The 288,358-nt window shown below is 44.7% G+C and overlaps 2 protein-coding genes across 14 annotated transcripts; both read left to right on the forward strand.

Moving 5' to 3' along the window:
* Nucleotides 1-7,703: 7,703 nt before the first annotated feature.
* Nucleotides 7,704-193,079, forward strand: RTEL1 (regulator of telomere elongation helicase 1). Of its 6 annotated transcripts, none has more exons than XM_033962814.1 (34): nucleotides 7,704-7,896; nucleotides 8,146-8,281; nucleotides 19,614-19,812; nucleotides 20,843-20,933; nucleotides 21,357-21,438; nucleotides 21,825-21,885; nucleotides 22,036-22,111; nucleotides 32,864-32,948; nucleotides 35,707-35,772; nucleotides 35,954-36,104; nucleotides 39,727-39,765; nucleotides 53,187-53,265; nucleotides 66,579-66,676; nucleotides 67,023-67,081; nucleotides 80,680-80,754; nucleotides 90,675-90,756; nucleotides 100,882-101,014; nucleotides 103,158-103,271; nucleotides 105,734-105,774; nucleotides 105,984-106,069; nucleotides 106,344-106,421; nucleotides 107,408-107,485; nucleotides 115,812-115,958; nucleotides 120,566-120,681; nucleotides 131,518-131,641; nucleotides 131,986-132,133; nucleotides 141,474-141,643; nucleotides 142,160-142,255; nucleotides 143,663-143,882; nucleotides 154,872-155,009; nucleotides 158,043-158,258; nucleotides 171,028-171,279; nucleotides 189,447-189,613; nucleotides 191,843-192,722. In XM_033962814.1, the coding sequence occupies exons 2-34, from the start codon at nucleotides 8,180-8,182 to the stop codon at nucleotides 191,966-191,968; spliced, it is 3,795 nt and encodes a 1,264-aa protein (XP_033818705.1). In that variant the 5' UTR covers nucleotides 7,704-7,896; nucleotides 8,146-8,179; the 3' UTR covers nucleotides 191,969-192,722. The 6 variants fall into 6 exon arrangements, 4 of the variants coding, with proteins under 4 accessions (XP_033818705.1, XP_033818707.1, XP_033818706.1 ...); XM_033962815.1 differs by lacking the exon at nucleotides 191,843-192,722 and adding an exon at nucleotides 192,827-193,079 and having other exon boundaries at nucleotides 7,705-7,896; XM_033962816.1 differs by lacking the exon at nucleotides 103,158-103,271.
* A 6,877-nt stretch (nucleotides 193,080-199,956) lies between these two features.
* Nucleotides 199,957-284,821, forward strand: UCKL1 (uridine-cytidine kinase 1 like 1). 8 transcript variants are annotated; one of them, XM_033962826.1, is made up of 15 exons: nucleotides 199,957-200,221; nucleotides 201,069-201,262; nucleotides 216,623-216,729; nucleotides 217,355-217,525; nucleotides 217,877-217,948; nucleotides 230,157-230,346; nucleotides 230,877-230,938; nucleotides 232,358-232,374; nucleotides 257,076-257,174; nucleotides 257,963-258,056; nucleotides 258,225-258,287; nucleotides 272,117-272,239; nucleotides 274,303-274,410; nucleotides 276,899-277,055; nucleotides 284,502-284,821. In XM_033962826.1, exons 2-15 carry the CDS (start codon nucleotides 201,088-201,090, stop codon nucleotides 284,573-284,575), a joined length of 1,512 nt encoding a protein of 503 aa, XP_033818717.1. In that variant the 5' UTR covers nucleotides 199,957-200,221; nucleotides 201,069-201,087; the 3' UTR covers nucleotides 284,576-284,821. The 8 variants fall into 8 exon arrangements, with proteins under 8 accessions (XP_033818717.1, XP_033818710.1, XP_033818716.1 ...); XM_033962819.1 differs by lacking the exon at nucleotides 232,358-232,374 and adding an exon at nucleotides 254,790-254,833; XM_033962825.1 differs by lacking the exon at nucleotides 232,358-232,374 and adding an exon at nucleotides 255,813-255,832.
* Nucleotides 284,822-288,358: the final 3,537 nt, after the last annotated feature.

Consider the following 288,358-nt stretch of genomic DNA (forward strand, 5'->3'; position numbering starts at 1 on the left):
TCTTGACTGTTTTTCCTCCATTTTCTTTCTAGATGTCTGCATTGTCTTTTTAGTAGGAGAAATTAATTGTTGAACCATTTGTCAGATTTTCTATGGATTTTGGTTTTGGTTTGTTCTGGAGCTAGCTCATCTAGGGTTGCTGCACTTAGTTGGCTCCATTGTGAGATTAAGTTTTTGGGGTTATAGTCTTGGATTATGGCATCTGTTTTCGTCCAGAAGTTGGTGGGGTCGATGTGCTTACGTGAGATGTAGGTTATTTTTTGTGTGTTTGGTTTGTTTTTGTTGTTGGTTCAGTTGATGTTGAAGGAGTACGTATAGTGATCTGACCAGAGAGAGCGATACCAGGTTCCATTTGATGTGTGAATTTCTGGTTGTGTGGGTTGCTGGGTCATATAGGCAGCAATGTCGAGTTGGTGGCTTTTTTCATGAGTTGTATGTGGGTCTAATATCTTGTATGTTAAGGCCTCAAGATAAGATAGTAAGGTTTCTACTTGTTTGGAGGATTGGTTTTCGAGGTGGAGGTTTAGGTCTCCTAGGATTAAGTTATAGGTTGTCGTTAATGAGTTTCGGTAAATAAAGTCTTCAAATTTTGGTTTTGCTGTGTTCCAGTTTCCCGGTGTTATGTAGCAAAGCATGCAGTTTAGGGTGCCTTTGAGTGAGGTGCCTGAGAGTTGACAGGCTAGTAAGTCAATGTATGGGGTAGTAATTTTGTCTTGTATTTTTAGGTTTATGATGTTTTTGGCTATGATGGCTATTATACTCACCTGGAGTTTTGATCACCCTGCCCCATTGCTTCTGGTTTAAAGCCCTCTTCAGTAGATTAGCCAGCCTGCTGCTGAACACACTTCTTCCCTTCTTTGATAGATGCATACCATCCCTGCTCAGTAGCTCTTGGAAAATCATTCCATTGTCCAGGAAGCCAAAACACTCTCTGACACCATCCACATAGCCACAATTTCATCTCCGGGATGTGAGCTTCTCTGCCCTGGACTTTGCCCTTGTCAGGGAGGATGGACGAGAATACCACCTGCATACCTGACTGCTTCATCTTCTCTCCCAGAGACACAAAGTCACTTTTGATAGTATCATTAGTGCCAACATGGATGAGCAGTCTTGAAGAGGCTTGATGAGTCTCAGCAAGCTCTCCGTAACATCTTGGATTTCGGCACCAGGCAGACAGCATACCTCCCGGGACATCATGTCTGGTTTGCAGATGGATGTTTTGAACCTGTCAGAAGGGAATTGCCAACTGCCACTACCTTATGTCTCCTAGTGGTCACAGATCCAGCAATTTTGGGGATTTCAAGCTTTGGTCCTTACTCTCCCTGGAATACTCTCATCTCCTCCTCATCCAGGGCAGCATACCGGTTCTTCAGTTCCAGGGCAGGTGGAGTCACAGTACCAATCTTGCAGGGTTCCATAATCTGAGTCCAGCTGTCTTCCCTCAGCATAGCCAGGGCCGGTGTTAGGGGAGGGCAAACAGGGAAGCTGCACTGGGCCCCACAGCTCCAGGGAGCCCCACAGTCTGGACATCTCTTCCCCTCATCAGGCCATCTCCCTCCCTTACCATCACCTTCGCAGGTGCTTTTCTGAATCAAAGTTTTATCTCTGAGGGGCCCAGACACATCTCTCTCTTGTTCATGATCTCCATTATGTCTCTCCTTTATTTCCCTCTTCAATTTCCTGCATCTTTCTTCCAGGATCCCTTGATGTCCAGCATGTATTTTCTTCCTATGCTACTTGTTGATCTCATAAATATCTGCCCTGTCTTTCCCCCATTATCCACTGCATCTCTCTTCTCCCTCTGCCTCCCCATGTTACAGTATGCCTGCCTTTCTCCCTTACTAGTTTATAAATTCACAATCCAACTTATTCCCTCTCTTTTAACCATTCTCTCCCTCTATGTAAAAAATCCCCCTCTTCCCACACCCCCAGCCAGGGAAGGATTAATTTGTCAAGGGCCCCTAGGCACACAAGTCCACTGGCCCCCCTGCCCCACCCCACCATGCCCCACCCCGCCCCCATTTATTTACCCATTTTATTATTTATTTATTTATTTAGATTTATATCCCGTCCTCCCAGTAGCTCAGAACGGTCTACAAGTAAACATACACAATGGAAGTAATTAGACAAATAAGATGTACAATAGGTTTAGATGCTTGGACATACAAGACTGTGCAGTATTTATCAGAGTACAAACAATTTTCAGAGTACAGACAATTTATCAGAGTACAGACTAAGAGAGGACTATACTGAAATTTAGGGAGAAGTTAAACAGGGGAGAGAAGAGAGAGGTGGGGTTTAAGGGGGGGGTGTAGACTGAGGGAGACCTTTAGTTGAAGAGGAGGGTCTTTACCATTTTACGGAATGTCAATAAAGAGTTCTGTTGCCTGAGTTGGGGGGGGGGAGTTGATTCCAGAGATGTGGGATGAAGGCTGTAGGATCGTTTGCGGGCAGTTTCTGAGAGGAGGGACCTTCCAGGGGGAATGCATAGGCGTATTTCCGATTTTGAGCGGAGGGTGCGAGTGGGGGTGTAGATGGGAAGCTTGGATTTTATGTAGGAGGGGGTGGTGGCATAAATTCTCTTGTGGGCTACTGCTAGGGCCTTGAAAGCACAGCGCTGGCTAATTGGGAGCCAGTGTTCAGCGCGGAGTGCTGGGGAGACGGGATCATAGTAGTTGAGGTTGTGTAGGAGGCGGATAGCTGCATTTTGGACACGTTGGAGGCGTTTGAGATTATTTTTGGTTAGTCCATTAAATAGGGAGTTACAGTAATCCATTCTGGAGAGGACATATACGTAGAGGAGTTGGGCGAGGTCAGGTGTGGAGATGTAGGGTTTGATCCTTTTCAGTTGGCGGAGGTAGTAGAAGGAGGTGGAGATTACTTGGGATATGTGGGCAGATAGGGATAGGTGTCCATCTAAGGTTACTCCTAGGCTGCGTACCTGATCAGTTGCCGTTAGTAGAGTGGAGTCCCATGCTAGGGTAGGACGTGTTTACTTCTTTATTTCCACTTTATTTATTTTTTACTTTTATTTTAAAATTCAAAACAAATAACAAAGATTACCATACCAGTGCGAGTGTAAGGTTTTTTTTTTCTTTGCAACCTCCAAACATCTCTGAATAAATAATAATAATAACAACTTATATACCGCAATACCGTGAAGTTCTATGTGGTTTACAAAGATTAAGCAAAGGTACAAATTGATTGACTTTAAGAGGGGAGGAAGAAAGAGGGTTAATAGGACAGGAAGGGCATGGCAGGAAGAAAATTTAGTGCCCGCCATTTCATTGGACTAATTCATTTCTCACCTCTTCAGGTCAGTAAACTACTGCTGTTACAGTATCCCTATCCTGACCTGAGGAAAGGAGTTATGGTCTCTGAATTAGTAAAAAAATGTAATAAAATTAGTCCAATAAACAGGGTCAGCTCATTCTCTTCCTTCCATCCACTGTTTGCTCTCTCTTTGCCTCTTCCATATGGCATCTGCTCTCTTTCTATGCCCTCCCCCAGGTAGGTTTTAGCATTTCTCTCCTGTCCTCCCCCCCTACTCTGGTATTTCTCTCTCCTCTCCCGTTCCTTTTCTTTTCTGCTCTTCCTTCTCAATTTGTTTTCTACCTTTTGTCCAGTCCTCAATTTCCCTTTTATTGTCTACCTACAGCTTGCCACCTCTTTTCCTCACTCCTTCATCTCACTAACTCTATCCTCTTCCCCTAATCCAGTATGTGCCCTTTTATCTTTAGTCCTTCCTTCCATACAGTATGTGCTCTCTCTCTCTCTTCTCTCCAATTCCTTCCAGAATCTGCTCCCCTCTCTCCTCTCCACTTCCATCTAGCCTGTTCCCCTCTTTCTCCCCTCCCAGCCAGTATCTGCTCCCATTTCTCTCCTCCCCACTTCCCTTCAGTACCTGTTCCCCTCTCTCACCTCCCCATTTCATCCAGTGACTGCTCCTCCCTCTCTCCACTTCCCTTTAGTGTTTGCTCCTCTTTCTCCTCCCCACTTCCTTCCAGTGACTGCTCCCCTCGCTCCCCCACTTCCCTTCAGCATATGTTACCCTCTCTCCCCTCCCCACTTCCATCCAGCGACTGTTCCACCCTCTATCTCCAATTCTCTTCAGTATCTGCTCGCCTCCCTCTCCCCTCCCCACTTTCCTTCGGCTCCACTCAAACTCTAACCCCTCGTCGGGCCATCTTTCTCCCTTCCTGTCACCTTGGCAAGCGCTTTTCAGAATCAAAGTTTTTTCAGAGGGGCTAGACACAGCAGCCATTCTCACAAGTCGCACATGGCTGCCCTGAAGCTTTTTCTCTTATGCTATTTCCTGTTTCCGCCTGGGTGGCTTATGTCAGAGGAGAAGCTCCAGGGTAGCCATGCGCAGCTTGTGAGAATGGCTGCAGCATCCGGGCCCCTCAGAGAGAGAAAACTGTTTCTAAAAAGCTCCCACAAAGGTAACAGAAAGGGAGGGAGATGGCCTGATGAAGGGATGCCCATACTGTGGGCCCCCTGGAGCTTCCATGAATGCCCTCCCCTAATGCCGGCTCTGGCTGTACTGAGGGAAGACAGCTGGACTCAGATTACAGAACCCTGGCATATCCAGCAGGATTCTGGCAGGTCCTATGCGTTTGATGGTGAAGGAGTGCAGGGAATAGATGTTTCCTTGCTTATAGGTTGTGAAAGATACAGAATCCAGATGTATATAGCCATTTTTGGGGTCAGAATTGCAGGATCCTGGCAGGTCCTATGCTTTTGATGGGGAAGGAGTGCGGGGAATGGATGATTCCTGCCTTATAGGTGGTGAAGGGTACTTAATCCAGAGGAATACAGCCCTTCCTGGGGTTAGAATTGCAGGATCCTGACAGATCCTGCACATCCTTCAGGATCCTGTGCTTTTGATAGGGAAGGAGTGCTGGGAATGGATGTTTCCTCATTTATAGGTTGTGAAAGATGCAGAATCCAGGTGTATACAGCCCTTTTTGGGGTCAGAATTGCAGGATCCTGGGAGATCCAGTTGGATACTTGCAGATCCAGTGCTTTTGATGGGGAAGGAGTACAGAATATGGATGTTTCCTGCCACTGTCACCCCTCACCCCTTCACTTCACTTCATTTTGCTCCTTTCTGGAACATAATAATTGTATTTTATGCCTCTTTCAGTCCCCCATAATCACTCTCTGCAGAAGCTTCCATTATCTTGCCTATCATTCAACTCTACTACTTGCAACAACTGTTTTGACTAATTTTCTGTCATTCTGCAGGAAGTCCCCTCCCCTTTTGCTGACATCATTGGTCCTTCTCTGCCAATTCCACCCACAGAAGAAAAGTACTGCATCATAGGGGGCAGCACTTTACAGAGAAGGGTGAAAGAGCATGGGGATTCCCCACTGAAAGACAGCTTTCTGCTGTCATAATAGAAGAGTTTTCCAAGTTTTATTAAAATTTGTTGAAGTATCTATCATAAATTATAAGCGTTTTACAATATTAAAAGCAAGGGGGAGAGACTTACAAAGGCATATCGACAAGACAAATTAGGGACTGGACATGAAAACAATGGGTAATGATGAAATACAATAATTACAGGAAAAGGATACATAGAAGGGAAGAATACGAGGAGAGAGGAGTGGAAGGTCCTCTTTGTTAAAGCGAAGATCCTTTTTTGATTTTTTAAAAAAAGGCTGAAAATAGAGAGCATATAAGGGAAAAGAAAGAAAAAAAAATGTATGAGTGGAGAGGAAGAGGTTATTACTCAAAAGCGTCTTTGAAAAGGAAACACTTTAGTCCACCTTTGAATTTATCTAAGTTCTTTTCAGCCCTCAGGGTATTTGGTAGGGAATTCCATATTGTGGGGGCTGTAACTGAAAAGGAGGTGGTTCCACTGACGATGTTCTCACTGACGATTTTCTCACTGACGATGTTCTCACTGACGATCACCCCTAAGTCTCGTTCTGCTTCAGTTCTTCTTAGGATCTCGCCATTAAGGGTGTAAGTCTTGCATGGATTTTGGCTGCCCAGGTGCATGACTTTGCATTTTTTGGCAATGAAGCTGAGTTGCCAGGACCTAGACCAGCGCTCCAGTAGGAGTAGGTCATGTATCATGTTGTCGGACATTGAATTTATGTCTGTTGTGCTTTTGCCCACTACATTGCTTAGTTTGGCGTTATCGGTGAATAATGTTATTTTACCTCGCAGCCCTTCTGCCAAGTCTCTTATAAAGATGTTGAATAGGATCGGGCCCAGGACTGAGCCCTGCGGCACTCCACTGATTACCTCCATCATTTCGGACGGGGTGCCGTTCACCTCTGAAGCCTACCTCCAAGCCAGTTCCCAACCCATTTCGTCAATGTGTCGCCCAATCCTATAGAACTCATCTTGGGGACATCAGTTGCCATTCTAAGTATAATTTTTAAGGAGAGGATATGGAGAAGATGTTGGGAAGTTGATCTCAAGGCTCTAGGGCAGGGGTGTCAAAGTCCCTCCTCCAGGGCCGCAATCCAGTCAGGTTTTCAGGATTTCCCCAATGAATATGCATGAGATCTATTAGCATACCATGAAAGCAGTGCATGCAAACAGATGTCATAGAAACATAGAAGATGACGGCAGAAAAGGGCTACAGCCCATCAAGTCTGCCCACTGCTTACCCACCCCCTGTCTATGCCCTAATGACCCAATTTTCTTATCTTGACCCTCTTAGGGATCCCACATGTATATTCATTGGTGAAATCCTGAAAACCCGACTGGATTGCGGCCCTCGAGGAGGGACGTTGACACCCCGGCTCTAGGGGGATCATAGGGGATGAGGGCTCTATTAATGAAAGCAGGTTCGTTGGATTGTAGGGTTTTGAATAGTAACATAGTAACATAGTAGATGACGGCAGATAAAGACCCGAATGGTCCATCCAGTCTGCCCAACCTGATTCAATTTAAATTTTTTTTTTTTCTTCTTAGCTATTTCTGGGCGAGAATCCAAAGCTTTACCCGGTACTGTGCTTGAGTTCCAACTGCCAAAATCTCTGTTAAGACTTACTCCAGCCCATCCTCCTCCAAACGGCCATGTACAGACACAGACCGTACAAGTCTGCCCAGTAACTGGCCTAGTTCAATTTTTAATATTATTTTCTGATTCTAAATCTTCTGTGTTCATCCCACGCTTCTTTGAACTCAGTCACAGTTTTACTCTCCACCACCTCTCGCGGGAGCGCATTCCAGGCATCCACCACCCTCTCCGTAAAGTAGAATTTCCTAACATTGCCCCTGAATCTACCACCCCTCAACCTCAAATTATGTCCTCTGGTTTTACCATTTTCCTTTCTCTGGAAAAGATTTTGTTCTACGTTAATACCCTTCAAGTATTTGAACGTCTGAATCATATCTCCCCTGTCTCTCCTTTCCTCTAGGGTATACATATTCAGGGCTTCCAGTCTCTCCTCATACGTCTTCTGGCGCAAGCCTCCTATCATTTTCGTGTGAGGATAGCTAATTTGTAGGTTATTCTGTGGGGAACTGGAAGAGCATTCCATTCTTAAGGTAGTCTGCCCTAGAGCCTGAGAATCCTGGTTTTTACCCAGACCTGCCCCCAACATCTGTTTCCCACCCATTGCGAAGAATGTCTTCCCTCTCCCCTCCCGTGGTCAAGACGGTATCCCTTCAGGGCTGCCGTAAGCAATTCAAAGGTTACGCCTCTGCATTTTCCTCTGACGGGTACCCCCACCAACGCAAGTTCCTGTTTCCGGTCATGAAGGGTGAATAAAGGGGGAGTTCCGGGATGCCTTGTTTGAGTTGCCGCTTCGTTTGATTCGCTGTCGCTCTTTGCAAAAAGGAAGGTGAAGTAGACCAGTGGGCGATCCAGACGTCGCGGGAGATTAGATTATGAATGCGCCTGACAATATCAAAGAGCAGATGAGGAGGTAAGCGAGGGGAGAGGGACGGAGGTAGGGGTGAGTGGTAAATTCCTCAGACTGAGGGTGTGTGTGGCTGGGAAGGGAGCAGGCAAATTCACAGGGCTGTGATGGGCAGGATTTAGAGCATCTAACAACAAGAAAGCAATACGTTTCTAGACCAGGTTCTATTGGGGTACGCATTGTTTGGGTAGGACAGGACTTGGCCACGTGTCAGGATCTGAGGTTTACTAACCCTTTCATTTTTCGTTCATACAGTCTGACAGGACAGTGGTGAAATCGGCTAATAATAATGCCTAGAATCTCTCTCCATGATCTTGTAGTGGAATTCCCTTTTCAGCCATACAAATGTCAAGAAGATTATATGAACAAAGTCATCGAGTGTCTGCAGAAGGTACAGTGGTGTGATGTGACTGATTTGAGAAGGTTCTTTCATCTCTCTGGAAAACACTATGAAACTGCTATAGAGAGTGAGGCAGCTCTAGTAATATTTTATTTCTTATGTAATCCCGACGGATCTCTCTATCTATCTAGGGTTACATGAAAAGACTTTTCCTTCATCTACAGAATACATGCTTCTTCAGAGATAGGACTATATACAGAATGTCTGCTGCTTAGGGTTGATGCTTTAAGCAAAGTAAGGAAGTTCTTTTAAACACGGGGCCACATACTGTGTTTTCCACCAAAATAAGACAGGGATTTATATAAATTTTAGCACCCAAAAATGCATTAGGGCTTATTTTTGGGGGATGTCATATTTTATTATTATTATTATTATTTTTTTTTTTTCATGTACAACAATCATCTCTCCCGTCCTCTTCTCTACCCCAATTCTTCCTCTTTCCTTTCTTCCCTCCCCCCATGTGCAGCATCATTCCTCCCCTCTCACCCATCCCCTTGTGCAGTATCTTTCTATCCCTCCCTCCCTCCCATCCCCTTGTGCAGCAGAACCACACTAACTCTCCCACCGTGCGGTGGCAGCAGCACTCTGAACAGGCCTTTTATGCAAAGTGCCCATTCAGAGTGCTGCCGTTGCCACTGTTTTTGGATGCCTTGGAGGTATGTCATTTTCATGGTGGGAGGGTTGGTGTGGTTCTGTTTCACAGGTGATGGGAACCCAGACATAGAGGAAGCCTGGAATTTTTTTTTCCTTAAAACTAGGGATAGAGTTGGGGAGTTTTGGGGACATTCGGGAGGGGGGGGGGGCTACAGAGCTGATCTTAACTAGGACTTATTTTTGAGGTAGGGGTTTATATTAGGAGCATCTTTAAAATCATGCTAGGGCTTATTTTCGGGGTAGGTCTTGTTTTTGGGGAAATACAGTAATTTACTCAGTTCAGACTTGGAAATTGATCTGGGCAATGTGTGTTACTTGTTGGTGGCCAAGAAAACAAATGGCAAACCAAGTGTTTATTAGGAAAGAAATGGAAAATAAAATAATATAGTTTATAATGCTTATGTTGTATAGTTCTGGTCTCTGTTTCAAAAAATATACAATTCATTCTCGTTGGTTTGTTCCTGATTTGCGATTTCACTTATCTATAGTTGCATGTGTTGTGACTGCTGTTCGTGCTGTGTTTACATATTCATGGACCTGCTAGCTGACGGGAGGTTGAGCCTTCTGGCTGCTCTCCAGGACTGTATGGGCTATTGTTGGGGGGGACACTTTTGCCTATTGTCAGGCTAAGCATTATATCCTTTCGCTCCCCCTGGAGGCCCTCCGTCTTCTGTTGGGTGTTCATCTTTGGGACTTTTTCGCTCACGTTGAGCTTTTTCAGACCTCTGTCTGCCTTGTATAAAGCCTTGCTTCCTTTAGAGACTGCTCAGGACTATCAGAGGATTTGGGAGGGTTAGGCGACGAACTTCACATAGATTTAGCCTTCTGGAATATCCCCCGGAACCTTGAGGGTCTACCCCGTTTAATCCGTGGAGCAGTGCTACGGGAATGCTTTGCTCATGTCTTTTATATAGAGGCTACTTCACCCAGGTTCAGCTTCACAAAATTGGAGGTATTGCCTAGACTTTGTGTCTCAAGTGTGGTAATACCCCCAATTCTTTTTCGCATACCCTGTGGGAGTGCTGGTGCATTCGGGCCTTTTGGGTTGAGGTGGTACGGTATTTGAGTTCCATCTTGGGTCGTGCTCGTGCTGTGGCTGGTTCTGTTGATCAGGTGGTGCTGGACATTCCGGGTGCTTTTGGGTCCTTAGCTCTGTCGTAAGGTGTGTCTCCTGGCTCACCAGTGTATTCTGCAAAATTAGACTTCTCCGAACCCCCCGACATTTTGGCAGTGGAGAACCCACCTTCATACGTTAGTTCTTTGGGAGACGTGGGAGGTGGGGATCTCTCTTAAATGTCGGCATTGTTTTCAGCTTCTTTGGGACCCATATTTGCACTCTTATGTCCCCTAGGGGGATACAGCCTCATTCTTAATTCCCTACCTTAATTGGTGGGTGTACCCACGTTGGTTCTGGTTCTTCGCGTCCCTCTGCTCTGTTGGTGGGGAGCGGGTGTGGGGAGGGGGATCTGGGTTGTGGGTTTTTTTTTTGGGGGGGGGGGATAGTGTTTAGCCCTGCTGACAGCCCTGGGGTCATTAGAGTCCAGACCCTGGGGGAATCATGTGTGATCTTTTGTTCCCCTTTTTGGGACTGCATCACTCTCCCTGTTTGTAGGGTAAATGGGGGTGGGAAGGTGCTTTGGAAGAGATTTCTAGGGTTTATGGGTGGGTATAAATGACGCATGATTTTGTAATGTTCTGAGTTGTTTAAGTGGATATCCCGTCTGTTTTCCTTTGGTTCCGCCTGTTTTCTGTCAATAAAAAATTGTTTACAATCTACATATTCATGGACCTATGACTTTAAAAAAAAAAAAAAGCTTTATCCTGCATGCGGCTCTCGGGCCGAAGGTTGGACACCCCTGCCCTAAAGGATCAACACATAAACCATCCAATTACAGACCCAGAGCCTCAATACCACTGTATGTCAAACTAATGGAAGGCCTAGTAGCCAAACTCCTCACCAACTACCTAGAAGACCACAACATACTCAACCCTACACAGTCTGGTTTCAGAACCAAATGCAGCACAGAGACACTACTAGGTAGTCTACGTTCCCTCCTGGACACAGCTAGGCAACACCTTGGCACAGGTAGAAAAATGCTGATTATACAACTGGATCTCACCGCAGCATTTGACCTGGTGGACCACAACATCCTACTACAAATACTAGGTACAATAGGAATCACAGGTAAGGTACACACATGGTTTCAAGGATTCCTACAATCCAGAACTTACAGAGTAAAGTTGAACAAAGAAAAATCAGAACCATGGTCCAACCCCTGTGGTGTACCCTAAGGTTCTCTACTATCCCCAACTCTCTTCAATCTCTACATTGCATCCCTTGGCAGCTGCCTGGACAAATTAGGCTTAATCTCCTATAGCTATGCAGATGACATCACCATTCTCCTTCCTTTTGACCAACCAACGTCTTCCATGACAGACACACTACACAGATCACTTGAAACAGTAGCAACATGGATGAAAAATCACAAACTGAAACTGAACCCAGACAAGACAAAATTGATTCTCCTCAAAAATAATAAAATCCCAACCATAACAAATCTAGTAATAAACTCAATCACATACCCCATACAACCCACTCTAAAACTTCTAGGAATGACGATAAACAGATGCTGTACCATGCAACCACAAATCAACAAAACAATACAAAAATCATTTGCAGTCATAAGAAACTTAAGGCAATTTTGAAAATTCTTTGACAGAACACAATTCCAGCTCTTGGTCCAGTCCCTAGTCCTAGGTCTTCTAGACTACTGCAACATACTCTTATCATGGTTACGGGGCAGGGGAGATAAAACTACAAACAGTTCAAAACACAGTGCTAAGACTTATCTATTCACTGAGGAAACACGACCACATCACAGCAGCATACCTCAACTTACAATGGCTCCTAATACAAGCAAGAGTACTGTTCAAATTCTACTGCCTACTATTTAAAACCATAAACGGAGACAACTCAACCTACCTAAACAACCGCCTAATCCAACCAGACAGAGGAGAACCCACAAATCGTTCACGCATCCCCCAATCAGAGACAAATGAAAAAAACTATACGATGGCCTTCTAGCCATACAAGCAGCAAAACTAGACTACCAACCCTCCAATTTACTGATAACGACCCCAGACTACAAATTGTTCAGAAAAGAAATAAAAACCATGCTATTCAAGAAATCCTTGAAGATAAACTAACACCGCATGACTCGTCCCAATTCTCTGAAGCAACCCGCTCTACTCAATTCCTCTGGAAATGGCCAGATAACTCCTTTTTGTAATCTGCCTTGAGCCGCAAGGTAATGGCAGAATAGAAATCACTAATGTAATATAAAACACTGTTTAACAAAAACCAGCTCTATACAATCACATCTCTATCTTCTTCCCTTCCAGTGTCTTCTCCCCACTCTCTTCCCCATTTCCCTTCAGCGTCCTTCTCCCCACTCTGTCTTCCTCATGTCCCTTCAGCGTCTGTTCCACTCCACCCCCCTTCTCTCTCGCCACCTCACCGCCCTTCAGCACCCCTCGCGCTGCCCCCTCCCTCCTTCCTACCTACCCAAATCTATCTAGCCAGTTGGAAGGCTCAGCAGGACAGTTTGAACTTTTCCTGCCCTTCTCCGATAGCAGTCGGGAGGACTTCATAGGGCGTGGAAGCACACTCTGCCCCTCCCCGACACTGCAACCTCACTGATCCAGTTGGAAGGCTCAGCAGAATCAGCTTATATCTCTACCTGCTTTTCCCCGGTAGCAATCGGGAGGATTTCATTGGGCGTGGGAGCACACTCTGCCCCTCCCCGACGCTACAACACACTGAGCCAGTTGGAAGGCTCAGCAGGACAGTTTGAACTTTTCCTGCCCTTCTCAGATAGCAGTCGGGAGGACTTCATAGGGCGTGGAAGCACACTCTGCCCCTCCCCAACGCTACAACCCACCAAACCACTAAAGACACAACTATAACGGCACACAGCCATTCGATACACATCAAAGACGCATTAATGAGCGCCATTTAGCGAAGCGACCGAGAGGCGACCAAATTACCAACCTAAAACCTACAGCTTGGTTTCATACAATCACACTTCCAGACACACTTACTCTCAAAATGTTAACTACACCACAAAAACACATACAAGCTATCTTACTGATTGCCCTGATCCTAGCCAACCAGAAGACAACAGCAAACATCTTCCCAATACCAACTATATCAAACACCAATGGAATTCTCCACCCAACCAGATGAATTGCAACAGACAGATACACACACTACCAAACCTACACCTACCACCCCAACATATAAATAACAAGAGGAAGACCAACTAACCCCAACAAGACCAAAACGTACCCTCACCAAAGATCGCTCATCTACCCGAAAACAACTCACAGCGAACCAACAAACTACACCAATCTTACATGCGCTTACCTTAACATAAGAGCCATAGGCCCAAAAATAGATCACATAAAAAACTGGATAGAAAGGGAAAAACTAGACTGCCTCTTTCTCACTGAAACCTCTGAAACAGACCCCAGAATAACAGAAGTTTGCCCTAAAGGATAAGTTTCAAGTTTCAAGTTTATTTGGTTATTTGATTAAACGCCTATCAAAATACTAAGCGTTGTACAATAATAGTTAAAACATTGACAAAAGTACACAAAGACTAACATCTTAACATACTTCCTAGGATTTTTTTTTTTTGTTAATCTATAAGGATACAATAGGAAAAAGGGGGGGAGAACTACAATATTTATTAAGAAAAGATACAGCAAAGGAAAGAACAATGGGAAGGGAAATCAAGAGTTGCTGGACTTAAAACGAATAGTCAATTGTAGGCATCTTTAAAAAAGAAACATTTTAAGCTATTTTTAAATTTCTGTAGATTGTTTTCAGATCGTATATATATAGGTAGGGAATTCCAAATCGTGGGGGCGGTTACTGAAAAGATTGTATTGCGTCGAGTACCTATTATTCTCAAGGATGGGATATTAAGAGTATGCTGTGAGGTGGATCTTAGAGCTCTCGGAGGGTCATATGGAATAAGAACTCTGTCAATAAATGCTGGGGCATGTGTTTGTATTGTTTTGAATGTTAGAAGTGCTATTTTAAATGTTGTTCTATATATGATGGGTAACCAGTGGGCTTTTTGTAAGAGAGGAGTGACATGATCATATTTCTTTGAACCTGATATAAGTTTGATAGCTGTATTTTGAATCAATTGTAAACGTTTTATATCCTTTAGGTTTATCCCTTTCAGTAGAGAATTACAGTAGTCCAGTTTAGATATCACAAGGGAATGAATTAGTGTAGTAAGGGATTTGGCATCAAGAAGGGGGGCCAAAGATCTAATCATCCTTAATTTATAAAAACAGTTTCTGACTAGAGCACTAATTTGTGAGCGAAATGTGAGTTTATGGTCAATTAACACGCCTAAAATTTTTATAGTAGTGGTTGGTTTAAGTGGAGTGTTATCGATTGAGATAGGAGCAGTTAATTGTAACCCTTCTTTCCATGAGAATAACATGATGTTAGTTTTAGAAATGCTTAGGGAGAGCATATTTGTATTTAACCAGTCATGAATAATGGATAATTTTTGATTAATAGAAGAAATGTCATTTGGATTTGCAGGGTCTATGTTGTGTAATAGTTGTAAGTCATCGGCATAGGCATAAGCTGTAAATCCAATTGATTGACAGAGAGTTAGAAGAGGTGCCAGATAGATATTAAACAGTAACGGAGATAAAATAGAGCCTTGAGGAACACCGAAGTTAGAAGAAAATGGTTTTGAAATGGAATTATTAAAATGAACGGAGGAAGATCTGTCAGTGAAATAAGATCTAAACCATTCCAGAGCTTGGTCAGTTAATCCGATGGAAGCAAGTCTTTGTAATAGCAAGAGGTGGTCGATGGTATCGAAAGCAGCCGCAAGATCCAAAGAAATTAATAATACACACTTATGTTGGTCAAGGTTGTACTGTATAGTTGTTGTGAGACCTAATAAAGAGTGTTCTGTAGAATTATTTTTACGGAATCCTACTTGATTAGGATGCAGTACCTGTGTTTTATCAATGAAATCTGATAATTGCTGAAATACGAGTTTTTCTGTTAGTTTGGCTAAGAACGGGAGATTAGCTATTGGACGATAATTTGAAGTTTCTGTGAGAGAGTTTTTTGAATCTTTTATCTGTGGGTGAAGGATCGAGTGCTTCCAATCTGACGATGATAGTGGTCTGCAGAGAAAACAAAAGAGGAGGAGGAATCGCCATCAAAGCCAAAAACACCATAGACCTAAAAATACAAGACAAAATTACTACTCCATACATGGACTTACTAGCCTGTCAACTCTCAGGCACCTCACTCAAAGGCACCCTAAACTGCATGATTTGATACATAACACCGGGAAACTGGAACACAGCAAAACCAAAATTTGAAGACTTTATCTACCGAAACTCATTAACGACAACCTACAACTTAATCCTAGGAGATCTAAACCTCCACTTTGAAAACCAATCCTCCAAACAAGTAGAAACCTTACTATCTTACCTTGATGCCCTAAAATACAAGATTAGACCCACAAACAACTCATGAAAAAGGCCACCAACTCAACATTGCTGCCTACATGACCCAGCAACTCACACAACCAGAAATTCACACATCAAATGGAACCTGGCATCGCTCCCTCTAGTCAGATCATTATACGTACTCCTTCAACATCAACTGGACCAACAACAAAAACAAACCAAAAACACAAAAAATAAACTTACATCTCATGTAAGCACATCGACCCCACCAACTTCTGGATGAAAACAGACGCCATAATCCAAGACTATAACCCCAAAAACTTCATCTCACAATGGAGCCAACTAAGCGCAGCAACCCTAGATGAGCTAGCTCCAGAACAAACCAAAACCAAAATCCATAGAAAATCTGACAAATGGTTCGACAATGAACTTCTTCTACTAAAAAGACAATGCAGACAACTAGAAAGAAAATGGAGGAAAAACGGACTCCACAAAAGCAACATGGAGAAAACTGAACCAAGAATACAAACAAAAATCAAAAGAAAAACGAAAAGCATACTACACAAAGCAAATAGGAGAAGAAACCTAAGACACAAAAAAACTATTCCAACTACTAAAAGAACTCGGACACCAAACCCTACCTGACGAGCAACAAAGTCCCCACACCCACAGCAACCATCTTAGCAACGTTCTTCAAAGACAAAATCGCAACCATAAGATCCACCTTCAATGATACACCTATGCACCTAGAAGAGATCACAACACCCTCCACAGAAGAAGAAGCAGTTGCAGCAGACAAAACATAGTCCCACTTCTCACAATACTATGGTCAGACTTCAACAAACTCTACAACAAATATAGCCATGCAACTTGCGACCTCAACCACTGCCCCCCATACCTATTGAAAGCCTCCAGTACACTATTTCACACCCTACTCTTGCAATGGATACAAACCCTACTAACTGACGGGCTTTTTCCACAAGATCTCAGCAAAATTATCATTACTCTAATCCTGAAAGACCCCAAAGAAGAAACTGACCAACCATCCAACTACAGACCAATAGCTTCAATACCACTCTATGTCAAACTAATGGAAGGCCTCGTAGCCAAAGTCCTAAACTCATACCTAGAGAATCACAACGTACTCCACCAAACACAATCAGGCTTCAGAATCAACCACAGCACTGAGACCCTACTTGACTCATTCATGGACACTGCCAGACAGCACCTCAGCACAGGCAAAAATGCTAATTATCCAACTAGATCTCTCTGCAGCCTTTGATCTGGTAGATCATAACATCCTTCTACAGATACTGGACTCAATAGGAATCAATGGTAAGGTACAATCATGGTTTAAAGCAGGGGTGTCCAACCTTTTGGCTTCCTTGGACTGCATTGGCTGAAAAAAATGTTTCTGGGGCTGCGCAAATGCTGTAGCAAGACAGAGGATGGAGCCGGCAAGACGGTAAACACCCGGGGGCAGCAGAGGAAAACACTGCATCGCCCTCGACCGGAGCCGCATGTGGCCCTCGGGCCTCAGGTTGGACACCCCTGGTTTAAAGGATTCCTACAATCCAGAACATACAGATTAAAACAAACAAAGAAAAATCTGAGCCATGGTCTAACCCCTGCGGAGTACCCCAAAGATCACCTCTTTCTCCTGCACTCTTCAACCTATACATTGCCTCCCTCGGCTCCTATCTAGACAAACAAGGTCTAACCTCCTACAGCTATGCAGACGACATCACCATTCTCCTTCCATTCGACCAACCAGCACCATCAATGATAGACAAAATACACAGAACACTTGAAAAAATAGCAACTTGGATGAAAGCCCACAAACTAAAACTAAATCCGGACAAAACAAATTTCATCCTACTCAAAACTAACAAAACCCCAACCGTAACTAGCCTTGTCATAAACTCTACAACATACCACATCCAACCCACTTTAAAACTCCTGGAAGTGCTAATAGACAGAGGCTGTACAATGCAGCCACAAATTAACAATACAATTAAAAAATCATTCGCAGTCATGAGAAAACTGAGGCAAATCAGAAATTCTTCGACAGAAAACAATTCCAACTCTTGGTACAATCCCTAATCCTTGGTCTAATAGACTACTGCAACATATCTCCCATGCACAGCAACCATGATAAAACAATTACAAACAATACAAAACACAGCTTTAAGACTGGTCTACTCACTGAAGAAATATGACCACATCACAGAGGCATACCACGACTCACACTGGCTCCCAATACAAACGAGAATACACTTCAAATTTTACTGCCTACTATTTAAAGCAATAAACAGAGATTGGAATAATCGACTAGTTCAATCCACCTCAACCAGACATAGGAGAACCCATGTACCATTCACACATCCTCCAACCAAAAACATCAAAAGAAAAAAACTGTAAGACAACCTCCTAACCACTCAAGATGCAAAACTCGACTCGCAACTCTACAACCCATTGACCACGATCACAGACTACAAACCTTCAAAAAAGAAATAAAAACCCTTCTATTCATAAAACACATAAAACAGAACTAACACCTGCATCTGCAACTACTACATATGAACTTCTCATATCATGTCAACTCAGATGTAATCCTTAACAACTCTAAGAAATGTACAGACTACTCCCTAAATACTTCTAGTCTCTGCACAAGCCATTTGTAATCCGCCTTGAACCACAAGGTAATGGTGGAATAGAAATCCCTAATGTAATGTAATTTGTTCAGGTATGTTGCTTGGATTTGGGACTCAACTGGATATTGCTCTAGCTCTCAGTCTAAAGGGGAGGAACATGTGCTCAGAAAAGTGTTGGATTTCTGCAACACCCAGATTGTGGGTTGGGATTAAACACCTAGAGGGCATAATCAAAAGATACATCTATGTCCGGTTTGGGCCTAAGTTGCTAGTCGCCCAAAGTTGGACATGGGAAAAGGTCCGTTTTCGAAAAATACATCCAACATATTTTTATTTTCAAAAATTATCTAATTGTACATCCAGCCATCTGATCGTATAGACCGCTAATTCGTCTCTTTATACCCCATTTTCGTCCAAGTCAAAAACACCTAGAAAAAGACCTTTTGGATGTGGCGGAGTCGGCAAACTGGACACCCAAACATTGCACCAGAGTAGTGGGGTAACTTACAGGGCACTGCTGTGAACTTTAGAAAAAGGGTGCCACATACACATCTCACCACAACAACCTTATAGGTCATGGTGAGCCCTCCCAAACACCCCCCAGAACAGACTAGACCCACCTGCCTACCACCCCAATAGCCCTTATGGCTGCAGGTGCCACTTATGGCAGTACATAAGGGTTTGGGTTTTTTTTTTTTTTTTGGGGGTGCACATGTTTCACCATGCATGCAGTGGTTAGAGTGGCTTATGGACCTGGGTCCTCCTCTCCATGGTTCACTAGCCCACACCCAGACCACTTAAGACACCTCTGTGCAGCTCTCCTAGGCTTTCCTATGCCAGGCTGCCAGGAGCTGATGTTCTGGAGGCAGATATGTAAAGTTGTTATTATGATTTTTATGGTGGTTGCGTGTGTGGTGGGGGAGAGGGGGGTCAGTGATCACTGGGGGAGTGTGTAGGGGTCTGTACTTTGTCCCTGCAGTGGTTATCTGGTCACTTTGGATACCTTCTTGTGACTTAGACCTGGTTTTAGATGGCCTAAGTCACAACGTCCAAGTTCCGTCTAGGCAGTGTTGTTAAACTTTCGGTTATATATGTAGAATGACTAAGTCTAGGACAGCCCAAATCCCGCCCTCGCCACTCCTCCTAAAATGCCCCTTCTGGGCATACTGCAGCACTGTGAAGGCCTAAGTCATTTTTCGATACAACTAAAACCCGGTTCGATTATCGGCACTTGGGATGACTTCTCACTGATCGTCTAAGTGCCGATTTAGGCCAGTTTTTAGATATATTTCCATTTCAATTATGAGCCCTCTAGCGTATGGAATCCTGCAGGAATTAACAGAAAATTATCGAAGATAAAAATCTAATCTTCCATACTGTGATGTGTTATTTGGGATGTAGACCAGCAAATTACTAGACAGTGACCAGGCTGGTCCTAGGAAACAAATATCACCTGCTGATGTTCTGCACTAATCACACTCTGTTTTCAATTTTAGAAGGTGAATGGCATTCTGGAAAGCCCGACAGGCACAGGAAAAACGCTCTGCCTCTTATGTTCTACTTTGGCTTGGCAGGAGCATTTTAAAGACAGCATTTCAGCCCGGAAGATTGCTGAGAGACTGAAGGGAGTGGAGCTCTTTCCCAACCGTACCATGTCTTCCTGGGGGAACAGTACCACAGATGGAGAGGCTTCAGGTGATACCTCCTTGCAGTGTTGCCCTTCTGTGGCTTTGTCTCCCTAGTACTTTGTAGAAGCTGTATTGTCAATAAAACAACCTCAGGTCCTGGTACCAGACACAAGTTCTGAGAACAACATGGACTGGCTGCTAGTTGCTCATTACTAAAGAGTTCCCCTGTTGATAAATCACTGCAGGTTGAGTTCTTACTCTGGGACAAACACCTCATTTGCCTTGTTTTCTGCTGAAATTGATTCCTTTACACATCCTGTTGCTGTACACTAAGGAAGTTGTGGGGTTTTTTTCATTTGGTGGTGGGTTGTTTGTTTTTTTTTTGTTTTTTTTTTTTTTTTAACAATTGCGCTATAGAAATGATAAATAGTACTAGTAGTAGTAGTTTTTACTTGCTTAAGTCAGCTCTTATAAAATTGCCTGGCAATATTTGTGTGTAAAATTTAGGTAGGTGAAAAGAAACCACATAGGACATACTTTTAGTGATATACATATACAGTAGATGTTTAGAGGTGGAGAATTGTTGATGTGCGATTGACACTTAGTATGTGGAAGCAAAAAAGAAAAGACAGTCTGATATTAATAAAGGATGTTTAAAGAGACTGGTGCTTGTCGACTGTCTTGACACATCATCTGCCTTTATATTTGGACTATTTTACAAGGCAGACTTTCCTTCTTTGCTTGTACTACCGATTGACACTTAGAACATGGCATTAGAGGATCCCAGCCAATTGCAGACCTAAGAGTTCATTAGAATGGCTGCTGGCCAAAATTTTATGGTCATAAATGTTCTGGGTTTGAAAGGGAGTCTCAGCTGTGACCTCACCTGTTCCCTTTTGATCACTGACTGTGTGAGTCTCACAAGTAACTCTGCCTCTTCTCTATATTTAATAAATGACTTCTTTCTGGATCTTGCCATGATACTTCAAGAAAGTAAGAAGTCAGGGATGGTAGTGTTTTGTGTTTTCCACTCTGGAGAGTTAAAATGGTGTTCGTATATTTATTTATTTATTTATTTTTGCATCTTCCCCCCCCAGCTTATACAGATGTGCCAAAGATTATTTATGCTTCCAGGACCCATTCCCAGCTAAGCCAGGTCATCAGTGAGTTGAAGAACACCTCATACAGGTACCGGTCACACAACTTGCCTGTCCTGTCATGTTGCATTTGGCTTTCTTCCAAGCAAAGCCCCTGAGTATATGTACTGCTTTCTGCTTCATCCCCCACTTGTGATATTAGTGGGTTGATGTGCTTCAGTTCTGCTTTGTAACTGGGCTTTAGGGCTGCTGTTGTCATGGTATGCAGTTTTTCTTGGCTGTAAACACCACTTTAGCAATACCTGAGGCAGAATTCTGAGCTGGCATTAGAGGATTCCAGCCAATTGTTGTTGCAGCCCTATGAAATCATTAGAATGGCTGCTGGCCAAAATTTTATGGTCATAAATGTGCTGGGTTTGAAAGTGAGTCTCAGCTGTGACCTCACCTGTTCTCTTTTGATCACTGACTGACTGTGTGAGTCTCGCAAGTAACTCTGCCTCTTCTCTATATTCAGGCCTAGGATGTGTGTATTGGGGTCCAGAGAACAGCTTTGTATCCACCCTGAAGTCATGAAGCAGGAGAGCAGTCATGGAAAGGTGACAAAAAGGCTGAGACAAAAGAATGCTTATTTGTTTGGAGTTGGGGGGAGGGGAAAGGGAGGGTTGAGAGGAGTTTGGGGATTCTGGACTGTGGTTTTTTTGTTTTTTTTTTCTTGTAGCACAATCTGTGTTTTTCACAACTTTTCCTTTAGTGTGTGTGTGTCTGTCCTGGTTCTTTAGTCAACTTGTATGTGCTTTTGTGTTTGTACTGGTATATGGTCATCTGTGTATATTACAAAAGATGGATAATAGCCATAATGAGGGAGCTAACTGATTCACAAGTATTAAGTCTACCCTTGAGTATACTGTCATGCAGGCGTCTGTGTTATCAAGGAATTCACCACAACTGTAATTGCTTATAATAATGCCCTGCTTCTCTGTAGATATACATGTGCAAAGCAAAAGTGGCGGCTCATTCCTGTCATTTCTACAACAATGTGGAAGGTAGGTAAAGATGTACAGTGCCTGGAGCTACCTGATGGGGAAACTCTGCCTGGTTCCCCAATGTGTCTGTGTATTTCAACAAGGATCCTCTGAAATTGGGAACCTTACTTGAGTGAGTGATTGCAGCTGGTCTCTTTTCTTTCTGCCTAGAAAAAAGCACAGACAAAGACTTGGCTAGCAATATTCTGGATATTGAAGATCTGGTTCAAACTGGAAATAAGCATAGGTGAGAGATGTTTGCCCTCAATGGTCCTTTGTTGTTTTTTGGGGTATTGTCTGAAGGAAAACAAAGTTGATGATCATCGGATGTGTGTACACCCCACCTTCCCAAATAACATTTTGGGAAGTTCTCAATATATGCCAAGGGGTCCAGAGCATCCTAATAGGTACAACCTTTCCTTGTACAAGCACACTCTATTTTTGGACAAGTGGGTTATGTAGAAAGCCTCATTTACATAATTGTTTCAGACCCTCCCCTCTTACCTCAGGACTGCTTTCAGGAGTCCAGTTGCTTTCCTACAAGTGAGACAGTAGGAGCTAGTCTTTCCTGTTTGTGCTTAATTTTTCTTCTAGCGGCAACTCTTATGTTCTTATCGTCTACTCAATATTTTTACATGTTTCACCTCTTCTTGCTGCAGCGGTTCCCAGTAAGGACAGCTCTGGCTGCAGGAGATCACAGATTAATGTGGATAAAGTCTGTTTCCAGGGGGTTTGCTGCCTTGCACCTCATGTACAGCCTGCACCATCAGATCAGGGCTCAGGGACCATTCCTTTGGGAGCTGGCTCACCCCAGGTCTGTCCGCCAGTGGGTTTGAGCACAGACTGCGTGGCTCTGTGGAGATATGCCCAGGATTGGAGCTGACTGTGCTCCTCCTCCTGAACTCTGAGGACTTTCTTAGAGATCAAACTCTCTCGAGGTGACCCTCGAGGTTAATTCCCACCCACCCACCCCAAAGCGGAGTTTTTTTTGGCTCTTCATCCAACCAGGAACAGGGCATCACTTTGGTAGAATTTTTTTCTGTTCTTTCTCTTTTTCCAAGTGTAAGTACTTCTACAACCACAGTATGGTGGAAAACATCGTGTCACTAAAGCTGCTGCTCAGGTTATAGCTTTTGTCTCTGTGCAGACAGAAAATGTTATCCAGGTAGAGGGAGTGCTCCATGTGTCAGCTGTCTTCAATTTGAATCCCTCATTAAGGAAATAAAGGAACTGAGAGAGGAGGTTGCAAGACTGAGAAGCATCCGTGAGAACGAGAGGTATATCGATGAAATGGTTCATGAAGTGTCAAAGATTTTCATCAATGAGGAAGAAGAGGCTGTGCTGAGGGAAGATAGCTGGACTCAGATTATGGAACCCTGTAAGATTGGTACTGTGACTTCACCGCCCTTGAAATGAAGAACCAGTATGCTGCCCTGGAAGTGGAGGAGATCAAAGCATGCCAGGGAGAAGAAGGATCAAAGCTTGAAATCTCTAAAATTGCTAGATCTATGAGCCCTATTTATTTATTTATTTATTTATTTAATTTTCTATACCGTTCTCCCAGGGGAGCTCAAAACAGTTCACATGAGTTTATTCAGGTACTCAAGCATTTTTCCCTGTCTGTCCCGGTGGGCTCACAATCTATCTAACATACCTGAGGCAATGGGGGGATTAAGTGACTTGCCCAGGGTCACAAGGAGTAGCGTAGGTTTGAACCCACAACCTCAGGGTGCTGAAGCTGTAGGTTTAACCACTGCGCCACACTCTTCCCTAGGAGGCATAAGGTAGTAGTGGTTGGCGATTTCCCTTCTGAGGGTACAGAAGCGCCAATCTGCAGACCAGACATGATGTCCCTGGAGGTATGCTGTCTTAACTGGTGCTAAAATCCAAGATGTTACAGAGATTGCCCAGACTCATCAATCCTCATGACTATTATCCAATGCTGCTCATCCACATTGGCACCAATGATATTACCAGGTATCCCTGCAAATGTATCAAAGTGACTTTTTGGCTCTGGGAGAGAAGGTGAAGCAGTCAGGTGCGCAGGTGGTATTCTCGTTATCCTCCCTGTTGAGGGTAAAGGCTAGGTCAGAGAAGCACTCATCCTGAAGATGAATGTGTGGCTACATGGATAATGTCGTCGAGAGCATTTTGGCTTCCTGGATCATGGGATGATTATCCAAAGGCTGCTGAGCAGGGATGGTATCCATTTATCAAAGAAGGGGAAAAGTGTCTTCAGCAGCAGGCTGGCTAATCTACTGAAGAGGGCTTTAAACTAGAAGTGATGGGGAAGGGTAATCAAAGCCACCGGGTGAGTATAAGCCCTCAGGTAAGTAAATCACTGAATACCTCTATATGGATGGGAAAAGGGGACAAAGTCCGGAAAACAGTATATAATAATGCTTGAAATATGGGAAACAAAATTCTTGATCTAGAAGCAGTGATGGAAGAAGATGGAGTTGGATATAGTGGTGATCATAGAGACATGGTACACCGAGAACTGGGATGTAGTTATACCGGGTTATAATCTGATCAGGAAAGACATGGTAGAAAGAAAAGGAGGGGCAGTAGCATTATATGTTAAAGATCATATTAAAGCCACAGAATTGTAGGATCTGCAGGGCAAGGAAGAGGCACTGTGGATCAATTTAGAAAGAGGTAATGGTAAATATATTTACATTGGTGTGATATACAGGGCTTCTTCACAGAAGAAAGAAGTGGACAGAGATTTAATTTTAGACATAAGAACATAAGAATAGCCTTACTGGGTCAGACCAATGGTCTTTCAAGCCCAGTAGCCCGTTCTCATGGTGGCCAATCCAAGTCACTAGTACCTGGCCAAAACCCAAAGAGTAGCAATATTCCATACTACCGATCCTGGGCAAGCAGTGGCTTCCCCCATGTCTTTCTCAATAACAGATTATGGACTTTTCCTCCAAGAACTTGTCCAAACCTTTCTTAAAACCAGCTACCCTATCCACTCTTAACCCAACCTCTGGCAATGCGTTCCGGAGCTTAACTATTCTCTGAGTGAAATATATAATCTAAAAAGGGCGAGGTTTTACTAATAGGTGATTTTAACATGCCAGATGTTGATTGGAGTATCCCTATTACAGGGTCTTCTAGAAGTAGGGAGATCCTGGATTCTGTACAAGGAGAACTATTTCAGCAGTTGGTAATGGAACCCACGCGGGATGGGGTCATACTGGACTTAGTGCTTACAAATGGGGAAAGTGTTTCTGATGTTACAGTGGGTGATCATCTGGCATCCAGTGGTCACTGCATGGTATGGTTTAATATTAAGACGGGTATAGAGAGGGTTCTTTCAAAAGTAAAGATTCTAGACTTTAAAAAAACTAACTTTGTTCAGATGGGGGATTATGTCAAGGAATTGTCTGGATGAGAACATCTGGAAGGAGTAGACATGCAGTGGGCAAAACTGAAAGGAGTTATTATAAGGGTGACAAATCTTTTTGTGGAGCAAGCAAGTAAAAGAAGGCCGCTTTGGTTCTCAAAAGTAGTAGCTGAGACGGTAAGAAATAAAAGGTTTCAGAAAGAGGAAGACAGGCAAAAATATCTGGAAAAGTTAAGAGAGGCTGGTTGAGAAGTTAGGAAAGCAAATATACAAATGGAAAAAAAAAATAGCTGACACGGTGAAATGGAGAGACAAAACATTTTTTAGATATATCAGTGATAGGAAGAAGTACAAAAGTGGCATTGTGAGACTCAAAAGTGAAGGGGAAGAATATGTAGAAGCTGATAAAAGGTTAAATTGCTTAACATATATTTCTGTTCTGTGTTCACAGCTGAAGATCCGGGAGTGGGACCGCAGAAGACAAATGCGAATAGGAATGGTGGAGTGGTAGATCCTGATCATTTTTCGGAGGGTTGTTTTCTTAATGAGTGGATTTGCAGATGATACAAAGTTATTCAGAGTAGTGAGGACACAGAAGGATTGCGAAGACCTACAAAGAGACATAAATACGCTTGAGGAATGGGCTGTGAAATGGCAAATGAGGTTCAACGTGGATAAGTGCAAGGTGATGCATGTCGGTAACAAAAATCATATGCACGAATACAGGATGTCCGGTGCTATACTCGGAGAGAGCCTCCAGGAAAAAGAGTTGGGAGTACTTGTAGACAAGTCAATGAAACTGCCTGTGCAATGTGCGGCGGTGGCGAAAAGGGCAAACAGAATGCTAGGAATGATTAAGAAGGGGATCGCAATAGATCTGAAAAGGTTATCATGCAGTTATACTGGGTCATGGTACGCCCCCCACCTAGAGTACTGCGTCCAACACTGGTCGCCGTACATAAAAAAGGACATAGTACTACTCGAAAGGGTCCAGAGAAGAGTGACAAAAATGGTTAAGGGACTGGGGGAGTTGCCGTACAATGAGAGGCTAGAGAAATTGGGCCTCTTCTCCCTTGAAAAGAGAAGACTGAGAAGGGACATGATCGAAACATTCAAGATATTGAAGGGAAATGACTTAATAGAGAAAGAGAGATTGTTCACCCTCTCCAAGGTGAAGAGAAAGAGAGGGCACTCGCTAAAGTTAGAAGGGAAAAGATTCCGTACAAACGTCAGGAAGTTCTTCTTCACCCAGAGAGTGGTAGAAATCTGGAACGCTCTTCCGGAGGCTGTTATAGGGGAAAGCACCCTTCAGGGATTCAAGACAAGGTTGGATAATTTCCTACTGGAACAGAACATACGTAAGTAAGGCTAGACTCAAATAGGGCACAGGTCTTTGACCTAAGGGCCATCGCGTGAGTGGACTGCTGGGCACGATGGACCACTTGTCTGACTCAGCAGCAGCAAATCTTATGTTCTTAAGGTAGACAAAGCGATGGGGCCGGATGGTGTACATCCGAGGATGCTGAAAGAACTTAGTTCTGGTGAAAGAAAAGTTCTGGTGACTCCGCTGACTGACCTTTTCAGTGCTTCTCTAGAGTCGGGAGTGGTACTGAAGGACTGGAGAAGGGTGGATGTGGTCCCTCTACACAAAAGTGGAAGTAAGGAAGAAGGGAATTACAGGCCAGCAAGTCTGACTTCTGAGGTAAGCAAATTAATGGAAATGCTTTTAAAACAGAGAATGGTGACTTTTCTGGAATCCGGTGGCTTATAGGACCAGAGGCAACATGAATTCACTAGAGGTAGATCTTATCAGACAAATCTGATCAATTTCTTTGACTGGGTGATCAGAGAATTGGATAGAGGGAGTGCACTAGATGTGGTGTATTTTTAGATTTTAGCAAAGCCTTTGACAGTGTACCACACAGATGGCTAATAAATAAACTGAATGCTCATGGGATGGGCCCCAAAGTGACAGGCTGTATCAAGAACAGGTTGAGTGGAAGGCGACAGAGGGTAGTGATCAATGGAGATCGCTCTGAGGAAAGAGATGTTACCAGTTTTGTGCCTCAAGGTTCTGTTCTTGGGCCTGTTCTTTTTAACATTTTTATAAATGATATTGCTGAAGGGCTGTCAGGTAAGATTTGCCTCTTTGCTAGACCATTTAATACTTTGAAGCAGAGACATCCTAGCTTGAACTTCGTGCGTGCCTCCATCGGCAGCCAGTGTAGGAGTCGGTAGGAAGGGGTTATGTGATCGGACTTCTTCAGCCCGAAAATCATCCTGACTGCTGCATTTTGTATCAGTTGTAGTCTTTGCATTTGCTTCTGGGTGATTGTCAGATGGGTGATGTTGCAGTAATCCAGGTGGCTTAGTATTAGGGATTGTACTAGAATTCTGAAAGCTGAAGTGTGGAAGTACGCCTTAATGGACCTAAGTTTCCAGAGAGTGAAAAACCCTCTTTTGATTAGGGAGTCTATGTGGTCTTTCATGGTTAGTCCTTGGTCTAGTATTACTCCTAGAATCTTCATCGTTGGTTGAATGGGGTAGTTTAGATTGTTAATGTGTAATGATATTGTCGTGTTATGTGCGTGTGGCGAGGCTATGAAGAATTTAGTTTTATCTGAATTGAGCTTCAGTTTGAAATCTGTGGTCCATTGTTCCATCATGATTAGCGCTTCAGTTGCTGTGGGGGTGATTTCGGAGGGAGACGCAGTAAACGGGATTATGATTGTGAAGTCGTCTGCGTAACTGAATACTTTTATGCCTCGCTGGGTTAGCTGCGTACCTAGTGAAGCTATATAGACGTTGAAGAGTAGTGGGGATAGTGGGGACCCCTGTGGCACGCCTGATGGGTTTCTCCATGTTTTAGAGAGATTGCAGTTGAAGCGAACTTGATAGGTGCGGGTCGTAAGGAATCCTCGGAACCAGTCCAGCACTTCGCCTCCGATGCCGATTGAATCTAAACATTGTAGTAATTTTTTGTGATCCACCAAGTCGAAGGCCGAGCTCATGTCAAATTGCATGACTAAGGCTTTGTGGCCCTTGTTGAATAAGTTACGTAGGTATTCTAAGATCGCTGCAATCACCGTCTCAGTACTAAACAGAGGTCTGAAGCCAGACTGGGTTTCATGTAGCAGTGAGAACCGATCTAGGTAGTCCATCAGTTGGGTTTGTACCAAACCTTCCATTATTTTTACGAAAAATGGGATGGATGCTACTGGTCTATAGTTGGTTGCTGATGTTAGGGGTAGTTTACGATTTTTTGGGATTGGGGTGATTATAATGTGACCATTTTTTGATAGGAATTTTCCGTTTTTGAAATTATTGGACATATGAGTCCATAGTGTTATTTTAAAGTCTAAAGGGGCTGCTTTCATTATGTTGGGGGGACAGGGATCTAGGATGCAGTTTGATTTAGTATATTTGTTGTAGAGTTTTATGAAGTTGTACCATTCTAGGTCCTGAAAGGAGTTCCAATACATGTCCACTGGTATTTCATTTTCATGTATTATCTGTGTTGTTTGTTGGGCAGTTGTTCCTTAGGTTAACAATTTTTGAGTCAAAGTGTTGTGCTAGATCGTCTGCTGATGGAAGTTTTATGTCGTGCGTTGATTGACTGTGGCGTGTGGTGTCGAATAAATTTTTAACTAGATTGAACAATTCATGAGTGTTGATTCCTTTTGAACTTGTGTTGGATATATGTATTTTGGATGAGTAGAATGTTTTCCTTTTTTCTTATCAGTTGTTTATATTCCTTTATGTTTCATCTCCAATTGTTCCTGTCAGATATTTCACCTGATTTGTTCCAGATCCTTTCTAGTCGTCGTATTGATTGTTTCATTTTTAGTAGTTTGGAGTCGAACCAGTTGTTATATTTATTTGAGCGGTTTGTTCTGTTTCGTTTAGGGGCTATTTTGTCTAAGATAGTTGTGCTTGTTTTTGACCACTGTTCCCAGAATTCACCCTCTTCATTTGTCTCCTCGCGCGTTTCATAGTGGGCCCAGTATTCCTCTGGGTTAATGTGGCCCCTTGTGAGATGTTCTTTTTTTATCTTTGGGTGAGTTTTTTCTTTTGGTTGGTTCCAGTTTAAATTAAAGTAATAGGTGTAATGGTCAGACCAGATGTCGTGGTTCCAGATGCCGATTGATATGGAAATAGTGGGATTTGGGATTTCTTTTGCAGACATAGCTACCAAATCTAGCTGGTGGCCTTTTTCATGGGTTTGTGTGGATAAAGGGAGAATGAAGTTGAGTGAGGATAGGAAGTTTTTAAAATCTTTTGTGTCGGGATTGTCCTCGTTTTCTAAATGTAGGTTTGCGTCTCCTGCTATAATATTGTAAGACGGAGTGATTGAGTTGTGTAGGATGAATTCGTAGAAGTCTTCTCTGGCCTTTGACCAGCATTTTGGCGGTACATAAAATAGAATACAGGAGAGGTACTCTTCTAGTTCCTTATTGCTAATTTTGCATGCTAGTGTTTCTAGTTGGTTGGTTATCTTGGAGTCAACTAATTCAAGTTCGAGTTCTTCCTTGAGGATGACTGCTAGTCCTCCCCCTCTACGGTCTTCACGGTTTAACATGTGAATTTTGTAGTTATCTGGTATTAGGTCATTTAGTATTGGATCCTCTTCTGACAGTAACCATGTTTCCGTTAGAAAGAGGCAGGCTAGCTTCTTGCAGACGATCCAGTCTTTGATTAAGAAAGCTTTGTTCCTCACTGATCTAGTGTTAAGGTAGGCGCAGGGGATGGAGGTAGTTGTGGTGGGTGTATTGATTTTGATGAGTTTTATCTCCCTTGGTCTTTTTTTGAGGGTACGGTGAGGTCTATTATTACTTGTGATTATTTTAATATGATTTACTTTTTCTTCCTGTTGGTTAATTAGGAGCCTAATGGGTGTGTCAGGTTCGTGAACGGAGTGTAGCTTTGGATAGAGTGATATAACGTTTTTCACATTGTTGCATAGCAAATATATCAGTAGGATTGATAAGAGCTTCATGATTGCTGGTTTTTGGAATCCTTCTAGTATTGACTTATATTGGTTTTCTGTCCATGCAGGTTTTTTGTCTTTATCAATAATACACTTGCAAAGGATTGCGAATAAATTATTGTAGGACTGTGGAGGATTTGAATGGGGTAGTAATCAATGATGGGAGGGGGGAGGAGCGGGGGTCCCGCGCTCCTTACCTTATGTTGGAGGTCGGCGGATGATCCGGTGGAGCGGTCTTTGGGGCGTAAGTGTTACACGTAAGTGCTCCCCTCAGGTGCTCCACGAAGGCGCTCACTAAGGTGCAGGCGCCTTTGTCGTGTGCCTTTGTCGGCGCGCCGAACGGCGGCGCGCCGTTGGCGCTGGATCGTTTTTAAAATGGTGTCCTCCGGCAGGATCGGGGGGGCGGGGCAGGGCTCCCACGCCGGCCCGATCTGGCTGGCTTGTGAAGGTGCTGTGCGCTGGATCGTTTTTTAAATGGTGTCCTCCGGCAGGATCGGGGGGGCGGAGCAGGGCTCCCACACCGGCCCGATCTGGCTGGCTTGTGAAGGTGCTGTGCGCTGGATCGTTTTTAAAATGGTGTCCTCCGGCAGGATCGGGGGGGCGGAGCAGGGCTCCCACGCCGGCCCGATCTGGCTGGCTTGTGAAGGTGCTGTGCGCTGGATCGTTTTTTAAATGGTGTCCTCCGGCAGGATCGGGGGGGTGGAGCAGGGCTCCCACGCCGGCCCGATCTGGCTGGCTTGTGAAGGTGCTGTGCGCTGGATCGTTTTTAAAATGGTGTCCTCCGGCAGGATCGGGGGGGCGGAGCAGGGCTCCCACGCCGGCCCGATCTGGCTGGCTTGTGAAGGTGCTGTGCGCTGGATCGTTTTTTAAATGGTGTCCTCCGGCAGGATCGGGGGGGCGGAGCAGGGCTCCCACGCCGGCCCGATCTGGCTGGCTTGTGAAGGTGCTGTGCTCACCTTTGCTAATCTTCTTTCTTGTAAATCGACACACTATTCCTGGAATCAACCCTGTGAGTTGCTGATTCACTGATTGTCTGCTTTGATAAGTACTGGCAAGCTGGACTTCTGGTTTCTTGACCATCTTTTCTAAGAGTATCATCTGAATATGTTAAAGCATTTTACTTTGGGGGTCCCTAGCTGGGGCACTCCCCTCTGTTGGTGCAGGCTTTGTCTCCTTATAGCACAGTTTTTTCAGGTTTATACTGTTTAATAATCTGTTTAAATTGTTTGATTGTTATGACTCATGTAATGAGCAGATTAAACTTACTTATCAGGGAGTGTCCCCTTACCCCTCCCTTTAGTCTATGTCCTTTACTGGTGTAACTGTCTGCTTTTGCGTGAACTAGATACCTGAGGGCAGTCCAGAGGTAAGAATTATGTAAATGAAGCTTCCTACAAGCAGTCTCGTGACATGGGGTGCACAACCCACTTTTCCGAGAATAGAGCATAGATTTACAAGAAAGATTAGCAAAGGTAAGAACTTAATCTTTCGTCGTTTTATATATGTTCATATTCCAGAAAATGGGAGCTTTTAGTTCTGGATAGAATTTCTTGTACCAACCTGATGATTGAGTGTGGCACAGTGGTTAAAGCTACAGTCTCAGCAACCTGAGGTTGTGGGTTCAGAACCACACTGTTCCTTGTGACCATGGGCAAGTCACTTAATCCCCCATTGTTCCAGGTACATTAGACTGTGAGCCTGCTGAGACAGACAGGGAAAAATGCTTTGAGTACCTGAATAAATTCATGTAAACTATTCTGAGCAACCGTCCCCCGGGGAGAACGGTACAGAAAACCGAATGAATAAATAAATGAAGTGGTGTTACCTGCTTTTTTTTTGTGGGTACAGGAATTGAGATATTGCATCCTTCCCGAGTCACATTGTTCTGCTCGCAGCAGAAGCAGGGTACTGTTCTAGTGAAAAGATTTACTTCCAGCTCATCTGCCAGCTTTTATTTCTGTATATCTGTGTGATCAAATATGGAAACTCCTTTGAGTAAGGTCTCTGACTCTTCCACCCAAAATATTTGTTGAGCAGATTAAGGGTAAGGGGGACACACTAGAAGTGAGCAGATTAAGGATAAGGGGGGACACACCAGAAGTGACAAAACAATCTCTCCTGCTGGCTGGATCAACCTTTGAAAACTTGTGGGAAAAGGGCTGTTTTTGCCACAGATAGCCAGTATCCTTGAAAAGTATAGTCAAACCTCGGTTTGCGAGTAACGTGGTTTATGAGTGTTTTGCAAGATGAGCAAAACATTCTCACAAATCTTGTCTCGCAAGAGGCAGGGACTTCTAGCACTGGCATGGCCTGTGGGCTTCGTGCCGGTGCCAGATGGGGGGTAAGACTGTATGCTGTTTGGGCGGGGGGTTGCCGATTTGCGCGGGAGAGGGGCGTTCGAGCGGGGGGTGGGTGATGCCAGTTCTCGGGGGGGGGGGATCGTATCAAGAGTTTCCCTTACTTCCTATGGGGAAACTCGCTTTGATATATGAGTAATTTGATTTACGAGCATGCTTCTGGAACGAATTATGCTCGTAAACCAAGGTTCTACTGTAGTTCCTGTGCTATTGTGTGAAAGATCAAAATAGGGGCATTGATAGCAAAATATAAGATGGCCTGAGGGGCTCTTCTCACAATGCTTTGTTTGGGTTTGACAGGGTCTGTCCTTATTACCTTGCTCGGACTCTGAAACAGCAGGCAGATATTATCTTTATGCCTTACAACTATTTACTGGATACAAAGGTAAATTGATTGCATGTTTCTTTTATGTTGAATTCTTTTTTTTATTAAAGATAACAAAAAGCTTGCATTAAACAATGTTTAACATTGCAAGAAGCATTCTGATAGCATTAAAACAGATACTACACTCTATCCCCCAGATACTCACAAATTGTGTTAAAAAATACAAATTACTAAGAACAACTTATAAAACTTTGAACCAAAATCCCTGTTAAAATTCACATCTTTTAGGGTCGTCTAAAACTGAAGTTCATGGGACATGACCTTCACAAGTCTATTTTTGTTCTGTCTGGCCACTGTTAAATTGTGCCAAACTATAAACTCTTTGGTGAACATTTAGAAGTTGTTCAACAGTTTTTAATTTAATACATGAAATGCAAGTGCAGAATTTATATTAATTTTTCCATCTAAACCTGAATTGTGAGCAAATACACATGGAAAGAAGTTGAATACATACTGTTACAGCTGAAAATAGTCTTATTGGCCTTATGATTTATTATGTAGCATTCAATGTTCAGTGATGACTGACTGGTAACTAATGTCATTATTCCAGTCATTACAAAATGCTTGTTATGTGTGAATGCCTTGGTGGGAGCACATGTGCTTTTAGCACTGCAGATCTCTAAGAGCTAAGTAATCTTGAATTCTATATCCTTGATTTTGCTTTAAATATAGAATCTAATACCTTCCCTTTTCCTTCAATCTTCTATTCTCAGCTAGTGAAAAAAAAAAGCTTAAAAAAAAAAAAATCCCTGGTGTCCGGGCCATCGACTGGTTGTCGACTGTCGGCTCTCCCCTGATCTTTAGTTTAAAGCCTTCTCAATGAACTTCTTCATGTTCTCAGCTAGGACTCTCGCTCCCTGCTTGGTTAGGTGTAGACCGTCCTTTCTAAAGTACCTGCTTCTTCCCCAGAATGTTGTCCAGTTTCGCACGAAGTCGAAACCCTCTTCTTCACACCATCGCCTCATCCAGGCGTTAACTTCTCTCAGTTTATCCTGTCGCATTGCGTCCGCTCTCGGCACCGGGAGGATTTCCGAGAAAGCCACCCTCACATCTCTGACTTTCAATTTCCTTCCGAGTGATCGGAGCTGGTCCTTCATTACTTCCCTGTCATATTTCCGTCCGCTAACATCATTTGTTCCCACTTGGATAAGTACGGTGGTATCCTTTCCTCCTGCTCCGTCTATGATCCTGGTGATCCTGCTGGCCACATCCCTCACTCTTGCACCAGGCAGGCAGGTAACCAGTCTATCCTCTCTTCCTCCCGCAGTGTGGCTATCCACATTTCTTATGATGGAATCTCCAACTATGATCCCAATCTTCTTTAGTTGGAGGTTCCTCGGGGGTCTTAAGTCCGTATCCATGGTGTAAATCCTGTCTTCCTTCTTCTGTGGCTCATCCCCAGATGGTCTATCTTCTCTTTAGATTGGATTGGTGCCTCCTTCAGTATCAATTATTCCCTCCTCTTGGGTTGTTCGGTTTCTGATCTCAAGCCCTGGGATTTCCACAATCTGCTGGTGGGCATCTTCGATGTATTTCTCCAATTCCTCAATCACTTCACTGATACTGGACTCCACAATCAACCTCTCCTGCTTGTGCTTTTCCTCCTTATGACTGAGAAGTTCCTCGAGTTCCTTCATGGTTCCCTCCAGCAACCAGACTTGCTGTTTCAGGCTTTCCAGCTCCCTGCACCGACTGCAAATGTATGCTGTAGTCCCTGAGGGGAGGTAGTCATACATACTGCAGCCGGAGCAGAAGACTGGAAAGTTCATCTTATGGCTTCCGTGGGTGCTCATAACCTGTTTCCTCCTCCGAGCTGCCTGTGCTTTATATGTGAACCCCTTTTACCAGAATGTTGTGTGCGTCCTCCTGTCAATTAGTTGTCCTCCTTTCTGCTCCAACCAACCGTCTGTGTGTATATAACAGATTACAACTTACGATTTGGGATTACTAATTTGTTGGCCTTGCTTCCTGGCGCTTTCTTAAGGTGTCTTCGCAAAGGCGCTCGCCTTCGCCATGCGCCGAACGGCTGCGCGCCGTTGGCCCTCCCCCTTTTAAGGGGGAGCCTTGTCGCGCTGCTGGTGACGTGTAGGGGGTGGGCGGAGCTAACTCTCGCCTTCCCCCACGCAGCCTACAGTCCCCTTTAGCCTTCCCCTCCTGTAAATGGTATCGTAGAGAAACTAAACAGGCAAGCAACTCACAGCTGAATTCTGCCTGATGTGGGACATTCTCCGCAGCTCTCCCTTTTAAGGGGGAGCCGAGTCACGCTGCTGGTGACGCGCAGGGGGTGGGCGGAGCTAACTCTCGCCTTCCCCACGCAGCCTACAGTCCCCTTTAGCCTTCCCCTCCTGTAAATGGTATAACCTCTGGAAAAAGAGCACAGGGCTTTTACTTATTGAGCTAATGCAGCTTCCAGGCAGATGTCTTTGACTGTCAAGTTGCCCATTTTAACAGAATGAATATCCCCCATTCCCTCTGCAAGGAGGAATTACTGCCAGGGCCTCAGACTTTGATAGATTTCATTTAAAGCCTGAAGTGTCTCAAAACTTCTGAAAACTTTTTATTTCTTTTATTGGGAAAAAAAAAAAAAAATAAGACTTAGGTTGGGTCAGAGAAAGTAATAAAGATATAACTGCAGAGAAAAGAGGAGAGACGAGAAGCCAGAAAATATCAAAGATGAAATGGACCTGTATGTCAAGAGCAGGAAAACAGCTAAATGTAGAAACACCTTAACTTAGAAACATCTTTTCTGCCTTTGCAGAGTCGCCGAGCGCACAACATTGACCTGAAAGGTACAGTGGTGATATTTGATGAAGCTCATAATGTGGTGAGTGACTTCTTTCTGTATCCTAAGGGGCTGGGCTCTGTTGAATAGGATAGATGTTCTGAGTCTAATGTGGGACTTATGAGCTGGGCTAGAAACTGTTTTCCTCTTTCTTTCTACAGAAATCTCTCATGTTTCTCTTCCTCACTATTCATTGACTTCCTCTCTCTGGTATCCTTTCTAGGAAAGAATGTGTGAAGAGTCTGCCTCGTTTGACCTTACACCTCACGATCTGGCTTCAGGGATAGATGCCATAAACCTAGTACTGGAAGAGCAAGCCAAGATCATTCAGTCTAGTGATCCCCATGAAAACAGCATGGAGTCCACTGGTTCAGGTGTGTTGTGGGGTAGGAGCAGAACTGTATGTAGAGAGGTGGACAGATGCAAAAGGGGAGGTCTTGGCTGAGAGCTGATGGAAAATATCTGTGGTAAAGAAAGACACGGTGATTGTTACCTGCGGGTAGGCTGCAGGAATGGGGCAAAACAAAGATTGGTAACTGGGTACAGGGACAAGGCCATTCACTGCCTGTGGAGTGGTGAATAGCCTTGTCCCTGCAGTAAAGTATCTGCTGTGCACAGAGAAATGAGGGGAGTGGCCAAGATGGTGGCACCAGGCAGCTTTGAGATCGAGCTCTGTGAGCTATCAGCATACTTTTTTTCTTTTTTCATTAAGCTGCATAAACTGAAGGCTATAGTAAAGCTGCCAGCTTCCTCAACGCCTTTGCAGCCATCTTGACAGCTCCCGATTGAGCAATTCCTGCCTGTGTCTGCTCACTAACAGGCAATGGAAGCCCCGCAGCGCGAGAGGGCAGAGAAGGTCCAATCACACAGGGGCACAAGATCTCACTCTCGCCCTTATCCCCAGTCACGCCTCCCTGTCCGGCTGAAGCAGCTATCACAGAAGTGAGAAGCAAAGCTGCTGAAGGTGCAGCGTGTGAACCTGCCAAGGAGGTGGAAATGCTAGATGAGCTTCTACCGAAGGAGAATATCTTTGGGGAATTGGCCCCCACTGGAGAGATGACTTTGGAAGCAATTTGGGGAATGCTCAAGAGGCTGGATACAGTTACCCAGAAAACATCTAAAGTGGTACAGGTTTTGGGGGAAAAACTTGATGACATTACTAAAACTTTGGTACAAACTTATTTTGAAACAAAAAATGCTTTGACAAAAATGGATTCTGAAATAAAATCTCTACAAGAATTTAAGAATACTATGATTAAGGACAGTTTCACAATACACAGACAAATTGAAAATATTGTAAACTTCAATAGAAGGTTGAATGTGAGAATTCTAAATTTCCTCTAGACCCCAGGGACACCCCCTTATGACATGTTCAAGAAATATCTTTTGGAAATACTAAAATATACCTCTGAAAGTATTTCACCATTAAATAAAATTTATTATCTTCCTTCAAATGTTAAACAGCCTCGAGGGGACTTGGAAGGAGAAGAATATCAAACTACTCAACTTGATTTGCAAAACTTATCTGATTAACAGAGGAAACACCTAGAACAACTCTATTAGTATCTTTTGTCTTCCACAAGATATAGATGCATTTATGAAACAGTATTTTAGAGTTCCAAAAAAATGTTTTTTTACGGCAAGCGGCTAAGGGTCTACCAGGATATCAAAGAATACTCAAGAACGCAGAAAGCAATTTTTGGAGTTAAGACAAAGAGTCTAAATTTTTAGGGGGCATCATTTTTACTTGTTTATCCCTGCAAGTGCGTTGTAAAATATATGCAAATAAAATGTGTATTTTTTCTCCCCGAACATTTGAAAGCTTTTCTTGAGACGAAAAGAATTGCTCCAAACTGAGGGATTTGAACGAAATGGCAGAGAAAATTGTTAAGCCTCTTTTGTAATATTTTATTTTCCTCATTATTTATCTTCTCATATTATACCTGCCTTATCTCCCCCTACTTATTGTGGTCTAATTAGGGTATAAAAAGTTTTGGGTTGTTTTTGGTCTTGTTGAAGTAATGTGAGGTAACCATTATTCCTACCGTGTTTCTGTAACAAAAAGTAATGTCTTGAATATGATTGAAATATAAATAAATAATTTTTTTTTTTAAAAAAGTGTATCTGCTGCGCATTGCCTCCCTTCCCGGTCAACAGCCTTCCTCAAGATTGCACGGTCCAGCAGCCCTCTTCCTTCTCTCTCCCAATTGCCGCAGTCTGTGCATCTCTTCCCCTTGTTGGGCCATCTCCCTCCCTTCCCCTCACCTTCGCTTGCACTTTTCAGAGTTTTCTCTTTGAGCAGCTAGGATGCCATTGCCTTCTCGCAAGTCATGCACGATTGCCCCGAAGATTCAGGAAGTTGCATCAAAGGAGATTTGGGGTGGTCATGCATGACTTGTGACAAAGATGTGGCATCCAGGCCACTCAGTGAGACAGAACCTTGATTTTTAAAAGCGCCTGTGAAGGTGATAGGAAGGGAGGGAGATGGCCCAATGAGGGGAAGCGGTCAAGTGGTGCCAAAGAGGAGGAGGAGGACCAGATGCCGATGGGAAGTGGAGAGAAGAGAGGAGGGTGCAGACACTGCATGGAAGTGGGGAGGGAGAGGGGAACAGAAACTGCATGGAGTGGGGAGGAGAGAGAGAGAGAGAGAGAGGAACAGACGCTGGAAGGAAGTGGAGAGAGAGAGAGGTGAAGATATCGAAGGGAAGTGGAGCAGAGGGAGGAGCAGACGCTGGAGGGGAGAAAGGCGAACAGATAGTGAGGGGAAGGGGAGAGAGGAACAGACGCTGAAGAGAAATAGGGAGGAGAGAGGGGGGAGCAGATGCTGCATGGAAATGGGGAGAAGTTTGGATGTAATCCGCCTTGAACCGCAAGGTAATGGCGGAATAGAAATCACTAATGTAACGTAAGAGAGAGAGAGAGGGGAGCAGATGCTGCTTGGAAGTGGGGAGAAGAGAGAAAGAGGGGAGCAGATGCTGAAGGGAAGTGGAGAGAGCGGAGCACATACTGGATGAAAGGAGGGGATAAATAAAAGGCACATTCTGGATTGGGGGAAGAGGATAGAGTTAGTGAGATACTGAAAGGGGTGAGAGAAAGAGGTGGCAAACTGTAGGTAGACACAATGAAAGGGATATTGAGGACTGGAAGGTAAGAAAATAGACAAGATATAGAAGGGCAGAAAAGACAAGGAAGGGAGAGGAGAGAGAGAGAGGTACCAGAGCAGTGGGGGTGTGGGAGGTGACAGATACCAGATCTGAAGGGAGAAAAGGAAGGGAGAGATGATAAAAATCATCTGGAGGAGGGAGTGAGAGATGGAAAGAAGACAGAGATACCAGACCATGGGGGGAGCGGAGGGAAGATGATGGGTGTGTGACTAATCGGGGAGAGAGAGAGGGAGAGATGGAAGGGAGAGGCAGACAGTTTCTGGTAGAGGCATAGAAATAGAGCAGATGCCATATGGAAGAGGTAGAGAGAAGACAGACAATGGATGGAAGGAAGAGAATGATAAGATGAGGAAAGCAGAAACTAGACAACAAAGATAGAAAAAAAATTATATTTCTTTTTTTTGTTTTGGGATAAAGTAATTCAGTATATTAGTTGTGTTGATAAACATTTATAAACAAAGCCCTGCCAGCTGAAGATCTTCCTTTAGTTCGGGAGCCAGAACTCTGATTGATTTATAAAATGACAATTGTACAGAATATTGTTTCTTTTTATACTTTAATAAAATAAGTTCAGTATAAAACTATTCAAGGCTTGTACAGATGGGATCAGATGGTTTGTGAGGATGGGGACCGAGCTTGCGGAGATGGGGTCCGAGCTCGCGGGGAAGGGGCGTGGTGGGTAGGGGATCGAGATTGGGGGTTTGGGGTGGGATGGGGACCAAATTCGTGAGGACAGGGCAGAGACGAGGACAAATTTTTTCCCTGTGTCATTCTCAAGTTTGTGTTAGGAACTGGGACAAACACTCAGACCTCTTATCTTCTTTCTCCACAGGACTGAACTTGCAACTGGAAAACATAGCCAAGATAAAACGTATGTCCTGCTGTGGGGCTTGGACATGGGTGGGGGATTATTTCAGTTCATACTAAAAATCCTGCTCTGGGGCTTAGAAATGATTGAGAGGGTCATTTCAGTTTATACTGTTCTGTAAAGTCTTTTTCCTGTTGTCGCTCACATCGCACTTTTTCCAGTGCAATAGGAATGATATGCTGAACCATAAAGTTATCCATCCATGCTCACGAGCATACTACAGAAGATATCAATCGCAGCTTTTCAGCTCCTCCTCACTGGTCTCTGCTGCCCCCTTCATGTCTTCCTTGTGCAGGCAAGCATGAAGGTGTTTTGATCCGCTCCTATTGTTTGTTTGTTTTATGCGGTCTTTTTACGGTCTTTTTCAGTGGTTTACAGTTTTTACTTGGCTCCAGAACTGGCTGTGCCTTCTTTGAGAGGAGCAGACTGTCTTAAACTGGCAGGTGCACCCTTTGTGGACCTGTTCAGCCAGTTTGCTGAATATTTGTGAAGCTCAGGGTTCCAAGCCCTCAGCATTTGTTCGCTTCCTTGACTTGGTCAGGAACTTGAGCATAGGCTGTTGGGCATCAATAGCATTCTTTGGGGCACTCACGGTGCCAGCTGCGGTTTCACACCCACCCCCACCTCCTTTTGGCGTTCATCGTGACCTGGGGGGCGGAGTGGAGGTTCAGTCTGACTGAAGTCTGACTGTCAGCCTGAAGATCTCAGTGGGACAGCTGACTGCTGGATTGAGGCAGAAAATCCCTCCAGATCCAGCTACTCTTTCAAGGAGCTGTAGCAGATTGCAACATCTTTTCCCCTGCACATGGTCTGTGAGTACAGGCTGTGACAACCTATGGGGAAAATCGAAAGGAGCAGGGGGGGAGGGGAGGATCTTAAAAACTGTGTTTTGATGGTTTCTGCAGCTAGAGCTTTGTTCCCCCCACACCTACCTCTTTTAAATCCTATTTTTAGGTGGCTCTGAAGCATTTCCAGATTTTTTTTTCCCTCTAAGTTCTAAAACTCCCTTAAAACAAATTGTTAGGGATGGAGTCCTCAGACCTAATACCCCTATTTCATGGCTTATTTGTGCTGGATGAGCGGCTGAGGAGTGCCCTTGCGCCACATGCCACGCAGCACAAGAAGGATGGGTTGGAGCTTCAGACTTAGCCCCTCTATGGGCCATTAGAATAGGAGAACAGCTCCTGAGCAGACAGCTGGGGGAAACAGGAGCTTCTTTGGAAGCCCAGGTGATCCTCGAGAGGAAGGAATGCTGGCTTTGGCAAACCTGTGTAGTAGAGATTGGAGCATAGAGAGGGCTCAAACTTGACTGGCAGAGGGCCTAGTGGAGCGAAGGAGTCTGTGCGACAAAGAGGTCCTCAGGGAAAGTGAACGACTGGGAGAGTCCTCACAGAGATCATCTGAGGGACTGGAAGCGTCCTCGGGGTATGAAAACTGAGTGACTGGGAGAGTCCTCAGAAAGAGTCCTCAGTGTGTGTCCAGGAGAAGATGATTGAGTGACTGGGAGAGTCTTTGGGGCATGTGTCTGGGAGAAGACGACTGAGTAACTAGGAGCAGTGGAAGTCTGACAAGTTACCAGAGCAGGGACCGGAGAAAGTGGCCAGAAGACCCAGAGGAAGTAGCCAGACAAGGTCTTGGTCCTAGGCTGATGGGGGACCGGTGGGGTCGGTGGTGACCAGTGGAGAGACTGATAATGGTACAGGAAGCGGCTTGAGGAGCCAGAGATAATTGGCCGAAGGTGACTGGTGAATGACTGGTGGAGAGTCCGGCAGGGCCGGGGGTGACTAGTGGAGAGACTGGAAGCTGCCTGAAAACCTAGAAATTCAGGGAGAGACCCGGTGATGTGAGTGCGAGTGAAGTGTTTTAACAAAGCCTGCTGGTGGTTTAGCAGAGCCTGATGAAGGAGGAGAAAAGACCAGAAGTGTTGGAGTGATGGCTGATGACCGCTCGGCTCAATCATACCTTCTTTCTCCCAAAGGTGGTGTCGGATTTCCCCATCGACCAGGAGGGTTCGTCTGCCTGATTTTCAGTCCACAGGGTCTGACAAACAGGATAGAGTTTTGAAGAAGCTGGATGTCTGCAGGGCTTTGCTCCAGTACTTGGAAAAGACAAATGAATCTCATCTTTCTGACCACCTGTTCATGCTTACCAGCCACTCCCACTTGGCAAGCATGCGTCTAAGACCTCTAGTGCTAGATAGATTTGCATGGCCATCTCTTCGATATACATTGCTGTGGGAAGCAGCCACCAGTCTCTTCAAGGCACGCTCGATCAGGAGTGTCACCTCTTCCTGGGTGGAGTCTTGAGCAGTTTCACCAACAGAGATCTGTTGGGCAGCTACTTGGTCTACTCTTCATACCTTTTCCAGGTTTTGCAGAGTGGATGAGGCGGCTCAGGAGAACTGTGCTTTTGGGTCCTTGGTTTTGCAGACAGGCTCTTCTATTGCTACCTAGACGTCAGCCGCTGCTTTGGTACATCACCACACATATGAAATCTGTAGTAGAGAGCTGCACGGGGACGACGGGAATCCCATGGGACCCGCGGGTTCCCCCTTCGGGTCACGGGGATCCCTTGGGGATGCCCCCTAGGGTCGCAGGGATCCTGTGGGGACGCCTCCTAGGGTCACGGGGATCCTGCGAGATTTGATGCACTCGAGCCGCGAGGCTTGTCTTTTCCCTACCTGCCCTGCCGCAGCACACAGCCGACCAGAAGTCTTCCACGATGTCAGCACTGACGTCTGAGGGAGGGCTTAAGCAAAGCCCTCCCTCCCTCCGACGTCAGCGCTGACATCGGGAAGACTTCTGGTCGGCTGTGTGCTGCGGCAGGGCAGGTACGGAAAAGAAGACGAGCCTCGCGGCTCGAGCTCCATTTTGTAGGGAAAAGTTTTCCTGCAGTGGAGCTGTCCAATGCACCATTCACTCTTTGTGCCTTTTCCGTATGAAAGGTGGAAACGGGGGATATGGGGTAAGGGAAATAGACTTCCACCACCACACAAAGTAGGTTAACTGTCAGGTAGATTTGAATTTCTTATTTGAAACTTTAGTCTTAATGATTTGAATTTAGTTTGTATTTTTCAGTAGTTCAAGGCAACTTGTATTCAGATAGTTGGTACATTGTAGACTTATGTACTTTTTTGTGTTTTTGCTAAGATTGTAAACTATTTTGGATCCTCTCTTTGGGATGAAAGGCAGTGGAGAAGGAGTAGCCTAAATGGTTAGAATAGAAGCTGAGAACCAAAGAGCCCCAATTGAAAGCCTGCTGTACCTCATTACATTCTTGGGCACGTCACTCCAGTCTCCATTGCCTTAGATATAGATTCAGATTGAGCCTTCTTGTGAAAGGAAAATACCTACTGTAACTTGCTTTGAGCTACCACTGATAAAGGCAAGAGCTAAATCCAGAATCTCTTCCCAAAATATGTGTTGTTTTGGGGGAGGTGTTTCTGTTTGGTGAATCCTGGTTTACCTTTAAGATAGATTAGGTTTTGTGTGTTTAATTTTGTAGCATGTCTTCATGTTAGTAGTATTGTGGTAAGTGTCCATTTTGCTTGCAGATGAGGGCTGGGAGGCGGAACACAAAAGGGGGGAGGGAGTGCGTTTTTGGCACAAGGCATGAACTTGGGAGAGAGGATGGAGGAAGGGAGGGAAAGAGGTGGGGGAGGGAATGCGTTTTTGGACACAGAAGGCATGAACTTGGGAGAAAGGAAGGGAGGGAAAGAGATGGTTGTGTACATGGGAATGGAAGAAAGGAAAATTTTTGGTCATAGGGAGGGAGTGAGGTACAGATGAGAGGGAGAAATATTGTGGTGGAAAGGGAGCAGTGGGACAGATTGAAATGGATGCAAGAGGGAGGAATGTTGGACATAGTGGTGAAGGGAATGGAGGAAGAGATGTTGCATGGTACTGGAGAGGGGTGATAGAAGGAGAAATGTTGAGCATGGGGCTGGTGGGCAGGCACGAAAGATGAGAAAGGGATAAATGCTGGGGCTGGTGGGCAGGCACGAAAGATGAGAAAGGGATAAATGCTGGACCATGGTAGCAACAGAAGAATTTACAGAAGATGGGAAAGCTGAAAAAAGAAACTGGGACCAACTTTATGGAAAAATAAGTCTCCAGACAACAAAGGTAAAAAACGGAATTTATTGACTAAAATATGTTAGCTTTGGGAAATGTATATAGCAAATGTCTTTGTATTGTGTTCAAAAGAAAAGGAAATGCATTTCTGATTTTATTTCTACAGTGTTGAAGTACTTGCTGACCCTTGCTGTGACTGGTGGGGATCCCCAAGCACCGCCAGCAGAGGACCTCCTCTAGAGACGGCCAAAACTCCTCTCCATCTAGCACAGCAGTCGCTGGCAACATCCATGAGCCACTGAGGTGCCAGCATCTGTGACTCAGGGACGCTACTGCTGCCTGCCAAGCTTGGCAAAAGGGACCCCTGGCCAACTGCAAAGGAAGTCCTCAGCTGACAGCTTGGGGGTTCTCATCAGTTGAGTATTTATATTTTATATTTACATTAGAGGCTCTGGTAGAAACCCATTTACAAAGTATGTATTCTTCCCAATTAATATTTCCAAATTAATAAAGTCTCTTTGCTTATTTGTAAATGGGTTTCTACCAGAGCCTTTAATTCAGTAGCATAATTAAATTAAATTAAATAACTATTTCAGAAGTTTATAGGGACGGAGGGGATTCCTCGTGGGGACAAGTGGAATTTTGGCGGGGACGGTGGGATTTCAGTCCCCACGCAACTCTCTAATCTGTAGTAAATGTAACTGAATGAAAGATTAGGTTCTTACCTGTATAAGCTTCTTTCAGTTAATTTACTGCAGATTCCTTACGGCCCACCCTCTGTCTATCCTGTATCGCCTGCTTTCTGTTTCGGATATTTCTGTGTTCTAAGCATGGAGTTCTCTTGTCAGCCAGATGGCTAAATGTCAAGAAACCTAGTATGAGTAAGTGTATTCTTCATTCTCTGGCTCCCTTCATATTAGTGCCAGTTGCACACAGCAGGTTGTTTCTTTATGGCTATATTTCAATTGTTATGATGTTTTCTTCTGATTATTGGTTTTCTAAGTTGCAGTGCAGTCCAGAATTGCTTATTGTTACAGGGAGTTCCCCGTTCCCCTCCAGTTTTGTCTCTTGTTCCAATGGAGCTCGATTGCTTTGGGACTAAACTGAGGTGTGGATTTGGGCTCCACCTCTATAGCGGAGGTGCTCAAAGCTGTAAGTATTCTCACTCTGCAAGCCCAGTTCACAGGAAGGGATAAATCACCACCACATGTATGGCGAGGATTTGGACAAGTTGGTTCATGCTTTGACTCTAAGGTGCCCCGTCTTCCTGAGAACCATTCTCGCCCGCCTTTGCAGGGTGGCGTTGCCCAGGAGTGTTTGCGTGACTTTTGTTGATTCCGCCCTGGTCAGGGGGCAACATCTTTTCCTTCCATGGGCTGTTTCTTTTAGTACATGCAGTCCTTTCGGGGTGTCCATCGGGGGAGGTTGTGACTCTTCCAGAGGTCCCTCTGCCGCGCCCGCCTGGCCTAATGACTCCTTGTGGGCCCTTCACCTGGTGCTGGTGGGAGCCCGGTTGTGGGAGTTTTACCAGGGGTAGGCTGAGATAGGACAGATCGGTGGGTCCTGGAAGTAATTCAGGAAGGTTATGTTCTGGAGTTTTCCCTGCCCTTGGCAGATCGTTTCCTCTCTTCTCCTTAGGCAGCTTGGAAGAAGCGGGCTTTTTGTCAAAACTGCAAAGGTTGCTTGACCTTAAGGCGTGGTACCAATGCCCTCTTGTGAAGTTCGCACTGACAGTTATTCCATTTACTTCATGGTGCCCAAGAAAGAGGGGTCTTTTTGGCCCATTTTGGATCTGAAAGGTGTCAATAGGGCACTCAAAGTTCCGTCTTTTTGCATGGATACCCTGAGATCTGTCATTCTGGTGGTCCAGCCTAGAGAGTCCCTAACTTCACTCGATCTGACGGAGGCCTACCTGCATGTTGTGATTCGGGCCTCCCATCGGTGTTTCCTTTGCTTTGCGATTTTGGGAAAGCACTATCAGTTTTGTGCACTTACTTTTGGTCTGGCCATGGCTCCACAGACTTTCACCAAGATTATAGTGCTCGTGGCAGCGGCCTTATGCAAGGAGGGCATCCTGGTTCATCCCTATCTAGACGACAGATTAATTCAAAGTCCTTTCAGGAGGGCTCCCAGGTTATGGCTTGGGTTGTAGAGTTCCTGCAGTCGCTGGGATGGGTGGCCAACTTGTCCAAGTGCCGGTTGAATTTGTCTCAGTGCCTGGAATACCTCAGGGTTCTCTTCGACACCTGCCTGGGGAAAGTCTTCCTTTAGAGGTCCAAGTGTGCAAGTTGCAGTCACCGATTCACTTTCTGATGGATTGTCGGTGTCCTCGAACGCAGGATTTTCTGCAGGTCTTGGGGTTGATGGTGGTCTTCTTGGACATGGCCAAATGGGCTTGGGGTCGCAGGCGCCCACTTCAGTATGCTGTTCGGCAGTGGTTGCCTCAGATGCACGATCTGGACTCTCCCGTTCCGCTTTGGGGGGGTTAGTTCGTCACAGCTTCTGCTGGTGGTTACAGTCTTCCAATCTGGTGCAGAGAGTGAGTCTGGATCAGCCTCAGTGGATGGTGCTTATCATGGACGCCAGTCTCTTCAGTTGGGGAGCTCAGTGTGTCGGTTGCTCAGCTCAGGCTAGCTGGTGTCTGGAGGAAGTGACCTGGTTGATCAATGATCTGGATACCAGAGCCATCTAGTTGGCGTTACTAGCATTCCAGACATTGCTGACTGGCAAATCAATTTGGGTGCTCTCAAACTATTTACGTCAATCGTCAAGGGGAAACCAAGAGTTGTCTAATGGTGCATGAGGCTTCTTTGCTCATTGCTTGGGCAGAGACTTATCTTCTAGACATCTCCGCTTCCAACAAAGGGGGAGTGGAGAATGAGCAGGCGGATCTCTTCAGTCATCATATGCTCAATCTCGGTGAGTGGTGTCTAGGTCCCATGGCTTTTGAGTTGATTGTGCAGGCTTGGGGCTGGCCAGTCGTGGACCTGATGGTCATGAGTGTTAATGCCAAAGTGCCAAAGTTCAGTTGGCACAGAAGTTACCAGGCTGAGGGACTGGATACTCTGGTGCAGCCTTGGCTGACGGCCGGCCTTCTATATGTTTTTCCCCCATGGCAGATGGTGGGCAGGGTCCTTCTTCGCATTGCTAGTCATATCGGCCGTGTGATCTTGATGGCTCCGGACTGACCCAGATGCCCGTGGTATGCAGATCTGGTTCATCTTCTCGTGGCAGATCCTCTTCCACTGCCCCTCTCGTCTGACCTTCTGACACAGGGTCCCATTCCAATGTTCGATTTTCTTACTGCTTGGCTCTTGAAAGGGAATACCTAAGTAAAAAAAAAAAAAGTTATTCAGATAAGGTGATCTGCACCTTCTTGGGTTCCTGGAACCTTTACATCTCTCGGGCTTATGTATGAGTTTGATGTCTCTTTGAGGAGTGGTGTTCCGCGTGTGGCGTGGTTTCCCTTTGCGCTTCTTTACCTCAGGATGCAGGATGGTCTGGACAGGGGCCTTGCCTGATCCTCCCTCCGGGTTCAGCTTATGGCTTTTTCTATGTTTCATGGTTTGATACATGGTAAGTGTCTGGCCTCTTCGCCGGATGTGGTTTGGTTTTTGAGTGTGGCAAAATTGCTCCGTCCTCCAGTGTGGCTTTCGGTTCCAGCATGGGATCTCAATCTGGTTCTTTCCATGCTCATGTGCCTTCCTTTTGAGCCTCTTGGCTCCTACACGTTGAAGGATCTTACTCTTAAGGCGGTCTTTCTTGTGGCCCTTCTATGAGATGCCTTTTCTTGTAGGCCTCCCTTCTTGGAGTTCCTTAGGGAGCAGTGGCGTACCTAGCATATGTGACACCCGGGGCCCATCATATTTTGGCACCCCCCCATCTGTACGAAAAACATGATTTTTAGTAACAAGCCACACGTCACACATGAGTACCTAGGAAAAGGCAGCATTTTACATATGCAGTGAGCAGTACAACATCAATATACCCATTGTAAAACTAAACAAGCCAGACTAGTACAGATCAATCCTAACAGAAAACCATGTCTTTTGAACACACAGAACACAGAAAATACCTTCTCCTAGTATGGAATATGTCATCACAAACTAACTCCTCCCTCTTTTACAAAACTGTAGTGTGGATTTTAACTGTGGTGGTAACAGCTCTGACGCTCATAGAATTCTGAGCATCAGAGCTGCTACCACCACACCACGGCTGGCGCTAAAAAACGCTCCACAGTTTTGTAAAAGGGGGGATAAAATACATAGACAAAGGTTAAATTGAACCAACAAGAAGCTGGACTCTGCATACAATGCAACACCACAGAAACAGTGACACATGTCTCCTAAAGCATCAAATAAATAGAAAATTTTTGTTCTACCTTTGTCTTCTCTGGTTTCTGCTTTCCTCATCTTGTTACTCTCTTCCTTCCATCCACTGTCTGCCATCTCTCTGCCCCTATATGGCATCTTCTCTCCTTCTATGCCCCTTTCAGAAATTGTATGCCTCCCCCTTCCATCTCTCCTTTCACCCCCATTGGTCTGGCATCTCTCTCCTCTCCTTCCCTCTCCCACACCTCTCTTCAGCAATCCCTTTCTTCCCTCATTTTCCTTTTCAATTTATTTTCTGCATCCATCTAGATTACCTTCTTACTACCCTCTCATCAATTTCCTTTTTTACTGTCTACCTACAGCTCGCCACCTCTTTCCCTCTCCCCCTCCAGTATTTCCCTAACTCAATCCTTTTCCCCCATCATGTGCCCTCCTTTTATTTATCCCCTCCTTACATCCTCTGCCTTCTTCTCTCTCTTCCTTCTCTCCACTTCCATCATCTGCCCCCTTCTCTCGCTCTCTTCCCCCTCCTTCCACCACTGGCCCCCTTCTCTCGCTCTCTTCCCCCTCCTGATTTGGCCGGCCGAGATGAGGGAGTCACTTCATGTCAGAGGAGGAGGCCAGTGGAAATTGTGCTGGTGGAGAGATCAAGGCTGCCACTAACAGAGGGTAACTGGGTTGTCTTTCTGCAGGAATGGATGCAGGGTCCTAGACATGAACAGCATAGACGAGGAGTGCATGGACATGAGTGCAACCTGTGCTTGAACCACCAGGGACTGCCTTTGGTACCTTTCCTTTCATGACTTGGGTGCCTCTTAACACTGTGATAAAAGCTGTCTGCTACTATTAAGGAAATCTTACTATTTCTAGTCTGGGCTTTTCTCCTAGGCCTTGCTTGAAGATCTTTCACTTCATACCAACTAGAGAATGACACGGTGACAAAATTCATCACCGTTCCCGTCCCCGCGGATAACTGCGGGAAACCATCGTCATGTCATTCTTTAAGGAGAGAGGGAAGAATCAGAGTATGAATGGCCACAACCACTGACCCTCAAGCTTTGCGTTGAAGAATGCTGATGTAGGACTGAGGTTGAAATAGACACTAGAAAACGACATGGGATTATTTCCCGCGGTTATCCGCGAGGACAGGAACGGTGATGAATTTTGTCACCGTGTCTTTCTCTAATACAAACCTGACCTAGAGCCTAAGGTAGAGTACTCTGACTTAGAGTTTATAGAGGAGGCTATGTCAGTAGGTTCTTAGGAGGCCTTAATGCTCTAGCATTAAGATGAAGCAATGGACCTTGGGGAAAGGCCATGTGAATATAATGATGATGAAAACATGCTGGTGGATTAGAAAAGGTTTTTGAAATACTTCAGAGTCTAATTCTGTGAAATGCTGCCAGTGTGACTTTAATGCCAAAGCTGGGTGTTTGAAGATGTACAAAGTTTGAACTAATGATATTTGAAAAAATACTGCTCTGTAGAATAGCACTGTCAAGTTGACTGTGTTCGTGAGAAAAAATATAGACTGTGAATCAAGGTTTCTGAAAGGACATATTTTCTTCAGCTATGAAGCAATGTTGGTTTTGAAAGTAACACGGCAGAGTGAATTCCTCGGCGGACAAGGCCAAAGCAGCCTGTTTAGAGTGCTGCCATCCCGACGCTGCTTTGGATGAAGGTATGTAGGGCTCGCTCGTGGTCAGTGGGGTTTGGTTGAGAGAGAAGGATGGAGGGTCAGTGGGGGGTTCGGCTGCGCGGTGGGAGCAGGTTGAAGAGTTGCTGCCAGCGAATCCTGGGACTAGGGCTTACTTTTGGGGTATGGTTTATATTAAGACCTACCCCGAATATCATGCTAGGGCTTATTTTTGGGTAGGTCTTATTTTTGGGGAAACACGGTATATCCTCTGCATACATCGGATGTGGCGAGCAACCGCCTGTCTCCTTAAAGATGCATTCGACAAGGGGAGTGGCCTCCTTTTTTTTTTTAACTTTATTTTTATTGAATTTAACATACTTACAAGTATAACTGCTTGGTTTAGAAATACAGAATCATGTTCCAAAAGAAAAACATCATTGAACATTACAATATTTAAAATAAATATATATATGAAACTTAACTCTTCCTTAGACCTCAAATTAGGAGGAGGAAAAAGAAAACAAAGATATTATAGGGAGTAATATTACGATCATATAACAAAAAAGTAAAGGCTTAAACACTACAACCCAGCAATTCCTTTAAGCTACACTCCCTCCACTAGATAAACCTTTGAGATCTAAAAAGGAGCGTAGATGATCTGGTGTAAAATACACATATTTCAGACCTTTAAACTTAACACATTTGCATGGATAAGCTAGCAAAAAAGTAGCACCTAGCTTCCTTGTCTCTTCTCTCATGCCCAAAAACATTTTCCGTCTTTCCTGGGTTATTCTAGTTACATCATGATATAACCATAAACGTTGACCACAAAAAAGTGATCCAGACTTTTTAAAGAATAACCTCATAACTGCATTAAGATCTTGTTCAAAGATAAAGTTAACAATTAAAGTTCCTCTCTCTTTAACTTCCGTAGATGATTCCTCTAATATTGCCGTAAGGTTTTGCAAGTCTTTATCAGTGACCAAATTCTCACCTTTAGGTATATCTGAATTTCTTTTTGAAGTAGGTAAAAAGTATACTTTATTTAGAGGCGGAATCTGATCTTGCGGATAATTCAAACATTCTACCAGAAATTTTTTAAAAATCTCAATGAGTGATATTGCCAAAATCCTTGGGCAATTTAATATTCTCAGGTTCAATCTTTTGTTAAAGTTCTCAATCATTTCTATTTTACGGGCAGTGGAATTTTGTTCTTTAACAATAGTGGTAGTTGAATTTTTCAATGAAACTGACTCAATTTGTATTTTGTCCATGCACTCTTGCTTGACTTTTAGCAAACTTTCAGAAAAATTATCCATTTTCTTAACCATTACCTCAACATCTGAGGCAGTTTTCTCCACCTTCACATCCAGTCTCTTGATAGCCTCCAAAAGTATTTCCAGTGTCACTGCTGGGGTGCTTGTTGGTACTCCTTCTCCTTCGGCAGCCCTTCCTCCCAGCGTTCCAGCTAGGGCAGTAGCTCCTCCCATTGCCTGCTCCGGAGTCTCCAACTCCTCTCCCTCGGGGCCAAGCTCGACACTCTGCGCCTCTGCTGGACATGGGGGCGCAGAGAGATGCGGTGGAGACAAAGATGTCATCAGATCCAGAGACCCGAGTGCTCCCTCACTCAGGTCCGACGCGGAACTCTCCTGCCGCGGGGATATCTGGGTGTCGGCTGGGCTCAGCGGCTGCAAAAAACGCTGAATTGTCTGCTGGGCAGGAGACGATGTGAGTAGCGGCAAGTGCCCCGCTCTCACACTCCCCTTCCTCTTCGTATGAGGCATTCCGTTAGAGTAAGTATCTGTTTCCAGTTATTGAAATGAAGAAAAAGCGCTAAGCCTGCCGAGCACAGCTACATAGCGTCCGCCATCTTGTATTCCTCCTCCCGGAGTGGCCTCCTTTTTGATGGAAGCTCATTCAGTCCCCCCTGAGGAGATTTGTAGATCAGCAACCTGGTCTTCCCTTCATACTTTAACCAAATTGTACTGGGTAGATGTAGCAACACATGACGATGCCACTTTTGGGTCCTCAGTACTCTGAGCAGACTCCTATATCCCTCCCGAGAGTTGGGGACTGCTTAGTTACATCCCTACGGTTCAGCATACCATTCCTATTGCACTGGAAAAAGATTAGGTTCTGACCTTAATAATATCTTTTCCAGTAAATAGGAATGGTATGCTTAAACCCCGCCCAGCAATTATCTGATGCGTCTGTTTCTGACTTAAACTTTATGGTCAGCTTCACAGTTAAGATTATTCTGTCAGTCAGATTGAAGAGTCTCTGTATATACTTAAATGGGAGGAATTTTTGAGCTCCATAAATGTTCACATTGTTATGTTCTTGTTTAACTTTTTTTTCTTACATTCATTGTTCTTCTCCAAGGCTTGTTAATGTTTTACTTGCATTACTGTTCATTCAGTGATGGTTTTACATTTATCTGAGCAGATCTACAGCTGGTTATGGGGAGTTCCCCATACTCCTCCTTCTATAGGGATGTTGCTGGCTTTGGTACGGACTGAAGGGGGCTGCAGAGACTGGGGAGGAGGAGCTGAAAAGCTGTGATTGACATGTTCTTCAGTATGCTTGACATGTTCTTCAGTATGCTCACGAGCGTGCATGGATAACCTTACATTTCAGCATACTATTCCTATCTACTGGAAAAGATATTGTCAAGGTAAGAACCTAATCTCTTTTTCTAGGGTGAAGCGGGGAGGAAGATAGCTGCTAGTGTGGTATATGAAAGGTGGGTTGTGGCTGCCCTGAAGATACTAGTAGAAGAAGATCATAGCATTTTCTGGATGGAGGGAGGGGTTATCTGTTGGAATAGTGGAATGATAGTACAGTGATTGTGGTGCATCTAAGCAAGCCCAAGTAGAATTTGTATAATAAGAGTAAGGGGGCTACCAATGTATTGATTGGATGGCGGTGGTGGTGTACTGGGATGCTGTTGGTAGTGGTGTGATGATAGGTGCTAATACAGTGTTAATGGCAATTTGGAGGGTTGCAGTGTGAGGATAAGATTGATAGGGTTGGCATGGTGTGTTTGAGGAATAGGGGGTACATGGATAACAATAGAAAAGGTGTGGGGGTAGTATTGAGGTATAAGCACTGACATGATATTCATGGGGCTTGGTGTACTGTTGATAGAGGTTATCAGTTTTGGATTGATGGGGAGTACTAGTGGAGTTGAGTATGTATACAGAAAGTGTAATAGGATAGGAGTGAGAGCATGTCAAGATTTGCTTGATGGAGCTCAAAAGGCTAATGGTGAGATCAATATGGTATTTGGGATTGGGCTGCAGATGATGATACAGCTGCATTAGACTAAGGGACAGAGTGAGACAGGAACAGCCCTGACTGCTTTTCCTTACCCTACTATAGGGACTCTTCTGCAGCTAGAGAGTGCCATTGATGCTGTGGAGCTACCGGATAGTGGGAATGGAATAACTAAAGAAGGGAGGTGAGTTTTGTACATGTTCCAGGTCCCCACAAGTGAAAACCAGGCTTTATTCTGCTCTGTCAGCAATGAGAGCAACTGCAGAAATGTGTAACAAGAGAAAGTGTAGCTGACTGAGGGCTAGATACACTAAACAACCGCCTTATCCAAACTGACACAACCAGGCAAAGGAGAACCCAAACACCATTCACGCACCCCCCAATCAGAGGCATCAAACGCAAAAAAATGTACGATGGCTTACTGGCCACGCAGGCAGCGAAACTTGACCACTAATTATCCAATCTACTGATGACGACACCAGACTGCAAAACTTTCAGAAAACCTAAATCCATCAAGACAAACTAACTCCACAGGAAGTATCTTAATCCCCCAAAGTAAACCGCTCAACGATGTAATCTCTTCTGGAATTGTCCAGATAACCTCTAATGTAATCCGCCTTGAACCGCAAGGTAATGGAATAAAAGCCACTAATGTAATGTAAACACGGTCACTAAGATCATGTGAGCCATTGGCCGATATTTTGGCTGATTGTGAAACAGCGATTGTTCCAACAAGTTTCCATGCAAATGATTTGAATGGAGGTTTGCAGTAATCCCGTCCCACCAGTTGCTCTGAGAGCAATTTCCACACATGTGCAGAACCAGTTTGGAGAAGCCCAAACGGGTGAGCAGCAGGGGAAGCCCCAAAGCAGCCCCCTGCCACTCAGCTGTTGGGGCTTTTAAATTTTTTTTTTTTTAATGGCACAGATGTTGTGTGTATGTTACACTCAGACAATATCTGCCCCATTATAAAAAAAAAAAAAAAAAAAGCTCCCCTGCTGAATGACTCCTGGTATGAAAAAAATCAGCAGGAGGGATGCCCAATTCCTCCTGCCGCCGCAAACCAACACCCACTGCACTGACTCCCCCACTTGCCATTGCCCCTCCCATCTGACAGGTGTAGACCTATCAGCTTTCCAATTCTGGCATGCAAGTTTAGGGCATCGATTGGATGCCTGGCTTTAATATTAATGACCTCATTTACATGCCAGAATTGGAGAATGTAGGACCACACAGAAAACCACGTGATGAGCTATTTTGGGCAAATATGATCCGATGCTAAACCAGTCAAACAGGTTTAGCAACAATCGTTAGATGATCGGACACTTTAGTGCATCTAGTCCTGAGCAGGGAAGATAATCAAAAAGAGTTTTTTCACCCTCTGGAAACTTAAATCCATTAAAGCATACTTTGATAACTCTGCCTTCAGAATCTTGGTACAATCCCTCGTATTAAGTCAACTCGACTACTGTAACATCGTCTACTTAGCAATCCCCCCAAATAATATGCGACGATTACAACTAATGCAAAACACTGCGGTCAGACTAATCTTTGGTCTAAAGAAGTTCGATCACGTGACGCCATACTTCAAACAGCTACACTGGTTGCCGATGGAAGCTCGTGTAAAGTTTAAGTTCGCCTGCCTCTGTTTTAAAGTTTTCTACGGTCTAACCCCTAAATACATCACTGACCTATTCTCCTTCTCAGCCAACAAACACAAGAGAAGTTCCCACTCGCACTTCGTTTCTCCCCCAGTTAGAGGATGCAAACTAAAAAAACACCATGAGCATCTTCTCTCGCATCAGGCTGCTCTATGGGGTAAAGACCTAGAACAACTCCTATTGCCCACCACTTATGAGGTATTCAGGAAACGCCTCAAAACCCACCTATTCCTGAAATACCTAGACAGTTAACCCACTTCCCTCTTTCCCCTCCCTTGCCCTTTCTCCCCATTGTTCCCCACATCCCTTAAGTTAATTCAACTTGTACGTCAACTCAACTTGTACTCCACTAATCTTTTGTAAACCGCATAGAACTTAACGGTATTGCGGTATATAAACTGTTATTATTATTATTATTATTATATGATGAGCTGTCCAAGCTCTGTACCATGGCACAGGTAGATCGGATCGGATCTCAACAAGGTCATTCCAACCAGAAATTCTTTATTAAAACCAAATGCCCAACATGGTCCACGTTACCCAAATACACAACCAACTGGGGAGATATTCAATATTATTCTGTGATGATTATTTCATCAATTATCATACTAATCACAGCTATAAAAATAAATAAATGTATTTAATATGAAGTGCTCAGACCATTACCCTTTGATTCAGTGATCTCACCAAACTGGGGTATATTAGGGACCATCATCTCACTTCATTGTCCCTATGCCATCCTACATCAATCTTTTAACACTCTAATATGTAAGTAAAATTCACTTATCTTTAAGATGACTTGAAAGAAATAGGTGGCATAATCTTAGACCGCCAGCTGCGTTGAAAATAAAGTTCTGTGTGCTACTTGTGCTTAGCTTAACTGACGTGACAACTAAAATCTACTATTACTCTGCCTGGAGTGCCTAGCATTCTGTTTGCCCTTTTTGCTGCTGCCGCATATTGCACAGACAGCTTCATTGATTTGTCTACCAGTACTCCCAAGTCTCTTTCCTGGGGGGTCTCTCCAAGTACTGTGCCGGACATCCTGTATTCATGTATAAGATTTTTGTTACCAACATGCATCACCTTACACTTATCCACGTTAAACCTCATTTGCTGTGTTGGCAGCCCATTTTTCGAGCATGTTTATCATGTTGGGCTACTTTTTACACCCCTGAGGAAGGCCTCTGTGGCCGAAACACGGACAGTGTTGGGGTTCAGTATACTGTATGTTTTATTACAAAGGACTTTACATGCCTGCCATGTTTTATTTATTTATATACTTGTATAATTCTAACCAAAATTTGATACTTTAAATAAACGTATTTGTCCCACAGTGTCCCTTCCCCACTCCCTTTCTTCCTATCCACAATGAATATACATAATATAGATTTGCCTCCTTGTTATGGAAATCTATCTTATACATATTCATTGTGGATATCCTGAAAATCCAGCTGGCTATATGTGCCCAAAGAACTGAGATGAAAAGTTTGACCAGCCAATGGCAAGGCAGCATTTTTTTTAAAATAACATCTTTATTAAACACAACAATGAAAAAAATATGGCAAGAAGTACCAGAAAAGCCAGAGTGTGGCGCAGTGGTTAAAGCTATAGCCTCAGCACCCTGGGGTTGTGGGTTCAAACCCACGCTGCTCCTTGTGACCCTGAGCAAGTCACTTAATCCCCCCATTGCCCCAGGTACATTAGGTAGATTGTGAGCCCGCCAGGACAGACAGGGAAAAATGCTTGAGTACCTGAATAAATTCATGTAAACCGTTCTGAGCTCCCTTGGGAGAACGGTATAGAAAATTGAATAAATAAAAAATAAATAAATAAATTAAAAAAAAAAACACGACAAGAAACCACAGTCTTGGAGATGAGAAGAAACAGTTTTACAATTTTCCTCCCCATCCCCCCTCTCCCCAATCCCCACCCCCTTCAATCTGCAGGTGTAGCCCAGACAAATTTGGGTCTCTAGATCTGCCACTCTAGGTGCGTTATAACAGGGTAAGTGCCACAATAAAAGCTAACATTCAAGAGCACAGGGTGTGTCTCCTCAGTTTTCCATGGAGCTGAGAAGTCCGTCTTTGACGCTCTGTGCTGAACTTAGTTTGTTTTGTGCCTTCTCTCTCCGCAGCTCGTGTTTTATTTTACTTACTAGTCTTTAAGCCCGTTACATTAACGGGTGTTAGAGTAGATGTCTGTCTGGGGTTTTTTTTCTTTGTCTCTCTCTCCTTGCACGCTGCCTGTCTTGTCATTTTTTCTGTCTGTGTCTCTCCCTATGTCCTTAGTGCCCTCAGTACCTCCTTCCTATGTCCTTAGTGCCCCTTCCTATGTCCATAGTGTCCCTAGTGCCTCCTTCCCATGTCCTTAGTATCCCTTCCTACGTCCTTAGTGTCCCAATTACCTCCTTCCTGTGTCCATAATGCCCCCAGTGCCTTCTTCCCATGTCCATACTGTGTCCTTAGTGCCCCAGTGCCTCCTTCCCGTGTCCTTAGTGCCCCCAGTGCCTCCTTCCCGTGTCCTTAGTGCCCCCAGTGCCTCCTTCCCGTGTCCTTAGTGCCCCCAGTGCCTCCTTCCCGTGTCCTTAGTGCCCCCAGTGCCTCTTTCCCGTGTCCTTAGTGCCCCCAGTGCCTCCTTATGTCCCCATCATTATCTTCCATACTTTGTCCCACCCCCACCCCCGATGCCTGCCTGCCTCCCATCCCCCTGAGCAGCATGTTTCCATTGAAACCCCCCCACCTCCTCCCGATGCCTGCCTGCCTCCCATCCCTCTGAGCAGCATGTTTCCATTGAAACCCCCCACCCCCCTCTGATGCCTGCCTGCCTGCCTCCCATCCCCCTTCCATTGACCTCCCCATGCCAGCCTGCCTGCCTGCCTTTCATCCCCCTGAGCAGCATGTTTCCAAGGAAACCATCCCACCCCCGATGCCAGCCTGCCTGCCTTCCATTGAAACCCCCCACCCCCCTCCGATGCCAGCCTGCCTGCCTGTCTCCCATCCCCCTTCCATTGAAACCCCCCGATGCCAGTCTGCCTGCCTCCCATCCCCCTGAGCAGCATGTTTTTAACCCCCCCCCCCCCCGCGCCGACCCTACCCGGCACACCCTCCCAGCCGACTCTCCCACTGCTAGATGTCCGACAAAACTCGCAGCTCCAACAGTGTCCCAGGCACAGTAAACATGCTGCTTCGGGTCTTCTACTGGCCTAATTTCCTGTGCCGTGTCCCTGATGACATCATCAGGGACGCGGCACAGGAAATTAGGTCAGGAGAAGACCCGAAGCAGCGTGTTTTTCTGTGCCTGGGACACTGCTGGAGCTGCGAGGTTTGTCGGATGTGTAGCGGTGGGAGGGTCAACGGGGGTTTCTGGTGTGCCAGGTAGGGTCGGCGGGGGGGAGTCACGGCATGTTAGTGGTGTGCTGGGTAGGGTCGGCGGCGGGGGGGTGGGGGGAGTTGCGGCGTGTTACCTGGCCGGTCCTTAGACGTGCGCATGCGCACTCTTACTGCCACAGCTCGACAAATCAGGGAAGCACGCGGTAAGAGTACGCATACGCGCTTAGCACTTTATTATTATAGATTACCAGGTCGCTGTGTTCTTTTCGTTATTGTGTGAAATAAAAGAAGTTTTATTTTCGTCAACTGACTGGCAGGGCCTGCCACACTCGCTCAGCCTGCGGGCTTCGACTTTGCGGCGGTTATCTTTCCTTCTATGTCCTGGACGGTCACGGGCTTCAAGAAGTGTAGCCAATGTCTGCATACGATCTCCCTCACTGATCCATACCGCTGGTGTCTTCAGTGCCTGGGGCCTGAACCTCGAGTCTCATCGGACCTTCCTCGACCTCGAGTAAATCTGCCAAGTCTTCTCCTGAGCTTCCCTCGGGTCAGATATCTCAGCAGATTGTTCCAGCGGTGGTCCTCAAACTCCCGAAGCATCATTCCTCTAAGTTGAAGCATGCTTCCTCTGCCACCTCGGAGCCTTTAGCCTCAGCAAGTGGTCTAGTTTCAGACTTGGATCCACAATTGCAGGCTACTATCCAGACCATTTTAGAGTGGGAATTTGTTCAGTTACTGAGCAAATACAGTCCTGCCTCGACTCTGCTTTCTGCAGTCCAGCCTGGGCACTCAGCAGTCTCACAAGAGGTCTAGTCCTTGCTTGTGCCTCGAGCTGAATCTTCACACTCTATGCAAGGAGTCGAGTCTTTGCGAGTGTCTGGTCTGGAATCTTCACACTCTATGCAAGGAGTCGAGTCTTTGCGAGTGTCTGGTATGGAATCTTCACACACTATGAAAGGAGTCGAGTCTATGGGGTTTCGATCTACAACTTCCAGCCCTATACCCTCTCCAAAGGCATTGCCCGTTTCGAGGCACAGGGCGAAGTCTCCTCAACCTCACACGAGACCTGCTCCCTGGCAGCACTCTCGTCGCCGGTCGAGGCCCTCATCGAGGCGCAGGTCCTCTTCCAGAGAGAAGCCTACCTCGTCCAGGCCTTCCTGCTCTTCGAGGCCTCCAACTTCTCGATCGAGGACACTGATTGCAGAACCCGAGGACTCAGCTGATTTCAATGCCTTGTCCCAGTCTGTCTATTCGCTGGGATACCAATACTCCAGAGAGGCCTTGCATTCATTTTCCACTTGAGGTGCCTCGAGATCATCTAGTCCCTCTCGAGGTCATGCTCTGGTGGATCAATTGTCCTTTTCCTCCTTCCTCCGTCAGATGACTGAGGAATTGGACGCTGAATCGAAGTACTCTAAGGAGTATTTAGAGGAAATGAGTATGCCTCGACCTCCTGCAGAGTCTCTCAGACTTCCTCTTCACAGGCTTCTTTCTCAGACTTTCAAACGAAACCTGGAGGTCCCTGCTGTTCTAGGCAAGTTGGAATTGAGGTATAGAACTCTACATAGCAAGGGCTTTGAGAACTCCCAGATATCTCATCAATTCCTTCTTGTAGAATCTTCATTGAAGAGGAGTCGTCCTTCCAGGGTCTATGCTACCGTACCTCCTGAAAGACAGGGCAGGACCATAGACAAGTTTGGCCGTCATCTTTATCAAAATTCGATGATGGCCTCCAGGGTTTTAAATTATAATTTCAGGGGGGTGCCTGAAGAAAGTGCCTATGAAGATGCTAGACAAACAGCCCTGGACATTTGCACGGATATCCTCACCAGTAATTTGGCAGGAGAGGTTTGTGTGCCAGAAATTGATGTGGAAAGGGCTCACAAGGCGCTGGGGCAACCCAAAGCTAATCTACCTCGCGACATCATCTTGTGCCTGGGAAGCTACCGGGTGAAAGAGGAGATCTTTTATGTGGCAAGGAAATTGCGGGATTATAAATGGACTGCTCTCAAGGTGGAAATTTTTCAGGATGTAGCGGCAGACACTTTGCGGAAGCGCAAAGATATGCAACCAGTGACGACCTATCTCCAGAGGGAAGGTCTTCGCTATCAGTGGCTCTATCCCTTTGCCTTGCCCCTGACGATGGGGAGCACCACTAAGCGAGTCCGAACGGTGCCCGAGGCATGGTCTGTTCTGAAAGATCTGGGAGCCCCTAACCTTCTGGAGGGGGGGGGCTCCTTGGCGGAGCGAGCAGGAGGCCGAGAAGGACCATCTGGATGGCGGCGGCGGACCCAGGAAGCGGTTGCCCGGAGTGCAGCAAGTGGTGTGCCTGCAGAACCACCTACATGAGAGGAGCCCAGACTGTTGTTGGACTGAATTGCTGATTTAGATGCCCCTATGGGGTGGTCTTGGGGTTCTAGATGGGAAAGTTGGCGGTGCAAGCGTGGATGGTGGGGGTTCAGGGGTGGGGTGGTGAATGTGCATGGAGAGTGTGAGTTGGGTGGGGGTTGGACGGGAGTGTTGAGTCTTCTGTTAACAATACTATGCTGCGGATTGTGTAATTAAGGGGCGACCGGGGAGGTGGTGTTACTTCTTTTCTCAGGGAATCACGGGGTCCAGTTGGATGGTCTCCAGATGTAGCAGCGGGAGGGGGATTGGGAGGGGGGGAGAGTTTCGAAGGTTGGGTTGGGAGTTGTGGATGGGATGGGGAGGGGTTGTTTGGGGATTGGTACTCTGCCCCTCTTTGGATCTGGGTGGACAACTGATGCTCTGGTGGGGCCTGGTCAGGGGTTGGAATGACTGGGCTATGAAGGTATCTATGTATCTATGAAGGTGTTAATAGAGTGGGTGCTGTTTATAGACCCTGGTTAACTTGGAATGTGGGGGGGATTAAATCACCCGTTAAGCGCACCAAAATTTTACAGCAGTTGCAGCGTCACAAGGTGGATGTGGCGTTCCTTCAGGAGACTCATTTGAATGATGTGGAGCATGCAAAGCTGAAGCAGTGGTGGGTGGGGGATTGTGTGGTGGCCTCCGTGCGGGAGAAACGAAGGTGGTGGCGATCTTGTTTCAGAAGGGCATGGTTGATAATCTGCAAGTTTTGGCCAGGGATGGGAAAGGCCGCTATGTGCTCTGTTGGGGGATGCTGGAGCAGTGCGACATGGTGTTTTGCTGTGTCTATGCCCCAAATGAGTGTGATCCGGTATTCTAGGCCAAACTGACACGCTTGCTGTTGCCTTTCTCTCAGAGTTCTCTCATTGTTGGAGGGGATTTTAATGCAGTTAGAGATCCCTGCCTGGATTGTACTGGGCCAGTGGGAACCGCGCGTCAGGCCAAGGAGAAGGAATTACAAAAATTTAGTGACAACCTAGAATTAAGTGATGCCTGGAGGGTGTTGCATGGGAATGAAAATGATTTTATGCATTTATCTAGGGCACATGGTACCCAATCGCGCATTGATTTATATTTGGGTAACGGAGTCCGTGTTTCAGGGCATTGAGCGGGCAGATATTGGACCATCTACGGTTTTGGACCATGCCTGGGTTAGTGTGTGGTGGCAGGGGGGTTGGAGGGCTTGGCGCTGGGTCTTCCCGCTGGCCCTGTATAAGGATCAGAGTTATCGGGAGAGGTTGTTGGCTTCTTGGAAAGATTATAAGCATAATAATGCACATGCGGAGGAGGATCCAATTCTCTTTTGGGAAGCAATAAAGGCAGTGCTGAGGGGGGAGACTTTAAGTTCTAGTAGTCATGTTAGAAAGGCCAGGGACAGGGAGATTTTGCACTTGGAGAGGGCTGTCACCAGGGCACGGCAGCGGTATGGCCGCAAGGGTAGCCCACACACAGACAGGAGCTGATGGAATATCAAGTTTCCCTTAATTCCCTATTACATCAGTGGGCAAGTAAATCCCTCGCTTACTTATAAGTACCAGCTCTATAGATATGGGAATAAGGGGGGGGAGGAAACTATTGACCCAACTGGTATCGAACAGGATGGGCCCCCGTAGAGTTCAGGCCCTGCGGAATGAGCGGGTGGAAAGAGTTACAACCGATCTGGAGATAAGAGCAATATTTTTCCGCTATTTTAAGAATCTCTATGCCACCCCAACTGAGGAGGGAGTATCGGCCACCCCCTATTTGGATGGGATAAAGTTGCCCTGTATCACTGCAAAAGCCAAGGAGCGCTTGAATGTGCCTATCTCCCTGGAGAAAGTGTATTGGGCAATTGGGAATAGTCCCTTGATGAAAGCACCAGGTGAGGATAGCATGTGCATTGAGCTTTATAAAATCCTAGGGGAGGAGATCATACAGCTGCTCGCACAGATGTTTAATATCATGGTGGGAGCAGAGGCAATGCCAGAGGGTTTGAATACGGCTCATATTTTGGTGTTACCTAAACCGCATAAAGACCCGGAACAAGCAGCCTCGTATCGGCCTATCTCTCTTTTGAACACAGAGGTTAAACTGTTAGCGAAAATTATGGCAAATAGGATGGGGCAGTGCTGCCTTCTTTTATTCATGAAGCACAGGTGGGCTTTGTGTAGGGCAGAACAACAGCCAAAAACGTGAGAAAATTACTTCTGTCTTTGGAACAGCGGGCGGCTCGCAGTCTCCCCTCGGTGTTGGTGAGCTTTGACACCAAGAAAGCATTCGACAGGGTGAGGTGGGATTTTCTCTGATACTTTGAGAGCTTACGGTTTTGATGGGTTTTTTTGTATCGGCGGTGTGGGCATTGTATGCCCTCCCGCAAGCTAAATTAGTGCTGAAAGATTTTGAAACGGACCCATTCTCAATTTCTAGGGGGACGAGACAGGGTTATCATTTGTCACCATTATTGTTTGTGCTTATCCTAGACCCTCCTTATTCAAGACATATATGCAATGCCATCTATTCGGGGGATTGATATCGGAGCCATTACCTTTAAGCTATCGGCCTTTGCAGATGATATCTTAGTGCATCTCACGGATCCTTTGTCATCCTTAACGGCTTTATTCGACTTGATTACAGAATATGGAAACTTTCTTTATGCAATCAGCTGAGGACTCTCACACACAGTACCCTCCCAGGTCCATGTCCTCCTCACTTATACTATTACCAGGGTCACTATACATTTCCCATTCCCCCTCATGGGAACTCTGGCTTAGCATTTCCACATTCATTCCCGGCTTTACATCCCATCCCCCTCCTTGCATATCTGCCAAATCCCCTGCAGCATTTCCATGGGGGTAATCTTCCAGCCTTCCTCTCTGGGGTTTAAGCTGCCAGTCACTGTACCTCCTGGGTGTTGTACTGCCTCTCCTTATGAGCTGGCCTCCTGCAACACGTCCCTGCTGGGGCTTAGGCAACCTGGCAGAGCTGGCATCTCCGTGAGTCGTTTGGCTTCTGTAATCAGAGCCAGCTGTGTCCTCTTCTTTCCACTCTAACTGACTTTGCCTTTGAGGTTTCCCAGCCTGCAAACTCTGTGGGCTGACTCCACCCCTTTCCAAATTGGTGTCAAGTTTCTCCCTGCCTTGGGGAAAGGAGTGATAGGGGAAATTAGTGGTTTTCAGAGCCCTCCCTATCTGGCTCTTGAGCTGTGCTGGGACCTGCCTTTTCTTGCATTCTCTGGGCTGAGCCAGCTGTTCTAGCTCCAGGCGGGTTTTACAGAACCCTCTGCTGCATTTTGGGGAGTTTTAGCAGTAGTTTTCACTGTGACAGGAGCTTCCCTGTCACATAATCAATAGATGTTATCATAGGTAATCTAGGAAAATTTAACAAACGTAAATTATTTGCACGATTTTGATTCTCCAAAGTTTCTATTTTTCTCCTTAAATTACAGTTATCAGTCACTAGTGCTTCCTGAATTTTCTTTATAGGCGTAACTTCTGTTATTTTTTGAGTTTCATCTTAGTTAGAAGCAAATCTTGTTTTTAAGGAAGAAATTTCCTTTTTTTGTTCCTTTAATTTTTTCCCCAAGTCATTTATTTGTGATGGTAAAGATTTTTCTAAATTCATTACAAGGTCCCATAAAGCACTTAGGGTAACCTCAGGAGGTTTGTTTATTAGGGAAAATGCTCCAAGTGACTCCCCAGATTCCTTAGAGACTAGTGCTACCTCTATTGGGTGCTGGTCTGTCTCCGTAGCTGCTGTTCCCTCCTTGAAGTACCATATTTACTCAAATATAAACCCATCCAAATACAAACTGAGATAACATTCCCCCCCCTTTTTTTTTTTTAGGGAAAAATGTTAACTAGAATAGAAACCAAGGATTTATATTCAAGTGTCACCCACTCATTCCCTCCCCCTCCCGGACCCAGTACTGGTCTCTCCCCGAGTCCACCTTAAATCCTGGTTGTCCAGTGGCGAGACTGCAAGGGCAAGATTATATGAGGATTGCTCTTGCCTTGACTCACCTCTTGGGGCTAAAAAAATTCCCCTCAGCAGGTGAAATAATCTCCCGAGAAGAAAACACTGCCTCTTTGGGTGTGCTCCGCTGGCGTGGAGAGCTTGCTCTCTGTGGGTGTGGAGGCGGAACTCTAATGTCGGGGCTCAGAGTTGCATTGAGACGAAGGAGTTCCGCCACAGCGTCACTCCCCACTGGCATCTCCAGTGGGCGAATCCCCGACGTAGTTGACTCTAGTTGCAGGCGCTGCAGAATTTCATCTGTAGTACCGATGGAAGGTACATCTGAGCATCGGGGAGGTCCACCAACACTCCTTCCCCTCCTCTTCGGCATGGCAAGTTGTGAAAAAGTCAAGAAAGTAAGAAACCGTTGCGTCTCTCAGCTACAGACTTGTAGCAGCAGCCATCTTGGATCTGTATCTAAGCATACATATTATAATTTTAACAGCCTTTCCAAGAACAACCTTTTGATATATGTCTAAAAAGAAAGCATTATGCACACCTCTATAGTTTTTATGGGGGGGGGAACAAAGGGGATTCTTTGTAGGATGGGTGGGATACTGATGGGGATGGGTGGGATTTCTGTCCCTGCACAGCTCTCTAGTCAGGATTCCTATATTTTTTGCACCAGAAGGGAAGATTAGGTTCTTACCTTGATAATCTTCTTTCTGGTATAAGGGTATAGGAGTCCTAATGTCCTGTCAGTTGTACTCTTATAATCTTACAATTTTATAATGTGTACATTGTAATTTGCTGATTGTCCAGCTCTCTTTGGTGTGAACTGCCTAGAAGTCGTCTGACTATGGCAGTATAGAAGAATAAAGTCATTATTATTATTATTATTATTATCATCCTGATGTAGCTAGATTTCTGAAGGGGGCTCTTCATGTTAGACCACCGGTTAAGCGACCTTAACCTGGTGTTGTCTAGCTTTACCAAGACTTCTTTTGAGCCCCTTCAAGAGGCTTCCCTCTTAGACTTGACGCTCAAGACAGTTTTTCTGGTTGCCATTACTTTGGCACGACGTGTGTGAATTCCAGGCTCTTTCTTGCAGAGAACCATTTCTCTGTTTCTCGGAGACTGGGGTTTCCATACTGACGGTTCCTTCCTTTCTGTTGAAGGTGGTTTCAGCTTTCCATGTTAATGGTATTTAATTTTTATTATTATTTTGTAATTTTGTAGTTGGTAGGTTACCCTCCAAGGATTTCCTAGACTATTTCTTAAGAGCTAATTACTAGCTAATTTTTAAGCCTTCTAATTGGTTCAAGGAACTATAAATCAGAGAACAGGCCAGGGTGGGTGGGAGATGGGAAGGTTGGATGGGAGTTATACACTAAACAAGACTTTCCTCAGTTGCTATCTGTGCCCTAATCTGATTTTACTTAAGCTCTGAAATGCAGCCTAAAATACTAATCTAGACTAAAACACTTTTTATATAAAAATTCTAACAGGCTCTTAAGGCTATACTGTTGCCTAAACTGACTGTGCTGTAAAAGCAGAATACTGATCTAAAAATGTAAGAGGACAATGAAATAACCTACTGAAGCCCAAGTTTTACCTTTTCCTAAGTTTGAATGCTAGCAGGTAAGCTTTTCCAATGGAATTTTTCTTCCCCTTCGCAGATCCTCACTCAGCACCTCTTCAGGATAAGGAACAGTTGAGGTCTAGATTACCTATTTGTTAGCTATGCTTATAAAGGGAAAAATGATCAGCTACACCTACTGAATGAGTCGTCATTTAATCTATTTATTGTTTAACTGAAAGGCAGCTAAACAAAAGAACAGCTTCTACCTGCCTAACTGAAAGACTTATGCAAGAAATATGTTCTGTAGGGCTACTTCTATTTCTAGCTGTATTTTAAACTAGTGTTAAACAAGATTTTCCTCAACTGCTATCTGTGCCCTAAGCTGATTTTATCTTATGCTTTGAAACGTAACCTAAAATACTAATCTAGACTAAAACATTTGTGGGTTCAGATAGATAACCCTAGTGTTCCGGACTACTAGACACGTCTACAAGAAAGAAGATTATTGAGTTAAGAACCTAATCTTTCTACATAATATGCACACAACAAAAAACATTATATACAAACATATTGTTCTCATCTTTCCTCATGTGTTTTCTAGGTTCATCTTTGATCTCTTTGCTGAAGCCCAGATCACTTTCAAGAAGAAGGCAGAGCTGTTGGAGTCTTTGGAGCAAATTATCCAGTTTTTAGGTGGTGGTAAGTGATTCCAAGTAAGAAGAATCAGCTGCTTCTTCTGGAACTTGCAAAGATGATATATCCTACTAGGTCCTCAAGCATCACACCTGTCTCTTATTGTTGGGTCTGGGACATGTAAAGAAGCTGAAGGAAGGCCTGGGTGCCATCACTGGGGCATATTGATAATGTCTGCTGGGAGGTGGAATGAGAGAAGAGAGTCACTCTGTGAAACAAGTACAAAGTCCAACAGCATAGGAGAACTGTTTTATTTTTGGAGATGTCAGAGACCCTTTGGAGACACTGAGATAATTACGTTTTTTTATCTAGCATAATTTATTCAGACTTCTCGTTTTTCTTTTGTTTGAAGGCACAAGGAAGATGTTTAACAATACCATTGGACTACAGAAACTGCAGGACATTATCCAGGTACATAAACAGGTCCTGATTCTTCACTAGAGTCATCTCTTTTCTGCTGTACCACAGAGTGCTGTGGCTTTATCTGTCCGTCTGCTGTCTTGGCATATTTCATGACACTGGGTTATCCCCCTAAGCTGTAGACTAGGACGACAAGGTGGCAGAAAATAAAGCTCTCCCTTCTCTAAGGCTGCATTCAGCTGTTCTGCTTCTGTATGCTGTCCTGCAGCAAGGGAGGTGAGGTTCCTGAGCAGCAGAGCCTACCTAAAGAGCTAGAAGCTGTTGCCCATAGTGAGGACCTTTGTTTAATTTTAGGCATGCTCCTATCTGTATGGAAACTGAAACAATAATTTAGATTATGCTGTCACCTGAGAGATACTCTCAGATTGATGTCAACTTGCCACATTTTATAGGTTTCTCTCATTCAGTTGTCATCTGAAATGTGAGAATATCAGTCTGGCCTCATTAAAAAGAAAAAAGAAGCATTTATCACCTACAAACATCTTGGGAAAAAGGAGGCAAAAGAAGACTATCTGGCCAGATCTAAGGCTGTCAAAAAGGCAGTCAGGGAAGCCAAACTTCAAACAGAAGAAGATCTAGCACGGAATATTAAAAAAGGGGGACAAATCCTTCTTCAGGTACATTAGCGACAGGAAGAGAAACAAAGATGGGATAGTACGCCTTAGGCAATCAGACGGAAACTACGCAGAATCTGATAATACCAAGGCAGAACTGCTAAACGAATACTTCTGCTCAGTATTCACCTGTGAAGCACCGGGAGCTGGTCCACAACTACAGCTAAGAGACATCCAAAATGACCTGTTTCATGATTACGAGTTTACACCCAGTAGCGTCTACCACGAACTTTCAAGACTCAAAGTAGACAAAGCCATGGGACCTGACAATCTACACCCCAGGGTACTCAGAGAGCTGAGTGAAGTTCTGGCTGAACCACTATCCGTGCTCTTCAATCTTTCCATGCGCACGGGAAAAGTACCCCTAGACTGGAAAACAGCTAACGTAATTCCACTCCACAAAAAGGGCTGCAGAACAGAGACAGAAAATTACAGACCGGTGAGTCTTACATCCATAGTGTGCAAACTCATGGAAACACTGATCAAACAGAATCTTGACAAAATTCTAGACGAAGAAAATTTACGTGATCCACACCAACATGGATTTACCAGGGGAAGGTCCTGCCAAACTAATCTGATTGACTTCTTTGACTGGGTGACCAGTCATCTGGATACCGGGGAGTCCCTGGACGTGATATATTTGGACTTCAGCAAAGCTTTTGATAGCGTCCCACACCGCAGGCTGTTGAACAAACTAAAATCGATGGGATTAGGAGATACATTCACTACATGGGTAAAAGATTGGCTAGATGGTAGGATTCAAAGGGTGATGGTAAACGGTACCCCCTCCAAAACGTCAGCTGTGACGAGTGGAGTACCTCAGGGCTCCGTCTTAGGGCCGATACTATTCAATTTATTCATAGGAGATTTGACCCAAGGGCTTAGAGGAAAAGTATCACTGTTTGCCGACGACGCCAAACTATGCAACATAGTAGGCAAAAGCAGTGTGCCTGACTTTATGACGCAGGACCTACGGCAGTTGGAACAGTGGTCATCAACTTGGCAGCTAAGCTTCAATGCTAAAAAATGTAAAGTAATGCACCTAGGCAAAAAAAATCCACACAGAACTTACACACTAAATGGTGAAACCTTGTCCAGGACCACGATAGAACGTGATTTAGGAGTGATCATTAGCGATGATATGAAGGCTGCAAATCAGGTGGAGAAGGCTTCGTCCAGGGCAAGACAAATGATGGGCTGCATCCGTAGGGGTTTTGTCAGCAGAAAACCTGAAGTCATAATGCCACTGTACAGATCCATGGTGAGACCTCATCTCGAGTATTGTGTTCAATTCTGGAGACCACACTACTGGAAAGATGTGTTGAGAATTGAATCGGTTCAGCGAATGGCTACCAGGATGGTCTTGGGGCTCAGGGATCTCACGTATGAAGAAAGACTAAAAAAAATGTGATGAAGAGGTGAGAAATTAACATCCATTCGTGAGGTTGCAGAAGACGACTCAATTTGTCTGCCAGACAGTTTTTCTCCCCTTGGATGTAGACAGCTTTCAGGAAGGTGTTGTGGAGGATTGCCTAGTCCCAAACCTTCAGAGCTTCTTGACAAAAGGAGAGAGATCCCGTTCCTCCCTGTTTATTGACATAGTACATGGAGACTTGGTTGTCCATTCAAATGAGGACTACCTTGTCATGGAGATGTTAAAAAGCTTTGAGAGCACTGAAGATCGCTCTGAGTTCCAACAGATTGATATGACACTGACAATCCATGTAGGACCAATGACCTTGAGTCCGGAGACCGTCAAGATTAGCTCCCCAAGCGTAGGTCGAGGAATCTGTTGTGAGGATCTTCTGATGAGGGGGCATTTGACACAGTAAACCTCTGGAGAGATTGGAAAATAGCAACCATCAGTGGAGAGACTCTCAACTAAGGAGTGACTGCAATGTGTCAAGAAAGTGGTTCGCAAGCCTGCGTCCACTGAGATGCCAGGGTCCACTGAGGAATTCTGAGGTGAAGCCTGGCAAAAGGAGTAACATGAACTGTCGAGGCCATATGACCTAGTAGTACCATCATGTGTCTCACTGAGAGTGAAGAGCAGGAAGACACTTTGTGACAGAGCTGAAGAAGAGCATCCAGACGACGTTGAGGAAGGAATGCTCTGAATTGGATAGTGTCCAGAGCAGCTCCGATGAACTGTAGATTCTGAAAGGGCTGAAGTTGGGATTTGGGAAAGTTAATTTCGAATCCCAAGCTTTGTAGGAACCATGTAGTCCGTTGGGTCACTACAATAACCCCCTGAAATGTTGACTCTTTGATGAGCCAGTCGTCCAGGTAGGGAAACACCTGAAGACCATGCTTCCTTAGAGCTGCTGCTACCACCACTAGGCACTTGGTGAACACTCTGGGAGATGATGCCAGGCTGAAGGCTAGCACTCTGTATTGATAATGCAGATTCCCCACCCAAAATCTGAGGTACTGACGGTAGGCCGGATGAATGGGAATGTGAGTGTAAGCCTCCTTCAGATCTAGAGAACATAACCAACCGTTCTGATCTAGAAGGGGATAGAAGGATGACGGACAGAATGCAAAATTTTTGACAAAAAATTTGTTGAGCGCCCCGAGATCCAAAATGGGTCGCAGATCGCCCGTCTTCTTCAGAACAAGGAAGTAACGGGAATAAAAACCCCTGCTCTTCTGTTCCAGAGGAACTTCTTCGATGGCATGGAGACGAAGCAGAGCTTGAATTCCTGAAGAAGAAGGGCGGTCTGGGATGGATTGGAAGGATACTCTCTTGGAGAAGCTCTGGTGGAATCTGACTAAAATGAAGAGGGTATCCTTCTTTAATCGACAGCTCCCAGCCTGCGGATGTAATAGTCTCCCATCGATGGTAAAAATGATGGAGATGACCTCCTATAGGGGAAGGGAGGACAGAGGTAGAACGATGGAGGTTATGCTCTGTTTGAGACAGTCAAAAAGGCTACGCAGCCTTAGGTGCAGCAGAAGGCTGAGATTTCTGTTGCTTCTGTTGCTGTTGTTTCTTGGGGGCTGCTCGAATATAAGTAGCTGACCTAGGAGGATAACGCATCTGGAAAGATGGAAGAGGTCTAGAAGGTTTTGCAGGAGCTGGCTTAGTCTGATAATTGAAGCAAAAGATTTTTCATGCTCAGACAACTTCTTGGTGGCAGCCTCTATGGATTCATCAAAGAGGTCATTGCCCTCACGAGGAATATTAGCCAGATGATCCTGAAGATTAGGGCCCATATCAATGGTACGAAGCCAGGCCAGGCGGCGCATCACTACTGAGAAAGCAGTGACCCTGGAAGAAAGTTCAAAAGCATCTTAAGATGATTAGGGAAGATGTAACCGGAGTGGCACCAAGGAAGGTGAAGTCACTCTAGAGTACTGGTAACCCAAGGAATAGACAGACTTGGAGGAGGCATTGGAATCAACTGAGTCCTCGGGGTCTGGAAGTGGTCTGAAATGACTGCCGGACCTATTACCGCCGTGTCCATATTTAAGAATGCCCTACTTGTGGTAAGAATATAATTTATTCTAGATTGAGTGTTATGCGCCCTGGAGCGGTGAGTATAATCCCGTTCTGTGGTGTGTAAGAGCCTCCAGGGGTCAACTAGATCCAGTGTGGCACAGAGGTAAGGTATGCCTCTAGTTTGGGACGAGCTCCCGCTTTGTCCCGGCCCAGTGCGGTCACAGGTCGGGTCTAGAACTTGGTTAAAATCCCCGGCTAAATAGACCGGATCAGTAATGCGCTCTAAAAGCAATGCTGTGATGCCCTCAAAAAAGGCATGATCATATGTATTAGGTGCATAGATATTCAAAAGGTAGAAAGAGTATGTTCCTACCGTCATCTGTAACAATACATATCTGCCCTGTGTATCAGTAGCAACCACTTTCGCTGTGTATGGTAAGGACTTACGGATCAATATCGCTACCCCCGCTCGCTTTTGTGGAGATGAGGCTGCATACACTGCATCCACCCAGGACCTCCTCAACTTCTGATGCTCTAAGTCCGTCAACCTGGTTTCCTGTAGGCAGGCTATATCTACTTTATTTCGTTTTAGTTGTGTTAAAATTTTGGTTCTTTTAATAGGGGAGGTGATGCCAGACACATTCCATGAAGCTATTCGTAGAGTATTAGCCATGCGGTGTAAGAAGGGCTACTATCAGCAAAAAATGTAAAGTATGAATAAAGAAACCACCCCAGGTTCCCAGCCATACCCAGGGTAGCCATAAGGCACTCAGGGCCTGCCCGAGTGCCTTCAATACAGTAAGTGTGTTACCGGGCAAGAAGCTCGCAATAGCTTCAAAACCTACACTCTCTTGCATCCGTATATTATATATATAGCTATACGATAGCAAAGGACTCCCCCCCCCATTCGATCCCCTCTCCCCTCTCCCTCCCTTCCCGTCCTATCCCCCTGTCGCATGGTTTCAAAGTCACAACTAGGGGTCCGTCCTAGGGCGGTCCCAGAGGTGTGAAAGATCACAAAACAATGCCACTCCAGGCCGAGGAAGAATTGTTTGACATGGAGTGAAGGAGAGGAAAGGAGTGCAACAAAGTGGTAGAAAGGTGAGAGGGAGAAATCCTACATAATGGTTACTGCAGATGGGCAGACTGGATTGACCATTTGGCCTTTATCTGCTATCATGTTTCTATGTTTCTAAGTACACCCCTATCTGGATGATTAACTCATCAGAGCCCTGTCCCAAATGGAGTGTGAGCAGGCAATGTGGAAGGTTATGGCTGTCCTGCAAAAGCTGGGCAGGATCGTCAACTTCAAGAAGAGCCAGCTGGAACCAACTCAGAGCTTGGAATAACTGGACATTCTATTCCACACGGCACAGGGCCACATTTCTCTTCCCGATCCACGTAAAAAAAAGCTCCGGAAACAAATCTTGGACCTATTAGCGCTTCTGACCTTCACAGCCTAGCACTACCTTCAGGTTTTGGGTTTCATGGCAGCCTTGCTGGAGGTTATTCCCTGGGCCAGGGTGCCTATATGGCCCCTACATGAGTTTCTCCTATCTCGGTGATCTCCTCAGCATCATTCTCTTCAGATGCAGCTCCCATGGACAGGGACAGTGAGGAACAGTTTATGCTGGTGGCTTCAAGATGCTTTTCGAAGGGCATGCCTCTCCAGATTGCAGAGTGGATGACTTTCACAACCGATGCCAGTTTTTCAGCTGGGGAGCCCATAGCAGAGATCACTCCATCCAGGACCAGTGGACTCAACATCAAAAGGGGTGGTCCATAAACCATTAAGAGCTTCGAGCCATCAGGCTAGTGTTACAAAATCTGGAGAAAATCCTGGAAGGAAAAGCAGTAAGAGTGTTTTCTGACAATGCAACAGCAGTAGCGTTTGTGAACTGGCAAGGGGGCACCAGAAATGTTCCATTGCATCTGGAAGCACAGATGTTCTTCTGCTGGGTAGAGATGCACCTTCAGTCTCTCTCCACTGTGCATGTGGCCGGAGTAGAAAATGTTCAAGCAGACTTTCTCAGTCAAGAAGTCCTGGACCCAGGGGAATGGTCCTTCTCTCAAAAGGCATTCTGGTTCATTGTGCACTATTGGGGCAGACCAGCAATAGACTTGACGGTTTCTGCCAAGAATTTGAAAGTCACGTGCTTCCTCAGTTGAAGAGCTAAGACCGGAAGCTTAGGCCTGGATGCGCTAGTTCAGCCCTGGCCAAACCAGGATCTCTTTTACGTTTTCCCACCTTGGCCCATAGTAGGCTGGGTCATCCACAGGATAGCATCTCATCCAGGTCTCAGGATTTTAGTGGCCCTAGACTGGCCTCACTGTCCATGGTATATGGATCTCATTTGTCTTCAGTGGGACAAAGGCCTCAAACTCCCTCATCATTACGGTCGTCTTAGTCAAAAACCAGTTTCCATGGAGATTCCCCAGCACTTTGGTCTTATGTCATAGCTCTTGAATGCAAGGCCCTGATTCAAAGAGGCTACTCAGACATAGTCGTTGCCACCCTCTTGCGGGCGAAAAAGCTCTCTAACTATGGCAGCCTATGCCAATGCTTGGAAGGCTTTTCAACAGTGTGAAAGGGAACAGGTGGAACTGTTACGGGCTTCCATTTCGATGGTTCTAGCTTTTCTGCAAGCAGTTCTGGAGAAAGGTCTGGCAGTGACTTTTCTCAAGGTACAAGTGGCAGGTTTCTCATGCTTCAGGGTTCAAAGAGGTTCTGTTTCGCTTATAGCTCATCTGGACATGACTAGATTTCTCAGAGGTGTACTCCATTTGCAACCACCACTGTGTCATCCTTTTCTCACGTAGAACCTTATCATTGTTTTGAAGGGCATTGCTAAAGCCCCTGTTGAGCCACTCAAAAGCACATTCATCCCTTTTGAATCTTAATAATAATAATTTAATAATAATTTTATTTTTTAATATACTGCCTAACCAGGAATGGTTCTAGGCAGTTCACAACAAATAAAAATTGATCATACAGTGAAGAATACAATTTAAAATGGAAATACATCAGATAATAAAACATTAGAAGTGTATAAAATTTTAAAGACTACAGAATACAATTAGAATACAAATTTATCAAAGGAGCAGAGATGGAGGAGACAGCAGTGATAGTCCACGTTGGGAGTAATGATGTCACCTGGAGAGACTACAGCAGGAATGCACTTCCCAAACAATTCAAGGTCTTAGGAAGAAAGCTGAAGATGAGGACACAGAGGATAGCGTTCTCGGAGATCCTGCCGGTACTGAGGGCTGATGTGAAGAGACAGACGGAACTACAATCAATAAATGCGTGGATGAGGAGATGGTGTGAGGAAGAGGAATTTCACTTCGTGAGGAACTGGACAAAGTTCTGGGGCAAAAACAAGCTCTTCAGGAGAGATGGACTACACCTGAGCACGGCGGGAACTAGACTACTAGCAAACAACATCAGGAGAGGAATGGAGCAAGCTTTAAACTAAGAAGAAGGGGAAAGCCGACAGTCGACCAGGTGTCGATGATTCGGAAGACAGTATCCCGAGAAGATACTGAGTGGGGAAAGAGTTGGGAAGACACAAATAGCACATAACAGGAGCTGAAAAACTAAGGGATCCAGACAAAACAAGAGGAGGACAAGGGGAAGACAAAATGGAGCAAGATGAAGGGAAGATTCAAAAGGAGGATAATAAGAACGTACTACAAGAGGATAACAAGGGAGTCAATATTCAGGAGTCTGCAGGACAGGCAGGGGACAGAAAGAAAAATGAAACATAAGGGGAAAAAAAACCAAGAAGGAAAAAAATACCAAGACCTGAACTGCATGTACACTAATGCAAGAAGTCTAAAGAACAAAATGGGGGAACTAGAAGTCGTGGCCAAAGATGAGAGCCTGGACATCATAGCGATCACGGCAACATGATGGAACAAGGAAAACAAATGGGGCATAGTACTGCCAGGGTACAAGCAAGAGATAGGACACACCAGAAAGGAGGAGGAGTAGCACTTTACATAAAGGACACCATTCACTCAACTGGAGTGGACGCAACAATGACAAATAACCAACTGGAATCACTATGGATCAAAATACCGGGAAGAAAGGGAGCCGAGATAAAGATGGGGCTGTACTACCACCCACCAGGGCAAACTGAAGCAAAGGACGCAGAACTGGGAGCCGAGCTGAGGCTGGATTGCAAAAACGCAAACACCATAGTTATGGGAGACTTCAACTATGCCGGGATAGACTGGAGTCTTGGAGTTTCAAAATGTACAAAGGAAACTGAGTTCCTGGAGGCTGTACAGGACTGCTTCTTGGAACAGCTTGTCAAGGAACCAACGAGAGGGACGGCTATTCTGGATCTAATCCTCACTGGGCTGAATGGACCTGCCAAGGAAGTGAAAGTAGTGGGACCATTAGGAAACAGTGATCACAACATGATCCAGTTCAAAGTGGAAATAGGAGTGCCAAAGGGGAAGAGAACCATTGCAACAACGTTTAACTTCAAGAAAGGGAACTATGATGCCATGAGACAAATGGTGAAGAAGAAACTCAGGAACAGCTCCAGGAAAGCACAGATGGTGGAGCAAGCCTGGTCCTTATTCAAAGACACGGTAAACGAAGCGCAAAACCTATATAAACCCAGATTTAGGAAAGGGTGCAAAAAGAATCAAGCAAAAGACCCAGCATGGATTACCAATGAAGTCAAGAGTGTGATAGGGAACAAGAAAAAATCATTCTGGAAGTGGAAAAAGGATAAAACCGAGGAAAATTGGAAAGAGCACAGGAAGCATCAAAAAGAATGTCATCACATGGTCAGAAAAGCAAAAAAAGAGTATAAAGAGAGACTTACCAGGGAAGCATGGAATTTTTAAACCATTCTTCCGATATGTGAAAGGAAAACAGCCGGCGAGGGAGGAGGTGGAACCTCTGGATGAGGGAGACAGGAAGGGAGTGGTGAAGGAGGAAGAAGAGGTAGCAGATAGACTAAACACGTTCTTTTCCTCGGTCTTCACAAAGGAGGACACATCCAACGTGCTGGAACCGGAAAAAATCTTCAAGAGGGATCAGGAGGGAAAATTATCATACATGGAGGTAAGCCTCGAAGACGTACTCAAACAGATAGATTAAAAACTGACAAATCTCTGGGCCCAGATGGAATCCACCCGAGGATACTGAAAGAGCTCAGAGACGAAATGGCGAAGATGCTGCAGCAAATTTGCAACCTATCCTTGAAAACAGGGATAGGGATAATTCCGCTGGACTGGAGGATAGCGAATGTTACACCTATCTTTAAAAAAGGATCATGAGGCAACCCGGGGAACTACAGACCGGTGAGCTTAACCTCAGTTCCGGGGAAGATGGCCAAATCATTGATCAAGCACAGTATCAATGAGCATATAGAAAGAAATAATCTGATGAGAACAAGCCAGCATGGTTTCTGTAAAGGAAGATCATGCCAAACGAACCTACTGCACTTCTTTGAGAGGATAAGTGAATAATTGGACAAAGGTGACCCCATAGACATCGTATATCTGGACTTCCAAAAAGCCTTCGACAAGGTACCCTATGAACGCCTACTAAGGAAACTGTGGAACCACGGGGTGGAAGGGGAAGCGCACAGATGGATCAAAAATTGGCTGGCAAACAAGAAACAGAGGATAGGAGTAAAGGGGCACTACTCTGACTGGAAAGGGGTCACGAGTGGCGTCCCACAGGGATCAGTACTGGGACCGCTGCTGTTCAATATATTCATAAATGACCTGGAGTCAGGGACGAAGTGCGAAGTTATAAAATTCACGGACGACACAAAACTCTCCAGTAGGGTTAAAACTGTGGAGGAATGCAAAGAACTACAAAGAGACCTGAACAAACTGAGTGTTTGGGCAGACAAGTGGAAGATGAGCTTCAATGTGGAGAAATGTAAACTCTTGCACATAGGGAAAGGAAACCCGATGTATAACTACACGATGGGGGGGATGGTACTGGGAGAAGGCAAACTGGAAAAGGACTTGGGGGGTTTTAGTGGATAAAACAATGAAGCCGGCGGCACAATGCGCAGTAGCCACAAAGAAGGCAAATAGAATGTTGGGCATTATCAAAAAAGGTATCACTACCAGAACGAAGGAAGTTATCCTGCCACTGTATCGGGTGATGGTGCGCCTGCATCTGGAGTACTGCGTCCAATATTGATCACCGTATCTTAAGAAGGATATGGCGATACTCGAGAGGTCCAGAGAAGAGCAACAAGGATGATAAAAGGCATGGAAAATCTTTCATATGCTGAAAGGCTAGCGAAGCTGGGGCTCTTTTCCCTGGAAAAGCGGAGACTTAGAGGGGACATGATAGAAACTTATAAGATCATGAAGGGTATGGAGAAGGTAGAGAGGGACAGATTCTTCAGACTAGCAGGGGCAACAAGAACAAGAGGGCATTGGGAAAAATTGAAAGGAGAAAAATTCAAAACAATTGCTAGGAAATTCTTCTTCACTCAGAGGTGGTGGACACCTGGAATGCGCTACCAGAAGAGGTGGTAGGGCAGAGTACGATTTTGGGCTTCAAAATGGGATTAGATGATTTCCTGAAGGAAAAGGGGATTTAAGGGTATAGTTAGAGGGTTACCATACAGGATATTAAATGATTAGGGAATAGAATGTTTTAGGTATAAGATCACTTACAGGTCATGGACCTGGGGGGTCGCTGCGTGAGCGGACTGCTGGGCACGATGGACCCATGGTCTGACTCGGCAGAGGCCCATGCTTATGTTCTTATGTTAAGATAGGAGGAAGCTCCTAGCATAGTTTTTCCAAACCAACCATTCAATTAAGCAGCCTGAAATGAGAGAGTTCTCTCAAGAAATCTTTTATAACACAATTTAACAGAAGGAAATGTAAACAAACTACGTGTGGACTTATTTGAGTGGTTCAAAGAAAAATGGGAAAGAAGGTAGCCAGGTGACAAGCCAAAGATTGATTTATAACAAATACAAACAAACTTAAACAAAACTCTGGCCTCAATCGGCAACCAATGAAGTTCAAAGCAGTGTTTCTAGTAGTGATTGTCTCAGCAAAATGCATTTCAGAGCTGCAAGCTTTCTTGTAGAGAGCCTTTTCTCAGGATCATGGAGGCTGGTATAACTCTCTCTACTGTTTTTTCTTTCCTTCTGAAAGTTGTTTCCGATTTCCAAGTCCGCCAGGAGATTCGTCTGCCTGCTTTTCAAATCATGGGATTAAATAAGCAGGATAGGATTTACATAAACTGGATGTGCCGAAGAGTCTTACTTCACAACTTAGAACCAAGGATTTTCATCTTTCTGACCATCTGTTTGTGCTAACTAGTCAGTCCAGGCATGGTAAGCTAGATGGCTTTGCATGGCCATTTCATCGACCTACAACGCCTGTGGAAAGTAGTCGCCAGTTTCTCTCAAGTCACACTCAACCAGGAATGTCGCAGCTTCACCTGGAGTACTGCGTCCAGCACTGGTCGCCATACATGAAGAAGGGTCCAGAGAAGAGCGACTAAGATGGTTAAGGGGCTAGAGGAGTTGCCATACAGTGAAAGATTACAGAAACTGGGCCTCTTCTCCTTCGAACAGAGGAGATTGAGAGGGGACATGATTGAAACATTCAAGGTACTGAAGGGAATAGACTTAGTAGATAAGGGCAGCTTGTTCACCCTCTCCGTGGTAGGGAGAACGAGAGGGCACTTTCTAAAATTGAAAGGGGATAGATTCCGTACGAACGTAAGGAAGTTCTTCTTCACCCAGAGAGTGGTAGAAAACTGGAACGCTCTTCCAGAGTCTGTCATAGGGCGAAACACCCTCCAGGGATTCAAGACAAAGTTAGACAAGTTCTTGCTGAACCAGAACGTCCGCAGGTAGGGCGTTGGTCTTTGACCAGGTAGGGTGTTGGTCTTTGACCAGAGGGCCGCCGTGTGAGCAGACTGCTGGACACGATGGACCACTGATCTGCGGCAATTCTGATGTTCTTATGAGTCTCGGGCTGTCCCTTCAGCTGAAATCTGTAGAGCAGTAACTTGGTTTTCTCTTCATACCTTTACGAGGTTTTACAGAATAGATGTGGTGGCTTGAGAGGACGTCGTTTTTGGCACCTCAATTTTGTGGGTAGGCTCTTCTGTCCCACCCTAGACGTGGCTATTGCTGTAGTATGTCACCTTACGTATGGAATCCTGAGTAGATGTAACAGAATGAAAGATTAGGTTTTTACCTGGATATTTTTCTGTTAATCTACTATGGATTCTGTACAGCCTGCCCTCTTTCTATTCTGTTTTGCCTGCTTATCTGCCACAGATATTTCTCATTTCCAGGCTTGAAATTCTTCTGTCAGCCATACTATATAGATATAAAATTAAATTAAGCGACTCATCAAATTAAAATAAACTTGATCTTATATCCCACAATTTTTCATGAAGGATTCAGTGCGGCTAACCAAAAGACTTTGTGCATTGTCTAGTAGGATTAATTACTAATTCTTTGTTCTCTTAGGAGTTGCAGAGCAGAACAGAAGTGTTTGATGTTGGCGGGGAAGTTCTCCATTCCCTTTCTTCTTTGAGTTTTATTCCAGTGATGATTGATTGCTTTGGGACACAACTGAAGGGCACTATATTCCACTGCAATGTGGGAGGTGCTGAAAGCTGTGAGTGTCACTTCTACAAGTCCAATTTCGCGGGTTGGGATTGAACACCATACATTCAGAATCTGTAGTAGATTAACAGAAAGATTATCCAGGTCAGAACCTAATCTTTTTGTATCTGGATCAATGAAGGATTAAGTGACTTCCTCAGGGTCACAGGGAGCTGCAGTGAATCAAACTCAGTTCCCAGGTTCTCAATCCACTGCACTAACCATTAGGCTATTTCTCTACTCTATGGTGATTAAGAACATAAGAATAGCCTTACTGGGTCTGACCAATGGTCCATCAAACCCAGTAGTCTGTTCTCACGGTGGCCAATCCAGGTCACCAGTACCTGGCCAAAGCCCAAGGAGTAGCAATATTCCATGCTACGGATACAGGGCAAGCAATGGCTTCCCCCATATCTTTCTCAATAACAGACTATGGACTTTTCCTCCAGGAACTTGTCCAAACCTTTCTTAAACCAGCTACGCTATCTGCTCTTACCACATCCTCTGGCAACGCGTTTCAGAGCTTAACTATTCTCTGAGTGAAAAAAGAAATCCTCCTATTGGTTTTAAAAGTATTTCCATGTAACTTCGAGTGTCCCCTAGTCTTTGTAATTTTTGACAGAGTGCTATCCCACGATTCTGTACATTTTTTTTACTTTTTTTTTTTGCAGGCAATTTGTTTGTTGTATTAAGTATAAAAATTTCATTTTACACTTTTGTAATTTCTCTAATGCCCGACTTATTACATCAGCAGGCAAAAAATTTCCCTTTGTATGCTGGATAAATTCATGGACTAATTTTATTGGAATATCTTGTGATTACAGAAACTGAGCATCTATTGCTTACTTCCAGGCCTTCTAGTCTCTTGTTATTCTCATCTCATCTTGTCATTCTGTTTTCCAGACTGTCTTCAATATGGAGCCTGAGGATGACAAATCAAGCTTTGTGGTGGGACAGATGATGTCAAAGTATTACCGGGTATGTAATGTCACTTTCAGATGACAGGACAAGAAGGGGAAAGTGGTGCTTTTTTTTTTTTTCCAATCTTTTTTTATTTTTCTTTATTTCCACTCAACAGAAGTTTCAAATCCTTTCAATGGATTTAACTCATAGAGGCTTCACTTACTAGACTTAACTGTTTAAAAACCAAACAAAGCCAACACTTAGCATTATTTGAAGTGATTTCATTAAAGCCAGACGTGGAATGCATCCTTTTAATTGGCAGACAAATCAGCTTTTGTTCTCTAGAATATAGAGAATCTGACAAAAGCTGCACAGCTGAAATTTTGACACTTAAATTTTAAGTGAATAATCAAATTCATTTATAAACTAAACTATTAGATATAATGATCTTGGAGAAAAAATGGGGGCTCTCTGCAAAGCTTTTACTAAATGTGTTCACCAGAGCTGAGATGCAGGGAGTTTTTCAGATCAAAAGTGTACTGGAATATCCTACCACTGCAGATGGTTGTAATGGATTTTGAGCGTGCTTGGTTAGGTACAGTTGGTAGTGGTGACTGAAGAGTTCAGAGCACAGGTAAAAGATGTGGGCGCAGAAGAAGTATGTTAGCCTCCAGCATGGGCACTTGAATCTGAGCTCCTAACTTGCACTAATTAATAATGGTTATCACCCCCCATCATCCAAGTGTTTCACAGCAGAATAATTAACCTTTGTAGCAAAGACATAGGATTCTGTACAGTAGCTGTTGCTTCCCATTGGTCATGAATCTGCAGAAGAGTATCGCTTTAAAACTCTGAACTCCTCCCCTTCTGCAGTGGAGAACAGCTCCCTCTCCAGTTTTGCCTTCTACAAGTGAACTCAGAATATGTATTCTGATCTGTTCTAATTATTTTTTTATTCTTTTTGGGTATTTTTGCCATCAGTCTTCAAATTTTATTCATGGCTTTGGTACTCAAAGGTTACTCCGACAGAGAGAGGACTCAGTCATGCGGGGGTGGACTGCTGCTCCCAGGCGAATCTCTTTGAGTACCTGTGGAGCCAACCAGCTTGGTGTCCCTTCAGAAACTCAGGGTCCTTTTGCCTGGGAGCTGGCTCACCTGATTATCAGAGGCTTGAGTGCAGGCTGTGGAGCCCCTGTGTAACAACCCTCTGGGTATCGGGAGCTAGTTGTGTGTTGAATGGACTTTTGGGGGTCGGAGTCCATGATCAGAGTCTACCTGACTGGCAGCCAGAAGATCTCTATCTGGACTTGTATTGGTGATCTGTGTGGCAGAAATATTTTCCCTGCAGGCAGGCTGATCCAAGCTGACAGGCATCAGAAGTCTCAGCGAGTACTCCCATTATTCCCTATGGGGAAAATTTTTTTTTTAGGGGGATTGGAACTGAAAAACCCAGCTTTGAGTGTTAGGGTTAGGTTCCTCCCACCTCCAAAACCCCTTTTTAGCTATTTTTTGTTTTTCAATTAAGCTCCAATGGTCCGTTTTTAGTACAAATAGTCTGATGGTGGCCATCTTGGATTTTTAGCAATATATATTATTCAAAGTCCTTTTTTCTGGCTCAAAACTCCTCGATTTTCCTAGGGATCATTTGTAATAGATGTCCTAGGTTAGTCTAGCCCAGGAGTGGGCAACTCCGGTCCTCGAGGGCTGGAATCCAGTTGGGTTTTCAGAATTTCCCCAATGAATATGCATTGAAAGCAGTGCATGCAAATAGATCTCATGTATATTCATTGGGGAAACCCTGAAAACCCGATTGGATTCTGGCCCTCGAGGGCCAGAGTTGCCCACCCCTGGTCTGGTTCCAATTCCTGTGTTTATTGCTTAGATTGCTGGCTGAGGAGTGGCTGTGTTTTACATGCCGTGGGAAGAAGGGACAGGAGCTTCAGAATCATTGGAACCCCCAAAAGCCTGGAAAGCCTGGTCTGCGGGGAAGAAATCCCGCTCAGAGACAACGAGTAACAAGGGGCAAAACGCAAACACGTGGTGGTGGAGGAGGCCCTAATTCCCCAGTCTGGGGTCATGCAGGAGTTCTTGGGGCCTCCAGTGTAAGGCTTTTCTGACTTTGTCAGGCTTTTATGGAAAGCCTACTTAACGGGCCTAGGAAGCGCTGTGCTGCCTATGAGTGCACTGGCTCTGCGTCAGGGGGATCCATGTCCCAAGCAGGTGTCTTTGCTTCATACCATACCAACTCTTAGTGTCAGTGACCCTTTGGAGCAGAACTGGGATGATTGGAAATCTCCTCTGCATCCGTGGATGATTTGGGATCCTTTTAGTGGCCAGGAGGCAGGAGTACTACGGATCACATTGATGTTCCCTCAGTGCATTGCTTCTGTTACACATGACATTTCTGACAGCCTGTCTGTGTTGAAGTTTGATGCCCAGAAGCCCTCCACCTCTCAGTGCTTCATTATGGGTGGCACTAATGCAGACAACATTTTTTTCCTGCTCATCCATTCATCACCTCCTTAGTGGCCAAAGCTACATCTAGATTCTATCCTATGGATCCGGACTTCCAACAGCTGTTTTCGCAGCCGAAAGTGGATTCCGTCACCGTCAATTCCAGACTTTGTTACTTTCATTTAGTTGCCCCCCCTATACCTAGAATAAATTACCTGATTTTGTCCACCAAGCCCCTTTGTTTAAAAGCAGACTGAAATCCCACCTTTTTGATACAGCCTTCAATCCTTAACCCTACTCCTCTGCCCTCCAACCCAGCCAGCTGATTAACTGTTCCCCTTAACTGTATCCATGACATCCTGTTTGTCTGTCTTGGCTGTTTAAATTGTAAGCACTTCAAACAGGGACTGTTTCTTCTTCTTTGTGACTCTGTACAGCACTGTGTACGGCTGGTAGCACTGTAGAAATAAGTAATAGTAGTAGTAGAAAGTGCCATCTCCCTTCCTAGTGAGGGAGGTGTGATGCTGAAGGACGCACAGGACCATAAGGTGGACCTGGTCCTTAAGACAGTTTGAAGTTCTGGCTTTGGGTATAAAAGATGCAGTAGCTGCCTCCTTCGTGGCATGGGCCTGTCAAACTAGATTACTGACTAGTCTTTCAGAGCTGAGGGACGTCTGTCCATGCATGATTAAGGAAGGAGTAGATTATGTGGTCGATGCTCTTTGATATCAGACCAGGTACAAAAGCTTTGGCTTACTCAGTTTCTGCTGGCCAAATGCTCTGGATCAGACAATGGGTGAGCAACTCAATCTCCAAGGTCACTTGCAGTAAATTACCCTTCAAGGGGCAGATGCTTTATCCCAGGACAAGCAGGCAGCATATTCTCACTAATGGATGACATCACCGACGGAGCCCTGGTACGGATACTTGTAAAGTGAATCTCAACTTTAAGTGTAGAAAGTTTGTGATTATAAACAAAACACTATCACAATGATGGAAAACAAAGATGGTATGCCAATAATCTTAAAGCATAAGCACAGCCGAAGACCAATCTAGACGGAGGAAAAAGCCTCAGACAGGGGCCCGCCCACCTCCACAAAGGTGGAAAATTGGTGATAGAACGATCACTTCACTGGCTGAAAACCTCCTGTGAAAGATGGTCCAGGCAATGTGCTCTTATTACTAATTGCTTTGAAAAACTTATTATTGTGTAAGACAGATGAAAAATCAACTTATCTTTTTCTGAGATCGGTACATCAACGGTGGCCAGCGTTTCACTAGTTTTTGCAGAGCTAGAAAGACGTGTTTCTCAACATCTGCTGAATCCGCTCTCGTGGATTATGACTTTGTCAATGTTCTTTAGTTTTTTTTTATTTTATTTTCTGTATCAAGAAAAAAAAAAAAAAGCTTTATCCTTTTACTTTGCCGTCGAGGGCTTTGGCCCAGCAGGGCCTTATGGACTGTTTTCGCCATAGAGTTCGATTTGTCAACGGCTATCTTCCCATCCATGTTCCACCCGCTGATGAGTTTCAAAAAGTGTGGTCGCTGTGCTCGGGCCATTTCTTTAACCGACCCTCACTGCTGGTGCTTGCAGTGTCTGGGACCCGAGCACCGTGCCGACTACTGCTACTCTTCTCTTCAGAAGCGCACTCTCAAAAATAGGTTGCTTCAACAAAAAATGTTCAGCGCCGCAATGGACATGGAGCCCAACACCGTCTGCGCCGACCAAAACCGCACTGACCAAGACAACACCCAGGGTGGACTCACCAACTTTGACTCCAGTGTCACAACTCACTCTGGGTAAGCCGGCTAAGAAGCCTTCCACTACCCCTTCCGGGACACAGGTTGAAGCTGCAGTGAGTGAAGTCCTGCTGACCTAATGTAAGTCCCGCAAACGCACGGCTCTGATATCAGTGAGCGCCTCCTCTTTGGCCTCATCATCCTCAGACTGTGTTGACCAGCCATCCGTACCGGCCAAAAAGAAGCAAATGGTACCGGCACTTTCCCTTAAGCAGAAAATTGACAATCTGCTTTGCAAGGAGTTAGGAGAGCATTTTACTCTTTTGGTGCCGATTCAATTATTAGCAAGCATGGCACCGACTCTCCAGGAGCCAGTCCAGTCTGAGTTGCTCACAGCACCGACCACTCCTCTTAATGCTACTCCACCGGTGCCAACAATCTCAACCCAGGACTTGAGCATTCCACTTCGGCACCGATCTTCCTTGGCCACATCTCGAGAGGCTACTCTAGCACGGTCAGGCAAAGTCTCCAGTAAATCTAAACATTTGGAGACCTCGACACTGAGTCATCGACACTGATCCCATCATTTCAGAGATTCAGATTTATTGGGAGATACTGAGCCTGAAATGCCATCTACTATCGATATGGACTCTTCTGCTTCTGGGTTCAAGTTCAAGTTTAATTTTATTTGATGAATCGCCTATAACACTTTCTAAGCGATGTACAATTTAAAACATCATATAAGATAACAAACAGTATTAAAAACAAAACTTCTTAACAAATTTTTGAAGAGCAAAAATTTATGACATACAATGTTAGAACTTAAGGGGTTACATCACTAACTAGGTACATTAGGGAAAAAGGGGAACAGTTACAATTTTCTCAATCTAAGAAGGAAGAAACATTAAAGGTAAATACATAGGGAAAGGGCAAAAATAAATTTAGAAGATTAAAAAATTTGAGCTAGACGTCACCTAGACGTTCACCTAACAGAGCTTCTTCTCTTGCAGATAAACTTTCTTTTTCCAGATTTTTGCGACAGATGGCATATGATCTGGATGTTTCGTTGGAGGCTGATTCCAAATACAGCAAGCAGTACTTGGACACACTTGATTATGATCTCCCTCCTAAGGAACTGTTATAGCTTCCACTCCATGCCATTCTGAAGGAAACTTTCTATAAAAACCTGGAGACTCCTCTCTATGTGGCAGTGGCTCCTAAACATTTGGAATCTCTGTATAAGGTGGTTCCCTTACCCAGCTTTGATAAGCCTCAATTGCCCCATGAGTCTTTCGTGGTTGAATCTACTTTGAAGAAATCCTCTGGGGCAAGTGTGTATGTGTCCGTACCTCCTGGTAGAGAGGGTAGGACAATGGACAAATTTGGTAGACGTCTGTACCAAAATTCAATACTGGCAAACAGAGCATCCAATTATACCTTTTTCTTTTCCTGTTACATGAAATATTTTCTTAAACAAATTTTACTGCTTCAGTAGTATCTGCCTTCACATCAAGCCACAAAAATTCAATCTCTGGTCTCCACTTCTCTGCAACTTCGAAAGTACATGGTAAGATCTGTTTATGATACTTTTGAACTCTCATCTCGAGCAGTAGCTATGTCGGTGGCGATGAGCCGTCTGGCCTGGTTACGTGTTTCAGACCTTGACGTTAACCACCAAGACCGTCTAGCTAATGCTCCATGCCTTGGTGATGAGCTCTTTGGAGCCTCCACTGACACTCAAAAGCTGTCCGCTATGAGACTAGATGGGATGTGTTGGTTAAACCCAAAAAGAAGCCTCCACCTGCTCGGCCTTTTAAGCCTGCTTCCTCTTACCAACGCAGATATACCGCCAAGCCTACTCCTCAGGCACCTATTTAGCCTCGTCGACAAAGACAACAGCCACGTCAACAACCTAAACAACCGACTGCTGCTCAGATACCTGCACAGCCTTTTTGACGTGCTCCTTCAGAGCATAGCTAACATTCCTTTGCTACTTTCTCTGCCTCAACCCATAGGGGGATGTCTTCAGATTTACTTCAGTTGCAGAGAGCTCATTACATCGGATCTTTGGGTCCTCAATGGAAGAAAACTGGAAAAAGCACAAACAACATCAAAGCAAGTGCCATTAGGCGGTAAGAGGAGCCAAAAGAGACTACAAAGAAAAAATAACCAAGGAGGCCAAAAACTTTAAGCCGTTCTTTCGATACATTAAGGTGAAATGACCCATGAAGGAAGCAGTGGGGCCGTTAGATGACCAGGCAATAAAGGGAGTACTAAAGGTGGACAAAGCCATCGCCGACAAACTGAACACGTTTCTTGCGTCTTTATTTACTGAAGAGGATATATCCAATATACCGGAAGCTGATAGGCTTTACACAGGAAATGAAGACAGGAGGTCCTCGGTTCATACCTTCATCTCTCATTATTGTCTGGATGCTTTCTCCAGACGGGATGGACAGTTTGGCCAAACAGTATTGCAAAATTTATTCTCCTAAGTTGCCAACGTTCCCACCATCCCATTGTGGTTAGCTTGGAGGTCACCCGTTAGTGAGAATACCTACCTGCTTGTCCTGGGATAAAGCACAGTTACTTACCGTAACAGTTGTTATCCAGGGACAGCAGGCAGCTATTCTCACGTCCCACCACCTCCCCTGGGTTGGCTTCTCTGCTAGCTATCTGAACTGAGGAGACGCGCCCTGAGCTGGGCGGGAAGGCACTCGCGCATGCGTGGTGTGGGCGACTCGAAACTTCGAGTTTCATCAAGCAAGACTGCTTATGAGGCGTCCGCATCGGGGCTCCGTTGGATCACGTCACCCATTAGTGAGAATAGCTGCCTGCTGTCCCTGGATAACAACTGTTACGGTAAGTAACTGTGCTTTTTGCGCCTCGGTGACAGTGTCCTTAAAAAGGGACCATGCATGCTCCAGCATTTTCACAGTGCTTATCCTCTTCTTAATCTTCTTTTCTGGATCCTTGTTTCGCCCCCGTGTCCAGGTTGAAGAGGATCATATTGTGATCACTTGTTCCCAGCGTCCCTTCTACTTCTACACTTTGCATAGGTCCTCGTAGTCCATTTAGAATTAAGTCCAGAATTGCATTTCCTCTTGTATTTTCCTTGAAAATTTGTTCCAGGAAGCAATCACCTACAGCTTCTAGGAACTTGGTCTCCCTACCGCAGCCGGAGGTGCCTAGATTCCAGTCTATCCCCAGATAATTGAAGTCTCCCATGATAACTACGTTGCCTCCCTTGCAGTTGCGTTTAATCTCATCCGTCACCAATTGTATTGCAGTATCAAAGTTTGAAAATCAATAAAGATTTAAACATAATCTCGTCCGTCATTTCTCCATCCGTTTCTTTGGACTGCTCTAGGGGTCAGTAGTAGATGCCGATCTTTGTTTCCGTTCCATTTGTTCCTGGAATTTTGGCCCATAGAGACTCTGACTTATTTTTTGTTTCTGTCGTGTTCTCTCCGGTAGACTCAATTCCCTCTTTGATGTATGGGACAATACTCCCACCTTTTTGTCCCACTCTGTCTCTGCGGTATAGCTTGTATCTCGGTAGCACAGTGTCCTCGTTCCACTATGTTTTCATGATGCTGATGATGTCAAGGTTATCTTTTTGTGCCTTAGCTTCCAATTCCCCCATCTTATTCCTTAGGCTTCTTTTGTTCATGTACATACAGTTCATGTACAGTTTGCGGCCTGTTACTTTCTTGCTTTTCCTCCCCTCAATGTGGTCTTGAAGGGCCTGGCCCGTGCTCCTTACGAGCTTTTTTCAGAGGCTACCCTGCTAGACTTTACAGTCAAGACAGTGTTTTAGGTTGCCATAGTCTTGCCACGAAAGATCTCAGAATTGCAGGCCCTCTCCTGCAGGGAACCATTTCTCCATTTTACGGAGTCAAGTGTCTCTCTGCACATGGTTCCTTCTTTTCTTCCGAAGGTAGTCTCTGCCTTCAATGTTAAACAGGAACTTCGTATGCCTGCCTTTCAGCCTACGGGTTTGGCTGAACAGGATAAACTACTGCGCAAGCTGGATGTTCGCAGGACCCTGGTCATCTACCTGGAGAAGACTGATGATTCCAGGTTTTCAAATCATCTTTTTGTCCTGACCAGTTGCTCGAGGTGGGGCAGGCCAGCTTCCAAAGCTTCCATTGCCAGATGGATCTGCATGGCTATCTCCTCTTCCTACATTTCTGCCAGGAAACAGCTCCCTATTTCTATTGCAGCATATTTCATGAGAGGTATATCGACCTCCTGGGTAGAATCTTGGGTTGTTTCACCTGATGAAATCTGCAGATCTGCTACTTGAGCTTCTTTGCACACCTTTACAAAGTTCTACAGAGTGGATGTGGCGGCTTCAAGAGGATGCTGCCTTTGTGTCCTCAGTACTGCGGGCAGGCTCTTCTGTCCCTCACTAGACATATGGCACTGCTATGGTACTCAAACAAAAATTCAGGAAAATTATATATAAACAATTCTAGATCCTTCTACTAAAGCCACTACCAAGAAATAAATAGATCTATCCCCAAAACAAAAACAGTTCAATAAATAAATAAATGAAAGGTGCTCAGTAAAATGATCACCATCCCAAAAGGTAATGGTTAATCTTCCACATCATAGCATCACCTTCCTCCCAGATCCAAAAACTGTTTAAAGCCAGACTAGTTTAAAAAGTAGAAATATAGAAGAACACTTATAAGGTCGGCCAAATGCATTCTTCTGTCTGGATATAGCAGGAAGTGGTAACCATTACCATATTCTTCAGTTCCTCAAATATTGTCCAGTGAAAAGCAAAAAGTAGTGTGAACACTAAATAACAATCCAAATGAGCTGTGTGGAATAACTTCCTCATTTTGGATTGTTATTTGGTGTTCACACTGCTTTTTGCTTTTCACTGGACATTATTTGAGGAACTGAAGAATTTGGTAATGGTTACCTCCTCCTGCTATATCCAGACAGAAGAATGCATTTGGATGACCTTATAAGATAAGTGTTCTTCTATATTTCTACTTTTCAAACTAGTCTTGTTTTGAGCAGTTTTTGAATCTGGTATGAATATGATGTGGTAGATTGAACCATTACCTTTTGTTATGGTGAATATCATGTACTGAGCACCTTTCATTTATTTATTGAACTGTTTTTGTTTTTGGGATACTGCTATGATACGTCAGCTCAAGTATGGTCTCCTATGTATCCACAACAGGATAACAGATTAGGTTCTTACCTCGGTAATCTGGATTCTGTTAGGAAACACAGGAGTGCATACTGCCCTACCTGGGTGAACTTGTTTTAATTCACCTGATTTCTGCCTCGGACATTGTCAGTATACATCTCAGGACCTCTGCTGTTATACCTAAGATATTCACAAGATGCATTTCAGGTATTGAGGGTTTCCCTTTCTCCTTCCTTCTGGGAGGGTCCTATAGCTCCTGCTTGTTACCCTTAGCTGGTTAGATCTGAGTTACTCATACAAGTGTTTGTTCTCTGTTTTCTTGTTGAATGTTTATTGATTATTATTCTATCTTCTAAGTTTCAGAGCAGAGCAGAATGTGTTCTTGCTGGGGAAGTTCCCTGTGCCTATCCTTCTCTTTTCTTGTTTAAGTGGAGTTCAATTTCTTTGGTACCAACTGAGGATGGTGCTGTGCTCCACTGCAGAAGGGGAGGAGTTTTGAAGTTCTTAAAAGGATATCCTTCTGCAGTTTATGGTAATCAACAGCTCCAGTATGGACTCCTGTGTATCCTAACAGAATCCAAATTATCGAGGTAAAAACCTAACCTGTTCCCCTCCCTGATATTTTCAGGTCCACATTCACCAGGACACCAGCCAGCAAAGACAAAAACAGAGAGTTGACTTGTGGAGTTCTGCAGTTGCAAAGAAACAAGGTAGTATGTGAGTGAGTGATTTAGCTAGATATGGAAACTGGAAGTTCTTAGAACAGGCTCTTGCAATGTTGTAGAGCCTCTGAGGTGCAGAGAAAAAAAATTTGCCGCAACTTCCAATCAAAGCGCATGGTTTTCACATTTGCTTTTCTCTTTGTTTTGGAGAGCATTTGCCTCCATGTTCTATAGGAAGGAATGCAGTAGAAGATTTGGAATTTGTCACTTGACCTTTCCTCTTTTCCTCTTCTTTCTGTTTTACAACAGGATTAATAACTGTCTTTGACACCCCTGCCCTAGACCCTAGAGAGTTTGAGGAGGTTTTTCCCTTCATCAGGATTCAGTGAAGCACACCAGAAATGGACTTAAAACACTACGGGGAAGAACATGAAAATCCATAAAAACATAAGAACAGTCATTCTGGGTCAGACCAGTGCTGTATCTAGCCTGGTATTTTGTTTCCAGTAGTGGTCAATCCAGGCCAAAAGTACCTGGCAGAAACAGAAATAGCAAAATTCTATTCTATCAATTTCAGGGCAATCACTGGCTTGCCCCATGATTATATCAATTCCTGCTTTTTTTATTTTTTATTTTTTTTTTAAGTTCTCTGGAAATGTTTGGGTTGGATGGGCTACATGCCTTAGTGCAGCAGTGGCCTTGAACGGGACTTTTGTATGTGTTTCTACTGTGGCCACTTCTTGGTTCTTACAACAGATTGCATTGTATCCCAGACTAGTGGTGCTAGTGGTACCAGATTGGTGCAGGTGCTCATGGTATGTAGGGGAAGGTATCAATCACATTTTCAGAGGAAAGGGGCCTTTTATTACAGGGACCGGTGCTGATGGACAATTTGGCTCACTACTCTTTTACAGCTTGATCCTTGAGAGGTCACATATGAAGCATAAACTATATCCAGCTGAGTTTATTACAGTGCTGATTTAGACAAAAAAAGCGACCTACTTGTAGTGTATGTGAAGATTTGGAGATTGTGTTCTGGTGTGCAGAATAAGACCTCCTTCTATTCTAACTTTCCCTCCCACACCTCTAGGTGTGTTTTTGCAGGAAGGTTTCAAAAAGGGTCTGTGCAGATAGTGTCTTTAGCATGCTTTCAGGAGTATCTGGAGGGTACCCCACTAGATTTACATCCTGATGTGGTCCACTTTTTGAAGAGTATGCTGTATATTCTGCTGCCAATACAACTGGCTTCTCTAGCTTGGAATCTTTATCTGATTTTCTGTTTGTTTGGGGATCTGCCTTTCAAGAAGCTGCAGAGTGCGACCCTGAAAGATCTGTCTCTTAAGATGGCTTTCCTCATGGCTATTTGTTCCATAAGGAGGATTTTTAAACTTTAGGCTTTATCATATTAGGAACTTTGCTTGCATTTTACTGAAACCAGAGTTTCATGCCAGATGGTCTTTCCTCCCAAATGTGGTTCCTACCTTCTTTGTGAATCAGGTAGTTTCTCTGCCTTCTTTTATGTAAGGATAATTGTGGTGAGGACTTTTTCACTTTCAATGCCCTGCATATAAGTTGTCCTGATTCAGTGCTTGGAAGTCATTTTGTTTGCTAGAGCTAGGAAGGGAGAGACCACTTCCAAGGTCACAATAGTACTGGGGCTCAAGGAAGCTGTCTATTCTGCATACCTTATTAAAGGGCATCCCAGCCCCTGTGGGTTTAAGAACTCAGAGGGATGGCTGTCTCCTGAGTATAAGTTAACTAACTCTGTCTAGCAAAGATTTGGAAGGGGCATTTTGAGTAGTGTTGCATTGGTACTCTAAGCACTGCAGGTTAGATGTTCTGTCTAGTGAGACTGTTGCATTCAGAGCAGAGATGACCAGGTCCCTCTAGGTGCTCTGTTACATCCTATCTGTTGTGGACGATAAGGAAGAAGAACTTAGTTCTTACCTGCACATTTTCTTATCTTTAGTCCTAACAGACCAGTCCGTTTAGTTGAATCTGGTTGTTTGGAGCTCTTTTCTATCATTTGGAAGCAGTTGCCATTCTTTTATCTGGAGGACTTTTCCCAGTATTCTCTAGAATGGATATCTGGATCCCTTCTCACTCCCTTGGAATAATTTTGAGGGAGTTGCCCACATATATTACATATATTACTGAGGTGTTGGTTGCTGCAATGTGACCTATATATAACCTTGGCATAAATACATTGGAGATTACTCTTTCAATTGAAAGGAGCTCTCAAATAAGAGGGCATAAGATGACGTTAAAAGAAGACAGACTTAGAAATAATCTAAAGAAATACTTCTTTATGGAAATAGTGGTGGTTGTGTGGATTAGTCTTCTAGTGGAAGAGGTGGAGACCAGGGCTGTATCTGAATTCAAGAAAGTGTGAGACCAGCACATGGGATCTCTTTGCAGGGGGAGGGGAGAGGTGGTAGATGATATAGATTGGCAGAATGAATAAGCCATATGGTCTTTATCTGCTGTCATTTTCTACGTTTCTATGGAGCTCTAGATTTGCTGGTAAAGAAACATAACCCATCTAGTTTGGTGGAATTCAAAGAGAGAAAGCAGATTAGAACACGTGTTTCCATCACCCTCTTCAACTTGTTCATAGATAACCAAAGTCCCTCTATTGACTTTAAACTTTCCTTCTTCCCCTTTGCCATGCCACATTTCTGAATAAAATGTTGCACTTAACAACACATGCAAGAAATTTCCCACCATAATGACAGGGGTTGCCATGCAGCTTTTTTTTTTTTTTTTTATTGAAAGAACTGGGATAGGTTAAATTATACATTCTGGTGGGAATCCCTCTGTTATATTTTTTAAATGGAACGTTCCATAGCCATACAGCAGGGACGTTACAGGGATTTTATGGATGTTTGGGAGCCATTGGCTAAATTTTGTAAGGCATGATAACTGATTTTATCCCAGCACAAGCAGACAGGTCACATATGGGTGACGTCATCCGACGGAGGCCTGATGCGGACGCCTCACAAGCAGACTTGCTTGAAGAAACTAGGAGTTTCGAGTCGCCCGCACCACGCATGCGTGAGTGCCTTCCCGCCCAGCATAGGGTGCGTCTCCTCAGTTCTTAGTTTTCCGTGGAGCCGAGAAGTCCGTCTTTGACTCTCTGCATTCAACTTTGTTCTCTTTTGACTTCTCTACAACCGCGGTTGGTGTTTTTTCTTCACGAATCGCTGTTTTATTTTAAAAAATAAATAAATTTTCCGTTCGTTCTCCGGGACAGGCCACTCGGCCACAGCCCACCAGCTTCGACTTCGTGGCGGCTATTTTTCAGCCTATGTCCCGGCCTGCTACAGGCTTTAAGAAGTGTAGCAAGTGTCGGCGTGCGATCTCTCTCACGGACCCTCATAGACGCTGCCTCAAGTGTCTTGGGCCTAAACATCCCACGTCATGCCTGCCTTGCCAAACACTTCAGCCTCGTGCTTTTAAGCGTCGTTGCATTCTGGTGGACAAGCACTTCGAGATGGAGTCTTCGACTAATCCCTTGACTTCGATGGCGTCTTCGGCCTCGACTTCCCTCGAACCTCCTGCTTCCATCTCGAGCCTCATCAAACCTTCATCGTTTGCAGTGGCTCTTGCTTTGACATCATCTGCTGTATCTTCCCCTGTTTCCTCAGGTCAGATAGCTCAGCAGTCTGTTCCGCCGGTAGTGATTAAGGTGTCTAAGACTACTAAGTCGAAGCACACTCATACTGCCTCGAAGGAACCTCCAGCCAAGGCAGGTGGTCCGGTTTCAGACGCGGATCCCACCTTGCCGGCTTCTTTCCAGACCATTTTAGAGAAGCAGTTTCTTCAGTACCTTACCATTATGGATCCTAAATTGCTTCCTATTATCCTGCCTGGGCATTCAGCAGACTCCCGCGAGGTCGAGCTGCTTCCTATGTCCCAGTCGGAGTCACACTCTTTGCAGGGAGCAGAGTCTCTGCGAGTGTCTGGTCTGCCATCCAAGCACGAAAAGCAAGGAGTAGAATCTTTGTGAGTGCATCGACAGGACTCCTCACACTCTCAGCAAGGAGCAGAGTCTTTGCGAGTGCATCGAGGTTCCTCTTCCAAACCTCTGGAGCTTCGATCTACAGCCTCTATTCCTATTTATACATTCGCATCGGCTGCTTCCGTCTCCAAGGTGAAATCTCGATCCTCAAGATCTGGTTCTAGACACAGTTCTCACCATCATTCGAGACCTTCATTGAGGCATTCTTCCAGGCATCGTTCTTCGCAGGATAAACCATCTTCCTCGAAGCCTCACTCTACTCCAACCTCGACCAGACCAACTTCTCGTTCGAGGTCTCCGATGCTGGACCTCGAGGATATTCCACCCTCGATTGCCTCGCCCAAGTCACTGAGTTCCTATGACACTTTTTTCCATGTCGAAGCTTCTTCTTCGATGCATGCTGCCTCGACGTCCTCGAGTCCTTCTCGAGACAAGGCATTGCCGGATCAGCTCTCTTTCTCCTCTTTCCTCTTACAGATGGCTGTGGACTTGGATGTCAAATTGGATACTGGCTCTAAATATTCTAAGAAATATCTTGAAGTCATGCGTCTTCCTCAGCCTCCAGCAGAGTCTCTCAAGCTTCCACTTCATAAGCTTTTGGACCAGACTTTTACTCGATGCATGGAGACTCCCTTTTCCATACCAGCAGTTCCAGGAAAATTGGACTCGAGGTATAAGACTGTGCATCACAAGGGATTTGACAACTCACAGTTATCTCATCAATCCCTGCTTGTTGAATCGTCCTTGAAGAGATCCCATCCTTCCAAGATCTATGCTACAGTCCCTCTTGGATGGGAGGGAAAAACTATGGTCAAATTTGGATGTCACATCTACCAGAATGCTATGATGTCCTCTAAAGTCCTCAATTATAACTTTTATTTCATTACTTATTTTGAATTTCTTCTTTCCCTTCTGCCGAAGTTTTTGACTTATATTGATAACCACATGCATTGTGAGTTTCAAGAAGTCATTGCTTCTTTTTCTCAGTTACGTCTCCATCTCCTGCAATCATCTTACGATGCCTTTGAGTTGTCTGCCCGAGCGGCTGCTTGCTCTGTGGCTATGCATTGTCTTGCATGGCTTCGTACCATTGACATGGACCCTAACCTTCAAGACCGCTTGGCTAACATTCCTTGTCAAGGCAATGGCCTCTTTGACAAGTCAATCGAGGCAGCCACTAAAAAATTATCTGACCATGAAAAATCATTTGCTTCAATCGTCAGACCTAAACCAAAGCCAGCTCCTGCCAAACCTGCACGCCCTGCTATCATCTATCAAAGACGTTTTGCTCCAAAGCCGGCTCCTTATACTTGCCCTCCTTTGAAAAAACAGCCACCTCAGAAGCAACAGAAATCCCAACCTTCTGCTGTACCTAAGGCTTCTCAGCCTTTTTGACTGTTTACACCAGAGCATAACCTCCACCGTTCTGTCTCTGTCTCCCTTTCCCCCCATAGGAGGTCGTCTCCATCATTTTTACAACAGATGGACAATAATTACATCCGACCTCTGGGTGCTTACCATCATCGGAGAGGGATACTCTCTTCATTTTACTCAGGTTCCTCCAGACCTTCCTCCAAGAGAGTATTCTTCCAATCCATCCCAGACCGCCCTTATTCTTCAGGAAGCTCAAGCACTGCTTCGTCTCCATGCCATCAAACCAGTTCCTTTGGACCAGCAGAACAGGGGGTTTTACTCCCGTTACTTCCTTGTTCCGAAGAAGACGGGCGATCTGCGACCCATTCTGGATCTCAGGGCTCTCAACAAATTTCTAGTCAAAGAAAAATTTTGAATGTTGTACCTGGCATCCCTTTATTCCCTCCTCGAGCAGAATGACTGGTTATGCTCTCTGGATCTCAAGGAGTTCTACACTCATATTCCCATCCATCCGGCCTCCCGTCAATACCTCAGATTTCGGGTGGGGAATCTGCACTATCAATACAGAGTACTACCCTTCGGCATGGCCTCGTCTCCCAGAGTGTTCACCAAGTGCCTGGTAGTGGTAGCCGCAGCTCTATGGAATCATGGTCTTCAGGTTTTTCCCTACCTAGACGACTGGCTCATCAAATATTCCACATCTCAAGGGATTATTGTAGCGACCCAACGGACTACCTGGTTCCTACAAAGTTTGGGATTTGAAATCGCTTTCCCAAACCTCAACTTCAACCCTCTCAGAATCTGCAATTAATTGGAGCTGTTCTGGACACTGTCCAACTCAGAGCATTCCTTCCACAACAACATCTGGACGCTCTGCTTCACCTCTGTCACACAATGTCTTCTCACTCTTCCATCTCTGTGAGACACATGATGGTGCTTCTGGGTCACTTGGCCTCCACAGTACATGTGACTCCTTTTGACAGGCTTCACCTCAGAATTCCTCAGTGGACCCTGGTATGTCAATGGACGCAGGTTTGCTATCCTCTTTCTTGACACATCACAAGTCACTCCTTCTTTGAAGAAGTCTCTCCGTTCGTGGATGCTCTCTTCCAATCTTTCCAGAGGCTTGCTTTTTCAAACACCACCTCATCAGAAGGTCCTCATGACAGACTCGTCGACTTACGCTTGGGGCGCTCATCTCGATGGTCTCCGTACTCAAGGCCTCTGGACCAGTACGGATCGTCAGTGTCATATCAATCAGTTGGAACTCAGAGCGATCCTCAAAGCTCTCCATGCTTTTCAACATCTCCTTCACGACACAGTAGTCCTCGTCCGCACGGACAACCAAGTAGTCATGTATTATGTCAACAAACAGGGAGGGACAGGGTCTGCCTCCCTTTGTCAAGAAGCTCTGGAAGTTTGGGACTGGGCAATCCGTCACAACACCTTCCTCAAAGCTGTCTACATTCAAGGGGCTCAGAATTACTTGGCGGAGAACTTGAGTCGTCTCCTGCAACCTCACGAATGGACTCTTCATTCCTCGTCTCTTCATCACATTTTCTCACAGTGGGGAACGCCTCAGATAGACCTCTTTGCAGCTCCCCACAACTACAAACTGCCTCAGTTCTTCTCCAGGATATACTCTCCTCACCGCCTCGAGGCAGATGCTTTTCTTCTGAAATAGACGAATCTTTTCCTCTACGCATTTCCTCCATTCCCTTTCATTCTCAAGACTCTAGTCAAATTGAAGAACGATCAGGCCACCATGATTCTAATTGCTCCTCGGTGGCCGAGACAACCATGGTACTCCCCTCTACTTCAACTCAGCAGCAGGGAGCCATACCTTCTTCCAGTTTTTCCTTCGCTGCTTACACAGAGTCAAGGATCTCTGCTTCATCCTAACCTGCAGTCTCTACACTTGACAGCCTGGTACCTCTCAACATAACCCCTCTTCAGTTTTTTCAATCTGTAAGAAACGTTTTAGAAGCTTCTAGAAAGCTTACGAGTAGACAATGCTATCACCAAAAATGGACTAGATTTTCTACATGGTGTTTTACTCATCTTAGGGAACCTCAGCATTCCTCCTTATCTTCTGTTTTGGACTATCTTTTCACTTATCCAATTCTGACCTCAAGTATACATCAATACGAGTCCATCTCAGTGCAATTGCGGCTTTTGATCAGCCTATTGAAGGGAAACCCCTCTCTGCTCATCCGGTGGTTTCCAGATTCACGAAAGGACTTTTCAATGTCAAACCTCCTCTCAAACCGCCTCCTGTGGTTTGGGACCTCAACTCATGAAGCTTCCATTTGAACCAATTGATAAGACTCATCTGAAGTATCTCACTTGGAAAGTGGTATTTTTTTTTAAATTATATTTATTAATTGTTACAGCATATAACAAATTCAGGCAAAGTAAACAATTGTAAAGGAATCATGGAAAGTGGTATTTATCATTGCCTTCACTTCTGCTCGACAAGTCAGTGAGCTACAAACTTTAGTTACTGATCCATCATTCACTGTGTTTCATCATGATAGGGTGGTTCTTCGTACTCATCTGAAATTCCTACCTAAAGTGGTCTCAGAATTTCATCTCAACCAATCCATTGTACTTCCAGTGTTTTTTCCAAAGCCTCATTCTCACCCTGGAGAATCAGCTCTTCATACTCTGGACTGTAAATGTGCTTTGGCCTTCTACTTGGAACGCACCAAACCACACTGATCTGCTCCTCAACTTTTTGTCTCCTTTGATCCAAATAAATTGGGACATCCTATTTCTAAGCGTACCATCTCCAACTGGATGATGGCTTGTATTTCATTCTACTATGCTCAGGCTGGATTACCCCTTCACAGTAAAGTCACAGCCCATAAAGTCAGAGCAATAGCAGCTTCAGTAGCTTTCCTCAGATCTACACCTATTGAGGAAATTTTCAAGGCTGCTACTTGGGTCCTCAGTTCATACCTTCACTTCTCACTATTGTCTGGATACTTTCTCCAGATGGCCAAACAGTATTACAAAATTTATTCTCCTAAGTTACCAACACTCCCACCATCCCATTTTGGTTAGCTTGGAGGTCACCCATATGTGAGAATACCTGCCTGCTTGTCCTGGAATAAAGCACAGTTACTTACCGTAACAGGTGTTATCCAGGGACAGCAGGCAGCTATTCTCACAACCCACCCACCTCCCCTGGTTGGCTTCTCTGCTAGCTATCTGAACTGAGAAGACGCGCCCTGTGCTCGGCGGGAATGCACTCGCACATGCGCTGTGCGGTCGACTCAAAACTTCTAGTTTAGAAACATAGAAACATAGAAATAGACGGCAGATAAGGGCCCACGGCCCAACCAGTTTCTTCAAGCAAGTCTGCTTGTGAGGCGTCCGCATCGGGGCTCCGTCGGATGACATCACCCATATGTGAGAATAGCTGCCTGCTGTCCCTGGATAACACCTGTTACGGTAAGTAACTGTGCTTTATTTCATTGACATGTAAACATATACATCCAGGGTGGGGGGGTTGGGTGGGAGGGGGAAGAGAGTTGCACTGGAATTTGATTTAGGGAATTTATGGATAGTTTCTTGAAGGTTTTTTTTATTTTATTTGAATATTAGGTGGGAGGGTGGGAGAAAATATAATTGTACATTAATGCCTGAAAAGTTTATTGTGCTTTTCTTGTAATATATGTATATGAATTACTTGTTGCACAATTGTAGTTTGAAAATTCAATAAAGATATAAAAAGAAAAAAAAAAATTTCCCACCAGTAAGTCAACCTTCTGTTGCATTTTCTTTACAAGTCAAAATCCTTACCTTTCTGTAAGATACCGGTATGTGTGAGGGAGTCTGGGATTCTCATTCACAGGTGATGCGATTTCAGTGGACAGCAGAGGGCGCTGGTCAATTAGTGGGTTAACTACAGGGTCCAGGATGCATTGAGCTCTGTAGCTCAGAGCTCAACCCTCATCTAGCAGGGTGTGCTGAACGACATGAACAAGCTACCCTGCTGAGTCATGGTTGGAACCCAGGCAGGAAGAGCTTCATATGCCCAGTGTGGGATTCATTCTGAGAGGTCCCCTTGAGAGGTCCCTGGGAGAGGATACCCGTGGGAAGGTGAGAGCCTCCATGAAGAGACTTTCCTGAGCAGAGAAGGCTTGGAATCCGTGGGTTAAAGAGAACCCCGGGGGAAGCTGAGAAAACTGGAAAGGTTTGCTTGGAAGAGTTGGCATTTTGAGTGTTGTTGTGCTTGGATGGCTGATGTGAGCCAACTTATTATTCTGAGAACTGTGTAATATGTTTATGGGTCAAAGGAGTTGAACTGAGAATGATTCTCCTCCCTGGTCTGTGAAGGAACAGACTCAGGTCCTTAAGTGTGAACCTTATGAGATGTGAAGAATTATGTTATTGAACCAGACTCCTCAATAGCTGAGTGATTTTCCTCCCTGATCTGTGAAGGAACAGACTCAGGTCCTGTACACCAATAAAAGTGTTACTTATACCTTCCAAGAGCGTCTAGAAGTGTATATTTGGGTGAATATAGAGAGGGTTGTTAGAAAACCTGGCCCGGAGCATTGCAGGTCCTAACAATGTGATGGGAAAATGACTGCTTGGCTCGTCACAATATCAAATCTAGTAATACCCTTCCCTTCTCATTTTGCAGATGCTTTTCCCTTGCTGGAGGGAATGTTATCTTATACCTAAGTGGAGCTAAGCAAAATTCCCTTTTTTAAAATACCTATTTTCTAAACCTCACTCTTTTCCTTCATGTTTTGACTTTTATGTAGGGAAGACCTTGAGTTACTGGTGTTTCAGTCCTGGGTACAGCATGCAGGAGTTGGTGCGTCAGGGCTTACGCACTATCATTCTCACCAGCGGCACACTCTTTCCACTTACCTCTTTCACCATGGAGATGCAGATGTAAGTTTCCAGTCAGGGGTCATATGTGCGGATTCCATGTCCTCTATTAGTGAATGGCAGCCTGTCTCTCTGGTTCAATATCTCATTGCTTCTCTTTTATCAGCTTAGCATGCCAATGTTTGGGGATACTATACATAGGGTTGCCAGATTTTCTCTTTAAAAAAAAAAAAAAAAAAGGACACCTGGCCCGCCCTGTTCTGCCCTGCTCCATTTTACCTCCAGCTCTGCCCCCAGCCTCGTCCCCAGATCAACCTCTGGTCTCTTTCCCCAAGGTCTGGAGAGCCTCTACGCATGTGCAAACGTTGTTGTGATGACCTCGCGCACATGCACGCATATGTATGTTGTCATCACATCAACGTCTGCGCATGTGCAGAGGGCCTCCAAACATGGACCCAAGCTTGGAGACTTCCAAAACCCAGACAAACTGCCGTGTTTTGAAAATCCCTCCAGGTACCCAGACAGTCCACTAAAAAAGAGGACATGTTCAGTTTTTCTTGGATGTCTGGTAACCTTAATGCTATACCCTCTTTCAGAAACACAATGGTGTGCAAGAATCGTGCATGCTTTCTCTATTATGAGATAAAGAGCTAGATTCAGTAAACCTTCCGATCCTGTAACGACGATCGCAAAACCAGTTTTACTGGTTTTGCGATCGTTCCCCGACCCGATTCACTAAACTGCTGCCCGATCAATCTCCTCTCCGATCCAATCCACCCATTCAAATTAGTAAAACCTCATGCAACATAGCCAAGCGATTGATTCACTAACAATTGCTTGGCTATTTTAAATCAGATTTTACTATCCTAAAACCCGACTGTGTTACCAACAGGTCTGCCTGTCTTTTTTTTTTTTTATTCATTTTTCCCCATACCACAGATATTTTATGTGTGTTACACATGCAAAATATCTGCCCCATAAAAAAAATGAATAAAAAACAGGCAGACCTGTCAAAAAACTGCTGCCTCCCAACAAATGCACCCCCTGTCAAATGCACCCCCCCCACCTGCAACCCACAAATGGCAGGAGGGATGCCGACTCCCTCCTGCCATCGGCGCTCCCCCACCACGCTAAAAAAATATGGCAGGAAGGATGCTGACTTCCTCCTGCCAACTCCTTCCTTCCCTTCCCTTCCTCCCCCCCGTCCCCTCCCCCTGCCTCTCCCTGTGCCTTTAAACGTTGGGAGCAGGAGGGGTGCTCAGTCCCTCCTGCTCCTTAGGCATCCCTCAATGAACTGGGGCCTTAGGCCCCGCTCCGGTGCATCATGTAATGCATGGGGAGGAACCTTAGGCCTTGATTGGCTCAGGTGCCTCAGCCCTTCTCAAGGGAGAAGCCTGAGGCACCTCAGCCCTTCTCAAGGGAGAAGCCTGAGGCACCTGAGCCAATCAGGGACTTCCTTAAGGTTGAGCCTAAGGAAGTCCCTGATTGGCTATTGCTTTGGCCAATCGGGAACTTCCTTAGGCTCAAACCTAAGGAAGTCTCTGATTGGCTCAGGTGCCTCTGGCCTTCCCAAGGGAGGAGCCTGAGCCAATCAGGGCCTTAGGCTCCTCCCCGTGCATCACATGAGCAGGAGGAACTGAGCACCCTTCCTGCTCCCAACGTGGAGGGGGAGGGGACCAGGGCGTCTGTGTTAGTTTTTTTTTGGGGGGGAGAGGAAGAGAAGGAAGGAAGGAAAGAGTTGGCAGGAGGAAGTCGGCATCCCTCCTGGCATTTTGGGGGGTTGTTGGAGGGGGACAGGGAGAGAGCGCTTTGTCAGGGGGAGGGGAGGCCTTTTTTTTTTTTTTCATTTTTTTTAATCGGGCAGATATTTTGCATGTGTTGTACATGCAAAATATCTGCCTGATTAAAAAAAAAGAAAAAAAGCCGGCAGAAGCCTTGACTGCAGTGACAAGAGGCTGCTTCTCCTGTCACTACAGTCAGGGCTCTGCCCTGACTCAATTGCTTTGAGTCAGGAGTTTGCATGCAAATGATTTGCACTTCCTTGCAAATCATTTGCATGCAAAAAAGATAGTGAATCAATCGTGGTTTTAAAATTGGCCAGGATTCGGCCACAGCGATTGACTCCCTATCTTTAGTGAATCTGGGCCAAAGTATGTAAGGATCTCATGTCCTTTATTTGTAAGCTGTATCATATAATTTATTTCAGCCCCTTTCCTATCTCCCTGGAGAATCCTCATGTTATTGATAAGCACCAGATCTGGGTGGGCATTGTTCCCAAGGGTCCTGATGGCGTCCTGCTGAGCTCAGCCTATGAACGAAGGTAACGTCTCTTGGTATTGACCTGTAGGGGCATATTTTCAGAACATGTTCTGACCTTGTATATACTGACTAACTATATTATCATTTACTGTATGTCACGATTTTCCAAAGAACCTACATTACAAAGAGCAGAGAGAAATGGCATAGAAGGTTACAAGTCAGAATTGACATCCCTGAATGGAAAGATCTTAATACCCAATATAGTTTGCAAGTTTTATGTTTCCAGGCGGATTTCTTGGGACACCAAGCCGCAAAATGGTATAAATTAATATATGGATTTCTAAATAAAAAAAAGAAAACTGGACTTAGGGATATTTGGAGCATTGAGATTGGACAGACAATTTCTGCATCTCAATGGCCAAGATTCTGGTCCTTGAGATTAAGATTAACAAAGTCAGCATCTATGAGTCAAACATGGATATTTTTATTCATAGAGTGTTATGGACCCCGACGCGATTGCAAAAAATAGATAATACTAGATCTAATAGATGCTGGCATTGTAAAATAGAAGTAGGGACATTAGATCATTTAATTTTTTTTTGTCCTTGCATAAAAGCCTTTTGGAATTTAATTTGGCCCCAAATTAACATATTACTAGAAAATCATATTGGTCTCTCATATGATACCATATTATTTGGTACTGCAATGAGAACACAAAGTCCAATATCAGCAAACAATAACAAATTGCTTTTAATATTGACAGGAGTTGCCATGCAGCAAATCACACAAAATTGGAAGGATTATACCAAGCTAAATTATACATTCTGGTGGAACTCGGTGTGTCACATTTATAAAATGGAGAAAATATTGGCATTACAACAAGGAAATATAAAAAATTTTAAGAAAATATGGGATCCATTGACAAAATATTCTAAAGATCAGATATCTTAACACATTGATAATAATAATATAGGGTTAGGGAGGGAAATATAGAAATTACTATGAGAAAAAATGAATAAACAAATAACAGGGGAAAGGGATTCAATATATATGATATGATATTGTACATACAACTATAATTATTATAAATTAAATATTATGCTATTCATTTATTGTAAGAATGAAAATTTTATAAATAAAAATTAAAAAAAAAAAAAAAAATTGACATCAGAAATATACTTCATAAAGGGAACAGGGAAACATACGGATATAATTTGCAACTTGTAAAAGGGCATCATGGCACAGTTTGTCCAGCTGTGTACCTGATGGGAGCAGTAAAGCATGTATCTATTTTTAAAAAATGAGGATAGGACTTGTTAATTTAGTCACATACTGAAGAACTACAGTATGTCGTGTTTATTCTGGTGAAAGGGGCACTGTTTATACCATAGTTTATCACTGTACATTTTTTTGAGAAACAATAATAAAGATTAAAATGGGAGGGGGAGGGGGGAACAAAACTTAGAGTGGCTCTTCAGTTTCTTTCAAAAAATAACCTTGTAGATTGTCATTAAAAAAAATCTGTCTGTTTGTGCATATATTATTAAAGATTGTTAGAAAGCCAGCAGGACAAAAAAACCACCAACTGCAAATGCTGAGTCAAAACAAAGCCTAGACTAAGAGGCCTGTTCAAGGGAGCAGGGACAAGAAGATATTAAACTAGGATCTAGGCAGATTCAGAGCTGGGCTGAGGAATATCAGGTCAAGATACAAGCAAGTCTGTAATTTTATATATTTATTGCATGGGTTTGCTTACTGCCATTAGCATGTAAATACAGCAGAACAGTTTACAAAAAAAAAGAGGAGTGGGAAGAATTGACGACAGCAAAGGCTCATGGAAAATGAACATAGGGGGAGATGAGGAAATTTGAGAAGTGGATGATTAGAATGGCATAAGAAGGCCAGCTGAGGGGAGATGGGCAATGGAAAGGAGGAGCATGAAGAGTTGGGTGTGGGAGGAGGGAGAAGGAGAGAAGCCACTGGAAGGGTTACTCAAAAACCATCTGAAAGAGCTGAGATTTAACTGCTCATAAATTTAGGAAAAGGAGGAGAAAAGATTTTCCATACAATGGCAGTATCTTTAGAGATGTCAAGAAAGCAAAGAGGAGATTAGGTAGAGGACCAGGTTCTGCTGAGGAGGTTTATTATGAGTCCTGATACAATTTCAGGACTGATGATTTGGTCCTTCAAGAACGGAGGCATTGGTACCATGTACTTACTAGCACCATTGTGACAAAATGCAGAGTGGAAGCTCAAACTCATCTGGGTTTCACATTTGGGCCTGTCTTTCTTTTTTTTTTTTTACCTTAATTGTTTTCCCATCCCTATGGGCTCTATTTAGTATAACATTCTTCCTTCTCTGATGTCTTACACTCTGGGTTTCAGAATATGCTTGATAGCTGTATGCCTCAAACTATGAGGAACATTGGAAGCTGGGATGAAAGACATGTTGTATGTGCAGGATTTTGCTGACACCAGAGCTTATTGAACTTGTTGTCCTTGAGGTTCTGTCTTCTTTTTTAGGTTCACAGTAGAGTACATGTCCTCGCTGGGAAAGACAATAGGTAAGAAAGTTAGGGGTTACACTTATCTCAGTTCTACAGGTGGAGATTGTTTGTGCATAGGTATGGGAGAAGGCTGGAAAAGCCTGCAGTATACTGATCTGGCATACTGCAAGTCTTGACATACTTCTTTCCCAGGGTCCTTTGGTGCTTTTATTTCCTGCTGCAGTGAGCCCTTGTGATCTGGTTGTTTTTTGTTTTTTTTCCTGTAGGTAACATTGCTCGTGTAGTTCCCCATGGTCTCCTTGTATTCTTCCCTTCATATCCTGTGCTGGATAAAAGCCTGGAGCACTGGAGAGTAAGCCTAGATCCTGCCCTATCTTCTCTTTTAAGTGTTGAACCTTTCTGCCTAATTAATGGTACCCACATGGGGAAGAAGTACAGGGACCTCAGCTTTAAGCAGAGGTAGTGGTTCTATATCAGGATCTTTGTGCGTGCTTGAAGCTTGGTTCACTCAGCTAAGACTCAGTACAGTATAACCACAGTGTACTGGGCCCGGGTCAGAACAGGAAGTAAATATTAAGTACATGTTTTATGCTACAATATATATACTTTGAATATTTGTTTTACAGGATCATGGATTTTCCTCTAGAATAGAAGATGTGAAACCAATGTTTGTGGAGCCCAAAGGCAAAAGAAATTTTACTGAGGTTTGAGAAATGTCATTATTCTATGTAGCATACAGACATGTTTCCAAAATACATCCCTCTGCCCCCCCAGCCCCCTCCCCAACCCCTATCTCTGCACATCTACAAGAGTCATTTCTCATCTGCCCCCAAATGTATTGTGTACGCCAAAATCCTTCTCCCCATTCCGTCCTTGGCTCATTTACCACCGTCCTCCCTCTGCTCTTCAAACCCAGTGTATGCGCTGGAGTCTCTCTCTCCACTCACTCGCTCACTCAGTCCCTGGCATGTGTGCTGGAGCATCACATATTCCAACTTTCATCCCACCCCAGGCCTGAGGTGGGATGGCCTTAGCAACCCTCACCACTCAGCCACATCTATTGGTAGTCTTCAGTCTGAGTATTGGAGCATCGCTCTTTCCTCTTTTTCCTCTATCCTTCAGCTGGTCTCAAGTGAGACAACTGGAGCGTCTTCATCCCTCAGGAATACCTGGTGTATGTGATGGAGTATTGTCCCTTCCTCTTTTTCCCCCTATCCTCTAGCAATTCCCAGGCGAGACTACTGGAGCATCTCTGCCCCACTGGAGTCCCAGGTGTGGGTATCTTTATATGATCCCATTTGATTGTACTGGAGCATTCCTCCCCCCCCCCCCCCAAAGTATGGATGTTGGAATAGCCTCCTGTTTGCTGGGGGTGATGAGTAATGGTTCCTCTCGTGGGAGAGTAGATTGTTTTCTCCTTAACTTTCTGCTCTTTTCTTTCTTATCAATAGATTTTTATTAAAGGCAAAAGATAAACACAAATGACAACTAGATATCATACAGTTACCATGAATTTCAGAAGTCTCTACAACAAAGACCCCCCCCTATTCAAAAACTCCTCTAACCCCTCCTCATGCATCCACCCCATCAACAAATTCCCCCACCCCCCCTTTACAGTCCTCAGTTGCAAGTCAGGCAAGAGTACACCATGTTCCTTCAGTCTTCCTACCTTTTCTGCTTTTTTTTGTAGGTCATGGATGCTTACTATGAAAAGAACATCTGTAATAAATCCAATGGAGCCATGTTCCTGGCAGTGTGCCGTGGTAAGGTAAGGGATGTTATCTATGCCAGAAGGAAGACTTTCCCTGGAATAGAGAGCTTGGGAAGGAACTGGGAGACTAGTCTTTAGCTAGGTGGAAGAAAAGTCTTTTTTTATTGATTTGTCAATAATTACAAGTTAAATCACTTGTTACAGAAACTTGTTTCCCTTCTTAAACAATAAAAGTATCAAAATAGGAAATAACAATCAAAAGATACAAGTTCTTCCTCAGACCACTAAATTGGGGAGAAGAGAATATGAAAACTTAAACTCAGATATTTAACCCAAAAGAAATATAGCACGCAATTTCCTTGTTTCTTCTCTCATAACTAAAAAGTCCTTTCTTCTTTCTTGAATGGATTTTGTAACATAAGGAAACAAACAAATTTGTTGTCCACAAAAGATAGTAGCATTGTTCTTAAAATATATCCTCATAATATCACTTAAATCTTGTTCAAAAACAAAATTTACAATCAAGGTCGCACTTTCCAAAATAGCTGTGAGTCTCAAAAGGTTGATCCCCTGTGTTAACATTATTTACCTGCAAATAATACACCTTATGTATAGGAGGAATAGTGTCTAAAGTAAATTTCAAAATTCTCAGAAGAAAATAACATTTCTATAGGGGATATACTTAAGATTTTAGGACAATTTAGGACTCAAGTTTAATGGTCAGTTAAAGTTCTTTAGTTGTTGGATTTTTATTTTTTCTTTATTTATAAGTTTTCATTATAACATACCAAGAGAAAAAACACTTGTACAGAAAGTGAATTAGTCTGAATACAATTCCATAAAGTGTAAATCATATCTTAATACAATTTACGAAAAAGAAAAGGATTTAAGAAAACTTTGACTAATTCTCTCAAGCAGGGCCGCCATCAGAAATTTCTGGGCCCCTTACTGAGCAATCCTATTGGGCCCTCCACGCACCCCTTCCCCCCCGACCCCCCCTTCTTCCATGGGCCGAATACACACATACTTTTCTCTGTCGCTGCACTCTTTGACCAAAAGATTTGTAAGCATGCAACCACGTCAAGGTAGACTCTTTCAGCACGGCCCTAACCTAACCTAAACTAAACTAATCTATACCTATCTATTCTAAACTAACATATGTCTAATACTGAACTAATAACAAACTAACAAACATCTGCATAATAAATAACTAATAAATAATAGTGCTAGTAGCTATAATTCACTTTTGAATGTAAAATCTCAGTTAAGGATTTCTTTTGACCTTTGTAGGCCAGAAGTAGATCACAATTGCACTGGAGGTCTCTGTTGCAGGATTAGCTGCTCTAATCGGATACCATCGAACAGAAAAAGAATTCCGATCGATATTGATCAAACGGATTAATAAAAATGTACAAAATTATTTACAATCTATTATTTAATTGATCAGAACTGATTGATCTGACAAAATAATTAATGTGTCTGCTAGCCCTTACATATCTGACCGAGCACATATCTGAGCATACACATCTGAGCGCATATCTGAGCATACACATCTGAGCATACACATCTGAGCGCATATCTGAGCATACACATCTGAGCGCATATCTGAACATACACATCTGAGCGCATATCTGAACATACACATCTGTATGATCCCATCCTCCTCAGCTTGCCTATAGCTGCATCATGCATGTTAAAAATGTACGATATGTTGATATGTGCACCTTCCTTCCTTCCCATCCATTCTCCAAAGCCTGTCCTTACACATCCACAGCTGATGATAAATAAGTGCATATGCAGCTTTGGATGAATATATAATGATGTTATGAGTGTGCACCTCTTCCTTCCCATCCTCCTCAGCATTTCACATGCAGCATGTTATATTACACAGACTTTGTGTAATGTAACATGCTGTATGTGACATGCTAAGGAGGATTGGAAGGAAGAGGTGCACACTCATAACATCATTATATATTCATGAATCAATCTGATAATCATCACCACCAGGCTTTGTGTGTTATGGGATGGAGGAAGAAAGATGCATGTTTAAATTGTGCGGGGACAGAAATCCCACCCGTCCCCGCCAAAGTCCCACCCGTCCCCGTGAGGAATCCCCTCCGTCCCCGCGAGGAATACCCTCCGTCCCCGCCCGTCCCTATAAACTACAAAAATAGATGGACCTAAAGTCTGATCCGGTGAAGGCGTTTCTAGTTAGTATTGGGGTTCAAGAAGGGATTGGGCAACTTTCTGAAGAAAAGGGGATAGAAGAGTACGGATAGAGGACTACTACACGGGTCCTGGACCTGATGAACCTTCGCGTGTGCGGACTGCTGGGCATGATGGACCTCTGGTCTGACCCAGCGGAGGTAATGCTTATGTGCTTATTTAATTATGCTACTGAATTAAAGGCTCTGGTAGAAACCCATTTAAAAATAAGCAAAAAGACTTTATTAATTTGGAAATATTAATTGGGAAGAATACATACTTTGTAAACGGGTTTCTACCAGAGCCTCTAATGTTTATAAATTTTTATCAACACAACTAATATACTACTTTATCCTGAAGCAAAAAAAAAAAGAATTTTTTTCCTACCTTTGTTGCCTGGTTTCTGCTTTCCTCATATTCTCATTTAATTCCTTCCATCCACTGTCTCTCTTCTTTCTGCATCTTCCATTTGCTCTGTTACTGTGCCTCTCCCTTTCTCCCCCCTTCCAAATTGGTCTGGCACCCATCTTCTTCCCTCCGCTCTCCCCCCCCATAGTCTGGCATCTCTGTCTTCTTCCCTGCCAGCGTCTTCTCCCCACTCTCTCTTCCCCATTTCCTTTCAGCGTCCTTCTCCCCCCATCTTCCCCATGTCCTGTCAGCATCTTTCTCCCCCCTCTGTCTTCCACATGTGCTTTCAGTGTCCTTCTCCCCCCTCTATCTTCCCCATGTCCTTTCAGCATCCTTCTGCACCCCTTTGTCTTCCCCAGTGCTTTCAGCGGCCTTCTCCCCCCCTCCCGTCTTCCCCATGTCCTTTCAGCGTCCTTCTGCACCCCTTTGTCTTCTCCAGTGCTTTCAGCGGCCTTCTCCCCTCTCAGTTTTACCCATTTCCCTTAAGCGTCTTTTCTTCTCCACTCCACCTTTCCTCCCTTTCTCCCTCCCTGCCCCTTACCTTTGTGGCGCTTCCCCACCCGACCGACAACAGAACAGGCCCGGTCGGACAAACCTCCCTGCCCTGTAGCCGCGAATCTAAATTACCTTCTTACAGCAGCTGGAGTATTGAAGCTGCTGTAAGAAGGTAATTTAGATTCGCTGCTACAGGGCAGGGAGGTTTGTCGGCCGGGCCTGTTGTCGATCAGTCGGGGGAAGCGCCACAAGGCTAAGGGGACCTGACCGGCTGTGCACACTCCCCCCCATGGCTGCACCGGGGCGGACCCCTCCCCCCCTTCGGTACACGACTGCCTTTTCCCTACCTGCCCTGCTGCAAGCAGCCGACCGGATGTCTTCCCGATGTCAGCGCTGACGTCGGAGGAAGGGAGGGCTTTGCTTAAGCCCTCCCTCCGACGTAAGCGCTGACATCGGGAAGACTTCCGTTCGGCTGTGTGCTGCGGCAGGGCAGGTAAGGAGAAGGAGAGGAGACTATGCTTGCGACCCTGGGGGAGCCTGGGCCCCCTGTCAGCTCCGGGCCCCTGAATGCAGGACTGGTAGTACTGCCCTGATGGCGGCCCTGCTCTCAAGTCCTCAATCTAGGATTACAAGATTACATATAGATGAAAAAGAAAGAAAATTATTAAACAATTTATCAAGATCTGTAACAGATAGCGCTGGGGAAGAAGCTTCTTCTATAGTTATTGAGCTCTTGATCTTCCTTCATCCAGGCGGGACATTGCCAGAAAAGCACTTAATTTTTGAGGTTGAAAGAAAACACATTTAACTGAACAGTGGCAAATTATACATTTGCAAGGATGTCTCAAATAAAATGTTGCCCCCAGTAAAGTGACTCCTGGTCTAAGGAGAAGAAATTCTCTACGACACACTTGAGTTTCCCTTGAAAGATCAAGAAACATTTGAATTTTACATCCAAGAAATTCTTTCTTTTTGTTTTTGAAGAAAAGCCTCAATAACCACATTTTATCAATTGAAAGAGCTACTGTTATTATCATTGTAGATGGCATTGCAATGTCTCTGTCTGATGTTTCCAAAATTTCCGATACATTTAATGGAGCTTGATCGGTCATTTTAATCTGTTGCTGTTTCCCTCCATTATTAGGCAAATAGTAGACTTGGGAAAAAAGGTGGTAATGTTTCCTCTGGAATTTGTAAGATTTCCACTAGGTATCTCCTAAGCATCTCCCTAGGAATCACCATCGTTAATCTTGGAAAATTAATTAATCTTAAATTATTATTTCTTGCATTGTTTTCAAGTATCTCTAACTTCTTCCTAAGATTCACTTGATCCTTAACAAGGGATTGTTGTGTTCAGTTAATAATAAGTCTTGGTCAAGCTTTTGGATTGAGGATTTTGAAACTGTCAGATCCTCTTTTAGCACCTGGAGCTCTTTAGTATGTTGAATCTATTTTGCTTCAACATATTAGAAATTGGGGCTTATAGTCTTTGTAAAATTTGTAATTAAATCCCATAGGGACTCAAGAGTCACTTGTTCTGGTTTATTAGGAATTAAGACCTTTTGCTGAGTATAGAAATGCTCACCGTCTGTAGATACTGTTCCTTGACTTTGTTCCGGTTGGATATCTTCACCCCCGGTAGCTGGCACTCCCCCAGTTTCTCCCACAGAAGCACCCTGAACCAGGGGCTCTGTCTCCAAACTGCGGGGGTGGAGCTCTCAAGTCGGGGCTGAGCGTGGTGTCTGGCCCAGGAGAAGCGACTCTGGTTTTGTCCTGACCAGGCGCCCTCAGTGGGCTGATTCCTGGCTTTGCAGCTGAAGCTCCCTGTATCCTCCGCAGACACTGCTCGATGGTGCCAAAGGTCGGGACATCGGGGCGTCGTGAGATGCTAACGGTGCTCCTGCCTTTCCTCTTCGGCATCGCTAAAAGTAGGCTACACGAGCCGCAATAATTAATAGGAAAAGGGCTTTAAGTGATGCGGTTCAGGTGCGATCCTCTCAGCACTTCTGTACCGCGGCCATCTTGGAATCCTGGTTTTTTAGTTGTTGGATTTTTCTTTAAATAAATTTTTGATCCTTAATCGCTGTTGATGTTGTCTGTCTTAAAATATTTGTCTCGATTACTGCAGAGATTTTATCCAGACAGTCTTGTCATGCCTTGTCTACATTTTGAGAAATTAAATTGACTTACAAGTGCTGCCATGTCCTGTCCATTTTTTCTACCATCCCTTCCAACTGTTTTAACATGTTTAGAAGCACTTTTAAAGTCACCACCGAATTCAAAGCTGAGTAGTGCTGGGACCGATCCTGTTCAATATGTTTGAGTGACATTGTTGAAGGGTTAGAAGGAAAGGTTTGCCTTTTTGTGGATGATAACAAAATCTGTAAGGGAGTAGACACAGAGGAGGGAGTTGAAAACATGAAAAAGGATCTGCAAAAGAGAAATGGTCTAATATCTGGAAATTAAAATTCAATTGAAAGAAATGCATTTGGGGATTAGTAATCGGAAGGAACCGTATGTGCTGGGAGGTGAGAGGCTGATATGTATAGATGGGAAGAGGGACCTTGGGGTGATCGTGTCTGAAGATTTTAGGCGAAGAAACAGTGTGACAAGGCAGTGGCTGTTGCCAGAAGGATGCCGGGCTGCATAAAGAGAGGTGTTACCAGTAGAAGAAACAAGGTGTTGATGCCCCTGTACAGGTCATTGGTGAGGCTCCACTTGGAATATTGTGTTCAGTTTTGAAGACCGTATCTGTCGAAGGACATAAGAAGACTTGAAGCAGTCCAGAGGAGGGCGACAAAAATGGTAGAAGGTTAGCGCCAAAAGACGTATGAGGAGAGACTGGAAGCCCTGAATATGTACACCCTAGAGCAGGGGTAGGCAATTCCGGTCCTCGAGAGCCGGAGCCAGGTCAAGTTTTCAGGATATCCACAATGAATATGCATGAGATGGATTTGCATGCAGCCTCCTTCGTTACGGAGATGGTGGTGGATGCCTGGAATGCGCTCATTAGGAAGGTGGTGGAGAGGAAAACGGTGACAGAGTTTAAAAAATCATGGGATAAACACAGAGGATCTCAAATCAGAAAAAATTAAGGCCAGTATTGGGCAGAAAAACTTAAAGCCAGTATTGGGCAGACTGGCACGGTCTATGTCCATATATGGCTGCTTGGTTGAGGATGGGCTGAGGAGGGCTTTGATGGCTGGGATGGTTTGGATGGGCTGGAGTCAGCTTTGATGTAGACTTCAGTAGATGGAACCTAAGCATAGTACCGGACAGAACTTTAGGTTCTGGCCCAGCAATAGCTAAGAAGAAGGAAGATTTTAAATTAAGTCAGTAATTTAAAGAATGGGTAGGGTAGGGTAGGGTTGGGCAGACTGGATGGACCATTCGGATCTTTATCTGCCGTCATATACTATGTTACTATATTTAATATTTTCATTCCCTGTGCACCATTTCTAAAATTACAAAACATCTTTGCTAGTTTCCCTTTTTTCCCAGTATATCTCTTGAGAATTACTGCTTCTCTTTTACTATCCTTGCACTGATTTATTTTTTTCTTCATGACATACCAGTGCTCTTTCACAGCCCTTAATGGACACATTTTTATCATGTGGCTTTGACCCAGTCCTCCACTGTTTCTTTCCATTTACATTCTACAATCCATAGTAACGACTTTCTCTCCTTACTAGGGTGCTTTTTCCTATAAAATTATTCTAGTCAACGAGAACCATGCTTTCATTTTCTTGTCAAAATTCCCTTTCACTACCCATCGGTGTCTTTCTGAGACATGAGTGGTTTCAGCTGTTCTTTTTGGACTATTGTTCACATATGTACATTTGTCAGTATCCATTCTTTTCTTCTTGAATCTTTATGGTGTTTCCCTCGCCTTTGCTTGGATTCCCCTGCCGCTATGAGATTATCTTATTTTACAACCTTCATACATATAGTTTCTCCTGGGTTCTTCCCTTTTTCCTCTTATTGAGGATGGAGTTCTTCTGCTTATTCTTTATTTATTTTCCATCCCTTGCCTCTGCCTACTCATCTCAGACAGTATATTTGATTTTCTTGCAAGGCAATATACATTTGTTTCCTTAGAGGCCAACTTTCCCTCCATCCCTTTTACTAAAGCTAGGGAGTCCCACATGTGAGAATATGCTGCCTGCTTGTCTAAGGATAAAGCACAGTTACTTACCATAATGGGTGTTATTCAGTGACATCAGGCAGATATTCTCACAATCCGCCCACCTCTCCTATTTGGCTTCTTCACTTGGGCATAGAACTGACAACCTCAGAAGCTGGTGTTGGGTGTGAAGACTTGCACATGCTCAGTGCAGGCAGTCTTGAAGCTTTGCTAAAGCTTAAAGTGATAATACACTTTACCACTGCCGAATACTGGGCTCCGTGGGTGTCGTCACTCACTTGTGAGAATATCTGTCTGCTGTCCCTGGACAATACCTGTTACAGTAAGTAACTGTTTTTTTCTGCACGTTGGGTTATGAGTGTGTATCTGACAGAGTACCTCTTTTCCCTTTTCTTAAAATATTTTTGTTAGACTGTGCATCCCTTTGCCCTGTCTGTCACTTAAAGCAGTATACTAAGACCCAGATTCTAGAACTGGTCATCGTCAGCCACCAAAAACCAGCCGCTGATCGCATGTCAATCGTACAATGGCGCTGTTCATAGAATTGCAGCTTTGTGAAAGGTAGGCGCTGGAAAGGTAGGCCAGGGTTTTCAAGGCTTACATTTCCGGTGCCTATTTTTCATGTGAATAGCGGCTAAGGAGGTGCTCTGTGATGCTTAACGCCACTTTGCTGTTAGCTATACTTACAGTGGTATTGGGCGTCGTAAAGAGCTTCTGTAGCTGCGATGCAGGCACCTTTTTTTTTTTTTTTTTTTTAGGTGCCGGTAGATGCCTACATATATACATTTTTTTATGTTCATTTTCAAATGGCGTATCCCACTTAAATTACTAACAGTGCCTAACTTAAGGTGCCATCTATAGAATATGGGTCTAAGTTCCTAATAAAAAAACAAAGGCAGATAAAGACCATATTTTCTATCTAGTTTGCCTAAACATGCCATTTACTACCCTTTCCTCAATAAGGAGTAGAGGGGCTGTCCCTGTTAGGGAAAGGAGGCTCACAGTTTGTCTTCTGTTTCTACTTTGTTTCCTTCCTGTCACATCCCTCTCTTATCTTCCTCCTGACATATCCCACACTCAAGTTTCCCTCCTGTCACATCCTCCTCTCATTCTTGCTCTTCCTCTTGGTAGGCAAGTGAGGGCCTGGACTTTGCAGATGTGAATGGAAGAGGTGTGATCATCACGGGGCTCCCATTTCCCCCTCGAATGGATCCTCGAGTTGTTTTAAAGATGCAGTTTTTAGATGAGATGAGAGCAAAACATGGATCTCAAACCCAGGTTGGTCATTAACCTGTATGTGTGTTTTTTATTTTTTGCTCGTGCTTTTTCAGTAGTAGTTCAAAACAAGTTATGTTCAGGTACAGTAAGGTATTTTCCTGCCACCCAAAGAGCATTCAACTTAAATCTGAACCTGAGGCAGTGGAAATGATTTGCCTGAAGTTACAAGGAACATCAGTGGAAGAAGCGAGGTTTTGAACTGTGGCTTCCCTGGTTCTCACTTTGCTGTTCTAACCACTAGTCTCCTCCTTTTGCTTTGTTTCCAATTTGCATAGTTTGTTAAGGTAGAAAAAGGGATGTCCAAGTCTAAATGTTCACAATTTGAAGAACATGAAGCCTTTTGTAAAATATCTCTAAAGCTGTGAAAATTACATGTATAATTTGTTACACAATTTACAAAGAAACACACTGAAAGAGCAGTATCGATTAAGGCTTTGAGCATGTAAGTGCAGATTTTGCAACCACTGCGTAAATGCATAAATGCCTGACTTCACAAAAAATGGAGGGTCCAAGAGCAGCCAATTAAGGAGCAAAGGTACAAAAACTGAAATGTTATGATTTGTGAAATTTTTAAAAAATATGTTATGCAGCTGAAACTACTGCCTGGGAGAAAGTGTAAATACTACTTATCATTTCTATAGCACAGAAAGGTGTACGCAGCACTGTACATTTAACATTCAATAGAAGGTCCTCGCTCAGAAGAGCTTACAATCTAATTTGGACAGACAGGATATCTCAGGGTTGGGGAGTTTCTAGCACAAAGAATGATACGATGGGTATAGGTATCTGATGGTGGGCTTTTAGCTTGGAGTTGAATACTGCTATAGATGAAGCTCAACGTATTGACTCTGGCAGCTTGTTCCAGGCATATGGTGGGGCAAGAAAGAAGAGATGGAGTCTGGAGTTGGCAGTGGAGTAGAAGGATACAGATAAGAGGGAAGTTGCCTAATGAACGGAGTTCACAGGGAGGAGCAGGGGGAGATAAGTGAGGAGATATATTGAAGGGCTACAGAGTGAATGCACTTGTAAGTCAGTAAGAGGAGTTTGAACTGTATTCGGAAACAGATAGGGAGCCAATGAAGTGTCTTGAGGAGAGGGGTAATGTGAGCTTGGCAGTTCTCATGGAATGAGTCATGCAACAGCATTTTGAATAAACTGAAGAGGAGAGAGATGGTGGAGCAGAAGAACTGAGAGAAGTACTTTGCAGTAGTCTAAGCGAGAGGTGATGAGAGTGTGGATAAGGGTTTTGGTAGTATGCTCTGAGAGGAAAGGTAGGATTTTGTTAATATTATAGAGGAGGAAGTGACAGGTTTTAGCGGTTTGTTGGTTCTGAGCAGAGAGAGAAGAGTCAAAGATTACTCTGAGATTGTGAGCTGACAAGACAGGAAGGAGGAGGAGAGTGTTATCCATAGAAATAGAGAATGGCAGGAGGGAGGAGGGGGGTTTAAGTGGAAATTTAAGGAGTTCAGTTTTAGCCATATTCGGTTTTAGATGGTGGTGAGACATTCAAGTGGCAATGTCGAACAGGTAGGCTGATATTCAGGCCTGAAATCCTGTAGAGATATTTGGTGTGGAGAGGCAGATCTGGGAGTCATCAGCATAGAGATGATACTGAAAACCATTAGAGGAGTATATTGAAAGAGCGGGTATATATGGAGAAGAGGAGAGGACCAAAGACAGAGCCGATAGGCAGTGGAATAGCAGCAGAGGAGGATCTACCATTACATACACTGAATGTATGATGGGAAAGAGAAGGAAAAAACCCAGGAGAGAACAGAATCCTGGAATCCAGCGAGGACAGCGTATTGAGGAGTAGGTGGTGATCAACAGTATCAAAGGCAGCAGACAGATTGAAAAGGATGAGGATAGAGTAGAGGCCATTGGATATGACTAGGAACAGGTCATTAGAGACTTTAGCAGGAGCAGTTTCCGTAGAATGGAGAGGGCTAAAGCCCGATTGAAGTGGGTCAAAAATATCTTGAGAAGAAAGGAAGTCCAGGAAATGGCGGTGAATAGCACGTTCCAAGTAGCTTGGATAGGAAGGGGAGGAAGGGAGATGGGGCAATAGTTGGAGGAGTATGTGGGGGTCTAATGAAGGTTTTTTGAGGAGATGTGTAACTATGGCATATTTGAGGATTTCAGGAACTGTTTCAGTGGAGAGTGATAGGTTGAGGATGTGACTGATTGGAGGGATGACAGTGGGAGTGATAGCTCCGAGTAGGTGGGTGGGATTCAGATTAGAGGAACAGGTAGTAGGCTTGGAGGAGGAAAGAAGGTGAGCAGTTTCCTCTTCAGTGACTTCAGAAAAGGAGGAAAAGATGACAGGGATTAAAGGGAGGTTGGCAGAGTGGACAGCTGGAAGGGGTGGTAGGGGAAGTGACAGCATAACATAACAAATAACTTCTATACTGCATAACCTTGTAAGTTCTATGTGGTGTACAAAATTTTAAAAACAAAACCATCATGGTTGAGAATTCAAGGTGGATTTTGTGAATCTTGTTAAGAAGAACTCTGCCATCATCTGGGGGAAAATGAGGAGGAGATAGGAGGTGGAGAGGGTACTTTGAGTACAGAGTTGAGTGTGGCAAAGAGACGGCGAGGGTTGGCACTAAGGGAGTTAGTTAAATTGTTGTGGTAATCTTGTTTGGCAAGCAAGAGGGTAGATTGGGAAGGGTGTTAGCATGAATTTGAAGTGTATGAAGTTGGCATGTGTGTGGGATTTAAGCCAGACGTTCAGCAGCTCAGGCACAGGTAACAAATTTGGGGAGTCATTCAAGGCTGGGATTTGGCACGTCTTAAGGGACGTGAAATGGGAGTGACAAGGGTATCAATAGCAGAAGAGAGAATGGAGTTCATAGAGAACAGCTTCATTGACAGACTTGTGTGACATGATAGTTGAAAGGAGGGATGAGATAGTGGTGGAGAGTGTCAGGGTCAATAGCCTGAAAGTTCCTAAATATATAGGTAGTGATTGGCTGGATTTGGGGGGATGGTGATGAGTTGTGAGGGTTAGCAGATGATGGTCAGAAAGGGGAAGAAGAGTTGAGGTGCAAAATTCAGTGATAGAGCAGTTGGAGGAGAAGACAAGGTCAAGGCACAGCTGGACATTGTATGAGGATGTTAGAGCAAGAATTCTGGATGTTTAGGAATCAGAGTGGTCATCATCATGAATGTTCAAGTTACTGAGGATGAAGGAGGGAGATGAGGGTTCAAGAATGAAGGAGAGCCAGGAGTCAAAGTCAGTGAGGAAAGAGGAGAAGGACTTATTTAGGGGGTCAGTAAATGACTACTACTCTGAGGGACAGAGGAGCAAATGGACGGATGGAGTGGACTTCAAAGGAAGGAGAACAATGAGATTGCGAAGTAGGGGTTGATATTTACAAGATGAGAGTAAGAGTCCATCTCCATGACCATCTGAACGAAGTGTGTGTGAGAAAAGGTTCCCTCCGTGACACAGGGTGGCAACTGAATTAGTCTTTGGGGCAGATACAGGTCTCAGTTAGTGCTAACAGGCGGAGAGTTCTAGAGAAATAGGTCATGGATGAAGGTAACTTTGTTGGACATTTCACAGGGCACATGAGAATGACAGGGAGGAAGGGGGGAGGAGAAGAACAGAATGGTTATATTGCGGTGTGATCCCCATGAATAGGCCTAGGGTTGATTAGGAGGACTGGGATTAGGATTGATGTCCCCTGTATAGAGCAAGAGAAGGAGTAGGAGAATACGTTTGAGTGGGGGCTGTGCTATGGATGAGATGCATACAGGTAGAGGGAATGGCTGAATGAGAGGGAGAAAGTATAGCAGCTATAGGGCTGAGAAAGGGTGGGAGACGAGGGAGGGTGAGATGGTGAAGTTGAAAAAGTGAGTGGCATGGTGGTGGTAGAGAGTTAAGTGGTTTGAGATGAGGGAAGGTCAGTAGAACGAAGAGGAATTGGTATACAAGGGTCATCGGGGAGGGAAAGGAGTGAGTAGTATGTGCCTCCTAATTGGACAGTGAAAATTGTCCTGGATATGATGGTACAAGACAGATTAGTGAGGTTTGTGAAATAGTGGTGGCTAGTCTCATAAGATGAAAAGGAGAGTAAATTGATAAAGAAAACTCATCAGGGAGAGTCCACGCATGAAGGGCTGGGGCATGTGAGTGCCACAGGACAGTAGGGCTAATGTAGGGTAAAATAATTTCTGCTTGCACCATCCCCACAGAAACAGAATGAATAAAGCACGTATGGACCTTTTTAACTGCTTCAATGAAGTTGAATGAGGGTTTTTGGCAGAGAATGAGTTGTCACAGGTTAGTGTGGGACCTGGTTTGGGGAATATCTTGTCAGTCAATTATGCATATGTCCAGATTTTAAAAAATCTGCACTAAATTGCATGCTACAGACATTTCTGAAATCACTGGTTGGATGTGTTGACTATCTACATGGGCAGAATCATAGCAGGCCTATTGTGGTAAAACCCATCCGCCTGATACAGTCTTGGCATGCTATGAATAGAACATGGGAGATTGATGCTTTACCACTTGTGATAAGGAAGGCTGTTGGAGGGTGTGGTGTAAGTACTGAGTGAATGTTTTCAGACTTTGGATGCTCTTCTCTCCTCTGTAGTATCTGTCGGGACAGGAGTGGTACAGGCAACAGGCCTCCCGTGCTGTGAACCAAGCTGTTGGTAGAGTCATTCGACATCGCCATGATTATGGTGCCATCTTTCTGTGTGACCACAGGTAACAGCATCTTTTGGTGAGATCTACACATGAGAGGGACAATTTTATAACAAGGTGCCTAGCTTCTAGCATGGGCAGGAACCTAATTATAGTCCATTTTATAAAGACACAGGTATAAAGTAATGCCACACATCTTGCAAAATAGCATCTAGATTATATGCCTGCTTGAAATCAGATCTAAATTTAGTATGTAATACATGTGCATGTATTTTATAAATTATGCATCTAAATCTCAACTGCCTAAACGTTTCTCCTGAGCACACCTACTCAGCAGGTTCATACCAGCTTATACTGTCCATAATTTTTAATTTTATAAAACACTGTGATTGCTGTATTAGTTCACTTTAAAATGAGCCCTTAAGGTATATATGGTCAGAATATTTAGAGAGATCTTTAAAATAATCCAGGAGTGTAAAACCTTTGAAGTTAAGATAATGAAATATTTTGATACCCACCTGACAGAACTTAATAAGAGTCTAAGTTTCCTATAACTTTATAAATCATAGCATTATACCAGTGTTTTTCAACCTTTTTACACCCGTGGACCAGCAGAAATAAAAGAATTATTTTGTGGACCAGCAAACTACTAAGACTGAAATTAAAGAAAACACATTTCCGCCCCGTCTCTGCAAGCTCGGTCCCCACAAACCATCTGATCCCATCCGCACAAGCCTCAGTTATGATTTTAGATTGAACGTATTTTATTAAAGTATAAAAAGAAACAATATTCTGTACATAAGAACATAAGCAGTGCCTCTGCTGGGTCAGACCAGAGGTCCATCGTGCCCAGCAGTCCGCTCTCGCGGCGGCCCAACAGGTCCAGTACCTGTGCAGTAATCCTCTATCTATACCCCTCTATCCCCTTTTCCAGTAGGTAATTGTCTAATCCTTTCTTAAACCCCATTACTGTACTCTGCCCTATCACGTCCTCTGGAAGCGCATTCCAGGTGTCCACCACACGTTGGGTAAAGAAGAACTTCCTAGCATTCGTTTTGAATCTGTCCCCTTCTATCTTTTCCGAGTGCCCTCTTGTTCTTTTATTTTTTGAAAGTTTGAAGAATCTGTCTCTCTCTACTTTCTCTATGCCCTTTATGATCTTGTAAGTTTCTATCAAATCCCCTCTAAGTCTCCTCTTCTCCAGAGAAAAGAGACCCAATTTCTCCAATCTCTCAGCGTATGAAAGGTTTTCCATACCTTTTATCAGACGTGTCGCTCTCCTCTGGACCCTCTCGAGTAACGCCATATCCTTCTTAAGATATGGTGACCAAAATTGGACGCAGTACTCCAGATGCGGGCGCACCATCGCCCGATACAACGGCAGAATAACTTCTTTCGTTCTGGTCGCAATACCTTTCTTGATTATACCAAGCATTCTATTCGCTTTCTTGGCGGCCGCTGCACACTGTGCCATCGGCTTCATTGTTGTGTACAATTGTCATTTTATAAATATAAATATACAGAGCAAGGACCAACAAAACTCCTGTCTCCCCTCCTTCACATATATCCCCTCTATTAAAACTGAACAAGCCAAATTATTATAGAATGCTACACAGAAATATCGTGCTAACAGAATACTGCAGTCACACATGACAGGAATAGTGTTAGGGGAGTGCCCTCTGGTCAGAGAGAGCCCTAAGCCAGCTGGAAGCTAAAGAAGCACTGTCTGGGCTTTGCAGTCCCCAGTTATGTTTCTAGCAGGATATATATTTCAAATCTGATATATTCTAATGACAAAATAGAAATAAAATGATTTTTTTCTACCTTTTGTTGTCTCTGATTTCTGCTTTCATCTTCTTTTCACTCTTTTCCTTCCAGCGTCTGCCCTGTCTCTTCAATCCAACATCTGCCCGTTCCATCCACTGTCTGCCCTCTCTCCCTTCCATATGTATCCGACTTCTTTCTATGCCCCTCTCCCCTTTTCATCCAGCCTGTGCCTCCTCTCTCCTTTTTACATGATTCATTCCAGCTTCACTGCTTTCTTCATTTTTATCTCTCCTACACCAGATCTAGCATCTTTATCCCTCTCTCATTTCTCTGCTGACCCCCTTCCCATCATCAATCTCTCTCTACTTTCTCATTCCTCTGTCTCTCCCCTTTCCCTCATCTGATCTCTCCATTCCACCCTGACCCCCCTTCCTCTCCTGTAATCTCCCTGCCAGCTGTTTCCTTCCTTTTTTCCTTCTCCCTTCCCTCCTCCCCCTATCCAATATTAACTCTCTTCCCATCCCTTTCCCTCCTCCCCTCCCAGCAGCATCTCTTCTTCTACCTCCCTCCAGATCCAGTAGCAGCTCTCCCTTTATCCAGCAGCTTCCCAGCCTCCAACAGTTGCTTCCTCCCCTTCCAGCAGCTCTCAATACTTGCCTGCAGCAGTGATTTACTTAGGCAGCCTTGGGTCCGTTGCTTCCTCTGAGGAAAGAGGAAGTTGCCAGTGAATCACTGCCCTGGCAAGTATGAGAGCTGCTGGGAGGGGAGACAGCCACTGTCGAAGGCTCCCCAGGATCTTGCTCCTGTGCACGCTGACCATCTCCCTCCACCTGTACCTGCAGCTCTCTCCCTTCCACCTACACCTTCCCTGCGACCCTCTTCAGCAACTTGGCAGGGGCGATGATCAAGACAGGCTGCCGACGTCGGGACCTTCCCTCTCTGAGTCCCGCCTATTTTGTTTCAGCTTCCTGTTTCCGAACAGGCGAGACTCACAGAGGGAAGGCCCCGACGTCTGCAGCCTGTTTTGATCGCCTGAGGCTGGGAGGAACAGTGGCCTTCCAACAGTACCGCAGTCTGCAGGAAATTTAACCGCCGACTCGATCTCGCCGGCCCTCCAAGGACCAGCAGAATGGATCTACAAAGGTCAGGAAATATCTTCACAGAGTTACCCAGAAATTTTACATCTTTAAGCCTGAAATACATTCGTAAAATTCAATCCCTGTCATATTCTAATGCAAATGTAGCAATAAGGGTTGCTTTATTCAACACCGTATTAGATTCCTCCAATAATCCAAGGGGTTTATCAGAGATGGAGTGTCTGGTTCAAATAATTTGTTACTGGGGGGTTTGACTTGTTAAGCCTTTTCCTAAATAGTTTTTTGTAACTTATCTCTCAGTAATTTTGATTCCTCCTTTTCTTTTGTTTGTGGTCTAAGGAAGAGCTATTTCCATAAGATTGTTATTACTTCTTAATTTGTAAGCTTTATTTTCATGTTGGATTATGGCTCTGTATTTCCTTAAACAAGTGAAAAAGTTATAATTAAGAAAAAAAAATTTTTTTTTTACTTATGTTGGCCCAAACTGCATATTGATAGCAGAATATGCAAAACACCGATGGGTCCCGTTTCGCCGCCTACCGTAGCTTCCTCATGGTTTGTTATTAATGTCGGATAACTGTTAACAAATACAGATAGTTAACACTGCAGATCAAATACAACCTTTAAATTGTATTGCTAAAATATATCGATAAGTTGTACTCACATTCCAGCATTTGGGCTCACATCATACAGGCTAAGAGTGTTAAAGAAAAATGGCGCTTATAATGCAAGAACGCTAGCGCATGAGCACTGAGCATCGCTGACGTAATTGCTCCCGATTGGTGTATTGTGTACTCATTCATGTTCTAAATCTCATCATACAAACACTGACCAGTCAACATAGGTATTAAGACCTAAAGGCTGCATAGTTTTTAATTTAAAAATCCAGCACATCTCACGTTGTTTTAGCCTTTTTGTTCTGTCTCCTTCCCTGTAGTGTTTTGGCTCTTGATCTGTCGCAAAGCAGCGGAGATCATTGAAAGTGTGTATTTTTTAATCAACAATGCTCCACAATTATTTCTGAACTCCGTTCATATTTTAAATTAGATTTATATTTTCTCATTCATGTGCATAGGTCCCGTGTAGACAAACCTACATACATATTCTTGCATGGATAAAGAATTATGTAGATAATAAACATAGTTTTACAGTTTGTAAAGTAACATAGTAGATGTCCGCAGATAAAGACCCGAATGGTCCATCCAGTCTGCCCAACCTGATTCAATTTAAATTTTTTAATTTTTTCTTCTTAGCTATTTCTGGGCAAGAATCCAAAGCTCTACCCGGTACTGTGCTTGGGTTCCTACTGCCGAAATCTCCATTAAAACCTACTCCAGCCCATCCTCCACCAAATGGCCATATACAGACACAGACCGTGCAAGTCAGTACTGGCCTTAGTTCAATTTTTAATATTATTTTCTGATTCTAGATCCTCTGTGTTCATCCCATGCTTCTTTGAATTCAGACACAGTTTTACTCTCCACCACATCTCTCGGAGCTCATTCCAGGCATCCACCACCCTCTCCGTAAAGTAGAATTTCCTAACATTGCCTTTGAATCGATCACCCCTCAACCTCAAATTATGTCCTCTGGTTTTACCATTTTTCTTTCTCTGGAAAAGATTATGTTCTACGTTAATACCCTTCAAATATTTGAATTCTGTATCATATCTCCCCTGTCTCTCCTTTCCTCTAGGGCACAGGTGTCAAAGTCGGTCCTCAAGGGCCGCAATCCAGTCGGGTTTTCAGGATTTCCCCAATGAATATGCATGAGATTTATTTGCATGCACTGCTTTCAATACATATTCATTTTTGAAATCCTAAAAACCCGACTGGATTGCAGCTCTTGAGGAGGGACTTTGACACCCCTGCTCTAGGGTATACATATTCAGGGCTTCCAGTCTCTCTTCATATGTCTTCTGGCGCAAGCCGCCTATCATTTTCGTCACCAGATACGGTCTCCAAAACTGAACACAATACTCCAAGTGGGGCCTTACCAATGACCTGTACAGGGGCATCAACACCTTCTTTCTTCTACTGGCTATGCCTCTCTTTATACAGCCCAGCATCCTTCTGGCAGCAGCCACTGCCTTGTCACAATGTTTTTTCGCCTTTAGATCTTCGGACACTATCACCCCAAGGTCCCTTTCCCCATCCGTGCATAACAGCTTCTCTTCTCCTAGCATATACGGTTCCTTCTGATTATTAATCCCCAAATGCATTACTCTGCATTTCTTTGCATTGAATTTTAGTTGCCAGGCATTAGACCATTCCTCTAACTTTTGCAAATCCTTTTTCATATTTTCCACTCCCTCTTTGGTGTCTACTCTGTTACAAATCTTGGTATCATCTGCAAAAAGGCACTCTTTTCCTTCTAACCCTTCAGCAATGTCACTCACAAACATATTGAACAGGATTGGCTCCAGCACCGAACCCTGAGGGACTCAACTACTCACCTTTCCTTCCTCCGAGCGACTTCCATTAACCACCACCCTCTGGCTTCTGTCCGACAGCCAGTTTCTAACCCAGTTCACCACTTTGGGTCCTAACTTCAACCCTTCAAGTTTGTTCAACAGCTCCTATGAGGAACTGTATCAAAGGCTTTGCTGAAATCTAAGTAAATTACATCTAGCATATGTCCTCGATCCAGCTCTCTGGTCACCCAATCAAAAAATTCAATCGGGTTCGTTTGGCACGATTTACCTTTTGTAAAGCCATGTTGCCTCGGATCCTGTAACCCATTAGATTCAAGGAAGTACACTATCCTTTCTTTCAGCAACACTTCCATTATTTTTCCAACAGCTGAAGTGAGGCTCACCGGCCTGTAGTTTCCTGCTTCATCCCTGTGACCATTTTTATGAATAGGGACCACATCCGCTTTCCTCCAATCCCCAGGAATCACTCCCGTCTCCAGAGATTTGTTGAACAAGTCTTTAATAGGACTCGCCAGAACCTCTCTGAGCTCCCTTAGTATCCTGGGATGGATCCCGTCTGGTCCCATCGCTTTGTCCACCTTCAGTTTTTCAAGTTGCTCATAAACACCCTCCTCCATGAACGGCGCAGAATCTACTCCATTTTCTCGTGTAACTCCTTGTGGAGAGCCCTTCCTCCTGAAGTCTGGGCAGGCCACAGGGGGGGAGGAGGGTCTCCCTGGTAGTGCTGCCCGATTCAGGAAAAAAAAAAATTCGATTCGATTCAGCCTATTGAATTGATTTTTCAATTCGATTCGATTGTCCTGTCCAAGTGGATGTTTTTTTCAAATATCCTGGTTGGCTTATTTTATAGCCTCTTCACCCACTTTACCCTCTCCTATCCACACTGGCGCTGTGGTGTAATCAAAATAAACAAAAAAGACTTTTCCTCTCTCTCTCTCTTAAATTCTAGCTCACTTTCTTGGTCTTAACACCACAAAATAGAAAATAAAATTATTTTTTATACCTTTTGTTGTCTGATCATTATTCAGATCCTATCGGTCCCCGGCTCCGGTTGTCTTCTGATAAATTGTTTGCCAGGGTCTCCTTCTTTCTCCATGCTAACCATCCATCTTCTATCTCTGTCCTCCCCTTCTGTTTCCCTTCCCTCCCCCCGGAGGTCTGGTATTTTTCCTTTTTTTCGTCTCCATCCACAGATCCACGTTTTCTGAATTACCCTCTCATCCTTCATCTCTCTCTCCTTCCCCAGCACCCCAGGGTCCACCATGTCTCCCTTTCTCTTCCCAACTACCATCTTATCCAGTATCTCTATTCCCCCCCTCCACACCATCCCTTGTGTCCAACTTCCCTCCCTAAATCCCATTGTCCACCATCTCTCTCCCTCTCCTGTTTTTAGATCCTTATTTCTTCTATCCTTCCCCCCATATCCCCTCTCCATGATCTCCCCCAAGTCCATCTCCCCCCTCCACCAAATTCATTTCTCCCATCTATCTTCTTCCCATCTCTCCTCCAGTCCTCCAACTCCCCATCTCCCCTCTCCCTCCATCTACCTTTTTAAATGTTTTTTATGGCACTCCTAAGCCCCCCCCCCCACCACCACACGCCCGCACCTTTCGAAAAGAGAGTCCGGTAGGAGGGATGCATCTGGGAAGAGGTCTGCCGGTGGCGGTAGCGATCCACTCCTGCCACTACTCCTTGCGCCTTCTCTCCACTACGGCCCGCCCTCAGTGAAAACTTCCTGTTTCCGCTTGGGCGGCCGAATGGAGAGAAGATGTCCGGAGTAGCGGCAGGGTAGTAAATTGCATTTGCTACCACCACTTTTGCCTGACCAAGGAGGAGAGGAGAGAGCCTTGCTGCCTCCGATCTGCACCAGAGATCCGTTCAGGATTTCCCTCTGCCACCGGAGTCCTTGCTTCAATGTAACGTCTGGTTTTGCAAAACTGATAAGTTACATCAGAAGCAAGGACTCCAGTGGCAGAAAGAAAGCCCGAACAGGTCTCTAGTGCAGATCGGGGCAGCAAGGCTCTCTCCTCTCCTCCCTGGCCAGGCAAATATGGCGGTAGCAAGGGGGCCAGCAAATCGGTAAGTCCGATTTTCTTCAATAACAAACCGATTCACCCAAAGTGAATCAGAGAATCAATTTGAATTGTGAATCGGGCAGCACTACTACCTGATACTGAGAGATGGAAGGCGGGAATGGGAGAAGGTGGGAAGAGAGAAGCAGATGGGGGGTGTAAACTGCAAGGTAACCACATTGATCAGTACCAGCGATGCAGGGGGTCTTTCTTCTATCCTGGGAGCCTATTGGGAGCTTTGTGGATCTGATAGCTTTATTATTGTAGCTATATGGTATCTGTAATTAATGGGTACAGTGTCTGAGCTGAGGCTTTTATCGATAAATGCTAGAGAGCTTAATGTTGGGCCTAAGAGACATCTCTTGTTTCGGGAACTGTTACATTTCAAAACCCATATTGCTTTTGTTCAAGAAACCCATTTTTTACCCTGTTACGAATATGTTTTGAGACATCCCAGATTCTCGGAGATCTATTTGGCCTCCAATAAGGGGAATAAAAAATCTAAGGGAGTTGGTATTGTTATCACAAAAGGAGTACAGGTAGACTGCAAAAAGGTGATTCGGGATCCTGAGGGCAGACTTATAATTCTGGTGTCCAGAATTGGGGGTCACTTTGGTTAATGTATATGCGCCCAATGAAAATCAAGGGGTGTTCCTTCAAAAAACTTGAACTTTAGATTTAGAGGAATTTGGAAGGAACTTTATTAATGGATGGAGACTAACGCAGGAGAGAGGCAAGAGAGAGAAGGAAGGCACGAGGGAGAAGGAAGGCGTGAGGAGAGCGCGAGGAGGTGAAAGGCACATCGTGGAAGCGGCGAGAGTAGCTCCGCGCACCCCCACCGTGTCAGCAGTAGGTGCCCGGGCCCTCCATAGGCGCCCGGGCCCCTCCATAAAGGGAGGTGAGCTGATGGTAAGAGACTGCAGGAGAGAGGCGAGGGAGAGAAGGAAGGCACGAGGGAGAGCGAGGAGAGACTTGAGGGAGAGCGAGGAGTTGAAAGGCACATCGGGGAAGCGGCGAGAGTAGCTCCGCCCACCCCCACCCCCACCATGTCAGCAGTAGACACCCGGGCCCCTCAATAAAGGGAGGCGAGCCAACGGCGCGCAGCCATTCGGCGCGCAGCTAAGGCGAACGGCAAAGGCGCTCACCTTAGTGAGAGCGCCTTTGCGAAGAGCCAAGTCATCATCACAAGGACACCTAGGAGGCAGCAAGATAAGAACAAGAGTTAACACAACTTAACTAAAAAGCTAGAAGGCAGACCAATTAGCACACAGCTAGTGACAGATAGCACCCAATAGAGACACTTAGAGACAGCTAGTGTGTAATGAACAACAGAACAACAGAAAGCACCCAGCAGAAACACATAGCCAGCAACAGCTAGTACCAGTGCGCAGTTAGCAACAGCATAGTTAACAGTGATGATTCTGTGAACCCGGCTCAGAATTGCAAATCCATTTTTGAGGGTGATCCTGCAAATCTGGTATTCTCTGCGCAAGAAAATGTTTCCAGAGCGCATGTATGGGCTTTGTGCTGGGGGGAGAGGATCCTGTCTGCTTCCAATGGGTCCGGGCAGGGCTACATACAGCTGGGTAGCTTTGGCAGGATGGGAGGATGTTATCTTTTGAGTACCTGCAGGAAGAATATGACCTGCCTTCCAAGGATGCATTTTCTTATACACAATTAAGGCTCTTTCTAGCTAAACATTCTTTTTGGGATCTTAACTTGGAGGAAACTAGGTTGGAACAAGTGTTACAGAGAGGGTGAGATGGGGGGGATTTCCTGTTTATATGGGGCTCTGCTTGTCTGAGAACCTCCTGAGGATTGTTATAGGGACCGATGGGAGCAGGAGTTGGGGAGTAGGTTGGGAGACCCTGAATGGTTAACATTATATATGGTAAATGTCTTTTTTTTCTATTCCACTTGCTTCCTCATTAATTGAAAATAGCTATAAAATGTATTACCAATAGTATATGACTCCTCAATGCTTGTCCCAGATTTATGACCATCATGAGACTCTGTTAGAGGTCCTATGGATGTGTGGGAACCTTTCAACATATGTGGTGGTCATGTCCTGAGATAAAGTCTTTTTTTTTTTTTTTTCCAATTTTTATTAGAGTTTTATAATAAAAACTAAAAACAATATAATCACCACAAGAACACCACTGTAGAGTATTACAACCACTCAATACAGCTTACAAAGTAAACAGTTCACTATTATACCCCAATCCCACAACCCATCATATGATAAAATAAAAAGAAAACAAGAAAAGCATCAACAAAATACACACTATATGGAAGTCCCATTGTTGTTTCTTCAAAGAGACTCCCAAACAACCACCCTGCCCCTCCCCCCCCCCTCCCACTCAACAGAAAGATAGGATCAAATACACTGAAAAATGTTGTCCCAAGTCCGCTTCTGATGTTCATAATAACCATAATGCTTAGCAGCTAAGCATTCCATCTGGGCAAGTTTTCGTAATTTTTCCAACCATTCATCCTCTGGTGGAGCAACTCCTGAGATAAAGTCTTATTGGAATATGGTGGGTCAATTGATAGTTCACATTACCCGGAAGCACTGCACTATACTGAAGGAATGCTTTTTACTTAATGCTCCCTTACCGGGTGGTTATTCCTTGCCAGAAAATTGTTTACATTTGTTTGTTCTGTGGCCTGCCTCGCCTTGGTAAAACACTGGCGTTCCACAACGGTTCCTGAGGGACGATACTTACTCTGCTGTCTGGATTATGTACACTTAATGTGTAAACTAATGGCACTACGGCATCAGAGGTTGGTCCCTTATCATAAAATCTGGGATAGTTATGTTGCCTGGAGATCAGACTCATCTCCGTTATAGCTGCAAACCTATATGCTGTGGTCTTGTTGAGGTGGGTGGAAAGGGGGAGAGCTCTGTGGCGGGGTTAACTGTTCAAGCTTGGTTTTATAGTTTGCTTTTCAGTCTTTCTGTATATTTTGTATATGAGGGTGGGGGTGGGGGTGGGGGGAGGGGTTTGAGGGAGGGATTGGGTGGGTTGTTGGGAAAGTGATGCTGCTTTTGTTTGGATTGTATTCTGGAAAATTTAAAAAAAAATTTTTTTTGGGGAAAAAAAAGAAAGCCTTTGCTTGTTCCAGGAAATGAGCTATGAGAAACTGATTTACATTTTAGGATTCCAGACTGACCACTGTTGGAGACAGGATGCTGGGCTTATGGATCTTAGTCGAGCTTATAGTTTATGTTCAGTTGTTATAAACTGATCATGGATTCAGAGTTCTGTTGTTTTCTTTTCATAGTTCCTGTCTTGGAAAAGTGTGAACACCCCATCAATGACTCATAACCATAGAAAATATCTCCCAAACTTGAAAGGAATGCAAATAAGTTCATTGGTAATAGGTTTAGCTGTATCAGTTACTTTATAGTAAAGATTTGGCCTGGTGAGCAAAAAGAGTAGTATTTGAGGTCGTGGTCTCCTTGCTGTGCTTTCATCCCTCAGAGAGAGGTTCTATACATGTAATCTTTCTTCCTAATTCCTCATAGATTCATGCAGTCTGACACCAGAGCCCAGCTGCCTTCCTGGCTTCGACCCCACATCACAGTTTATGACAGCTTTGGGCACGTCATTCGAGATGTGTCTCAGTTCTTCCGAATTGCTCACAAAATTGTAAGTAGGTTCTTATAAGAAGGCCTTGATATTGAAAGTATTGACAGAGACTTGGGAGTCCTGGATCATATGGTGAGAGTCTGGTTTCTATCTATATTTGTACAAGCTACTGTAACTGAATATGGCTGACCTAACCCTCGAGCACTCTTAATTGTAATGAACATTGTATCAGATCAATGAGTTACTCTCTTCTGGGTAATAATATGTCATTTGTCACTGCCATGTGTATAACCTGTAATTCTGTTACCCATGGATTTACCCTTTTTGGACTCTTCATGGAATTTCTCTACATATGCATACCATGTAATTCCTTTGCAATAACAATTTTTTTCCTGCAAGCACAGATGCCAGCACCTTCATCCCGGAGCTTGCAAAGGACCATAGACATTGGCAAGCCATCCTGTCATGTATCCCTGTCACCAGGATCATTTACCTCTCTGAAAGCCAATAATCTGGATGCCCATGTACCCAGTCTGAAAAGGAAACTTTCAGGTCAGTATGCTTTATATCTACGCTTGGCCTGGCTTTTGTCCTGGGTGCTAGTAAGGCAGCTATCGTGGGCCTGGAAAAGGCTTTTGATAGCATATCATGGTCATACCTTTTCTGGGTCATGGGACAATACGGGCTGGAGGGTACCTTTTTGGAGTGGGTGCATAGTCTTTATTTTTCTCCCCAGGCTAGGCTTCTTGTTAATGGCCACTTTCTTTAGCACTCTCCAGACCAGTAGAGGTTAACTGTACGATTGGGTATATATCTAATCATGACCAGCAGGTGGAGACTGAAAACAAAACTTTGGGACAGTATATCCTAGCCCCTCCTCTCTATTTCCCTCAGTCTTCTTTCAGTCTCCAGCAGGTGTTGAGTGATCTGTACCCATCTCCCTTGGTAGGGCTGTTGGAATTTGTTTAGAGGTTTATTGTCCCTGTTTTTAGCCGGACGGAGCTTGGACGGACTCTGTTTGGGGGTTCGTCCGACCTCGGGGGTGTCAAACCCGGCGGGTCACGAGCGGGGTCCCTCCCCCCACTTCCTCCACCTCCCCATATTTTTTTAGAGGAGCCTCAGCAGTAAGCCTTGCCCCCTAAATCAAGCAAGGCATATTGCTTCGAGAGCCTGTGGAGTCTGTTCTGTAAAAAAAAAAAAAAAAAAAAAAAATCCTGAGGTAGTGCTGGTCTGGAGGGTTGTATCCCTTTAAGAAAACTGTATTTTACTGTATTTTTTCAACTAACCGGCACTTTTTTACAGCTAGGTCGCGTATGGAGCAATGAGCACTTCTAAAGGGAAAAAGTGCTCATTGTGCTCCAGACGCGAGGCACTCGCGGCCGGCCTGTGCAAGCGGTGTTCAGGCCGGTGCGGTGGAGGAGCTCCGTCGGCAGCGGCTGCAGGCGCCCAGAGCTCCCCGCCGATGGTGCCTCGCGAGTCGGCAGGGAACGGTGGAGAAGCCCGGTCTTCTCCGTCCGCCCACGGAGGGATTCCCCGAGCCGCCGACGGTCGGGTTTTAGAGGATTCCCTCTCAGCTGATATTTTGACAGCTGATGCCGGCTTGCCTGTTTTAGCGGCTGAGACTATTCAGGTCTCTCAGCCGCTGCAGGCTATGGAGGGAGCTGTTTTGGCGGGAAAGACGCCATCTTCTCTGTCTGGCCCCTCCATTTTGTCTTCCACCTCAGGTGACCTTCCCCCTGTTTTGGCTAAGCAGGGGCAGGTTTCTGCTGGGTCCCCTGCTGTGGCAGGGAGTCCCTTGGGACCCTCGGGGGGTTTTTCCCCTGATTTTTTCTTTTCATTATGCAAAGCCTATTTTCAGGCGGCTGGGGGTCCCGGTTGCGCCCAGGGGGTCTCGGGGGGTGGGGTTTCCTCCGCGCTCCCTGCGGCTTTGCCTCTCTCGTCTGACGTGACGTCCCCTCCGCCGCCTCTCTTGTCCAAGCGTCCGCGGGTGTCGTGGGACGAGGATTTGTGGTCGGAGGAACGTGTCGGTCTGGAGGAGGACCTGGACCCTTCTGAGGAATTCCAGGACCCTCTGGAGGGGACGGAAGCTGGCGGCGGGTTGTCGGGTTTCCCGTTCTCCAGTGACGAGGCGTCCGTGGTGCGCCTTTTTCAGAGAGATGAGCTGCCTGACCTTATTCAACAGGTTTCTTCGGCTTTGCGTTTTGAGGACGCGCCGCCGGAGACTCCGCGTGTGGGGGACCCTCTGTTACGAGGGATCCGTTCCGTTTCCCGCTCTTTTCCTATGCATCAGGATATTCGGGATATTATTCTTGAGCAGTGGAAAACGCCGGAGACGCCGTTTCGGCTGGCGCGCAGCATGGCTCGCCTGTATCCCATTCCTGAAGGGGATCGGGCTACGTTAGCTTCGCCAGTCGTGGATGCGGTGGTCTCGGCTATTTCCAAGCGGCATACCGTGCCTGTTGAGGGCGGTTCTGCCTTGCGGGACTCTGAGGAGCGCAAATTGGAGACCATCCTTAAGCAAAATTTTCAAGTCTCTGCCTTTGGGGTCCAGGCGGCTATTTGTGGGGGACTGGTCGCTCGCGCCGTGTTTCGGTGGGCGGAGCGGGTCTTGGATCGAGAGTCTGACGACTGGTCTCTGGTGGATCAGGAGGTAGCGAAGATTGAGATGGCTGCCTCATTCCTCTCGGATGCTCTGTATGACTTGGTGCGGATCTCGGCTAAGTCCATGGCTTTTGGCGTGGCCGCAAGGCGTGTGTTGTGGCTGCGCGCTTGGGCGGCGGATGCTGCGTCCAAAGCTAAGCTTACTAAATTTCCCTTTCGGGGGTCGTTTTTATTTGGAGAGGACTTGGATAAGTTGATTCAGACTCTGTCGGACTCGAAAGTTCCCCGTTTGCCGGAGGACCATGCCCGCCCGGCGTCTCGGGGGGGTGCGGCCCGGGGGCGTTTGCGGGAATTTCGCAAGTATCGCCCTGGGCGTGGGGCTGCTTCTTTCCAGTCTCCGGGGTTTTCCCGGGGTCGGTTCTTCCAGCGCATGCAGCCCTTTCGGGGGGCCCGTCGGGGGGCAGGGAATCCCTCCACCGGTTCCCCCGCTTCCCGTCCTGCACAATGACGCCTTGCCGGCGCCCCCCTTGGTTCCGGTGGGGGCCCGGCTGCGCGACTTTTTTCCCAAATGGGCCGAGATCACGTCCGATCAGTGGGTCCTGGAGGTGGTGCGGGACGGTTATGCCCTGGAGTTCGCCCGCTCTCTGCCGGATTTTTTCCTCGCTTCTCCATGTCAGACTCCTGGGAAGACGCTGGCGTTTCGCCAGACCCTTCAGCGCTTGCTAGATCTCAGGGCAGTAGTTCCAGTGCCCCCCCCGGAGTGGGGCACGGGCAGGTACTCCATTTACTTTGTGGTGCCCAAGAAGGAGGGGACTTTTCGGCCCATCCTCGATTTGAAAGGGGTCAACAGGGCTCTCAAGGTTCCCTCTTTCCGTATGGAAACGCTGCGGTCGGTCATTCTGGCGGTTCAGCCGGGGGAGTTTCTCACTTCTCTCGATCTGACGGAGGCCTACTTGCATGTTCCTATTCGGGCCTCTCATCAGCGTTTCCTGCGCTTTGCGATCTTGGGTCGGCACTATCAGTTCTGTGCGCTTCCCTTTGGGCTGGCCACGGCTCCCCGGACGTTCACCAAGGTGATGGTGGTCGTCGCGGCAGCCTTGCGGTCGGAGGGCATCCTGGTACACCCCTACCTGGACGACTGGTTAATTCGGGCCAAGTCGTTGCAGGAAAGCTCCCGGGTTACGGCTCGGGTGGTGGAGTTTCTCCGGTCGCTGGGCTGGGTGGTCAACCTTTCCAAGAGTCGGTTGGTTCCGGCTCAGCGTCTGGAGTACCTCGGGGTGCTGTTCGACACCTCCTTGGGGAAGGTCTTCCTCCCAGAGGCCCGGGTGAGCAAATTGCAGTCTCAGATTCGCCTGCTTTTGGCGTCCCGGTGTCCTCGGGCGCGAGATTTCCTCCAGGTCCTGGGGTCGATGGCGGCGTCCCTGGACGTGGTGAGGTGGGCGCGGGCCCACATGCGTCCTCTCCAGTATGCTCTGCTCCGGAGGTGGTCTCCCCAGAGGCACGGGATGGATGTTCCGGTTCCCCTGCGAGGCTTGGCGCGCTGCAGTCTGCGTTGGTGGCTCCGGACCCCTCACCTAGTTCAGGGGGTGGGTCTGGATCTTCCGCAGTGGACGGTGCTCCTTACGGATGCGAGTCTCCTGGGTTGGGGGGCCCAGTGCCTGGGTCACTCAGCTCAGGGAACCTGGTCCACGGAGGAGGCCTCCTGGTCGATCAACGTGTTGGAGACCAGGGCGGTCCGGCTGGCGCTGTTGGCTTTCCACTCCCTTTTGTTGGGCAAGTCGGTCAGAGTCCTGTCGGACAATGCCACGGCGGTGGCTTATGTCAATCGTCAGGGGGGCACCAAGAGCACTCTGGTGGCGCAGGAGGCGGCTCGGCTCATGGTTTGGGCGGAGTCGCATCTTCTGGACCTCTCGGCCTCTCACATTGCCGGGGTAGAAAACGTTCAGGCGGACTTCCTCAGTCGTCACTTCTTGGATCCGGGAGAGTGGTGTCTCGGCGCCGAGGCGTTTCAGTTGCTAGTGCGTGCTTGGGGGCAGCCCCTGATGGATCTGATGGCTACAAGTGGCAACGCCAAAGTACCCCGCTTCTTCAGTCGTCGCAGGGACGGTCTGGCCGAGGGTCTGGATGCTCTGGTCCAACCGTGGCCAACGGAGGGGCTGTTGTATGTGTTCCCTCCTTGGCCATTAGTGGGCAGAGTACTGCTTCGCATTGTTCGCCATCCGGGGCTGGTGGTCTTGGTGGCTCCGGATTGGCCTCGTCGTCCGTGGTATGCGGATCTGGTGAGGCATCTGGTGGCGGATCCTCTTCCTCTGCCTCTCGGGTGCGATCTTCTGACGCAGGGTCCCATTCCCATGTTCGACCCGTCTCCCTTTTGTCTTACGGCTTGGCTCTTGAAAGGGGCCGCCTGAGTAAGAAGGGATATTCCGACAAGGTGATCTCTACACTTTTGGGGTCCCGGAGGCTTTCTACCTCTCGGGCTTATGTACGGGTTTGGCGTCTTTTTGAGGAATGGTGCCGAGCGCGGGGAGTGGTCTCCTTTCGCGCTTCTCTGCCTAACATTCTAGAGTTTTTGCAGGATGGCCTGGATAGGGGCCTGGCCTGGTCTTCTCTTCGGGTTCATCTGGCGGCCCTGTCGGCTTTTCGGGGGCTGGTGACAGGTCAGCGTTTGTCAGCCATTCCTGATGTGATTCGCTTTCTTAGGGCGGCCAAGTTGATCAGGCCTCCCATAAGGCCCTCGATTCCCTCTTGGGATCTCAATCTGGTTCTCTCTGTTCTAGTGCGCCCTCCTTTCGAGCCGTTGGATGGCTGTTCGTTGAAGGACCTTACGCTGAAGTCGGTCTTTTTGGTGGCCATTACTTCCGCTAGACGGGTGTCTGAGCTACAGGCTTTCTCTTGTAGGGCTCCCTTCCTGGAGTTTTCGAAGGAGCGGGTTGTTTTGCGGCCTGTTCCTTCCTTTCTGCCGAAGGTAGTTTCTCCTTTTCATGTCAATCAATCGGTGGTCCTCCCGGTCTTGGGTAGTCGGGAGGGTTCTTCTGAGCAACGACAGCTGCGCAAGTTGGATGTCGGTCGGGTCCTCCATGCTTATGTGCAGCGGACCCGGGAGTTTCGGAGCTCCGATCATCTCTTTGTGCTTCTGGCGGGTCCTCGTCGGGGGGCTGGCGCTTCTAAGGCTACTATTGCGCGTTGGATCAAGGAGATGATTGCTTCCGCTTATCTTCTGAGTCAGAAGCCGGTTCCGGAGTTTCTCAAGGCTCATTCCACTAGGGGTCAGGCGGCTTCTTGGGCTGAGTCGTCGCTCGTGCCTCCGGTGGATATTTGTAAGGCTGCGGTTTGGTCATTCATTTGTTCGGCATTATCGGGTAGATGTTCAGGCGCGTCGGGACGCGGTGTTCGGTGAGCGTGTTCTGGTATCGGCCCTTCGGGGGTCCCGCCCGTGAGAGGGACTGCTTTGGTACGTCCCAATCGTACAGTTAACCTCTACTGGTCTGGAGAGTGCTAAAGAAGGAGAAATTAGGTTCTTACCTGCTAATTTACTTTCTTTTAGCTTCTCCAGACCAGTAGAGGTCCCCACCCTGTCTGTTGTTGTTGTTGTTGGGGCTGTTGCGCGGGCAGTTTTTGGTTTTTGCTGCGGGTTCTAGTATTTTTCTAGGGCCGGGGAGAATTGAAGAACAGCGGCTGTGGCTCGGCTGGCTTAGCTGGCGAGCTGTGGGGACCTTCTTCCTTCGGGAATTTCTCCTCTGCATTTTCCAACAGCATTTTTGGGTATGTTATTTGTTACTCCTTTCGGAGTATTGTTATTTCTCTCTGTTGTTTTCCAGTTCTTGGTTCTGCTTGGCTATTCGGCAGACTGAGGGAAATAGAGAGGAGGGGCTAGGATATACTGTCCCAAAGTTTTGTTTTCAGTCTCCACCTGCTGGTCATGATTAGATATATACCCAATCGTACAGTTAACCTCTACTGGTCTGGAGAAGCTAAAAGAAAGTAAATTAGCAGGTAAGAACCTAATTTCTCCTTACCTCTCCCTTCCCACTGGAACAGGGCACACGTCAGGGATTCCCGTTGTCACCGCTTCTCTTTCTCCTTGCTATTGAGCCACTGGCGGTCAAGATTAGATCGGATCCTATTATTCTGGGCATCAAGATTGGTACTTGGGAGAGCCGCCTCAATCTATTCGCCCTTAGAACACACCCATTTACATCTACCACGGGCTCTCGATATTGTGAAGGCCTTTGGGACAAAATCAGGCCTGTGCCAAATCTGAACTGCTCCTTTTGGCCTCTGAGCGGCATGAGCACTGGCATGATGCCCTACCTATCCCCCCCTGTGCGAAAACCGATGTGTTACCTGGGGGACTATTTGAGTGTTCAACCTAAACTTATGTATCAATATAATGTCCTTCACCATATGGAGGCTATCCGGCAGATCTGCATCAAATGGAAGGACTTACCACTTTCTTTTTGGGGCCGGGTGACTTTGTTTAAGATGGTCCTCTTGCCTAAACTCTTATATCCTCTGCAGACTATCCCCCTGTTGATCACCCTTAAAGATGAGTGGGCATTTAAATCTATTCTTGTTTCCTTTATATGGTGCAACAAAGCAGCCTGCATCAATTATGCCACTTTACGGTTGGACAAGCGGTTGGGTGGATTGAATCTCCCAGACATTCGCTTATAAAACGTCGCTTCGCTGCTACGGTTTGTACATGAGGGGATTACAGGTAGTTATAAATTTTTGCCCAGTGGGTGGATGACTGAGTGGTGCACTCCACATTCCTTTTTATCCTTATTGCATGTGCCACCGCAGGCTGTGTTCAAGACTGGCCTTCGGTTCCACTTTTTGAAACCTTTCCGACTAGCCTGGCGGTGGTGGCGGACAAGGCAACAGCGTTCACCTCAGGCATCCCCTTTCCTCTCTTTGGTGGGGAATGTGGCCTTTCCTCCAGGGATGGGTCTCTCGAGATTCCTGTTGTGGGAGTCCTGGGGCTGTGTCAGTCTGCGGCATCTTGCCGAGGTGGGCACGGAGGTTTTCTCCACTTTCTCTCAATTACAGGCCAGATGGGTGCTCCCTGCTATGCAATTTTGGGCATATTTACAACTCAGACATTACTACTTATCCCTGGTACGACAGTGGGGGGCACAATGGTCCCTTGGCAACTTAGACGCACAATTGATGCTGGTCCCCTCACAGATGAACAAGTTGGCCACGTGGTACAGAATTCTTTAGCTTGCCCCCAAGGCCTTATATCTAGAACGAGTGATTGGTCAGTGATCCAGGGACCTGGTAGTCGACTTCACCAGAGCTCAATTTCTGGAGCTCTTTACTAATCTCTTCCTCTTAGTGAGCTCCACAGACCTCAGAGAAATGCAATTTAAAATCCTGCACTATGCCTACATCTCTAGAGCTCGGGGTAAGGCTATGGGTCTAAGGGATGATGCCACTTGCTCACATTGCCAGAAGGCTGAAGGTACCCTGGTCCACATGTTTTTGGAATATCCTCATGTGGCTATTTGGCTTCAGGTCCTTCCCTTTCTAGATGGTGGGGCGACAGATACCCTGTGATTATAGCCTGTTACTGTTGAGAGATCAGAGGGAATTGCTCAATGGGGGATTTACTCTCCCACTCAGGAAGTTTTTGTACACGGCACTCCTGTTGGTGAAAAAGCTCCTACCCAGGCATTGGGTAGAGCCGATGCCGGCCTCCTTTCCACATTGGCTGCAGTTGATGACGGAGGTTGCTACTTTTGAAATACATGCCTACCGGTCCGCCTTCTCTCTTGATAAACGCCTATATGTTTCTTTGTGGAAGGCGTTCCAGAGGACGGCTGAAGGGGGCTGTCCCCATGGATCAGCCGCGATCTTTATTGGCTGGATCTCGGGGGTGCCCTATTGTATACATACTCTCAAGTCAGTGTGTTTGGTGTGTGTGTATGGATGAGATATTTGTGGGGATTGTATGGTGTGGCTAGTATTGTATGCCTGGCTGGCTGCTGCCTGTTGGACTGCATGTGAGTGTGTGTGTGTGTGTGTGTGTGGTCTTTTCTTTCTCCTATAAAAATGTTATTGCAGCCTTAGTTAGTTCTCTAGGGGGGTATATGCCCTATCGTTAGCTATTACATTGTCCGCTATCAGACTTGCTTCCCATGGATATTCTGATGACGGACATGGCCTTGCTGATTCCTCCTTATTGTTTACTGTTACCATTCCTGGACTGTTTGCACTGTTTGTTCTGTTTTTGTATTACCTTGTATTACGACTTCTGTTTCTTGCTGTGATTTTGGCTACATTGTCAATAAAAATCATAAAAAAAACAAGTCTGTTCTGCTCTAAATATAATAATCATATGAATCATCAACATTGCTATGGTGGCCCAGGGGTGGGTACCTGCCTGAATGATGTCCGGGTGCCGCAGCCCCTTCATCAGGGTCACTTCCTTCTGTCGGGGTCCCCGTACAGCTGCCCTCTGCTTCAGGACGATGCATCTCCTCTGTCCTCCACCAGGTTATACCGGTTCCTCACCGGCGTGTCTCGTCTCCCCTCCCCTCTCAGCAGCACAGTCAGCGAAGCCCCAAACCCTCTCTTCTACTGCTGCCACCATCGGCACCAGCAGCGAGGCTTGCAAGAAAAGACAGCCCCATGCTGGCGGACATGGTGCACCCATCTGCTCCTCCTCAGCCCTTTATCACAGCCAGGCAAAACAGAGAACAGTCCTTGGCAGAGAAGAACAGACACCTTCCCTCTCTGTTGTTTTTTTTGGGCATGCTCCTATACAGCTACAGCCACAGCTCACCGGCCCGTGCTCATTGGTTAAAAGTGAGTGCTCGTGGCTGGGGGTGCAATGGCGGCAGAAGGGGAGGGAGTTGAGAAAGAAAAGGTTTGTGTGTTCGGAACGTAGGCGCAAGCACGCGAGAAGAGCACCTGCCAATTGCCAAAGGGAGCGTGCTGGAGCGTCAGGAGTAGAGGGAGACTGTTTCCGTTATCGGGACGGCGGACGGCTTAATTCACTCGGGTATCGGGACGGCGCTTGGTTTGCGAGGTAAGAATTTTGGGAGTGTTTTGCTCGTCTTGGAAAACACTCGCAAACCGCAGCACTTGCAAAGCAAGGTTTGACTGTAAATTGAAATGACCAAGTTTTAATCTTGAATTTTAAATAAGAGTTCAGCTGTTGGTACGAGGAAGGCTATATTCCATAGGGAAAGGACTGGAAAGGGTTTTTTAAAATCTGATTTGTTCTATGTTGGAAGGTCTCTCTATTCTTGCTCTTACTGATTCTCTGCTATGTCCTATGGTGCAGGTTATGATGATGGTGCATTATCAGTTGTCATCGATGGGACAGCCCGTGTTTGTGTGGAGTATGAGCAGATGCTCAGCACATCCCTTAAGAAGCCTGTGGGTTTGCTGGATGCCCTAGAGCAGACTGAGAAAAGGAATGGAGAAGAGGAGAGCTCGGTAGGGGGTAAGAAGGTAAGGAAAGGATGCTTGGCAAGATAGATCTTGAGATAATGGTGGCCTCACCCACAAGACTTCCATGTTGCTGCAGCTAAATGTCAGAGATGGGCTGGGAAGTGAGGGCATGTGGTATATTCGTACTATACCCTGTCCCTAGGGAAAGGATTTTTATTAGAGTATTTTATATTTTTATTCTGGATTGTACATCGCTTAAATAATGTTTGTGGAAGAGTATATCAAGTAGAAATGAACGGTAAACTTTTTCTTTTTTTCATCAGTATGTATTTGTTATATGTATAATTTTGATGCACTTATAGTGTACTCTGTTAATGTTATCAACTAATGTTATCATTTTATAATTACTGCACAATTTTATTTGTTTTGCCTGGTGGTGGTAGTGGTGATGGTGGTGGTTGTTTGAACATATTGGTATTTCCTTGACTGCTGAGCAGTTATGTAGCAGCAGACCTGGGGGTAGTTCTAGTTTGTAGAAGTTCATTGCTTAGAATCTGATAATTTATTCCTCTGCAGGCAGCACCTCTCTCAGCCTTGTTGTTGCAGCACCAAAAAAGACTTGTTAGTGATCACAAAGGAGGAAGAAAGAAAATCAAGATTGTGAACAAGCATGTGAGTAGTTGGATTTTAATGTTTCCTTTGTGGAACACATCACCTGCCAATTAGTTAAGTTTATGAACTGGTACCCTCAAAGCAGCTAGAAATGAATGTTTCTTTCTACCTGGCCTTTTGTGCAGTCGTTGCACAGTGTATGCAAGCTATAGTGCTTGTATTGAGCCTTTGCAGTATCTGTGGTACTTATCTGAGAACTGGTGTTGAAGTTAACAGAGAGACCTTTGTGAGTTGTAAGCTCTTATTCCAGAGGAGTGGTGGCTAGAAGGGAGAATTATTATGAGGTACAGGTTGGGGATATGAAATTTGGGAAGGAGGGGAATCTTTATTATAGTATGAGGAGAGGTGTGAAAATTCAGGGCTGGAGAGGAGAGACAAATAAATTGAATTTGGGGTACCAGTAAAAAAGCTCAGGAGAATCAGAAGCCGATTCTGTAGTCACCATGCATTTAACAATGGCGCTAAACAATCATTAAATGCACAAATTTTACTGCTCAATTACTATAATGGCTCACCATGGCTCACAAAGGGCTAAGGGCTTTCTAGCAGCCTCTGATTGTACTATTCAAATGTAGTACAATGAGGTCATTAATATTAAAACTATAATGTGGTAATGAATATAAAATGACCTCTGGGCAATTCTTAATAAGGAACGGCCCAATATTTACAAGGAATCAGGGCCAATATTTACCAGCAGGGTCTGAAATGTAGCTTTACTTTCCTGTCAGTGCCTGATCACTGATTAGCTCAAGCACTGACAGGAAAATAAAGCAGCTCAGACCTACCACCAGCCCTGATTCTTTGTAGTCCAAAAGCCTGGTAGTGTAGTGACCCCTCCCCCCAAAAAACTTTGCACCTGGGCCAGTCACAGATTTAGCCCCTCTTCCGGTGCACCCTGGGATGCACTGGGAGGAAGGGACCTAAGACTCAGATTGGCCCAGGTGCCTAAGGCCCCTCCCAATGGTCCTGGTGTTAGAGCTTAGAGAATCTGGCCCTCAGTTCTTTATTCTGTTAGAAGAATGGGGTGGGTAGACATCTGATGAGCAAAGGCCAGCTGGTGAGAAATAATAGACTGGGACGATCAGAGCTTTAGTTTGAAGGCTGCATTGGGAAGTATTGTAAATTGCCTTGATTTACAATTGGAAAGGTGTTTACAGAAATTTAACATTAAAAAATAAAATAAAAAGGTAAAACTACAGCTGTGAAGGTGGAGGAGGGAGGCTGCGGAAAGGGTGATCTTATGGATGTAAGGGCTGGGGGGAACTGTGGAAAGAATGATTAAAATGGAAAGGATGAGGTTCAAAGAGGATAACTGTTGATTGGGAAGACTTTGTTGTTGAAAATAATGAAGAGGGTCCTGTTCCCTGGAAGTGGACATCTGAGAAAATGGATGTATGTTTTCTGCAGGGCAGTGAGATGGTTGCATGTTTGAATCAGAGCAGCAGCAGTAGCAGCAGCCGTGCTGCACTCTACATGGTTTCAGTAAAACAAACTCTAAGCCAGTCCAGCTACGAGGTATTCATGCAAACCATGCAGTGCTACAAAGCGGAGGATGACTTTCATGCCATAAGCTCTCAGCTGGTATCTCTCTTCACAGAGGATCCGAACAAGTATACCCTTTTGAGAGGTAAGTGTCACCTCCCCCAGCATGGTCACTTTGTAAGGTGAGATCTCACCTAAAACTGCCATCTGCTTATATGGTTACACTGTTTGGTGCTTTCCTTCAAGGAAAAGCACGCTCTCCACAGCATAGGTGCTCTGTACATATGATGATGGTCTGTTTCTTCCACTGCAGCAACTTGTGACTCTGGGCAAGTCCCTTAATTTCACATATACTGTTTGCATTTTGCCAATGGTGACGTGTTTTGCTTTAGATGTTCATTGCATCTATATGTTGGTGGTTTATATAACACTCCTCACTGGGTTGGGCATAAACATTAGTCTCCTGAAGCAAGCTCTATAGCCAAAATACGATTTGTGTTCTCAAGCCCACAATTTTGCAATAAAGATCTTGTTTTGAGCACCATTGGTTCTGGGTTTGTACTTCATCAATTCATTTAACCCACCACTTTGATTATAACCACAGAAAAGCGCTATATCAAATCCCATCCCCTGTCCATTGCTTCTGTATAAATCCTACATCCTGCTTTTGTTTAGCAGTTTTTACATGGTGGTGAATGATGCACATACTGCTATAGAAGGACGACCTTTACTACTACTACTAATCATTTCTATAGTGCTCCTAGACATTCGCAGCGCTGTATATCAAAACTCAAAAGAGCTTACAATCTAGTCAAGACAGACAAACTGGATAAGAAGATGCATCAATACACTGCTCAGGGGGAGAATTATGAGATAGATATTGGTGCTTAGAAGGCGGATTGAAGTTTGGAATTGAAAGCATCTTGAAAGAAGTGGACTTAGGGCTGCTTTTACTAAGGTGCGCTAGCGTTTTTAGCGCACACAGCAGATTAGCGCGCACTAACCCCACGCTATGCGGCTAGAACTAATGCAAGCTGAATGCTGGCGTTAGCGTCTAGCGCACGCAGCATTGTAGCGTGCGCTATTCCACGCATTAATGCCCTAACACAGCTTAGTAAAAGGAGCTCTTGGAGTCTGAATTTGAATACTGCCAGTAAACATTGTTTATTTATCATCAAATCATTAGATAATAGTAAAGTCAAGTTTCAAGTTTTATAAAAAATTTGATAAAACGTTTATTAAAATTTCTAAGCGATTACATAATAAAAATTGGGAGAAAGGAACATGTAAAGACAGACATCGACTATAACTTACTTGAGTCTCAGGAAAGTAGGGGTAGAACTACAAATTTATACAGAAAAGAGAAACAAAGGGCTAATAACAATAGGGCAAAGGCTTTAAAAAGCTGCTAAATTGAGGCTTTAGTTGTAAGTTGCAGTATTGTATTATTTAGACTTATGCGACTTGTAAAATTGGAAATACTTAAACATGCGCCTCCAATCTCGATGTTCTGGGGGAAGCATATGGGATAAGAAGTTTATATGCGAAGGACCTTTCATCAAGGACAAGGACCTTGGTTCTTAAAGAGCTTTTATTTCAGATTGAATGTCTTTGGTTCACAGAGTCTCAATATATATTCTAAAACAATTACAGTAGACTCTCTGTTAACTGGAACTCAAGCAACCAGCAAAAAAAATCAAAGAAATTCTGTAATACTTTAAATAAAAATGAAAATAAAATCAATTTCTGATGGAAATTTAAATGTAAACTTGGCACGCCATACCTGAGTAAGCCCATACTTTGCCTACTACATGTCTGGTAGTTTGTCTGGAACAGTTTATGGTATGGCATAGTATGGGGTATAGTATTAGTTTATGGTATGGCATAGTATGGGGTATAGTATTAGTTTATGGTATGGCATAGTATGGGGTATAGTATTAGTAACTCTCAAGCAACCAGCTGTCAATAATATCTTTTTAAAAACCCACTTAAACCATTATTACATTCAAAAATAGATTATAAAGAAAGAGCAAATATCCAGTTCTTTCTTTAATACCATGGTTGACAGACTTAATTTTTAGGTTCAATCTGTGTATTATAAAAAAAAATAATAATAATACAGATACAAAAGAGCAATACTTGCAAAAGAGGCAAAAACACATAGCAATTTTTTTTAGGTATATCAGAAGCAGAAAACCTGTGAGGGAATCTGTGGGACCGTTGGATGATCAAGGAGCAAAAGGGGCACTCGGGGAGGATAAGGCCATAGCAGAAAGACTGAATGAATTCTTTGCTTCAGTCTTTACGGAAGAAGATGTAAGATATCTACCTGAACCGGAAATGGTTTTCAAGGGTGATGATGCGGAGAAACTGAACAAATCTCAGTGAATCTGGAAGATGTACTAAGCCAAATGGACAAGTTAAAAAAAGATAAATTGCTAGGACCGGATAGTATACATCCCAGGGTACTGAAAGAACTCAAACATGAAATTGCTTACCTGCTGTTAGTGATCTGTAACCTGTCGCTAAAATCGTCTGTAGTACCTGAAGATTGGAGGGTGGACAATGTTACACCGATTTTTAAAAAGGGCTCCAGGGGAGATCCAGGAAATTACAGACCGGTAAGCCTCACTTTATTTCCAGGCAAAATGGTAGAAACAATTATAAAAAATAAAATTATGGACCACGTAGACAAACATGATTTAATATAAATATGAAGCCATATGATTACATGGATGCTTGTTAGTCCTTTATGCATCAACAATACCTGAAGCGGAGAAACTGTTTACAGGAGAAATAGAGGACAGCCTCACCACAGTTGAAGTGAACTTGGATCAGATATACTACCAGATCGACAAACTTAAAAGTGACAAATCCCCTGGACCGGATGAAATTCACCCGAGAGTCTTGAAGGAATTGAAGGTTGAAATCGGAGAGTTATTGCAAAAACTTGCAAACCTGTCAATCAGAACTGGACAGATACCAGACGACTGGAAGAAAGCAAACGTCACACCAATTTTCAAAAAAGGATCGAGAGGAGAACCGGGCAACTATAGACCTGTGAGTCTTACGTCTGTCCCCGGCAAGATGATTGAATCACTGATCAAGGATAGCATAGTTCAGCACTTGGACACACACGACTTGATGAAACCCAGTCAACATGGATTCAGGAAAGGGAAATCGTGTTTGACGAATTTACTCCAATTCTTTGAGACCGTGAACGAGCAAATTGATAGTGGAAAGCCGGTGGACATAATATACTTGGATTTCCAGAAAGCGTTCGACAAAGTTCCACACGAAAGACTTCTCAGGAAACTACAAAGCCATGGCATAGAGGGAGATATACAAAGATGGATAGGCAAATGGCTGGAAAACCGAAAGCAGAGAGTGGGCATAAATGGGAAGTTCTCTGACTGGGAGAAAGTGACTAGTGGTGTACCCCAGGGCTCGGTACTTGGGCCGATCCTTTTTAATATTTATATCAATGACTTGGAAAACGGAACATCCAGTGAGATCATCAAGTTTGCAGACGACACAAAACTCTGCCGGGCAATCAGATCGCAGGAGGATAGTGAGGAACTCCAGAGCGATTTGTGTCGGTTAGAAAAATGGGCGGAGAAATGGCAAATGAGGTTCAACGTGGAGAAATGCAAGGTAATGCATTTAGGCAGTAAGAATAAGGAATACGAGTACAAAATGACAGGTGCAACTCTGGGAAAAAGTGAACAAGAAAGAGACCTGGGTGTACTGATAGATAGGACCCTGAAGCCGTCGGCACAATGCGCGGCAGCGGCAAAGAAGGCAAATAGAATGTTGGGCATGATAAAGAAAGGAATCTCGAGTAGATCGGAGAAAGTAATAATGCCGCTTTATAGGGCAATGGTCAGACCTCACTTGGAATACTGCGTCCAACATTGGTCTCCCTACCTAAAGAAGGATATAAAACTGCTGGAGAGGGTGCAGAGACGAGCAACTAAACTAGTGAAGGGTATGGAGAAACTGGTATATGAGGATCGACTTAAAACACTGGGATTGTTCTCCCTTGAGAAAAGGAGACTGCGGGGGGATATGATCGAGACTTTCAAAATACTGAAAGGAATCGACAAAATAGAGCAGAGAAGATTATTTACATTATCCAATTTGACACGGACAAGAGGACATGAAATGAAGCTAAGGGGGGACAAGTTCAGGACTAATGTCAGGAAGTTCTGCTTCACACAGAGAGTGGTGGACATCTGGAATACTCTCCCAGGGGAGATTATTGCGGAATCGACAGTCCCAGGCTTCAAAAGCAAACTAGATGCATATCTCCTTGAGAAAGGCATATAAAGATATGGTGGCTATAAAATAAACCAGGTGTATACCTGGCGGGGCCTCCGCGTGTGCGGATCGCCGGACTTGATGGACCGAAGGTCTTATCCGGAGATAGCGCTTCTTATGTTCTTATGTTATGTTCATCTGTGGTTAATAAGTATCATTTGTACTGTAAAATTTCCTTTTGGTATTTTTATTTACGTTCAAACTGTTTATTAAAGTTACAATAAACATACAAAAGCAGCAGAAACAGGTCAGATAGAACAGGGAGAGCTGGAACAAATGTCAAGAAATTGTCCATCATTGCCTAAATAAATACAGATATGCTTCTAAAATCAGCATAAACAGAACAAAGAAAAACAAGAAAGGCACAGGTGGTGTAGCGAGTAGACAGCAACTCTCCAAACTCTCCCCTTCACGCCCAACACCCCTCCAAAGAAAAAAAAAAAAAAAAACGGTGATGAAGGAGCAAGCAAGAATGTATAAGGCTGATAACAGAGAAACTGCAAGCGCTCACCTGTGGAAAGGCCTAGTCAATATATACAAAGATACCATACAAACAGAGCCCTGTACTCTGATGAGCCCTGAGAAGAAATGCAAGACCTCTCCCCTCCCCATCCCCTAACTAAAATTTAAAATAAAAAAATAAAATAAATTAATAGGAGGTCTTCATCCAGGGAGGGGCACCCCAGAGCACCAAAGCCCACCGCTCCGGGCAGGTCAAAGCCTCAGAGTATTAAGAATCGAACTCTGAATTCTAGGAGACAGAGAATAGATATAGGGCCTCCAGACCCGCAGACAAATCTTGGACTGACGAAAGGAAGCACGCACCTGACCCCTCTCTAGTAACATCAAGGCATGCAGCCGATTGCGCCAGGCCCAATACGCAAGAGGGTCAGCTGACACCCACTCGGTCAAGATAATCTTTTTGGCCACCAAGCCCGCCTTCCGCAGGAATAAACTGCCTACACCAGGCGATAAATGAAAAGCCTCAAATTTGTCTAAAAGAAACCCCACCGGGGTAAGAGGAATGGAACAGCCCAACAGAGCCTCCAAAAAACGAACCACCCTCCTCCAGAAGGACTGAACAATCGGACAACTCCAAAAAGCGTGAAAGAAGGATTTAGGGACAGCATTACATTTCTCACATTGAGCCGAGTCGGTCAAGGCAGAGCGGAACAGCTGAACCTTCGTGAAGTAAGCCCTATGGAGCACCCGAAACTGACATTCCCGTAGTTCAGCAGAAACAGAAATAGTTGGGATGCGCCGAATAAGACCTCCCACATCCAAATCCGCCGGGAGGAGGCCCAAATCCGGGGCCCACCGAACACACAAAGAGTCCCAAGAGAGAGGCGGGGCCAACAAACAGAGAGCTTTATGCAATGCTGAAACTGAAAGCCCCCCTTCTGCAAAACTAGCGAAAAATGAGCGAAGTCGGCCGCCCAAACCCAGCTGCAAATCCTCCGCCCGCAAGGAATGAACATAATGGTCTAATTGTAGATATGCAAAAAAGTCAGTTTCCCGAGTCCCCGTCTGGAGTCGAAATGCCGGCCAAGAGCAGAGAGTCCCAGCCTCGGTGAGGACATGCTCTAAAGTAGTGATTCCGAGATGGGCCCAACGCCTAAAGGAAGCCGAAGAATTACCTGGCAAGAACTGAAGATTCCCCTGCAAAGGCAACTGGTCAGATACCCCCGGCTTCCCTCCTAAATGCAACACCAAAATCTTCCAGATATCACGTAAAGATCCTAACTACAAGCTAGAGCGCAAGGAAGAAGGCACGGAAGACCGAGGCGCATGTAACAGGGAAGATAAATGCCAAGGAGAATAGTACGCCCGTTCATAAGCAAAGCAAGTATAAACGTCTTGGTCCAGAATCCAATCCCCAAGATAACGGAGCAGGCAAGCCTGATTATATTTCTGCAAATCGGGGAGACCCATGCCCCTCCTCGACCAAGACCCAATCAAAAAGCGGAACTGCATCCGCGGTTTTTTCCCATTCCAAAGGAACCGAGAAAGAAGTCTATAAAATGCCCGAAGATCCTTCTGCAGTAAACGTATAGGCAATAACTGCAGGACATACAGCCATTTGGGAAATATAATCATATTAAAAAGATGAATACGACCATGCACCGAAAGGGGAAAAAATCTCCATTGGTCCAGCCGTTGACGAGTATAATCAAAAAGCAGGCATAAGTTTGTCCGCTTAAGGGAATCAACCGAAGAGGTCAATTGGATTCCTAAGTAACGAAAAGCACCGGTCGCCCAACGCAATGGGAATATCCCCGGCCAAGAATCCCGGACCTCCGGGGAGGTCGGAAAGGCTAGAGACTTGTCTAAATTCAACCGGAAAAATCCCCATACTCAGCTATCGCCATCAAAAGGCAAGGTTGTAACCGGATTAGTAAGATGTACAAGGAGATCATCCGCAAAAGCAGAAACCACAAAAGACTCCCGACCAATACGAACCCCACAAATGTCAGGGTTCTGCAACACATCCCGAATCAACGGATCTAACGTAAGAACAAACAATAAAGGGGACAAAGGACATCCCTGCCGCGTACCTTTCCGAATATCAAAAGACTCAGAAAGGATACCATTCACCCAAAGTGCCGCCGACGGGGAAGCATAGAGAGCAGTAATGGCCTCGAGAAAGAGCCCATCAAAACCATAATGCCGAAGCGTGGCAAACATGAAGTGCCAAGAGACCCTATCAAAGGCCTTCTCTGCATCAAAACTGACCAACAAAGAAGGCACGCGACGAGAAGCGACAAACTCCAAGGAAGTCTAAAGACGGCGGATGTTTCTGGAGCTCTGGCGGGTCCGAACAAATCCAACCTGAGAATCATCGACAAGGTCAGGGAGGACACGAGCCAATCGGTTGGCCAGAATTTTCGCAAAAAATTTGGCTTCCAAGTTAAGGAGGGAAATCAGACGATAGGAGCCCGCCAAGGTGGGATCACGGCCCGGTTTCAAGAGTAGCACAATGTGAGCGTCGCGTAAAGACAATGGCAGAGATCCCTGTGCGACGTAGACAGTAAAGGTGGAGGCCAGAAGAGGAGTGATCTCCAACGAAAGCAATTTATAGAATTCAGCTTGAAAGCCATCCGATCCCGGTGCCTTCCACAACTGACTAGATTGAATTGCCAAGGCCACTTCATCAGTGGAGATGGGTGCATTCAACCGCTGTTGTTGAAGAGCAGTCACTCGAGGCACAGAAACATTATCTAAATAAAGAGCACTGGGTAGGTCCGGCTCGTCAGACCGGGAATATAACTGCTGATAAAAGGTGCGAAAAACCTTCACTATCGCAGCATCTGAGCTAACCAACTCGCCCCCCTCCCCCACCACCCGCAGCACTTGGCGAGGATCGTCCACCGTACGTGCCAGATTAGCTAACAGCCTACCCCCCTTATTGCCATGCAAATGGAATTGATGTTTAAAATATAGCATCGAGCGAGCAGAGCGAGCCTGCAGCAACTCATTCAATGAGGCCTGAGACGCCAACAAATTACTGCGTCGCCAGGGTGTTGGAGCACAAGCATACCACATCCGAGCAGCCCTCACCTGTTTTTCCTAGCGTAAGATCTCCCGATCCCATACCTTCTTCTTGAAACTAGCATACGCGATTATTTCCCCACGGAGCACAGCCTTGGCTGCGTCCCAGAACAGGACAGGATCATCCATATGACCCACATGTGAAGTTGATAATCTGTCCACTTCTGAAGCAGATGATCAGAAAACCTTGGGTCTTTGTACAACGCGGGCGGAAACCGCCATCCCACATTATCCGACCCTAAATCCAAAGTACTCCAAACAAAAGCATGATCAGAAACGCAATATGGGCCAATCCCCGCATCTCTTACAGAAGAGAAAAGGCTAGAAGAGAAGAGCCAATAATCAATCCGGGATTGAGTACCATGAGCCCGAGACAAATGTGTATAATCACGTTCCCCGGGATGCAACGTGCGCCAAATGTCCACCAGATCTAAAGAAGAACACAGAAGGGGATTACCCTTAGAAGAATCCCTGCGCTCATGGGGACGGGGATCAGACTTATCCAAACAGGGATCATGGACAATATTAAAATCACCTCCCATCACCAAAGGTACACCAGAATACACGGTCAGCGCTTTAAACAAGCGAGTGTAAAATACTTTATCATAGACATTCGGTGCGTAAATATTACAAAGGAGAAAAGATGTCCTAGCCAGCCAGCACAAACCTTCCGAGTAGGTCCGCATAGACCCCGTGCACTACAGCGTCCAAGGTCCTGCGCAAAAGAATCAATACCCCAGCCTTACGGTGTACAGCGGCTGTGCCCACCACCCTCCTCACCCACCAGCGAGCGAATTTCTCATGTTCTGAAGAGGTCAGGTGCGTCTCCTGTAAAAAGGCAATATCTGCCCTGTGTCGATTTAAGGTCTGCAATATCTTCTGTCTCTTAACAGGTGAGGTAACCCCGTTAACATTCCAAGATATGAATTTAACCATCAGGATCCAAAAAGACCCAGAGCAAAAGGCAACTTTGTAACGGAGTATAAGGATGGTAAGGCCGTCCCAGCCTACAGACCCACCAAGTCCTCAACTCTATCCAAGCGGTGAGCATTATCCCAAGATGCCTACGGAGGCCCCGAGCCCCGGAAGAGACCCCCCCCCTCCCCCAGCCAGACCTCCAAGCCACTAGAAAAAGAAAAACACTAAAAATAAAAATAAAAAAGTACCATAACAAGCAGAAAAGAAAGAAAAGGACCAATCCCCAGCAGCCTCCCCACTCCCAATGACCCCCCATACCCCCCCCCCCGAAGCACCTGTGTCCCAGAGGACAACCAGGGTTGCCTAGAGCCCCCCTCGTTATGCCCAAAACCAGCAACAAATTCACAGTCCCCCCACATCCCAACCCAAGAACCTTACGATGAAGCCCCTACTAAAGGGGAAAAAAAAGAAAAGGCAAAGCTCTGCTGCAAAAACTAAACTAAACTAAGCCTTAAGGGTTTGGTATTTTTATTTAATTAATGTTACATTTCATATGTCAAAATTCCAATTAAAAAATTTTAAAAATGAAAATTATAAACATGATTTAATGAGACGGAGTCAGCATGGGTTCAGCCGAGGGAGATCTTGCCTCACCAATTTGCTTGACTTCTTTGAAGGAGTGAATAAACATGGGGATAAAGGTGAGCCGGCTGATATAATGTATCTAGATTTTCAGAAAAAGTTTCAATATGTCAAAAATTACAAAGACTAGGGGACAGTTTATGAAGTTACAGGGAAATACTTTTAAAACCAATAGGAGGAAATTTTTTTTCACTCAGAGAATAGTTAAGCTCTGGAACATGTTGCCAGAGGATGTGGTAAGAGCGGATAGCGTAGTTGGTTTTAAGAAAGGTTTGGACAAGTTCCTGGGAAAAGTCCTTAGTCTGTTATTGAGAAAGACATGGGGGAAGCCGCTGCTTGCCCTGTATCGGTAGCATGGAATATTTCTACTCCTTGGGTTTTGATCAGGTACTAGTGACCTGGATTGTCCACCGTGAGAACAGGCTACTGGGCTTGATGGACCATTGGTCTGACCCAGTAAGGCTAATTAAAAAAAAATATTGCAGAATACAATAATATCAACATTGCAGAATACAATAATACAATATTGCAGAATACAAAAAAATGAACAACAAATCCCCACCAGTAAACTTTCCCATCTATCAAGAACATCCCAATACAAAAAATATAAACTAAGCAGGAAGCCTGTACTGCATATCGAACACCTATCTCTTTGACATCCCCTTGTTCCCTTCTGATTCCCAGGTTCATACACGGCAATATTGAAGTAAAACTGAATGGAATGTCTAAGTAAAGTCACTGGTCACAGTTAAAGCTCTTTAAGAACCAAGGTTCTTTCCCTTGGTGAAAAGTCTGTCACATTTGCTTCCCATATCGTCCAGAAGCATTTCTTCATTTTACAGTGAGGCAGCCATCTCTGTCTTCCAATAGCATAAGATTATGAAAAGTAGATCTGCTTAGCTAATATGAAGGGGAATGTTCTTTCAGCCAGCAAAACAAGTCATGAAGGGGAATGTTCCTCCAGCCAGTCAGCCAGCAACACAAGTCTAAAGGATTATGGCAAATTTGAAAAATAAGAAAAACAAGTTTTTGCTCAGCTTCCTGAAGTAGCGATTGCAAAACACAGCTCGCGTTGAAGCTGGAGTCAGACTTCATTCTTTTTTTGCCGCCTTTATGAGATAAGTGTTTATATTATACTAGTCTTTAAGCCCATTACATTAACGGGTGCTAAAATAGATGTGTGTGTCTGTGGATTTAGAAGGAGAGGTTCGTGGGCAGGTGCGCTCTGCAGAGGAAAAAGATCGGTTGGTCTCTTTACGGTTGGAGTTGAAAGACTTGGAATTGGCCCAGATGGCTGAGGCTTTGAATAAAACCCGTCAGGAATATTTTTCTCTCTCTCTCCTTGGCCGCTGTCTGAATGTCTTTTTTTTTTTTTTTTTTTTTTTAAGCACACCCCTCCTCCTAAAGCAGCCCCCTTTTCCTCTCTCTCTGGCCCCCTGTTGTGCCATGTCTGCCTGCTCTGTGGCCCCCTTCTGTTCCCCCCCCTCCCAGAGCAAAGCATGATTGTTGCCTACCCCCCAGCACACCCATCCCCCCAAAGCAGGCCCCTTTCCCTCTCCCCCATGGCCCCCTTCTATTCCCCCCCTCCCAGGAAGCTTGCAGAAATGGCTTTTAAATTGCTTTATAATCACTTTGCTATGAAATCTTTTGTTTTTTGTTATAATTTGCTAACTGGAGATTTTTTTATTTCTTCTTTTGATTGGAGAGTTCTATCAGTTTGTTCGCCCACATCATAAGAAGCAGTTTGATGAGCTATGCCATCTTGTGACGGGGAAAGGCTGTGGCTACAAACCTGAGCATGAACTGCTGCGAGAGGAGAAATATCCCAGAGCAGGAACTGCAGGTGAGGAGGTTATAGAGGAGGAAAAGCATGGACCTAGGGACTGTGGAGAAAGAGCACACATTATCCTAGGCAAGTACCAACCCTCAGTGTAACACCAGGGCTGTATCTCAGGATACAAAGAGGTTGGAAATGATCCATAGAAAATCAGAGGAGAGTGACCAGAAGCTATTCAGAGCTGCATAAGGAAAAAATACAAAAGAAAAGCACTGAGGACCTAAATATGTAGGAAGGATGATGGAGAATGTGATACAATGTCTCGACTTGACACACATGTTTTGACCTGTCCGGGCTGCCTCAGGAGTCTACAAACATGACATGCATATATATATTAGTAACAAGAAGCAATGTGTTAGCATCATCACACAAATGTAAATAAAATCAAGAATTATCCTGACAAAGATCATGCATTTGTTAAACATATTAAAAACATACAGCATGCATAAAATGATACAAAAACTTCATAAAAAATAAGAATCATGTAATCTGAAAACACATATATCTCTGAACATATATATCTATCATGTACCTTAAAAGTGCTTTATGCCCAATAAAGTACATTGAAATATATCTTAGAGTAAAATCACAATATATTAAGTGTAAAATAAGTAAATATGGTATATAGAGTGAAAGTGACGTCACCCCAGGGAATGGCAACATAGTTGCTGAGCTCCGTTGGGGCTTTTGCAAACAAGTTGAGCAATTAGCTTTCCACAACCACTTTTGATATCTTGCTGGTGTACTTAATTAGCTGAGAAGAGCAAAACCAAAGTGGAATTGTCCGATCAGAATGGTGCACAAAAAAAAGTGTCTTTCAACTCATCTGATAAATCCAAATGCCTTTATTCATCCAAAGTTCCATGAATTCATACAATGACTCAATGACAACATGTACATGTTTCAGCCTACCCGGCCTGCATCAGGAGTCTATAAATTATACATATAGACATGAACAAATTAATAGACATATAGATTAACATAAAAACATAAGACAATTTTGGAATACAGCAAAGACTGAATTAATAAAAACATCGTACTATGCCCAACCTATGTTAAAAAATATATATAAAAAACTATATGTGTATACATCATTGCTAAGAGTACATTTTATGCATGACATAAAACATAAAACCACCTATAAAAAATATATGAATATGCACGTATCTCTATCTTCAAGAGTATATAAATAAAAATCATAATAATTCATAGAGCAAATATCCCATTAGACCAAATTAATCAATAGACAACCCCAAGAATGATTTAATGAGCAGTTGATAAATTACTCTACTAAAAAAAATATATGAATGGACAAATGTGTACGCTAAAACCAATAAGATAGTGTATAAGACACTAAAAACCATATATAATTTATAGATTCCTTTAAGCAATAATGTAAAAGTATATCTACAATACTTAATTCATCCCTAAAATCTATAAAACAAAATACATAGAACACATTAAAAACAAATCCTATCTAGTTCATGGATATTACTTTAAGCATTGATAAGAAAATATATCAGCAATGCTTAGTTCAATAGTAAAACACCTCAGCAAGCAATCTGGCCCTGATTCTACAAAGTGCGTCCCGATTTTAGGCAGCTGTAGGCTTCCTACAGCTGTCTAATCAGCCAATTGGGATGCACGTTTTTTTAAAAAATGCTCCCCAGGTAGGCCGCCTATATTGAAGGCGCCTCCGGGAGCCTAGGGAGGCCCGCAAGAAGCCTAAGCTCACCTTAGGCGGGCCTTAGGCGAACCTAGGCGGCCCTACGCGTCTCCCTAGTAGAGGAAGAGACGCTTACAATGTAGGCCAACAAAATGCTGGTCTACATTGTAAGTAGACGCGGCCACTTACCGATTGCCGGCAGGAGGGTGCCCAAACCCTCCTGCCAGAAGATGCCCCCCCCCCCCCGACACTACCGATCGCTGGCAGGAGGGTGCCCAAACCCTCCTGCCAGAAGATGCCCCCCCTCCGACACTACCGATCGCTGGCAGGAGGGTGCCCAATCCCTCCTGCCCGAAGACGCACCCCCTCCGCACCCTCCCCCCCTGCGCTAACAGCCCCCAATCCTCCACCCCACCAAACTAACCTTTTCTTTTGGCCAGATGGGTCTTGCCCGTCCAGCCGGCAGGCCCGCCTCATCGAAATGAGGTGTGCCCGCCCCTTTCCGGCCCATCCCGCCGAAGCCTAAGGCCTGATTGGCCCAGGCTCTAGAAGCCCGGACCAATCAGGCCTAAGGCATAACGGGTTCCCCATCCCCACTAAGTCTAAGGCCTGATTGGCCCAGGCGCCTAGAGCCTGATGGGCAGCCACGGGAGCGGACCGCTGGGCAAGATGGACCTCTGGTCTGCCTCAGCGGAGGCAACTTCTTATGTTCTTAGTCTGTCTTGTTTAGTTTTACAATGGGTGTATTGATGTTGTACTTCTCACTGCAGTATGTAAGATGCTGCCTTTTCCTAGGTACTCATGTGTGACGTGTGGCTTGTTAATAAAAATCATGTTTTTCGTACAGATGGGGAAGGGGGGTGCCAAAAAATGATGGGCCCCGGGTGTCACACAAGCCAGGTACGCCACTGCCCAGAGATATGTCTTCTACTCCTCTCCTCTCAGAAAGATGTGTCCTCCCAGAAAAAGAATGTCCTCTTCCCTCTCTCTCCTCTCAGAAAGTCTTATTTTACTGGAAGTCTCTTATTAGGGTTGTTGGTTTTTTTTATATACCACCTACCAAGGGTATCTAAGCGGTTTTACAATCAGATACTCAAGCATCTGACCATTTCCCATCCAAAATATGAGGCCTTCCCCTAAAAATATACATTTTTCATAAGTGTCTTAAAAGTGTTTCTTTCTTCATAGTTCATATCATGATCTGAGGAAATCCTTGTTGCAATTCCAAATGAATAGACAAGTTTTCTCTCTCTGTCTCTGTGTCTCTCTCTCTCTCTCTGTCTCCGTGTGTGTGTCTCTCTCTCTCTCTGTCTCTGTGTCTCTCTCTCTCTCTGTCTGTCTGTCTGTCTTATTGAGTTTCTTTTCTCTAAAAGTACCAGGCACAAGTAGACATGGAGAGATGGCTACAAAGGTGACCTTGTCTTCAGGATCTGCAGATCAGCTGGACACTGAGTTGCATCTGAATAACGGTGGAATGTACTTGAGCAGAACCCATGCCAGTGAAGGCCAGTTCTTACTTTCAAACCTAAAAAGTGGCCAGGTGCAACTAAATCATGTAAAGAAAAAGATGAACCAAAAAAACCCCAAAAGTAACTATTTCTTTTCTTTTAGTACAAAAGCATAAGAATACATCATCTACCTTTTTTCACTTAACTCTGCCTCCTGCATCTCTGAGCAGTGTAAAGGAAACGAGCACAGGAGAAAAATCCTTCTCACAGCAGAGAATAAAAGGAAAAACAGTGAAGGCGACCTCTGTGTTCAATAAATTTATTAATTTAAAGACTCGACATGTACATGTTTCAGCCTAACAGGCCTGCATCAGGAGTCTTAAAAGAATAGATTTTATTCAGTAGTCCTCTGTCATCTTATGGAGTTGAACAGTTGGCATTACGTTGCTTATATGAGCTCTTGAGCATAATGTTGAATGTAAATGCAAACAAAAAAACCTGCTGCTGAGTCTGTTCACTGAAAATAGTTTGTAATTACTATTTTCGGTGAGCAGACGCATCAGCAGGTTTTTTGTTTGTATTTACATTCAACATTATACTTGAGCTCATATAAAAAACGTAATGCCAAGTGTTCAACTCCATAAGATAACAGAGGGCTACTGAATAAAACACAGAGGTTGCTTTCACTGTTTTTCCTTTGATTCTCTGAGCAGTGCTCCATCTCCCCAGTTTTCTATAAGCAAGTTGGAAGGTGTCTTTCTTATCTGCTATCTGATTTAGATTTTTTTATTTTCGAGTTTTATCTGAATTATGAGGCTGGAGGTACTCGAAGTTCCCAGTTCGTCTTGGACAGCTCTACCTGGGAGAAGAAAGAGACTCTGGTCTGTAGCTAGAAGGGCAACCCTTTTACAAGGAACCTGACTGACCCTGCCCTAACATTTGGTGGTTCAGGGATCATTCCCCTTGGGAGTGTGGCTTGCTCCTGGTGTTTACCAGAGCTTGAGCACAGGCTGTGTGGCCCCTAGCGGTTGCCGGCTGCATCCCCCCTCCCCTCCCAAAGACACGTGAGCTGCTATGGGTGTCTGGGGTCTCAGGTTCATTCAGGGTCTGACTGGCAGCCCAAAGAATCAAACATTTGGAGTGAAATTTCATGCTTGTCTGAAGTATCTTTCTTCTCCATTGTCAGACTGTAGTTCCACCTGAAACAGGCACAGCATCAGCACAAGTGTGAGTACAAGCTATTGTAGCCTATGGGAGAGACATTGGGTGATCTATAAATTGAAGTTTTAGAGTGTCTGGGGCTAGTATTTGGATTTTCCACCTCCAAAAACTCCTTTGTTGAATTTTCTGTGCTTTTGTTTAGCTCTCTCAGGCTCTTTTTGAATGCCAAAATGCTACCAGGGCAAAAACACAAAAAAGTGGGACGCCTCCTCCACCTTCAGGACATGCAACCACAAGGCCCTGCCGGGTAATAGCCAACATAACAAAGTGAAATAGTATATTATACAGTATACTCCCCTGAGCAAGTAAACAATACCCAGGAGTCCATGTCCAATACAGGGAATCAAGTTGTGTTGGAGTCCGAGGTAGCTACAGTATTAATAAAATCTCCCGCTGCCCTATTAAATGATTTCCAAATGCCTTCATGGTGAATTTTTAGTAAGGCTAGATAAATAAACTGAAAACGCTGTTTCAGGTCCACCATTTTCGTGCATAGTGGGTAGTATGGTTTCCGTTTTTCAGCCAGCGCCACAGAAAAATCTTGGCTAATGCGAATTGGTACACCTTCATATTGCAATGCGTCTTTTTTTTTTTTTTTTTTTTTTAACACGATATTGATGTAGCAACTCTACCTTATGGCAGTAATTAAGGAGCTTCACAATCACTACGCGAGGATGGAGGTCTCTTCCAGGCCTGGGCCCTATTTGGTGAGTGCGCTCAAGCCATACTGGGCCCAGAGATGATGATAGTGGTAGTTCCACCTCCAGTCAGTGCTCCAATACCTCCAATAATCGCTTCTCTGGTATCGTCTCCAGCATACCCAAAAATCGTGAATTTGAGTGGGGGGATCATTTTTCAAGATCTTCTAATTTGTCTGCCTGTGTGTGAACCAGGTCTTTAAAGGCTGCTAGGTAAGATGCATGAGCGGCGGTAATGTCTTTCACATGCATTGCTCTAAATCAACTGTTTGTGTTGCTGCCTCAGAAAGTATTTGTTCTAAGCAAGCTATCTAAAAGGAAAGGTGATCAAACTGCGGGCCAAGAACTTGAGCTACTGCTGCTTTCAGATTGCTCAGAGCTGCGGCTGTGAATTGTGACACCACCGCTGATGGATTCTTTGCCATCTTGCTCTCACCAGGCCACATACGATCTCAATCTTTTTTGGCTGATTTGGTAGACATAGAGTCCTGAGTCTCGTAAGATATTTGTCCATAGAAATAGGGGCCTGTCGTGAGAGGTGAAACCCAGGAAAGAGCTGTAATATTCATAAAAGTTGTCCGGCATGGACGGTCTAGCCCCAGAGCAGGCAGAGAATGCATCCTTACCCACTCATTGCGTCAAGTGACTCCAATGACCACCTTTTTTAATCCATAACAGTAGTTGCAAAATTATGGCCATTATCTTGTTATCCTGACAATAAGCTGCTACCTTAAAGAAAATAGACACTAGATTTTGCTCAGAATGAAGCTGAATGTTCAAAAAACGAAAATAATGTTATTTCGGAGACTGCAGGTGCAAGATACCAGAAAGACACTTCAGAGGTGGGCGGGATTGAGATCAGCAGAACTTAGAGCGATGCAGGCAAGTGGAAAAGTCCCGTGGCTTCTGTCTTAATTTTTACCGTCCAGTTTAGCGGTACCGCAGCCGAAGGCAGAGCTGATGGCAGCTAAGAATTGCCTCCAGTCTCGCAGCAGCACTGGAACACTCGCCTCTAAATTAAGCTGAGGAACTTCTATACCGTCTCGGCCTATTAAGTTGGGGAAAAGAGGGGAGGTACTGGAATGAGATGTAGGAAGATGGTGGGTTAGCTGGCTCAGGAAAGGGGGAAAAGCTGCTAAATCAGATAAGGAAGAAAAAAAGGAACACAGGAAGATGCTAGACATGGAGGTTGTAGGGTAAAGGGAAAAAACCAGACATGATATGAGTAGGAAGACAGGTGGGAGATGCTGGACACGGGGCATGCTGACACAGAAAGAGGGAGAAGGAAAAGGGAGAGGAACGAGAGATGCCAAGTCCATGGGAGGGAGGGAGGGAAAGGAAAGGAGATACCAGACCATGGAGGGGGGAAGGAGACAGATGCCAGACCATGGGAAAGGAAGGAGAGGAGATGAGAAATATGTCAGAGCATGGGGAGAGAGACAGGAAACAAATGCAAGGAAAAGAGAGAGAGGAGGTGCCAGAGCATGGGGGAGGGAAGGGAAAGATATAGAGAGGCCAGACCATGGAGTGGAGTTGGAAGGAAGGAAGGAAAGGAGAAGAGAGAGATTCCAGAGCATAGGTAGACAGAAAAATGAAGAGAGGGTGAAGCTGAAATGAATCATGTATAAAGAGACAGTTTATGGAAGGAGCATAGAAAGAGGGAAGATACCATATGGAAGAGAGAGAGGGCGGACACTGGATGGAAAGGACAGAGAGGGCAGAGAATGGAAGGGGTGAGACAGAGGGTGAACAGTAGATGGAAGGGGTAGAGAGAGGGGAGCAGACACTGAATGGAAGTGTGGAAGAGAGGAGGGACAGACACTGAATGGAAATGTGGGGGAGTGGGACAGATGCTGAATGGAAGTGTGGGGGAGAGGGGGGCAGACTGAATGGAAGTGGGAGGAGAGGGAGAGCAGACGCTGGAAGGAAGTGGGTTGGAGAAAGAAAAAAGGGCACATGCTGGATTGAGGGAAGAGGATAGAGTTAGATACTGGAAGGGGTGAGGGAAAGAGGTAGCAAGCTATAGGTAGACACAATGAAAGAGGGCAACTGAGGACTGAATAGTAAGAAAAAATTTAGACAGAGGCAGAAAATAAATTGAGAAAGAAGAACAGGAAAGAACAGTAGGAAGGGAGCGGAGAGAGAGATGCCTGAGCAGGGGGGAAGGGGAAGAGACAGATACCAGACCTGAGAAGAGAAAAAGAGGAAGGAAACAGTTACCAGATTGAGGGGAGAAAAGGAGGAGAGAGATATGCTCAAATCTGCTAGGAGGGAGGAAGGAAGGCGAGAAAGAGGCAGAGAAAAGGGGGGGGGGCATTGTAAGCAGATTAGAAAGAGAAAGGCCTGGACCAAAGGGGAAAGATAGGAGGCAGATGCAGGACTATGGGAGGTTCAGACAGAGGGGGAGAGACCCTGGGAAAGAACAGGGAGATTTAAGATCATAACAGGGGAGGGAGAGAGAGGGAGACCTGGAACAAAGGTACAAATGAGAACTGACACTGATCTGGGGAGGGTAACAGAGGAAAAAGAGAGAGAGACCTGGACCCAAAGGGGATGGGGCTGGATTGTGAAAGAAATGTTGGATGCGAAAGAAAGAACGATTGGATGCACAGTCAGAAGGAAGTGCAATCAGATTCATGAAATCACCAGACAACAAAGGTAGGAAAAATGATTTTATTTTAAATTTAGTGATCAAAATGTGTCCATTTTGAGAATTTATATCTGCTGTCTATATTTTGCACTATATTTGTCTATTTTTCTATAGTTACTGAGGTGACATTGCATATTTTTAAAGTAATATGCCTTGACATCTTTGAAAAAAACCCTGAAACTCGTAAATGATAATTAACATTTTCTCTACGTACAGTGTGCTTTGTGGTTTTTTTAAAATTTATGTTTACCATTATGAATTAATAAGATATTGTATGTACATGAAATATAAATGGAAGAAATTGGGGGCAGGGCTAGGACGGAATTGGGGGCGGGGCTGAATATTAAAGATGATGGTGATGGTGGTGTACCCATGGGTTTGGCGATTTGGGGGGGTCCTGGAAAGGAGTTTTTAGGTGGTTTTCCTGCATACTCTAGTCCCCCCCCCCTCAACCTGCAAAATCACCATTTTCCCAGATTCCCTGTGATTTTTCCTGGGCCATTTTAGGGCAAAATCGGCACCCGCGACCCCCATCTTGGATTTTCTTTAAAACTTTTTAAAGTATATTTTTTTACTATAGGAGCTTCATTTTCACTCCAAACTTCTCAGATGGCTTCTTCAGGACTGGATGGCATGGATTCATGCCATAATTGTGGCGGATTGCTGCCGGATTCACAGCCGTGTATCATAAAAATCTTTCACACCCTCTGGAAACTTTGGTCCATCAGAGCTTACTTCGATGCCTCATCATTTCGAATTCTAGTACAATCCTCTGGGTATACTGGTTCCCGAACCATCGACTCGCTGTCGACTGTCAGCTTTCCCCTTCTTCCTAGTTTAAAAACTTCTCAATTTCTCTCTTGATGTTGCTTGCAAGTACCCTCATTCCGTCTCCCCTGAGGTGGAGTCCATCCTTCCTGATTAGCTTGCTGTTTCTCCAGAATATCGTCCAGTTGCGCACAAAATGGAATCCTTCTTCACACCAGTGCCTCATTCACGTGTTGACTGCTTGCAGCTCCATCTGCCTTTTTTCATCGGCCCTGGGTACCGGCAAGATCTCTGAGAATGCTACCCTTGGCGTTCTGGTCTTCAGCTTCCTTCCTAGCATCCGAAACTGGTCCTTCAGTCCTTCTTTGCTGTAGTTCCTGTTGCTCACGTCTTCAATTCCGTTGTCTTATGAGGTAGTGATCTGTGGTACATTGTTGTCACCTAAACTAGAGAATGACACGGTGACGGTTTACCCGCGGCCACCGCATTTAAGCCGCGGGTCACCGCCGAAAACGGGGAAGAAAAATAGCAGTCGCTGCGGTGACGGGGACAAGGCCATTCACCGACCGCGGAAACGGTGAACAGGTTTGTCCCCGCGGGCCAATGTACCCCCTTCTAGGAACCGCTATTTCACCGTGCTCCTCATTTGTCATTTCAACCCTTCCTGCCAATCGCAGCAGAAGGGTACCCAACCCCTCCTGCCGGTCCTCCCAATGGCCTCCCCTAAGATCGCCGGCAGGAGGGTACCCAACCCCTCCTGCTGGACCCCCCCCCAACGAACCCTCCCACCCCGGAACCCCCTTAGTCTTACTTTTCAAGTTGGACCGGACAGCTCCTCGCTCGTCTGGCCAGCAGGCCTGCCTCCGTCCAAATGAGGCGGGCCCGCCACTCCCCTCCCCTCCCCTGCCTCCCAATGGCCTCCCCTAAGATCGCCGGCAGGAGGGTACCCAACCCCTCCTGCTGGACCCCCCCCCCCCCAACGAACCCTCCCACCCCGGAACCCCCTTAGTCTTACTTTTCAAGTTGGACCGGACAGCTCCTCGCTCATCTGGCCAGCAGGCCTGCCTCCGTCCAAATGAGGCGGGCCCGCCCCTCCCCTCCCCTGCCTAACCCACAGGATCCTAGGGCCTGATTGGCCCAAGCACCTAAGGCCCCTCCTATAGCGGGAGTGGCTTTAGGTGCCTAGACCAATCAGGCCCTAGGATCCTGTGGGTTGGGCAGGGTAGGGGCGGGCCCGCCTCATTTGGTCGGAGGCAGGCCTGCTGGCCAGACGAGCGAGGAGCTGTCCGGTCCAACTTGAAAAGTAAGACTAAGGGGGTTCCGGGGTGGGAGGGTTCGTTGGGGGGGGGTCCAGCAGGAGGGGTTGGGTACCCTCCTGCCGGCGATCTTAGGGGAGGCCATTGGGAGGCAGGGGAGGGGAGGGGAGGGGCGGGCCCGCCTCATTTGGACGGAGGCAGGCCTGCTGGCCAGACGAGCGAGGAGCTGTCCGGTCCAACTTGAAAAGTAAGACTAAGGGGGTTCCGGGGTGGGAGGGTTCGTTGGGGGGGGGTCCAGCAGGAGGGGTTGGGTACCCTCCGGCCGGCGATCTTAGGGGAGGCCATTGGGAGGACCGGCAGGAGGGGTTGGGTACCCTTCTGCTGCGATTGTCGGGAGGGCCGTTGGGGGGGTCTACAGGAGGGGTTGGGTGCCCTCCTGCCGTGATCGCTGGGGGGAGGGGAGACTTGCAGCCGTAGCCGCGGTCACTATGCTAATCACGGCAGCATTTAAAGTACATGTCGTGTTTGTTTTTGCATTGCTAGCCCCAGGGGTGGTGGAAGATTAGTGATTGAAAAACTGTATGAAAAATAACTATTTTAAATTTAGTGATCAAAATGTGTCAGTTTTGAGAATTTTTATTAATTAATTTTTTCTCTGCGTGTTTTGTTTTTGTATAGTTATTAACTAATATTTAACTAAGTTTTAAAGTTTTAAAGAATGTTTCCTTTATACGTAAATAAAGAAAAGTGAATGGGATTGCAGTGGCGGTGACGGGGCGGTGAATGGGGTGGCAGTGGCGGTGACGGGGCGGTGAAGAGGATGGTGAGACGGGGACGGGGCGGTGACGGGGTTGGTGAGACGGGGACGGGGCGGTGACGGGGATGGTGAGACGGGGACGGGGCGGTGACGGGGACCAATTTTTTCACCGTGTCATTCTCTAACCTAAACCTCCATTGGATAGATATAAAAGTAGACTATTTGCCATAATGACTGGGATAGCCATGCAAATGGTTACTAAAAACTGGAAAAATTGGGATAGACTTAATTTCTCCTTTTAGTGGGGTTCTTTATGTTTATGTTACAAATATGAGAAAATGAATTCAGAAATTATATGTAATAATAAGATATTTAAATTAACATGAGGTCCTTTGACAAATTTTGTTAACACTGATTAGCTGGATTATTCCCTTATTTCCAATTTGATTTACACATCCAGGGAGGGTGGGAGGGAGGGGGGTATTATATTTTCTTGTATTCATTGACCAAATAAAAGTGCTGTTTATGATTTTTACTGTATGTATCCACATTGTTTTAGGGTGGGAGGGAGGGAAAATGTTTTATAGTATTTCTTTGATCGATTGTAAGTGCTGTCTTGAAGTCAATTGTATGTATATTTTAATGCACTGTTTTTGAATGGAAAATTAATAGAGTTTTAAAAAAGTCATTTTGATGCTACCCATCCATTACCTCACACTTGGCGTACAGCGGCGGTGACATTGATTCATAAGAAAGGTAAAGATCCATCTTCTTGTGCGGCATGTCAGCCAATCTCACTGCTCAATGTTGATTATAAAATTTTCACTAAAGTTTTGGCTTTGAGATTACAGATCTATATGCTGCATTTAGTTCATGTCAATCAGGCGGGCTTTATTTCCCAGCAACAACCATTTGATAATATTAAATCAGCTTTACACCTTATGTGGCATGTCAGCCCAGAGGGCTCCCCAGCTTTGCTCTTATCCCTTGATGATGGAAAAGCATTTGATCGGGTTAGTTGGGTATATTTATATGCAGTTTTGCACAAAATGGATATTGGACAAGCTTTTATGGTTGGCTTCAATTACTATATGATGCCCCTCTCTCCTGATTCAAACTTAATGCGCCAAGGCTGTGCCCTTTCTCCCTTGCTTTTTGCGCTCTCTATGGAGCCTTTTGCAAGTCAGATTCGGCATCAGGGGGATATTCAGGGTATTCAATTGGGTGCCCAGCAACATAAAATTTTACTCTATGCAGATGATATGTTACATCTGCGTGACCCAAAGCGTTCCTTACCTGCTGTGATTAGAGAATTGGCTAAGAGCACTCCTGACTCAGGCAGCCCATCTTCCTTTTCCTTCTTTTAAGCTGCTTTGGCTGGTGTTCTTGACAGGACTAACACTCATGTTATAGTTCCTTGAGACCACTTGATGGATTCCTGATCTCTAGGCTTTTCCATTAGGACCCTATATGTTTCTCCAAGACAGGAGTCTTTAGGTCATGTGGTGCCCTCTTTTGTCAAAGGTAGTGTCAGTTTTTCTTGTGAATTAGGAAGTGTTTTTGCTTGCCATTAGAAAGGAAGGAAGTCTCTGGACAAGATTTTCATTCTTTGCAGATTGGGCATGCTGTTAGAGCACTTTTACATTACTTTGAAGTATCCATTGAGTTTTAAGGCGTTGATCAGACAAATTGTAATGTTTGCAGATGTAAAGAAAGGTAAAGCAGTATCTAAATCAACTATAGCAGATTGGTCCAAGCATTTATTCATTTCAGCCTATATTTTGGGGGGGATATCTCCCTCAACCAGGAGTAAGCAACTAAGTGGATGAATGTTCAAGTGGTGTCATCCCTAGATTTCTGTGGAGCAACACTGGAATTTTTTTTCTTGTACACTTTCTCTAAACATTATAAATTAGGTGTTTGAACTAGAGAGGGCACTGCTTTTGTATTAGGCAAGTTTGAGCATGTGAATTTCATAATCATGTCCAGTATTGGGACAGCTTTGTTACATCTCATTCATCTGGATTGGTGTGATGAGGAAGAAAAAATTTGGTCTTAAATGCTAATTTTTTTTCCTTGATTCTAACTAGACCAGTCTAGAGTTCTGCCCTGTTTCTGAAGTTCACCTTGAATTTATTTAGTTTTATAGGTTAAATTTGGTCACCTGTGAGTTTCCCTAAGGATGTAAAGGTATTTCTGGTAGAGATTCTGGGACCCCCTACCTTTAGGGAAGTTCTATTTTTGCTTGGTTACATAAAAACTGAGGAGCCAGTTGTGATCACTATCAATCTGTTTGCAGACATCTGCTAGTAGAGAGGTGTAGCTCATCTGTTGCACACTGGTCTGTTAAGACTCAAGGAAAGAAAATTAGCAGGTAATATCAAATTTTTCAATTTCTCTTCTATTAAAGGCATATGTACACACATGTATGTCCTCTGTTAAAATTAAGATGAAATAATTAGTTATAAGCAGTGGCCCCATTTTACCTAGTCACATGTCTCCTAGTCACTTGTCATGCAACTGAACTCAAATTCACTGAGAAATCTACCATATATACCAGTGGTTCCCAAACCTGTCCTGGAGGACCCCCAGGCCAGTCGGGTTTTCAGGATAGCCCTAATGAATATGTATGGAGCAGATTTGCATGCCTTGCACCTCTATTATATGCAGATCGCTCTCATGCATATTCATTAGGGTTATCCTGAAAACCCGACTGGCCTGGGGGTCCTCCAGGACAGGTTTGGGAACCACTGATATATACTCAAATATAAGCCAATCCGAATATAAACTGAGACCACATTTTCCCACAAAAAGGAGGAAAAATGGGGGGCTTAATATTCAAGTGCTCTGCCCTGCCAGGATCTGCACCCAGCGCCTCTCCCCTCACTCCCTCCCCTGACAGACACTGTACCCAGCCCTCTACCCTCCCTGTCCTTCTAGGCTATACACCCAGCCCCCCTCACTCCCTGTTATTATATTTATTTATTTGTTATTATTGAAATAACTTACAAGCAATACAACTTGTGCAAGCAAAACGAAAAGAAACAAGATCACAATATAAAAATTATTAGGGAACAATTCTCCTTAGACCTCAACAATATCTAGAGGGAGAGAGGTCTTAATACATGGGACCAAATTATTAAACAAAAGGAAAAAGAAAAACTAAGTAAGGCTTAACGGCTTTACAATGGCCCCTTAAAATATCAATTATATCTCTTTATTACCCCCCTGGTGGGAGCAAAAAAAAGTATATTTTGTTCCTGCATATTTAATGAGGCATTTACATGGATACTTCAATTGAAACACAGCTCCAGTTTCTTTAGCTTCTTGCCTCATTACTAAGAAAAGTTTTCTTCTTTCTTGAGTTTCTTTATTAACGTCAGGGAAAATCCATTTATAATAATAATAATAACAGCTTATATACCGCAATACCGTGAAGTTCTATGCGGTTTACAAAGATTAAGTAAAGGTACAAATTGATTGACTTTAAGAGGGGAGGAAGAAAGAGGGTTAATAGGACAGGAAATCCATTTTTGAGGAGAGAGTGATCAATAGAACAAGTTAATCGCTATAGAGGGGAGAGAGAAGAGAGGATCAGTTGTCTAGAAACTTTAGGAACAGGTGTGTTTTCAGACGTTTCCTAAATTCCTCATAAGTAGTGGGCGAAAGCAATTGTTCTAGGTCTTTACCCCACGATGTTGCTTGGTGCGAGAGAAGATGTTCATGGTGTTTTTTCAGTTTACAACCTCTCACTGGGGGGGAAACGAAGTTGGAATGTGAGCTTCTCTTGTGTCTGTTGGCTGAGAAGACGAAAAGGTCAGTTATATATTTAGGGGCAAGTCCGTGTAGGGCTTTGAAGCAGAAGCAGGCAAATTTAAACTTTACGCGCTCCTCCATTGGCAGCCAAGAAAGGAATTTGTGTTTTCTAAAAGTAAAACTTCAATACTGAGTTTAAATCTTGTTGAAAAATAAAGGACACAAGCAATGTCGCTCTCTCTTCAACTATTGAAGTAGTTGTCTTCAGTATCGCTGATAAATTGTCCAATTCCATGGTAGTTTGAACTTGCTGAATCTGGTTCTCTAATCCAACTTTGTTCCCTGGCTTTTTTTTAGACTGAGGCAAATAATAAATCTTATTCAATGGAGGAATGGCCTCGGGAGCGGTTTAAATTGTGCACTAAATACTTCCTGAACAATTCAACAGCTGATATTTCCAATGTCTTTGGAAAATTTAATAGATGCAAATTAAGCCTCTTTTTAAAATTTTCTAACTTTTCTGTGTACCACCAGTTTGTCTTTAATTAAACTATCAACTGCTGATTTACAATGTTGTTATGTCCTCATTTACCACTTTAAACCCCTCACTCCCTGTTAGGCTCTGCACCCAGCCCTCTCCCTCCCTACCCTGCTAGGCTCTGCAACCTGTCCCCTCTCCCTCCTAGGCTCTGCAATCTGTCCCCCGTCCTTGCCCTTTACCTTGTACTTCCTTTCTGCCGATATCCTGCATGCCGTCACGCCTTCCATATAACCCACATACACTTCTCCCTCCGTATTCGCTGTGATAGGGGATTAACAGAACCACAAATACAGAAAAACCCGAATAACTTTTTCATATGTTATTCTCTGTTTTCTATTAAAAGCCATTGTGAATATGGTGAAACTGCGAATAACATGGTGGGAGACCTGACCTGTTCCTGAAGGAGAGGCAAAACGTGGCGAAGAAAGTGCTTTGAATCAGCGATTTTCTCTGTAAACGCTTGGAAACAGCGATTTCTCTATGCAAGCTGATGTAATTTGGGGGGAGGAGCCAGCAAGCTAAAATCCGTGAATAATCGAAAACCCGATTGCTGAAACTGCGAATACGGAGGGAGAAGTGTACCTGGAATCTCTGGTGGTCCAGAGGAGTAGGCAAGAGCGAGCTTTCCACGCTCCTGCCCTTCTACTGAGCCAATCACTACATTGAGTTCTGGCAGTTAAGCTGTGCTCTGCTGCCCGGTGCTGAGTGGCTTCTTGAATGGTTGCCCTGAGACTCGCGAGAACTCAGGGCAGCCATTCAGGAAGCTGCTCAGCACCGGGCAGCAGTGTACAGCTGAACCGCCAGAATGCGCAGCAGTGACCAGCTGGAACGCAGAAAGTTCACTCCTACCCACTACATCTCTGGACCACCAAAGATTCCAGGTATGCGGTAGCATGCAGGAATTATTAGATTGGCGTGGCAGCATGCAGGATGCCAACAGAGAGGGGGGACAGGGCAGGGAGGGGGGGGACAAGGTGCAGAGGCTGGCAACCTGGTGGAAGCCTGCAACAAGTCCGGAGGGGGGGGGGGGCGCGCTGGCATGAATATAAGCTGAGACCCCCCAATAATGGCCCATTTTTTTGGCCCAAAAATCTCAGCTTATATTTGAGTATATACGGTATGTCTTCTTATCACATCACCAGGATGTACAGGGGCCTAGTACTAATGCCAGTAACTAAGCATGTGGTTCTAGGCTTTTTATTGCTGTGTGTTGGTGCATTAAACTCTTTCCCATATTGACACTGGCAAGTTGTGTTTTCACAGAAGTTGAAGAAAGGTGTGCTTTGAAAGCAGAATGCATGAAGCAATCATATCCTCATTCGGGCCCACAAGAGAGACACCAGCAATTCCTATCTGCTTATTTGACAAAGGTGAAAAAATCCCTTGGCCAGGACAAATACCAGCGCTTCTCTACTGCTCTGTCAATGTACAAAAAGATGGATAACTACCCAGCTATGGTTTCTGAGATTGCTGATCTCTTCACTGAGAATCCTGAGGACTACCATCTGCTGAGACGTGAGTTTCTCTCTTAAGCAGACAGTTGTATAGTACAATTCTGCTGGAAGATAATCCATTTGGCACATAGCTTCTATGAAAACAATCCATTTTCCTCTAGCATGCAAGTCAAGAGCTGGCTGTGCTCCTGTCTTCTTGCAAAGAGGGTGTTGGAGAGTGAATATCATTTACCCAGAGAGTCACCCCCTCCCCCTTGTTCTTAGTAGGGGAATTCTTACTGAGTTGCTAAGAGAGAGAAGAAACACACCAGGCACACACAACTAGAATCATATATACAGTAACTGAAGCTTTAATAATAATAATAATTTTATTTCTTATATACCGCCAAAGCTGTAGTAGTTCGAGGCGGTTTACAATAAAGAAGGGCTGGACAATCAGCGAATGGGTACAATCAGCGGATACAGATACAATTAATATATGTAAGCAGGGAACAGGTACAATATAAGAGGTCAAATGTACGGTGAGCAGGAAGCAAAGGTATGAAAAAAGAGATCTTAGAGGGCAAGGGTCGGGTAAGGAGTCTTAGGTTACAAGTCGGTTAAATAGGTTAGTTTTTAATAATTTTCTGAAGTTTAGGTAGGATGAGGAACACAAGATAATGTTGCTCAGCTTAGGGAGTTTTCTATGTGATGCTTGAAAGCAGCACCATCAAGAAAAGACCCTGAAGCATACAGCACTGACTCCTTTGATTGAAAAGATATTGGAGGCAGAATAACAAGCAAAGGTCAAATTATTGGTAATGATTACATATGTCACAAGATGCAAGCTATAGGACATATGGTCAATGGACAAAAGATACATTACATACATCATAAATCATAAGGTCATAACGTCATAAGACAGGGGTGTCCAATGTCGGTCCTCGAGGGCCGCAATCCAGTCGGGTTTTCAGGATTTCCCCAATGAATATGCATTGGATCTCATGCATATTTATTAGGGAAATCCTGAAAACCCGACTGGATTGCGGCCCTCGAGGACCGACATTGGACACCCCTGTCATAAGAAAACCCTTTATCTTCAAGCAAGGATGTTTTCTAGGGCAGAGTGCAAGCTTCCTACCATAGCAAGTCTTAGCTTATATATCAGAGCAATATTCTTTATACCTATATTTCATTATATAGGTTTTCAGTGGGGAGGGGGGAGGTAATCCTCACATGCCCCTTTCAGGGTCTACAAGGGCAGATTTTAGTTTAATAAGTTCTCCATAAAGGTAATACACTGTTGTTTCAAAGCTGAGTCCATAGAATCCATCCTTTTTCTGAGAGCTGCATCTCCACTTGCAGAAATGGAAGTGACTGCCAGTTTTAAGTTGGCTTCCTGAGAATTGAGATTATGTAATTAAGTGGGAGATTAAAAAAATGTAGTGGTAAATAGTCCATTCAGAGGAAAAACACAATTACTTACCTTAACAGATGTTACCCAGGGACAGCAGGAAGATATTCTCACATATGGGTAATGTCATTCACAGAGCCCCGGTATGGACAGCTGCAAAAATGCATCAGCACTTTAAGAACGTTAGAAAGTTTGCGAATGACCGCACCACGAATGCGCGAGTGCCTTCCCACCTGATGAAGACACGTGGTGCCGCAGATCAGTAATCCAGCTAAAAAGCCAACCAGGAGAAGTGGATGGGTTGTAAGAATATCTGCTTGCTGTCCCTTGATAACACCTGTTACAGTAACTGTGCTTTATCCAAGGACAAGCGGGCAGCATATTTTCACATATGGGTGACCTCCAAGCTAACCAGGATGGGATGGGGGGGAAGGTTGGCCTTTAGGAAAACAAATTTTGCAATACTGCTTGGCAGAAGTGCCTATCCCATCTGGAAAAAGATCCCAGACAGTAATAGAGGTGAAAGTATGAACCGAGGACCAAGTAGCAACTTTACAGATCTCATCAATAGGAGTAGTACAGAGAAAAGCTACTGAAGCTGCCATAGCTTGAACTTTTTGGGCTGTGATTCAACTCCCTAGTTGCAGCCCAGCCTGGGCATAACAGAACGAGATGCACGCAGCCAACCAATTGGAAATCATTCTCTTAGAAACAGGATGGCCCAACTTGTTAGGATCAAAGGACATAACATAAGAATAGCCTTACTGGGTCAGACCAATGGTCCATCAAGCCCAGTAGCCTGTCTCTAGTGGCCGATCCAGGTCACTACTACCTGGCTAAAACCCAAGGAGTAGCTATAGTCCATGCTACCGATACAGGGCAAGCAGTGGCTTCCCCCATGTCTTTCTCAATAACAGGCTATGGACTTTTCCTCCAGGAATTTGTCCAGACCTTTCTTAAAAACAGCTACGCTATCTACTCTTACCACATCCTCTGGCAACGCGTTCCAGAGCTTAACTATTTTCTGAGTGAAAATTTTTTTCCTCCTATTGGTTTTAAAAGTATTTCCGTGTAACTTCGAGTGTCCCCTAGTCTTTGTTCTACTCCACTCAGGATTTTGTAGACTTCAATCATATCTCCTCTCAGCTGTCTTTTTTCCAAGATGAATGTAATGTAATGTAATGTAATTTATTGAAGAGCCCTAACCGTTTTAACCTTTCCTCATACAAGAGGAGTTCCATCCCCTTTACCATCTTGTTCGCTCTTCTTTGAACCTTTTCTAGTGCCACTATATCTTTCTTGAGATAAGGAGACCAGAATTGAACGCAATACTCCAGATAAAGTTGCACCATGGAGCGATACAGGGGCATTATAACATTCTTAGTCTTGTTAAGCATCCCTTTTTTAATAATTCATAGCATCCTGTTTGCTTTTTTAACCTCCGCCGCACATTAGGCGGAAGATTTCATCGTATTATTTACGATGGTACCCAGATTCTTTTCTTGGGTGGTAATCCCCAAGGTGGACCCTAGCATCCGGTAACTGTGATTAAGGTGATTATTCCCAACGTGCATCACTTTGCATTTGTCCACATTAAATTTCATCTATCATTTGGACGCCCAGTCTTCCAATTTCCTAAGGTCCGCCTGCAATTTTTATCAACTTTGAACAATTTAGTGTCATCTGCAAATTTAATCACATCATTCTTCGTTCCAATTTCCAGATCATTTATAAATAAGTTAAATAGCACCGGTCCCAGTACAGACCCCTGCGGCACTCTACTGTTTACTCTCCTCCATTGAGAAAAATGACCATTTAACCCTACCCTCTATTTTCTATCCGATAACCAATTCATAATCGACAACTGAACTTTGCCACCTATCCCATGACACTTTAATTTTCTCAGGAGCCTCTCGTGAGGAACTTTATCAAAAGCTTTCTGAAAATCTAGATGCACCATATCAACCGGCTCATCTTTATCCACATGTTTATTCACACCTTCAAAGAAGTCAAGCAAATTTGTAAGGCAAGATCTCCCTCGGCTGAACCCATGCTGACTCCATCTCGTTAAATCATGTTTGTCTACGTGTTCCACAATTTTAACTTTTTATAATTGTTTCTACCATTTTTCCTAACACTGAAGTGAGGCTTACCGGTCTGTAATTTCCCGGATCTCCCCTGGATGCCTTTTTAAAATCGGTGTAATATTGGCCACCCTCCAATCTTCAGGTACTACAGACAATTTTAGCGACAAGTTACATATCACTAACAGCAGGTCAGCAATTTCATGTTTGAGTTCTTTTAGTACTCTGGGATGTACACCATCCGTTCCAGGTGATTTATCACTTTTTAACTTGTCGATTTGGCTTAGTACATCTTCCAGATTCACCTAGATCTCTTTCAGTTCCTCCGCATCATAACCCTTGAAAACCATTTCCGGTTCAGGTAGATCTCTTACATCTTCTGCCATAAAAACCGAAACAAAGAATTCATTCAGTCCCTCTGCCATGGGCCTGTCCTCCCTGAGCGCCCCCTCTACTCCTTGTTCATCCAATAGTCCCACAGATTCCTTCACAGGTTTTCTGTTTCTGATGTACCTAAAAAAATTGCTATGAGTTTTTGCCTCTTTTGCAAGTTTCTCTTCATATTCTGTCTTAGCTGTCTTTGTCAATGCTTTGCATCTAACTTGCCAGTGCTTCTGTTTCTTCTTATTTTCTTCGTTTGGATCTTTTTTCCATTCTTTTAAAGGATGTTTTTTTGGCTCTAATAGCCTCTTTCACTTCACCTTTTAACCACGCCAGCTTTCGTTTCCTCTTCTTTTCACCTTTGCTGATACGTGGAGACAAAAAAGTTGAGGAAATGTTCTATGTGACTTTGTCCTAGAGATAATAGGAGAACAAAGCAAAAACTGCAGACAATGTACACGATGCAGGCAAAAATTTATTATCCCAAAATAAAACGCAGTAATATAAAAACCTTATTACCAACCAAGGGACCCAACACGGTCCGTGTTTCGGACAAACACCTTCATCAGGGGTCCATGGTAAATAAAGTATAAAGTGTACCGCAAAAAATGAAGATAACAACAATTGCCTGTATATTAAATCTGCCGAAAGTGCTGCCAAAAATGAAGTCACTCAACAGTCAGAGTTACAACAGTTTGCAGCACTTTTTTTTTCTGTTGAGTGACTTCATTTTTGGCAGCACTTTCATTTTTTGCGGTACACTTTATACCTTATTTACCATGGACCCTGATGAAGGTGTTTGTCCGAAACACGGACCGTATTGGGTCCCTTGGTTGGTAATAAGGTTTTTATATTACTGCATTTTATTTTGGGATAATAAATTTTGCCTGCATCGTGTACATTGTCTGCAGTTTTTGGTTTGTTCTCCTGCTTCGGTGTTTATTCTGCAGATCTGGTTGGATTTCTTTTTGCTGTTCTCTATTGAGATAATAGACCAATGCTGAGCACACTTTCGCCGCGTCCCAACATACAGGGTATTTTATACCAATAAGTCATACACAGATATGTATTTTAATCAAAATAATATTTATTCAATTTATATCCAATTAAACTTGAAGTTAAAATTAGAATTAAGATTAAATTGACAATTAATTATATGGATTACATGCATTGCCAACTCTGTAAAACATTCTGTACGTGAGGGGGTTTTGTCTCTCCTAAGGACTAACTGGTCTTTGTGGAGAGTGGGTCCACCCCCCTTGTTCAAAGGCAGGGCCTGCTTATGTACTCTTGCAATGACCGATGACACGTCACTCCAGTCTGCCAATGTTCAGCTACTATGTCACTTTGGGCTAGATTCACTAAGCAAACCGATCGAGTACCAGTGGTCCATCGTGCCCGGCAGTCTGCTCACACGGCGGCCCTCTGGTCAAAGACAAGCGCCCTAACTGAGACAGCCCTACCTGCATACGTTCCGGTTCAGCAGGAAATTGTCTAACTTTGTTTTGAATCCCTGGAGGGTGTTTTCCCCTATGACAGACTGTGGAAGAGCATTCCAGTTTTCTACCACTCTCTGGGTGAAAAAGAACTTCCTGACGTTTGTACGGAATCTATCCCCTTTCAATTTTAGAGAGTGCCCTCTCATTCTCCCTACCTTGGAGAGGGTGAACAACTTGTCCTTATCTACTAAGTCTGTTCCCTTCAGTACTTGAATATTTCGATCATGTCACCTCTCAATCTCCTCTGTTCGAGGGAGAAGAGGCCCAGTTTCTCTAATCTTTCGCTGTACGGCATCCATCTTAACCATCTTAGTTACTCTTCTCTGGACCCTTTAGAGTAGTATTGTGTCCTCCTTCATGTATGGCGACCAGTGCTGGACGTAGTACTCCAGGTGAGGATGCACCATGGCCCGGTTCAGCAGCATGATAACCTTTTCTGATCTGTTCGTGATCCCCTTTATCATTCCTAGCATTCTGTTCACCCTTTTCGCCGCAACTGCACATTGCGTGGACGGCTTTATCAACTTGTCGATCAGAACTCCCAAGTCTCTTTCCTGGGAGGTCTCTCCAAGTACCGCCCCGGACATCCTGTATTCATGCATGAGATTTTTGCTATCGACATGCATCACTCTACACTTATCCACGTTGAACCTCATCTGCCATGTTGATGCCCATTCCTCAAGCCTTATTATGTCACGTTGCAAATCTTCATAATCCCCCTATGTCTTCACTACTCTGAATAACTTCGTATCGTCCGCAAATTTAATCACCTCACTCGTCGTACCTATGTCCAAATCGTTTATAAAGATGTTGAAGAGCACGGGTCCAAACACCGAACCCTGTGGCACCCACTGATGGCGTTCTTCCAGTCCGAGTATTGTCTATTTACCCCCCACTCTCTGTTGCCTATGCTGCAGCCAGTTTTTAATCCACGTGAGTATTTCACCCTCGATTCCATGGCTTGCAATTTTCCAAAGTAGTCGTTGATGCGGAACCTTGTGAAACGCTTTCTGAAAATCCAGATATACAATGTCGACCGGGTCGCCCTTGTCTATCTTCCTGTTTACTCCCTCGAAGAAGTGCAGCAAGTTTGTCAAACAAGTTCTGCCTTTGCTGAAACCGTGCTGGCTGATCCTCATCAGACCGTGTTCGTCAAGGTGATCAATGATGCAGTCCTTTATCAGCGCCTCTGCCATCTTTCCCAGTACCGAGGTCAGACTCACCGGTCTGTAGTTTCCCGGGTCTTCCCTTGAACCTTTTTTGAAGATCAGCGTAACATTTGCCATCTTCCAGTCCTCCGGAATCTTTCCCAATTTGATCGACAGATTGTTTATTAGCTAAAGCAGTTCAGCTATAGTCCCTTTCAGTTCTTTGATGACCCTCGGATGGATACCATCCGGTCCCGGGGATTTATTGTTTTTAAGCCTATCAAACTGCCTGCATACCTCTTCTAGAATGACCATTAACCCTGGCAGTTTCCCATTTTTGCTTCCAGCATATAGTCTGATGGGTTTCGGTATGCTGTGTATATTCTCTTCGGTAAATAAAGACGCAAAAAAATGTGTTCAGTCTGTCAGCGATTGCTTTGTCCTCCTTTAGCGCTCCCTTTATTCCTTGGTCATCCAACGATCCCACCGCTTCCTTCGCGTGTCGTTTCTCCTTAATATATCGAAAGAACGGCTTCAAGTTTTTTGCCTCCTTGGCTATTTTTTTCCTCGTAGTCTCTTTTGGCCCCTTTTTCTGCCATATGGCATCTGCGTTGATGTTGTTTGTGCTTATTCCAGTAATCGTCAATTTTTGACCTTTTCATTACTTAAATGAAGTTTTTTTTTTTTGTATCTGATCGCTTCCTTTACCTCTACAGTGAGCCACGCCGGTTCTTTTTCTTCATTGATCCCTTGTTGATAAGCTGTATATATAGATTTTGCACCTTGGTGACCATATCCTTAAAAAGGGACCAAGCTTGCTCTAGCGTTTTTACAGTGTTCATCCTCTTCTTAATCTTCTTCCCCACCATGCGTCTCATCTCTTCGAAATTCCCTTTTCGGAAGTTCAGTGCCATGACCGTCATTCTGGACCGATGTTTCGCCCCTGCATCCAGGTCGAAACGGATCATATTGTGATCGCTGTTTCCCAGCATCCTTTCTACTTCTACACCTTGTGCCGGTCCTCACAGTCCATTTAGAATTAAGTCCAGAATTGAGTTTCCGCTTGTATTTTCCTTGACAAGTTGTTCCAGGAAGCAATCGCCTACAGCATCCAGGAACTTGGTCTCTCTAGCGCAGCCGGAGGTGCCTAGGTTCCAGTCTATCCCAGGATAGTTGAAGTCGCCCATGATAACTGTGTTGCCTCCCTTGCATCGTTTCTCCATCAATTTTCTCGGACTGCCCTAGGGGTCGGTAGTAGATGCCAATCCTCATTTCCGGTCCATTTGTTCCTGGAATTTTGACCCATAGAGACTCTAACTTAACCGTCTGTTGTGGCATGTTCTCTCTAGTAGATTCAATTCTCTCTTTGACGTATATGGCAATGCCTCCTCCTTTTTGAGTTACTCTGTCTCTGCGGTATAGTTTGTATCCCAGTAGCACCGTGTCCCAGACATTTTTCTCGTTCCACCTTGTTTCTGTGATGCCGATGATGTCAACGTTATTCTTTTGTGCCACAGCTTCTAATTCACCCATCTTATTTCTAAGGCTCCTTGGGTTCGTGTACATACACTTGAGTTTGCAGTTTGTTTCTTTCTTGCATGTCCTTCCCTCTTGTGTCCCTTTCAGTTTGTTTTGCCTGCGATCCGGTGAGTCTTCTTCTCTATCTTCCTGTACGGTATCCTCCGGGTATACCTGTTCCCGAACCATCGACACTCTCTCTCGGTCGACTGTCGGCTTTCCCCTTCTTTCTAGTTTAAAAGCTTCTCAACTTCTCTCTTGATGTTGCTTGCAAGTAGTCTTGTTCCATCTCTGCTGAGGTGGAATCCGTCCTTCCTGAATAGCTTGCTCTTCCCCCCAGAACGTCATCCAGTTGCGCACGAAGTGGAATCCTTCTTCCTCACACCAGCGCCACATCCACGCGTTGACTGCTTGCAGCTCCATCTGTCTCTTCTCGTCTGCCCTGGGTACTGGCAGGATCTCCGAGAATGCTATCCTCTGCGTTCTGGTCTTCAGCTTCCTTCTTAGGATCCTGAACTAGTCCTTAAGTACTTCTCTGTTGTAGTTTCTGTTGCCCACGTTGTTTGTCCCTACATGGATCACTACTGCCATATATTCTTCTTCCACATTGTCGATGATCCTGCTGATGTGGCTTACTATGTCTTCTACCTTGGCTCCCAGTAGGCAGGTAACCAGCCAATCCAGTCTTCCTCCCGCTATGTGGCTGTCGATTTGTCTGATGATGGAGTCCCCCATGACAATTGCTGTACTCTCTATCTTCTCTTGATTCTCCAGCTGCTGGTCTGTGTCCCTGGTGTATGTCTGTCTCTCCAGCCGTAGATCCGTGTCCTTCGTTCCCATCCATTTCCTCTCATCCTGGCGATTTTCTTCTTGTGGGTTCCCTCAGCTGTTTCCAGACCTTGCTGCTGTGTCGCACATTTCCTCCTGGTGGCTGTCCGTCTGGTGTTTCACACTCTCTGTAGGTATATCCCGGCAGTTCCACTGTTGCTGGTATTTTTCCACTGCCTCCCTGTATGCCTCTTCTATGAAGTTCTCCAGCTCCCGGACTTCTTCCTCGATGGTGTCCTCCATCTTGATGTTCTCTGCTTCTCTGTCTTCCTCCTCCACTGGTTGAAGTGCCTCCAGTTCCAGTATTCTTCCCTCCAGGAGTCGGACTTGCTTCTTCAGGCTCTCCAGTTCTCCACATCGAGCGCATACGTAAGACCGCCTCCCAGAGGAGAGGTAGTCATACATATGGCAGATGGTGCAGAAAACTGGGTAGCTCAACATCCTGCTTCTGTCTGCTGCTTCCATTGCTGCCCGCTTGCCGGTCTGCTATGGATGTCTTCTATGTCTGCTGTGACTGTCCTCTGTGCCTGGGTGTGTCCTCTGTGTCTGCTTGGCTGTGTGTCCTCAGCGCCTGCTGCATCCTCTGTGCCTGCTGTGGGTGTGCTGTGGGTGTCCTCTGTGCCTGTTGTGTCCTCTGTCTGCCTGGATGCGTGTCCTCTGTACCTGCTGTGTCTGCCTGGTTGCGTGTCCTCTGTACCTGCTGTATCTGCCTGGTTGTGTGTCCTCTGTATCTGCTGTATCTGCCTGGTTGCGTGTCCTCTGTACCTGCTGTGTCTGCCTGGTTGAATGTCCTCTGCGTCTGCTGTGGTCTCCTTCTGCTTTCCTTTAGTGGTGGCTCGTCCCTTCTCAAGGCCCTTTGCAAAGGTGCTCGCCTTTGACGCTCGCCTTCAAAGTGTGCCGAATGGCTGAGCGCTGTTGGCCCTCTTCCCTTTTAAGGGGAAGCTCCAATGCATGATGGGGTGGGCGGAGCTAACTCTTGCTTCTGCCCCTTCTGTTCCTGCCTCCTTCTCTCTTGCTTTCCCCTCCTCCAAGCTTCTCCTGCTGTCCCCCTCTGCTCTTCTGCTACTCTCCTCTTTTTATACAGCCGCTTACAGAGCCGATTGGCTGAGGGCTGTTGGCCCCTCCCCTTTTAAGGGGGCGCTCCAATGGACGATGTCAAGGGTGGGCGGAGCTAACTCTCTCTGCTGCTCCTTCTGTTCCTGCCTCCTCTCCTTTTTTCCCCTCCTCATCCCAGCTTCTCCTGCTGTCCCCTTCTGCTCTTCTCCTGCTACTCTCCTCTCTTCTTACAGCCGCTTACAGAGCTGAACCAATCGGTTTGAGACCCCTCTGCAACCCGATTTTCCTCCTGATTCATTAACCTCTCCTCCAATCTGTGCATACAAATGAGGGGAAACGGCATGCAAAGTAGGAAGGGCCGCGATTCACTAAACATTTTTCTGGCACACCGACTGGCCGGCCAATCCAAAAACAAGCAACCAGTTGCTTGTGCAAAAACCCTGCTCTCTGCCCTGACTCTCCTGCCCTTCCCCATAATGCAAACCCGTGGTTTTAACCTGCCTTTAAAACCACGGGCTGGCAATGCGCTTTTGCAGAACATATAAAAAAGGAATTCTTCCTTTTTTATATATTCAGCAAAAAACTTTAACCCGTGTGCTGTTCCCCCCGTGATGATGCCCCACCCACAATGATGCCCCCCACATGCTGTCGCTGCCTATGGCAGGAGGGATGCTATCTCCCTCCTGCCACCCTCGGTCCCCCCTTGCCCTCATATCTTTAATGGAGTAGGAAGGGTGCTCAATCCTTCCTGCTCCAACGCTTCCTGACTCCCCACCCATCCACGAACCAAAAAACAAATGGCAGGAGGAATGCCAACTCCCTCCTGCCACCCACTGGATGCCCCATTCCTGGTCCCCCCCCATCCTCGTACCTTTAACAGAGCAGGAGGTGTGCTCAGTCCCTCCTGCTCAAATTCTTCCCGCGATGAGTCTGAGGCCTTAGGCCCCACCCTGGTGCATCATGTGATGCATTGGGTGGGGCCTAAGGCCCTGTCTGGCTCAGGCACCTCAGGCTCCTCCCTTGGATACTCCTCCCTTAAGTACTCACTAAGGAAGTCCCTGATTGGCTGAGGCACCTCAGGCCCCTCCCAATTGTGGGGGTCAATGATCAAAATTGTCCTTTGGCATCTGCCACATTTTTTAAACCCTGTTAACGGGCAGAACATAGATGGGAAAACCACATCAGCTAAACTGAACTCAATGGCTGAGGTAAGAAAGAGGCCCTGCCATCAAAATGCCTGAAGGTGAAAACAGGGAAGAAAAAATTCTCCCGAGTTCCCTTTAAAAAAAAAAAAAAAGAGAGAGAGAGAACAGAAGGAAATTAAAAGAGAAAAATAAACGCATGTGCGGGAAGGCAAAGGCTGAAAAATGAATGAACTTTCAAGAGCACGACTTCATAGCTCCGCGGAAAACTAAGAATGGGCGGGAAGGCACTCGCGTATGTGCAATGCGGTCAGTCACGAACTTCTAAAGTTCTTATAGTTGCTGATGAACTTTTGCAGCTGTCTGTACCTGGGCTCCGTGGATGACATCACCCATATGTGAGAATATGCTACCTGCTTATCCTGAGATAAAGAGTGTTAACAGTTGTAAAGAACTAGACCAAAACCGATCCCTGCAGCACACAACATTTTCTTGATATTGGGGAAGGGCTGTCAGCAAGGGTTTGCCTCTTTGTGGATGATACCTATATCTGCAACAGGATGTGGAAGAAAGGAGCGATTTAGCAAAGCTTGAAGACTAATCTGTATTTTTGCAGTTAAGATTCGGTGCTAAAACACAGCATCATACATTTCAGATGCAAAATCCCAAGTGAGCCATACAGGATTTATTTATTCAATTTTCTATACCATTCTCCCAGGGGAGCTCAGAACAGTTTATTTGAATTTATTCAGGTACTCAAGTATTTTTCCCTGTCTGTCCCGGCAATCTATCTATTGTACCTGGGGCAATGTGGGAGGGATTAAGTGACTTGCCCAGGGTCACAAAGAGCAGCATAGGTTTGAACCCACAACCTCAGGGTGCTGAAGCTGTAGCTTTAACCACTGTGCCTCACTCTCCCCCTATTTTTGTACGCTAAACAAATGCAGGATCTTTGGAGTGATTTATATCTAATAATTTTAAATTAGTCAAACAGGTAGAAAAAGCTATCAAAAAAACCCCAGAAGGATACTCTGGTGCATAGGGAGGTTTGCAAACAGTATTCATAAGATATATTTGCATACTATCAAGGCGTGTGTGCATATATATAATCTTTTATGAATAGCCTAATGGTTAATGCAGTGAACTGAGATTCTGGGGAACCAGGTTCAATTTCCACTGCAGCCCCTTGTGTCCCAAAACAAGTCACTTAACCCTCCATTGCCCCAGGTACAACATTTAGATTCTTTATCATCTCTCCAGACCGGCACAGAAACTGATGGATAATAGCTCACCACGACCAGCAGGTGGAGACTGAGACACAAACTTCTGGCTGTAATACAAGTAGGCTGTACAATCCCAAGTACAATCAGTCTGCTCTCAGTCTGCAGCAGGTGGAGGCTTCTTATTTCTTTCCCTGGTTTAGTATAGGGCTGTTGGATTTTGGTTAGTGTCCTTCTGGTCCCTGATTGTGGTGCCAGATTGAACTTGGGGGACCCTTTCGGGGGTGCCACACTCGACTGGTTGAGTCCCTCCCCCATTTCCTCCCACGTCCCCAAATTTATCATTAGAGGTGCCTCAGCTGTAAGCCTTGCCACCAACTACCAGCAAGGCATATAGCTTAGAGAGCCAGTGGGGTCTGTTCAATTGTAATTTAGTTATATTGGGGGGAAAAAAGTCCTGAGGCAGTGCAGTCTGAAGAGAAGCCTTCAATTAAGGTTAATTGATTTTTATTACTAACCGGCACTTTGATTTTTCCCTAGGAGCGGTTTTCGCAATTAGCACTTTTAAGCTGAAAAAGTGCTCATTGTGCTCCAGGTGTACAGTCAATGCAGCCGGCGTGTGCACAAAGTACACCGGCCGCCATGAAGTGGCATCCTCGTCAGCATTGGGTGCCAGCGAGCAGGGTTCCCCTTCATGCATGTGCCGCAAGCAGGTAGTGAGGAAGTCCGTGCTTCCCCTACCACCCACACAGGCGCATCGGCGTATGGTACCGGTTGGAGTCTCTTAAGCAAAATTTTGATGTGGCTGCCCTGGTGATCCAGGCGGCAATGTGTGGCAGTCTTGTGGCTCAGGCTTGTTTCCAGTGGTCTGAGCGTGTTCTTGACCGAGAGTCTGATGACTGGTCCTTGGTTGATCAGAAGGTTGCTAAAATTGAGCTGGGCGCTTCTTATTTCTTGGATTCCATGTATGATCTGCTTCAGGCTTTGGCCAAGTCTATGGCTCTCGGAGTGGCTGCTCCTCGTATCCTGTGGCTCTGGGGTTGGGCAGCAGATGCGGTGTCAAGGCTAAGCTTAGTAAATTTCTCTTTCAGGGTTCTTTCTTTTTTGGCGAGGATTTGGACAAGTTGGTTCAGGCCTTGACCAACTCATAAGGTGCCCTGTCTTCCTGAGGACCGTTCTTGCCCACCTTTGTAGGGTGGCAACACCCGGGGATATTTGCGTGATTTTTATCAATTCCGCCCTGGTCGGGGGAGGGGGACTTCTTTGCCTTCCAGGGGCCGTTTCTTTCAGGGCATGCAGTTTTTTCGGGGTGCCCACCAGGGGGGTCGTGACTCCTCTGGAGGCCTCTCCACTGCCCGCCTGGCCCAATGACTCTGTGCGGACCCTTCTCCTGGTGCCGATGGGAGCCCGGTTGCAGGAGTTTTAGCAGGAGTGGGCTGAGATCACAACAGATCAGTGGGTCCTGGAAGTAATTTGGGACGGTTATGCTCTGGAGTTTTCCGAGCCCTTGCCAGATCATTTCCTCTCTTCTCCTTGTCAGGCAGCTTGGATGAAGTGGGCTTTTCATCAAACACTGCAAAGGTTGCTCAATCTCAAGACGGTGGTCCCAGTACCCCCTCAGGAGGCTCGCATCGGCAGGTATTCCAAGAAAGAGTGGTCTTTTTGGCCCATTTTGGATCTGAAAGGTGTCAACAGTGCGCTCCCGGTTCCGTCTTTTTGCTTGGAGACCCTGAGATCTGTCATTCTGTTGATCCAGAAATGTGAATATGGGATTAAAAATAACCACGTGGGTGATACATGAAATAAATAATAAATATGAAAACACCCATTCTGTTAAATTCAGACAGTCAAAACTTAACAATGTTAGCAGTGCTCAGAACCACACAAGGTGGTAACACGAAGATGATCACAACGGGATGAAACCCCCGAAAGCAATGTCTTCAAGGTTCAATCACAGCACTTCGCATTTTATCTTGGTTAATACTCTAATTGCTCTAAATGTTAAATAAGTGCAAAAATTGCTATGTACTCATCTTAGAGGGCTGATTCTTCCAGGTTCTGACGTTTTCGCCAGACCAGGCTTCCTCAGAGAACCCACGAAATAATATCTTCAAGGTTAATGTGATCTAATGTTCTTTGCCTACTTGCTTAGTTTTTGCACTTATTTAACATTTAGAGCAATTAGAGTATTCACCAAGATAAAATGCGAAGTGCTGTGATTGAACCTTGAAGACATTGCTTTCGGGGGTTTCACCCCGTTGTGATCATCTTCGTGTTACCACCTTGTGTGGTTCTGAGCACTGCTAACATTGTTAAGTTTTGACTGTCTGAATTTAAACAGAGTGGGTGTTTTCATATTTATTATTCTGTTGGTCTAGCCTGGAGAGTTCCTGACTTCCCTCGATCTAACAAAGGCCTAACTGCATGTTCCGATTTGGGCCTCCCATCAGCGTTTCCTTCACTTGCAATTTTGGAAAAGCACTATCAGCTTTGTGTTCTTCCTTTTGGTCTGTCCACGGCTCCACAGACTTTCACCAAGGTTATGGTGGTGGTGGTAGTAGCGGTCTTACGCAAGGAGGGCATCCTGGTTCATGCCTATCTGGATGATTGGTTGATTCGAGCAAAGTCCTTTCAGGAGAGCTCCCATGTTACGAATCGGATTGTAAAGTTCCTGCAGTTGCTGGGATGGGTCAGCTTGTCCAAGAGCCAGTTGGATCTGTCTCTGCGCCTGGAGTACCTCGGGGTTCTCTTCAACACCTGCCTGGGGATTTTCCTTCCAGAGGCCCGACTGTGTAAGTTGTGGTCACAGATTCACTTCCTGATGGATTGTCGGTGTCCTCGGGCGCAGAATTTTCTGCAGGTCTTGGGATCGATGGTAGCCTCCCTGGATATGGTCAGGTGGGCTCAGGCTCACATGCTCCTATTTAGTGAAATCAATTTTTATTGAACAGAGAAAGAAACACAGCAAAGAAGGAACAGGTTATGCAGAACATATACAACATCCCCCCCATCCAAAACCAGCCCCCAAAAATAAGGAACAACACTATGCAAGACCAATAACAGGCAAAAGCTCAATACTGCGCCACTGGAGAGGCCCGACAGCATAGGCCAAAATACCGTGCAAACAGAGCCCTGTACTCTGATGAGCCCTGAGAAGAAAATCAAGACCTCTCCCCCCCCCCCCACACCCCCAAAAAGAGAGAGAGAAAAAAAAAAAACCAACCCAACACCAAGAATGAAGAACAAACAACCAAAAATAGAGAGCAGAAACCACAAGAAGAACAGAGGAGATCCGTAGCTGGGGAGGGGCAGTCCCTCTCCCCTCCCCCCACCGCTCAGAACAGCTCAAAGCCGCAGTGTATTAAGAATCAAACTCCAAATTCTAGGAGACAGAGATCAGATATAGGGCCTCCAAACCTGCAGAGTCAAATTTTTCATTGACTTCCTCCACCGCCAACTGGAGCTTGTTGAGGCTGTCCATCAGCGCTGCTGAGACAGAACGAGTAATCTCCTGAATCCAGTCACCCGCTGGGAATGTGAAATACGCGGGCTCCACTGCCATCTTGGCTGTAGGTGACTGGATTTTTTCTCGGGCTGGTCTGGCTGCTCGGATGGGCATATCCTGAACCGCTGCGCCGCTCAGACGCCTCCAAAAAGACGCGGGCAATTTACCACTGCAGCAGGAGTAAAAAGGGATAGAAAAAGTTTGCTTAAGCTGAGAAATATAGTTGATTTAACTGGGGTGGGAGCGGAGCTCTCCTCTCAGACAAGATGAATCACGTGATCCCCCGGAGCAGGTGTTCTTTATGGATCTTATGATCAAAGCAGTCTTAGTGGCTCTTACCTCAGTCTATGACATTTCGGAGCTTCAGGCTCTTTCCTATCAGGATTCCTTTATGTGTATTGCAGATTCAGTGTGATGCTTTGTACTGTTCCTTTCTTCCAAAAGCGGTTTCTCCTTTTCATGTGAATTGGGAAGTCTGGCTTCCTGTTTTGTTTTTTTCCTTCCTCTGGTTTGAGGGAGCATGACCGGGTGTTGCAGTCCTTGGACATGTGCAGGTTTTTATTGCGGTATCTGGAAGTCACCAGCGAGTTTCTTCTCTCTGCTCACCTGTCTGTTCTAGCGGATCCTGCCCTCAAGGTTAGACCTGCTTCTAAGGCCACCATTTCCAGGTGGATCTGTTTGGCTATTTCCGCAGCTTATCTTGAGCCAGAAAGAAGCCCCCCCCATTCATGGTGGGGGCTCAATCTATCAGAAATGTTTTCTTTGTATACATTCACAAGTTTTAAAGGCTTGATTTGGCGGCCAAGCAGGATGCTGCTTTTGGCACCAATGTTTTGGCAGCGGACTCATCATTCCCACCCTGATAATGTCTTACTGGTCCCGGAATAAAGCTGGCTTGTACAAGAATGAAAGATTGGGTTCTTACCTTTGCTAATCTTTCTTGTAAATCCACACTTTATTCCAGAAATCCGCCCTGTATTTTCCTGATTCACCGATTATATTCCTTTCAAATACTGGTAAACTGGATTTCTATTTTCTGATCAACCTTTAAAAAGTGCTATCTGTTTGGGTTTTGCAATCAGTTTGGGGGGGTCCCTAGTTAGGATGCCCCCTTCTGTCAGTGCATGCCGTTTCTACTTATAACACTGTTATTATTGTTCAGGATACTAATGTTTGCTATCCTGATTCAATTATGTTTACTTGTTACTGTTTTGCATCTCTAATTGTGAGCAGAATACACTTGATTGTCGGGAAGTGTCCCATTCCCCTCTCTCGTTATTATACTCTACAGATGTTCCTGGCTGCTTTGCTACTGACTGATGTTTACAGAACCAGTGAGGAGGAGGAGCCTGAGCCAATCAGGGCCTTAGGCCCCTCCCCGTGCATTATATGATGCACTGGGGTGGGGCCTAATGCCCACATTTGGATGGAGGAGGCCTACGGAGCAGTAGGGACTGAGCACCCCTCCTGTTCCTAACTTTGAAAGGTACGGGGAGGGGGTGGGCCTATGCCCGGCCAATAGTGGTGTGGGAGTTGGCATCCCTCCTTCCATATTCGCACAGGCGGGGAAGGAGGTGGGGCAACGTCATGAAGTTTTGGTTTTGTTTTTTGGGGGGAGCCAGGCCCAATGGCAGGAGGGAGTCGGCATCCCTCCTGCCTTTTGGGGGGAGGCAGGGGGGCTGCGTTTTATTTTTTTTTTGGGGGGGGGGCATTTTTTTTTTTTTTTTAATTGGCCTGATATTTTACGTGTGTAATACACGCAAAATATCAGTGCCATTAAAAACAAATGAACAAAAATGGGCAGACCTGTCAGTAACTGTTACCAACAGGTACAGCAGTCGGGTTTTAGGATAGTAAAACCTGATTCAAAATAGCAAAGCAATTGTCAGTGAATGAATCGCTTGGCTATTTTGCATGGGGTTTTACTAATTTGCATGGGTTAGGTTGGATCTGATCGGATAGGAGATTGATCGGGCAGCAGTTTAGGGAATCGGATTAGGCAACAATCGCAAAACCAGTAAAACTGGTTTTGAGATCGTCAGTACAGGATCGTAAGATTTAGTGAATCTAGCCCAAAGTGCTGGCAGGTAGATAAAAATAACCCACTGGTTCCGGACTAACACGTGGATTTACAAGAAAGAAAATTAGCAAAGGTAAGAACCTTCTAATCTTTCGACAGTGCTACTTAATCTCTGATGAAATCTATGAAGTATTGTGTACAGCTCTGGAGACTGCACCTTTAATTATTTTTTTTTTTTTACTTTTTTTCTTGAGTCACACTACAAAGATTAGAAAAGGCCCTGATCAAAAAACTAAAACATATTTATTCTGAGAATATGCCCTAAGGTACCAATTTCTGTTTGGTTCTAAAACAAAGGTAACTAACAAGGTCAATCTGGTCATGGTATCATTTTGGAATTTCTCTAGTATCTCTAATTCTTACCAACCTTTCAGAGTTTTACAAATTTATTCGACCTCATCATAAACATACGTTCAACCAGATGTTCAAAGATCTGACTGGAATGAGCTGCAGTGATGCAGAACAGAAGGAAGAGGAGCGGGATTTCATTACCACAGCAAGCTCCAACAGTATAGCAGAACAGAGTGGAGCCAAGGAGAAGGCAAGTACATAGCAATGTCTTAGGGACTACACAGAGAAGCTGTTGGGGATACACTGAGACCTAGATAGCATTTGAAGCTCAACAGAGAAGAAAGTTGTGCAGAACTGAGGAAGGTATTTCCCACCCCCCTTAAAAAAAAAAAAGCTGCATAGTAAAATATAATAGGAAATCAGAAATCCTCAGGGATTCAAAGCATATGCGCATACCTTCAGGAATGTGTTTATTCTGCTCTCTAATATTGTGATCACAGCTATAATATATTGTTAATAATATTACTTTCCTTGTATTGTTTTAAATATTATTGTGAAGTGCTCAGACCAAGTAACCCAAAATATAGTGAAGTCACTACAATGAGGTTCCCTAGATGACCACAAACATTTTCAGAATCAACTTAATGGGGTGACGGGATTGGAAGAATGAATGAACAGTTCTAGGATTTTAATGGAGCACACAAATTTTATTAGTACACAGTCATCAATGAGAATTAACGAAACCAACTACCCCCCTATTCAGATAAGTACATTAAGTTGATCTGAAAATGTTTGTGGTCATCTAGGGAGGGCAGGGGACAGGTGAAGGCGATGATGGTCCCCTTGTTAACCTCATTGTAGTGACTTCACTATATTTTGGGTTACTTGGTCTGAGCACTTCACAATAATATTTAAAACAATACAAGGAAAGTAATATTATTAACAATATATTATAGCTGTGATCACAATATTATAGAGTAATTCTTGTCACAGAATACTAAGCTTTATCTCCCTATTAAGTAAGAAATTTATTCTGCTCTCTACATTTTATTATTTTATTAAGTGCTTTTAGTCCTTTTTTCTCAGGATTCTTGTACTCAAAAATCCATGCAGGACTTACAATCTAAATGGTGAGATCCTAGTAAGGACTGTAGCAGAACGTGACTTGGGGGTGATCATTAGCGAAGACATGAAGACTGCCACACATACTTGGTACGCCACACACATACTTGGTACGCCACACATACACGCACACATAGTTGTTACGCCACACACACACTTGCTCCGCCACACAGTTAGTCTGCCACACACACTCATACTTGGTACGCCACACACACACACTTGGTCCTCCACACATACACACACATACTTGATCCGCCATACACACACACACACACACATACTTGATCCGCCATACACACACACACACACACACACATACTTGATCTGCCATACACACACACATACTTGATATGCCACACATACACACACATACATACTTGTTACGCCACACACACATACTTGGTATGCAATCCACACACACATACATACTTGTTACGCCACACACACATACTTGGTATGCAATCCACACACACATACATACTTGTTACGCCACACACACATACTTGGTATGCAATCCACACACACATACATACTTGTTACGCCACACACACACACTTGGTACGCCATATACACACACACAAACTTGGTATGCCATACACACACACATACTTGGTCTGCCACACACATACTTTCTTGGTACGCCACAGACACACACACTTTGTCCGCCACACACACATACACTTGGTTCGCCACATACACACACACACACATTTGGTACGCCACACATGCACACACACATAAGAACATAAGAACTGCCATCTCCGGATCAGACCTTCGGTCCATCAAGTCCGGCGATCCGCACACGCGGAGGCCCTGCCAGGTATACACCTGGCGTAACTTATAGTCCAGCAGATTTCTGGGATACAATCGTAATGGCTAATAAATGTGTGTTAAATACGCATTGCAGAACACAGTCAACACACTTGGTACGCCACACACGCACACACACTTGGTACGCCACACACACTTGGTACGCCGCACACAATACGCCACACATACATGCATACTTGTTATGCCACCCACACACGCATACTTACTTGGTACGCCACACACCCACACTTGGTGCGCCGCACATGCACACTTCGTACGCCACTGAAATGATTTGCTGGTTAGTATTCCTGGCATGGATGTGTTCTGTTCTGATAATGTGTTCTGTTCTGATAATGCTTAAAAAGGCTTCTCAGCACTGTCTATTATAAATGCTTGCATCATAAACCAGCTTTAGCCATGCATTCTCTTAAATCTACATGGGAGGTGGAGACAAGCAGCATTATCTCAGATGCCCAATGGTCTCAATTTTGGCTTACAATAGTCTGTTGTTCATCTCAGCTTCTCTGACTCAATCCTTGTATTTTAGTGGCCACAGAGTTGTATGGATGCCTGCACAATTACACAGGTTGAAAGTTTTGTGATGCAGCAATGGGAACTACTTCTACTACTATTCTGGAGCACATGGGACTTTAATTATGTTAAGTCATTTTGATATCAAATCTGGGAAATGATTTCTAATATCTTAGACTTCAAAGACTTTATTACAATATTTTGTTTGAACCTCCTTCACTCCAAATCCGAGGAAATGAAAAACACAAAAAATTGTATAGAATTCTAATTGCAATAGCCTTATAAGATATCTTGAGGAACTAGAAATCTTTTCAAAACCTTATTGTTCACTTCTGGTGGAGGTCAATGTATCTCATTTTTAAATATGAATCTATAGCAGCGGAACATTCTGATCATTATCAACATTTTAAAAATATATGGCTTCCTCTCAAACTATACATTGAAAATCTCTCCTAATCTTTTTGTTAAGTTTATCCACTTTCTCTGGTTAGGTGGGGGATGTTTCTACCATATTGCTTATATGGTAGTGAAATATGTTGTATTTGTCTCTGTTTTTATAAAAACAATAAAAGTACTTTTGAACTTAAAAAAAGGTAACACCGAACTGTATCAACATCTAAATGTATTTGACTACCCTATCACATCCACTGTGAAGCTGTTCCAAGCATTTACCCACGTTTTCTGTAAAAAGTATTTTCTGAGGTTACTTCTGAATCTATTCCCTTTCATTTTCGGAAACTGTGTATTACAAATCTTTTGTTTGTAAATCTTTATTCATTTTCATCTCTTACAACAAGTCTATAATAATCAATCAAAATAATTTTTACAAATCACTTGACAATCTTACTTATAATCATTAAAGTACAAAAGAATCCCTTCCCACCCACCCCACCCAATAACACTAAATCAATTATCAAATATCATATTACCCAATCCCACCCCACCTATATCTTATATAATAACAAGGTATTACAAATCTATATTCTGCATCTTTTCTCAGAGCATTGAGAAGCAGCAAATGTAATTCTGACACAAGGAAGAGCAAGTTGGACTGCGGATAGCTGGACAGACAGGACAAAGCCAAGCTTCCATCCTGGGAATCTAAAAAAGTGAACTCTCTCTTTTGCACAAAATACAAAGGAGTGAGATTAGATTTTTTTTTTCACAGAATGTTATTAGCTTACTGAACTAAATTTTAAAACAGAAAGAAGGAAGATGTGAGATAATACTATAAATAAACACCATTTTGTGAACATCCTTTGTAATGATTTTTTTTTCTGTAGAAAATGCTATGTAAAGGGTCATGGATTTGATAAATTGCCTTTCTATGGGCAAAGGGAGAATGGAACTTTTATGCCACTTTTTGTGGTTACACATTCAAAATCAATTTACAAATACAGGCAGTCCTGAGTTAAGAACAAGTTCCGTTATTTTAAACCGTTAAGTTGAATTTCTATGTAACTTGGATCCTGTACAATACAGTCTATAAAAACATTAAAGAAACAGGCCTCAAAATAATGTGCTAGATGCACTAAAGTCAGTTGGTCATACCGACTGGATCGCTTTTGGTCGATTCTTTGGCCAATTGTGGAACAGCAATCGATGCTCTACCAAGTTTGCTTGCAAATGATTTGCGTGGAGGTGCAAATCATTTGCATGCACACCCGACATTTTAATCGCTCAGTGAGCGATTGACACATGCGCAGCGCCCTAACAGCAGAGACAGGGGAAGCACCCTCCTGTCACTGCTGTTAGGACTTCTTTTTTCTTAATGACACAGATATGTGTTTGTGTTACACATACACAGTCTGCCATTTATAAGAAAAAAGCACCTTTCCCCCCCCCCCCCCCAGCGATGGCCTTCCTCAACGTCAGCAAAAATAGCTGGAGGGATGCCTACTCCCTCCTGCCTGGCCAAATACCCCTGCTAAACACAAAACGAACTTGTGGTACACTTGACTGGAAGCACACCAAGTCGAGTGATTATATATGAAACCCTCAGAGTCCTGCGCTGTTCTGCGTCCCAATTCTGTGCCTCCCTCCCTCCCTCCCATGGGTGTTTACCTCTGCTGGCTGGCTGCCTCCTCCCAGCCGCACTTCTCTTCGCAAAACTACAGCTGCAGTTCATACATGCGGCCCATGACTGATTCAGAAACCTTCCCAGGAAGCTCATGGCTTTGCAAGAGAAATGCGGCTGGGAGGAGGCAGCCATCCAGCCAAGGTAAACACTCGCAGGAGGGAGAGAGGCACAAATTTGGTACACAGAACGAAGGGGGGAAGGTCACTTTTGGACAAGGAAGAAGAGGGGGCGCATTGGCACAGGAAGGGAGAGGCAGAACCCCGATTCATAAGTACGAATCTGACATAAGTCAGACATTCTTAACACGGGGACTGCCTGTATACAGGTACTTACTTTGTACCTGGGGCAATGGAGAATTAAGTGATTTGCCCAGGGTCAGTCAGAAGGAGTAGTGCTGGAATTTGATCCCATGACCTCAGGGTGCTGAGGCAGCAACTGTACCTCTAGGCCACTCCTTACCTCCAAAGAAGTTTTATATATATTATATGCAGGTACTTTTTCTGTCCCTAGTGGGCTCACAGTCTAAGTTATATACCGTGATTTTCCCAAGATCACAAGGAGCTGCAGTGATAATCAAATCCAGTTCCCCAGGTAACCATTGAATCCCTGAAAAGGAATGAGATGCACCAGCAGAGCTGTGTGTAGACCTTAATACCATCTCAGTCAGAATGGAATGTGGCTGCCATCATTAAAAAGCAGATACTGGTGAAAAGTTTTGTCATTTAGTCAGGGTACTGTCAAAGAATACCATTATGTTTAAATTATTTTTACTGAGAAAAAGAAAGATACTTTAAAGTTTCAAGTTCAACACTCTGCTACATGTCATATGTGTCAAAGTACCGTAGTCCAAAAGTGCTCCCATATCTGCTGAAAATGCACCCCCTTAACCAAAGTCAAATCAGAAATCTCCATTCTTTCCATCATTAGAAGCTATATTGTATGTGATCTCCACTGTGAGGTGTGAGGAGCTTTTTTTCTGAATCCAACTAGGGTGGACTTTTTAGACATTCACTCCAGCGCAACACCAAAATGTATATATTACATGACAGAACTAAAACATGTGGCATTTAAGACGGGCATCTGCAAGCTGCCATTAAAGGCTTTACTTAGAGAAATTAACAGCCACATTATAAACTTGTATTGTGACTTCTGGTTGGAGCATGGAGTGGTGAGGATGCTAATCTTACTGCTCCCTGGATCCTCTTACAGAAATCTACTTAATAGGAACAACCCCCCCCCCCTTTTTTTTTTTAATTTTGCAGTTGCAACTAGTGCTAATGACATTGGTCCACAATATCCTCAGTACCTTTACAAAGTGGATGAAAAAAAGGACAGACAAGGCATACATCAGGGGATGCAAAAATGGCAGCCACCATTTCCTACTTCCAGTTCAGAATGGGCAGCTGAAATCATCGCGCTGTAACACATTATTGGGAAACAGTTACAACTGATCCTTGACAAACTTGACAGTATGAAACAGTGATTTGTGAATCTTGCCACTGAAATGAAGGACAGGCAGATGAGTGTTGGTAGTGAGGAGCATAGGCAGCGGAAAGCTTTTTTGTTTGTGGGGTCCAAAAGCTCTGCCCCAGACCCCACCCCCATAATAGTACTAATTGTAAATGCCATTTCTTCTATTCATTTTTCATATACACAATATAATCTTATTAACAATACATAATTGTAACCACAAAATTAAACTACACAAAGCACACTCTTTTACTCCTCCCCAACATTTCTTTCTTTCCTCCACCCCCATGTGCAACATCTTCCTCTCACTGTCTACTAGTGCTGCCCAATTCAGGAAAAAAATTTTTGATTCAAATCAGCCTATTGAATCAATTTTTCAATTCGATTTTCCTGCCCAAGTGGGTGTTTTTATCAAACATCCTGGTGGGTTTATTTTATAGCCTCTTCACCCCTTTTATAGCCTATTCACCCCCTTTGCCTTCTCCTAACCACACTGGCATTGTGGTGTAACCAAAATAAACAAAAAAGACTTTTCCTCTCTCTGTAAAATCCTAGCTCACGTTTGCAGTCTTAACACCTGCTCTGCCAGGATACACGTTTCAAATCTGACATATTGTAATCACAAAATAGAAAATAAAATTATTTTTTCTACCTTTTGTTGTCTGGTCGTTATTCAAATCTTGTTGGTCCCAGGGTCTGGTTGTCTTCTGATAACTGCTTGCCAGGGTCTCCTTCTTTCATCTTTCTCCGTGCTAACCTTTCCATTTCCCTTCCCTCCCCAGGAGGTCTGGCATCTTTCCTTTTTTCGTCTCCATCCACAGATCCACCTTTTCTAAACTACCCTTCCATCCAGCATCTCTCCCTCCTTTCCCACCACCCCAGGGTCCACTATCTCTCCCTTTCTTTTCCCAACTACCCTCCTATCCAGTATCTCTATCCCCCCACACCATCCCTTGTGTCCAACTTCCCTCCCTTTCTATTCCTTCCCTCCCTAAATCCCATTGTCCACCATCTCCCTCTCCTCTGTTTTTAGACCCATTATTTCTTCCCCCCAAAGTCTGGCATATGCATGTCTCTTTGAACCCACCTTCCCTCCCTCCCTTCCTCTGTGTACTTCTACACCAGGGTTCACCTCCCCTGAAGGCCTGCACCACCCCCCTGAAGGCTTGCCTGTCCCCCTGAAGGCCTGCACCCCACCCCAGGAAGGCCTTCCTGTCCCCCCTACTCGCAAAGGCCCCCCAGTGCAAACTGGCACCCCCCGCCCGAACAACTTGAAACTTACCCCTGTCTGGCACACAGCCCACAGGATGTGCTGCTGCCGTTTGAAGAACTTCCTGCCTCTGCTGGGCCTTGAGCATGCTCAAGGCCTTCTAATTCTCCCTCTCGCCGAGATTCTCAGGGACCCCTCAGGGAAATCAGGCATACCTCCTCAGAACCGCAGCAGCTTGCGCTCTACCCCTTTGCGGATGAACCAGGGGAGTAATGGCCCTGAAAATGGAGACCCGATTCAATCTGCAGGCTGTCCAGATGGCTTACTGCAGTTTCAGGCTTACAGAGCACCCTCCGGAAGCAGACAAATTTTTTTTAGGTTCAAACAATTTTTTATTGATGCAAGCAACAACAAATACAACAGCGTAGCACCCCAAGGGTACTTAATACCAACAAGGATGCATCATATTCTGTCTACACTTGTTTTATTATTGTTTAAGAATAACTGCAACTAAACTTTCCCCCCCCCCCCACCTTCTGAATCTACATAAGGCAAGCAAGCCCATCGGGGGTGGAAAGACACTCCGAGGCCCTGGAATCTGATGAGCCCCAAAGATGCCACACCACCTCCTCCCCCCACCAAACCCCACAGATCATAACCGTGACAAAGTACCAGATCCTTTCAAAAACCCCCACTTCTCCCTCCCCCCAATGGTACTCTCCACCCCACCCCACCAGTACTCACCATCGCTTTCCCAGCCCTACAAACTGAGCGTCCTGATTAGGACACCCATCTTAAAACTGCACGACCTTTGGGATGCAAGGATTGCAGATAAAATTTAAAATGTCTGCGATCTCCTGTCGAAGGATCACTCACAGAGTTGGTCTGCAGTAAACCCGCAAAAAAAAACAAAAAAAAAAACTAGGCAGTGAAAACAAATCACGAGCAGAATTAACTGAGATGAAACTAAGCAGTGAAGCTGCAGGAACAAAATGAGTAAGACAGGAAGCTCCCGGGCAGGTATCACAAAGGGGAGGGATCATCTTTTAGTTGCCCTGCAGCTGAAGCTAATAGAGATACAAGATCCCGTCCACTCAGCTTCCAGAGAGATTGTACAAGAAGTATTATTCTAACTACAATATATAGTTTTTCCTATCTTTCTACAGAAAATTCCATTTTTTTCATCTAATGTTACTATGTTCACTTTTAGTACGTGCGCAAGGAGAAACCTATACCTGGAGTTTCAGCCAAGATATCATCTCAGAAGTCAGGAGTATTGAACCATCTGCATACATCAAAGAAAGTTTCTCGAGAGCACAGCCTTAGTCTCTCTCTCTATCCTCTCCCTTCACCAGCCAACCTCTTACTGTATCTAAAGGCCATAAAAACTCACATCCTTCTGGTTTTCCTCTTTCAAAAAAATTAATTAATTAATTAAATAAACTACATTTCAGGGTGTTTTCACTCCCACACCTTTTCTGCTGAATTTATTGCGGGAAGGGATCTCCTTGCTGCGATAAGTTTAGCAGCCGCCTGTCCCCTCTTCCCCTCTCCATACATCACCAGCAGGAGGGATGTCCAGACCCTCCTGCTGATACCTGCCACGAACTACCTACCCCCCCCCCCCCCCCCGATTTCAGCAGGAGGGATGCCCAGTCCCTCCTGACTGGCACCCCCAAACCCACCCCAATGTTCCCTGGCAGGAGAGATGCCCAATCTCTCTTGCCAGAACCCCCGATTGCAGCAGGAGAGATGCCTGCTGGAAACCCCCCCCCCTGCATAATCATGGCAGGAAGGATAGTCAGTCCCTCCTATCTGGCACCCCCGAACCCACCCCAATGTCCCTTCTCCAAAGAGCTTACAGACAAACAGGATAATAATAATAATAACAGCTTATATACCGCAATTCCGTGAAGTTCTATGCAGTTTACAAAGATTAAGCAAAGGTACAAATTGATTGACTTTAAGAGGGGAGGAAGAAAGAGGGTTAATAGGACAGGAAATCCATTTTTGAGGAGAGAGTGATCAATAGAAGAAGTTAATCGCTGTAGAGGGGAGAAGAGAGGATCAGTTGTCTAGATACTTTAGGAACAGGTGTGTTTTCAGACGTTTCCTAAATTCCTCATAAGTAGTGGGCGAAAGCAATTGTTCTAGGTCTTTACCCCATGATGCTGCTTGGTGCGAGAGAAGATGTTCATGGTGTTTTTTCAGTTTACAACCTCTCACTGGGGGGGAAACGAAGTTGGAATGTGAGCTTCTGTTATGTCTGTTGGCTGAGAAGACGAAAAGGTCAGTTATATATTTAGGGGCAAGTCCGTGTAGTGCTTTGAAGCAGAAGCAGGCAAATTTAAACTTTACGCGCGCCTCCATTGGCAGCCAATGCAGCTGCCGGTAGTAGGGTGTCACATGGTCAAACTTCCTCAGCCCAAATGTCATGGATACAGTTAAGGGGAATCAGCAGGCTGGGTTGGAAGGCAGAGGAATAGGGTTAAGGTTTTTCAGTCTGCTTTTAAACAAGGGAAGGGGCTTGAAGGACAAACTCAGGTAATTTATTCCAGGCATAGGGGGCAGCTAGATGAAACGAACAAAGTCTGGAATTGGCAGTGAAGAAGGATAACGCTAAGAGTGACTGACTTAACTGATGAACGGAGGAATGGAGATATGACACAAGAAGGGGAGGGGGGGGGAGGCAGAGAGAGATCCACATGGAAGGAGGGAAAGAAGGAGAGAGGTGGTAGATAGTGGGAAAGAAAAAGGAATGTTAGATATTGCAGTGGAAGGGCAGTTACAGAGATAGAATATGGACGGTGAGCACAAAGACCATAATTTCAAATGGGCAGCAGACCCTGCAAGTTAACAGAAGACAAACAAAAATTAGAACCTGGGACCAACATCAACGAAATGACCAGACAACAAAGGGTAGAAAAAATAATTTTATTTCGTAATTTGTGATTACAGTATATCAGATTTGAAATGTGTATCCTGTCAGAGCTGCTGTTAGACAGCCAGTGTGAGCTAGGACTTAACAGAGAAAGGAAAATACTGTGTATATATATATATATATATATATATTTTTTTTTTTTTTTGTTTACACCACAGCACTGGTTTGGGGTTGGACATGGTAAAAGTGTGTGTGTGGGGGGGGGGTGATGAGACTACAAAATAGACCCGCCAGGATGTTTGAAAAAAACGCCCAATTGGGCAGGAAAAGCGAATCGAATCGAAAAATCTATTCAATAGGCCAAATCAAATCGAACACTTTTTCACTGATTCGGACAGCACTAGACCCGACACAGAGAGGAAGGACCGACACCAGCGAGTTACGAAGGCTGCTGCTGCCGGAAGAGGAAGAACTAACCGTGCTCGGGGAGTCCTTGCATTGACAGTTGGAAGCACGCCCGGCAACTTCTGTACTGTAACCATGCCAGGACAAGATTTGTTTCACTGGTGGGGGCTTCTATAGCCCCAGCCGGAATGCCCCTAACCGGAAGTTCATCTGTCCAAGGTGAAATACTAGCAGTGACTACGGAACCGGAAACAGCGAAACTAAAACATTCAAGAACGGTGTCCGGGAAAACGGAAATGGCATCGCTCCTCTGACAAAAGTTCCGTTTGTTGCGTGTTCGGGTTCTCCGGTGAGTGCAGAAGCGAGGGGAGGTAAATAAATATAAAAGAGTAAGGGATAATGCTCCCCGTTTCTCCTGTAGTTCTCCTGTGTTATGAGGCTGGAGCAATAGCGCTTCAGTGCTACTGCAGCAACTGCAAGGAAGACCAGCCTAATGATAAAAGTAGGTACAGACTTGGCGAGGGGGGGTCTTATTTATTTATTTTACTAAAGCGCACTAAATGCTAATGCGCCCATTGTATTTTGTGGACGTGTTAGCATTTAGCGTGCCTTTGTAATCGACCCCCCATAGATTGTAAACTGTCTGGGGAAATATTTAGTGTACCTGAATGTAACTCACTAACGCTGGTATAGGAACAATACAGCAACTTTAAATGCCTTTTAACCTTGAGTTAGTGCTCAGACTCCAAGATGGATTGTAAGAACTCAATATGGGGACTAGCCCCTGTAGAGATTCCTATGGTATCTATCATGGCACCATTGTACAGTTAAAGGTGATTCAAAGTGCTATTTGAAAAGTTCTCATATAATTCACTTACTCCATATAAAGAAACGTAATGTCCAACTATAAAGAAACTTCAAAATTGTGACTTCAAAAATAGACTTAGCTTGAAAAATGCCAACAGCGTGAGTTCAGCTGGGTTCTGACGCGTTTCGCCGCCCTGGCTTCCTCAGAGAACCCGCTAAGTTGCTGGAAAAGTTCAATGCAATAAGTGTCCTGATTCAAAAAGTAATTTTTCTGTTTCCTGAATGTAACTCAACATGTGGAGCTACTGAAAAAGGTGTGAGCTAGAACCAAAATTCCCCCTTCCCCCGCATTGCAGAGCTCTGATTCCTTTGCCCTGTCTCTCCCACAGCAGCGCTGGTTTGGAGACTATGGACAGGCTCCTACCACCCATGAATGCAAGTAAGTCGCCACGTAAACGAAGTACAAGCCAGTGCAAATCGGAACCACCCGTTCTGCTGACCAGCAAGAGGACAATTTACACTGCAGGGCGCCCACCATGGTATAATGAGCATGGCACCCAGTCCAAAGAGGCATTCGTCATTGGTAAGGTATTACTTTGCAGAAAGACAAGTCGTGCAGCTGTCACTTGCCCTTTGTGTGTGGTTGCATGCAAAGTTCTATTGCTGGTGGAATTCCTCACAAAAAAATTTCAAAATTCTGCACACAAAATTAGCAAATTCTACAAGTTTGTTTGTCAAAATTTAAAATGTTTTTCTTCTACCTTTTTTGTCTGGATGTTTTATTTTTCCATCTTGTTGGTTCCAGTTTTGTTTTTCTACTTTCCTGTCCATCTGCTAATTCTCCTTCAAGTGACTGCTACCCATTAGTCTCTTCTACTCTCTCCTGCCTATTCCTTCTCTACACCTGCCTCTATCTTACTGTTCTCTTTTTCACTTTTCAGCTACCTATCAAATTTCCATCTTCTCTCCGGTTCCCCATCTCATTCCTCCCTCAGCCCTCCATTCCCTTTCATCTTCAATGTACCTTCATTACCATATTTCTACCCTCTGTTCTCATTTGTTTCCTTGTCACCCTCTTGTACCCCTAAGGGTTCTACCATTCTCAGTGTCTTCCTTCCTCCCACCCACCTTATAGCCTGCATCTGTCATCTCTTCCTTCCCTCCCCACCCTCGTAGCCTGACCCTGATGCACTCTCCCCCCCTAGTCCAGCATTTCTCCCATTCTCTGCCCTCACTCCTATATCCAGGCATCTCTCCATAACTTTGTTCTGTTCCTTGATCCAACATCTTTCTCCCCCCCCTCTATCTCCTGTGTATCCCTCCCTCTCATCCACCCCCATGACAACACCTCTCTTCACCCTTCCTTGTGCCCTGTGTCAGATCTCTCTGTCCCCTTCTATGCACCATCTCTTCCTTCCTGTGTATCCCCCCCTTATGAGCAATTTCATCCTCTCCCCTCGCCATGCATGTCTCCCTCTCCTCTCCCTGTGCCAGCATCTTTCCTTCTTCTCGCCTTGCCCCTCTCCCTGTGCCAGCATCTTTCCTTCTTCTCGCCTTGCCCCTCCCCCTGTGCCACCAATTTTCCTTCCTCTTGCCTCTTCCCCTGTGCCACCAACTTTCCTTCCTCTCATCTCACTCCCTCCCCCTGTGCCACCAACTTTCCTTCTTACCCCTTCCTTCCCCCTGTGCCACCAACTTTCCTTCCTCTCCTCCCCTGTACTCTAAGGCCACCTTCTTTGGGTCACGGTACCTGCAGCGACTCACACGCTGCCTGCCGCTAACCCAGAAACCTCCCCTCTGCTGCGGAAAGACTTCTGGGTTAGCAGCAGGCAGTGTGTGCACCAGTACCATGACCCAAAGATGCTGACACGGTTGAGATTCTGTGCGACTGTGCAATTCTGCAGATTTTCTGCATTGCGCAGAGTTCCACCAGGAGTAAAAGTTCCTGGCTAACTACAACTACATTTTAGTGGAGCATTTGAGATGGTTGTAATGTGAAAACAGCTCAATAGGAGGAGTGTAGTTCTATTCTCTGCCCTTGGAGACATGAGAAGAGCTATAATTGCTAGAATGTGTATTTATTATACAAACTTAAATCCTAAGCAACAAAAATGCTGGCTTATCAATATGGCATAAGTCCAATATTCTATCTCCAGTAGTGGCCAGTGCAAGTGGCATGATTTTGTAACCCGCCTTGAACTATACTTTACTAGCATTTTGCGAGATATAAGATTACCTATAACAATTGCCACTGCTGAGTCATACCAGTGGTCCATCATGCCCAGCAGTCCGCTCACGCGGTCTAAGACCAGCACCCTAACTGAAACTAGCCCTACCAGCGCACGTTCTTGTTCAGCAAAAACTTGTCTAACTTTGTCTTGAATCCTTGGAGGGTATTTTCCCCTATAACAGTATGCTAGGTGTTCAATACCTTCCCGCAATCCAGGGGTTGCAGAACATAAGAATTGCCGCTGCTGGGTCAGACCAGTGGTCCATCGTGCCCAGCAGTCTGCTCACGTGGCAGCTCTTAGGTCAAAGACCAGTGCCCTAACTGAAACTAGCCTTACCTGCATACGTTCTGGTTCAGAAATCATAACACTTTTCTGAGCACATGCTCCTTCCATCTTAGAGAGTTAGAGCCTACTGTAGTTTTCAATTTCCTCAAGCAATCCGTGCAAGTGTCTTTTGGATTTGCCTCTTTTTCTTATTTTTTCACCTAAAAGTTCATCTTTTTCGGTGGCTTGAGTGCCTAAGACCCCTTTGCTCTGTTGGAGGAAAGGACACAGTCCTGTGGAGCCAAACTGCTACTTCACTGAGAAACTTCGGTGGATCTGTGGAGCTAGCCTGCTGTGTGCCACCCTTCCTGAACTCTGGGTCCATTCCCCTGAGAGCTGTCTTGTTCTCTGGTTTAAGCACAGGTTGTATGTGTTCCGAGTAAAATATCTTCTGGGTTTCAGGGTTCAGGCTGTCTTTCCTGCCCCCAATCGCGTGGGGGGGCATTTTGTGGCTCTGCCCGGCTAATTTAGATGACTGCCTGGCTAATCCTGCTGCTGCTGCTGCCGCCGATGCTCCTTCCTGGGATAACTCGCCGCTGAAAATTGTATTTTGACTCCTGCCTTTCTTTTTTTTTTTTTTTTGCACCATCATGCGAATCGAACCCACGATCCGGGGCTCTAATGTGTGCGTGACGGCTTCCCTTCTCTTCCCTCCAAAACCGGAAGTTACGTCCCGTGGGGGGAGAAAAGAAGGGAAGCTGGCACGCGCACATTAGAGCCCTGGAGCGTGACTTAAAGAAGTTTACTGCATTGACTATTAAACTCTCATAGAAAACGGCAGAAAAGGTTCAAAACCTCAATAAAATTAGTTAACAAATCCATCATCAAGGTAAGCCGATAAGTTTAAATAAAAGCCAGATTTCCTCTTTTTAAGAAATTACTAGGGCAAACTAAACAGGAAAACCGCATCCAGGAATATCTGTAGAAAAGAAAGTTGAAAAATAAGCAGAAAGTCGTGGTCCCCTCTCACATCAGGGAAGCCTGCAATCACACAAACGAGATTTCTGTAATGAGACCACTGCAGCATATCATTTTGCACAGTGACAAACAAAACATAGAGCCAAATGGGGATTTTTGTTTTTATATAGATCGAATCTGAGGAAATCAAACTTTTCTCATCTTTCAGAAGTAATAAGTCTGGCAGGTAACAGCTCTCTCAGCCACGGAGCACCTCATTAGCCTATATCTGCTGCCCCCTACACCAGAGAAAAACATGTACTGCACCCGTACTTGCTGCTTTTACTTGCTTTGGGCCTTCTTCGCTGACGGATCCTGCCTTTGCGGAAACAGAAAGTAGGCAGGACCCGGCAGCGAAGAAGGCCCGAAGCAAGCAAGAGCAGCAAGTTGTAAGCTTCCCTCCGTTGCTGGCCTATGGAAGATAGGTCAGCGATGGAGGAAGCTTGAGACTCTGCCAATGGGAGGGATGGGAAGAGAAATGCTGCTGCACCCAAGGAGGGGGAGGGGGAAGAGAAATGCTGCTGCTTCACCCAATTGGGGGGGAGAGAAATGCTGCTGCTGCTAGACCCAATGGGGGAGGGGGAAGAGAAATGCTACTGCTGCACTCAATTGGGGAGGGGTTAGGGGAGGAGAAGTGCTGCTGCTGCTGCACCAACTTGGGGAGAGGGGGGAAGGAAGACCAGGGAAGGGAGAGGAGAGGTAAGAGATGCCAAGACCATGGGATGGAGGGAAAGGAAAGGAGCTACCAGACCATAGAGGGGGTGGAGACATATGCCAGACCAGGAGGAAGGAAGGAGAGAAAGGAAGAAGAGATGCCAGATAATGGAGTGGGAGGGGGAGATGGAAAGATAGGCCAGGGCATGGGGGGAGGGAAGGAAAACTAAGGAGACATAAAATGCCAGACCAGAGGGAAAGAAAGGAGAGGAGGTGCCAGAGAAGGAGGGAGAGGGAGGAATAGGAGAGGAGGAATATGCCAAGGCATGGGGGGAGAGAAGGGAAGGAGATAGAGATGCCAGACCATGGAGTGGAGTGGGAAGAAAGGAAGGAAAGGAGAAGAGAGAGATGCCAAGGCATGGGGGGAGGGAAGGGAAACTAAAGAGACATAAAATGCCAGACCAGAGGGAAATAAAGAAGAGGAGGTGCCAGAGAAGGAGGGAGAAATAGGAGAGGGGAGAGAAGGGAAGGAGATAGAGATGCCAGACCATGGGGTGGAGTGGGAAGAAAGGAGAATAAAGAGAGATGCCAGAGCATAGGGGAGGGGGTGGAGTCAAAAAAATGGAGAGGGGTGAAGCTGAAATGAATCATATACAAAGGAGAGAAAGGGCACAGGATATACAGTTGTATTGAAAGGACATAGAAAGAGAGAAGATGCCATATGGAACAGAGAGGGCGGACACAGGATGCAAGGGGCAGAGAGAGGATGGACAGTAGATGGAAGGGGTAGAGAGAGGGCAGAGGCTGGGTGGAAGGGGCAAAGAGAAAGGACAGATGTTACATGAAAGAAGCGAGGACAAATGCTGAAGAGAGTGAAGAGAAGATGATTAAAGCAGAAACGACAAAAGGTAGAATTTTTTTTTTTTTGGTTGCTTTACATAGAATCAAGCAGTATTGTAACTGTATTGATTAAAGTTTATAAGTAGGAAAAGGAAATAAGGCAATTTTCGCTGCTTGGCTGGCCTGGAACTTCCTCTCTGATGTTAGAATTGACGTTGGAAGTGAAGTCTTGTGAGTCCGGCGCTTGTATGTGCCTGGGCTGGCTTGGGGAAACAGCAGGGAGAAATCAGCATGGTGGCTTGGGGGGTAGGGAAAGAATCGGGGAAGTGGAGAAATCGGCGGGATGGTTTGGGGGGGGGGGCAGGGGGAGAGAGAAAGAAAGGCAGAAATAAAGAGGGGGGCAGGGGGAGAGAGAAAGAAAGAGACAGAAAGAAATATTGGATTTACATTCAGAAGAAGGAAGTGCAACCAGAGACTCTTAAAATCACCAGACAAAAAGGTAGGAAAAATGATTTTATTTTCAATTTAGTGATCAAAATGTGTCCGTTTTGAGAATTTATATATGCTGTCTATATTTTGCACTATGGCCCCCTTTTACTAAACCGCGATAGTGGTTTTTAGCGCAGGGAGCCTATGAGCGTTGAGAGCCGCACGGGGCATTCAGCACAGCTCCTGGCACTAAAAACCTTTATCACGGTTTAGTAAAAGGGGAGAGGGTATATATAGTTGTCCATTTTTGTATAGTTGTTACTGAGGTGACATTGCATATTTTTAAAGTCATTTGTCTTGACCTCTGGAAAAAAACCCCAAATACAAATAACATTTTCTTTGTGTGTTTTTTAAAAATTTTATTTTATTTTTTTTATTTTATTGTTGGTAGATCATTTTGACTTGGTCATTTTAAAAGTAGCTCGCAAGCCAAAAAAGTGTGGGCACCCCTGCTATACTGTCCCCAAAAATGGTATTTTCTTATTTCTCATTATTTGTTTTATTTCTGTTTGTTAATTTGTAAAGTGGTGATTGTTATGTAGCAGTTTTTTTCAAATTTACATCTACTGTCTTTATATTTTGCACAGTATTAGAAGACGTGTCACTGTTTCTGTGGTGTTGAATTGTATGCAGAGTCTGGTTTCTTGGTTCAGTTTAACTTTTGTCTACATAGTTCTATTTTTAGTTTGTGATTATTCCATATTGGGTGAGGGTGTATCTGTCTGTGTGTATGAAAAGGACATGGCTTTCTGTTAGCATCGACTACAGGATCAATTGACTGTGTAGGATCTGGTTTGTTTAGTTTTACAATGTGTGTGTTGGTGTTCTAGTGTTCAATGCAGTGTTTAAGATGCTGCCTTTTCCTAGGTGCACCCTTGCTGTGCGACTCATGGATTATTACTAAAAATATATTTTTTTATATAGAGGAGGGGGTTGTTAAAAAATGATCAGCACTAGCTATCATATATACTAGGTACACCACTGGATTTAATGACCCTATTCTAACTTTACTGTTGACGTAGGTGTTGTCCCACCCCCCACACACTATAAAGAATTAAATTAAATTTGGCAGAGGGATCCAAGATGGCGACGGAGTAAGTCGTGTCGGCGAGAGGCTCCTGCACAATCGGCAAAATATTTACTTACTTGCCTTCTTTTTCCTGTCTTTACAATGCCGAAGCGCATTGATGTATGTTCGAGCTTAATTTCCTTTTATTATACATTAATTTTTGATCCTTGATTCCCACAAGGAGGTTTCTTAAGCTTTTTTCTCCCTCACAGGTGGACTATATTTAAGAGATTTTCTTCTTCTTCTTTTTGTTTCATATTCATTTGTTTAATAATGAATTGAAAAAGATGTATTCAATATTTCTTGTACAATTTTGTATGTAATTATTTGAAAATATAAATTAAAAAAAAAAAAAAAAAAAAAGGAAAGTGGTGTTTCTCATTGCCCTCATTTCTGCTCGTCGAGTCAGTGAGCTTCAAGCTTTGGTTGCGGATCCTCCTTTTACAGTATTTCATCATGACAAGGTGGTCCTTCGCACCCATCCCAAATTCCTCCCCAAAGTGGTCTCGGAATTTCATCTCAATCAATCCATTGTTCTTCCAGTGTTTTTTCCAAAGCCTCATTCTCACCCTGGAGAATCTGCTCTTCATACTCTGGACTGTAAGCGTGCTTTGGCTTTCTACCTAGAACGCACCAAGCCACACAGAACTGCTCCTCAACTTTTCGTCTCCTTTGATCCGAACAAGTTGGGACGCCCTATCTGTAAGCGCACCATCTCCAACTGTATGGCGGCTTGTATCTCTTTCTGCTATGCCCAGGCTGGATTACCCCTTCGCAGTAAAGTCACAGCCCATAAGGTCAGAGCAATGGCAGCCTCTGTAGCCTTCCTCAGATCGACACCGATTGAGGAGATTTGTAAGGCTGCTACTTGGTCCTCGGTTCATACCTTCACTTCTCATTATTGTCTGGATACTTTCTCCAGACGGGATGGACAGTTTGGCCAAACAGTATTACAAAATTTATTCTCCTAAGTTGCCAACTCTCCCACCATCCCATTTGGGTTATCTTGTAGGTCACCCATTAGTGAGAATACCTGCCTGCTTGTCCTGGGATAAAGCAATGTTACTTACCGTAACGGTTGTTATCCAGGGACAGCAGGCAGCTATTCTCACGTCCCACCCACCTTCCCTGGGTTGGCTTCTCTGCTAGCTATCTGAACTGAGGAGACACGCCCGGTGCATCGGGCGGGAAGGCACTTGTGCATGCGCGGTGCGGGCGACTGGAAACTTCGAAAGTTTCTACAAGCAAGTATGCTTGTCAGACGTCCGCATCAGGGCTCCGTTGGATGACGTCACCCACTAGTGAGAATAGCTGCCTGCTGTCCCTGGATAACAACTGTTACGGTAAGTAACATTGCTAACTATCTGTATGTGAAACCCTATATCTTCCCCCAAGCCAGACTGAGAGGTCTGCCATTAATTAAAGCCATGAAGTCAAGGAGGACACTGCACAAAGAGACAGAGAGAGACAGAAAGAGACATGGAGGCAGTTTTAATACCTCCACAATATATGTATCTAATTTCTCTTATGATCTTGCTTTACCTAGCAATTCACATAAATACGGAATTCCCATTTTCTTACACTATATATCGGTTTCCTGGTCTTTTGTTTATTATGTCTGCATGTATATAAGACCCTCTAATCAGGACTGAAAGGTCTCTTGTCACGCCCTGCTATTGCTTCTTCTGCGCTATTTTCGCCATCCAGGCCTTCTACATTACGCACAGCAGGTTGTTTATTATTGCTTAAAACTAATCACCCAGCAGTATATAAATATATAACGAAAAACAAAACCTAACTACTGCAAATACCTAGCAATGCACGGTAGTGTAAATAGCCCAGAAGATTGAAGGGACTATGGCCTCAGAATCGGAGCCTACGCATTGCCATAACAGTCACAGACTGGGAGTAATCTGCGCAGTGTAATCGCTCCTGCTCCAATCATCGGCCCACACACCTGCAATTTTTTAAGGGTTTTTTTCAAAGCAATTTTTTTAAAGATTTTTTTCAAAGCATTTAAATGAAATTACCACCCCTATGGGGTTATATGAAGATAAGTGCAAGCCAGGATAGTATCCAGACAATAATGAGAAGTGAAGGTATATATCCTGGCTTGCACTTATCTTCATATAACCCCATAGGGGTGGTAATTTCATTTAAATGCTTTGAAAAAAATCTTTAAAAAAATTGCTTTGAAAAAAACCCTTAAAAAATTGCAGGTGTGTGGGCCGATGATTGGAGCAGGAGCGATTACACTGCGCAGATTACTCCCAGTCTGTGACTGTTATGGCAATGCGTAGGCTCCGATTCTGAGGCCATAGTCCCTTCAATCTTCTGGGCTATTTACACTACCGTGCATTGCTAGGTATTTGCAGTAGTTAGGTTTTGTTTTTCGTTATATGTTTATTATTGCTGCAATGTTTTGCATGTTTTCATGTTTATTATTGTTTGTTCTTTTATAAGCTGCAGAGCAGAACAAAACTGTATAATGTTGGTGGGGAAGTTTCCTGTACCCCTTCTTCTTTGTGTTTTATCCTTGTGATCAATTTCTTTGGGACAAAACTGAAGGGGGGCAGTGTGGGAAGTGCTTAAAGGTGTGAGTATCACACTCCTGGGTTTGGATTGAGCACCAAACGTAAGGACTCTTGAAATTAACAGAAGATTAACAAAGGTAAGAACCTAATCTTCTAGTATTACTCCATGTTGTGACCTTACCTTAATGTATTGCGTTCCATTCTGGTTGCCTTATCTCAAAAAAGATATAGCAGAACTAGAAAAAGGTTCAAAGAGCAGCGACTAAGATGATAAAGGGGATGGAACTCCTCTCGTATGAGGAAAGGCTAAAGGAGGTTAGGGCTCTTATGCTTGGAAAAGTGATGACTTAGGGGAGATATAATTGATTGAAATCTTCAAAAACCTGGGTGATGTAGAACGGGTACAAGTGAATCTTTTTTTTTTTATTACATCAAAAATTGCAAAGACTAGGGGACACGCAATGAAGTTACAGGGAGATACTTTTTAAAATCAATAGGAGGAAATATTTTTTCAGTCGGAAAATAGTTAAGTTTTGGAACGCATTGCCAGAGGATGTGGTAAGAGCGGTTAACATAGCTGGTTTAAAAAAAGGGTTGGAAAAGTCCATGGTCTGCTATTGAGATAGATATTTTTTTTTGGGGGGGGGGTAGCCACTGTTTGCCCTGGATTGGTAGCATGGAATGTTCCAAGTTTCCAAGTTTATTAAGTATTTGATTAATCGCTTATTCCACATTCTAAGCGATGTACAAAATATTAAATTACAATAATTGCTACTATTTGGATTTTTGCCTGGTACTTATGATCTGAATTAGCACTGTGAAGACAGAATACTGGGCTAGATGGACCTTTGGTCTGACCCAGTAAAGCTATTCTTATGTTCTAAATAAATCATTTGCCACCTATAGTCAATGGTACATTTAATGTTTGAAATTGCATAACAGATATCTCAAAAGATAAGGTAAGTGAATGTCTTTGCAGCTTTTGTCTGCTTGAATGATTTGGGTGTAATCTGTTCCGATAAGTACATCTGATTTTCAGCTGATTTATTATTTTGTTAACCTTTTAATTGTTGGTATAGGTCATGGTGCTGTTTTTTCATTTAGCTCAACAGAACACTGAAGAATTCCCTTCCAGGACAAGGACAGATTCCCTTGAGTATCACTGGAACATGTGCTTATTTGTAATTTCCTTAGCAAAGCAGCAGATGAATCCAGACAAGTGGGAATAGCTCACATCGACCAGCAGGTGGAGATAGAGAAACTGATTAACCGTTGGCCTTATAGCCCGGTATTCTCTCTGTCCATTCAGTTTGCTCTATCTCCCAGCAGGAATGTGAGCTAGTCCTCTAGCTCCTGGATTTTGGCTGTGCCGGGTGCTTTCTGAGCGACTTGAGTCTGCTGTTGAGACTAGCTCTCTTCTGCTAGACAGGGGTGCCTGGCTGAGCGGTGCCGGCTTTAGGTGAACACCTGGGCCCTCCCAGGTCCCTTCTCCACCCTACCCTCCGGAGGATTGAGGGATTCATTGGGCTCTGCGGTCTTCTTTCCAGTATTAAAAAAAAAAAAAAAAAAAAAAAAAGGAGACAGAGCCTGTTAGTGCTGTGCTGTTCCTGTTTGGTCAGCTATACTTACAACTGCCAGCCATAACTTCGCGTTGTAAACGTCGCGTTTTGGGGGTGAGTACTTCTGCTGATTTTTGTTTCCCCGCTCCGCGTTCCGACCATCCGACACGAGTTGCGACGTCGACCGAGGGCAGGTCGGGGTCGCGAGTTGAGGGCGGGTTTCTGAGCGAGCAGAAAGAAATGGCGGCAGAAGCTGCAAAGCGGTGTTCTCGCTGTGGTAAGCGAAGGACACTGCTAGGTCTGTGCTCAGCCGGGTGTTCAGATACACCGGCTGAGGCTTCTCAGGCAGCAGAAGTGGCTCAGTCCCGCGTTGGGGAAGCGCATGGGATTTCCCCTTCCCTTGTGGTTGAGTCGGCCAAACACCAAACTACTGGGACGGAGGAGGGGAAGCCAGCGGAGGCAGTGGCGTCAGGGACGCTGGGAGGAGCCGCGGGTCCGCTCCTCTGTTCGGATCAGACTGGGTTGGCTGGATTTGGGCCAACTTCATTTTCGCCAGAGTTTGTGATGTTAATGCACCGAGCTTTTCTGTTACAGGGCTCTCAGCCTGCTCAGCCGGTGCCTATGAGTATGTCAGAGCGTCCGGTTCCATCTACTTCCACTTCGGGTTTTGCTAGCAAACCTTTGTGTGCGGCTGCGGTTCTTGCGGTATCTCCCGGAGATTCACGGGTAGCAAAAAAGCGCAGACTCGCAGCCGCGGACGAGGGTGATATTATTCCAGTCTCCCCGTTATCTCTTCCGGACTCCCTTGAAGAGGGTGAGGTATTGGACTTGGAAGATCCCCCGGGGAGGGAAGTAGATGATCCGTCCGCTCTACGTCTTTTTCATAGGGAAGAACTTTCTTCATTAATTTCTAAAGCGTTGCAAGGCTTAAACATCTCGCAAGATGATGCGGCTAATTCTGGTTCCACCAATCCCCTTATGACAGGGACGCGAAAGCCACCCAGGTCCTTCCCAGTGCATGAGGCTATGCAGGAACTTATCACGGCGCAGTGGGACACGCCGGAGGCAAGTCTTAGGGTAGCAAAGGCCATGCGGCTATTGTACCCGGTGGCTCAGAGGGAACTTGAAAGATTTCAATTACCCAGGGTTGACGCGTTGGTGGCCGCAGTTACAAAAAAGACTACCTTGCCGGTTGAAGGGGGAGTTGCCTTAAAGGATACTCAGGACAGGAAGATTGAATCTTCTTTGAAAATGTCCTTCGAGGTAGCTGCGGTCACTCTACAGGCTGCAATTTGTAGTTCATACGCGGCACGAGCGTGTCTGCAGTGGTCTCAGTTAATGACTGATAATTTAATGGAGTCGGGAGGTTCGGTTCCAGTAGAACTGGCTGATTTGGAATCAGGTCTGGCATATTTAGCAGATGCTTTATATGATATTATTCGGGCTTCCTCAAAACAAATGTCTCTGGCGGTGGTTTCTCGTAGGTCTTTATGGCTCCGTAATTGGGCAGCAGATGCAGCGTCTAAGCTCCGGCTCATAAAGCTCCCTTTTAAAGGCCGTTTGCTTTTTGGGGAAGATTTGGATAAATTAATCAAGGATTTTGGGGATACCAAAACCCAAAGGTTGCCGGAAGATAGACCTAGACCCCCGTTGAAATCCTCCACCTCGAGACAGCGTTTCCGATATCGGACAGGTAAACCGGGTTTGAGGTCCACGTATGGTTCCTTCCCTGCTTCAAGGCCTAGGTTTCCGCAGAAAGGTTCCTTTCGTGCAGCAAAACCTCCTTCAGCTCAGTCAGCCCGTGCCCCAGCAAATCGGTCCTCACAATGACGGGGTCTTGGCTCCCTCCGCTATTCCCTTAGGGGGAAGGCTGTCGGCTTTTGTAGCGGAGTGGGCCAATATCACGTCGGATCAGTGGGTGCTAGAAATTATTCGAGACGGTTACAAGTTAGAGTTCGCCTCTCCCGTCGCCGATTCTTTCTTGGTATCCCCATGCAATGGGGTGACCAAAAGGGACTCGGTACGATTGACTCTTCAGGTGCTTCTGGATCTGGGGGCGGTGGTGCCGGTGCCACAGGAAGAAGTGGGACTCGGCAGATATTCCATTTACTTCATTGTGCCAAAGAAAGGGGGGTCGTTCAGACCGGTGCTGGATCTCAAACGAGTCAACGAATTTCTCAGTATCCGTCATTTTCGGATGGAGACAGTTCGGTCTGTCATTGCGGCAGTGAGGCCGGGGGAGTTCCTCACTTCTCTCGATCTCAAGGAGGCGTACCTCCACATTCCGATTTGGCCCCCGCATCAGAGGTTTCTGCGGTTTGCGATCCTGGGCCAGCATTATCAATTTCGGGCGATGCCCTTTGGTCTGGCAACAGCTCCTCGCACTTTTTCAAAGGTGATGGTGGTTGTGGCAGCATGTCTCCGCAAGGAGGGGATTCGAGTTCACCCTTACTTAGACGATTGGTTGATCCGCGCCTCTTCAAGGCAGGAAAGTTTGTCGGTGACTCAGAGCGTGATATCTCTCCTTCAGTCTTTGGGGTGGATCATCAACTTTCCCAAGAGTTCGCTGTCCCCGTCTCAATCCTTAGTGCATCTAGGAGTGATGTTCGATACTTGTCAGGGAAAGGTGTTTCTACCCCGAGAGCGGGGAGAGAAGTTACAGTCTCAGGTTCGTCTACTTCTCGAATCCCCGAGACCTCGGGTTTGGGATTATGTACAGGTTCTAGGCTCGATGGTGGCGGCTATAGAGGTGGTACCCTGGGCTCGGTTCCACATGAGGCCGTTGCAAAGGTCTCTTCTTTCACGGTGGTCCCCGGCGTCCCAGGATTACGATCTGCGTCTCCAGTGGACTCCTCGAGCGGCTTCCAGCATGCAGTGGTGGCTCAACGAGTTCAATCTTTTTCGGGGCATGCCGTTGGCGACGCCGGATTGGGTCGTAATCACGACAGATGCCAGTCTTCGGGGTTGGGGGGCTCAGTGCCTACAAGCATCGATCCAGGGGGTTTGGTCCTCGGTAGAGGCCCAGTGGTCGATCAATATGCTGGAGTTGAGGGCTATCAGGCTGGCGCTTCTGGCATTTCAGTCCAGGATTCAGGATCGTCCAACCAGGATCTTTTCGGACAGCGTCACAGCAGTGGCGTATATCAATCGGCAGGGGGGTACCAGGAGTCCTCAGTTAGCCGAAGAGGCAAGGCTGCTGTTTCAATGGGCAGAGACGCATGTTCCTCTCCTCTCGGCGGCATACATTGCGGGGCACGAAAATATTCAGGCAGACTTCCTCAGCAGAAATCGTCTCGATCCAGGGGAGTGGGAGCTGTCCGCTCAGGCGTTCAATATGCTAGTCCTAAGGTGGGGGCTCCCGGAGATAGATCTCATGGCCTCGTCTCGCAATGCAAAGCTGCCTCGGTTCTTCAGCAGACGCAAGGAACTGAACTCGGAGGGGGTAGACGCGTTAACCCTCCCTTGGCCTCCAAATTCCCTCCTATACATATTTCCTCCTTGGCCAATGATAAGTCGGGTGTTACAACGCATCGCTCTCTTCCAGGGACTGGTGATCCTGGTAGCTCCAGATTGGCCGCGTCGTCCGTGGTACGCAGATCTGATGCAACTATATGCGGGCGATCGTTTGAAATTTCAAGTGACTCGGGACTTACTAACTCAGGGTCCAATCTCCATAGAAGATCCGTACCACTTTGGTCTTACGGCCTGGCTATTGAACGGTCACGGCTAAGGAATAGAGGTTATTCTGAGCAGGTGATTGCCACGCTTCTTCAAGCAAAGAAACTTTCCACGTCTACCTCCTATGCTAGAGTCTGGAAAGTGTTTGACTCGTGGTGTGGGAGGCACGGGATTTCGCCCTTTCGGGCGTCTTTATCGGCTATTCTTTCCTTTCTGCAAGAGGGCGTAGCTAAAGGGTTGGCCTATAATTCTCTGAAGGTTCAGGTAGCGGCCATTGCTTGTTACAGGGGCCGGATTTCTCGTTTGTCGCTGGCATCACAGCCCGACGTAGTCCAATTTTTAAAAGGAGTTCACCATATCAGACCTCCTATGAAGAGACCGTGTCCCTCATGGAGTCTTAAGCTGGTCCTTGGGAGGTTACGAATGGTGCCTTTTGAGCCTTTATCCATGGCTACGCTAAAAGATGTCACTTTGAAAACAGTGTTTTTGGTGGCTATGGCTTCGGCAAGACGGGTGTCTGAATTGCAGGCGCTATCTTGTAGGGATCCTTTTTTGCGGATTTCGGATGCTGGTGTATCGGTTCGAACGGTACCGTCCTTCTTGCCGAAAGTGATGTCTTCCTTTCATATGAACCAGTGTTTATTCCTCCCGGCCTTTCGGAAGGAAGATTGGGGGAAGCAGTACTCGTTGTTACGTCTCCTGGATGTGCGACGGATGATTCTACATTATTTGGGGGTGACTAACGACTTTCGCCGGTCGGATCACCTCTTTGTTTTGTTCGCGGGGAAAAACAAGGGAATGGCCGCGTCGAAAGCTTCCATTGCGCGTTGGGTCAAGGAGACAATTGCTTCGGCTTATTTGTTGACAGGGAAGCAAGTGCCAGAGCAACTTCGTGCTCATTCAACTCGGGCTTTAGCTACGTCATGGGCGGAGTCCGGGGGTCTTTCCTTAGAGGAGATTTGCAGGGCGGCTACTTGGTCGTCGGGAAATACATTTTCAAAGCATTACCGGTTGGATGTGGCAGCCAGTGAGGAGGTTAGTTTTGGCGCTTCTGTGATTGCGGAGGCGGCATTAACTTCCCACCCAATTTGAGTTTTGCTTTGCTACATCCCACTTGTCTGGATTCATCTGCTGCTTTGCTAAGGAAGGTAAAATTATGTTCTCACCTGTTAATTTTCTTTCCTTTAGAAGCAGCAGATGAATCCAGAGCCCCACCCTTTAACTTCAATATCTATATAGGTGTTCGGGGGCAGTCTTTGTTTATTTTCCAATTGGGTTATTGTTGGTAGTTGTATTCAGTAATGTTTCATTGTTGCATTTGATACTGGAAAGAAGTTTTTTAAGAGGCTCATTCTCCTATCTCGGGATGCTTGGGCAAGGAGCATAACTGAATGGACAGAGAGAATACCGGGCTATAAGGCCAACGGTTAATCAGTTTCTCTATCTCCACCTGCTGGTCGATGTGAGCTATTCCCACTTGTCTGGATTCATCTGCTGCTTCTAAAGGAAAGAAAATTAACAGGTGAGAACATAATTTTACCATAGCTTCCAGTGATGAACCAATGAGTAAACAAATATTTTATTTGCTTCCTATCTTGTGTGGATCAGGGCTGGGAGGTGGCAGTGCCTCAGGAAAAACAACAGTAGCCAGGCTGATCATTGAAGCTCTGGATGTGCCTTGGGTGGTGCTGCTTTCCATGGACTCTTTTTATAAGGTGAAGTAATGGATATGGGTATTTTATGGTAGGGCTGAGAGTAGTACGTGCCAGGAGGAAGATGTGTCTCAAGGGTGGTGGGTTGGGTTTGCTTGGGTATGTCAAAGAAGAGGATGGAATGTATGAAAGAATAAACATTCCATGAGGGAGCGGGAAGGGGCTTATTGTGGGAGAAAAGCATGTATATCTGTGGGAGGCGGACGCTTGTGTGGAGGAATGAGCATGTATGTCATGAAACAAAAAGGAGTTCATAGCTGGGATGCATTTGTTTATCTGCTGGTGGAGGGATTATGTTGCAGAAACGAATATGTTTATCAGTTTGGGTGTGCATGGTGAGGGACTGAATGTAAATTATAGGGAATAGGGTTAGATCATGAATGTCCCACTGAGTAAGATGGGATGGATGAATTCTACCAAAAAACCCCATCCAGGATAAGCTGAAGGCAAGGAGCAGTAATGCACGCATTAAACTTAGAAATGGAATCTGTTCTTTGGTTTTGGGATTATGGTTTGTTCCTGCTGTTTCAGGCCAGTTTCTCTTACTTGGTATGGTTCTTTGCACATGCCCCTGCTTCTCTTGCACAGCCTCATTCTTCACTTCTAGTCTGATCTTTGTCTTTGACAGGTGCTGACCAAAGAGCAGCAGGAACAAGCAGCTAGCAATGACTTAAACTTTGATCACCCTGATGCCTTTGATTTTGATTTAATCATCTGCACTTTGAAGAAACTGAAGCAAGGAAGGAGCGTGAAGATTCCTGTCTATGACTTTACCAGCCACAGCCGGAAGAAGGACTGGGTATGATGAGGCTTAGGGAATGAATGTCTAGATGATTGAGTGGTTAAGGCAAGGGCAGGAGCAGGAGAAGAGAGCGGTGGCAGTGAAAGGGGGCAACAGGTATGATGGGGAAGACATCTGAGGCTTAAAATAGGGAGGTTTTTATTTATCTGAAATACTCACGGGGATTGCAGTCAAAAAGACATGAAAATGACAATATGCTCTCTGAAAATAACTTAAACAAATTATAAAACATTATACACATTAAAATCAGTAGGGCCTGTGCTATCTTGTACAAAGAAATAGAAGAAGAGTTTATATTTGTAGCAGAATCTGGCTTATGTGAACCAAATACTCCTTTCTTCTCTGCAGAAAACGTTGTATGGTGCCAATGTCATTATATTTGAAGGGATCATGGCATTTGCTGATAAGGAACTACTGAAGGTAAGCAGGGAACTGGATGTTTTGTGCAGAATTAGTGAGCCTGACACCAATGTAACTCGAAACTATTCTCTGTAACATCACTGGCTATGCATAGTCTCTTCCTCTGTAAACTGCTCTGAACTGCTGGTGGTACTTGCGGTATACAAAAATAAAGTTGTTATTATTATTATTATAAGTAGAATTGAAAGCCATGTGCCAGATGAGATCCATTCTCGGAGAGGCTCTGCTAGCTCCAGTGACATTTCCCTTCAGTTGCTCGTTGGAGCAGGAATGGCCAGATGTCAAGCAACCACAAGTTACTGCACTGACCTGTTATAATGTATTCAAATATGTGGTCTATACCTCTGTATCATTTCTAATATTATGTAAGTCGCAGTGATTCCTAGTCGACATTTACAGGATACAAGAATCAGTATGGTATGATTAATGTAAAAAGCAGAGTCCTATTTGGGTAGCACAAATTCACAAAAGCAATACTTTGTGAAAAGAGGTGAAGTGTTACCATGGGTATGAGTCATAGAAACCTAGAAAAAAAACCATCGAAAAATGAAGGCAGATAAAAACCATATTGCCCTTAGATATCTAACATACCGGTACTTGTCCTAAGCTTTATTGAATTCAGATACAACTCTGCCAGGATGCCATTCCATGCATTCACCACTCTTTCTGTGAAAAAGTATTTTCTGAGGTTACTTCTGAGTCTGTCCCCTTTCACCTTCTTTCTAAGCCCCCCTCAATCCAGAATTTTCTTTCAATTGAAAGAGACTCGCCTCATGTGCACTTATGCCACAAAGGTATTTAAGCATCTAAGAACATAAGAATTGCCGCTGCTGGGTCAGACCAGTGGTCCATCGTGCCCAGCTGTCCGCTCACACGGCGGCCCTTAGGTCAAAAACCAGTGCCCTAACTGAGACTAGCCTTATCTGCGTACGTTACGGTTCAGCAGGAACTTGTCTAACTTTGTCTTGAATCCCTGGAGGGTGTTTTTCCCTATAACAGCCTCTGGAAGAGCGTTCCAGTTTTCTACCACTCTCTGGGTGAAGAACTTTGTTACGTTTGCCCTCTCGTTCTCTCTACCTTGGAGAGGGTGAACAACCTGTCTTTATCTACTAAGTCTATTGAATGTTTCGATCATGTCCCCTCTGTCTCCTCTTTTCAAGGGAGAAGAGGCCCAGTTTCTCTAATCTCTCGCTGTACGGCAATTCATCCAGTTCCTTAACCATTTTAGTCACTCTTCTCTGGACCCTCTCTCCCCTTTCCTCCAAAATGATATATTGAGATTGTGCCTCAAGATAAGATAAGCTTATTATATGAACATTGTTGTAAGCAATGGGACACTGAGCTTGTACTTTGAATGGTTGTACAAGAAGCACACTATTGTAACGTTTGAGTCTACATAGAGCTGGTTTCCTTTATAAAATCAGTTAAAGGATATTTGAATAGTTCACAGTATGTGCAATTGTAGTATGAAATTAGAAAACAAAACAGCATTTGTATTTGCTAAATTATAAGTAAATTGGCTCAAAACTGAATGTGTTTGGGTAGAAGGAGGTTTTTTATGCCAATGAGGTATCTGTTTAATGCTTTTCTGCATACTAATGAGCCAGTGGCAGGCTAGAGTTTGAGGCTTTTTCATTCTCCTTTAAACAAACCCAGGAGAATTGTGAGCCGAATGTTAGTAGCAATCCTTGTGACAGGAAGGTTTGTAAATTTGTCTAGGGGGTTTTGGGACAATTGAACTGGATTTGATTCCCACTGCAGCTCTTTGTGACCTGGGCAATTCACTTAACCCTCCATTGGCCCAGCTACATAACTTAGATTGTGAGTGTACTAGGGACAGAAAAAATACCTGCATTTCCAGTGCAATAGGTGAGACATTCTAGACCAGGGGTAGGGAACTCCAGTCCTCGAGAGCCGTATTCCAGTTGGGTTTTCAGGATTTCCCCAATGAATATGTATTGAAAGCAGTGTATGCAACGCAGCTGGCAATACGACATCTGGATGCATTCTCTGAGTACCCATTATGTAGGAATGTACGAATGTGTATTTGGAATAACCCGAAGCTTAAGCATAAAGGTAAAATGTTTTTCTAAAAAAAATGGCAAGCTGCAGGGATTTGGTATGTTGACCAACTTCTCAGCAGCAACGAGACTATCCCTTTTGATATCCTTTGTTCTCAATTTCCTTCAATGGCGAATTCACATTCTCAGTGGACGAACCTGTCATCATCCATCAACGCCTTGGTACCTTCTTTAGCTCCTTCATCACAGCAAGTTTCTTTCTTCCATTGGAGTGACTTGATCCTGACCCAAGGCAAGGCGGTGTCAGTCTTCTATAAGATTCTACGAGACTTCAAACATACGTTTTCACCTCATGACTTGACACAATGGTCTTCCATGCTGTCATCTCCCATCACTGATATCAACTGGAATCTTTTTTGGTCCAAGACCAACTGCCCACTCTTGTCAGCCAGGGTGGCTCAATCCCTATATTTCGTTATGTGGCAAGCGGTATGGACTCCTCATCGCATGTGGAAAGCAGGATTGCGCCCGGACTCCTCTTGTTGGCATTGCCGTCTCGCTGATGGCACTCTGGACCATATGCTGTTTCACTGCGTTTGCTTACGTCCTTTTTGGAATAGTATCTGGAAAACTATCCAATCTATTACAGATGTTCATGTGGCTATTTCTTTTGACATTATTCTACTTCGTTCGCAACATCCCTGCTTTGCTTCTATGGATTGCCCTTCTAAACTCCTAGACGTGATGATGGCCACTGCAATTATGCATATCCTAAAGAATTGGAAGTCTGCCTCCCACCTGGATTATACATTCTGGAGGAATTCTGTATGTATGTATAACAAACACGAAAAGTATGCTGCTGAGAAACGCTCTATATCTTTGATGCCTTCTGTTCCTCCTCTCCTTGGACGTTCCTTGACAGGTACCTTGCTTCTCACTCCTAGACCATTCTTTAACTATAACCACGATTACGTTCTTTCCCTTTTTTCAGCTTTCCTTATTCCTTTTCTTCTTTCTTCTCTATCATTATCGGATTCTATGGATAATGCAGATCACTAATTTGATTGTATTCATTTGCCTATTATCCTGGTTATGTATATTTCAGATTTATTTTCCGTTATGTTTTCTGTTTTTCAAAATTTTCAATAAACAAATTGAACTAAAAAATAAAAAAAAAGAAAGCCGTGCATGCAAATAGATCTCATGCATATTCATTGGGGAAATCCTGAATACCCGACTGGAATACGGTTCTTGAGGACCAGAGTTCCCTACTCGTGTTCTAGACAGTAGGGTTATTTCCCTGCAGAAGGAATCCACTCTGGATTTTTCATTCTGCCTGTATAGTACTTCACTGTGCAGTTTAACACCCTCTACAGTTTTTTCCTTCTGTATGCATGGATGCAGTTGTGTGTGTTCTGCTCTCCCCATTTTATTGTTTTAATTCAATGTAATTTCGTCCCCTTTTTGGGTAATTTAGTGCTTGGAGCAATTTTAAAGCTCTGCCTGCTTAAGAATTTAAACTTTGGTATGTAGCTGTCAGGCCGATCCCTCTGGGTACCTGTTGGCCAACCTGCATAGTTTTTTCCAGAGCTCAGGGCCATCCCTGAAGTGGTCTTACCTTCTGTAAATCAGAGGTCGAGCGCAGGCTGTTAGGCGCCCTTAGGAGGCTCAGTGGTGCACATCTGATGATCCACAAAGGTGGAGGTATAGTCAGACATTGGAGTTTTACTGGCAGTCTGAAGATCAGCTTTGTAGGAGCATTCCCAGCATTTCAGGAGTGATTATTCTCATCCAGCTACTGTGAGAGGGCTAAATGCAGGCTTGCAGCACTTCTAACTGATCCTCTCAGGTCACAGTGAGTACACATGTTGAAAGTTTGTGAGAATCACACACTTAAAGGCCAATAATAAATAACAATTTAAGAGTGAAGTCAGTCCAAAACTTAAGCCACACTCATAAAATCACTTCTTTTGATTAAATATGAATAAATAAGTAGTCAATCTTCCAATAACATTTCAATGCAATTTCATTTGTCTTGAATATACTCAGTCAAAAATCATTTCATTAACTTAGTATATAATGACCTCAGCGGCTACACTCAAACTGTCTTTTTCTTGTATAGTTTGAGTAAATGTAGCAAGCCTCCTCATTGGTCATAATTCTAATCTAATCTAATCTAAATCTTGGGTTTATATACCGCATCATCTCCGCAGATGGAGCTCGACACGGTTTACATGGTTAGGGAAGGAACGGAACTCCAGTGGAATTATATAAGTATGAGAGAAGAGAGGTTGGTGTGAGAGTGCCAGGAGCGGGACGGGGTTACGTTCTGGAGAAGAGCCAGGTCTTCAGATGCTTACGGAATGGTAGAAGGGGGCTCAAATTGCGGAGAGGGGAAGGGAGACTGTTCCAGAGCTGAGTGATTCTGAAAGGGAGGGAAGAGCCAAGTTTACCAACAAGGGAGATGCCTTTTAAGGAGGGGTAGGATAGTTTTAATTTTTGAGTGGATCTAGTGGAGGTTGGATTTGAGGAATTCCAGGATAGAGGGATAAAAGGAGGAAGGATACCGTGGAGGATCTTGAAGGTTAGGCAGGCACATTTAAAGTAGACCCTGGAAATAACGGGAAGCCAGTGGAGTTTGGATAGGAGCGGTGTGACATGGTCAAATTTACTTTTTGAGAAGATAAGTTTGGCCGCGGTGTTCTGGATTAGTTGGAGTCTGTGGAGGCTTTTCTTTGTTAAGCTTAGGTAAATGGAATTGCAATAATCCAATAATTATTTCATTACTATGAAAAACTCATTAATGCCTTTAACAGACTTATATTAGGCAGTAGGGAGGGACTCTGATGTGAATTTGCATTTTGCTATTAGCTGTATTAAGAGCTCTCCTCTTGTGGATTCTTACCAGGATTGCACAATATTAACGCTTTTAGAGCGTTTTGGTGCCATGTGTTGTGTGGCGCAATCGGAAAGGGGGGGGGCGCACAGTGTCCGGCTTAGCCTCTCTCCTGCTGAAGCAGGTGACCAAATGCTCAGCTAGCCCAGCGGGGAGGCTTTCATGGGTTTCAGAGCTTGCCAAGGGTGGTAATTCCTTCTGCCAGGCTGCGGACCCTGCACAGCCTCAGAAAAACTCAGTTTAGCCACTTTAATGTGACCTATGCCCCAGGAGCCAGACACCTTTGCAACATTTTTGAAATTTTTGTGCTCTGAATTTCGGGCCACTGTGTTTTCCCCCTGTGCAGTCCCAATCCACTTACACGGCGTCTCTCAGTGGCATTACTTCTATGGACACATTCTAGACCAGGGGTATCCAACCTTTTGGCTTCCCTGGGCTGCATTACCCGAAAAAAATTTTCTGGGAACGCACAAACACTGCAGAAAGACAGAGGAGGGAGCCAGCAAGACGGTAAACACCCGGGGGCAGCAGAGGAAAGCACTGCATCGCCCTTGACCAGGGCCGCACAAAATACTTCACGGGGCCGCATGCAGCCCTTGGGCCGCAGATTGGACACCCCTGTTCTAGATCCACCCTGTGAACAGTGGCTCGTGGACTGTAGGGGGCGATAGCTGTGGTACATTAATGGAATGGACAGTGCAGGACATGATGGTGCAGTATTTTGTAGAGTTTTTTTTCTACAAAAACACCTGCTTTTTGTATGGTTCTGGGTAACTCTAGTTAGATACAAGCATATGTGTTAGTTAAGGCCAGGCTCAATAGAAGCGTACGAAAAGTTGGTGAATAAAAATCTGAATATGGATGTAGCCAAAGCCAGAAAAACACACTATAGATTAATATTAAGGAAAAGCATAATAATATTCTTTTTATGTATTTTGCTATTAAGCCAGAACATAGAGGAAATCAGGATATACATGATACATAGAAAGATATTAAGAACTCCATCTTGAGGTAGTGACTCCATTTCGTGTTAGTGATTTTCTCTTTGTCTGTCTTTGTTCATTTCCCGCCTTGAGTCTCGTGGGTCTAATTGATAACAGATGTGTTTGAGCTGGGTATACTGGGCATAGAAGAAAAGCTTTCTTGCATTAAATATGAATGAAATATATTGTGTGGATCTGTGGATGAAAGGGGCCCCGAATGAATAATGTATGAATGATGTGTGAAGGTATACTAAACATGAGAGTGGGTTTTGAAAAACATATTTTATATATTTGAAACATAAAGAAACATAAAGGGAGACTGGGAGGCAACATCTGGGGTTTCTGTGTGTGTGTCAGTAAAACTTGAAACTGCCAGTTTTTCAGAGCAGGGGGGAACAGCCCCTCCCTTTTTTTTCTGTGCTAACAGAGACATGAACTTTTCAGCATTTTTAAATGCTGGCTCTCTTGAAACAGATAAGCAGGTTTAGATTTAAAATTTTCTTTGGCTATGTTATAAGATGGTTATGTATATTCAGAAATGAATGTAAACGAAAATATGATTTCTCAAACTTTTATTTTCATGTTAAAAGGTCTTTGTTCAAACTTAAGGACAGCCTCTGTTAATGGATTGGCTGACAAGTAATGATGTCATGCAGCACAAAAGGTACATATGGGGGAGCAACGAATTAGTGCAGTGTTCCCCCCAGGGCCTTTCAGCCGGGCGCTACGCCCGGCTAATTTAGATGACCGCTCGGCTGTCATCTATCGCAAATCCTGCTGATGCTGCCACTGCTCAACATAAAAAAACAAAAAAACCACCTCTCACTGGCTTGGAGACGCGAATTGAGTGATTTGTATTTATGTCACAGGCAACTGCCTTAGCCCGTAGCGAACTCATGCTTCGGGGCTCTAAGGTGTGTGTGCCTACTTCCCTTCTCTTCCCTCCAAAACCGAAAGTTACATCCTGGGGGGGGGGGAAGAGAAGGGAAGCTGGCACGCACACCTTAGAGCCCCGAAGCATGAGTTCGCTATGGGCTAAGGCAGCTGCCTGTGAAATAAATACAAATCACTGCCGATTTATAAGCACGGGACGGCACATTAGAAGCCAATCTGAAGGGCAGTCTTCAGGTTGCCTCCAGTTTTGCTCGGGAGGGTTACTGAGCTATTTTTCTGGTTCTTTAACCAGGCTCTGTTCTCTGATTGGGTATGTTTCCCTGTCTCCAGAAAGCAGAATAATCCTGCTGTGTTGAGTGTAAACAATACCTCCCACAAAGCTGCTGATAATGCCTCTGCTCAGATCGTGTGGCTGCAGTGAGTCTGGGAAGACTCTGGGAGAAATAAAGGTGTCAAGTTCCCTTCAGTTCCTGCAAGCAGGGTGATCAAGACCATGTGGGGGGTTTCTGCCTCGGGAAAGCTTAGTTTTTGGTCTCCTGGATTGTTACTCGGTTTGTAACGTCATTTTTTTCTTGAGAGGGAGCAGAATCTGAGTTGTGCCTCTGCCACTTGAATTTCCTGGCAAAGGAAGGGGGTCAGTTGCTCTGATCTTTCCTAAGTCACAGCAAATGCCCATCGACCCCCAAAGGAGGCAGGACGGCAAGTCATTATTAATCAGTTGTATGCATCTATGGGTAGCAAAGAGAGTTTTCTCACTGGGTTCCAGTGCTGTTTGCTATTTGAACTGCAGTGCTTAAGGTGTGCAGCTCAGAAGAGAGGTGTTTTGTTTTTTTTTTGTGTAAAAAAAAAAAATTCTATCCCTTACAATACAGGGAAAAATCTTGGCAAATCATCAGATGAGAGCTGCTACTTGAAGCTCCTACGATGGCATGATTTTGAAGTGTGGGGATTTTCATGCTGTGCATTGTGCACAGATTTTGGTATGAGTTAATGATCGGCCAAACGGGGCTTTGTGCACGGCTGCTGTTTCCAAATCCTGCAAGAAGGTAGAGTTGTAGTTCTATGACAGAAATCGAGTTTTCTCTGGGCTATTTTCAAAACTTCAGGCCAATGAAAAGTTTGTGGATGCTTTCTCTTTGATAACTGGTACACCACATCCATCATGAAACTAAGAGCACTGAGCACTTTCTCTTTGAAAAAGTCATCCAAGAAAATAAGTATTCCCATAGATTTAAACCTTCCTTTTCTGGAAACAGCATCTGGATAAATAGCTTAAAAAATTGCTCTTAATGCATAGACTTTCCTAAGTTTGGGGACTGGGTAAAATAAGGATTGCCTGGATCCCACAGATCTCGCACATCTTTGTGGCATGGGGTCTGCAGGGCATTTTAACACCCACAGACCTCACGGTTCCCACTCACCCTTGAGGTAAGCAAATTTTTAAGGATGTGAGGTAGAGATCCGCGAGGGGCCTGCAAGATCCTCGTTTTACCCAATCCTCTAGGTTTGTGCGTTGTCACGGTGTCAGGTCAAAAGCACGCCGGGACAAAGGCGCGCGCAGACAATTGAGCGCAGCGCGGAGGTGCGCGCCACAGAAAATTACTGTTTTTAGGGCTCCGACGGGGTGTGTGGGGGGGAACCCCCCCACTTTACTTAATAGAGATCGCGCCGCGTTGTGGGGGGCCTGGGGGGTTGTAACCCCCCACATTTTACTGAAAACTTCACTTTTTCCCTGTTTTTAGGGAAAAAGTTAAGTTTACAGTAAAATGTGGAGGGTTACAACCCCCCAAACCCCCCACAATGCCAGTGCGATCTCTATTAAGTAAACTGGAGGGGCTCCCCAACAAAAACCCCCGTCAGAGCCCCTAAAAACTAATTTTCTTCGGCGCGCCTCCATCTTACGCTCAGTTGTTGGCGCGCGCCTTTGTCTTTCGCGGGGTTGTCTATGAACCGTTGTCACTATGCACAAAATACATATTTTTGTGTGGTGTTTTGGGGAGACACGAGTGACTAATTATACTTTTCTTGGGTCTCTTTTTGGTATCAAACAAAGTTGTTCCTTAAGGATCTTTTTCCTGTACATGTTCTTGCCCTAGATGGAAACACAAGGAATGGACTGTCATAGGAAAGGAAGGATCAGAGAGAGGGTGGACAGTGGATACAAGGATCAGAGAGAGGGTGGATAGTGGATGCAAGGGTTAGAGAGTGAGTGGACAGTAGATGGAAGGGGTAGAGAGGGCAGAGGCTGGGTGGAAGGGGCAAAGAGAGATGATAGATGTTGCAAGGAAGGGAGTGAGGACAAACGCTGAATAGAAAGAAGAGAGTGAAGAGAAGATGATTAAAGCAGAAACGACAAAAGGTAGAAAAAAAAATTTTGTTGCTTTACGTAGAATCAAGTAGTATTGTAACTATTGATTAAAGTTTATACATAGGAAATGGAAATAAGGAAGTTTTATGGGACTAAACCCCTTTCCTCAGGTCAGGACAGGATACCATAACAGCTGTATACTGTACTGTCTTGAAGAAAGATTTGGTCTCTGAAAGCTAATTGAAAAATGGATTAATCCAATAAAATGGTATTTTCTTATTTCTCTCTTCCCTGTTTTAATTCTATTTGTTAATTTGTAAAGTGGTGATTGTTATATATCAGTTTTTTTAAATTTACATCTACTGTCTTTATATTTTGCACAGTAATAGGGGACATGTGCCACTGTTTCTGTGGTGTTGCATTATATGCAGTCTGATTTCTTGGTTCAGTTTAACTTTTGTCTACATATTTCTAATTTTAGTTTGTGATTTTTCCATATTGGGCGAGGGTGTATCTGTGTTCTGTGTGTATAAAAAGGACATGGCTTTCTGTTAGCAATAACTGTACAAGATCAATTGACTGTGCAGGATCTGGCTTTAGTTTTACAATGCGTGTGTTGGTGTTCTAGTGCTCACTGCAGTGTTTAAGATGTTGCCTTTTCCTAGGTGCACCCTTGTTGTGTGACTCATGGATTATTACTAAAAATATCTTTTTTTATATAGAGAAGGATTTAAAAAAAAAATGATCAGCACTGGCTGTCATATATACTAGGTATCACATGCAATTGACTTGTACTTAATCAAGAGGGAAAGACCTCAGCAACCTGCTCCATGCACCAAATAAGCAATTCAAGCAATGGTTTCTTCAGCAGGACAAAATCACCATCATCGGTCATAAAACCCTCACAACCACCCGAAAAAACTTATTCTAATGGTGTCTATAGCACCAAACTCTTTAAATCGGTAAGTGGTTGACAAAAATGTATATATATAATGCACTTATCTGTTCACAAATAAGGGCTCTTATTTGCGCATGCTCAAAGCCTTCTGGTCTCGCTCTCTCCGAGATTATCTCGCTGATATTTCGCTGAGGCCGACTGGGCATGCTTTACCTCCCCGTCCCAGGATGACGTTGACTCCAGCAGCTCAACAGGAAATGCTGGAGTTTGTATCTCTGTCGGAGCTGCTGGCTTTGCCTTTGACCCCAGAAGTGATTCGATCTTTGCTGAGCTACCATCAAGCGGCAACTGAAGGAGGAGGTACTCGTTGAGCGATGAGTTAGGAAAACGGACCACAAGTATCCTCGGTGCAAAATCAGATCCCTGATTAAACCGGTGGTGGTGGACATGGAGGCATTGTGGGGAGCCATGGAAAGCATTTATCAGGTATGCTCCCACTTTATTACTACAACACAAAATACTGCACTTCAACTTAAAACTTGTGAAGAAAAAATTAAACATCAGTCTGGTAGATTAGACCAAGTAGAGAATTTGGCCTCAGAGTTAAAAGTTTCTTCCAATCTTCAAACAAAGGATAAAATCCTATTAATTAGGACAATTGAAAATCTAGAAAATTGTAACAGGAACCTGAACTTGAGATTATTTAACTTTCCTGTTTATAGAATGCAATCTCCTAGAGAACATAAGCAGTGCCTCTGCTGGGTCAGACCAGAGGTTCATCTTGCCCAGCAGTCCGCTCATGCGGCGGCCCATCAGGTCCAGGATCTGTAGAGTGATCTTTTTCAATCTTTTTTGATATCGGTTCTGAAATACTCTGAGACTAATATATATCCGCTGCAGAAAATGTACTACCTTAATCTACTGAAACAAGAAAAAGATAAATCATCTGCACCCCTTGGAGACTTGGATCTTATTGGGGTGTTAGAGTCCTCACAAATTGAAATCTCAGCAAGGGTTACTTTGCTTGTGACCTTTGTCTTTATGCAAGACAAAGAAGCTGTTCGTCATCTTTTTTACAGGACTTGAGTGTTGAATTCTATTGTCACAAGATTGCTATTTTTCCTGATGTTTCAAAGCAGATGCAGTCTAGGCGGAAAAAGTTCTTGACGTATCGTCAGTTAGTTTTGAGTTTGGGAGCTACCTTTCAACTTCGGTTTCCTTGCAAATGTTGCATTACTTATCAAGCAAACAAATATATTTTTTAATGACTCTGATCAATTGTAATTTTTCTTGGAAGGCAAGGCTGCCATAAGGGCTCCAGACCCCTTCATGACATCTGCTATCCAGGCTTAAATAATCCAAAAGAACTGTATTTTTTTCGGTTGTGTGTTTGCTTGACCATGAATGGTATAATTTCTAAGTTCAACTTCTCTTGATTGGGTATGGTTTTTCTCTCCCTTGATTGTGGACTAATAGGTGAGAATGGGATTGTTTTCCATCTTTCTCATCTCTTTTTTTTTCCTTTTGTATTAATGTTCATCAGAATGTATATTTTATTTCCTTTGTCAAAGTATTTTGTTCTTTGATGTGAAAATAAGTTAAACAACAACAAAAAAAGAGCAGAGTTTAGAGTTGAGGGATACTGCCAGGGGGCAGGCTTTGTGACTGGAGCTTTCGGTTGCAGTTTGGGAATACCTTTTGGTGTTTGTGCAGGAATAATTTCCTGTCTTGCTTCTCACAGTCTTTCATACCATCTTTACGTGCTTAGTGGCTGAGTGCTGTGACATAATTTAGAGAAATTTATGCAAAAGCAGTTACATTTGACCAAGCTAACAGACAGGAACAGATCAAGAGACCCAAACAAGGATGTTTCTTTAGACATTCTACCAGTAGAAGTTGTACAGTGGCCTAGATCAAGTATAGGCATCTAAGCACTGAACTGAGGATGGTCTTTTCTTTGTTCGCTGAAGCTGAAAACTTGTACACTGACTTGTTATTGCCCTTGTGTAAATAAGAGGGTTCAACTTAGGTTGGCAGGGAGTTAGAGAGAAGCATCCGTTTGGGTGTGCACTTACTGACTGGATAGAAGGTAGGAATGCATTGTGAAATCTGGCACATATTGCAGGCTGAGACACCATTAAATGAGACCCTGAAATGCCTTTATGTGTGCAGGGCTGACTATAAGGCTGTCTTTGTGTCTGGTTTTAGCTATTGGATCTGAAGATATTTGTGGATACTGACTCTGACATTCGCTTAGTAAGACGCCTGCGCAGGGATATCAGTGAACGTGGCAGAGAGATCGAAGGTGTCATAAAGCAGTACAACAAATTTGTGAAGCCAGCCTTTGATCAGTATATACAACCAACCATGCGATTGGCTGATATTGTAGTCCCCAGAGGTAAGGCATAAGACCATCACAAAGGACCTCTGAACCTTATGACATCATCAGTAGATTAGCTGATGTGATAGCACAATGTTAATAAGTGTTATCGATTGAGCAAGCTTTATAATGAAATGTGTATTAATGGTTCATTTAATAAAATAAATGGCAATGGTTTTATTTCAGGATTCTTCCATGCATGTGAAAGTTTTATCATCTGAATATAATTTCCTGAAACATTTTGACATACAGTTAATCATGGGAACAGAGAGATTAAGCAAAGCAACAGTAAAAGGATTTCCATTTTTCACATCTAATATCCATTAGCAATATCAATAATCAGTTTGAAAGACACACACAAGGAATGTAGAAAAGACATCCAGACCTTTATAGTAATTCTCTTTATGCCACAGCAGCTGCTAGAATACTTTGTCTGCAGTAAGATAATATTGTCCTTTGAAAGCAGTTATTGTTTAGAAAATTTCTGTCCATTGAACCACTTATTCTGGTACTCTTCATTCTCTCTCCTCTGTGTGGCTGTGATATAGGCAGTGGGAATACAGTGGCCATTGATCTGATTGTACAGCACGTTCATAGCCAGCTTGAAGAGGTATGTAAACAGGAAAAGACTCATTCGCTAAATTTTATAGGGGAGCTTGTGGATCAGTATCCAGTAAGGCTGTCCTATTTCTTCCAAGTCTTACTGAATCCCCTTTTGGTTCCTCAGTTCTTGTAACAGCCAAGCTATATATTTAGATGTGAACTCATCTAAATAGATAACGGCAGGTTTAATCATTATAGATAATGGCCTGTTTAAGAGGAAGGCCACAGTGAAACCATTATTCTTTTTTCTTGAGACAAATATTTCTTTTGCAAATTCTGAAGCACCATTCTGTCCCAGAACAGAGCAAAATTTGCTCCTTTGGAAAGTGGTACACAGAATCTTCTTTTGAGATATTTGTTGTGAGAACTTATGGAAAACGCTGCACAAGAAGGTTGTGTGGGTCATTCATTTGATATGTCACCTTTCTGTGGTACAGCCAAAGTGTTTTTCATATTATATACAGTATTTGTAGATTCTGTAGCAGGATGCCCCTTACCTGAATTAAATTGCAGCATGGGGAATATAGTTCAAAAGGCATCTACATGGCTTTGCAGCAGCCAGGAGATGCTTCTCTCTTAATTTCTTACTCTTGGAAATGCCGCCTCCTCTCACACTTCCACTAATGATTCCGTGATGTCTCCTCACCCCAGGCTTAATCTGGGAGGTATCCCCTAGTAAGATGGTGCTCAACAAGATGTATGTAGGTAATAAATTATGTGCTAGAAACCTGAGCTCTCTAGCCTCATTTGACAAAGGTTCTGATTTGAGTTAGAAGCTAAATGGAACAGAAAATAATTTTCAACCAGGCACAAAATAAAAATGACTCTTTGTGGAAGCTCACAATGATTTTTCTAATGCAGGGCATATTTTTAAAATACTTTGGGCAGGATTGAGAAGAATAGTTTGCACTTGACCAAAAAGTAAGGAAAAATCCTTTTGGTTTGGTTATTGAGCACAGAAGATCTGATGTCCTGTAGAGGCCGTGGTGAGGGAGAGCAGCACTAGCACTGAAGTAACACCACTGCTCTTTCTGAGAAGATGCATGCCTTTGCCATCAGAAGAGAAGCATCTACTCTCTTACCCCCACCCCTGTCTCTGCACCTTTAGAAGCATAATTCTACTAATTGCAGCATTCTATGGGTCCTGGCAAGGTATTATCTCATTAATAGCCGAACTGTTTTTATAGCCTTCATTTGTAAACATAAGCTCACAGTCATTTAAAAGATAATGTCTTTTTTTGTGTGAGAAGCCCAAGGGACACAATTTCAGCCTCTCCATAACTGTACAATAAAAGGAGATGTTATCCTCACCTAGTTTAATATATATTGAAAGTGTCCTTTATCATACTGCCTTTGATTTTAGTGTACATGCTCTTGACAGTGCTTAATACTGACTGCATTGTGTCTTTCCATGTTATTGCCGCAGCGTGAGATAAGCGTCAGGTAGGCAAGTTTGATGGTAATGCACCCCTAGCTGCAAAAACAAAACAACAAAAAGAGGCATTTCCAATATTGGGCATTGCTGAGTACTGAGAGAAAGTTAGCCCAATGCTCCATACTTTTCAGATACTTTAAGATCTTTCTACTAGTATGCAGTGAAGCCCCTGTTATCCAGCCTTTCTTCGCTTGGGGATATACTCATGATAAAGACTGCTGCCCCTGGACTCTGCTCGCTCTTCTGTATAAAAAAAGAAAAATCTGAGTCCATTTTGGGCCTAAGGCACTAGCTGTCTAAAGTCCATTCTCAAAATATATGTCCAAAATATATATATATATATTTTTTGAGAAGTGTTTACTTCAATGTCCAGCTATTTGATCGTCCAGACCGTCAAGTAGTCTATCTTTATACCGCATTCTTGTCCAAAAAATCGTCCAAGTCCAAAACGCCTAGAACAAGACCTTTTGGATGTGGGAGGGGTCAGCAAAGTGATGGACTGGCCATCCAGACATGGCAACAGAGTAGTGGGGCACTTTATAGGGCACTGCTGTGAACTTCACAAAAAGGGTGCCATATAAACATCTTACCACAACTCCCTGGTCATGGTGAGCCCCCCCCCCCCCCAAAATCTACTATACCTACCTGTCTACCACCCCAATAGCCCTTATGGCCTATATGGCAGTACAGTAGGTTATCCCAGGAAAAGCAGGCAGCATATTCTCAAGATGTGGGTGACGTCATCCACGGAACCCCGCAGCGGACAGCCTCCCAAACAGACTTGCTTGAAGGTCTTCAAAGTTTGTGAGTGCTGCACTGTGCATGCGTGAGTGCCTTCCTGCCCGAGTTAGGGCACGCGTCTCCTCAGTTCTTAGTTTTCCGCAGAGCCAAGAAGCCCTGTTTTATTCAGCTCTGCCGTTTACTGCCTTCTTGCACCGCGACTTTGTTCTTTCTTTTATTTTCTTTTGTTTAAGTTGCTGTGTGGCGCATCAAAAAAAAAAAATTAAAATTTTGTTCTTTCTTTTTTTTTCCACTGGTATTTCATCCGGCGGGCTCTGGGCTTAGGCCCTGCCTTCAGCCCTAATTCGGCTGTGGCTGTGTTTTTTGTTTATGTCCCGGCCTCATACCGGGTTTCAAAAGTGTAGCCAGTGTGGCCGGGCCATTTCTTTGACCAACCCCCCATTGTTGGTGCATTCAGTGCTTAGGACCCGAACATTGTCCTGAGTCCTGCCCACGCTGTGCTACTCTTCAAAAAAAGAGCCCTTCGCAGATGTCGTGTCAAAATTGTTGAGCTCTTTGGTACTATGGAGGAGTCTGCGGTGAAGGCCTCGACCTTGGTCTTGGCCCCAGTGGCGACCTCGTCCTCAAAGACCTCGAGCAAGTCGCCCTCAACCTCGAAGGCCTTGTCTGCTGTGCCTCTTAAGGTTTCGTACTCGGGTAAGTCTCCTCTTCCTTCTCCAGGTACGCTACCTAAGCCTCCAGCTGAGTCTCGGGCAGTCCAGGCAACGAGTGCAGTCGTGCCAGCCTCTTCGAGACCTCCATCCAAGCGTGCCTCCAAACATAGGGAATACTCATCCTCGAGGTCGCCCTCATTGGAGCGCACTGCTGCACCTATACCATTGGTCTCGGTGCCTATGTTTGAGGACGTGCTGAAAGCCATATTGACCACACAGATTATCTTGGTTTTCGCTCAGCTTGCTTCTGCCTCGACCTTGCTTCCTGCGAGCCAGCCTGAGCATTCCATCGAGGCACCTTGAGATAAGCCTCATCGGTTTCGACAATTGTCCTCCAGTAACTCTTCGCCTCATCCTCCCAGGCTTGAGTCTCCAGCCACCCAACCTGTTCGTGACGAGGGGGTCAAGCCTCGATCGAGGCACCACTCGAAGCATACCTCATCCTCGAAGCATACCTCGTCTTCCAAGAAGAGCAAAGGGTCTCCTCTACGGGGTAGACAGTCTCCTATACCTTGATTGTTGAGGCCCATCGAGACCCCTTCAAAGCCCAGGCAATAGGTCTCGACCTCCACAGTCTTCTATGCCTCTTGCTTCTCCACATCGAAGCATGTCGAGGTCGAGGACTCCTTCCTCGAGATCACTCATGAGGGATCCTCCTTCACCTGTCTCTCCGAGGCACGACTCGAAGCTCTCAATTCCTAGAACTCCTGGGTCTTCTCCATCGAGGCTTGTGAAACGTAAGCACTCTCTGACTCCACCGATATCACAAAGTAGAGCTTCTTCAGTGTCTCTTAGGTTGGATACAGATATGCCTTCTCAATATTCTAGAGAAGCTTCTCCATCCTACTCAGCAGCACTTAGATTTCACTCCTCTTCACCCCCTGAGGAAGCTTCGACTTCTAAATCATCTTCTTTTATGAAATTCATCTTTGATATGGGTAAGGCTCTTCAGCTTGATCTCCAGTCTGAATCCAAGTATACCCCTGAATATTTGGCCGAGATGGAGCTCCCTCATCTGCCAAAGGAAACCTTGAGACTTCCAATGAATCCTGTATTGAAACAAACATTTATCAGAAATCTTGAGACTCCTTATTCCATTCCGGCTATCCCCTCAAAAATGGAATCTCATTATCATACAGTTCCTTGCAAGGGATTTGAGAAGCCACAATTGTCTCATCAATCCTAGGTTGTGGAATCATCCCTTAAGAAATCTAATCCCTCCAAGGTCTATGCTGCAGTTCCTCCAGGCAGGGAGGGACGCACCATGGATATATTTGGACGTTGTCTTTATCAAAATTCAATGATGGCTAATAGAGTCCTCAATTACAATTTCATCTTCACTTATTACTTCAAATACTGCATAAAAACCATGCCTTATTTTTTTTCCTGGCTTGGCTGTACATCGTTTACCTGCATTTAAACAAACTTCAGCAGACTTTTTCACAAATTCGCCTTTTCATTCTCCAAGCCACTTATGATGCCTTTGAGTTGTTCTCTAGGGTAACTGCTTTTGCTGTAGCAATGCGATGCTTGGCTTGACTACACTTTGTGGATATGGATCCCAACTTGCAAGACCGTCTAGCTAATTTACCTTGTCAGGGTAATGAGCTTTTTGGTGATACCATCGAGGCAGCTGCCAAGCGTCTCTCCGAGCATGAGCAGTCCTTTGCCTCTCTGGTGCGGCCTAAGGCTAAAACTCCACCTGCTAAACTTTATAAGCTGCCTCCACGGCGTTACCCTCAAAAGTCTACTCTGGCCTTTTCCAGGCCCCGCCTAGAAGACATCAGCAAGCAACAGCATCAACAAAAACCTCAGGCTCCTGCTGCAGCTAAGTCGACACAGTCTTTTTGACAATCTAAGTCTGAGCATCACATCCACCTGCATCAATCAGACTTCTCTCCTACCCATAGGAGGTCGACTCCATCACTTTTACCAACAGTGGGAGCAGATTACATTAGACCTTTGGGTTCTTACCATCATTCGGGAGGGTTACTCACTTCAATTCCTTCAAGTGCCACCAGATCTTCCTCCAAGAGAGTTAACTTCCAGCATGTCACAACTTCTCCTTCTTCTTCAGGAGGCTCAGGCTCTTCTTCGCCTTCGAGCTGTCGAGGAGGTTATTTTCTAGTCCCAAAGAAGACGGGGGGATTTGCGACCTATTCTGGACCTCAGAGCCCTCAACAAATTTCTTGTCAAAGAAAAGTTTTGGATGCTCTCTCTTCCAATACTGTACCCCCTGATGGATCAAGGGGATTGGTTATGCTCTCTGGATCTCATAGGGGCTTATACTCGTATCCCAATTCATCCAGCCTCTCATAAATTCCTAACATTTCGAGTGGAGAATCTTCATCTTCAATACCGAGTCCTTCCTTTCGGACTTGCCTCATCTCCCAGGGTCTTCACGAAGTGCCTGGTGGTGGTAGCTGCAGCCCTGCAGATGCAGGGTCTTCAAGTTTTTCCATATCTGGACGACTGACTCTTCAAAGCCGCCTCTCAACAGGAGGTTATTGTAGTGACCCAACAGACTATTACATTCCTCCAAAGTCTGGGGTTCGAAGTCAATTTTCCAAAGTCCCAGGTACATCCTTCCCAAACTCTACAGTTTATAAGAGCCATACTGGACACGGTTCAGCTCAGAGCATTCCTGCCTCAACCACATCAAGATGCTCTCATTTGCCTCTGCCAACAAGTGTCTTCTCTCACTACAATCTCAGCAAGACAAATGATGGTCCTGCTTGGTCACATGGCCTCTACAGTTCATGTGACTCCTTTTGCCAGACTTCACCTCCGAATTCCTCAGTGGACTCTGGCATCTCAGTGGCGGCAAGATTGCGACCCACTCTCTCAACACATTACAGTGACTCCTTCGTTGAGACAATCTCTCCACCGGTGGATGCTCTCTTCTAATCTTTCCAGGGGTTTGCTATTCCACACGCCCTTTCATCAGAAGATTCTTCAACCTACGCTTGGGGGGCTCATCTCGACGGTCTCCGTACTCAAGGTCATTGGTCCAGCATGGATCATCTATGTCATAGCAATGTTGGAACTCAGGGCGATTTTAAATGCCCTCAAAGCTTTTCAACATCTTCTGCAAGACCAGGTAGTTCTTGTTCGGACAGACAATCAAGTTGCCATGTACTGTGTCAACAAACAGGGAGGCACAGGATCTCTCCCTCTTTGTCAAGAAGCCCTGAAACTCTGGAATTGGGCAGTTCTTCACAACATCTTCCTCAGGGCTGTCTACATTCTGGCGAACAAATTGAGTCGTCTTCTACAACCTCACGAATGGACATTCAATTCCTCGCCTCTACATCAGGTGATTGCTCAATGGGGCACTCCTCAGATAGCTCTCTTTGCGTCCCCCCACAACCACAAGCTGCCTCAGTTCTGCTCCAGGATATACTCTCCGCAGCACCTCGAGGCGGATGCTTTCCTTCTGGAGAGGATGAATCTGTTTCTCTATGTGTTTCTCCATTTCCTCTGATTTTCCAGACTCTTGTCAAACTCAAGACGGAGCACGCCACCATGATTCCTATAGCTCCTCGGTGGCCCAAACAACCATGGTACTCCCTTCTACTTCAACTCAGCACCAGGGAGCCTCTACTTCTACCAGTATTTCCCTCTGTGCTTACAGAGTCAAGGGTCTCTGCTCCATCCCAATCTGCAGTCACTACACTTAACAGTTTGGTATCTCTCAACCTAACTGCCACGCTACAGTTCACTCAACCTGAACAGGACATTCTAGAGGCCTCCAGAAAGCCGTCCACTCGGCAGTGTTACACCCAGAAATGGACTAGATTTTCTACTTGGTGTACTACTCATCACAAGGAGCCGCTATCTTCCTCCTTGTCTTCAGTGCTGGATTATCTACTGCACTTATCTCACTCTGGCCTCAAATCCACATCTATTAAGAGTCCACCTAAGTGCTATTACTGCTTTTCATCAGCCTATGAGTTTGGGATTAGGAGAAACATTAACTGCATGGGTAAAAAACTGGCTCAGTGGTGTAGACTTCAGAGGGTGGTGGTGAATGGTACTCTCTCCAAAACGTCAGAAGTGATCAGTGGAGTGCCGCAGGGTTCGGTCTTGGATCCGATCCTATTTAATATCTTCATAAGGGACCTGGCTCAAGGGCTTTGAGGGAAAATTGCATTATTCGCCGATGACACCAAACTATGCAACATAGTAGGCAAAAGCACAGTGCCCAACTGCATGACGCAGGACCTACTCTTACTGGAACATTGGTCCTCAACTTGGCACTAAGTTTTAATGCCAAAAAGTGTAAGGTCATGCACCTTGGCAACAGAAATCCATGCAGAACTTACACCCTAAATGGTGAGACCTTAGCAAGAACTACAGCAGAACGGGACTTGGGAGTAATCATTAGCTGTCTGCCTTGCTGTTTTCTCACACTGATAACTAGTTTGTGTTGGTGTCTGGGTGCTCATATGTAGTTAAAGAATAGGCTGTGACCACACTGCATCGGGGTGCCTAATAGAATACACTTACAGACTTACTCCCACTGTGTATATTTCTATTGTAAATTGCACTGGGTTAACTATGTAGTTGCAGTATATATGTTTCTATAAATAAATGTTTTATTTAAACAAGGATATTGTAGTAAGTGCTTATACATGAGATTCATAAATTCATGCTTTAGTTTACCTTCATGCTCCTCTTTGACTTTCCAGCTCAGCTAAAAACCCCTGGAGTTAATAGCACCTGAAACCTGCATGCTCTGTTGTCTAGGTCTCTACTGCCACCCATTTTGATTTCCTCATCCTTCTCCCTGTATAATCCAGTTACCACAGTGAACACACTCACAGCCTATTACCTGCCTTGCTTTTGATTCCACTACTTGGACCCTGAGTCCTACCTATTGAGTCAGGGATGATAGTTGTGTTAAGATGAAGACATCAGAGTTTGTATTAACAACCGCACATAGCAAGCCCAGTATTAGAAGTGCCTCTTGAACCAGTTTCTTAAGTTCTTTTTGTGCCTCTTGCCCTCCTGTCCTCTAGCTTTTTGTCTTTCATTATAAAGCAGAGGCATTCTTAAGAATTCTGTGAGCTGTCTGTATTCCTTTCCCCATGCTCTTTTTGCTGTTGATTGTACTGCAGACAGTGGAGTGAGTTATTACTCAACAGCAGAAGTTTTGGCTCTTTTTTTTTTTTTTTTTTTTCTGTAACTGATAGAAAAGTCTCCTACCCTGTTGTAAAACTGTTTCAGACATAGGAAGTTGTAGGATTTCTGCATACAGTGCAGAACCAATGCAGACCCTCTGGTATTTTGGCCCCCCTACTGCCAAGCTTCTGAAACAAAATTTGTGCCTATCTCGAAGAGGAGAAAATTCCACTGAATACAGACACATAAATATGTTAAACAGATACTGAGATCATAAGGCAAGTTTGGGAAGGAAAGTTTTAAAGTCCCTTCATGTGCAGGAGGAGTCAAGAAGATTCCAACTCTTGTCGGTGTAGACCAAGATGATCAAGACCCAGAAGGTTGGCTAGCTTAATTGATCAGAGCACAAGTCCTCTTAGTCTAACTCCACCTAGACTATTTTCCAGAGAATACTGATAAGACAGTGCACGTGCTTCAGTTTCACTACTTCTCTAAATGCCTCAGAATGGGTATGCGGGTCTGTTGGATGTAGGGGAGTTTCAAAAGATATTGTGACTTTCTCCAGTCTGGTCTGGGCAGAGCTTGGATAAATCCTGTTTGTCTGGATGATAAGGAAGGGGAAGGTTGGGCTTACCTGTTGATTTCCTTTCTTTGAGTCCTGCTAGACCAGTTCAGAACCTGCGACAGTCAAGGGCTCTTGGTCCGACAAATGCAGAAAGCTAACAGTGAAGTATGTTGTAGCACATTCTGAAGGTAGATTTTTGTGTATGGAATTATTATTCCTGGAATAGTGACTGCACCAAGTTTGGCTTTGAGGATGAATTGGAAACCCTTAAACATAACAATTGCCTTCAGGTAGGCTTAGCTTTGATATAGGATATGGAGATACTGAATGTACCGCCTATCCCCTAGAAAGGAAGTGAAGTCAGCTTTGAGGTATGTTTTTCTGGTTCCATCTGCTGGCAGGGGAACATAGCCCAGGCATCTGAACAGGTCTGGCAGGACTCAAGGAAAGAAAATTAATAGGTAAGTCCAAATTTCTCCATGTGATCCCTGCTTACTGGTAATTAACTTTTGCCCTGCTACAGGATGATATATAATCCATATTAGAAATTCTGGGTAAGGGAGAAATCAATACAGTCTTCTGGATCTGCTGACATTCCTTGATTCAAGATGTCCTTAATGAATGTTAGATAGATTTGCTCTCTGTTTCCCTTGATAAGCAGATTGCTAATATTTATGTATTTTATTTAAAATATTTTCTTTGACTGTTCTACCATACTGTATATTAAAAAGTTACAAAAAGAAAATGCAACTATCAGCAGATCATATAACAATAAAACAAAATCAGCAAGATGGGGAAACTTACAAAAACAAATAAGCTTTCAAGCGTTTCCTGACCTGAATGACAGAGCTTTATAAATTAAAGTTAAAACCTTTAAACTTGTCAAGCCATTGTATAGGCAGTTAATGTAATTATTTAAGTGCTAGAGTAATGTGGTCAAACTGAGACAAACCAACTAAGTTTCACTAAAGATAGCAATTCTAGCCAACGGGACTTCCACAGGGATGGAAGGCTTTGGAAGCAGGGTTTGTTCATATAATATAATGGACACGTCAGCCTTAGTAAAAGAGGGGGTTTATAAGTTAATTACCTGAACAGAAAGCAAAAAAAGGGTTCCACCAAAGAGATTCCACAAGGAAAACAGCAGCGCAAACTTTTTCTTTATAATTGTATTTCCTCCCCTCTTTCCTATTGTTTCCCGTGGCTTTAAAAAGCAATTACCCAAGTATGTCTGGTTAATGAATTATGTATATGTGATTTCTCTAAAATCATATTTTTACCTTTTGTACAACGCTTTGTAATTTGGAAAAGCGTTCAATCAAATAATATAAATAAACTTGAAACTTGAAAAGAAACTGGAATTGATGATCCCGTCAGAAGTAATTGCTGCTTTTTATGGGGACGGGCGGGGATGTAGATAATTCCTTGCGGGGATGGGTGGGGACGGAGATGATCCTGGCTGGGACGGGTGGGGACGGAGAGGATCCTGGCTGGGACGGGTGGGGACGGAGAGGATCCTGGCAGGGATGGGCGGGGATGGGTGGGATTTCTGTCCCTGTGCAACTCTCTACTTGGGACAACCTTTTCGCGGCTGCCAGCTTTCCTGCTTTAGTGGCTGGGGCAGTTCAGGCTTCCCATCCGCTACAGGCCTTAGAGGGATCATTTTCGGCAGCATCCACTCCATTTTTGGTGAGAAGCACCTCCATTTTGTCTGCAGCCTCAGGTGACCTTCCCCCTGTGTTGGAAAGACAGGTTTCTGATGGGTCCTTTGTTTTGGCAGTGAGTCCCATTAGGCCGCCAGGGGTTTTCCCCTTGATTTTTTTTTTTTTTTTTCCTTGTGCAAGGCTTACTTTCAAGCGGCCAGGGGTCCTACTTCTGCCCTGGGAATCTCAGGGGGGAAGTTCCCGGGGGGGGGGGGGGTTCCCTCTGCATCCACTCTGGTTCGGCCCCCCCTCAGCGCCAGTTGCGTCCCCACCTCCTCCTCCTCCCTCGTCCAAACAGCCGCGGGTGTCTTGGGATGAGAATTTTCTATCTGAGGAGCATTATTCTGTAGACAAGGACCTGGATCCTTTGGGAGACCTCCAAGATCCTTTCAGCGGGACTGATGCCGATAGCGGTGCTGGTGTGGTTCAGCCTGCTGGTGAGGATGCGTTCGTGGTGCGCATTTTTCAGCAGGACGTGCTCCGGGAGCTAATTCTTCAGGTCTCCTCGGTGTTCCACTTTGAGGAAGATGCGAAGGAGCCCCCGCATGTGGTGGACCCTCTGGTCGGGGGATCCGGTCTGCATCCCGCTCTTTTCCTATACATCAGGACATTCGGGATATTGTCCTAGCCCAGAGGAAGATGCCGGAGACGCCTTTTCATTTTGCGCGCACCATGGCTTATTTGTATCCCATTCCGGAGGGACAGGGATACCTTGAAGTCGCCAGGGAGTCAACAGAGCTCTGCGAGTCCGTCCTTTCGCATGGACACCCTGAGATCTGTCATTCTGGTGATTCAGAGGCATGCAATACAATCAAGGGAGCTTATACCAGCAGTTTTTCTTTGGACAGAGGCACTAGACAAGAGATCCCACATTCTAGTGAATGTCCCTCCAAAAGCCATGTCCCCTTTTCAGTTGAGGGCTAAAAGAATTGTATGCGGATCTATATGGAATATCCCTTAGCAAGATGCATGGCCAAATTCTAATTGGAGCCAATTAATTGCAATAATTATTGCTAATTAACAGCTCATTACTCAGAAATGCATGCAGCATATACAGAATCCGGAGGTTAATGGGGAAATATCTATAGCTGGACCGAAGAGGAGCTTGCTCACCCTGAGGGGAGTACATTGGAGAAGTCGTGGAATTAAGCAGTTGTTTCATTGTTTGTATGTAAAGAATCTCTACAGGTAATTGGAAGCTCAGAACAGGGGAAGGTAGGCGATGTTAGGAGACCCTTGTCAAATACCTTTCTCCAGGTAGCTTACTCTGTTGGCAGACCGGAGGGGGAAGATAACTTTCTCCTTAGTAGACCAGACCTCCTGGGATACAGGGTTTATGACATAGGGACAGCTAGAGGTTGTCTCGGAGATCACTTACGGTACTCCACTCCAAAAAGGCATGGCCCAGTTCAGTTCTAAATCAATAAGAGTTTAACTTAACTTCAAATATAATAAAATACTGAAGTTACGGTTCAATTCTTCTTTGCCTCCAACTCTGCATTAAGAAACTTTAGGTCATTTGCCTGTCCGTTTGCAACTCCAGGCTCTAAGAGGTAGTTCGAGCTGCGAGGCTCGACTTTTATTTCCTGCCTGCCCTGCCGCAACACACATAGCTGACTGGAAGACTTCCCCGATGTCAGCGCTGACGTCGGAGGGCGGGCTTTGCGTAAGCCTTCCCTCCGACGTCAGCGCTGACATCGGGGAAGATTTCTGGTCGGTTATGTGTGCTGCTGTAGGGCAGGTAGGAAAAAGAAGACGAGCCTCACGGCTCCAGTTGCATCGAACCCCATGGGATCCCTGCGACTCTAGGGAGCATCCTCATGGGATCCCTGTGACCCTAGGGGACATCCCCATGGGATCCCCGTGACCCGAAGGGGGAACCCGTGGGATCCCTGTCATCCCCGTTTCCGTGCAGCTCTCTATTTGGTACTTTCCATCAGTGAAGGCTGTATCGGTCTGGAGAGGTTGACAAAGAAGGAGAAATTAGGTTCTTACCTGCTAATTTTCTTTCTTTTAGACTCTCCAGACCGCTACTGCACCCTACCCTGTCTGTTGTTGTTTGTTCTTGTGGGTTTTTCTTGTGAAGATTTTGCTTTTTCTGCGAGTTATAGTATTTTTCTATGGCCTGTATATTAATTGATACTCTTGTTGGGAGTAGTGTTGCTGTTTTTCTTAGTTCTGCTTTGCTATTCGGCAGACATGGCAGGGAAACCCTATGCTAGTGGGAGGGGCCTGTTAATTAGTGGGAGGGACAGCTATTAAATACTATAACCAAAAGTTTGGTCTCAGTCTCCACCTGCTTGTCATGGTGAGCTATTACCTTTCAATGAAGGCTGTACCGGTCTGGAGAGTCTAAAAGAAAGAAAATTAGCAGAAAATTCAGATGTTCAAATATTTGAAATGTATTAGCGTAGAATAAAATCTTTTCCAGAGAAAGGAAAATGGTAAAACCAGAGGACATAATTTGAGATTGAGGGGTGGTAGACTCAAAAGCAATGTAAGGAAATTCTACTTTACGGAGAGGGTGGTGCATCCCTGGAATGTGCTCCCGAAAGAGGTGGTGGAGAGGGAAACGGTGATAGAGTTCATAAAAGCATGGGATGAACACAGAAGATATAGAATCAGAAACTAATAGTAAATATTGAAGAACTAAGGCCAGTACTGGGCAGACTTGCATGCTTTGTGTCTGTATATGGCTGTTTTTTTTGAGGATGGGCTGGGGAAGGGCTTCAATGGCTGGGATGGTGTAGATGGGCTGTAGTGAGCTTTAACAGAGACTTCAGTAGTTGGAACCTAAGCACAGTACCAGGCAGAGCTTTGGATTCTTGCCCAGAAATATCTCAGAAGAAAAAAATAAATAAAATTGAATCAGGTTGGGCAAACTGGATGGATCATTTGGGTGTTTATCTGCTGTCATCTACCATGTTAGGTTGGTAAGAACCTAATTTTTCCTCCCTGCCTAAGCCCTACTAAAATGAGGGGCTCCACACGTATAAGCCACCTTCTTCCCCCCTCCTGCCCTACACTTACATAGTTATAGCATTGTTGAGGGCAGCTCACTCAAGTACAGTGAGCCACCCTAAACCACACCTGCCTGTCCCAGTGACCATCCCCATCTACCACTAACAGTACACATGCTTCACACAAAGTCTATCATGCCATCCTCGGACCCAGGCTTACTCCAGCTGACAACCCACCTGGTCTGTATTGTCATTCCCCCCCACCTAGCCTTCCCAGTAAGCAGCCTGTTACCATCTGTCTCAGTCCATGTGAGGAGCATTGCACATCATGTTTCCAACAATCGTATGTGAAGCTAAGATAGCTGTTCTCCAACTTGTGTCTTGCAGGTGGTTTGGGGTGTATAGTGGGCTAGAATCACTGGAGTGCCACCACAGGTATGTGCGCTGGGAGGATCCCCCATCTCATCCAGCGCATGAGACTGCACCTGAGGTGTGAACATTACCCCACACACAGCACCCCTACTTTCATCCCTGTGCCACATCAAGTCCTGAGTGTACAGCGATTATCCTTTCTGTGTGCTTGCAACCCCCAGAACTCCAAACAATGAGATGACATGGTAAGGCTCAGGGAAGGGGGAAGGTATTTGCCCACCAGCAACCATCAATCCAAAAGGGCTCAGTGTTCCACACACTCATATCTAGCACCTTGCAGCAGCTGGGAGGAAACCCAAAAGCAGTCCCTACAAACAATAACAGTGGGTCTTCAACCCTTGTATTTATGTATCTCAGCCTTAATCCCTACACCACAGAAGCATCTGACAAAGGGACAGTCCACTGACCCCAGGAGGCCTTTATAGCATACCTGGCCCCTCGGAACAGATACCCATTCACATCCCCCAAATCCACACTCATTCTGTATACCACTGTCAGTATCAATGGTTGGGATGCTTCCTTGTGAGATAAGCCTAAAAGTCTCAAGCCCTTGGTCCTTGAAATATGCACAGGGTGTCACCAAACTCGCTCCACCTCTCCCTATTCCTGGAACACCCTCCTATATGTACATATCGTCTTTCCCCCCCCCCCCTAAAGTATGGCTATCAGTAAAGGCCTCATGCAGTCCTCACCACTCAGTTTGCCAACAGCTAGCATGGGTTCCCTACACATATTTGTCTTCAATCCCATATTCCTATCATCCTAACCATGCCAACCTCTGGGGGATGGGATCTGGGCTGGCCCACAGTCAGCTAAGAGACTCGTGGTACTATAAGATCCCCTGATGGTTTCCACGCAGGACACATATGTATGGTGACACCCCCACCCCCCATAGCTCTGTCTACAATAGGCCCATCTGTCTATAAACCCTGGACCACACCATCCTTCATGTCCATTGACAAGCCACTCTCCAGGGTTCCCTGCCATGTCATCTCATTGGTGCTACCCCTCAGACCTGTATCCCTGGTCACACACCTGTCCCCATCCCTGCCTCCTTACCTTTAGCTGTACTACTATGCAATCCATGTATGATGATATCACCCTAATTGTAAACCTTTCACACACAGGCCAACTTGAGCAGCAGAAGGGACCTGCTGAGCAGTTCGCCTCTCCCCAGGACCATGCTGCCACCCCTTCCCACCCCCCCTGCCCGAGAGGAGGTGGAGATGGACCCTGGTGTGTGCCACTCCCAGAATCAAACTGCAGACAGTAATCAGGATGAGGACCCCTGGAGTGACATGCTCACCCTGGAGGGTGATGAAGGAGGGGAAGCGAAGCATTGGGGCCTCCTAGTGTTGGTTCATGCACTAACTGCTATGGCAGTGCTTCTGCAGCAATGCTAGATCATGGTAGAAATGGTGGGCCTGCTACAGAAGCCATGGATGTAGAAACAGAAGAGTGATCTTACTGGGACAGCCCGAAGGTCCATCCAGCCCAGTATCCTGTTCCCAACAATGGTCAATCCAGGTCATAGGACCTGACAAGATCCCAGAGAGTATGACGACTAGTACGCTGCTTATCTTAGGCATAACTGGTTGTTTCCCCGTGTCCATCTTAATCATGGCTTATGGACATATCTTGTAGGACATGATAAAAAATCCATTTTTTAATGACTGCTACATTAACTGGAGGCACCACCTTCTCTGCCAATGACGGCCAGATTTGATGTACATGTTGACATGCTAGTTACAATGTTTTCTTAGGCTACATATGTATATTTCACAGTTGTGATAACTGTGTGTGTGTGTCTCCATTGTGTAACAAATGTGTGGATATCCTGATACACTAGGTTGATAGGTGGTCTCTGGCCCCTGCTCAGGAAGGCCCGCGCTCCCCTCTCTAACCAAGTCAGAGCTCCTCCAGCCTGCCTTCAAGGAAAAAGGGAAGAGTATGTGCTTCGTAGATGAACTTTGCAGGAGACATTATCCATTTATGTTGCTTCACTGACCTGGACCTGAGACTATAGTGCAGGTCACTGAAACAGCACTGTGTCCAAGGGTTGGAAGGTAGACTATAAACCTATATGAGCAGTGCAATCTGCAGCCATATGTCCCGGGGGGGGGGGGATGGACACTGCTTCACTGCTCCTTTAATCTGGAACTCCCTCCCACTTTTTATTAGAGCAGAACAAAGTTTGGACAAATTCAAGAGTAGTTTAAAATGTTTTCTTTTTAAAGATACCTATGATTGAGTTTTCCAATCCTTCTGTCCTTTATTTCTGAAGCCAATCCCTACCTTTTCTTAACCTATTGTTATTCTTTTGTGTTTACTTTACTTATAAATTGTAGTTCTCCCTTTTTTCCTCTTGTTTACAATTGCCCTTTCCCAATCAAGTATGTCTGATTGTATGAAGATTCTGTCTACTATCTGTTGTTTGTTCCCCCATTTAATATTTTAGCTTTTTAATTGTACAACGCTTTGAATGTTGTGATAAGCGTTTAATCAGATTTTTATGAAACTATGGTAGCAGCAGTGGCACACATCTTGCCTTCTATTCCCCTAGTCAATCACCAGGTTGGGGGCTGGAGCCAGGGACCCACATTACTACTACAATTTATCACTTATATAGCACTGAAAGGCATATGGAGTGCTATACATTTTGACATTCAATAGACGGTCCCTGCTTGGAAGAGCTTACAATCTAACTTGGATAGACAGACATGACACCTGTGGTTGGGAATGCAGAACCCAAGGTGAGAGAAGTTAGGAGTTGAAAGCAGTTTTGAAGAGGTGGGCTTTTAACTTGGACTTGAACACTGCCAGAGTTGTTCAGCCACAGAGGTGTCCTTGGACAAATAGGTGAGGTAGCATGTTGCCCTGGCCCCAGAGGAGGGCCCGCTTCTATCTCTGTGGTTAACAAATCAGTCACTAAACGTATGTTCCTGCTGGACCCTTACTGCTTGCATCAAGGGAGCAAGCACAGTCCACCCCCTCAATACATACCCTGCACCCCCACCGCTGTTGTCTTGCACTTGCACTCAGAGGTACAGACCTCCAGATATACCTAAGGCAGTGCATAGTCTAGAATTTTCAGTCTGTTCTGCATGCTTCCTGAGCTCATGACTACATGGCTGATGCCTTTGGGAAATACACAAACAGATGCTTCCTATACACATTTTATTAGCAAGGACATATATAATGGACATGCTAAATAATTTTTAATGATTTTGGAAAGGTCATGGTGGGATTTACAGCTGTGATATAATAGAGCTGTTAAAACTTACGGTTAGGTTTAAAAAGTCATGACAAAGACACCGCTTTGTTATAATAGACATGGACAAATGAAGAGGGGGTCATTGCGGGGAAAGGAAGAGGATGCACATATATGGGGGATATATACGTGTACATAAGGTGAACAGGGAACAGCTATACATGTCTCATCAGGCAGAACCCAGCAGGTGTGCTTAGCCCTTGGAGAGAGTAGATGTTACTCTTGTGCTCAGGGAGCCAGGGCACAGAGCACAGGGGAATAGAGTGGACAGCAGCCAGGTGCCACCTCCAGCTGGTGGGAGAGAGTGGGTGAGCACTTCAGTCCAGTCTTCCATAACTACCAGAACATCAAGGACTGGGGAGGAGCCTAACTAAGATGGCGACCTGAAGGAACTCGGTGGAATGCCATCGGATCTGTGGAATTATTCATGGTGAAACGCAAGTCAAAGACTCGGGTTTTTCCTTCGGAGCCCGGGTCAGGAGCAACTTTACCTGGTCCGATGGATCATTTTGTCGAGCGGCGCCTGGGCGGAGTGCCGGAGGAGAGAACCTTGGCTAGAGGCGGGAGTTCGGCGGGGAACTCCAGAGCTTCCTTTGAGGCAATCAGCTTCTCCCGGAGGAGCGTAGCACGCCAGTGCAGCCACGCCCATGTTTGTCGCTGAATGCGACGAGTGAGGCGGCAGACCCGGAGGACAGCGAAGAAGGGGAAGATCAGGCTGTTCGGTGTGTTTTGACCGCCGGAGGAACACAACTGCCACAGCGTGGGATTGCGAGTTTGGTAGGGGATCAGCAAAGTCAATCTCTAGAACAGCAATTTTCAGGTACTGTGAAAATTAAACTTTTTGCAATAGTTCCTTTGAAAAAACCAGCTGTAATAGACTTGAACTCAATTTGGGAAGCTATTTCCGAATTGCAATCCTCATTGGGAACTCAGATGCAGAACTTGACTTCATATTGTTCTGGAATATTACTGGACACTACACAATTACATCAAAGAGTCGATAAAATGGAGGCAGATTCTCTGCAATATAGACAAAACTTAGACACTTTGACAGTGCAAAATCAGCTATTAATGAAAGATAATGGGAATATTAACTTTAAACTTGAGATGCTGGAGAATGCGTCAAGAAGTAAAAATTTGAGGTTAATTAATTTTCCTAAATTGTTAATGGTTTCACCACTTGACCTGTTCAAAAGGTATCTCACTGAAGTCTTGAAAATACCACAAACATCCTACCCACCGGTAGTTAGAATTTATTATCTTCCAACTGGAAAGAAGAAAATGGCTGAAGAACAACAGGTTCCTGTTGAAGGAACTTTAGATATGTTAGATTTGACTAATATTCTAGAAAGATCAGATTCTGATCAGATATCTGTGGCTACGCTTTTTGTACAACTAGCATTGGGATCTGATAGGGAGTGGTTACTGAAAATATTTTTTAAATTTAAAGATAAAGAATTTATGAAAAGTAAAATTAGAATGTATCCAGAGTAACCCAAAAAAAGAGGAAGCAATTCTTAATTCTTCGTCCCCAGGTGTTAAAATTGGGGGCAACATTTGTACTTAGATTTCCTTGTAAATGTATAATTAATTTCCAGGGAACTAGATATGTATTTTTTGAATCTTCACAATTGTCAAGATTTATTTCAGCTAATGAGGTGTCTACTGCTGATAACCCGAATAACTTGCAACAGGAAGGCTCTTAATTAGTAAGTGGCCTAGGTGTGATTCAGGTCTATTCTTCTGTTTGCCTAAGAATGATTTAAAGAATTATAATTATACCAATTTTTCTTAAAGCTCACTCCTTAATATAGTGGACTAACTAACAGTACAATTGAAGATATTTTCCAATGATTTAATTTTATTGTTTGTTTCTTTGATATTTGAAGTGTAACTGTTAAAATGATTGATTTTTGTTGATCATGAAAATGAAAATTAATAAACATTAAATTGAAAAAAAAAAAAGAACATCAAGGACCTGCAAGAGAAAAGTGGAGGTGCAGATGCCCCACCCCCCTTGTCATGTGGGAATGGCCCTGGGATTGGGTGAGGGGGCCATTAATCTGGCTTTACTGAACATGAGGGGCATAATTCAGACCGAGACAAGGGAAGGATGAAGGACAGAGCATACAACTCTCCCTTGTGTTCCTAGTGGTTAGTAGTTGTTGCACGTCTTGTCCAGTAGCCAGGGCCTGCAAAACAACAAGGCATCTGTGATTAACTATTGGGCATCTCAACTCCCAAGCACAAATAATAGGGTGAGATCTTAACTGAAGAAAGGGACAGCAATGAGATCCTGCTGCTTCATGACATCCAGGAATCAGCTGCCTACAATCTCCTAGAGAACTTTTTCATTCTTTCCTGACTTCGCTATTTAAATTTCCATAGACTAATATGCCTCCGCTGCAGAAATTGTACTATCTTAACATCTTGAAAGAGAAAAAAGATAAGTCACCTATGCATCCTGGAGAATTGGATCTTACCGGAATGTTGGAATCCTCACAGATTGAAATTTCAGCGAGAGCTACTCTGCTTGTGACCTTTGTTTTCTTGCAAGACAAAGAAGCTGTTCTTCGTCTCTTCTACAGAACTGAAAATGTTGAATTTTATGATCACAAGATTGCTATTTTTCCTGATGTTTCAAAGTGGACGCAGGCTAGACGCAATAAATTTCTGATGTTTCGTCAGTCAGTTTTGGGTTTGGGAGCAACCTAACAGCTTAGATTTCCTTGTAAATGTTGTATTACTTATCAGGCGAACAAATATATCTTCTATGAACCAGAACAATTGCAATTTATTTTTGGAAGGAAAGACTGCCATTAAGGCTCCAGACCCCTCTGTAATTTCTGCTACTCAGGCCTAAATGTAAATAACCAAAAGAACCCTGTACTTATGAAGGACATGTGTTAATATGACCATGAATGATTTCTTAAAGTCAACTCCCCTTGACTGGGTATGGCTTCACCTCTTCCAAATGTGGACTATGATCATGGTATTAGTAATAGGAGTGTTTCACTCCTTTTCTTGTGTTTTGATAATAATTTCTTAAATGTATATTTAATTTCCTTTATCAAAGTGTTTTTGTTCTTTGATGTGAAAATGAATAAATAAAAAAATATATATATTTTCTCTGACTTGTTTTAAATCTACTACTTAGTAGCTTCATCGCATGCCCCCTAGTCCTAGCATTTTGGAAAGAGTAAACAAGCGATTCACATCTTTCCATTCCACTCAGTATTTTGTAGAACCCTGTCATATCACCCTGAGCTGTCTCTTCAAGCTGAAGAGCCCTAGCCACTTTAGCCTTTCCTCAGAGAAGTATCCCATCATTTTTATCATTTTCATTGCCCTTCTCCGCACCTTTTCTAATTCCGCTATATCTTTTTTTGAGATATGGGGACCAGAATTGCACACAGTAATTGAGATGCAGCAGTACCATAGAGCGATACAAGGGCATTATAACATTTTCATCCTTGTTTTCCATTCCTTTTCTGATAATTATTAATATTCTATTTGCTTTCTTAACTGCCATTGCACATTGAGCTGAGGGTTTCAGTGTATCCTCAACAATGACTCCTAGATCCTTTTCCTGAGCAGTGACTCCTAACATGCAACCCTACATCATGAAGCTATAGTTCGGGTATCTTTTTCCCACATTTCACATTAAACTTCATTTGCCATTTAGATGCTGTGTCTCCCAATTTCACAAGGTCCTCTTCCAATTTTTCACAATCCTCTTGCAATTTAGCAACTTTATGTAATCAGCAAATTTAATTATCTCACTAGTTATTCCCATCTCTAGATCATTGATAAATATATTAAGAAGCAGCAGTTCCAGCACAGACCCCTGGGGGAACCCTACTATTTATCTTTCGCCATTGAGAATGGTCTATGTCCCAGGTCTTACAGATTGCAAGCTCTGAATGCCCCTCCCATGGTATGCACATGCAGGTGAGAATTAGATTTGAAAATTACGACTAAGTGCCAGGATCTCGGGAAGATTTTAACCAATTGGACTATAATCAAAGATTCAAAATCCAAGCAGCTGTGGTGCCCAGAGATTTCTAGATAAGTGCCTTGTTAAGGATTTTTCAAACCTTTCTAGGCTTCTTTGGAGATTGCATCAAAGAAGCAGGCTCAGGCTCCCAACAGGAAGGTTAACTGAGATTGAGATGCTGGTGCAGGAAATCCGGGCATAGTATAAACACCTGTTTTCCCCTAAAGCACAAAGGCTAAGTGCATATACCAAAGGCAAAGAGTGGACTTCCATCTGTGAGTGCCTAAATGCAGTCCACTCTAATAACCTGTTAAGAGGACATGGAGGCATCTCAAGAGGTATGTCTGCCACAAATCTGGGGACAGGCATTCAGGGAATGACACTGCAGACCTCATACCAGTCAAATGAATTATCCACACCCTCCTCTCCCTAGTGGGCATCCATGGCCTGGGCACTCAGAATATATCAGCGGCAGCTGAGGCATCAGGTATATTTGGGAGATGGAGCTTTCTTCTGTGTGTGTCCTTTCTGGTGTACCCTCTCCAGGCAGGGAAGGCACCTAGGTGAAGGCCAGGTTCTCAGGTGGGTTGGGAAAGGGAGCAGGATAGTAGGCCAAGGTACATCCAGAGTGGCTGTGTGGCAGGGACACAAGGCTTATTTATGCAATAGGGAGTGGGAGTCTGTGGCAGCTATAGGCCTCCACAGCTGGGTAACTGGAGGGCCCATGTACCTGGCATTGGTCAATGCCTTGCCCCCTCCCATCCCTAAAAAGTGTGTACATCTTCAACCCACACTACTGTGTTCCCTGCATCCCTACTACAATCCATCTATTGGTCCTTACATGACTGTCAGGCACTTTGGTATCTGAGGGACATAGAACACCTTCATATTTGGCTCTGGCAGGCATGTATGTAGGGGTAGACATCCTTGGGTTATGTGACATTGGCACTGCTCATCAGCTGAGATCTGGAAGGGCCCCTGTAGGGGCAAGGACATGAATGCTGTTGACCTGTGCCAGGCTAGGCAGGCAACAACCACATCTCAACTTTCCCTATGCAGATGACAACTTGGAGCCAGAGCCGGGAACCAGTAGCCTGCAGACAGCACAGTCCCATCCCAATCAGAGACTTGATATGAGGGGCCTGACAGTCCCCCAGCAGTGGGAAGAGAGGCAGGCCAGGAGCTCCCTAGTGGTGAGAGGCACGTCATGTAGGCAGTCAGCCAGCACTGCCTCTTCCCTTCCAGCACCCCCCACTGGCAGCTCAAGGCCTTGTCTGGAGGGCCTTCATTCATGTGCGGACGTTGCCGTGATGGCCACACATGCATGTGACATCGCGTCGACATCCGCACACTTCCGTATATCTCAAGCCGCAGTCACCATGTTTAGTGTACCGCAGTTTCGCAAAGTTTGCGAGACACTGCCATAAGCCCTCAGGCACAGAATGAGTTTTAATTCCTTCTTAAATAGTTGAAAAGTTGTAAGCGTGAGCCTCAGAAAAAAGAGCATTCCACATTATAAGTCCTGTAACCTGAAACAGTTTTTCTATAACACTTTAATGTGATCTTGTGAAAAGAGGGAACTTCTGGTAAGAGGGTATTAGTCAATCTAAGAGTCCTTGATGATTGGTATAATTTTAACATTGAAGCCAAAATAGGGGAAGTCAAACCCTTTAATTCTTTGAAAATCAAGCAGAGTATTTTAAACATAATTCTAAACTCTATAGGTGGTAACCAATGTAGGGCTTTAAGAATTGGGTGATATGCATATTTCGTGCTGAACGTGTTAACACTTTTGCTGCTACGTTCTTGAAATTTGAAGCATTCCAAAATATTTTTTTAGATATTCCTACTAACAATCTATTGCAGTAATCAAACACTGGTAAAACTACTGCATGTAACATCAAATGAAAATTTTCAAATGTTAATAACTCACGTAGATGTCTAATAACTATAGTGAGGCCAGTGAGGGGACCAAGCCCAGAACATTAACATGGCAGACTATGGGCAGCAGAAGCTGCAGTTCCTGTGCCAGGAGGTGGAGGCCCAGAGGGAGCTGGTTGAGCAGTTGCACCATGCCACAGAGCAGCTGAGGGAGGGAATGTGTTCATTTGCAGAAAGAAAGGTGTGAGCCAAGTGAAAACATCTGGCGCCGGCTGCTGAGACTGTGCAGGGATGTTTAAGACCATATTAAAAACTAATGGACCCGACATGGGCCGTGTTTCAGTTAACAAAGCCTTCCAGTCGTTAAATAATACGCTAGTATAGTGGAGTAGGTTTCCAAATTGCAAAAACTTGATATAGAGAAAGGAGCTAGGCAAAACACTGATTCTCAGTGCACTGGAAACCTACTCCACTATACTAACGTATTATTTAACGACTGGATCTTTGAGAAAGGTTTTGTTAGCCGAAACACGGCCCATGTCGGGTCCATTAGTTTTGAATACAGTTGATGTGGTCATTTTCTTAACGTTGACTGAAGAAATAAAAGAAAGACATGAATATTGTGTTTCCAGATTGAAATCATACAGAATTAGGGAATGATTGTTAGGTGATATGAAACCAGAGTAAATTTGTCTTGGCGGTCTTCAGCTTGAGCTTGTTGTTGTTTGCCCAGATTGAAATTTTGCATATTCCTTCCGAAATTAATTCTTCAATGTTCGGGGGTGGTTGGGTCGACCTGCAACAGTAGGAAGATGTCATCAGTGTAGGTTAGTAGTTGTTCATCATTAGTGAATTTGATTTCACCAAGAGAGCTCATAAATAGGTTGAATAATATTGGGAGTAGAGGGGTACGCTGAGGTACACCACAAATATCCAGCTTTGAGAGAAGGCGGTATCCTTCCACACAATGTATTCTTTATTGGATAGGAATGAGTTAAACCAATCAAATACTGATCATCTTATTCCGATTTCACAGGTTACAGTCCAAAGAATCAAAGGCTGCCGAGATGTCAAGTTGAAGTAGAATTGCTTGTTTTTCTTTGCATGGAAATTACTTGATTTTGATTGTTAGTGTGAGAAGTAATAAATCTGTGCTGTGTTGGACTCTGAATCCGTACTGAGTTGGGTGTAGGCAAGAGTATCTTTCAATACATTTGTTCAGTTGTTTGCAGACTATTGTTTCAAGTAATTTGGTCAATATACTGTAGGTATTCCTGCGCTAGGTCTGTAGTTGGAGGAATGGATAAGCCTGCATTCTGGGCTTTAGGAATTGGAGTTAAAGCTAGCGGCCCATTTGGCATGGTAAGGTGTCTTCATGGAGCAATAGTTGAGAAATCTGGTTAGCCATTGATTAATGGCATCTGGTGCAATCACTAACAATTTATTGGGGACTGTGTCAAGGGTACTGCAGCGTGTGGATAGTTTGAGGATTGTAGCGATTTCAGTTGTAGTTATAGGGGCAAAATTGTTCCAGATTCTGTCTGCAGAATAGTAGTCATCTATAGTGGGTTTATATGGCAGGTCAGTCATGAAGATGCAAGCCATCTGCCCAATATCTGCTTGAATTCTTTCTTTTATATAAGTAAGAAGTATTTTACCTAATACCACGGATAAAGCAGGATCTTGGGAAACTCCAGTGGACAAAGGTTTCCAATCTGACTGAAAGAACCTTGTTGAACCAAAAAACATTGCTCCAAAAAGATTTAAAATCATACTAGCACTTTCCCCTCAATTCCTAAAGATCTCATACAGTTTAACGAAAGATAGCAGCGAATCGTATCAAAGGCAGCGGTAGTGTCTAAAATCTCCAAGCATTCCAGTGAAGGGTTGCTCTTATACTGTGCTTGTAGTGAAGAAGAGTATGTCGAGCCATGCAGCTAGGCTCTCCGCAGCAAAGGTCTTTCTTTCCCACTTTGGTTACTGATCGTCTTCTTTTCTTTTTTACTGGACTGGGCTGTGTTCTCTGCCTTCTCCTCCCCTGAATCTAATGGGCTGTCAGAGGAAGCTCCGCTGGCATATGTGAGCTGCTAAAACCTTTCCTTTGAGTGCCTGCTGTGAGATATGCATGGTCTAGTCAGTACACACTGCTGCAGTTTTACAAGTCAGAAATACTCTTGTTTATAAATGTAGAAAAAAATAAAACTTGTTTAAAACACTAAGTGAAGAGGTGAGAGTGCATGGAGTGCGTGCTGATAACATATTTGGAACCCACCAGAGCCTACCAGAAAGTGTAACTAACCTACTAACCAAGAGTGGATAGCACAGCAGCATGGGTCATATCAGGGACTCCAAAAGGGTATTAGCACTGGATAAGCAACCTGTGCTCATTTCTATTACTTTATCTGACACCACCTCAGTCCACTTTCCTTCTGAGCACCTCTTTCTCTTCTGGAGATATTCTAAACAAAAAGAAGTAAAACACAGATGTGTCAGTGCACTGGATTGTAAGTTTTAAAAAGAAAACCTCCCCAGATTGTGTGAAAATTGATTTTAAACTGGTAACAAGCATGCCACTCAATTGTGGCCTCTTAAGTAGACTAAGGTTGCAGCATTGGCCAGCCAACTTAGATTGTGTGATTCATTGGACGAGCAGAGCAGCACCAAGTGAGTCCATGCTCAGTGAGATGAGGGTAGAAGCAGAGAGAAGAAAATGGGTCACAGACCAGATAAAATTGGCTGGAATTTCTCTTTCTGTATACCAGTTTCAGTCTAATCCTGTACTCAAAGCCTTCTGTCCTGTCGCTCTAGGATACTCTCAGTGCATGGCTTTAATTCAAGAGTACCTATGCTACTGCTTTTCTTTGTCTTGTTTTTAATTAGTTTTCTGATTTTAAAAGAGAGATCATAAGCTTCAATCATATGGAAACCTGACATTCAGTAGACTGGTGTCGGCCATTGCTTACTCCCAATAATCAAATAGACGAAACACACATTACCAATCTGGAAATTGCTTTACATTTCTCATATCCAAAGCACAGCAAACCATGTCCTCCATTATTTTTCAAAAAGATTTCTGGAGGATCTTGCAGGACCTCACTCTGGGTACAGGAATTTCTGCAGGGGCTGTCCTCGGATTGAATGAAGCAGGAGTTTCACTGGTGATGAGCGATACTGGGGATCCATATGATTGAGCTGGATTGCTTTTATGAGTGTGAAAATTCCTCTGAATTTCTGTCCTGCTCCAACAGGATGTGTGTTAGAAATGCACAAAGTTATGTTCCGGGATTTTTTTGTATGACTTTGATACTGTGTCCATTTCCAGGGCAGCGTTGGCTTCTGCTCACCAGTTCCAGCCTCTTCCCAAGACATTGAGTGTGCTGAAGAGCAGTCCTCAGGTCCAAGGAATGCACACAATTATCAGGTAGAGCTTTCTTGTCCCTGCTGGTGGGGCCCACTAGTTTCAACAACTCTGCTGTGATTAACTGCTTTTCAGCTTTCTAGCATGCCACTTAATGAAGAGCAAGTCAAACGTTCTAAATTCCATTACTTAAACTTCTTCCGTGTTTGTGGCTTTATAGCCCATATCCAATTAAGTTACTGCTTGCTTGGGTCAGTGGCTTAGTGCTGAATGTTCATTTTTTGTGATGTTATAAGCAGGAGCGAATAAGATTTCTCCTTCATTATTGACCCTAAGAGTGGATTGCAACTGGGCACTTGTTTGATTTTAAAGAAATTCTTCCACAATCTCTGTAATGTAATTTAATGATTTAACTTGCTGTTTGTCCACCGAATTCCATTTTCTTCTAGTATTGGGATCATTGGGGACAGGCTAATATAGTCCTTTTCCTCCCCAATTACCCATAAGACTTGTGGAGAGGGGAGGAATTCGAACTTCATGTGGTAAAATCAGGATGGGCGTGGCAGTTGCACTTGCCAGATAGCCTGTAAGAACTCATTTTACAAGGCTAAGAACCAGTTTTGGGTGCATGGATTAGGAGATTGAGTGAGCTAAATCCTATAAATCCTGAAACCTCATCATGATTTGAAGCTGCCAGTAGGTCTTCAAAATCAAGTAACATGCTACCCTTGCATTTCTTTATTTATACTTTGGAAATTGTGTATCTTATTTAAGTTCAAAGAAGTTGTTGCAATGAAAGTCCCATATGTAATTTATCTGAGAAAACATCTTTGTTTTTGTTGTTTTCTTAGAAACAAGGAAACAAGTCGAGATGAATTTATCTTCTATTCCAAGAGATTAATGCGTTTACTGATTGAGCATGCCATGTCCTTCCTGCCCTTCCGAGTAAGTGATACTATTACCATCTGCTCTTCTGTACAGGATCTGACTCTACACTATAATATGTATACATACAGTACACACTGTTAAATCATACTAGCTCTTCATATGTGTGAAACCATTAATTTTGCAGGTTTGTACTTAAGAGTCTTAACATGTTCTGCTTTTCACCAGAACTGCACTGTACAGACTCCCCAGGGACAGGACTATGAGGGAAGAATCTATGATGGGAAAAGGGTAAGCATGGTGATTTCTTAACTGAAGTGCAAAAACTGATACATAAAGGGCTTGTTACATGAAGCAGCCAGGCATCTGATAACAGAAGAGATTACCAGAGATTACTACTGCTCATTTTTCTCTCTCCTCCCTCCCGCCCTCCTCTACCGACCCCTCCCCAATTAAATCTCTTGTTTAACTGCAGTTCTGTGTATTGTGCCATATCTCTTAATTTGAAATGTGTCTTAGACCGGGTTGGGTTACTTTTTCATGAAAGAAAATAACTTTTCCTACCACTAACTGAACAGTATTCTGGCTCAGTTTGCAAACTGCCTGCTTAGGTTTAAAGCTGACTGGACTGTCCAGTATTCCCTTCTTCCTCTCCTGTCAGTGTATTTGTTTGTTACTCTAGAGCAAGGGTATGTTTATGTTTATTACAAGTTTTAACCCCACTTCGATTTGCCAACAGCTCAGTGTACAAACAAGAAATGAAAAGAATGCCATAAAAAAATAGGAAAGCTAAAGAACAGTAAAGAAAGACCAGAAGAAAAAAAAATGTAATTCATTAAATCTAAATGATCAAATCTCAAAGAAAAATTAATTTGTTTAAATCTTGTTTAAATAGTTGCCAGAAAACAGGATCATAATTTACAAAACATTCTCATGGAAATGTTAAACCAAAAAGATGCGCCTTAACCATTGATCTAAATTTTACATAAGACAATTCTGAACGAATCGTAACTGGAAGAGAATTCTACAGGTGAGGAACTACTGCAAAAAAAGCAGACCTTTGCATCGATGCCAAACGTACCAAATGAACAGCAGGCAAAGCCAATTGAGCAGTCAATGAGCGTAGGTAATAAGAAAGCTTATAGGGAACTAATAATTTTCCTAAGTAAACAGGTGAGCTAATACCACCCACATTCCATGTCACAACTCTAACCATCAGGGAACAAGAAAACAGCAAGAAATGCAAGCAAAGTAACATGAAATCGCACCCCAGGACACCATCCCAGCCACCGGGTCCTAGGGTCCAATTGCCAGGCCATCATAATATTGAAAAGATCTGATCACAAGTCTATGATAGGTACAACAGAGAACAAACAATTAATTTTATTTATTTTTTATTTCTTCCATTTGTGCGTCGCACATACCTATACAAGCTCTAGGCGACATTACAGAGGAAGGGGTTAGAAGAGGGTAGGGAGGACTATGGAGGGCAGGAAGGAGTGGAGAGGAGAGAAGCATGTAGAATATTTCATAGAAATTCCTAACTTTACAGATATTAGCACCATCTATGTAAATGATATCTAAATGAATTAAAGGAATATGTAAAAAGGAATAGAAGGGAGGAACCGATAAACAATAGAATTCAGGGAAATTCAATTAATAAAATAAAAAACAATAGGGGTAAAAACAATGGAATAAAATTTAAAATAATTCATAAACTGGGAAAAAAAACCAAAATCAAATAAGTCTGACAGAAATCCAGTTTCCTGAAGCAGCTCTGTTGCCTCAGCATATTTTAAATAATCCCAACAGCAAAAGTCCAGATGGGACAGGTATCAGCTCGGGCTTTCCAGCTGCTGCAGCCCCAACTCATCGCTTCTAGGCAGAAGATGCACAGAGATAGAACAATCCAGCACTGGGCTGCACTGCTCTTGGTGGGCGGCGGATGCTCATGGGCAGCTCCCGAAGAATATAGCACTCTGCCTACATCAGCGCTCAACAGGGAGGAGGAGTCCACAGCATGGCCCTACTCCACGGATCCACCAGCCCCTCCCCAATGAGAGAGCAGACGCTGCCCCATCCTAGGCAACAACCAGCAGTAATCCTAGGCAACAACCAGCAACGATCAACCATGCCACCACTGGTCCCACCTCCAACAACGATCGCCCTGCAGCGATCTCCAGTCACCATACGCACCACACAACTCCCCTATCATGAAGCTGTAGCATCTGAATTGTAACAAAACACAAACTGCAGCCATAATGTTCCCACCCCATCCTCCCTCTTCCCTCCTTCCCCTCTCTCGTCCACTCTCCTCCAAACCTAACCATACCATCCCCCTCTTTACCTACTAGTCAAAATGCTTCTACTATTCCAATCTGACCCAACCTCCCCTTCCTCTCTCAACCAAACTCCAGAAACCCAAATCCCCTTAACAGTTCTTGCAATGGAACTAGTCGCATTCCAACACCCACCCACCCAAGCAATCTTATCGTAAGCAAAAAAAAAATTGAACTACCCCCCCTTGCATAAACGTCATGTACCTACCCTACAATGGCACATATCATCACTCATACCTAAACCTCCCCACTTATATCACAGAACTGCCACCACACACTCAACCATCAGCACAGTACATTACATTACATTAGGGATTTCTATTCCGCCATTACCTTGCGGTTCAAGGCGGCTTACAAAAGATTTATAAAACAGGGTTACAATGGGATAACAATAGAATTGCTAGAATGGTAGAGAGTAGATCTTTTGACATTTCTTTGGTAGTTAAGAACGGGGAGGCTTAGCAGAAGATTTGTAAACTACAATTGTCCTTGCTATGATAGTAAAGGGTCGATCCTTTGTCTATAATTAGTGTTGTTGAGAGAGCGTGAGGTTAGGGCTGTTTCAGGAATTTCTTGAAAAGTATGGTTTTTAGTTCTTTTCTGAATGTCCTGTAGTCTGGGGTGGACACCAGGAGGTTGGAGATCTGGCTGTCCAGTCTTGCTGCTTGAGTGGCCAGGAGGCCGTCGTGTAGTTTTGATCGTTTTACTTCTTTGGTCGGGGGGGGAATGAATGGGGAGTGTGTTTTTCTATGTCTGGTTGTGGATGCTGGGATGAGGCGGTTGTTCAGGTAAGACGGGCTGTCTCCGTTAAGAGTTTTAAATAACATGCAGAAGAATTTGAATTGTATTCTTTCTTGGATTGGTAGCTGTATTTTGGATTGTTTGTAGTTGTTTGGTCATAAAGGTTGGGCATGGGAGGTAGAGGATGTTGCAATAGTCCAGTAGTCCTAGGATTAGGGATTGTACTATAAGCTGGAATTGTGTTCTTTCAAAGAATTTCCGGATTTGTCTGAGGTTTCTCATGATAGCGAAGGATTTCTGTATTGTGTTGTTTATTTGCAGTTGCATGGTGCAGCATCTGTCTATAGTTATTCCTAGTAGTTTTATGGTGGTGTGGATGGGGTAGTTGATTGAGTTGAGTTCTAGGTTGGCTATGGTTTGGATTTTGTCATTTTCAAAGAGAATGAATTTGGTTTTATCTGGATTGAGTTTAAGTTTGTGATCTTTCATCCAGCTTGTAATGGAGTCTAGTGTTCGTTGTAGTGTTTTGGTCAGGGAAGATGTTGATTGGTCATATGGTAGTAGAATAGTAATGTCATCCACGTAACTGTAGGTGGTTATGCCCAGATTGTCCAGATGTGTTCCGAGAGAGGCAGTGTATAAGTTGAAGAGGGTAGGGGATAGTGGGGACCCCTGTGGTACTCCGCAGGGGTTTGACCAAGGTTTTGATTTTTCTTTGTTAGATTTTACACTGTAGGTTCTGGATTTTAAGAAACCTTCGAACCAAGAGTATACTTTGTCTGAGATACCTATTGTATCTAATATTTGCAAAAGGGTATTGTGGTCTACAAGATCGAATGCTGCAGTTAGGTCCAGTTGTATGAGAAGTATTTTTTTCCTTTGCTTAGTTGTTGTCTGATTGTATCCATGAGGGAGCCAAGTAGTGTCTCTGTGCTGTAGTTTGTTCTGAAGCCGGATTGCATAGGGTGGAGTAGGTTATGGTCATCCAGATAGTTGGTGAGGAGTTTGGCTACTAGGCCTTCTGTGAGTTTGACGTATAGTGGTATTGAGGCAATAGGTCTGAAGTTAGAAGGTTGATCTGGTGGACCTTTTGGGTCTTTTAGGATTGGGGTGATGATGATTTCGCTGAGGACCGAGGGGAAAATGCCGTCTTTGAGCGTGGATTGAATCCATTGTAGAAGTAGAGTACGGAATTTTACACTGGAGGTAGTAAGGAGATATGAGGGGCAGTGGTTGAGGTCACAGGAGGCGTGGCTGTATTTTTTGTAGAAATAGTTGAGGTCGAACCATTGTATATTTGGGAAATGTGACCAAGTTCTGTCTGCTGCAGTTGAATCTTTGTCTGTGGGGTGAGTTGTGATTATGTTTGGGAGGGATGGGGTAGCATTGAGGGTGGCTCTGGCGTTTGTGATTTTGTTCTTGAAGTGTTCTGCCAGGAGGGTAGCTGAGGGGGGTGGGGTATTATTAGTGGTTGTGTAGGGTTTGGTATCTGTGAGGTCTTTTAAGATTTTAAATAGTTTTTTGGAGTCTTGTGTTTCTGTGCCTATAAGATTTGTGTAATGAGTTTTTCTCTTGTCCTTTAGTAGAAGTTTGTATTGCTTGTTGATTTTTTTCCAAGCGATTTTAGTTTGATCTAGGTTTGTTTTTCTCCATTTTCTTTCTAGTCTTCTACACTGTCTTTTGAGTTGGAGCAGTTCATTGTCGAACCATTGGTCTGATCTCCTGCAGGTTCTGGTTTTGGTTTGTAGTGGGGCTAGTTCCTCCAGGATGTTGGTTGATAGATTTTTCCAATGAGAGATGAAGTCTGTTGGGTCGCAGTCTTGGATTGTTTCATCTACTTTTGACCAGAAAGTGGTTGGCTCGATATGTTTGCGTGAGGTGTATGTTATTTTTTTGGATTGAGGTGTATCCTTGGTCTTGGTCCAGTTGAGTTTGAAGTTGTATGTGTAGTGGTCTGACCAGAGGGAGGGGGACCAAGTTCCGTTGGGAGTTAGGATTGTTGGGGTGGATGTTTGGTGGGTCATGAATGCTGCTATGTCCAGTTAAGAGACTGAACATCCTGTCCTTATCTACTAAATCTATTCCCTTCAGTACCTTGAATGTTTCGATCATGTCCCCTCTCAATCTCCTCTGTTCGAGGGAGAAGAGGCCCAGTTTCTCTAATCTTTCGCTGTACGGCAACTCCTCCAGCCCCTTAACCATCTTAGTCACTCTTCTCTGGACCCTTTCGAGTAGTACCATGTCCTCCTTCATGTACGGTGAGCAGGAGTGTGTGGCGCAGTGGTTGGATCTACAGCCTCGGCACCCTGGGGTTGTGGGTTCAAACCCTGCGCTGCTCCTTGTGACCCTGGGCAAGTCACTTAATCCTCCATACCCCCAGGTACGTTAGATAGATTGTGAGCCCACCGGGACAGAGAGGGAAAAATGCTTGAGTACCTGATTGTAAAAACCGCTTAGATAACCTTGATAGGCGGTATATAAAATCCTAATAAAACTTGAAAAACTTGAAACAGTGCTGGACACAGTACTCTAGGTAAGGGCGCATCATGGCCCGGTACAGCGGCATGATAACCTTCTCAGATCTGTTCATGATTCCCTTCTTTATCATTCCTAGCATTCTGTTTGCCCTTTTCACCACCGCTGCACATTGCACAGACAGCTTCATCGACTTGTCAATCATAACTCCCAAGTCTCTTTCCTGGGAGGTCTCTCCAAGTACTGCCCCGGACATTTTGTATTTGTGCTTGAGATTTTTGTTATCTACATGCATCACTTTACACTTATCCAAGTTCAACCTCATCTGCCATGTTGATGCCCATTTCTCGAGCCTGATTATGTCACGTTGCAGATCTTCGCAATCCCCCTGCGTCTTCACTACTCTGAATAACTTTGTATCATCTGCAAATTTAATCACCTCACTCGTCGTACCAATGTCCAGATCATTTATAAAGAGACAGCAGTGATCATCCACGTCGGAACAAATGATGTTAACAGAAGACATTACAGCAGGACTACAGTAACCGAGCAGTTCAAGATCCTGGGAAAGAAACTGAAGCTGAGAACACAGAAGATAGCATTCTCAGAGATCCTGCCAGTACCGAGGGTGGAGGGTCACGAGTGGTATTCCGGAGGGGTCGTTGCTCTGACTGCTGCTGTTCAATGTATTTATAAATGACCTGGAAACGGGGACAAAGTGTGAAGTTATAAAATTTGCGGATGACACCAACCTCTGCAGCAGGGTTAGAACCGCGGAGGAATGCGAAGACCTACAAAGGACCTAAACAAACTGAAAGAGTGGGCAAATAAATGGCAAATGCGCTTTAATATGGAGAAATGCAAGGTCATGCATATAGGGAAAAAGAACCCGATGTTCAGCTACAAAATGGAGGGATCGGTGTTAGGGGAAAGCAACCTTGAAAAGGACTGGGGTGTGCTGGTGGATACAACAATGAAATCAACGGCACAATGTGCAGCAAGCAGCCTCAAAGAAAGCAAATAGAATGTTGGGTATTATTAAGAAGGGTATCACAACCAGGACGAAGGAAGTCATCATGCCGCTGTATTGGGCGATGGTGCGCCCGCACCTGGAGTACTGTGTCCAGTATTGGTCACCGTACCAAGAAGGACATGGCGATGCTTGAGAGGGTCCAGAGAAGAGCAACGAAAATGATAAAAGGTATGGAAAACCTTTCATACGCAGACAGGTTAGAAAGGCTGGGACTCTTCTCCCTGGAAAAGCGGAGACTCAGAGGAGACATGATAGTGACTTTCAAGATAATGAAAGGCATCGAGAAGGTAGATAGGGACAGATTCTTCAGACTATTGGGGACAACAAGTACAAGGGGGCACTCGGAGAAGCTGAAAGGGGACAGGTTTAGAACCAATGCTAGGAAGTTATTTTTCACTCAGAGGGTGGTGGACACCTGGAGCGCGCTTCCGGAGGTTGTGATAGGACAGAGTACACTACGGGGTTTTAAAGAAGGATTGGATAAATTCCTGAAAGATAGGGGGATTGAGGGATACAGATAGAGGTAGAGATGGGATATAGAAAGAGTATAGATAGAGACCAAGGGGGATTTACGGGTTCAGACAAAGATCACCGTACAGGTCATGGGTCTGATGGGCCGCTGCGGGTGCAGACTGCTGGGCGCAATGGACCTCTGGTCTGACCCAGCAGAGGCATCTTATGTTCTTATGTTGAAGAGCATGGGTCCAAGCACCGAGCCCTGCAGCACCCCACTGGTGACGCTCTTCCAGTCTGAGTATTGTCCATTTATCTCCACTCTATTTCCTATGCTCGAGCCAGTTTTTAATCCACGTGTGTATTTCACCCTCTATTTCATGTATTTTTCCGAAGTAGTGGTTCATGTGGAATCTTGTCAAACGCCTTCTGAAAATCCAGATATACAATGTCGACCAGGTCACCCTTGTCAATCCGCCTGTTTACTCCCTCAAAGAAGTGCAGCAAGTTCGTCAAGCAAGATCTTCCTTGCTGAAGCCATGCTGGCTTGGCCTCATCAGATCGTGTCTGTCAAGGTGATCAATGATGCGGTCTTATCAGCGACTCTACCATCTTTCCCGGTACCGAGGTCAGACTCACCGGTCTGTAGTTTCCCGGATCTCCCCTCGAACCTTTCTTGAAGATCGGCGTAACATTCGCCACCTTCCAGTCTTCCGGAATCTTTCCTGATTTGAGCAGCAGATTGGCTATTAGTTGAAGCAGTTAAGCTATGGTCCCTTTCAGTTCCTTGATGACCTTTAGATGGATGCCATCCAGTCCTGGGGATTTATCGCTCTTAAGCCTATCAATCTGCTTACACATCTCCTCTAGACTGACCGTCAATCCTATTAGCTTTCCTTCTGAAGATTGAAGGGAGATTGACAGAATGGACCAGGGGAGGGATATTGACAGAATGGACCAGGGGAGGGAGAGATGGAGGTGAGCTATTAGAAAACTCAAGGCTAATCTTGCAAACCTTGTCATGGAAGTACTCGGCTAGGCTGATCTTAGCAAAAAGTAAATTCGACCATGTTTCTCCGCTTTTGTTAAAACTTCACTGGCTCCCAATTATTTCTACAGTATTTCAGATGTGCTTGTTTTACATTTAAGATCTTGTATGGCATCTTGACGGACACGGGCTGATGAAGACAAGTCAGCACGGTTTCAGCAAAGGCAGATCTTGTTTAACAAACCTGCTGCACTTCTTCAAGGGAGTAAACAGGCAGATAGACAAGGGAGACCTGGTTGACATTGTATATCTTGACTTTCAGAAGGCGTTCGACAAGGTTCCACATGAACAACTATTTTGGAAAATTGCGAACCATGGAATCAAGGGTGGAATACTCACGTGGATTAAAAACTGGCTGAAGCATAGGAAACAGAGAGTGGGGGGTTAAATGGACAATACTCGGACTGGAAGAGCATCACCAGCAGGGTGCCGCAGGGCTCGGTGCTTTGACCCATGCTCTTCAACATCTTTATAAATGATCTGGACATAGGTACAACGAGCGAGGTGATAAAATTTGCGGACGATACGAAGTTATTTAGAGTAGTGAAGATGCAGGGGGATTGCGAAGATCTACAACATGACATAATCAGGCTCAAGGAATGGGCATCGACATGGCAGATGAGGTTCAAAGTGGACAAGTGTAAAGTGATGCATGTCAGTAGCAAAAGTCTCATGCACACAATATTCCAGGTGGGGCCTCACCATGGATCTATACAATGGCATAATGCCAACCACGGAAGTCTCGGAGCGCCGCGAGGCCCCAGCGGCGCTTCTCCCTCTCCGTATGGGCATCTCAAAGGTAGGAAATTGTACTCAATTCCGGAAATAATATCCACTTCAAGAGGGCTATCACGAGCAAACACACAGCCTGCCTATGCCGTCGCCATCTTGGATCAAAGAGCTCCCAATTATAACTATATTTTCACTGCTTATTTTAACCATTTCCTCAAATTGATGCCTAAGTTCTATCCGGCTCTGGAGGAACAAAATCTTTCTGAATTTAAACATATCATCAGAACTCTGTCTCAACTTCGACTCTTCATGCTGCAAGCCACATACGATGCTTTTGAGCTCTTTCTGTCCCTTAGAAAGATCAAATGTCAACTAGGGAAAACTTTAGTTAACCACAGTACAATTCATATACAGACCAGAACATTACAAAACAAACAAATCAGTTTTTCAAATTGACTCGCAGGTCCTTTCTCATAAATATAAATTCACAGTAAATATATACTTTTAAATTTCAAAACAGAAACACTTAAGTTTCCCCACTTCAGGTTCTTATTCAAGATCCTGGAACTCAGATTTCTCCAATGTTCCAAAATCCTGCAGATGACTATGCCAAAATGTAAGCTGTGGCTTCCCTGGAGTTTATTAATATGTTTTTCCAGGTTTATCTGGCCATGAAAAAGGCGTCTCCTCTAGTGACCTTGCTGGTTTCGGGGAGTCCACCTTCCCAGGACACGGATGTTCAGTCCAGATTCCCCGAGTTGTCCAGGGATAATTCGCTGGCTGACGACATTGATGACCAGGACAACATGATGATGCCCTTGCTTACGCAGACAGGCACAACCACTGTGGGGGGATGTTGCAACACTCTTAGATCTCCAGGATCTTGGAGAAGACCCCATTGTGTGGAGATTCTTTGGTCGGGCTTATTTTCAAATCCCTCTAGGAGTTGAAGTTGGAGGTCGGTCAGCTGGTGGCAGCGGAATGCTCTCTTATAAGAACATAAGAAGTTGCCTCCGCTGAGGCAGACCCTAGGTCCATCCTGCTCAGCGGTCCGCTCCCGCGGCGGCCCATCAGGCCCATTTCCTGAGCAATGGTCTATACCTATCTATACCCCTCAATCCCTTTTTCTTCTAGGAATCTATCCAAACCTTCTTTGAAACCATTTAATGTTTTCTTGTCTACAACAGCCTCTGGAAGCGCGTTCCATGTATCCACCACCCTCTGAGTGAAAAAGAACTTCCTAGCGTTTGTTCTAAACCTGTCCCCTTTCAATTTCTCCGAGTGCCCCCTTGTACTTGTGGCGCCCCTTAATTTGAAAAATCTGTCCCTGTCTACTTTTTCTATGCCCTTCAGGATCTTGAAGGTTTCTATCATGTCTCCTCTAAGTCTTCGCTTCTCCAGGGAGAAAAGTCCCAACTGCTTCAATCTTTCGGTATATGGAAGTTTATCAGTCTAGTTGCTCTTCTTTGTAGCACGAAGCCACAGTTCTCATCCTTTCAGATCATCTGGACATTGCCAAGATGTTCATGGTTCACTGGGAGTTTGGTCACTTATCCTGAAGTTATCCAGTTTCTTAGGGGTGCTTTGAGACTTTGGCCCCCACTGCATCTACCCTGTCCAACTTGACATCTTAATCTTGTTCTCTAATTGCTGGCTCATCCGTCCTATGAGCCTCTGTAGCAGGCTTCCTTAATGGATATCACTGTCAAGACAGTTTTCCTGGTGGTAATAACTTCAGCCCACAGGGCTTCCAAGTTTCAGGCTTTATCCTGCAAAGATCCTTTTCTTAGGTTTAAGGATTCCAGCATGTTCTGCGCACTGTTCTGCGCACTGTACCAAAGGTGGTCTCTAGTTTCCACATCAACCAGTAGGTCTGACTACCTACTTTTATTTCCTCCGGTTTGAGAAAGTAGGACTGAGTGTTATGGTCACTAGATGTGTGCAGGCCTTTGTTGTGGTACTTGGAGATCACAAACAAGTTTCGGGTTCCGACCACCTGTTCATACTGGTGGGTCCTATCCGTAAGGGCAGGCTGACTTCGAAAGCCACCATTTCGAGATGGATCCATATAGAAACATAGAGTAGGACAGCAGAAAAGGGCCGTCGGCCCAACAAGTCTGCCCACTCGAATAACCCACCCCCTAAGCACTTCCTCGAAGTGAACCCACATGTTTATCCCATTTATTCTTAAAATCGAGCACATTGTTGGCCTCTACTACCTAAAGTGGAAGATCATTCCAACGATCAACCACCATTTCGGTGAATAAATACTTCCTAGTGTCACCATGAAATCTCCCACCCCTGATTTTTAGTGGATGCCCTCTTGTCGCCGTAGGTCATGTAAGGAAAAAGATGTCTTCTTCCACCTCCATACGGCCAGTAACATATTTGAACGTCTCTATCATGTCTCCCCTCTCTCTGCATTCCTAGAGAGAGTATAGCTGCAACTTACCTAGATGTTCTTCATATGGGACATCCTTGAGTCCTGAGACCATTCTAGTGGCCAGTCTCTGAACCGACTCTATTCTCAGCACATCCTTTTTATAATGTGGCCTCCAAAATTGAACACAGTATTCCAGATGTGATCTCACCATGGACCTGTAAAGCGGCATTACCACTTTGGGCTTTCGGCAGACGAAACTTCTCCGGATGCAACCCAGCATTTGTCTAGCCTTGGATGAAGCTTTCTTCACTTGATTTGCAGTCTTCATATCTTCACTAATGATTACTACCAGGTCCCGTTCTGTAACAGTTCTAGTTAAGGTCTCACTGTTCAGAGTGTAGGTTCTGCAAGGGTTTCCGCTACCAAGGTGCATAACTTTACACTTCTTGGCATTAAAGCTCAGCTGCCAAATAGTAGACCATTGCTCCAGTAAAAGTAGGTCCTGTGTCATAGTGTCAGGTACGGTACCTCCGCCCACTACATTGCATAATTTAGCGTCATCGGCAAATAATGCGATTTTACCCTGAAGTCCCTGGGGCAGATCCCATATGAAGATATTAAATAGGATTGGACCCAGGACTGAGCCCTGTGGTACTCCACTGAACACCTCCGACGTTTCAGAGGGAGTACCGTTTACCACCACCCTTTGAAGTCTGCCACTGAGCCGGTCTTTAACCCATGCAGTTAATGTTTCTCCTAGTCCCAGCGAGCTCATCTTGTTCAATAATCTACTGTGTGGGACACTATCAAAAGCCTTACTGAAGTCCAGATACACTACATCCAGGGACTTTCCCTTGTCTAGTTTTTTTGTTACCCAGTCAAAGAAGCTGATTAGATTGGATTGGCAGGACCTTCGCTTTGTAAATCCATGCTGGTGGGGATCCCTCAGCCTCTTATCATCCAGAACCATATCTAATTTGTGTTTAATCGACGTTTCCATAAGTTTACACACTATTGATGGAAGACTTACTGGCCTGTAATTTGCAGTCTCTGACCTGCATCCCTTTTTGTGAAGCGGAATGACGTTAGCTGTTTTCCAGTCTAATGGGACTTTTCCCGTGCTCAGGGAAAGATTGAAGAGCACGGCTAACGGTTCTGCCAGGACATTTCTCAATTCCCTAAGCACTCTGGGGTGCAATTTATCTGGTCCCATGGCTTTTTTCACTTTGAACCTTGATAATTCTTGGTAGATGCTGCTGGTAGTAAATTCAGAATTCCTGAATGGGTCTTCTGAGCTCCCTTGTTTGCAGCTGTGGACTGGATCCTGGTGCCTCACAGGTAAAGACTGAGCAGAAGTATTTGTTTAGTAGTTTGGCTTTATCGGAGTCCAGTTCTGCATAGGTACCGTCGGGTTTCCTTAGGCGCACTATCCCATCTGTATTCCTCGAGGGCAGATGCAAGGAGGCAGGCCGAGCTCCAGGATGTGAATGCGTGGCTGAGAAAATGGTGCGAAGATGAGGGCTTCCACTTTGTGAGGAACTGGTCGTCCTTCTGGGGAAAGAGCAAGCTCTACAGGCGGGACAGCCTGCACCTGAGCACGGCGGGTACAAGAATACTGGCAGCCAACATGAAGAAGGAGATCGAGAGGGCTTTAAACTAAGGAGAGGGGGAAAGCCGACAGCAGACCTGATGACGCTTCGGACAACGGTATCCAGAAAGGATGCTGAGCGGGATGACTACAGGGAGGAGGACGGGGAACTGATGGAGCTCGAGATCAGACAGCGAGGGAAGCACCAGGTAACAGCAACTTGCTGTGAGGGACTTAAGCGGCAGGGGGATCCAGGGGATTCAGGGGGGCGGGGTGGAACCAGAGTGCAAGCAGAAGACAATAAGGAGGAGCTACAAGACAAGAGGGATCAAACCAAGGCCCAGGGGACAATAGCATGGGAGGGGGCTGGCAGGGCAGGAAATTTCCGAGGAAAAGCGGAGAAGGGGGGTGGAGGGGACACGAGGAGGCAGAAATTTGCGAGGGTAAAGGATGAGGGTAAACCAGAGGCACAGTTAACGGGCTCGTACTAGAAGTATTTCTTCTTCTTCTGCAGAGTCATCAGCAATCTCATTGGAGGAGATTTGCTGGGCTGCTACCTGGTCCTTCTCGCATACTTTTTCCAAGTTTTACAGGATCGATGAGGCGGCTAAGCAGGATGCTGCTTTTGATTCTTCTGTTTTGGCTGCAGCTTCATCAGTCCGTCCCTGACTCTATGGGACTGCTCTGTTACGTCCCATGTGTCCAGGAATAGAGTGGGATTGTACAAGAACAAAAGATTAGGTTCTTACCTTTGCTCATCTTCTTTCTTGTAAATCCACACTCTATTCCTGGAACCCGCCATGGGAGTTGTTGATTCACCGATTGTCTGCCTTAATAAGTACTGGTAAGCTGAACTTATGGTTTTTTGACCAGTCTTTGTAAGAGTACAATCTGAATATGTTATTCATTTTGCCTTTGGAGTCCCTAGCTGTAGAACCCCCTCTGTTACTGTCTCCTTATAGCACAGTTTTTTTTTTCAGGTTTATACTGTTTAATGACTTGTTTCAATTGTTTATGATTGTTAAGACTTTTCATGTTATGAGCAGATTAGATTTATTTGTCGGGGAGTTTCCCCATGCCCCTCCCTTTTGTCTATGTCCTCTACAGGTGTCACTGTCTGGAACTGGAGTCCTGAGGGTAGTGGTAAAGTAAGAGGGGAGGGTCTAAAAAAATTATGTAAATGAGGCTTTCTTCAAGCAGTCTCGCAACATGGTATGGATAACCCACTTGTCTAGGAATAGAGCGTGGATTTACAAGAAAGATTAGCAAAGGTAAGAACCTTTCGGAGCCATCTGTATCCAGAATATCTGCTTTTCTGTGTTTTGCAGATCACAGGAGTATCGGTTCTGAGAGCAGGAGAGACAATGGAACCAGCATTGCGAGCTGTATGTAAAGATGTCCGGATTGGCACAATCCTTATTCAGACCAACCCATACACAGGTGAACCTGAGGTATGAGACAGTGAGATCAGGCAGCATAGCTGATACAGGAGATAATTCTACTTGTCACATCTGATGATAGCAAAACTAACTCCACTAAGCAAAAAGCTGCACACGATAACTAAATAGAAACCATAAACAGCAGCAAAAAAAGGTCTGATGGACCTTCAAAGTAACTAACTTCTGTCTCAAGCACTGGACTACCAATCATATGCCATATAAATAATATAATTGAAAAAAGGAGGGAGTCTCAGTGTGAAGGTCCAGCAAAAGGAGAAAAACATCTCCAGCACTCACATGCTAAGGTGAAGGTCTAATAACCACCACTTGCACACCATCATCGAATTCCTCCTGTGTGCACCCACCAACCAAATCAAAAAATAAGGTGAAATTCAACAGTGATAATAATAAAGCACATATTCACAGTGCTGAAACAGAGAAAAATACTTTGAAGGTCCCTCCAGCTGACTCCCAGAATCAAAAAGGAAAACTTAGCTTGCAGGCATGTTCCGTAGATGAAAAACAAAGGCAAAGAGACACTGTAAACTGCCAAGTCAGATGAAATTCAGAAATAGGTTCAACCAGCCTGGTTTCGGGGACTCTAGGTCCCTTGCTCAGGAACCTGTAACTTTAGACGGACAGCACTTATTCAGCCATGAGAGGCAAATAAAGCAAACAAGCCAGCCTAGAGAGAGGGAGGAACCAACCAACAGAGCAGCAAGCTAACAGAGCTTAAAAGCTGAGCAGGGAGCATGAGTCATGAGCAACAACCAATCAAATGAGAGCCCAAATTACACTATGGTATTCCACTCCATAGATTCATTCAGGCCATGCGGGTAAACAGTATCAAGTTCAAAAATCCAAAACTGTTCCCGAAGTTGAATACAGGCAAACTTTTCACCTCTGAACTCATCAGGGATTTGTTCGATAATATAAGCAAAAATAAAACAAATAGAAAATGTTTTCTACCTTTGATGTCTAATTTCTGCTTTCCTCATCTTCTCATCATTCTCTTCCTTCCATCTCTCTGCCTCTTCCATATGGCATCTATTCTCTTTCTATGCCTCTTCCAGAAATTGTCTGCCTCTCCTTTCCATCTCTCCCTCCCTCCCCCCATTGGTGTGGCAACCATCTTCTTCCCTTCCCTCCTCCAATGGTCTGGCATCTCTCTCCTCTCCTCACCTTCCTTTCCCTCTCCCACACCCCCATGGTCTAGCATTTCACTCTCTCCTTACCCTCCCCCCCCACTTCCGTCAGCATCTGCCCCCTTTTTTTCCCTCCAACCCAATTCCCTCCAGTATCCTTCCCCCTTATGTCTCGCTCCTCTTTCCCTGCACACCAATTCCATCAGCATCTGCCCCTTATGTCTCTCTCCCCTTTCCCTTCCCCCCACTTCCATCAGCATCTGCCCCCTTATTTCTCCCTCCACCACCCTTCCATACCATGCTGCCCCCTTTCTCTCCATCAACCACACTTCCTTGTTCCTTTCTCTCTCCCTCCAAACAAATGCAGAACAGCTGGCGGCAATGGCAACACCCCCCCCCCCCCCCAACATCAACGGCAATGCAGCTGGTTACTGCCGGAAGGTTTCGCGATGACTGTGTCTGCTGGCTCTGCTCCGTAAGAAGTTAGTGACGTTGGAGGGGGTGGATGGCAGAAGCAGTTATTGCAGGACCTTCCTGCAGCAGCTGGCTGCATTGCTATTGATGTTGGGGGGGAGGGGTGTTCCACCATTGCTGTTGATGCTGGGGGGGGGGCTGCTGTTGCCATTTGGGGAAAAAAAAAATTGGCAAAGTGAATCGCTCATCTGTTTGTCCTCCTTCAGTGGGCCCTCCTGATGATTTTGGGCCTTAGGCACGTGCCTACTGGGCCTACCCATTAATCCGGCCCTGTGCTCAAGTGGGGGAACTCACAGTGGTAGAGGAATGGCTTTTTTAGTAGATATTTCTTATCATCAGTGTTTACATACCCTTCCTATGTTCTCTTTAACAATTTGCTACACCTCCTTTCTCCCTCTCTCTGTATCCTCTTCATTTTTTTCTGCTTATCTTCTCCCATCCTTTGTGTCTCACCAGCTGCACTACCTGAGGCTACCAAAGGACATTAGTGAAGATCATGTTATCTTAATGGATTGCACAGTTTCTACAGGTGCAGCTGCAATGATGGCCGTGAGAGTGTTGCTGGTAGGCAAAAACAGTTGTTGAGATATCTGAAAGAAGTTTTTTGAAAAATGCGATCATTTCTTTTCCCCCTCTGTTAATAAAGCACAGTTCTGTATGCATGTATTTTGGTATTAGAGTAGCAGAAGAAGCCACAGGGCAGGAATGAGGTGAATTGGCAGAGATGAACTTGTGGTTCTCATTAGTAGAGTATCAAAAATGCTGCTTAGCATGACTGATGTGCATTGGCAGTGCTATATACAGTGTACCTTGGCTTGCGAGCATAATTCGTTCCAGAAGCATACTCGTAACCCAAAGCGCTCGTATATCAAAGCATATTTCCCCATAGGAAATAATGGAAACTTGGACGATTCGTTCCGCAGTAAAAGGTTGCATATTGGGAAAAATAATCCAAATTATAACTACATGATATGAAGGAGTTACCACCAAGGAAAAGGTATTTAGGTATCATTGTAAACTATCAGTGAAATCTTCTATTCAGTGTATGGCGGTAATCAAAAAAGCAAACAGTGTTGGGAATTATTAGGAAAGGAATAGAGATTAGAACAAAGAATATTATAATACCTCTGCTTTGTTCCATAATGGGAGCATATTTTGTGCAATTCTGGTCACTGCATCTGAAAAAGATATAATGGAAGTGGAAAAGGTAGAAGGGCAACCAGAATGATTAAGGGAATGGAATGACTGTCATATGAGGAAAGCCTGAAGAGGTTAGGGCTCTTTAGCTTGGAGAAGAGATGGCTTTGGGGAGATGATAGGGGTCTATAAAACCCTGAATAGAATGAAAAGGAGAAACGCAAATCAGTTGTTTACTGTTTAAAAAAATTCAAAGACAAGAAAATATTCTATGAAGTTACAGAATAATACTGTAGTGGTAAAAGCAGTTAATTTAGCTGGGTTTAAAAAAGAATTGGACTGGCCACTGTTGGAAGCAGGATACTGGGTTTGACCCAATAGGGCAGGGGTGCCCAACGTGTCGATCACGATCGACAGGTCGTTCGCTCAGGCGACCCCAGTCGATCGCACAGCAGGTTCCCTTCTTCCCTTCTCTTTTTTTCCCCCTCCTGACTGGCCCGCCTCTTAAAGAACGCTGGTCAATCAGAGTGCTGGAAGGGCGGGGTGTAGGTCGGTGGGGGACAGAGCTCAGCGCATCACAAGAAATAGAAGCGCCTGTAATGATTGAGGTAAGAGCGAGGCCTAATGCTGCCCGATAAACAATTTAAAAAACCCCAAAATCGGCCTCCCAATCAGTGGCGTACCGAGGTGGGGCGGTCCGCCCCCGCCCCGGGTGCACGGCTTGGAAGGATGCACAGCCGTCCGGGTCCTCCTGCCCTTACTTTCCACCGGTCTGCGCACGGGGCTCGCACCCGCCGCCCAAATGGTGCTGTTGGTTATCGCGAGACTCGCGGGAGTTAACGGCACCATTCGAGCGTCGGCGCAGGACCAGGCAGGCGCAAGCCCCGAGCGCGGACCGGGGGAAAAGAAAGGCAGGATGACCCGGACCTGGCCGGCTGTGCACCCCTCCAAGCCGTGCACCCGGGCGGATCGTCCCCCTTCTAAATTCATTGTACTTGTCTTTTATTCAGTTCCACTAATGAGCATTGTGACAGGCAGTTCTTATGGGGCAGTTCTTGGAAGTATTTCTTTGTTTTTCTGTGCCTAAGTATTCTATTAATTTAACTTCCTTATTCCTGTGGGGATCTCCAAAGGGGACGAATGGGAGACGGCCGGTGGCAGGTAGTACTTTAGCAATTCTTACAGGTTGCCATAGGCCTCAGGAGCTGTCTTCCCTCTGCCGTGGTCCTGCCCCTCCTCTAAGTCAGAGACAGGCGTGGGGCAGAGGGAAGACAGCTCCTGAGGCCTATGGCAACCTGCAAGGATCGCTAAAGTACCAGCGATCCTCTCTGCAGACTGCTCCCTGCTGGAATTAGGTAAATGGATGTGGGGAGGGTAGGCCTTCGGGGGGGGGGGGGGGAGTGCAGTCCTTCAAGGGGTAGTGCAGGCCTTCAGGGGGGGAGTCAACCTTTGAGGGGGAATGTGCAGACCTTCAGGGGGGGTCAGGCCTTCGGGGGAGGGGGGCTGTATAATAAAAAAATATTTGAACATAAATACAAAGTACACTCGGTGTGTGTGTATATATATATATGTGTGTATATATATATATATATATATGTTTAGCATTTTTATTGTTGGTAGATCATTTTGACTTGGTCATTTTAAAAGTAGCTCGCAAGCCCAAAAAGTGTGGGCACCCTTGCAATAGGGCAACTCTTATTTTCTTATGTATTAAGAATCAATGGCAGCACTATATGTTTGTTTCTTGGTATTAGAATAGCTGGAGTGCTGCAGGGCAGAAGTGAAGTGCATTGGCACTGCTGTATGTGTGACTCATTCCTGGAATAGCAGGGGGTGCTGCAGAGCAGGAGTGAAGTGCTTTAGCAGAGTTATACATGTCACCTGGTAATGAAAGCACTTCTCCTTTCTTCTTTAGGATCATGATGTCCCTGAGGATAAAATCTTCCTGCTGTGTCTCCTCATGGCTGAGATGGGTGTACACTCTGTGGCTTATGCTTTTCCACAAGTGAAAATAATCACAACTGCAGTGGATAAGAAGGTGAATGACCTCTTCCATATCATCCCTGGCATAGGTAAGTGATATTCTCTGTTAATGTCCATGCTGTAGAGCAGGGGTGCCCAAAAGGTCGATCGCGATCGACCAGTTGATCGCAAAGGTAATGTGAGTCGATCGTGGAGCCCATCTCGAGCTCCGCGATAGACTCGCGTTACCTTTGCATTCTGTCTGCTCCCCAACGCCACAACAGGCCAGCAGCAACTACAGAAGTGCCGGGCAAGCCAGCCACCCCCCCCCTCCCCCGGGGTGCATGTGGAGCCGTTCGCGACAGACCACGGGAAAGAGACCCCACCCGGAGCCCAGCCTACCACATTTCTCTAGCAGCCGCTGCCGACTCTAAGGTTCTGTTGAGGAGCCGGGCTGGGAAGAAAGGTTTTGCAGGAGGAAGAGCGCCCCAGCCCCACACCTGGCGGTGGAAGAGATGAAGGTCAGAGCAGCATGTAGAGGAGGAAGCAAATGCAAGTAGCCAGCCTGAGGTGCGGTGTTCTGTTTGCCTGTGCAAGGGTTGCAGGAGCAGCCGGAGTCATCCAGCTGGACTGGAAGAAAGGGACAATTCGGCATTTCCAGAGTGCAGCTGACATTTTGCATCTACTGGTGTATGCTAATATATGTTCTGCACATTCAGAAAACCAGTGCTTTGGAGTCTCTAAGACAGGTTGGGGAAGCCCTACGAAACCAATATGTCCTTCATTAGGTACCTTGAGTTTCAGGCTCTGATCCAGGAAGCATCAGACCAGGGCCTAATATTTTGCTGCTCCTACAGAGGACACCCCACCATTTCTCACTGCTGGGTTGTGAACAGCCATGGAAATGTACCAGAATACATGCTTCTGTTGGACTAGTTAGTAAATAATCTACCTTTGCTTGCTTTCTATTAGCCAATATATTTGACTCTGCCCAAAGTGAAAAACCTCCCAAGAGGGGTGAAGTAGCTTTAAGAAGAGTGGATGCCTTTGAAAAATGAATCTTTACTTTTCCTCTGGATCATCTTCCATGCAAAATTATTTTCCTTCAGCTGCACCTTTACTGCCAAAATCCAGTCTAAAATGTCAGTATTGCATGCACAGTCAGAAGAAGAAAGTGCAACCAAAGACTCATGAAATCACCAGACAACAAAGGTAGGAGAAATGATTTTATTTTAAATTTAGTGATCAAAATGTGTCCATTTTGAGAATTTATATCTGCTGTCTATATTTTGCACTATGACCCCCTTTTACTAAACTGCAGTAGCGGATTTTAGCACAGGGAGCCTATGAGCGTTGAGAGCAGCGCAAGGCATTCAACGCAGCTCCCTGCACTAAAAACTGCTATTGCGGTTTAGTAAAAAGGGAGGGGTATATTTGTCTATTTTTGTATAGTTGTTAATGAGGTGACATTGCATAGAATCATCTGCCTTGACCTCTTTGAAAACCCGCGGAATATAAATGATAATTAACATTTTCGCCAATTGGATACGATCCTGAACGAGGAGAATCTATGGGATCCCCGTCAACATGGATTTACTAAGGGGAGATCCTGCCAATCCAACCTGATCAGCTTCTTTGACTGGGTGACGAGGAAGCTGGATGTTGGGGAGTCCCTGGACATCGTATACCTGGACTTCAGTAAAGCATTCGATAGCGTACCACACCGCAGGTTGCTGAGCAAGATGAGTTCTATAGGATTGGGGGACACATTGACGAAATGGGTTGGGAACTGGCTTGGAGGTAGGCTCCAAAGGGTGGTGGTGAACGGCACCCCCTCCGAAATGACGGAGGTGATTAGTGGAGTACCACAGGGCTCAGTCTTGGGCCCAATCCTATTCAACATCTTTATAAGAGACTTGGCAGAAAGGCTTCGAGGTAAAATAACATTATTCGCCGATGACGCCAAACTGAGTAATGTAGTGGGCAAATGCACAACAGACGAAGATTCAGTGCCCGACAACATGATGCACGACCTACTCCTACTGGAGCAATGGTCTAGGACATGGCAACTCAACTTCAATGCCAAAAAATGCAAAGTTATGCACCTGGGCAGCCAGAATCCATGCAAGTCTTATACTCTTAATGGCGAGATCCTAGCAAAAACGGTAGCAGAACGAGACTTGGGGGTAATCGTCAGTGAGGACATGAAGTCTGCCAATCAAGTGGAGCAGGCTTCGTCCAAGGCAAGACAAATCATGAGCTGCATACGAAGGGGTTTCGTCAGTCGTAAGGCGGAAGTCATTATGCCATTGTATAGATCCATGGTGAGGCCCCACCTGGAATACTGTGTGCAATTCTGGAGGCCGCATTATCGCAAGGATGTGCTGAGACTGGAGTCGGTGCAAAGAATGGCCACCCGGATGGTCTCGGGACTCAAGGATCTACCATATGAAAAACAGCTTGACAAATTACAGCTATACTCGCTCGAGGAGCGCAGAGAGAGGGGGGACATGATCGAGACGTTCAAGTATCCTATGGGCCGCATCGAGGCGGAGGAAGATATCTTCTTTTTCAAGGGTCCCACGACAACAAGAGGGCATCCGTTGAAAATCAGGGGCGGGAAACTACGAGGTGACACCAGGAAATTCTTTTTCACTGAAAGAGTGGTTGATCGCTGGAATAGTCTTCCACTACAGGTGATTGAGGCCAGCAGCGTGCCTGATTTTAAGGCCAAATGGGATCGGCACATGGGATCTATTCACAGGGCAAAGGTAGGGGAGGGACATTAAGTTGGGCAGACTAGATGGGCAGTGGGCCCTTATCTGCCGTCTATTGTTTCTATGTTTCTACAGAAGCTGTCAGTCGCTGGTAGACCATCAATGAGTGAGGAAGTGTAAGTGAGCGCTGTCCAATTTTCGTTTTTGCCAAAATAACAGAAAAAGTTGAACAACGCTACTGCATTAAATTTTGTGTAAAGGTTGGCGATTCCCAAGTGGAAACAATCCAAAAGATTCAACAGGCCTTCGGGGACGAAGCAATGGGCACCACACAGATAAAGGAGTGGTACAACTGCTTCAGAGATGGCCGCACATCAGTGGAGAGTGACGTATGTTCTGGTAGGCCCTCAATAATAATAATAATAATAATTTATTTCTTATATACCGCCAAAGCCGTAGAAGTTTGAGGCGGTTTACAATAAAGAAGGGCTGGACAATCAGCGAATGGATACAATCAGAGAAAGGGTACAATCAGCAAATACAATCGGTGAATGGGAACAATCTGCAAAATAGATACAATTAATAGATGTAAGTAGGGGAGCTGGTACAATATAAGGGGTTAGGAGTAAGGTGAGCGGGAGGGAGGAGAAAGGAGATCTAGGGGGCAAGGGTAGGGTAGGGGTCTTGGGCTACAAATTGGTTAAATAGATTTGTTTTTAATAATTTTCTGCAGTTTAGGTAGGATGAGGAGCGTGAGAAAATATTGCACAGCCAGTCATTTAGATGACCTGCTTGGAAGGCTAGAGTTCTGTTCAGATGTCTTTTGTAACAGCAGGCTTTTAGAGTTGGATGGCTGGCTGAAGAGATAAGCTTTGCGAGTGGGTCTGGATGGACAATCCATGGTAAAGTGGGGGACCATGTATAGGAGGGCCAAACCATGGATGGATTTGTAGCAGAGGCAGGCAAACCTGAACAGCACTCTTGCTTCCAGGGGTAGCCAGTGGAGTTTTTGGTAGTAGGGAGTAATGTGTTCCCATTTTTTCAGCCCAAAGATCAGTTGAATTACTGAATTTTGGATGATACATAGTCTTTGAATAGTTTTTTTGAAGGAACCCAGGTAGATAATGTTGCTGTACTCGAGTAAGCTCAGGATGGAGGATTGGACCAGTAAGCGGAATGAGTGAGCATCGAAGTATTTTCTGATGGTTCTTAATTTCCATAGGGAGGAGAAGCATTTTCTGACTAGTAGGTCGGGTGTGGGTTTCAAAGGTGAGGTTGCGGTCTAGAGTCACTCCTAGAATTTTTTTGGAGTCTGTGATGGGAAGTCTTTGATTTTGTCGTTTGGACTGGTCAGGAAGAACTTGGTTTTATCTGAGTTGAGTTTCAATTTGAAGTCTGACATCCATAATTCGATTTGCTTGAGGATGGAACTGTGTTCACAGAAGAAAATCCTGGAGAAGGACCGAGATTGTCTGGCAAAGTTACACGAGAAAATGGAGTAGATTCTGCGCCGTTCACGGAGGAGGGTGTTTATGAGCAACTTGAAAAACTAAAGGTGGACAAAACGATGGGACCAGACGGGATCCATCCCAGGATACTAAGGGAGCTCAGAGAGGTTCTGGCGAGTCCTATTAAAGACTTGTTCAACAAATCTCTGGAGACGGGAGTGATTCCTGGGGATTGGAGGAGAGCGGATGTGGTCCCTATTCATAAAAGTGGTCACAGGGATAAAGCAGGAAACTACAGGCCGGTGAGCCTCACTTCCATTGTTGGAAAAATAATGGAAGTGTTGCTGAAAGAAAGGATAGTGTACTTCCTTGAATCTAATGGGTTACAGGATCCGAGGCAACATGGCTTTACAAAAGGTAAATCGTGCCAAACGAACCTGATTGAATTTTTTGATTGGGTGACCAGAGAGCTGGATCGAGGACATATGCTAGATGTAATTTACTTGGATTTCAGCAAAGCCTTTGATACAGTTCCTCATAGGAGGCTGTTGAACAAACTTGAAGGGCTGAAGTTAGGACCCAAAGTGGTGAACTGGGTCAGAAACTGGCTGTCGGACAGACGCCAGAGGGTGGTGGTTAATGGAAGTCGCTCGAAGGAAGGAAAGGTGACTAGTGGAGTCCCTCAGGGTTCGGTGCTGGGGCCAATCCTGTTCAATATGTTTGTGAGTGACATTGCTGAAGGGTTAGAAGGAAAAGTGTGTCTTTTTGCAGATGATACCAAGATTTGTAACAGAGTAGACACCGAAGAGGGAGTGGAAAATATGAAAAAGGATCTGCAAAAGTTAGAGGAATGGTCTAATGCCTGGCAACTAAAATTCAATGCAAAGAAATGCAAAGTAATGCATTTGGGGATTAATAATCGGAAGGAACCATATATGCTAGGAGAAGAGAAGCTGATATGCACGGACGGGGAGAGGGACCTTAGGGTGATAGTGTCCGAAGATCTAAAGGCGAAAAAACAGTGTGACAAGGCAGTGGCTGCTGCCAGAAGGATTCTGGACTGTATAAAGAGATGGAAGTGATAGGCATGCAAATTTGCTTCATGCATATTCATTAGGGCTAGCCTGAAAACCCAATTGGCCTGGTGTTCCTCCAGGACAGGGTTGGGAACCACTGCCCTAGAGGAAAGGAGAGACAGGGGAGATATGATTCAGACGTTCAAATACTTGAAGGGTATTAACGTAGAACAAAATCTTTTCCAGAGAAAGGAAAATGGTAAAACCAGAGGACATAATTTGAGGTTGAGGGGTGGTAGATTCAGGGGCAATGTTAGGAAATTCTACTTTACGGAGAGGGTAGTGGATGCCTGGAATGCGCTCCCGAGAGAGGTGATGGAGAGTAAAACTGTGACTGAGTTCAAAGAAACGTGGGATGAACACAGAAGATTTAGAATCAGAAAATAATATTAAATATTGAACTAGGCCAGTTACTGGGCAGACTTGCACGGTCTGTGTCTGTGTATGGCCGTTTGGTGGAGGATGGGCAGGGGAGGGCTTCAATGGCTGGGAGGGTGTAGATGGGCTGGAATAAGTCTTAACAGAGATTTCGGTAGTTGGAACCCAAGCACAGTACCGGGTAAAGCTTTGGATTCTTGCCCAGAAATAGCTAAGAAGAAAAAATAAAAAAATAAAAAAAATTTAAACTGAATCAGGTTGGGCAGACTGGATGGACCATTCGGGTCTTTATCTGCCGTCATCTACTATGTTACTATGGATGCCAGATGACTTTTCGTCTCGGGAGTTAACGCTGGTTAGGGTAAAGATTATGGAAATGTCGGCGTAAATGTAAAATTTAATTTTCAGGTCTTGCAAAAGGTTCCCTAGTGCAGCCAGGTAGATGTTAAAGAGAGTGGGGGAGAGGGGAGAGCCCTGCAGGACCCCACATGTGTTTACCCAGCTGGAGGAATGTGTGTTGTCGCTGTAAACTTGGTATGACCTTTTTGTAAGGAACCCCTGGAACCATTTTAGAACATTGCCTGAGAGACCGATTGACACTAAGCAGTCTAAGAGGATGGAATGGTCGACTAAGTCAAAGGCACTACTTAAGTCGAACTGAAGGACTAGCGCACTTGTGCCCTGGCTGAACAGGGAGTGGAGGGAATCTAGTAGGGAGGCAATAATGGTTTCAGTGCTGTGACCGGGTCGGAATCCTGACTGGTTGTCGTTTAGAATGTTGAATTTGTCCAGATAGTTTACTAGGTCTTGATTGACCAGACCTTCCATTAGTTTTGTGAAGAAGGGGATGTTCGCTATGGGTCTGTTAGGTTAATGGGTTCCTTGGGGGTTTTTACAATCGGGGTAATTAGGATTTGTCCTAGGTCCTCAGGGAAAGTTCCCAATAGTAAAAGGGAAGAGAGCCATGTGTGTAACTTGGCTTTGAAGGTGACCGGAGCAACTTTCATTACGTTGGGTGGGCACTTGTCTAGTTTGCAGTGGGACTTGGCGTATTTTGAGTAGAGTGTAGAGAATTGTTGCCAGGTTGGGATTGTAAAGTTGTTCCAGAGAAGGTCTGCTCTAGGTTCGTCAGAAGGCTGAGCAACTGGGTAGTTCAGATGGCTGGCAGTGGCGCCCGAAAGGGAGGATCTCAAATTGGAGATTTTTCTGTTGAAGAACTCAGCTAGGGCTTTGGCTCCAGTGGTGTGGTTCATCACGAGTACGCACCACATTGCACAACCATCACCAAGGGGTACTACCAAGAGATTTTGCATCGCCTTCATAACGCTGTGAGACGCAAACAGCCGGATTTGTGGGCAGCAGGCAATTAGCAGCTCCATCACAATAACTCACCTGCCCAATCTTCACTTTTGATACGGAGTTTCCTGGCCAAACACAACACACCCATGATTCCTCAGGCTACCTACTCTCACAACATGGCTCCGTGTAACTTCTAGCTTTCCCCAAGCTGAAAAGGACCAGATTTCAGTCAAGAGAAGACATCATGCAGAATGTGGCCGGACCAGTTGCGAGCAATCTCAAGAGGCATTCCAGCGCTGCTTCCGACAGTGGCTGAATCATTGGAAGAAGTGTATGGCAACCCAAAGGGACTACTTTGAAGGAGATTAGTATAAGATTGTTGTATCTGAATACGAATATTTTTTATGAATAAAGGTCTGATACTTTTTGAACAGCCCTCGTAATGTTCACTTGCCCAGAGAAATGTCCTCTTTTCTTCTCTCCTCTCCTCTCAGAAGAGACAGCTGAGGGGAGATGAATTCTAGACAAACTTTCATTATTTCTTCATGATTGCATAGTCTTTCTAGAGCTTCGAGATAATGCCAGATGAAAACATGATAAACACTGAAGTGTAATAACCTTTCTCCCTCACTTTACAGGTAACTTTGGGGATCGCTACTTTGGGACGGATATACCTGCAGACTGGAGTGATGAGGAGAATGTCTGTATCTGAGGAGCCTTCTCCCAGAATTCAGAAGTGGCACATTCCACAGTTTGTGCAGACACATTCAGAGTAGTCCTTTTGTAGCCAGAAATAAATGAAAAATGTGTGTGTGAAGAGCTGTTGAAGAATTTAAACAGGATGATGATTGATGCAAAGATGCTACAATTAGAAACATTACAAATCTTAATTTACTTAAACTTCTTATCTAGTTACACAAGTATTTTTAAATAATAAAAAAAAACGGTTCATGTTGAAGGAGTCGTGTTTTCTTCCTTATAAACGATTATGTACTATTTTGCTGTACTATGTTGACAGGTTTGGGTAGTAGGAGACATGGGGAAGGGGGTTAGGTAATAGCAAGGGAGATGAAGTGGGCATGTCTGTAAGGGTAGTAAGAGTGGGGGGTAACAGGACTGAAAGAACAGTGAGAGTGCAGATAGCAAAAGGGGTGAATGTGAGGAAACTATAAGATGAGCTATAGGTGGGGGACAGAAAGATGGACCTGGGTGTGGTTGAGTTTTATATTGACTCATATAAAGCCTTCTAAGGGTTAGAGTCTTTTGCAAGCAAGTCTTTGGCCAGTAAGTGTAACTGATGCTATGCCACACAGGATGTAGCAGACCACACAAGATCCATCACCATAGAAACAACAGGTTGAATCTTCTTACTGTTTCTCTGAGAGTCCTTTGTCACACCCATGACTGGACAGTGTCTTAGGTTTTTAGTTTTATTAGGACAGGCACCTTTTACCAGAGAGGCCAATATTTCACATGACAAATATACAGAGCATTTACCTTGATAAACAGAGCATGTCAAGGTGTCTCCCCTGTTTGTTGTTTATCTATATTTCATTCTGCCTGCCCTACAAGGGGCAACTTCAAACTTTTTATATTGAATCTTAATTGTCAAGCACTCACGCAAGCTGTCTTAAATTTCTTTTCCATTTCAATACTCAGTAGAAGTATCATTAAACTAAACCTTAAGTTTGTATACCGCATCATCTCCACAATTGTAGATCTCGGCACGGTTTACAGGAAATGGTATAGAGAAGGAACTTCAATGAGGGTTACAGGACAGTATAGAGAAAGTTTAGAGGGACTTAGTAAAACAAAGAGGAGGAAATATTACATTTTTGAGAATAGCCAAGTTTTCAGATGTTTTTGGAAAAGTTGGAGGGCGCCCAGATTCCAAAGTGGGGTAGAAAGGTTATGCCAGAGCTCTGTGATTCTGAAGGAGAGGGATGTCCCTAGTTTTCCTGCATGGGATATGCCTTTTAATGAGGGGAAGGATAGTTTGAATTTTTGGGCGGATCTGGTGATGATAGGATTTGAGGAATTCCAAGATAGTGGGATAAGGGGAGGAAGGATGCCGTGTAGGATCTTGAAAGTTAAGCAAGCCCATTTAAAGTGGACCCTAGAGACTACTGGAAGCCAGTGAAGATTGGACAGATCTCAGTATCATCAGCAAAAAGACAAACCTTTCCTAGAAATCCCTCAGCTGTGTTAAAAAATCCACCACAGGACAGCTCCTGGAAGAACTACATTGATAGTACTGCCACTTAACTGTTTACAGCTAATTGGATGAAACTTTGTCTATTTTTTTTTTTGGGGGGTGGGGGTTGCTGATACAGAAAGTGTGTGTGTGGGGGGGGAGCAGGGATTAATGTTCTGACTGGAAATTTAAATAACTTTTCATCTCATTTGTTGTGAATTGTGGCTGAAGCAGTTGCATTTACATGTTAGAAGGTACCTTCATTTTAAATCTTGTTTTCTCATTTGGGTTAATAGAAGTCAAATGATTTTTGCCCCTCAATGAGATGATCGTCACTGGTCAACATTTTATATGTGTGCAGAAGTCTGAGCTGCTTTCTGTAGAAAAAAATGGGACTTAACATTTTCAGTTATTCTTTATCTATGCAAGCAATATTTTATGAGAATATTAATAAAGAATCATTGTTATATTTGCACAGGAGTGTGAACATTAGGTGATCAATATCCAGCTGTGAACTGGCTTTGCAGAAGTGTGTCACTCATAGCGTTCTGTACTTCCCTCATTTTTAGTGGAGTGGAGCGACCCTTTCAGTTTTTCCTTCTGCAAATGAACTGTGCAGAGGTGTTTCAAGTTTCAAGTTTTATTAGGATTTTATGTACTGCCTATCAAGGTTATCTAAGCGGTTTTACAATCAGGTACTCAAACATTTTCCCTTTCTGATCTGCTCTGTTTAGTTTTAAGTGTAAGTTTCATGTTTGAGGCTTCGGTGCCCTGAGACCCCTTAATTGGGGGTTCGCTACCTGGGAAAAGACGCAGGCAGTGCTGGATTAACCCTATAAGCAAAGTAAGCACATGCTTAGGGCATCAAGGGAAGGGAGACACCACAGAAATTTGAAATGAATAAGTTCTGTTTATGGTTAAATAATTTTTATTAGAGCCAACAACAGAACACAGATTACAAAATTCAGCCAGAGAAATAGGACTCCAAACAAGTTTTGATGAGAACACCCCCCAATAAGTTTTGCTTATAAAGCGTCCTCTCTTGTGTCATCATGTTTATCCTGCAAAATAAAGTACACTGTGCTTGCAGATTGGAAGCTATACAAATTTTGAAGTCTAGACGCGTTTGTGGTACTAGCTCATAAGAAGTTTTTAGTTTAGTTGCCAACTGTCACTGGTGTTAATTGCAGGTGCATTCATAACCTCTTCTTGCTTTCAAAGCCTCAAACAGCCTCAAAGTTGCTTAATGACTATTCCAATAGCACACTCAGTTAATCTATTAAAATGTAAGTACGTTTTATATATTTTGGATGCGTTTAATTCTATTCTTGGATATGAGCTCAGACATTTTGGTGCAGAAATGGACACAAATATGGCATCAGAAGTGAACACAAATACGGCAAATACCACTTTGATTACTTCATAATCAAAATGTGATGACATTAAAATCACTGAAGTGTCACAAGCAGGTTCATCTAGCACATGTCTCATAACTGATCTCACTTTGTCTGTAAATTCTTTTGATACGGAAACCTCTATTGTAAATGTTGATTCGAATGACTTTACAATACAATTTGGGGCTCAAATAATTGCTGAAAATGAAGGGTTAGTGGATCATGGCGATGGCAGTGAAATTATTCTATCTAAACGATGAAGAAAATTTACAATTTAGCTAAAGATCCAAAGTTGTGGCTTGATTTCTCTGCTGATGATGTGGCTTATTGGATCGCTTATGGGCCCAGTAACTGTCAACACTATAATGGGCCATTTGACGAGTCTTACCAACATTTTAGTAGTGGCAAATCAGTAAGGTATTGTTCACAGAAACTTTTTCATGGGACAAAAGCCAATGGTGAGAAATACAAGAGAGAGTGGTTACTGTATTTACCATCAACAGTTTATTGTTTTGTTTTTAAACTGTTTGCTCCTAAAAATTTCTTGCATTTTGTTATAAGAGTACAGTGACTGGCGAAATACTATTGTAATTGATGAGCATGAGAAAAGCACTACTCACCGAGACTCTTTGCTAACATATTTAACTCACAGACAAGGTGCAGGTTGAAGTCACGGTTGGAGAAACAAATTCAGGAAGAGTGTGATTTCTGCTGGGAACATGTCTTGAGGCATGTCATAGCTGTTATTTGTACGTTAGCTGAATGTGGCTTAGCTTTTTGAGGAACAGAAGAAAGATTTGGATCATTGAAAAATGGGAATTTTTGAGGGCTGCTTACTCATAAGCCAGTTTGATCCATTTTTAGCGGGCCACATTTCGAAGTATGGAAATTCTGGCAAAGGAAATCC

This window comes from Geotrypetes seraphini, chromosome 11 (assembly GCF_902459505.1).
Source record: "Geotrypetes seraphini chromosome 11, aGeoSer1.1, whole genome shotgun sequence".
Taxonomy (NCBI): domain Eukaryota; kingdom Metazoa; phylum Chordata; class Amphibia; order Gymnophiona; family Dermophiidae; genus Geotrypetes; species Geotrypetes seraphini.

What these genes read in the sequence shown, in the direction of transcription:
- RTEL1 (XM_033962814.1), top strand. Translation starts at nt 8,180, where the DNA reads ATGCCTAGAATCTCTCTCCATGATCTTGTAGTGGAATTCCCTTTTCAG. An exon ending in CAAACTGGAAATAAGCATAG is followed by an intron (nt 22,112 to 32,863) that starts GTGAGAGATGTT and finishes TGGGTTTGACAG; the next exon opens with GGTCTGTCCTTATTACCTTG. An exon ending in TCCCAGAGCAGGAACTGCAG is followed by an intron (nt 155,010 to 158,042) that starts GTGAGGAGGTTA and finishes TTTCTCTAAAAG; the next exon opens with TACCAGGCACAAGTAGACAT.
- UCKL1 (XM_033962819.1), top strand. Translation starts at nt 201,088, where the DNA reads ATGGACAGGCTCCTACCACCCATGAATGCAAGTAAGTCGCCACGTAAA. An exon ending in CTGATAAGGAACTACTGAAG is followed by an intron (nt 217,949 to 230,156) that starts GTAAGCAGGGAA and finishes GTCTGGTTTTAG; the next exon opens with CTATTGGATCTGAAGATATT. An exon ending in CATACACAGGTGAACCTGAG is followed by an intron (nt 272,240 to 274,302) that starts GTATGAGACAGT and finishes GTGTCTCACCAG; the next exon opens with CTGCACTACCTGAGGCTACC.